Here is a 251,135-nt window from a genome sequence, read left to right as displayed (position 1 = left end):
TGCCTAGTCATTCATCTGACGTAGACAAAGACGAATTTACGATTTTTCCACCTACGATGTACGAATCCCGTCGCACTCTCCCATTCTATCAATTTTCTTGACCAATCATTCCTCAAATTTTCCGCCCCTCTGAACTTGTCGCCCTGAGCTAATATACCACTTAGCGCCCCCCCCCCCCTCCACAAATATGCGTCTGGAGGTGATTCACGAAAATAGTATAAGCGGTCCTCTGAATCCTAACGCATATTGGTGGGATCAGAGACTTACACAGGTGAAGGCAGGGGGGTGGGGGCATGTCCCCTTTACAATCAAAAATTTATTTTTTTAATTAAAAAAAAATATTTTTTTAAATTGAAATTTCGGGAGAAAATACCTTTGTGTGTTAATATAATCAATTTCTGTTAATTTCAATGTTATTTGAAGGCTATGAACTCAAAATTTATCTTTAATAAATTCATTGCGACCCACCCTCTAAGCCATATAATGATAAATCGCATGAATGCCCATGGACCAAATATGGCCCAGGGGGTTATCTGATGCGGCCTGCCCTCCTCAAACCCAATTTTGTAAAAATGAACAAAGCGGCACATTTACAGATCGCTTAAGTGTCCGGTGGTATAATTCAAGAGCATTTAAGCGGCCCATGGCACATTTTCAGATCACTTAAATGACCCGGGACACAGTTCTAGAACACTTAAGCGATCCGTGACACATTTAGAGATCCCTTGAGTGACACATGACGTAGTTTTAGAGCACTTAAGTGACCTCCAGTGCGGTTCTACATCACTCAAGTTACCCGCAGTACATTCTCAGATTATATAAGTGATCCGCGGCATATAATTACGGATCACTTGAGTGATGCGTGGCACAGTTCCAGAGCACTAAAGCGGCCCGGACACATTTCCAGATCACTTGGATCCGCGAAACATTTAGAGATCACTAAAGTGGCTCTGTAGGGCACTTATCAATAGGGGGAATGTTACTTCAAGTTCCCACAAACTATCGAAAGGTTTTCTCGTTTTTGGCGCACCGAGTAAGATGCCATTAAGAATATTTTATATTTTCATATAGGGTCGTTGATGACTTAAGCATTATCCAAACCCCCCCTTCCCCCTTGTCATCAAAAGTCAGCAAACCTCCTTCCCCCATCGATGTTGACGTAATACTTGAATGGCCCCTTTACAGTGGATGTTTTGGAAGGATACGCCCTTCTCTCTCCACTGCTGCGCTGGCTGTCAACGGAACAAGTTTCCTCGCTAACTTAACGAAGTGTGTCGATTGCTTTTCAAGGTTTTAACGCAGCCGGTTCGGTGTAATCAAAATGTTCAGTAAATTAATTAACAAGAGTGATTTGGATATAATAGCCCTAGCGTAAATTAACAATAATTAATTGTTCTAAACATATCTGTAAATAATCTATACATGTATATAATTTTTTTTATCCCTCTGTATATGTGTGCGTGTGTTTTCTATAGAAATTTTTATTTTGTTTTTATTTTGGATTGATCTCCGATAGATTTTTTGTATGTGACAAACCCGCAAAAAAGGATAGGATCTTTAAATTCAGCTGAAAATAAAAAGACGGTCATTTGCTTCGTTTGACTATATACATTCTTGTTTATAGTTTAGAGAGAGGAGATCATTTATGGAGTGATAAAAGAAAGGGGAGAGAGGAAAACAGTCATATAGAAATTAAAACAATCTGTGGGCGAGAGTGGTATACTCTCTTCCTCACGTACACCCTCGTTTTTATTCAGAATCAACCGCCATCATAAATATAATCATCTGTAGGGGCAGATGGTGTCAAATTCCGATAACACCTCGGAGAAGTATATCTCGGATCAGTAGGAGCATATTGTACGAAAGAGCGCGCCTATCTTTTACTCTGTGTGTGTGTACGCGGAATCTTCTAAACTAAAAATTGGCTCCTCTGCAGATGGCAAATGGATATTAAAATCAATAACAATTGGGGTGTTTAGTCTGCCGGGGCTCGATTCAATGATAAAGCCTCACCAGTATTCGATAATAATTTAAAGCACTCATTGCCAAAGTCCCATTCGCTGAAACATGTTTGTCAGATATTTAGTTCATTGTTTAAAATATTTCGCGGGTCTTGAGTTATCCAGAAATGAGCCTCGATCCTCCAAAATTATCTAAAAAGAAGTGTCACGTGCCGCTTAAGTGATCTGCAAGAGTGCCGCGGGCCACTCGAGAGATCGGGAAATGTGCCACTAACCACTCAATTGGATAATCTGCAAATGTATCACGATCCACTTAAGTGAACTGGAGGTGTGCCGCTAGTCGCTCAAGTGATTTTGAAATGTGCTTGAGACCACTCGAGACATTTGTTTTTTGTTGCCACGGGCCACATCAAATGCTTCCGAGGGCCACATTTTGAGCACAGGACATGGGTTGAGCATTTATGGCTTAACATGTTGCGTCTGATGTGAGTACCAAATTTAAAATATCTCCTATATTTTCACATAACAAAAAACCCAAAAATTTTCGAACCGTTTTCTATTTATATATATAATTTATGTTAAAACCAAAACAATGATTCATTTATAGAGCATCGGAAATTAAACCCAGTTAGTTTTCCAAGTTTACATTATTATTTTAACAAAAATCTCCCCGGCAAAATTTCGTTACATGCTATGAAACATAATTTTAAACTTTGTTTTCCCATCAAAGTTGTGAAAATGTTTATCCATATGTTTTCTACATATTACGCTAGTACCACAGAAGCGGGGCCAGGTGCATCTAAACAATTTCGGGCACGAAAAATGTTTAGAACACTACCTCCCTTTAACAAGATTTCATATATTTTGTGGGGAAGAGGGAATCGTCATACTGAATATACACGTACGCTAAGAAATACCCATACAAAAAAAAAAAAACCTAACTATACACAAAAATGTGAATTAACACAAAAATTAATGGAGGTAATTATAAACTAATGTGGGAAACAATTTCCGAAATTAATGAAAACTCTAGAATCGATGGATTAAAAATAATTGAAAGAAATTATTTCACTACCAATGAAAAATTTGAATTAACAAAAGAAATAATTTCAGAGATATTGAAAATTCAGAATTGATGAAAATCAAGAAATAAATAGAATTAATAATTCTCCGCAATTGATGAAAATTGCGAAGCGGAATGGAATAAATGAGCTCTTTTATAAAAAATATATCTGCTCTCTCTCTGCCGAGACCACACCGTCACCGTAAAAATAAAATAAACTACTCGGTGACAGTGTGGACGCGGAGCGTTGACCGTGCTCGACTACGGTGCGGAGATGTGTGAACGGCAGCATTGCTTAGCAAAGAATTATTCTTTGACCGTGTGATGACCTACCCTCGGCCGACGCACGTGTCGGGCACGGTGCGCATATGTGTGTCTAGACCTTTCGTCGTAAAACAGTACACACTTCGAGATCTCACTTTGCCAACAAATAAGTGCGTGTTTGGTTTCGAAAAGCCAGTTGAAATATCATTTGCAGATGCGTTTTAGGTGCTTATAAGTAAGCAACAAAAATTTCGTTGTGCTATATAAACAAACCGGCCAGCTTGCCGCTTTGAGTTTTTTCCGGCACTCCCACGATCTCACGATCACTGAGCTTATATCGCAAAAGCGACAGAGCCTGGGCGTGCTCTTGGTTCTATACTATACTATATAAACAAGATCTTTTTTTTTCTTCTTCTTATCCCTGCGCTACGAAACTCAAGGATAGGGGGTGGTTACTTATCGTAACGAGTGCATTCGAAAAAAACTTCGCAGTGTTGCTTAAACAGTTCTCTAGAATAGCACACTTTTTTTTTTGTTCACAACCTATTTTTCCATTTTTTTTTATCTTCCGTACATACGAATCGATTTTCGAAAATTAATTTTTGACTATATATATTTGTCGTTAAATTTTTACGTATCATTTCTGGAGGTAGTTTTAACCCTTTTTTTAATGCCGACGTAATTTTCTAAATAATTAACATGTCAGTATCTATTCCCGGCACTTCGGGCTTAAAACACCAGCAAGGTAAGCCACTGAGAAGTGCAGAAAAGAGAATCATTTTGCATGTCTTTGAAAAGATCTCAAAGAAAAATTCAACTTCATCTGTTGAAGACTTGGAGAATATGACAACAGAACTAACAGGTGTCGGAAGAACCAGTGTACAGAAAGCTCGGAAAGAGTTTCAAGACACCGGGAACAGTTACACCAGGTAAGAAAAGGAAAAAAGAAAAACCCGTGCTTGGTAAATGTGATGATTTTGTGCGAAGTGCAGTTCGGCGATGATTCACAATTATTTTAGAAGAAAAAAAAAATTCCAACTTTGAATAAAATTCTGCAATGCGTTGATGACGACCCAGATTTGCCGAATTTGGGAAGAGAACGACGCTTTCAAGTTAATTACAAGTCTTGAATTTATGTATAAAGCGAGGAGATCCCTGTTATTGTCGAAAGAGGTGACGTAATATTATGGCAGAGGCAGTACTTGAGAGAAATCAGGCATTTTCGAGATGAAGGTAAAACTATCTACTTTTTAGATGAGACTTGGATCAACGAAAGGTACACAACCAGTCAAGCGTGGTCTGACATCACAATAAAGACCAAACGACAAGCGTACCTGGAGGGTTCATCGACAGGGTTGAAAGCCTCCGTTGGGAAAGGTAGAAGGCTAGTCATAGCGATTTCGTTGAAGGCGACCTGCTGTTATTCGAGTCCAAAAAGTCCGGAGATTATCACGAGGACATGAATGGTGAAGTTTTCAAGACCTGGTTTAAGAGAATACTGCACAAACTTCATCCAGATAGTGTCATCGTGATGGACAACGCTCCATACCACAGCGTTCACGTGGAAAGAAGCCGAATTCATCTGGAAGAAACAGGATATCATCAACACAACAAGGAAACGAAATATTGGACGACTCTCTCGTCAAAGTGGGACTGCTACAGCTTGTGGAAAAATACAAAAGTGAATGTGATAAGTATGTCGTATAGATGAAGTAGCAAAACATGCAGGTCACAAAGTCCTCCAGTTACCTCCATACCATTGGATGCTGAATCCGATAGAATTAATTTGGAGCCAAGTTAAGGGATTTGTTGGTCAAAAAAACAGAACTTTCAAACTTCCAGAAGTCTGTGAATTATTAGCTACTGCTTTGGATGGTGTGACATTGAACAATTGGTGAAATGAGATTTCTCATATCATCGAGGAGGAGAAGAAGCTGTGGCAACTGGACGTTAAGGTCGATCTAACGGTTGAAGAGCTAATCATCAATCCATCGTCATACTGGCTATGGTGAAATTCTTCCGAAAAGCTCGTTGAAATTGGAAAACAATAGAAAATTTTCTTCAGCCGACCAACACAGTGTCGTGCCGGATACGGGGTTCAAACAAGCTTCCGTGACGTGAAGCCATGGCAATACGCTGCAACGGCAGCGAGAAATGCTGTTCATCAATTAATCATCTATTAAAAAATCATCATCCATTACTTAATCATGAAAACCACATTCGTGATCAATTAAAACCAAAATAACGAACGAAACTGGTTTTCTTTAATTACTCGACAATCAATTAAATTAACAACGCTTGGGGGTTTTAACGAACATCAGCTCCTGCGTAATCGACTGATGGACTTCCAATCTCCTGCTTTCATTAGAATGACTATAATAGGTTGTTCTCACAAAAGGAAATAGAGTTGTTCTCTTTTCTTAATTACATTTTCCCCCATCTGGTCTGATAATAGAAAAACAAAAGACTAACTTGAATTTCATTAGAGAAAACCCATTTCTGAATTCCATTCGCACGGGATCCATTTAAGCATGGAGAAATCGAAACAAGAACCTTTTCTTAATTATATTCTAGTTAAAATCAAGTTAATCAGCCAAAAATGCATGTAGTTTTCTGAATTTCCACTAACGTTGTATTATTCCACTTTTATCAAGTAAACAAATAACAGCATTATTGTTCAAAAAAAGATTCGCTAACGTACGTAAGTATTTTTAACAGTGTTTCTTAACCTATGGACACTCAACTTGGGTCACATTGGCTTCGAAAACAGGTCACACAGATCAATTTATAATCTCTTATAAAGCCATTCATCAAGCTACTAGTTTCAATAATTTCGAAAAGCATGCATCGAAGATTTTTGGTGAATCAAAACTTTTTATTTTGGAATCAAACATCTTTTGATTTCAAAAGAACTTTGTTTTTAATAATGTATACTTATAATTTCAAAATGATCTCGTTAAGTAATTCGCGTTAATTTGAAACTAGTTTCGTTTTCACTAATTAGTTTTTAATTTCAAAACAATTTCATTTTTAATAATTTATTTTAAATTTCAGAATAGTTTCGTTTTTTGATTTAGCGCAGTTTTGATTTTTAATAATTTGTTTTCAATTGCAAAGCAGTTCTATTTTCAATTTCAAAGTAGTTTCGTTTTTTAATTTCCAAGCAGTTTTGCTTTTAATCTAAGAATATTTTCATTTGTGATACAGTAAAGCATCGATTATCCGAAACAGTTGGGGACTGGGTGGTGTTCGGATAACCGCATCATTCACGGAAAAAAAGTTGTACTAGTGTCATAGGAGCAATATAAAATAAAGAAACAGTGATATTAAACACAAAACTCTGTATGTTTTGATAAAAATTGTTTTTTCGGGTTCGAAGACCGTCGTCCGTTTGAGTTGGTTCTCAACGTTTCCCCAACACTAGTGGTTCCCCAACTCAAACGGACGACGGTCTTCGAACCCGAAAAAACAATTTTTATCAAATGATGGCCGCGAAAACCTTATCAACTATCTATATGTTTTGTATCACGTGTCTTACAAATAACACAGAGAACCGACTGGCCTAGTTTGACAAGTTCAAAATGGCCATTAAAGTAAAGTAGGTGTACAGTTTTTTAGGGGAAGAAGTTCAAAATTCTCTTTTGCTTCACTAAAAGCATCGGTCGCTAGCGGAATTTCTATATAGCGAGAAAATTTGAATTTGCCGAAAGAACGCTTTGTGTCAACAGATGTTTCGGTTGATTGGTAAAGAACAGCGTTAAATGCGGAAAAACCGTTATACTCGCATTCACACAACGCTGTTCTTTCCCAAATTTCCTGTTTTTCGAATTCGAATATCTCTGTCGATATTGCACTCAGAAACACGGAATTTTTTTTATTGGCATTAGGAAAGACAGGTCAACAACTTTCTAACGGGAAGTTGGAAAGCACAGTGGAACGCATAAAAATTCAGATTTTTTTTATTTTGTTACACACTGTATTTTCACTCTCAAAACTGGTACAGTGTCATTTTTGAACACCTGTTGAGCATTTCAAATTAGAATCATACCTCTACAACGGACGGTTGATGAGATAAAGGCCGTGGTAGCACTTGCAAGACACCCTGTATAATACACTGACCATAAAAAAGAGTATGGGTGTCTTATATAAGTAGGGATAACTTCTCGATTTATCCAACTATGTCTATCGTATTTCGTTATGAACGTATCAATTGTGTTAGAATTCACGACCCACAGAGGTAAGCTATTCTAATTATTCACAATCCTTTAGGAAAAAAACTTTCTGCTATAAAACAACCCCGAATTGTCCCTTACTAAACGATATTGGTGTCCACTTAGCAAAGCAGTTGCACTAATAACTCATGGTTCATTCTATTGATCCCGTTGAAAAATTTAAACACTTGGATCACACTCCCATGACACCTGCGTTGTTTCGATGTAAACATGTTCAGGAAATCAAATCTTTCTTCACCCTCTCAACCAAGGCTATGTCCCTGTGTAGATATGGTCTTCAAAACTTTACGGCATACTCCAATCCAGGACGAACTAAGCCCCGGAAAAGTGAAAGAATCACTTTAGGAGAACGCAGAGACCTTTCTAAGAATTAAACTGAGTATTCTATTCATTTTTCTGACCACCGCTGAACAATGTTCAGAAATATAAAGTACGAAATCCTGGATAACCAAGCAGAGATGAAGATGAAGTTTGGAAAGATAATTCTTATTCCTTTGTGGGGAATCGAACAACTACCTCTCACTCTTCGAGTGAGTGCTCTACCATTGAACAACTATCCATAGCAACTCCCAGTTCCTGTGTTTAATCGTTTTGGCCCATCTGAAGATGAAGACACTGAGTAAGATCATCAAATGTGAGGTGTTCGTGATATCCAGCTTCCAGTAATGGTTTCAACATCTCAAGACTCCTTATCTTCTGATTGCAAGAATTCATCAGCCCCTCAACAGTTTGGTCAATCTATTTGCCACGACAATGAATGAAAAGGAGAAGCATGGCTGTATTTTAAGGCAGTTATACGAAAAAATTTTGTAACAGAAAGGTAGATATAACTATGAGATTCTGGTTACTAGAATGCTGTTGGTTTTTCGTGAGCTCGGATGCAACATGAGTGCAAAACTTCATTTTCTGTTTAGTCACCTTGATTCTCCAAGGATCTTGGGGTTGCAAGTGATGGACAGAGAGAGCGCTTTCGAGGTTTCAAGACGATGGAAGAACGCTACCGAGATTGCTGGGACAAAAATATGATGGCGGACTAATGCTGGAGCATCAAATGAGATTGCCCTCATAAAGTCCACAAACGCAAGAGTTATAAGTGCATTCTCTTGCGTGCAAAGTGCCAGATAAAAGTAAATTCAGAAAAAAATGAAAATGCTATTTCGAGAAAAAAATCTACAGCTTACGGGGAAAAACTGAATTCAGATTTGAAATCAGCATACTCGAATTAGGTATGATCAAGTCTTTGTATGCAACAAAGATTTTGTTCTCCAGTGTTATTCATTTTGAATTTCAAAATAGTTTTGACTCGATGTTGATTCCAAAATAGTTTCGTTTTCACAATAATTCGTTTTAATTTCAGAATAGTTTAGTTTTTTAATAATTAGTTTTTTAAAATTGTTTCAAAATTTGTTATATATTTATTAAATAGATTCAATTTTCCAAAATACTTTCGTATTTAGTAGTTCGTTCGTGATTTCATATAGCTTCACTTGTTAATAAGTAGTTTTAAATTTTACATTTTAATGTAAAATTTAAAACTACTTATGGGTTGATTATTGTGAATTTATTATCGTGAATTATTCATTAGTGTGTAAATATTTGTGAATAGTATTGTGAATTCTGAAACTCACAGGAAAAAAAAATTAAGAAGCGCCAATTTTATATATGATACGTAGAATAATTTCGGATAAGTAGCTAAGGGGCCATTCAAGTATTACGTAAGCAGGTTTTCAGCCATTTTTGACCCCCCCCCTTCCCCTCCGCTGTCAGCAAAAGTCAGCAAAACTTCATCAGCAGCTTAGAATATTTCATATCTTCAAAAAGGGGTGGTTGATGACGTAAGCAACCTTCAAACTCCCCCTCCACCCCACCTAGTCATCAAAAGTCAGCAAATTCGAAAACCCTTTCCCCCTCGATGTGCTCACGTAATACTTGAATGACCCCTAAGTATCCATGAAATTCATTACTAAAATAAGTTAATAAGTGTTAATTTCCATTCTTTGCTTCGAAATACATACATACGTCACGGTTTCTGAAGCATGTGTTTTATTTTTTTTAAACATTTTATGTGTAATTTTTATTGCGAAAAAATTTACATCGGTCGTAACATCCGTTATCGTAGGAAACACATATATGTTGACTTCCTTCTAAGAATAACTGTTCGCGGGATCGAGTTTTTTCCCTGTAATATGGAAATTCGCTTCTACATGCATTCGAGCGAATAACGTCTCTTGGAGCCACAAGGGAAATTCTGCAACAGCAAATACAACAATGTGAGTGCTATTGCTACATTAAAAAAAGGAAAATGCAACGTAAGGGAAATTTTTTTCATATCCTTCAGGAGAATTTCTAACAAAAACATATATATATATACATAGCACATACATATAAAACTATTTTCTTTTATAATATAATGCATTTTTTCAGTGTCTAGGCACTGTATATACATAACTAAAAATATTCTATTTCAAAGAAGTTTAAAAGTAGTGATAATACATATTTTTTTCTTGAACATGAAATATTTCCGTAATTATTCATGTTCTGAATATATAATTTAAAATAATTATACCCCGGTTGCCACACATTCACGATGGAATCGATTAATGAATCATATCCGAATTTCGTGTGCTGTATATACTCGCTCGGAGTAAGATCTTCAAAGCAAGAAGATATTTTATACCCATACTTGGGTCAACGGAACCAATCAGTTGTAATGAGTGAAAATTTGTTCCGTTTTTGCTCCCGACTTTACCTCTCGAGAAATTGTTTTTCCTAGAAGGATTAAACTTATCCAAAGCATTGACGTATATTGCTGGGAGCTAAAAACTCTCGAGGTTTCTGACTACATGCTATAGATCAGAGGTGGCAAACAGCTGGCCCGCGACGCGGCTCGCGAGGTGAGTTTGTGCGGGCCCGACCAAATCAGTGGTAAGGAAAAATAAAAATTGGAGAAAAATTTTGAAAAAAAAAATGTTTTGTCAGTAAAATCTAAAATATGAATGTACTAGCTATAATACCCGGCGCTGCCCGGGTTTTCTTCAATGAGGCTGTTAGAAACACGTGATATCTCCCTCTTTCTTTGAGGGACATGCAAACCGTGTCTAAGTTAACCAATATGGCGACGTCCTGCGCGACTCATGAAAGAAATAAATCTAAATTTAAAGAAACGTGGAAATAAATAGTCCCCCCCTTTTTTTTATGAGTGTTAGGTATTTCGATTCCCTCCCCCTGAACTTCAAGTTATCTATTTCTGCCTGTTTGAGCTTCCAAAAATGCTTAATTAAAGCTGTGGAATTTTTTCGATGCACTTTACGGGGCCCATAACTAATTTTAAAAACATCCTAAACTATATGAATTTATGCAAATAAAAATCAAAAGACAATACGGAGACATTAATTTTCATGATTGAGAAGATGTAAATAAAAAGTTGCAATCAATGTTATTACATGGATATCAAACTCAAAAGTAGATCCGGCAAATTATTCATATTTTTAATTTTCTGGGCTTCGTATCTCCAAGTAAATTCCATATTTAAAAAATCGAGAATTCAATTTAATTTTTAAAATTATTGATGTGGCTGGGAACCCCCCCCCCCCAATAAATTTCCGTATTTATGCAGTTAAATCGGCAATTTTAATAGTGATTTCTATGAGGATCACCCTTTTCCTGACCCTCAAAGCGATGATGGTGATGATTATGACGTCTATTCAAAAAGCCTCATTACTGAGAGTATTGAAAATGTGGCAAACCATTATAAAGGCATAAACTATTATACATAACTGGCAGCATTAAAGAAGTGACAAACCATTGTAAAGACATAAACACGTCTGAAACTCATCGCTAGGGAACCACGGTAACCAAAGTAAACGTTCGGAAAGTGATTGTTGAGGCCCAAAAACCATTGTTGCCGGACAGTTTCTTACCCATTTGGGGCATTTGCCCTGGTCTGACGAAATTTTAAAGTAGCCTATCGTTCAAGTCGGGTCCCATTTGGTATATATGCAAAATTTGGCGACGATCGATCTAAAATTGTAGATTTTTATAGAGAACACACACACACACACACACACACACACACACACACACACACACACACACACACACACAGACACACAGAAAATCAATTTTATATATATAGATAGATTAGGTGGAATAATCAACAGAAGAAACTAATTTTTGATGCGTCATATGTAGTTCGGAACGTAACCAGATAAACAGTGAATATGTATCAGTTTGTGAAGAAGTGGAGGAATACACACAGTCCAAGGAAGAAGTTTAGCGACGAAATTGCTCGTGTTTCATTTTACTTGCGAAGTATACAAATCTGCGAGTTTTTTGGGTAATTTTACTTGTGCGGCTTATACACCGAAGTAGCACCTCCTAATGTCGCCCGCGACGCTGCAGCTGACCATGATGTTGGCCCTCGAACAGAAAGAAGTTTTCCACTGTAGCTGTAGATCAGTGTTATTCAACCACTGGTACTTGAAACATTTCCGTAAATTATTGAAGTCACTACATTAGGGGCCTACAACCTTTCAGACATTGCGGGCCAAATTCGAATTTCCCATGACTCCAGCGGGCCACTACACCAAGTTGCACATTCAGAATTGCATGGTGGAAACCAGATCCACGAGGACTTTTACAGTGGTCTCTTAAGGCCCCGAGGAAAACCAGGGCACTAAATAATGGCGATTTTTATTTTTTTCTGACATCATTTCTTCCACCAATTCTGAAAATATTTCTGACACTAATTCTAAAATTATTTCCATAACTAATTCCGAAATTATTTCCATAACTAATTCCGAAATTATTTTTATTATCAATTCTCAAGTAATTTATTTCAGTGATTCTGAATTTCTTTCTTTCAGTAATTCTGAAATTATTTGTCCCTAATCCTGAAATAAATTTCTTTACTAACGTGTTCTTCAAGCATTTCTGTAAATTTTGTAATTATATATGGTTTTTCAGATGTCAATTTTTCTCTCCAGAGATAATGAAATTGAGGGCCCCAAAAAGTGTATTGGACTCCCAACTTGTTAAGACGACCTTGTTAATGTACCAAATGCACAGCGTTTATAATAGTGGAATGTGAGCTTCATCGAATATTATTTTTTAATTAATCGTCTTACAATGTTTTTTAGTAATTTCCTAAAAAAGGTCGGTGGGCCACGATGGAAAGCTTTGTTAGCCTCACAACGAAAATATCATTTTAGTGCCAGTAACAGAACAATTCAGAAATGAGCTGTTAACTCACTTCGCTTCCCAAATGTAGATGGAAGTACTGAAAAATCAGGCACTAGATAAGCACTCAGAATGTTAGGTACGCACACTTATCATTCCGGCACAACTCACTAGGTAAAAAAACCCAAAAAACCCCCAAAAAAAAACAACAACATGGAGATAGATATGAGTTGTGCTTAGTTTGAAAGAAAGATTCGGGTTCAAGTTGGCTATTTTTGTGATAAAATTATGTCAATTTATAATTATGGCTAGCTATGGCAACCCTACGATGAAAGGAAATGAAATATTGTTATTTTAGTGATGAATATAAAGGGATGGGTGCATAGGGGCCGGCAAAAGCCCAAAATTCGGACATTCGTCGTGTCAACTGGCCAGCCAGTTCGCTAACTGGATGATTTCCGGCTTTGGCCGTAACATATATATGGCACGGTAAATGTGATAAATCCGGTTATTACGCATAACCGGGCCGTTTCGGTAAGTTTTATAAGTTTCCTTATATTTATCATTTTTACCGGCGATTATGGCTAATACCCAAGCGTCGTTGGTAAACAGGATAAATCATAGTAAATCTATCGCATTTCCCGGTTATTATGCATAAAAACCATTTCGTGTTGATAAATATGATAAAATCAATAATATGATAAATATGATAAAATCAATAATATGATAAATATGATAAAATCAATAATATGATAAATATGATAAAATCAATAATATGATAAATATGATAAAATCAATAATATGATAAATATGATAAAATCAATAATATGATAAATATGATAAAATCAATAATATGATAAATATGATAAAATCAATAATATGATAAATATGATAAAATCAATAATATGATAAATATGATAAAATCAATAATATGATAAATATGATAAAATCAATAATATGATAAATATGATAAAATCAATAATATGATAAATATGATAAAATCAATAATATGATAAATATGATAAAATCAATAATATGATAAATATGATAAAATCAATAATATGATAAATATGATAAAATCAATAATATGATAAATATGATAAAATCAATAATATGATAAATATGATAAAATCAATAATATGATAAATATGAAATATGATAAATCGGTTTCATTTCCGTGATAAGATTTTTATTTAAGACTAGCTGTGTTACCCGAGGCTTCGCTCGCGTGAATTTGGTAATCCAGAAATTTTTCCTTGAGACCCCTTTAGGGAGTGAATTTTGAGAAATCCCTTCTTAGTGAGTCTTTGCATAGTAAAATACAATTACTGACAAAATTTCATATATATAGCTTCAGTGGTTTCGGCTCGGCGATTTTACTAATATAACCTTTGAACCCCCTTATGACCCCTTTAGGGGTCGAATTTGAAAACCCCTTTTTGGTGAGTAATTTAATATTATTAATTAATTTAATTAATTTAATCTATTTATTTATTTAATCTATTTCTTTGCGTCATAAAATAAAACTACCGACCAAATTTCATAAACATGGCTACAGCGGTTTCGGCTTGGCATGATTTCTCTTTATAATCTTTGAACCCCCCCCCCCCCCTTATTAGGAGTCGAATTTCAAAAAACCCTTTCTTTGTGGGTCATATTTTTACTTCATAAAATAAAACTACTGACTGAATTTTATATTCATAACTCCAGTGGTTTCGGCTCGGCGATGATGAATCAGTCGGTCAGGACATGTCATTATTTATATACTGTATATAGATTACCGTACTTGTGTGAGCCAGAGTTGGAATCGGATATAATGAACACTGCTTTAACGAATTTTTCCGAACTTTCCCGAAATAACTCCTATAATTAACTCCTCTTTGAAAAATTCTGAAATCAGACGTCGATATAATGGGCTCTCATTTAACAAATTTCACGAACGGTCATTTTTGCCACGATTTATCACAGTCTCACCGCAACATACATAATAAACTGAAGAGCCAAAAAAACTGGTACAGGCATGCGTATGCAAATATAGAGATATGGAACCAATCAGAGTACGGCGCTGCGGTCGGCAACGCCTATATAACACAACACGTGTCTGGCATAGTTGTTAGATTGGTTACTGCTGCTACAATGGCAGGTTATCGAGATTTAAGTGAGTTTGAACGTGGTTAGTCGGCGCACGAGAGACGGGACATGACGGGACTGACGAGAATCATTAAACGTGACAGACGTGCAACCCTTCCACAAATTGCTGCAGATTTCAATGCTGGGCCATCAACAAGTGTCAGCGTGCGAACCATTCAACGAAACATCATCGATATGGGCATTCGGAGCCAAAGGCCCACTCGTGTATCCTTGATGACTGCACGGCACAAAGCTTTACGCCTCGTCTGGGCCCGACAACACCGACATTGGACTGTTGAGGACTGGAAACACGTTGCCTGGTCTGACGAGTCTCGGTTCCAATTGCTTCGAGCTGATGGACGTGTACGGGTATGGAGACAACCTCATGAATCCATGGACCCTACATGTCAACAGGGGACTGTTCAAGCTGGTGGAGGCTCTGTGATGGTATGGGGAGTGTGCAGTTGGCGTGATATGGGACCCCTGATACGTCTAGATACGACTCTGACAGGTGACAAGTACGTAAGCATCCTGTCTGATCACCTGCACCCATTCATGTCCATTGTGCATTCCGACGGTCTTGGACAATTTCAGCAGGACTATGCGACACCCGACACGTCCAGAATTGCTACAAAGTGGCTCCAGGACCACTCTTCTGACTTTAGACACTTCCGCTGGCCACCAAAATCCCCAGACATGAACATTATTGAACATATCTGGGATGCCTTGCAACGTGCTGTTCAGAAGAGATCTCCACCCCCTCTTACTCCTACGGATTTATGGATAGCCCTGCAGGATTCATGGTGTCAATTACCTTCAGCACTACTTCAGACATTAGTCGGGTCCATGCCACGTCGTGTTGCGGCACTTCTGCGTGCTCGCTGGGGCCCTACACGATATTAGGCAGGTGTACCAGTTTTTTTGGCTCTTCAGTGCATATTATAGTTTTATTTTATTATTATATTTTAACATAAAAATATACACTAGTTCAGGGGCTGCTCGTGAAGGAGGCGCGTAGGCGCACCCCGAAAATCAAAAGCCATTGATTTAATTCTTTAAATGGTTTTGATACCAACTTAATACTATTGAATTTCTTTTTTTATTTTATTTTTGAAATGAATTTAATAAATTATAAAAAAGAAATTTTCGGAAGCATTGGTAAAAAGGGGGGGGGGCACACGTTAATATGCTCGTTTTAGCCTTACTAAAAACGCGCCGCGGAGACTGATGCTGCCATCTACTTTTTTTTAAATCTCCTATCTTATAGATCTTTTGTATCTTCTAAATTAGAATATATTTGAAGAAAAAAAAATATATTTTATCATAGAACTTTATACACCTTTTAAATCAGAGTATAATATTCAGGCGTCTGTCCAGACTTTTTTGTAGAGCCGTTTTTGTAAACATTTCCCTTATTTTTGTGAAAAGGGTCATTAAATTTTTGAAAAACAAGTAATTTTCGTGGAAAGCGAAGTAATCTAGTTAATCTACACAAAAGAAATGAAATCCCGAATTCCTGGTTTCATTAATTTTTATTTTGTGAATGGGCCGTTTTCAAGGTCCAGAATTTTGTGAAGGGTCCGGAAAACGGGCCCAAATTTTGGGTGGGCGCAGACTCCTGATATTTGAAGAAGGGTATGATTTTTCACAATTTGCAAAAACCATTGCTGATGGCAAATGCTAAACTCAAATGATGATTTTTGATGTTAAAACAGGGCTAAAACTAGATGCTTCGTCACTCGGGGCAAGTGCGCATTTTAGCGCCCCCTTGTAATGTTGAAGGAGAGGTTGAAGAAGAATAAAATTTGCTCACAATCTGGTCCAGCACCAGGAGCACGAGACCCGCCTGCGGCCCTGTGTTAAAATACCGATTAAGCTCAAACTATTTAAGTAAATTTTGCGTTGATAGAACATTATTTTGGTACTGCATGGATATACAGATAATAATAAAATAATTTGATAAACAAAAATAAAAGTTTTCAATGCAGAGTGCAATACTTTATTAATTGTAAATAGTGCATGTACTCAGGGCCGGAACTAGAGGGAGAGGGCAGAGATAGTGATTGTCCCGAGTGGAAAAACTTAGGGGGCGGCAAGTTTTTTTTTGGGGGGGAAACAAATAACACCATTACATAAAATAATCTAATTTTAATTTGGTGGGAGCGGAAAAATCATGTTTGCCCAAGGCGGCAAAAATCTTAGTTACTGCCCTGCATGTACTTGACTACATTTCATCAACGATAGATGGCGGTATATTTTTGGATCTGCGGTCCCCCCCCCCCCAAAATATCCGACCACGAGCCGCCACTAGCTATAATACCCGACGCTGCCCGGGTTTTCTTCAATTACTGGGAGGATTGAAAAAATGGCAAACCAGTACAAAGAAATAAACAATTATGCATAATACTGGCAGCATTAAAGAAGTGGCAAATTATTGTAAAGGCATATGCATGTCTGAAACGCATTATTAGGAAAACACGGTAACCAAAGTAAACATTCCGAAAATCATTTTTTGATTCACAGAAACCATTTTTCAGCATTTCGTGCATTTGACCAGCTCAGACAAACTTTTAAAGTAGCCTATCGTTCAATCCAGGTCCCGTTTCGTATATACGCAAAATTTGACGACAATTTGTTTAAAATTGTACATTTATATAGAGAACATACAGGAAGTCAATTTTATATATACAGTATATAGATTTTTAAAGCTATCCGTTTCCTTCTCTTAATGAATGTTCAGTGACTTTTTCTCCAAAAATAATAATTTTGACTCATTAAAGTAAGTTTTTTAGGATTGGATTTTCAATTTATTGGCGCAAGGACCAATTTGGTCAAACTGCGCCAAAGCAAGACATAAAAATGAGAAAAATGTCATTCTGTCATGTCAAAAAACTAAAACATATAAAACGGAACATGAAACGTAAAACAATGACATAAATTGTAAAAACTATAATTTGTCGTATAAACCAATGGCTTTGATGAATTTAAAAATGCGAGATGCATCGCTATTGTCATTTAAAATGTCATGAAGTGAAAGATGACTATGACCAAAAGCGGTCGTAAAATGATGACGATGATGTGAACAAGTAAAAGCATGAGCAATGGTCAATGGACTTTGACAATGAGGGCACTGCGGTTGACTCTCTCGTAGTAAAATATATGATTGTGTGATGCGACTGTGTCCTATGCGTAACCGGGCAAGCAGAACTTCCTCCTTTCGGTTGGTCCTGCAGCTCGAACGCCAGTGTCCAAGTGTGGGCTTAATGGCATGAAGTTTATTATTAGTTTGATTGTTCCAATGATCCTGCCAGCGGCGATGCATCACTTCCCGGAGGATTGAGAAGTGGTCACTGGCAGGTACCAAAAGGCTATTGTCAATGTTAATTGTTGTTCGAGCTGCGTTGTCTGCTTTTTCGTTGCCCGGTATTCCTACATGACTTGGTACCCAGTAAAATTTTACTGTGGTACCGTGATGAATGAGGTGATGCAGTTCATGAAAAATGGCATGAATAAATGGATGAATGTGAAAAGTAAAAGAACACAATGCTTGCAATGAGCTAAGAGAGTCGCTATAAATGATGCATCGTCGGTGGTGTTTGCGTCGTATATGACGTAGAGCCTGAAGGATTGCGTACAGCTCTGCCGAGTAAATAGAAAATATGTCGGGAAGTTTGAAAGATGTCTCCTCACAGCAGATGTAGGCACAACCGACATGCCCAGGGCTCTTAGAGCCGTCGGTATATATGGGAAAGTACCTGTTGTACCTACCCCTGTGCCTAAAGAATATCTGTCGATATATGACATCTGCTGTGGTGGCTCTAGAGTATGATGATAATGAAAGAGAGACATCTGGCAGAGACTGCTCCCATGGTGCCAGTTGCCAAGCAACTGGGGCCACACGACTGATGTCTATTTGTAGTTCTTCCACAAGTGCCCTCATACGAAGACCGTAAGATGGAACACATGAAGGGCGAGCAGCAAATAGTCTATGAAATGAGGGATTAAAAATTACACGATGAAGTGGATGATCTGGTAAAGACTTCATTTTGAAATAATATTTCAAGGAAAGTTGCTGGCGTCTTGATGTCAGTGATGGCTCGTTGCATTCGACATAGAGGCTTTCCATGGGAGAAGTTCGGAAAGCTCCAGAGCAAATGCGGAGAGCGAGATGATGAATTGGGTCGAGCACACTCAGATAACTCCGAGGTGCTGACCCGTATACAATGGAGCCGTAGTCAAGCTTTGATCTTATTAGAGCTTTATACAAGTGAATGAGTGACTTACGGTCTGCTCCCCATGATGTAGACGAGATGACCTTCAAGAGGTTCATCGTCTTCATGCAACGAGCTCTTAATTGTGCAATATGAGGTTTGAAAGTAAGCTTTTTATCGAATGTGATGCCGAGGAATTTTGTATTTTCTACTATTGGTATTTGACTATTGTTTAGAAACAATTGTGGGTCATCATGTAGGTCTCGACGCCGACAAAAGTGCATAGCGACAGTTTTGTCAGCGGAGAATGAGAAGCCGTTATTATGTGCCCACTTGCTGATCTTGTTGAGTGCGGTTTGCAATTGTCTCTCGGCTGTCCTCATATTCACTGATTGATATGATATCAAGAGATCATCCACGTAAAGTGCGCCAGTGACAGACAACGGGAGTTGGTTCAACACCCCGTTGAGTCTTAAAATAAAAAGTGTAACACTTAAAATGCTACCTTGAGGTACACCTTGTTCTTGAATTTGGGGAGCTGATAATGTGCTTCCGATCCGTACCTGGAAGATGCGGCGAGCGAGAAAGTTCTTAATGAAAATGGGCAAGTTGCCCCGCAAGCCGCTATTATAGAGGTCGGAAAGAATTCCGTGCCTCCAAGTACGGTCGTAGGCCTTTTCTATGTCGAAAAATATGGCTAGCATATGCTCCCTCTTTACAAATGCTTGTCTTATTGATGTCTCAAGGCGTAACATATTGCATGTTGTGGACCTGAACCGTCTAAAGCCGCTTTGATGTTTCGATAAAATATTGTTAACCTCAAGGTAGTGCATAAGGCGATAGTTGACCATGCGTTCCATGAGCTTACATAGACAACTGGTCAAAGCAATAGGTCTGTAACTGTTAGGTTGCTGAGGATTTTTGCCAGGCTTCGGGAATGCAAGAACAATGGCTGCTCGCCAGGTGTCAGGAAATGAATGGCTGACCCAGATCCGATTGAATAATATGAGTAAATGTGACAGTGATTCTGGTGATAGATGCCGAATCATGGAATAATGAATAGCATCGGGCCCTACAGCTGAGTCAGGACTTCGCTGCAAGGCCGTCGTCAGTTCATGAAGGGTGAACAATGAATTGTACCCCTCCGGTGTAAAAGGCCGGAAGGTGTACGATGTACGTTCGGCTGATGATTTAATGGGATGAAACGATGGGGGATAATTCGCATCACTGGAAACAGCGGCGAAATGAGCGGCGATGGTATCCGCAATATCCCTCACATCGCTGATGATAGTGCCATTGGTGTTTAAAATGGTAAGTGGATGAGACTGATAATGACCATTGATTTTTCGGATCCGGTCCCAAATGATTTTGGATGAAGTTGATGAATTGATTCCCGTCGTAAACTTTTGCCAGGACTCGCGTTGAGCCTGGCGCCTGGTTCTTCTCGCCATCGCCTTTGCTTTTAAAAATGCCGACTTGTTGTCATGGGTAGGATACCGCCGGAACCTACTCCATGCTTTCTTTTGTGCTTTAATAGTCAGATTACATTCGTGGTTCCACCAAGGTTTAGGAAATTTAGGAAGTTTCGAGGAGACTTTGGGTATTGATTCATTTGCTGCAGAGATGACACAACTGGTGACAAGGTCGACACAGTGGTCGACGTCGGGTTGCGAAACCATATCCTCCGTGATTTCTGCCTTGACCGTGAAGTCTGCCCATCGGGCGGCCACAAGCTTCCACCGAGGAGGACCCTCAGGTATGCTATGGCTTCGATCAAGGCACTTAACCACTAGAGGAAAATGATTGCTCCCGTGGAGGTCCGGATCAACCGACCAGGACCAGTTGGGCAAGAGTGAAGGTGAGCATAACGATAAATCTATTGCAGTGAAACTATTGTTTGGGGCATGGAAATGAGTGAAACTGCCATCATTCATGATGGCAAGGTCCATGTCATCTAACAGTCGTTCAACCATTTCCCCACGTGGGGTGTTGCTGTTAGAACCCCATATCATGTTATGTGCATTGAAGTCTCCAAGAAGAAAAAATGGTGGAGGTAATTGATCAATCAGATCTTCTAGATCTCTCTGTAAGATGGTGTCATTTGGTGGCAAATAAATGGAACAGATGGTAATTCTTAGGCCAGTAGAAATTTCCACCGCGATGGCTTGCAGGTTCGTGCGCAGCGTTAGAACGCGCGACGACACGCGATGTGGAACCAGCAGAGCAACACCGCGGCAAGCTCTACTCCCGTCATCGTAATTGATACGGAACAGGGAATGTCGCCTGATGTTCCATGTCTCCGAGGGCTTCGTGAAAGTTTCCTGGAGTGCCACGCAAACAGGATGATAGTGATTGATCAAATCCTTGAGATCTTCGTAATTGGATCTAAGACCACGAATGTTCCATTGAATTATGTTGGCCATAAATTAAGTAGAAGTAGACGGTTCAAGATCTTTAAATTTATTCCGGTCTAGTTTACGGCGAGTAGTACCGGAATCTGATCTATTGTCAAGGTCCATGTCACCAATTGATGTGTCATCAATTAATGACACATTCTTCATGGATGGACATTTGAGCGCTCTCTGTACAGCTTTTCGTGAATATCCGGTCTTGAATGGTTTCTTTTTCGATTTGTTTGCAGAGTTGATTTTTGGTTTAGTATCTGTAGTTATTTTGAATGTGTTAGCCGTTGCTTTTCCCGCTTCTTCTTCGGAGGTAGTGGACTCCCTCCGGAAACCAGCGGAGCAACAGCAGCCACAACTATTACACGGTTGGTTAGATGATGATGTTTGAGTTGATGTATCAGCTATTGGTTCAGTCTGAGTTGTTACGGATGCTTTGGTGACATTGTTAGTCATATTAGCTGATGATGGATTTGTTACCATATTAGAATATGATCTATTACCTATTGGAGTTTGGTTAGAGGTTATACGACGGCGTGCTTCGATATATGAGATGTTATTGAGGACCTTGATCTTCTGGATCTCTTTTTCTTCATTCCATTTCGGACACTTTCTGTCAAATGCGGGGTGGTCGCCACCGCAATTGACGCACTTGAATGGTGAATTAGTGCAGTTGTCCGAAATGTGGTCCTTCTCACCGCATTTTGCGCAGGTGGGTTGGCTGCGGCACGCCGTTCGTGAGTGGCCGTATTTTTGGCAGTTAAAGCATCGAACAGGGTTAGGAATGTATGGCCGGATTTTGAGGTTATAATAACCTATTTTGATATCTTTCGGCAATGTTGGTGATGAGAATGTGAGAATTATGTTTCGTGTGGGAGCTGGATTGCCATCTTTGCGGCTCATAATATGTTTGGCAGATGTTACGCCTTGAGACGCCAGCTCTTGTGTTAGTTCTTCTTCATCCATGTTAATTAAGTTATTATCTGAAATGACACCACGTGAATAATTCAACGTGGGATGGATTTTGACTGTTATTGGAATGTCTCCGAGAGATGTGAGCTTTTGAATGAGTTCGGCTTGTTTGGATGTGTTAGTTTCGATGAGAAGGTCTCCTGAACGAAGGGCCTTCACCGATTTTAAGGTACCAACTGTGCCATAGAGAGCTTTATCTATTACAAATGGTGATACTTTGGCCAGCGGTTTTTCGTTATCTGAAGAGTGCAGAAAGAAAAATGAGACAGTTGATGAAATTGAAGCAGTTACAGTGACATGTGTTTGGTTTGAAGCAGTTCTTTGACGTTTTGGTGCATTTTGATTTTTTCCCATATTTGAATGGGTATTGTTCCACTCCCACCCACCATGCCCACCATGGAGCCCTACGAGGGGACGCGCACACGTAACCGGTGAAAGTTAGTAGCAACGTCAGGTTAGGTGGGAGCTATACACCACCAAAGCAGGCGAGCAGACGCGTTCAAGATCCAAGATCGTCGTGAAGCAGCACCAACAAACCTCAACGACGTCCGGCAGGCCCGGCCCCTCTACCTGCCCAGTAGTGTAACCCCTTCAGCCACCGAGGCGACCACAGCCGATTGACCTGGACGGGGCTAATCCAAGCCTCCCGTTTCGGCTGAATCCGAGGCCAAAGCTAGCGCATCAGGCTAACCAGGATCCCCATCTCCAGCCTTACGGGTCTCCACGCACGGCAAACACGCAGGTAGACAGCGTCCCAGACAGAGCATACGCTAGAAGCAACGCCCCGTCTGGGAGGACCCCTCCCCGCCTAAGCGGGGTCCACAATGAGGGGTTGGACACAAGACATAAACATATACAGGACAAAACAAGACGCAAGACAAGTACTGTAAGTTGTGTAGAAAAAACATGTAATCTTGGCTATTGAAAGTGAAGGATATGAGCACAAATAAGCGATGACAATGACGTGTGATAGATTTAGCATTACCCAGGGTGCACCACGAGGAGGCCTATCACATTACACCCCGTAAGTTTTTTAATGATGCAAGAGAAGTAAAGAAATAGCCAATCAAGTAAAATGCACAAAAAAAAACAAGTCACAAGTTTATTGCTAGAATTAATTGGGAACACAATGAATAAGAACCTACAAATATCGCATAGCAAGGGACATTCACTTGAGAAAAAACACAAGGGTATGGTAGAAAGGTATGTATGCATATGTATAGATATTTTTCATAATTTCAATTATAATTCTTTGAGTATGTTGATACTTAGACTCAACAAGATAACTAAATAGTATAAACATGTCTACAAGAAATTACAGCATAATTTATACGTATATGCAATATAAGTATTTGCGATTCGCATTTGTATATGAGCCACATAAAAAATATATGGCGATCTTATCAATCAAAATATATTTCTTCCATATTTTTGTTGCCAACGCCGCAGATCTCAATGCATACGTGGAAAATAGTCTTATTTTTATCATTCACTCCACAGATTTTTCGCAATTATTAATTCTTTTTTGCTCGATATAAACCCGTCATAGCAAACATTTCAATGACAAAAACCGTTTTCAGACAAAAAAAAAATTGATCTTTGTGGCATTACCCAGACAATACACTTCAACTAAGATCCAGCTTTTCGGAAATATCCCACACAAAGACGACTGTAATTTTAGAATACAGGAATGGCTTGCATATATATGGGGTCATTCAAGTATTAGGTCAGCATCGAGGGGGGGGGGTGTTTGAAGGTTGCTTACGTCACCTTTTTGAAGATATGAAACATTTTTAGCTGCTGACGAAATTTTGCTGACGGGGGAAAAAGGGGGGGGGGTCAAAAATGGCTGAAAATCTGCTTACGTAATACTTGGATGGCCCCTATGTATATACATGTTACGGTAAATGTGAGATAAATCCATTTATTTATTTATTCAATATTGTTTTTGCCGAGGCCTATACAAGGGAATGAATGCGGTGATGAAATTTGGTCGAGGAGACGGTTGATGTTACAAAAAAGGGTTTTTAAGGTTTCGACGAAGAAAAAAAGTGTTTTTGGAGATACTTATAAAAGACGTAATCAACCTGGAGGTTCCAACGGAGGTTCGCATAAATAATTACACCCAGATGGTTATAATTAGAAACCTCGGTGATTAAAGATTTATTGAGGCAAGTTAGATGCGTTTAATGAGACGTTGAAGATAAATTTCCCCAAATTGATCAATTTTATCAATGATGACCTTCGTGACTAAGGCTTTGAGTATGGCAAAAATGCCCATAATCAAATTTATCTTGATTTCCAGAAGACATTCGATTGGGTCCAACATGATGAGCTCTTGAAGCGTTTACACGAGATTGGGGGGCAACTCAGTAAATTGAATAGAATCGTGGTTAAGACATAGGTCACAATGGTTTATGGTGAACTGGGAATTCTTTGATTGGACAGTGTCACAAGTGGAGTCCCCTCAAGGAACAGTCTTTGCCCCTATACTTTTTCAATTTTTATCGATGAAGTCGATCAGCGGTATCGATGGAATTACTAGAAAATTTCCAGATGACGTGAGGCTAATGGGGGTAGTCGAGAATTAAAGTGATAAGAAGTTGCTCGAGAGTCTGGTCATAGTTTCCCAACCTTTTTGTCCCATTGCCTCCTTCTTCAGAAATTTTTTTCTCCCATCGCCCCCAACGCAATCTAAACCATAGAATTCGATGTTATAACCGTAGCTGCTACCGCCCCTCTGGATCATTCTAACTCCCCCGGGGGCGATACCACCTATGTTTGGAATCACTGCTCCAGACCAACCTCAACAGGATTGCAGCGTGGGCGAATTAATGGAGCATGTCTTATACCGTTGACAAGTCCAAAGTCGCTCATTTTGGTTCGAACAACCCACGTTTTTCTTTCGAGTTGAATGGTGTTACTATCCCGGATGCAACTAGGATCGATCACCAATTAGGGAATTCTCATTGACGAGCGGCTTAGGTTTATTGAACATTGTTCAGCGGTCATCAAAAAAAGTGAATGGAATGCTCGGTTTCATTTTCAAAAGATCTCTTTGCATACTCCTAAAGGTATCCTTCCGCTTTTCCGAGGCTTAGTTCGTCTTGGACAGGAGTATGACGTAATGTTTGGAGACCATACCTACGGAGGGACGTAAACTTGGTTGAAAGGGTGCAGGAAAGATCTACGCGTGTCCTTGTTGGCATACAGGGTTGAGTAATTAATAGAGACTTCATTTTTTGAATATGTTTACATGAATGCTGGTGTCGGGGAGATATGATCGAAATGTCCAAAATTTTCAACGGGATGGATAAGATGGACCATGAATTTTTTATACGCCGTCAATCAACTGCTTTTACAAGGGAACATCAGTATCGATTGTTAAAAAGTCTAGCCACAGAGAGCAACAGGCCTACAACAATACAATTATTCAATCATTACACTTCACTCATAGTTAGAAAACTTGATGGTAGATGGAAGCACTAATTTTTTCAGCCACCTCGTTGGGTTTTTTGTCTGTTGTTGCCTATGTATTTGTATTACGCATAATACCCAAGCGTTGGTTGTTAAACATGATAAAGCGTTATCGATAAAACATTTGCCGGTTATTATGCATAATCGTCATCTTGTATTGGTAAATATTTTGTTATTTTCACATAAATTAATAAATTTCCGGATACACCCATCCCCCGGGAAAGCTTCGATATCTCTCTGAGATGGGAAGCGGGGTGTGTCCGGTCCTTCAATGTTCAATGTATTGGTAAATATGATAAATCGGCCCGATTGAGGGGGATAAGATTTATTATTTAGATGACCGTACTGAACCGGATATAATGAACTCCTATGTAACGAACTTTTCCGAAAATCTCTGAAATAACTCATATTTTTCGAATTCTGAAATCAACGATGATATAACGAACTCCCATTTTACAAATTCTACGATCGTACCCGGATATAATATCAAATTGCACTCTGATATAACGTACTTTTATGAAACAAATTTTGTGGTCGTACCCCGATATAACGAACTTTTATGAAACAAATTTTATGGTCGTACCCCGATATAACGAAATTTCATTTAGCAAATTATTTGTTCTTTAACGGGTTTTACAAGCTTTTGTGCGTAAACAATCAGACCCCTATATAATGAACTCATATTTAACGAATTCAACAATCGGACCCCGATATAATTAACCCATATTTGTCGGATTCTAAAATCGTTGGACCTAGTTAAAACGAATTTCTATTTAACAAATTTCACGGTTGTACCCCGATGTAATGAACCCTCATTTAACAAAAATTCCATGTTCTTACCCCGATATTACATATCAAATTATCATTATATTAACAGTGCAACCTCTCGATAACGACACCCATGCGACAGAAAATTTTATTCGCTAACGAGGTCTGCTCGTAAATGAATAGTAAAATACATTGAGACCCATTGGCTTAATTTGAAAAAAGTGTCCGTCAACGGGAGGTGTCCACTAGAAAAGAGAATCTGTTATGGGAAGTTCCATTAGAATTTTTTTTTTTTTAGCATTTATCAAATTTGCTAATTACGCTTAGAGTTTGTGCCTAATTGCCAGTAAAAGTGGTAATTTGTTTAGTATCTATCAAATTTATCATGAATGCTTGGATGTCATGCATAATCCCTGGTAAAACTGATAAATTTATCAAAGTTACCGAGACGATTGACGATTGTGCATAACTATCTGTTACCCGCGGCTTCGCTTGCGGGGATTTGGTAATCTGAAAATTACTTTGCGGTAATTTCCCTGCATAACATTTGAACCCTCTGATGATCCCCCGAATTGAAAATAAAACCGTTCTTAGTGAATCTTTACGTCATGAAATAAAACTACTGTCAAAATTGCATATTTATAGCTTCAGTGGTTTCGGCTCGGCGCACATGAATCAGTCAGTCAAGACATGCTATTTTATATGTATAGATGACCGATTTATCTCACATTCATCGCTATATATATAGTACCAGGATTTACAAATCCCCTGGAAATTTATTTCGGTGTTGAAATGTGCGACAGAAAGATTTTCATTTTAGGTCCTCCTATATCGGGATATTACTAAAAAAAAAGAAAAGAAACATTTTACCGCAATGCTGTCAAGATGGATAGATATCCTGTGCTCTAGAAAGGATTTTGCTGTTTCGTAGGTTTTCACGTACGCGTGAATGTAGTAAGATTGAACCCGCTCTCTTTCAAGAACACACAATCCCCCTTGAATGAACGAAACTAAGTATTCTGTATACACAAACATATATTGAACGTTTCACGAAGAAAAAAATTATTTGAAGGAGGCATTTAGAAACCTCTCAACATCATTCGATAGTATTCGGAAAAGTCCTTATATATATTGAAAAATGCTCTTTAGAAAATCCTTTTATCCCTATCCAGCGTAGGCAGAGAATTCATATATTGTATATAGGTATATATTTTTTAAACAAGAAACAATAACGGCTCGCTTCAAATACAGGATTGCTCTACTTTATACACCATTTTTGAGATTACTCGTCATTCGATATTTCCAAGTTTGTTTTTTCGTTTTATGCTACAAATACAAAGTCCACAACAGGCAAATTGCTCAACGAGGTGGCTAAAAGAAGTTGCTCATAATAAATATGGATGTCAAATATAACCAAAATACAGCAACCTAATGTAAAAACATATATCACTAATAAATCATCTCTCGATTTATATCCCAAGACGTTTATCATATTTCTTTTTAAACGTATCAATTGTGTTAGAATTCACGACCCCCCTGAAAGTGAGCTTTTCTATTTATTATAGTTCTTTATTTATAATATTTCCTTTATTTATTATTATAGAAAATCTACCTGCGACAGCACAACCTGGAACTGTCCCTAACGACTATACCAGCGACTTTCCACTCACAAACATGAATGACATCGTGCTCACAAAGGTTGCGAACCACTGTCCTTGTTGCATTGCGGATAGTAATACCATTCAACTCGTAAGTGAAATGTGGGTTGTTCGAACCAAAATAAACGACCATGTAGTTATCCACATGGAAGGTCATGCTCCATTTATTAGCTCATGTTGCAGCCATATTCAAGTTCAACGGAGTCGTAAAGTTATGGTTCTAATTAAAAAAAATGCTCAAAATGTATTCAAGAATCATTTTGTACAAGCTTCGAGAATGAAAAATATAGTGTCATAAATTTTAAAAAAATCTAAATTTTTATGTGGTCCTGCTGCCTTCTATCTTCCAATTATAAAGTTGTTGCCCTGTTTCTCCTGAGGCCATTAAAAGAATTTCATGTTTCTAAAGCGCAATACTTGCTGAGACATTTGAATTCAAAAAACGGAGAAAATTTGGGAAATGAACATCATAAACTAATGAACAACGTCTCTTTCCCTTCATTTACGCTGGTTTTTTCCCCAAAGTTTTTTCCGATTTTTGAATCTGATATCTCGGCGAATATTGCACTTAGAAACATGGAATTGTTTTGCTGGCCTCAGGCGGGGAAAGGGCAACAGCTTTCTTATTGGAAGATAGAGGCCGGGGGACCGTATAAAAATTTATAATTTTTTTTATTTTCTGACACACTGTATTCGAAAGTGAGTGATTTTTGAACACATTTCGAGCATTTTTTAAACTAAAACTCTTCCTCTACGATGAACAGTTGATGAGATATAGTCCGAATCACAGGACACCCGGTATGTTTTATCGAACAACTGTTGGAAAAGTTTATGTATGAACAAGATGTGTTTTTTTAGTGCAGATAAGTAAAATACAGTGGATCCCGGTTATAACATTTGTCAAAAAGTAGTGTCATAAAAAAGTTGTAAGCGGGAAAATACTTTAAACGGGAAATCTTAATGAGACTTATACCATTAGTTAGAGTTGGGACCATGAAAATAAGTCGTACTAAGTGGGAAAACGTTCTTAAACGGGTTCGTCTGCTGTATACAGTACTGGAAATATAGGGATGTAACTCTCTTCGCCAGCGCTTACGATCACGACAATCTTTCTCATTGTCATGCGCAGTTCCACATTTGAAAGAATAATCTCAATTCAACATGCATGAAAATACAACCACGATATGCAAGCTCATTCTCATACATCGAAATGGAGCATTTTAAATTTTGCTATGACGAGGAATACTCAACTTCACTCGCATGTTGTCACACGATAAGAAAAATTGTCCCGAGATAAAATGGATGATCTGGGAGAGAGAGGGAGAGAGAGAAAGAGAGAGGGTGGGGGGGGGGTGTTTTCCCTTTGGGTAAAGGGAAATTCCCTTCATGAATGTGTTCATCTTTATTCATAAAATTGTAACACAGTTGCTTACTGCAGAGTGAATCGAAAATATCAGACGAAACTTCGAAACATTGCTAGAGGAGCATGAAATGAGCAATTTTCATCATTGAATGTGTCCCCGAAAATTCTATATTTAGATGGTAGAGAACATTACCAGTAACCACTTCTGAGATGATAGGCTTCATTTGGTGTTTGGTTTGGAACTTCAACGGCTTGCACCGCTTCGTGAATTCAGAGTTCATTAATATGCATCTGATTTATGGGAGACACGAGAGGGACCGCCCGAAATGTTTGACCATTGTGAAGTGCACGATTGAAGTAGGCTTTCATCGGATTTTCAGAAGTCGTAAAGTAAGGCGTGTAGAGTGAAGGGTTCCGTTGAGAAATCGACAGAAAAATATCTGTTCTTGTCAATGCTAAAATAAGAGGCTTTTGTGGAGGCGCGATAGCTCGTCAGTGCCGCTGAGAAAGTTAATAAGCACATAAGGCTAAGTCAGAGGTTCTTAGTGTACCTCACCTTTGTCAGAGGCTCCGTGGAGAGGTGGCATGGAAAATGTTTTTCGAAAAGATCCTTTGATAAACTGCTCTGGGGAGCCGCGGATTAAGCGTTGATTAGGGTAAAAGGCACAGCGAATGTAAAAAACTTGAGTACATCTTGATTTCCAAAAGCCATTGGACGGGTCCAACGTGGTGAACTCTTGAAGCGTCTACATGAGATTGGCATTGGGGGCAGCTTGTTGAATTAGATAGCATCGTAGATAGGGCACAACGGGTTATGATTCAACGGGGAGTTTTCTGACTTTGACAGGTGTCACAAGTGTAGTCTCTCAAGGATGTATCCTTGGCCCCTTGCTTTCTCACTTTTTTTATCGATAAACTCGATCAGGGTATCGATGGGATTGTTAGCATATATGCAGAAGAATTGAAGATAACGGGAGTTGTAAGAAATGCAAACGCTTGGGAGATGTTCCGGAAGAACTTGAGTATGTTTGCATCATGAGTTAATAAATTGAGCATGACCTATTGTGTTCACAAGTACATCTGTCACTCATTTTGGTTCGAACAACCTTTACTTACCAACTTTTCACTTACGAGTAGAATGGTATTATTTTTCTGGATGCAAATAGGATGGCAGATTTGGGAATTCCCATTGATGGTTTTCTGAAAATTGTTCAGCAGGGGTTAAAAAATCGAATAGAATTTTCGATTTCATTCTTAAAAAGCTCTCTTTGCGTTCTCCTGAAGTAATTCTTCCGTATTCCGAGGTTTTAGTGTCGAGTTTAATTACGGAGAGGTGTATGCCGTAACGTTTTCGAGACCTATCGACAGAGGGACATATACTTGGTTAGGGGGGGGGGGGGTACATGAATGAATGAACGCCAGGGTCTCTGCCACCGGACTTATCCCGTTGCCGAGATCTCTTCCAGCCCAGCTTCGTGGCAGAGTCTGGAACAATGTGAGTGTGTACACCTAACAGTCTGAGTGTGTAGCTAGTGTTGTGTATATTTCATTGCTGCCACGTATACTTCAAATTGTGAGTGAAGTGTAATGATTGAATATTTGTAACGTTGTAGGCCTGTTGCTCTCTGTGGCGAGACTTTTTAACGGGGAGATCGGCTCGCATTCGCGCCTTGAAGTTGGGAACCACAGAAAACCAACTTCAGCCGACCACCACTGTGGGGTTCGAACCCGGATCCTCGCATTGCGAGTCCGTCACTATAACCACTCGACCACCACAGCGGCCCAGAGAGAGAGAGAGAGAGAGGGGGGGGGTGCAGAGAAGAGCAACGCGTGCTCTTGTTGGCACACAAATATTGAGCTATGAAGAAAGACTTGATTTCTTGAGTATGTTTACATTGGAGGAAAGCAGGTTTCTCTCTCTCGGCGGGAAGGGGGGGGGATATGATCGAAGGATTCAAAATTATAAACGGGTTCGACCATGAATTATTAATACAACAGAAACGAACTGCTTCGACAAGAGGACATCAGTATCGATTGGTAAGGGACATCTCCAGGGTTGTGGTGTCGCAGGGAGTTTTCCCCTCTAGTACTCTAGTAATGTTCTGAATCAATGGAATAGCTTACCCCTGGAGGTCGTGAATTCTAACACGATTGTCACATTTAAAAAGAAATACGAGAAGCTATCCATACTTAGATAAGACAACAATAATTTTTTCAAGGACAGTATGTATGTTTATATTTTATCATAATTATTGGTTTTTTATTGCTCTTATTGGGTTGCTGAATTTCCGATATAGTTCGGATATATTGGACATGCGTATTTTTTATAGCATTTTTTTTCCAGCCATTTCGTTGGGCAATTTGCCTGTTGTGGTCTTGGTACTTGTATTTATCTTCCTATTCATTTATTTTTGCCGGTTTTAAATAAGGTTCGATTTATTCATTTTTTGTAGAATCGTAAACTATCTTTGTTTTCAAATGTTTTGCTGGTCCACAAATTATTTCTCCCATTCATCTATTCTGTAGGGGTTCTTAGATTATTTCTCCAATTTTCCATTTTTTACTGGTCTCCAAATATTATCCTATTCATTTATTTTTGAAGAGATCCTCAAATTATCTCTTTTTTTGCCGGTCCTATCATTATTCTCCTATCTATTTATTTTTACCGGTCCTCTAATTATTTCTTCCATTTAATCCTTTTTGTTGTCCGCAAATTATTAGTTTCCCTATTTCCGATGGACCGTAAAATTATTCAACTTGTGAAAAGTCTGAACAACAACGTCCAGGATCATCCATGTGAAACCTGATACGTAAAACACAGCAAGAAATATTGAACGCAAAAAAATGGACACGAACATTTCCTACCGCAGTTTCTTTAAAAAAAAATTCATGTGTTTCACACAAAGTTCGACTAAGCGTTAAAAAATTTCTAATACATTTTTTGCTGAGCGGGAGGGAAAAAAAAATTACTTATATCGTTTTTCGTACGCAAAGTATTTCTTTCTCTCCACCCCATTTACCGGAACAGCAATTACGAATAATGTAGGAGACGTTAATATTAAAGGAGAAGAATTAAGAGCTTTTTTTCATTTTCGTCTTTAGGGCATCGAAGGTTATTTTATTTGTAATTTTCCTTTACATTTTCTCAACGAATAGGTTTTTTTTTTCCTTCCTTCGTTCTTGAATTTTTGTTATTCTTTATGAGATTAGTTTCCGTTTTTCAAAAAACGGTAATGAATTTCAACCCGTTACAGGCAATAATGGGATATTTCTCTCCGAGTTCTTGAGGCGATATGACAAGCGAAATCCTTTTCGAGCTTATGGAGGGATAGAAAAAAATATGAACGCCGTTTAGTATATATAAATAGATGATTTTTTTTCCTGTTTAAGCTGTTTTTTGAACACGAGAATGTTTCGTACTTATAATAAAAAACTGCAGGGTATTAATAATAAAGTTAACTAGTGCAGACTAATACATGATTTTAATCTCGTGATGTCTATAGAGATCCATTTTTTTTTTTTAATTCTACTATCTCAGTATTGTTTGTAAAACCTTTCTGCTTGATTACTTTTGACTTATGACGTATACAAACTTCAAGTAAAATGACATGAAAGGAATGAGTACAATGGATGTCTCAATATATTAGGTTTTATGATAACTCACATATTTGATAGATACCTACATCACGAAGGGGAAAGTGGGAGGCTAATGGGACAAATTTTTGTTTTTGATTTGTTTTTTAAAATAAGCCAATTTGAATTTCCTTTTTGTTTTATTGAAGAGCATTATACGTCACTTGATAAAAATATTCGAAACAAATAATTTTAGTTCTTTTTATAGTGATGGTCAATTTATCCCTTTCAGACCCGAGCAGTCATTTTTTGGATTTTTAAAGATGTTTTTTTCATTTTTGATAATCAAAAAATATATTAAAAACATAACTGTCTGCAAATATTTTTTTGTTTTCAAATTTTCAATTTTATGGGAAGAAATAATTCATTTCGTTCAATTTTTTTTCAACCAAGATGATTCAGGGTATATTCATCTTCGTATATATTTTTTCCAGAATTTTATTGCTAAATTTTATGTATAGTGAATTACACTTTTCCTGGAGGCTCTTTTTCCTGGAAGCCATCTTAAAAACCCAAGAAAGTTCAACTTTAAATGCTGCCTTCTGATGACAGACCCCAAAGTTCATATCCACCATATTTCTGACTTACTGAAAACTTACATAATCCTTCAAGTCGGGGTTTGATTCCCTGAGATTATAAAAAAAAAATCTACAGTTATAGAAAAGCAACCACCACATTTGTGCATGCATGGGTCTGAAATAGTTATACATCAACTAAAAACAAATCCACAAAAAAACAGGATGTGCACTATGAAATATTATGGTCTTTGGACACACAAGCATACTGAAGAATACTTAATGTAACTTTTGTTTTAAAACAAAAGTTCTTGAGACAATTTCGGCAGGACAAATTTATGCTTATTTGGGCAGTATTTCAAATTTTGATTTTCGTATAGTTTCATTGCACTTGCAAAATTATTTTGAGTTTAATGTACATTATTTATATGTACAGTATTTATTAAGCATACAATTAAACACATCCCAATTAGGCATATCTTTATCCATCATAAAACCCAATTTAAAAATCTAAAAAAAAAAAAATGCATAAAATAAACCAGAAACACCTTCTCTTAATCATTACTACATGTTCCATCAGATCCCATTGTGCTTGCCCCATTAGTCCCTACAAGCTGAAAGCTTATATTTTGTCGAATGTTTGCACATATTTATCACAAGAAAATGTAATTGGGATTTATGAAAAGTGCGATGTTCGAAGCATATAAAACTTAGCAGTATCTTCACGAACGTGAAGAAATTTAATAATTCAAAATCATTCAAATCAATAACATCAAATTTATTTATCCGGATGCAAAACTGATTTTCGTCTTTCCCTTTCTTTAATAATGAGGAATGGATTCAACTACTTATTAATGACAGCCACCAAATTTTTGCCATTCCAATGTGAAAGAAATTTGCAAATAAAAACGGCAGAAAGAATTTGTCCTTGCCCCATTGGCCCCCACTTTCTCTTGTAGTATTGCAATCATATTTCAATCATGGAGTAAAACCGAAACCTGTCATCCTGTTTTTTTTTTTTTTTTTTAAACTTTCACTCTTCCACGTTCTTGTGATAGAAGCTTTTTTCAGGAAATTTTTACCAAGAAATACACTATAGTAACAACATATTATAGTTCCATAATTCGACGAAGAAAAGTCATGAGTATTTAAAATCGGATATGATGGTCTTGACCTCTTGACTGTCGTTTGAAATTTCACACTAAGTTTGTTTACCGAAGGCACAGAATGACACTAAGAACACATTTCAGCCTTCTCTCGGCATTTCCCATCAGTACATGAACCAATTTCCTTCTTTCCTTCATAAAGACGTGTCCCTTCTGACGGTCTACTCTTAAATACAACTTTAATTAATGTTTTTAAATGAAACAATTTACAACACAAAGTCAGTTGAATGAAGAATAAGAGCTTTCCGGGCTGTGTAGCCTTGGCATTTTGTTAACTTCTAACGTTTCACCCGCAGCTGAGGCAGGCATTTTCAGAGCTGAAGATTACCGCCGGCTTTAGATGGGAGATCGGAAAATCTTTAATTTCTTTTCTTTTCTGTTAAAGTTGTTATTGTGCCGAAAAATCAGTAGAATTTCATTTTGCCGAATCAATTTTCTGTAGAATAGGCGATAGCGATGAGTATTTGACAAAATCGTGCTTGTATTTTCAAAGTTCATTTTGTGTCCTGTTTGCATGGGCTCAACTAAACGGCTGACTTGTCTCATTAACACTTATTATGCGTGCTATTTTCAGTTGTGACGGTAAAAGTGCTTTATTGTTCCTTTTAGGTGCAACACTGGTGCAATATATTGCAAGCCTCTTTCCCTTCTTACTTTTTCCTCCTCTCTCATCAGCAGGCAAAAGACGTTTTTTTTAATCTCTTCTCTAATTCAGACACCACACGCGGCAACTTTCTGCAGTTGAAGAACGAGTTTTAAATTCCACTTAGGCGAGGTTGGACTGAGATATCAGTCCTCCGCTTGCGATGTGTTAATCTGTAACTTTTGATGTTTCTTTAATTTGGTTGAGGTGCTTCTCTTGGTGGTGATGCTCTAATGTATACTTTGCAGAATGAACATGATATTATGTATCAAAAGGAATAATTTCGTAGATAATCTCGGCTTTTCGATCCCATTACTCTCACATACGGATGTTCTCTCCGAAGATAACCAGAAAAGCCATATCCACCAATCACAATCTTGGTTCTTGCTATTATCCAATTCCGGAACAGAACCAGATATTCAGCCACTCCAAAGTACAGCTCAGCAAAGTACAGTTAGCGGGCACGAAAAAGGTGATAAGAAGGGTGCTACCAAAGCTGCATTAAGAGTCTTTAAAAAGGTATGATTTAAAGAGTGCATTAAGTAGTAACTTTCAAGCGGCTTTGGGAGCCACTGAAGATGCCCACCACAGAAGTTAACAGAACACCATGATCACACAGCCCGGCAAGCTCTTATTTTCCATCATACACCGGCAGTCTTTGAAAACCTGCGCCGACACACAAAGTAGGTTATTAGAACATACGAGGGAGACCCAAAAATAACGGTAATTTTACAAGAGGGATGGGATGACGGGACGTTACTTAATGTAGGATCTCACATGTTGTAATGCTACCATCTGTTGGCCAAAAGAAAGGTTGCCAATAGGTCGATGTAAGTGACATATTGGTATGAAAAATACAGGAAAGAAGCGGGACTTGATGTAAACATGTTATTTCTTGACCATTCGTTAGGCAAAAAGGTTGTGAAGTAAAAGAGAAGTATTGGGACGAAAAAAAATACGGGACAAAAGAAGGATTTTTGATATATACCGTATATATGCACACGTTACTTCTCAACCATAAGCCAGCCAAAACAGTTGCAAATTAAGGGAAATACTAGTACGAAAAATGCGGGAAAGAAGCGGGATTTCATGTGAACATGTTATTTCTTCAAGTCACATGATTTCCTGACAATCTGTTAGCCAAAAAAGGTTGGGAATTGAGTGAAATATTGGTACGAAAAAATGCGGGCTTCTTAACTTTGGGTGCCCCTTATATGTTTTAAATAACTTTTGAACATATTATGCGAGTTGTACATCTTTTCACTATGAATAAACAAATAACTAAAGTTCCTGTAACTTCCATCTGATACAACAATTATTCAAAGAGAAGATTTTCATTTATACATGAGGTTATCTTTGATATAATCAATGCAAATAGAATGTAATTTTATTCATAAAGAAGCTCAAAGACTTACTAAATAAAATGGTAGAAGTTCCCACCATACGTTTTGAATTACAAGCTTCGATACGAAGTACAGTGTATTGCTCTGTTAACAGTAATTTCATATCTGAGGAATGAGTAAGTGCTTGATGAATGGTTTTTTTTTTGTTTACATATGGAACATCTGAAAGCATTTGTATTGGGTTTCGATACTGATAATGACACAAATGTGTTTTTTAAAATCAGAATCGTACCGATAAGCTCATCTGTGGCATTTCATGAAACACAGTTTTTTTTCTAAAATTCCAATTTTTCGAAAAAAAAGTTGCACTGTTTGTTCTCATGAAAGATCTACGAGAAAATTACTTGAAAGTTCTGAAGCAGCCGAAGGTTTTCAATCGTATTGTTGATGCGTTTGTCTATTGCTTTTCATTAAAATCACAATGCACAAGATAGTCCTCTTCGTATAACCATCAGTCTCCTCAAGTTTGAGAAAAATCTTTTATATATAAACATAATGAACGCTTTCTATCATCATCTACAAGATAACGAAAGAAAAAATTTTCTAGAAGAATCTTTAGATCCTGAATATCAATGAAGATTTTCCATCTTCTTCAACCAACATTTGATAAATAACAAAATGGATTACCACTACTTAAATGCTGATTGGTTCTGTCTACCGAAGATTAAATTTTTTTTCTTGAATTAGTTTCCTGATTTTACGAGGGGTGTTCGGAAAGTGGAGATACAATGACTACAATTTATTCATTTCTTTTTGGACAGAATGTTTACTAAAAATTATACACTAGTTTATGCATTATTTTTCTACATAATTGCCATCATCATAATGCAATTCATGATCATGCGACCAAGCGTTCGGGCGAAGGTATATACGTAGATGATGTGTATTTTGATTTCCAAATGGCATTCGATTGGGTCCAACACGGTAAATTCTTGAAACATTTTTTTTTACATCAGATTTTGGAATTTGAGGCAACTTGTTGAATTGGATAGAATCGGGGTTGAGGGATAGTTCACAACGGGTTACGGTGAAAGAGCAATTCTCTGATTGGACAGGTGTGAAGAGTGAAGTCCCTCAAGAAATTACCCTTGGTCCCCGTACCTTTTTCACTTTCTATCGGTAAACTCAATAAATGGAATAATTTACTCCGGGAGTTGTAAATTCTACCACAATTGACATGGCATGGTTTAAAACGAAATACGATGTTTATAATGGGATGATTCGAGAAGCTCTCCATACCCGGGTAAGACAACCCTAATTTATAAGTGCAGCGAATTTTATTATATTATAATCATTAGTTTTTTTATTAGTGTTATTTTAGTGTGCATTAGTTTTTTTCTTGATAATTGCTCTTATCTTGTGTTGCTGTATTATAGCTATATTTGGCATCCATAATTTTTATAGGAATCTTTTAATGTTGCTTTTTGTGGCCTTCGTATTTTTCATTTTTTTGCATACTCATTATGTATGGCTACTTCCCGAACAACCCTTGTACATTTAAATTTGAAAAAATAAAATAAAAATCTATTTTACTGTAAAATGCGGTACTGTGATTCAGCCGTGTAAAATGGTAGTCAGTTCTGTTTTCAATATAATCAAAAGCCACACGGTTGTATGGACCGTAAAACTAATCTTTAAGATATTGACCGTCTTCTTTTGAATCGACCGTTTTCATGTGAAATTCAATGAAATGAATAGAATGACGATCCGTTGGAAATTACTTTCCACAATCACTTAATATATAACGTATGTGTACAAATCACAAGTCATAAGAGACAGCTCTTGTATATGGGGAATACAAGATTGAGACCATTTCATTCTGACTGGTTTTTCAGCAACTCGTATTTTCTGTCAGTATGATTGCTTGTATAATAGGAGTATGTATTTACAGATTCAGAAGCTGGTAACCAGTATACTGGGCAGAAGAGGATTCTCGGAACCGCTCGCGCTGTACTCGTCTTCGTTGAGTTGCTGGGCATGGTGACGGAAGCTTTCCGTCATTATGCTCAGTCTCGACCTCGAACGCCTCAGACTCGAGTTCGGACTGTGACACGGGCTCTTGTTGAATACCTGCAGGTCGGGTACGACGGTTGAACATATGACAGTCGTGATGCAGTTGGCGAATCCCAACGCCGGGCTTTCTTTACTCACAGGAAGACTGTGGATTTGAGAAACAAAAAGTCTAAATTATCTTAAATGAAAAAAAAAAAGACATAAGAAAATCATTAAATATATTGGACTGTACAGTGAAATGACAGAAAAACGGGTACAGGCAAGTGTTTGCAAATAAATGAGATATTCAACCAATCAACGTAAGTCGATGTAGTCAAAAGCACCTATTTTAGACAACAGGTATCTTGGGAAGCTGTTTTATCGGTTTCTGCTGCTACAATGGCAGATTATCGCGATTTACGTGACTAAGTAGTCGGCGCTCGTGAGATGGGTCGCAGCATTTTCGAGGTAGAGATGGAATTCAGGTATTTGTTCATAACCATCGCAACCTTGAATATAAGGAATCCGGAACAACAAATCTCCAACAGAGATGCTGATAGAAAAAGACACCGAATGGACAGGATCATCGACGGCTGACAAGAATCCTTTCCGAGATAAGCGTATAAAACGGCCTCAAATCACTTCAGATTTTAACAAGTTGGGACAACAACAAGTGTCTCTTCTTAATCAAGTATCTTTGATAACTGCAAGGCAGAAAACTATGCAGCTTCGCTTGGGCTGGAAAGCACCACCATTGGCCTGCTGACGACTGGAATTACGTTCTCTGGTCTTAGAATTTGCGTTTTCAGTTGTATTGACCTGATGGTCGTGTACGGGTATGGGAAAACCCCCATAAAACCATGGAACCCGCACGTCAATAGGAGAGTTCAAGCTGGTAGAGGTTCTGTCATAGTATGGGATGTGTGCAGTTGGCATGATATGCGACCCCTGATAAGTCTACAGACGACTCTATGGTGACAGTACGTAAACATTCTTACCGATCACTTACACCCATTCATGTCTTTGGTGCAATCCGACGGGCTTGGAATATTCCAAGGACAATGCGACACCACATAAGTTGGAAGTTGGTACCGAGTGGCTCCAGGAACACTCTTCTAACTTTAGCATCCTCCGTAGGCCACCTAAATCCCCACATGTGAACATTATTGAGCACATATGGGATACCTTGCAACGTGCTGTGCAAAATCATCTCGCACTGTTATGGAATTGCGTTCTGCCCTGAGAGAATCATGGCGTGAATTGCCTTCAGGATACCTTCATACATTAGTGGAGTCCATGGCACGTCGTAATGCTTTCAATACTCGAGAGGGGGGGGGGGAAACCTACACGATATTATGCGAGTGTAGAAGTTTTTCTGGCACATCAGTATAATATGTGGAATAAGCAAAATGTTAACAACTGACTTTCAAAAATGTAAAGATCGCATGACGCAATGCAGAAAAGTAGAGGCTGTGACTGCGATTATACTTTAGCACAGGGTGGTTATGATTAAACTTACACCACTCAGACCTATGTAGCACCCGTTCTGGCTGGTGTATGTATTTCGTTGAACCTTGATGTGTACGCTATATGAACCATGGGGATAAAGAAAAATGCAATAGAAATGGTTCGATTTTTGACCACCAAGTAAAAAAAGGGCACTTTTCATATCGCAGTTTTCTTTTTCCCATGTTCAACATAGCCTACATACCAAGTTTCAACGAAATATGTATACCAGAACAATCGTTACATAGCGCTGAGTAGTGTTAGTTTAATTATAATCACCCAGTATGCATGTCAGCAGTTTTTGGTTTCAAACCAGCTGAAAATGAAAGTTGCTTTGGTTATGGTAATATTAGGTAATTTGACATTTTTGCTGATAGATTGGTGACGATTGGTTGTATGACCCTCTCTAGTTTTAATGAAATATGGTCACCCTTGGATATCGAAGATTTGTGAGATTAATAACTGACAACTGTGGGAAAAACTGCCATTTATAGCATAATATTCTCGTGACGATTCTTTACAAATCACATAATCCTGCTTTTCAGATGTTCTACCTCCAAAATAGTAGAAGTTTTCTTTCCCGGGTTCAAAAGTAATGCTGGAAACACGAAATTGGTATTTTCTGCCATTTTTAGTCATACGTCATTGGTAAATGAGGCTTGCTACATAGGAACAAAGATCGTTTTACACGGTATAATCATTAGAAAGCCGAAAGAGAAACTAAAGTTTATCAATTAATGTTTTAGACTCGGGCTCGTTGTTTGAAATATTCGATCGTAATGGAAAGTGGAAGTGAAATTTGACTGAATACAAATTGAATATTTTGTTTCAAAGAGTGAACGTCCTCTTCCAGGCCTGTTCAGAACTGGGTACTAGAACATCAGCACTGTCTAGAATAGCTGGAGCGTCCGATATTCGATATTACATCGAACTTTGGCATTTAGATTAATGTGACACATTCAGACATTTTGCTGACGACTACAGAACGATGACGACGAATGAAATCCGAGACAGACATGTTATAGAGAAATGAAACAAAAGCAAGAATAATGGATATTACAAACATAAGTAGCAAAAACGAAACAGAAAATAGAAAATTTGCGAACGAAATAGAAAAACAGTCGGCCCCCCGTATTCGCGGGGGTTACGTTCCGTAGGTGACCGCGAATAACGGAAACCATAGGTTTTTTTTGTATATCTTGTTTATTGAACATCAGAAGAAGAGCAGGGTTACGCAGGGGTAGAAAGGATATGTAAAAGAGAGTGATGTTTTTTTGAAAGAACACTGTGATTTCTGTTTGCCATTTCTTCTTCATATCATCAAGTATGTTCGAGTATGTTTTGATAAGACTTCCTGTACTAATTTTTATACATGTGAAGCACATACCATAGAAGGATCTATGTCATGAAAATAATCTATTGCTGATTTAAACTTGCAAAGCCCTTCCGCTATGTCACATATGTTGAACTGGTCTTTACTTCTTTATCTTGATCGTCTTCATCTGGTACAGCTTCAGTTTCCGGAGCAGTCACTCGGCTCCATTATTTCCTCTTCGGTTAATGTCTCTGAATTGCTATTAATTTTTAGCTATTCAATTTCTTCTTTATCCATATCATTGAACCCTTCTCCCCTCGCATGTTTCGCTAACGTGACAATGCCTTTTATAATTTCCTTGGAAATTTTCTTGCTGCCTCCTGGTCGGCACAGGCTTGATCGTAAGTGATTTTTTACATTGCGTAATCCAAATCATTTCTTAAACCTATGAAATCAACCTTTACTTGCCTAAAGTTCCGATGAAATAGACGTTTCACCAGCTCTTTCCTTTATAGAAGAGTAAAATTTTTTCGCCTTTTAATTTATAATATTACAATCAATTGGAATACCTTTTCTATGGCAGTCTTGACCCACAAAAAACAGCATTTTTTCTATGAGAAATACATGGGTCCCGTAGGCAATGCAAAGTTTTCCCTGCCATAGGTGCAGCTACAGCCTCGGCTGATTGAATTTCAGACTCCCTTTTCTTGATATATCTCACCGTAGATTCGTTGATTCCATAATGGCGGGCAACAATAGCAATTGATTTACTTTCTCCACAAGCATACATAGGCAATATGTAAATTTTTTTTTGTAAAGTTTTCACTTTTTTTTTGTCTTTTCGAAACATTATCAGTATTTTTAGAAAAATGAGCCATCCTAAACACGTACAACTCAAATTTTGTAAACAAAACCCCGATTGCTAGTGTTGAAAAAAAAATGTTCAATGAAGGAAAAAAAAACCGCGAATACGGAAACCGTGAATACGGGGGGGGGGGGGGGGGTTCGACTGTAAATCTGCGTCAGAATCTCGCGTGATGGAAGTGAAACTTCTAGGTTTGACATGACTAGAATCACCTATATAGAATTTAGAAATTTTGAATTTAACCAAATGCCGTAATAGTCCCATAATAAATCCCATGTGTAGCAAATTGTTCACTAACAATTTCTGACGATAATCGCGGTTGGCTCTAAATTTGAGGAAGGGGAGGTCTTTCTATCGGGACTTAAGTCTAGTACAGGAGTGAAGAGTAAGAAAAGAAAGGTATGACAGAGCACCAATTAGGAACTACTTCACCAAACACCATCTCTGGCTATATCTCTGTATTGCAATTTACTTCCATTAATGAGATGGGTTGGGAATGAAGGCGCTATCTATCGATGGTCACCTCACGTTCGTTAGGGAAAATATCGTAGCTATATCTTTCCTCGGGGTTGAACCTGGGACCGTTACGACAACCTTCATGGTGGTATACGAGCATCTTACCACCACACCACACTAGCGCGCCACTTAGGAGCTAGCACTGTGAAGTCCCAAAACTTGCATTCGCGTGCGAAATATGTGGCTGGGGGCGGGGAGGGGTGTAGCATCATGGGGAAGGGTAAGGAAAGATAATAAACTGTCTTTGTCCGACACAAATCGTCAATATCACCCCCCCCTACTTTATTTTCTTACATGGCCGAATGTCTATTTATATTCTCCTACCACAACCACCACCACAGCCCATCTGCCTCTCGGAACACAATCAGTTACTCTACAAAATGGGTTTTGAAGAAAAAGAAAGCATTTCGCTTTTTGGGATGGTTTCCTTTCCCTCACAAACTTTCACTCTTACGTCGCTATATACGTTTCACTTCAGTAATAACAAAAAACATGAAATTGATGCAAAAAATTTCATCTGTTATTCTACTAACCGTGTGAAAAAGCGTTCGATCATATACAAATACATACTAGCAATGGTTCATTTAAAACGCGTTTTAGATGAAGGAGCTAGGAAGCACCACCATTGGACTGTTGACTACTGAAATTACGTGATCTGGTCTGAAAAGTTGCAAGATCATATTGGAATCAATTTATGCTTTTTTCAACTGCTAGCAACGTCAATCAACTGCTGACAAGGGGATACCAATATCGATTGGTAATTGACAATGCTAGGTTGTGGTGTCACAGGGAGTTTTTCTCTAATAAGGGTTGTGTTGATAAATGGAAGAGCTTACCTCCGGGGGTGGCACGTATAGAAAGAAATACGATAAACATATTGGGGGATAAATCGAGAACCTATCCATACTTAGATGAGTCAGCCACAATCTATTTTTCATGGGCAGTATGTATATTTATATTTTATCATAATTATTTGGTTTTTATTGCTCTTGTTGGGTTGCCGTATTTTTTATATAGTTTAGATATATGTTCGACATCCATATTTTTTATGGACATTTTTTTTTTTGACACCTCGTTGGACATTTTTTCTGTTGTGACCTTTGAATTTTTCTTTTCATTAATTCAACATCGATTCCACCAAAAATTTTCACTCGGAGAAGAAAAGTTTTTTTTTGCATTTTAAACGTACCATTGCTTCGAACACTTTTTGTCACTACTTCGAACACTTTTTGTCACTACAATAAATGCTGAATCCACTTAAGGAGGAGGAAGTAAGAAGGTCCAATAAGGAAGGCCCAATTTTGTACCTCTCCATCCAAATGGACAGGCACAAAGTTGGGTAGAAATAAACCAAATAAATATGAAGATAAAACCGAGACAAATACTGTAGCACAGAAAAACAATTAAAACAGAAAATTAATTAAAGACAATTAAAAACACAAATCTAACACAAAGACATCTTTTAAATTCATCCCATAGCACAGCCAGTACGATACCAACTTCAGTTGGCCCTTTTGTCTCTCTTTTCGCTTACTAGAAACCGGTCGACAGTGCGCTAAAACTCTATAGAAGTCTCTGCGAAGAAACATAAGAACTTTATAGGTATGAAAGAAAAGGAACATCAAAGAAAGAAGAAAATCATGGAAGAGACATTAGGAGAACGAAAATGAAAAGAATGAAATAAATAAAACCAAAGTATCGAAGGATCTAAAAAGAAAAGGGGACCAGAAATACAAACTGACGGTGAGTGCAAAAGAGGGAAAATATAATTCCTAAAAGAGAGGAGAACAAAAACAGTGGGTACAAAAAACAGTTAAGATGGAGCCTGGGATGCAAAAAAAAAGAAGAAGAAGAAACACAAAAGGTGGAACAAAAAGGAGTCGATAATGAAAACCAGAAAGAACTGGAACCGGAAATAGAAAAGTCAATGAGGACATGTAAGAGAAGCAGAAACAAGAAGCATAAAAAGTTCGGGAATGAAATGAGAGGTTGAATCGGTCTTAAAATAGCTTTAAGACTCTTCAGACAACAAATGTAGGACACCTACACGGGACCCACAATAAAGTACATATACAGCAGGGGTTCTTAACGTTTTTCAGCCGCGACCCAAAATCAACAAAAATATTTCATTTTCAAGCTTCGCAACCCATTGGATTGTATTTTTTTAATGCTCGAATCTGAAAGAGCATTTATTCCTTTCAAATCTGAGAATTCACTTTTTGGAATTTTCAAAATGTTTTTGATAAAACATAAATGTCAGCAAATCTTTATTTTTTCAAATTTTCATTAATATATATACATTTTTTGTAATGAAGTAATTCACTTCGTTCAAATTTGTTCAGCCAAGATGATGCAGGGTAAATTCATCTCTTCACGTACAGTTTTCTCTAGAATATTATTGCTGAATTTTATGTAATAAATCACACTTTCTCCTGGAAGCCATCTTAAAATCACCTGAAAGTTCAACCACAAATGCTGTCCTCTAATGAAAGCCCCTAAAGTTCATATTTACCACATTTCGAACTCAAAACTGACACAATTCTTCAAATCAGAGCTTAACTCTCTGAGATCAAAAGAAAAAAATTCTACATTGAGAAAAAGGCCACCCACACATTTGTGGCACCAGGGTCTGAAAATGTTATAACAAGACTGTATAAAAGGGTGTTTGTACAACCCATCTATGAAGCCACTGCGAATCAAGTTTAGAGTTTCGGCCGTGACTCAAACATAGCATAAGAATTCTTTCCTGTAAGTGTGAATCTTCTCAAAAAATTCTCTACAAATCAAGTTGAGTTGCACATGATTACATAAATAGGCTTCCAGCCAGAGTGAGTACAAGAACGGTCAAGCTCGGTTATAACGATACCGAAGATTTCAGTAAATATAATCGTTACAACCGTTTTCGACGAAAAAATATAGTGTATATATTAGAGGAAATCACAAATACTTTACATGAAAAGTTTTTATTTCTTTGAGATGAGGGATGAGCAATTTGATCGTGAAAAGTACGAGAAATTTGGATAATTTATACGGGACATCGGAGATTCTCGTCAAATATGTTGCCAAATGTCAACGAAATTAAAAAAAATATATTGTTTACAAATAACATTTGGCGAGGAAAAAAAATAGATGCTACAGCAAACCTTGTAATAAAATACATGTATTTCACGGAAAAAAATTAACTTGAAAAACATGCGAGATGAATATTTATAGTCATATTCATTACAACGCAAATCTTCGTAATCAATAATGAAAATTGATCTTTTCCTCTTTTATAATTAGGTAGTATAAAAGTGGAAGAGGTTAGCTGTCATCATTTGCTGTAAATTAAGGTGTTGAAGCGAAAGTGATTAAGGAAAGTAAAAAGGAAGTTGAATATATATGTCTATATATCTAGGTTGACAGATATCATTTTCACTAACGCAGAATCATTTTTAGGTCTGCCATTAATGGATGTGAGGGGACATTTGCCCCCCCCTCCCCCCTACTGATAGGGGGTTCAGGGAAGAGAGCAATGTAAGCATTTATAGTAAATTCGATGACTTTTTGGATAAGTTTTCATTAGACAAGGCAATATTAAAAGTACGGGAATACTGTGGGGTAATAAAGTTCTCAACGATATTCATTTTTTGGACAGAAATCCTAAAACTTTTTATAAATGTAGGTGATAAAAAAGCACCCGCACTAGATGATATTTGTCCCTAGGAATTGTGCAAATGAACTGTTGGTGCCAGCTTTGCACATATTTACACAAGCAATGTTGCTGAGAGTATCATTGCGGGGAAGTTTTCCAATGTGGTTACGATATTTAAAAAGGGTAGCAGAGAAAACCTGCCGAATTATCGGCCAATACTTTGAAGTGCTGCTCACTCTCGAAAATTTTGGAAGTCATTATCAAAAGACAACTTGTGAGGTGAATGGATGAAAATAATATATCGGCAGAAAGCCAGCATGGGTTTAGGAAAGGGAAGTAATGTGTACCCAACCCCCCTTTGCATCTACGTACACGTCATTAAGTCTTTGGGCAAATACGTCGATGTCGATTTCCAGAAAGCATTCGATCTGGTCCAACAAGATGAACTCTTAAGCGTTTACACGAAATTATCACTGGGGGTAACTTGTTGAATTGGATAGAATCGTAGTTCAGAGATAGGTCACAGTAGATTATGGTTAACGTGGAATTTTCTGATTAGACAGGTGTCACAAGTGAAGTTCCCTCAAGGAAGTGTCCCTAACATTCCCCCCCCCCCCCACTTTTAGGAATTTCTTGCAGGAACGTCATTGAAACGGGTACAAACGTGATGAAAAATGTGACGTTATATCCGAGGTGGACGCTTTTCTTTGACGTTATAAGCAATGTTCATTGACATTATCAATGGGTGTTAGTCTGACCGCCAATTATTGACGTAAAAGCCGAGGTGTCGTTATAACCAACGAGTTGTATTATATAGGGTTTGCACAAATGAATGACACGATTATTGAAATTTATACTTTCAAAACCCTTACACATAATATAATCTGTGATACAAAAGAAAAAAAAAAAAAGAAGAAAAACTTGTGTTTCCAACATCGCTCAATATATGGCAACACTTCCGTAGAGCGCAGTGTCTGAATTTGACACTACGCTTACAAATTCTGACACTCAGTTACAAATTTCTAAATCCATGCTGCACAGAAGTAGCGGAAACAGTGCTTACACATTCTAATACACAAAAACGTTTCTGTCTCGTTATCACCATTTTTTACTGCAGACACTGCATTCTACGTAAGTGCTGTCATCTATTGAGCGATGTGGGAAAAACTTTGATACATAAAAATAAAGAAAAATATTCACAGATATTATATATTATGTGTAATGTTTATGAAAATATAAATTTTTAAAATCGGGTCATTCATTTGAGCAAGCTCTGTATTTAGTACGTATTCATGAGACGATTGAAACAACCTGGGTCTCTGTGCTTGTAACTTTTCTTTGGTGTTGGCTGTGTACGAGGACCATGTACTGGTTCTCGTGCGAAGTCCTTGTTGCGCCTTCCACTTAACCCATTCTTGTATAGAACTGTACAGAACAGGAACTCGTCCTAATAGCAGAACTATTGCGCCATCTAGGTTCTGCAAAGAGAGGAATATATATCAGGTTAAAGTATTTGTTATGGGAATTGAACTTGTTCTTTTTACAATCATAATCGTCATCAACTTCAAAAACAGACAAATTATCTAAAAAAGGGGGCATAACAACTAGGGTCACCGAATTGGGAATTCTCATTGACGAGCGACTTAGGTTTTCTGAACATTGTTCAGCGGTGGTCAAAAAAGCGAATAGAATGCTTGGTCTCATTTCCAAAAAAGTCTCTTCGCGTTCTCCTAAAGTCATTCTTCCGCTTTTTCGAGGCTTAGTTCGTCCTGGACTGGAGTATGCTGTAAGGTTTTGGAGACCATACCTACAGAGGGATATAGAATTGGTTGAAGGGGTGCAGAGAAGAGTTACGCGTGTCCTTATTGGCACACAGGGCTTGAGTTATGAAGAGAGACTTCATTTTTTGAATATGTTTACATTGGATGAACGCAGGTGTCGAGGAGATATGATCGAAGTGTTCAAAATTTTCAATGGGATGGATAGGATGGACCATGAACTTTTAGTACACCGCCAATCGACTGCTTTTACAAGGGGACACCAGTATCGATTGGTGAGGGACAATGCAAGGTTATGGTGTCGCAGGGAATTTTTCTCCAATAGGGTTGTTAATAAATGGAATAGCTTACCCCCGGAGGTAGTAAATTGTAACACAATTGACACGTTTAAAAAGAAATACGATAAACATGTTGGGGTAAATCGAGAAGCTCTATCGATACTTAGAATAAGACAACCATAAGTATTCTTTATGGACATTGTATAATATTTTATCATGTGTTTATAATTTGTGTTAATTGCATTTTCAATTGGGTTGCTGTTTTTTTTTAAATATATGACATCCATATTTTTATGGGCATCTTTTTATCAGCCACCTTATTGGGCATTTTGCCTGTTGTGGCGTTGTATTTGTATTTGTATAACAAATATACACATAAAAATTAAGAGAGAGAGAGAGAGAGAGAATGCCATTTTAACTTGTAATCGCGAGTATAATCAGAGATGCAGAACCTCCAGCCCGCTGGCCAAATGCGGTCCAGCGATGGGGGAAGACGGATGTTCTATCCGGCCCGCGGAAGTCGTTCCGAGAGATAAGTGTAAATATACAAAACACGATAAATAACTGAATAAATAAAAAATGCATTAATGTTCTTAAAAAACTGTAAATAAGCCCTATAAAACGAAAAATTTGTCTTAAAAAATTTTTCATTCTTTATCTCAAATAACATTAGTTTCAGCGAAGTATTATTATAATGAGAAATGTTGTTGCAGTCTAAACTATTTTGAAGTATTACTTATTGTATGAACAAAAATTTTTCGTTTTACTAACTAATCTCTCATCCAGCCAAAAGTTTTTCCCTACAAATTCAGAATTAGTGTGCTGCCATCTATAGGTGAAAATACTTAGCCAAGTATGGTCTTTAGCTTTAGAAAAGCCTTGCACAAAATTAAAATAAATAAAAAATTATTTTTATTTGATGTAAAAATTCAAAATTTTCCACAAACGTTAAAAAATTCCCCCATTAACTAATTTTAGCCAATTTTTGCCACGAGTTACAATCAGATGATTAATCTATTTACTGCCACACACCAGCGTGTCCTTGAACGGCTAGTATTTTCATGCTCCAAAAATTCAATGTCATGATTGAAAAACCTGAATTTCAAGATTTTTTACCAATCCGCAACGACGTTTCATTTCTAGTGCATAAAAATCCTAACCCTAGGAGCTCTGCTCAGAGGCAGCAACCGGAAAAACCGGTCTGAAGCGGGATTGGAATAGCGAGTAATAATTTAGTTTTCATCAAAAATGATAAAATATGCAAAATATGCCTTAAAATTGTGAAAATATGTCTTAAAATTGTGAAAATATGTCTTAAAATTGCGAAAATATGCTCTATCATGTGAAAATAAAAAAATATGCAAAGACATAGACATCCGAACCCTAGTAATTATCATACTATAATTTATAAGTGATGAAAATAGGAAAAAAACGAGACATTTCATCGAAAAATTGGGACGGCCAAAATAACAAATATACCGTAAAACACGGGTCATATAGTCATCGCTTATGTAAGTTTCTGACCCGCGAACGGCAGAAATAACGCATATCTGGACCGTGGACTGAAGAGGTTCCTGATTATATTGGTTTCTGCATTTATTGTAAAAGTATTAACAGAAAAGGCGTGATATTACAACAGCTCATAAATCGACGATTTTTCTCTTCCCTTCGATGATGCATGTTGTTAATTTCGCCATGATTTCAATTTAAAAAAAAAACAACAACTTCATTAATATCGAGAGCTAATTATTGATTTACTGTTCACGAAACGGCTGTTTGTGATTAGTTTATCGCAAAATTAGGAGGAGTCGAAGGAGGAGAACGCACACTAGATGTTCGTGGACCAAGTACTTGAAGTTTAAGAGAGCGATGACCACGTAGGGTGCCACTTCACGATTTTAATACACGAGGTTACTGAACAACCATCGTAAAAGGGAAACAATGACCACTGAATCTTAGAAAATTTGGATATTTGCGCATTAATTTTGAAGCATTTAATTTTGGTTGCCTCGTTAAGGATGACTGGCTAATTACAGGAAGATAAGTCGTTCCATGTTGCAATATATCTGCGAGCCTTTACGGCTCATTATATAAAACTGAATGAACACTTAAGGAGATCAATGCGAAATTTAAGTAGAACAACTATGAAAAGCAGTTTCACAGAATTTGATATTGTGGACGTACAGATGGAAATTTGGTAATTTTACTACGTCCTGCTCTGAGTTCCAAATTTGTGGAAGATGGTGTTATTTTTTTCTACATTTTTCTATGTGTTTTCGTGATTTGTATTGCAGTCAAAAGTCGAAAATTTTCTGAAAATATTTATTATTAGCGAACTCCGGATTGAAAAGAAATGTTTTCGGCCAAAACAAAACCTTTATTTCATGCAGGATACGCTATTTTATTACTATGGGGCCGTTCAAGTATTACGTAAGCAAATTTTTAGCCATTTTTGATCCCCCCCTCCCTCCCCCTTGTCAGCAAAAGTCAGCAAAACTCCGACCCCCCTCCCCCCTTGTCAGGAAAATTTCGTCATCACTGCCACCTACCTCCTAACGCATATTAGTGGAATCAGAAACGTACGCGAGGGGGGACATAGAGGGCTGATGAGCCTCCCCCCAAGAAAAAAGAAAAAAAATTTTAATGCAAAAAATATTTAAAAAAAAATCAAAATTTCGAAAGAAAATACCTTTATATGTTATTATAATCGATTTCTGTTAATTTCAATGCTATTTGAAGCAAGAATTTATGTTGTAAGAACTCAAAATTTATCTTTAAGAAATTCATTGCGACGCACACTTTAAGCCATATATGGTAAACCCTTGACCCGCAGACCAAATGTGGCTTGCCCCCTCAAACCTAATTTTGTAAAATGAACTAAGCGGCACATTTACCAGTCCCTTAAATGACCCGTGGCACAATTCCAGAGCATTCAAGTGGCCCGTGGCACATTTTCAGATCACTGAAGTAGTCCACAAAGATCACTTTCACATTCAAAGATCACCTAAGTAACCCGCGACACAGTTATAGAACACTTAAACCCGTGGTACATTTAGAGATCCCTTGAGTGACATGTGACATAGTTTTAGAGCACTTAAGCGGCCCCCAGTGCGGTTCGACTTCACTCAAGTTATCCGCGGAACATTTTCCAGATTACTTAAGTAATCCGTGGCATAATTACGGATCACTTGAGTGATGGGTGGCACAGTTCCATAGCACTTGAGCGGCCCGGAAAAATTTCCAGAGCAATTGAAGGATCCGTGAAACATTTAAAGATCATTAAAGTGGCTCTGCAGGGGACTTATCAATAGGTAGAATGTTAGTTCAGGTGCCCAATAACTATCGAAAAGTTTTTGGCGCACCGAATAAGATGCCATTAAGAATATTTCGCATTTTTATAAAGGGTTGTAGATGACGTAAGCATCATCCAAACCCCCCCCCCTCCCCTCTTGTCATCAAAAGTCAGCAAATCGGAAACCCCCCCCCCCCTCCCGCCATAGATGATGACGTAATACTTGATATGGCCCCTATAGGCATTATCTAATGAATAGGAACTGAAATAAAATAACCAAAAAAAAGAGGATTTAAAAAGTTAATCAAATTATTACGTAACTAAAAACATTCGGTTTGCATAATTTTTCTTTCCCAGTATGTAATTCACAAGATAGAAAAGTGAAAAAATATTCATATGTTGAAACCACAACTACTTTCTAATTGTTTTATTTTTCCACGCAAAAATAAATTGAAACTGAATTGAATAATAATCATGCCTCCACATTTTCTATTTTTTAATGATATTTTGAATGAAATATTTTTAGAATGAAAACTCTTTATTATACGAATCAAGGGAGTTGGAGCACGCAAGTTTTCTAAAAAGCTACATTTTCGAATGTTACTCAATTTTCAAGTATTATGAAATTTTCTGCGTCTGTGTACAAGTTTTTGTTCTTTCCTGTACTAGAGAAATATTTTAAAAGTAATTTAATATAAATTGCTGTTAGGCATTATAAATGCTAATGTTTTCCACTATATATACCGGGGGATTCAAAACTCAACGTACAAACTTTTAGGGAAGGTAGAAAACAAAAAAAAACAGAACAGAATCGCAATTTTTTTTGTGCATAACTGTGGATGGTAAGAACTTCTAGCACTTGTGAAACTTAATGTGTACTGTCCTCGTGTAAAGTATCGCCAAATAAAGAGTTTTACCCCCCATTATTGGCTCGTCATTTCTACGTCTTCGTTTATCTTCCACCTGATAAGGTTGAGGTTTCCTGTCATACATTCCTACTTGATTTTGTTTCGTTTTCTACCTCCCTAAAAGTTTGTATGTTGAGTTTTGAATCACCCTGTATACGTATGAAATACTGTTTTCTCAAAAGTTTTTCGTTAGGTAAGGACCGTTTTTTTCGAACACCAATCATTCAAATGTCTTGAAACTTCGTGTCTCTCAACACTACAGTGTTACATACATACCTGACACGAAGAGAGTTTTTATTAAAATTATTTAAAATATCTTTATGGTACACAATATGGGTAAAATTTGGGGATTTTGGAAAAAGTTGCATATTTGAGGTTAAAATTCTAGAAAAAATAACTAACAAAATTAAAATTCTAAATGCTAGTGTTAAATTCTATAAAAATATCCACAGTATTTCAGAGACCGAAATCGAGTGCCTAAAGTGAATAGAAAATTGTAAATGTTCCTTAAAAAATAAGGAAATTTTTCCCATATAAAAACAGGGGAAGCCAAGACCGTGCACCAATCCCCATTAAGTAGAACCATAAGGGAAATATCAAGAATTCGTATATGACACGGTTTGACGAAGAATAACGTATTTTGAAGAACTTCCAGGTTATGACAACTCTTATAATAAAACAATGAAAAACATGCTTTCCCCCAAAAACAAATACAAATAGCATGTACGAAGACCTCAACAGGCAAAATGCTTGACAGGGACAAAAGATGCCCAAAAAAATATGGATGTCAAGTATAAATAAACTACAGCAGCCCAAAATAAGAAAAATTATCATGAAAAGACACACGAAAATGAAACTAATAAAAATTAATAATAGTCATGAAACATACATTGCCTATACACAGTTGAGGTTTTCATATTCAAGTATACATAATTTCTCGGTTCATCCCGTAATAACCATCGTATTACTTTTTTTTTAAACGCATCAATTGTGGTAGAATTCACAATACCGGTGGGAAGCTATCACATTTATTAACAACCCTTTAGAGGAAAAACTCCCTACGACACCACAACCTGAAGTTGTCCCTTACTAATCGATACTGGTGTCCCCTTGTCGAAACACCAATTTGACGGATTAGCAACTCATGGTTCATCCCCCCGTTGAAACATTTAAAAACTTCGATCATAACCCCCCGACACCTGCGTTCTAATGTAATCATATTCAAAAAATCAAGTTTTTCTTCATAGGTCAAGTGAGCTCGTGTGACTTTTCTCTGCACCCCTTCAACCAAGTCTATGTCCGTCAGTACGTATGGTCTTCAAAACTTTGACATACACTTATCCAGGACGAATTAAACCTCTGAAAATTGGAAGGATCACTTCAGAAGACGCGAGGACACCTATTTTTTTAAGAATCGAACTGAGCATTCTATTTGCTTTTTCCACAGTAGCGGAAAAATGTTGATAAAACCTAAACCACCGTCAATGAGAATAACCATATCGGTGATCCTAGTTGCATCCTCGATAATAATACCATTTAACTAGTAAATGAAACCTGTGTTGTTCGAACCAAAATGAGCAACTATGCTATTGTCAACGACGAAATTCATGCTCCATTCACCATGCTGCGATCATATTCAAGTTCGTCTGGAGCGTCTCCCTATATTTTTGATTCACGACTTCTCCATTAGTTTCATGTAATCTGCAAATGTGCTAACAATTCCATCGATATCCTGATCAAGTTTGTCGATAAAAAAAATGTGAAAAAGTATCGGTTAATAACACTTCCTTGAATGAGTCCACTCTTGTGACCTCTGTCCAATCAGTAAATTTCCTGTTGATCATAACCCGCTGTGGCCTATCTCGCAATCGCAATTCTATCCAGTTCAACAAGTTATCCTCCTTTGCCAATCTCATGTAACTGCTTCAAGAGTTTACCGATATTGGACTCGATCGAATGCCTTCTGGAAATCAAGATAAACAACGTCGACGTTTTTGACTTTGCCCAAAGACAGTTACATGATCATAAAGGGAAAGAAAATTGGTTACATGCACAGCATGGCAAGTAAAATCGATAAATAATCAGTTGGAAAATTTTCCGAATAGCTATGATCCCTGTAGGAAAAGTTTTTATTCTAGTCGACAGGACTTGTATACAGATTTATAGGAATTTTTTAAAAAGAATACAGAAATGATCAGAATCCAATTGGTTTTCGGAAAAAAAGTAAAAACAGAGAAATTTTCTCTAGATCATGACATCAAAAATCTAGGCAGTAATCAATCAAAATATATTGTTGATACTGAAAGTAGTGAAACATAGAGTGAAAATTCTCAATCATGACGGCCAAACAGCCGTGCGGGTGAAGCTTTCATCATTCTGAATAAAACACTTACTTACACTTTTCTTACATCAGTGATAGCTCACTTATATGGTAGTATAGTTACTATAAAGTGTGCAAAAAAACACCTTTTGAATTGGATAGTTGAGAAAAAATTTGTTTCTTTTTTCTATCTACACAATAGTCTTCCTGTCAGAGCATCGAAAATCATTTTTGATAAGTTCAACAGAAGATGGTCTTTGCCCACCATTATTATTATTCTTCGTTATCAGTGACTGTAGTTTTTGTATGTGGAATATTCTGGGAAATTTTCCGCGAAAGTCACGTACCCAAAAGGGGGAAGCACAGGGAAATTGTCGACGATGAATAGGGTGGAAGAAAAAAAATATGTCACGTAATAAGATGGAGAATGTCAGAAAATCCGGAAAAGATTGGCTTCTAAAGAGTAAAATAAAGAAAAAGTTCATAAACGGAGAACAAAAAAAAAAAAAAGGCTTTACTGAGCCATTTAGTAGAAATGTTTTCTCCCTCCCAGTATTCTCTTTGGTAATAAGAAACGAGACGAGAATAAAGAAATGTTGGTTGAAATAAGCTTTGTTAAATGGAAAAGGTGTTCCTTGAAGAAAAATAACACTGACGTCAATGTTTTCGGATTGCGTCACGTTCTATTCGGTACGAAATGAAAATGAGGTAAGAATAGTTTTAGATTGCGGCAAAGAACCATCTTGTCGTTAATGGAACGCTTGGTGGTACATCCGGAAGATACCTGAAAAAAGTCCTAAAAATGCTTTGAACTGTACGCGTTTCTGGTTTCTGCTACAAAAAAGGACTAAAGAGAGAGCGCCATTGTCGCAAAACGAGAAAACAGATCATAAAATGAAGCTCAACACCATTATTTAAATCAAAGGTACACTCTTCTCGCGGAAAGTGCACTTGAGGTGTCTAATATTAAATTTTTTTTTTATTCGACATGAACATTCACATAGAACATGACAATTAAACGAATAATGAAAGAAAAAAACAACAAAGAAAAGAACATCGAGCACATACATTATGTGCTCCCAAGGGACAACCTTCCTTCCACGAGGCCAAAATACAGTCGAATCCCGTTATAACGAACTCCAAGAGACCGTAGAAGTCATTTCGCCATAACGAAACTTCGTTAGGGGTCATTCAAGTATTACGTCAGCATCGAGGGGGAGGGGTTTCGGATTTGCTAACTTTTGATGACAAGAGGGGGGGGGGGTTTGAAGGTTGCTGACGTCATCAACCATCCCTTTTAAAGATATGAAATATTCTAAGCTGCTGACGAAATTTTGCTGACGGGGAGGGGGGGGGGTCAGTGTTTTGTTGCTGACAAGTGGGGGGTAGGGGGTCAAAAATGGCTAAAAATCTGCTTACGTAATACTTGAATAGCCCCTTATATTGGAATTCCAGGTTCTTGCATTGTTTCTACGGAAACTTATATGGGAAATTAGAAAAGTGTTCGTTAAAACGAGATTTTCGCTATAACGGTATTCGACTGTAGTTGAATACTTGACATTGATTTCCGCCGTTAGACAGATCAAGTACGTAACATATTTTCGTATTATACATGTATAATAACTATCAATTCTATAACTTTTGCTTTAGAAACATACGAAAAACAAAAATTGCCCATCCAGGTACATATACGTAACAGTGTGATACAAAACAAAATACATCATATACAAAATCATTCAATTTTGCATAGTAAGTGAACACGTACATATGAATTATTATCGCCCTGTGTCACAGTCTTACCGTTTTAATTTTATTTTCGGAACAATTTTCATCAAGAGACTGAACTCGTGTTTAAATCAATTTAATTTATCCTCTCATTTTGGCTCTTCTTAGCCGCTCTTCATTCGGATATGCACGATACAATTCGAAAATTTAATGTTCTGTATTGGTTGAACATGGTCTTTCAAATTTTCAAAACGAAGAATTTCTATGCAAATGATGCTTCTAATGTTTGCATCTATGATGAATCGATCTTTGTAGAGAATACATAAAAAGGATTAATTTGGATTCGAATCCTACATCAGAGAACATAAAAGGAAACGATTTATGTAACGTGAATATTCCGTATTATTTGTGATCGTTGAAATTGTTATTATTGTCAATTTCACAAAAGCTGCACTGCATATATTTAACAATCAAATTGTGAAAAGTAAAATTGAAATATCTTTCGAATATGCTTAGGCCTACTTGAAAACTATTTCCTATAAATGCTCATATCCAATACCTTCCAGAGCAGGAGGGGGATTAATGCTCTAGAAAGTGTTGTCATATCTCATGAGAAATATCAAATGGTTTCAATTTAAATTTCAGTATTATGTGTAAGTTATATGTCGTAAAGTTTTCTGCATGTTTCGTAAAATTTGGTTGAAAACTCCACTTTCAGAGAGTAAAAACGTGAGATCAAAATTTGAATTTATAGAAGAAACATAATTTTCGTGAAATAGTATCATTTTCACGCAAATGCATAGAAACATTGAAAATAGCAAGTAAAATGTTGTGTGGAAGTTGCACAACTAATTTAACGGGTGCCCATTCCCCCCTCGAGCCGACCAAAAATTAGAAAAAAAAATAAAATGTTTCAGTGAAAAAATTGAAATATCGAAAGAAAATACCTTTTATATGTTTTATCAAGCGATTTCTGTTAATTTAAATCAGTGTTTCCCAAAAGTGGCGGTATCACCCCCTGGTGGGCGATAGAAAGGTCCAGAGGGACGATAGTAGCTAGGGGGAAACATTAAGATTCTATGGGCTCGCTTTCAGTTGGGGGGCGATAAGAGAAAAACATTCTCTGAAGAAGGGGTTGATAGAACACAAAGTTTGGGAAACTGACTTAAATGCTTTTTGAGGGTAGTAACTCAAAATTTCTCGGGAAGAAAATTTTTTGTGCCCCCTAAATGTCGATCCTGCTTACGCCCCTGGCTAAAAATTCCGTTGGAGGGTTTATGTACATGGAAAAAACGTGTACGAAGCGCCTCATATGTTTAATCATGCGTGAAGTTCTAATACCTAAAATATACGAATATTCACACAGGAGAAAGAAACATTTTCACTCATCAGTCCAACGTTACTTACAACAATAAAAAAACCCTCATTGTGCTTACATGCGTATTTCAAGACGGCCGTAAGCAAGAAAATCTCAAATGTCTGATATTATTGTCGGAAAACTTAAATTTTGATTTTAATTTTTATCATTTTTATTTCCATTGTGCTATTTATTAGTTTAGTTCGTGATATTATATTCAGTATGCGAAAAAGTTATTAAAAAAGTTTTCATGTTAATTATCATCATCGTTAATTTTAGCTATTGCTTATTTTTTGTGTCCAATCAAACAGCTGTACGTAATTACTCTACGATCTAGGATCAGGATGCGATTGTCGTCGTGTGCCAGCGTATACATTTCACCTCTTTTCGCCTGCAACTTCGAGCCCCGATGGGCCGAGGTAGAAGATCTCAACATCTCCCTTTAACGTGTAGGGGAATCAGAGCTGGACCTTGAATCCTGCTAACTACGTGCTTTCCACCACGGCTCACGCCCTTTTGGGCATCCAGCTTCTATCCCATATGGGGAGAGAGCGGGAGCCATGGTAGATGTCGCCAGCTGAGAGGAGGAATTGATATTTTAGGGCGATTTTTTTTATCGCCAAAATATTATTCGCTTTCACGTAAATGTTCAAAATGGCCCTGACAGAAACCGCACCCCACCGCTTTCAGGCAGGCCTTAAAATTTATACAAACTTGTCTTGACCAAAATAAATTTTGTGCAGATGTTTTGTATGACTTGAATAAAGCTCTCGATACGATTTCTCATAACATTTTAAAAACAAAAATATACTATCTTTGTGAAATCTGTGGCATCCTCTCCCCTACTTAACATCTTCTATAGCAGAAAGTGAAGCGTTGACGTCACTGAAGTCGTCCATTTCACCTGTTGCCGTTGGATATAGCAGGCCGACGTATGAGAAATCTTTACCTTTTTTTTTTTGCAGTTATATCCAATGACTATAGGAAAAATGGACGACTTCAGTGACGTCACGAGCTTCGAGCGGAGGCTTTCTGCTATAGACGGTGTAGCTTTACTACTCTCTAGTTATCTTACAGGTCGAAGACAATATGTACAAATACATGATATTAAATCACCCTTAGTTATTTGTGAAATCGGGGTGCCCCAGGGTTCTTGTCTGGACCCCTCCCCCTAGTCTTCAATATAGAGTATATATAAATGATTTAGAAGATAATCTCTATCTATAGTGATATGCAAATTAACTGGGAGAATCCTAGGTTTAGTTTTTTTACGCGGATGGACACTCAAATATTTTGTCTTCGTTTTACGGCATCGTTTTTTACTCTTAAAACTATCTTTTTACTCTTTTCTAACATTTCGATGAAGAGAGACCGAAAAGTCCTTTTTTTTCCAAGTTTGATTAACGATTTGTGCCATCCTGTGGAAATGACTACCTGCTTGCTATACATGTCCTCAGGTATCGGTCACTTTTGGACAATTATCGCAAAATAAAGAATTAGTAGCGTCATGCATTCATCATAGATAAGATGGAACATATTTGTTTGAATAATGAATTGAGCGTTCGATCGTTAGAGCTCCATCTACGAGGGATCATTTTACCTGTATCATCTGTGAGACGTCCTTTTGATTGGATTCCCTGACATTTTGGCCATTGATCTCTAGTATCTGGTCCCCTTGGCAAATTCTACGGCCATGTCTCGCTGCTATGCTGCCGGGCTGCTATAATTATAATAGTAAAATAACTGATGATGCTTACAAGCGATCGATGATTGAATCATAATGAAAGAACTCTATAGCAATTCACTGTAATCTAAAACATTCATGCTGAAACTTGATGATAACAAAGGCATAAATTTTTTTTTTAAATTTGCAAAGATTTTTCATAGCAAAATGAAGAAGAACCGGTTATGAAGTCAAATAGCAAGTAAAACTTCGAATACTTAAATAATGGCAATAAAATTTAAATTGAAAAAAATCTGGGTCCAGGCTCCACAGACTGCCCAAACAGCGCCACGTCGAACCAAACAAAAATTTATTTTTAGTGGTGAATGAGCACTGCGCGCATCATCGTGATGATAATATCTCTGATGTATCGGCATCTAATAGATCCTGTTCACGTATATGCTATGCACAATGTTGCACAGTTTGCCGTCGAAAAAAATCGCCTGCACTATATATACTACCTCTTATAACAAAAATAATGTTTGTCTAGTTCAGCGAGGTCTTCTGCGCTCGGTGTCGGGCCGGCTTGACGTATTTCGACACATCAGAGGTGTAATCAGTGATCATCGTATCGTCAGATTTCTCTGTAACTTTTCCTCGGGTAAGGTTGATAACAAAAGACTGGTTCCTTGTTTTCGGAGAACTAATTTGATGTTTTGCGAAGAAGGTTAGCGGAAGTTTTCAAAGACCGGTTGGAATCAGTAGGGGTGGTAAGTCAATGGGTAGAATTTAGTACGAAGCTGTCCTCTGTTTTGCACGACGTCATACCCTTTGTTCGAAAAAAGCGTGTTTGTACATCACACCCTCTATGGTTCACGGATAGCGTGCGGAAACTTTATCTTGAAAAGAAAAGAGCATTCAGAGAGTATAAAAGTGGACGAGGTGACCTATCATTGTTTACTGATAAAAGAAGACTGTTGAAGAAAGCGATAAGGGATAGTAAAAAGCAAGTTGAATCTAGGTTGGCAGATAACATTGGCTCTGACCCAAAATCATTTTTTCGATACGTCAATAATGGATGTAAGGGGACAGTTGGTCCCCTCTCGATAGGAGGCTCAAAAGTAGAGAGCAATGTAGGCATGTGTAGTGCTTTCAATGACTTTTTCGCGTCGGTTTTTAATGGAGATAATGATATTCGATATACGGGTGTTGCATGGGGTAATAAAACGCTCAACGATATTCAAGTGGAAGACGTGGAGGTCCTAAATCTTCTAAGAAATGTATGTGCAAGCAAAGCACCAGGACCAGATGATATCTATCCCAGGGTTCTCAGGGAAGGTGCTAATGAATTGTTGGGGCCAGTCGCACAGATATACAGGAGTAGTGTTGCTGAGGGTATCGTCCCGAGAGATTGGAAACTGGCTAACGTTGTTCCGATATTTAAGAAGGGTAGTAGAGAAGTGGTGTCTAATTATCGTCCAGGGAGTTTGACGAGCTCCCTCTCGAAAATTTTGGAAATTATCATCAAAAGGCAGTTTGTGAAGTGGATAGACGAGAATAATGTATTGTCGGATAATCAGCATGGGTTCAGGAAGGGGAAGTCATGTGTAACTAACCTCCTTTGCTTCTATGATTACGTGACTAAGGCTTTGGGTAAGAGCAAAAATGTCGACGTTGTTTACCTTGATTTCCAGAAGGCATTCGATCGGGTCCAACATGGCAAACTCTTGAAGCGTTTACACGAGATTGGAATAGGGGGCAACTTGCTGAATTGGATAGAATCGTGGTTAAGAGACAGGTCGCAACGAGTTATGGTGAACGGGGAATTCTCTGGTTGGACAGACGTCACAAGTGGAGTTCCTCAGGGAAGTGTCCTTGGCCCCATACTTTTTTCACTTTTTATCGATAAACTCGATCAGGGTATCGATGGAATTACTAGCAAATTCGCAGATGATGTGAAGCTAATGAATGGAGCATGACGTTTAGCGTAGATAAGTGCATGGTCGCTCATTTTGGTTCGAACAACCCACGGTTCTCTTACGAGTTGAATGGTGTCACTATCCCGGATGCAACTAGAGTCACCGATTTGGGAATTCTCATTGACGAGCGACTTAAGTTTTCTGAACATTGTTCAGCGGTTGTCAAAAAATCGAATAGAATGCTTGGTCTCATTTTCAAAAAGGACTCTTCGCGTTCTCCTAAAGTCATTCTTCCGCTTTTTCGAGGCTTAGTTCGTCCTGGACTGGAGTATGCTGTAAGGTTTTGGAGACCATACCTACAGAGGGACATAGACTTGGTTGAAGGGGTGCAGAGAAGAGCTACGCGTGTCCTTATTGGCACACAGGGCTTGAGTTATGAAGAAAGACTTCATTTTTTGAATATGTTTACATTGGATGAACGCAGGTGTCGAGGAGATATGATCGAAGTGTTCAAAATTTTCAATGGGATGGATAGGATGGACCATGAACTTTTAGTACACCGCCAATCGACTGCTTTTACAAGGGGACACCAGTATCGATTGGTGAGGGACAATGCAAGGTTATGGTGTCGCAGGGAATTTTTCTCCAATAGGGTTGTTAATAAATGGAATAGCTTACCCCCGGAGGTAGTAAATTGTAACACAATTGACACGTTTAAAAAGAAATACGATAAACATGTTGGGGTAAATCGAGAAGCTATCCATTCTTAGAATAAGACAACCATAAGTATTCTTTATGGGCGTTGTATAATATTTTATCACGTGTATATATTGTTTGTAATTTGTGTTAATTGCATTTTTAATTGGGTTGCTGTAGTTTTGAAACATATGACAACCATATTTTTATGGGCATCTTTTTATCAGCCACCTCGTTGGGCATTTTGCCTGTTGTGGCGTTGTATTTGTATTTGTATAATCTTCAGAGGGCACCTATTACACGTTGTACCGATAGGTTTGGACCATCGGCACCTAGGTTCAAGCTGGAAGCTGTGAAAAAATGCTTTATCGATTCGAATACATTTAAGGACTATGAGTCAGTGCATGAAGTTTAAAATGAAAAGTTTAATCCTGCATAATCTCAATACGCTGTTGAAATTAACATTACTGTGACAGACCTCAGATTTAGAAAAAAAAACCAGAAAAAACTAGAAAGTGTGACTTTACAGACAATTAAATTATTACATAAAGAATGGTCAAAATTTCATTGAATGTAGCACCCCCCCCCCCCAAAAAAAAAAAACCTTTCAAACAAATTTCAAAACTAAAGCTGCTGAACGTGCGCCTCATACGCACCATATGCTATATAGGAGATGCTACTCGATGCAATGGCGTCGGAAGTGTTTCGAAACTGCGGGTGCTCGTCTTTAGTTTTATATCGGAAATTTTAATTTCTGAATCAATTTTGGGGTGTGTTCGGATGCATGCCACAAATTATCGTGTGTGCTTGAGCACCCACAGCACCCCTGACTCCAACGCCACTGACTCGATGTGTATATAATGTTATATACTTATCTCGGAGCTCACAATTGATGGAAAATCGCTAGTTCACGGTGGATCTGGGCGATGATTTCATTTGTCGAGTGTCCCAAAAAGGTCCTAGTGGACGACGTGAGGAACCATTATTTATCGGAGTCCATTAATTTGTGGAATCACTGCTAGTGCGACGATAATATTTGTTGACAGTTGTAAAACCACTATGGCATTTTTTAATTCGCTGGCGTCACTTGCACAATTTTCCACGTTAACATTTCGGTGATACGATGGAGGGCTCAGTCACAACGTTCGAATGTTCGATGCTCATTCGAAAAAAACAAACTTTCTTGTTCTGTGACTTACAGCGTTTCTCTCTCCTTCATAACTGCCAGGAAAGCTGGTTTTTTTTCTCCAGTACTGTCCCGAGAGAACGCGTGAGTGATTGCTTCTCATTGGCCAAGACCCAAGACCTCCTGATCATACACTTTATTAACTATATCACGCACTGTACTAATTGTAACGTGATCACGTGTCTCCTCATGAGCTGACATGACGATCAGTCATACTGCAGCTGTTGGGTGAAATCGAGGGAAATATTCACGTTTCGTTAAGCAGGGAAGATTTTTGTACATACAGGGTGTTTCAACGAACATTACTATTATTTAATACAAAATTTCCAATTATTGCCATCTTGATATATCCAAATGAAACAATTTTTTTTCAAAAACTATTAAATCACTAGCCCCCACAATACTGCTCAAAGTCATACACGCTTGTGTGCATTCCTTAACTTGCTTCTTAATGCCTGGCCAGATGAATCTAGCACTCATCTGTTTCTCTGTTGCTTTAATGCCAGGATGTTACAAGCCAGATGGATTTGATCGAAAAACCTTCTTCGGAACCTCCTTCGGAATGTAAGACTGTTCTCCCTTGATCACGTTCATGGCAAATGTAATCACGTTCTCTCTTGACCCCCCCCCCCCCCGCGGTATATCAAATCTCATCTCTGGGTTACTCAGCAAAAGCATAACAAGCCCCACGCTCAGAAGCGTATTCCAGGAAGGGGGGTTTGAGCGGGTATAGCTCAGGGCAGCAAATTTGGAGGAGCGATAAATTTGAAGAAAGAATGGTCAAAAGAAAGAGTAAAATAGAAGAAAAGCCTTAAACACGCCCCTGTCTAGAGAGCAAGGGTGCAGGTCAATATTCGACCCGAAAAGTGGCCTAGAGGGCGAGGGACTACTTTCACCAAACACCAACTCAGGCCATATCGCAGTTTACTGCCATTAATGAGATGGGTTGGAAATAAAGGCGCTGTTTATTGGTGGTTGGCTCAAATTCGTTAAGGAAAATATCTATATCTTCCCTAGGGTTAGAACCCAGGACAGTGAGAGCAACCTTCGCGGTGGTAGACGAGCATCTTACCACCACGCCACTCGGGCGCTAAGAGAGAGTAAGGGACTAGTTCAGTGTGCAACCAAAAGAGTCACCCAGAGAGTATGCAAGTGAGTGAGAAAGGAGGTGGAACACATAACGTAAAGAGTCACCTAAACTAATTGTTCTCGCAAGCATGGGAGCACCCAAAAGAGGACGACAGGGAGTTTGTAGGAATTGAAGTAGTCGAAAGAGTGATCTAGGAGAAGCAGCAATTTTTTGAAGTATGAGTGGCCAAGAAGTTACAGTATAATGGAAGAAGGGCCATAAACTCTCGTCTCTGCTTAGAGAGCGATCGTTGCCCGCGATCTCAAACATAATTGTGTAAAAATGAACTAAGCGGTACATTACGAGATCACTTAATTGACCTGTGGTACATTTATAGATCACTTAGGTGACCTGGGGCACTGTAACAGATCAATTAAATGGTCAGCGGCACAATTTCAAATCCCTTATGCAGCCCGCGACACATTTGCAGGTCACGCAGTTTCCGCATATTTAAATATATCTTGAGCAGCCAGTGGTACATTACCAAAATCGCGTAAGTGACTCGCGGTACATTTGCATATCACTTAAGTAACTGACACTGTAACAGATCACTCAACAGGTCACACACTGTCTAGGTGACTTTTGGCCGCACACCGAACTAGTCCCTCATTCTCTAGGCTACTCTTTTGCTCGCGCACTGACCTTTTCCATCGCTCTCTAGACCATTTTTTGGGTCGAATATTGACCTGCACCCTCGCTCTCTAGAACAGAGGCGTGTTTATATTCCACTCTAACTTTCTTGACCAATCATTCTTCAAAACTGCCGCTCCTCCTAGATCACTCTTTCGATCATTTTAATTCTGACAAACACTCTGGGGGGGGGGGGGTCCTCTTTTGGTTACTCTCGTGCTTACGCGAACAATTACTTTATGTAACTCCTATCTTACGTAATTCACTTTCTTCCCCACTTCCCCACTCATTCGCTTACACACTGTCTAGGTGACTCATTCGGGCACTAACAGATCACTCAAGTGTACCGCACTCTCTAAAAGGTTGGCCGCCTTGGCCCCAAGACACCCTTGTTAATAACCACTCGACCACTCGCCGCTGTGGTGGTCGAGTGGTTATAGTGACGGACTCGCGATGCGAGGATCCGGGTTCGAACCCCACAGTGGTGGTCGGCTGAAGTTGGTTTTCTGTGGTTCCCAACTTCAAGGCGCAAATGCGAGCCGATCTCCCCGTTAAAAAGTCTCGCCACAGCGAGCAACAGTCCTACAACAATAAATCATTCAATCATAACACTTCACTCATAGTTAGAAAAACTGGTGGCAGATGGCAGCACTACACATAACAAGCATTACAGAGAAACAACAAAAAACTTCACGTCAGGTTTCACTACACGTACACGCACATTCCCGCATGTACCGATTCGTTGGGGGGTTCCGGGGGTAGTAGTAGGTAGGGCCTCCAAAAAATGGCTCGGGAATCCATGATGTTCTTAAGTCAGCCACCTCGTTGGGCAATTTGCCTGTTGTGGCGTTATATTTGTATTTGTTCTAGGTCACTTACTGACCTTGTTGTCTGGGAAGAGATGGATTTATTGAGGATTATATATACAAATTTCGCCGCTCTTCCCCCATTCTACTAGATTTCTTGTCGGCTCATTAGTCAAATTTGCAGTCCTGGCCTATAGCCTGCTCCAAACCCCCCCCCTTCCGCCGTAAATACACCATTGATCATTTATCATTCGTATAATTTTATATTTCATACTTATTTTTATTATTATTTTACAAAGAATAATTAATTGAAAGAACATAAATAACAGAACAAAAACTTTCTTCGCGTTAAGCTTGAAGAGATGAATGTTCTGCATTTTGTTCAGGAAAGATAATATCGAGGATTATTTATGATGAATCTTTACAAATAAAAATTTTATATTACTTTTTTATAACTTGAAGCAAGAATAAATTACTCACTACGTATGTGATGAAAACTCCTCTTCCATTTCTGCAGCAAAATAAACAATACGGAATAATATTAATTAAGATCTCAAACACATGTTAATCAAAAATTTCATAGATTTTTTTTTGTTCCTACTGTATAGTAGAAACTCCCCTAATGGACACCTCCCATTAACGGACACTTTTCTGATCCTTGGGTCCGTGGAATAGGGCTTTAATGTATTTCACATCCAGTTAGCGGATACTCTCGATAGCGGACACTAAAATCAGGCAAACTTTTTCTTTTTCCAAATTCTAATTTATAAATTTCTGGTCAAACACCGAGAATTTATCATATTCAGATTATGTTTATAATCCCAAGCTCGTGTTGATAAATATGATAACTCGTCAATTAATTACTTAATTTACTGAAGATAACTATGGTCCAGGATGGTGAATTCGAATGGTAATGGTGGTTTTCCTTGTATATAACGTGTAAGGAAGCCAACATTACAAAATTGACAACGTTACCATGAAAATGTTGTAATCTTCTTCATACTTATTTTAATTTAGTTTTCATTACAAAATACGTGTAGAGTGCACGTATCACGTACGGGTAAAAATAAATAATTTGTCTGATGAAGAGGTTACTCATTAAATATTTCTATGTTTATCAGACTTTCCAACTTTATTTGAGAATTATGCATAATCGCCAGTAAAAGTGGTAAAGGTAGTGAAATTTAATCAAACTTTCTTTTGTCGATTGGTGATCATGCATAATCACCGGTATATCACTTTTAGAGTAACACGTATACATTTTAACGTTAAAATGTGTAGGAACCGATCGCGACCGAAGACAAGCATCGTATAAATTTGAAAGTCGTATAAGTGAGGTTCCACCTGTAGATCGTACCTCCCCATTAGCGGACGCTCCCCGTTAACGGACAAACTTTTCGGTCCTATGGGAGTCTTTTATCGAGAGGTTCTACCGTACTTGTTTATTTTACGTTACTGAATCCAAGTATTATGAATACCGATATTATTGCTGTATTAATTTTATTTTGTTATTGAATTTGGCTGTTGTTTTGGCCTTAAAATTTATATTTACCCGGTTCAAGAAAAAAAAAAAAAAAAAAGAAACCCTCCTTTCCAAAATTCACCGAAATCTGAAACTTCGAACAGTACCATGTCAATTACTTTACTTCAATCGTCCCGGAACCAGAACCAGACAGAGAATCACCCATGCCTATTATATGATCTACTAGCATTAAGACGTCAAGTTCACCCAGACAGCGACCTGATACATCTGATTAGAGAAGAAGAAGAAGAGCCAGAGCAGAGTCGTGAATGAATATGATCCGCGTGGGCTTACCGAGAAACTTACGAATGTCCTTGGACCGAATCAAACCACACGGTGCAGCGATTAGATCACACACAACCCAGCTGTAGATTGAATTAGTTACTGTCAATCAATGAAAATCCCTGAGGAGAAGCAGGTCAAATTTTATCAAGAACGATCCTCGATTATGACGATTATGTGATTTATTTACCTCAGTAACAATTTTTCGATCATAAATGTTATACTTGTTTACTGCGATGTGCATAAATGCACCTGCCCATTTATAGATACCTTCTTCAAGCTCAATAATTGGTTAGGTTAAGTTCCCCGAGGCACCCGAGTCATCAGGGACAATGTGCTCATATCACTGAGTGTGACAGATCCTGGGTATCTCACGGTTCCTATCACTATCACTACTTCAATCGATGTTCGGAACTCTGATCTATCATGGAGCTACAGGGCGTTTACAATTAAAGTTTCCGTACTCTGAGTAGTTTTTCTTAAAAAAAAACTACTGTTTCGGATAATGTCTCTCACACGTCCTTAAAACGAGTAAGAGTTGAGCCAAAATGCAGGACGCCACAGATTTATTTAGAAAAGCTATTTATACAAATTCACGAGCAGAAACAGATAGCCCCTTAAAGTTGGCTTTTCACTAACGCAAGTATTGCACTGAGTTTCTCTTATTCAACTATTCAGTTTCGCTTTGACTGAGCTCTTATGCAGCCCTAGAAAAGTCGAGACAATTCTCCAATATTATCGTATGCGTGTGAGATCCCATTCTTAAATTTTCTTTTTACAAATTTCTTTGCGCTATGACTTTGCCAAATCATCGGAGCTCTCGCCAAACTCACCAAGTTTGACGCCAATTTGGCGAGATTTACAAAGAAATGAGTTAATTTTCATTTTTACATGAGATAATGACTATTTACAGGGAAAAATAACACAATAAATGATGAATAAGGACTATTTACATAATTTTTTTAACACTATTAATCCGAACGCAGTTAAATTTTCAAGATATTTTAATGAGGCCATGGGAGAGAGATTTACGCAGTAAAAAAAGTAGAAATGAATTACCTTTTGGGTTTGATAACACAATTGAATAATCGACGTTAGATTAACCCAAAATTCCAAAACGAACACGGCTATACGCGTTTCGGAACTGTATGAAGTTCCTTCATCAGTAGCAGAAACAAAGAAGAGAAAAATATTGAAAAAACTCCTTATAGCGGGAGTTACTCGCTAGTCAAATTCAAAATGAACCGGCAACAAAAGAGTAGAGGAGGAGGACGGAAAAAGAAAAATGGCGGAACCAATCGCAACCGAGAATGTGATAGTGATGCCGATGGAGAAGAATAATTATTGTAGAAACTGTTGCCAGATTTTTGAGAAGGGTGGTGTGCTAGTTAGGTCGTTGACCAACTGGTTTATGTTTTTGTTGATGTGGAACGATTCGAAGAAATACAAGTTAGGGCGGTATTCACCGACATGGTTTAAGCTATAGTCACAATATTTTGATAAGAGATCGACACGGATTGGTTAAATTCAGGGTTTTAACCAATCTATGTTCATCTCTTATCCGAAAATTGTTACTACAGGTTTAAACCATGTCGGTGAATACGACCCTTAGACGTTGAGGGGCATTTTTGGATGATTTTGGCAGAAGAGAAGTCAAATTTATGGTCAAGGGCACGTTTAGTTTGGCCTGTATATGATAATCTGCATTGGCATGAAATGCTGTAGATGCCCCAGTTGAGTGTGTCAATGGGATCTTTTAGTTGAGAGAAGCGAAGTTTTGACTCTTGTCTACAACAGCGAGTAACTCCCGCTATAAGGAGTTTTTTCAATATTTTCTTTCTTTGTTTCTGCTACTGATGAAGGAACTTCATACAGTTCCGAAACGCGTATAGCCGTGTTCTTTTTGGAATTTTGGGTTAGTCTAACGTCGATTATTCAATTGTAGCAAAAAACTAATTCAAAATTTCAGCAAGACATGGCACTTTTCAACTACAAAATGCTCCAACTATTTATACTTTTCATTTTCGCTTTTTCCACGCACCGCAGTCGCAAATCCGTAGAAATAATTTCAAAAAGTGTTCAATATGTTTGCCGCCATTATCTGTTACCACTTGAAAATTTAAAATAACATTTTCAACTGCTGAATGCAGCGTGTCAACAGAAATGTTCCAAACGTGCCGCGATATGCTATCTTCAAGATGTCACAAAAACTGCCACATTGTCACGAAAGACCAGGTCTTCGAGATATTCCACATTTAAAAATCACATTGATTCGAACCTGGCAAGCGTGGTGGCCAAACCTTTGGGAAATGTCTTTCGGCTGATGGGTGAAAAATGTCGTCTCATCACCTGTTTAGCAGCGTTTACTGTGTGTGAAGGAACACCATACTGAATAAAAAAACTGTTGATGATAAACAGTTATGGTGTTGAAGAGCTGGGATCACGGAATTATTTAACAATGATGAATACCTGTGATGAATGAACAATAATGTGAAACCTTACTAATTTCGCTTATTTTGTCTTGGATTTGGAAGAACCGACAAGTCGGACCCACCGCTTGGCGATTTACTGCCTGCTATCCGCGAGTGGGTGTGGAGGGTTAGTTGAAGTGTGTCCGGAAAATTCACCGCCAGCTATTCACCATCGGAAAATTTACCGACGCGACAATTAACCGCCACGCAAGTCACCTATAAGACTTCACTGCTAGGAAAATTTATCGACAAATTGACATAGAGAGTGACTGGATAAGCAAGTGAGTTAGAGTCAGTAAATGACCAAATGAGTGAGTGAGGAAGTTGGGGACTGAGCAGATGAGCGAGTGAGTGAGCCACTCACGTGGCTACTCACTTACTAATACGGCTGCTCACTCTGTCTCTAGCTTATTCGCTGGCTCATTCACCAACAGATTCAGTCACTCGCTCGCTCGCATACCCACTCACTCACTGATGACGAACTGTTGTCGGTGGATTTTTCCAGAGATGAATTTTCCTACAGTGAATTGCATTTCAGTGAATTTTTCGTAAATCGAATTGAAGCGAAAGAATAGCCAACATCACTCCCGTGGAGCCGCAGGAGCGCCTCAACCCAGAACCCCAGAAAGTGAGGGTTATTATGGGTTTTATTTTGGGTTGCTATACTTTTAGATATTCAAACATTTAATCAAGGGACATTCTGAATATGGGATACCTCTATTCAAGTGACAAAAAGTCTGGTCTCATACAGGTGTCCCCTTATTGAGAGGTTTTACTGTATTTAGCATCCATATGTTGTATGAACATTTTTTTTCAGCAGCGTCGTTAGACATTTTACACAAGGATGACGTCACTCTCCGCTATCATACGAAGGTTTTAACAACTGGATGTTGCGAAGATATATTTTGGAAAGAGAGAAAATTCAACTGCCCCTGCGGGGAATCGAACCCACGTCCTTTCACTTTCCGGGTGAACGCCCTAGACCACTAGACTACAAATGAGAGACAGTTGAATTTTTTCTCTTTCCAAAATATATCTTCGCAACATCCAGTTGTTAAAACCTTTGTTAGACATTTTACCCGTTTTGTGGGGGGGGGGGGGTAATTTAATAGTACAAATAACATAATTATAATACAAAAGCTTTGTATTATAATTATGAGAATCAAAGCAAGAACCATTATATTGCATTGTATATTATACTAACTCACAAAGATAGAGATTAATTACTTAATTTCTATCAGAAATTATTTCCGGGTAAATTATATGCTCATCACTTACGTTCTTTGCATAATGCTGATCCCGATGCTGTCCTTGATGCTGCCTTTCCGCAACTCTACTGTTATGAACTTCGTTGGGGCTGTTCCATAAAAATTGAAATAAAACAAAAGCTTTTATGAATGAAATAAATAAAGCTGTGTACTGTGTGTGTATACAGTAAAACCTCCCAACAACGGCCACTGATCGTGGAAATGTTAGTGAGCAGGAGCTGATAGTGGGAAGTGGCCGTTATTGGGAATGTCCGTTTTATTGCTGCTGGAAAAACAAACTATAACTTACCATCTGCGTAGATCTAGAATCTAGATGATATGTAAAATAATCCATTCTGTAATTGATTCCGATAATTATATAATTTATTATATTAGAATATACGATTATATTGACGATGTTGTAATAACTGATTAATCGATCTACAATGAATGAATGAACGCCAGGGTCTCTGCCATCGGACTTATCCCGTTGCCGAGATCTCTTCAAGCCCAGCTTCGTGGCAGAGTCTGGAACAAAGTGAGTGCACCTAACAGTCTGAGTGTGTAGCTTGTGTTGTGTATGATATTTCAGTGCCGCCATCTATACTTCAAATTGTGAGTGAAGTGTAATGATTGAATATTTGTAACGTTGTAGGCCGGTTGCTCTCTGTGGCGAGACTTTTTAACGGGGAGATCGGCTCGCATTCGCGCCTTGAAGTTGGGAATCACAGAAAACCAACTTCAGCCGACCACCACTGTGGGGTTCGAACCCAGATCTAATCGATCTACAGTGATATTTTTGCATCCTAAAATTTAGGCCTGCAGAGCTGAGGTAGACAGAACCAGCTCCGCAACTAGATACTTTGTCACCCGGAGAAAGACGGAATTTTGGCGCTCTTTGCATGTAGAAGATGCAGTTAATTCGTTGCCCTTTCCGGTCCAGCGCCCTGGGAGCTGGACCAGACTCGCCTGCTCCCCCCCAATTGCTGACCGGTCTAGGACTTGGCGAGAAAAACTAATATGTACCAAGACATCAATTCTCATCCCATGACACGTAAACCAAATGTGGCCCTCGGAGTCATCTGATGTGGCCCGAGATCTGAAACCTCATTTTGTATGAATGAACTAAGTGGCGCATTCTAAGATGACTTCAGTGATTAGCAGCACATTTGCAGGTCACTTAAGTGAGCAGTGGTGCATTTAGAGATCACTTAAGTTGCCCTCTTGCTCTCTCCACTGCCTTAAATATAACTATCTAGCATTTTTACCCACGAAAAGAAAGCATGCATAATCTCTCTTTCTCTCTCTTCCCCCCCCCCCATATATAGTCTGGAGATGGAGGAGGGAACTTCCATGAAAATCAGCTTGAAAATTTACTTTCTCATAGCGATGTGTATATTTTTTTCCGACTTCGCCATATTCAACGTCACCGTTGTTCAGAGGTTACCTGTAATGTTGAGTCAAAGGGACGCGTTCGGTTCCAACCAAATGTGGCTGTGGTTGTTTGGAGATTACCGTTGTTCAAAGATGGTCGTTCAGAGGAGGTTTTACTGTATATCATATTTATCAACGAATAAAAATTTCTTTGAGACTAGTTATTTCAATAAAAAGAAATAGGGAAAAGTATTTCAAAGTTTAGAAACGATTGATGCAGATTCAAACACAATTTTCTTCATAAATGTTATTTTCTGCTTTCATGGAGCAATAAATCACAAGACGTTTGTTTAATGTTGGAAAGCAATAAATAAAAATGCGTTCTCAAGAATTGGTAATTGAAATAAATTATGAAGAAAATGACTAAAACCAAACACAATTGATGTACAATGAGATCTCGTAGTGGACATTTGTGGCAGCAATTGCGTGGACGTAATCTCAGTCATCTTTACAATGAATTAGAATTTTAAGCCAAGAATCAGACACCTCGTTGGGCATTTTGCCTGTTGTGGCGTTGTATTTGTATTTGTATAATGATTACCAGTTGAATTTCAATTGGTTTTTGACGTGAATGTGTCTTATGAATCGGCACGGTTTTAAAGCGTCATGAAAATAGATCAGACTATGAATCCAAATAACTATGGACAAAACACGTAAAGACAATGCCCGATATTTCGTTGGAAAGAAAGTTTCTATTAATAGGAGTTTGATCTCAGTATCACGTCACAGGATAGAACAATAGCGTCGTACATTTATTCAGCTGCTGTGCAGTCGTGTGGGCATTGTGCTGAGCTCTCCTGCTGAGTTCTCAGGTTCGAACACCGTTGACGGGTGGTCGTTTAAAGTGGTGGTCGGCTGAAGTTGGTTTTTTGCGGTTTTCCAGCTTTGAGGCACGAACGTGAGCCGGTCTCCCATTTGAAAGAGATTCTCCGTAGAGAGCAGGCAGGCCTACAACACGATGCTGACAAAACATGAAAATTCAAGCATTTCCATCTTTTCTTCAGAAAATGGACGCCAGATGGCAACAACGACATTCAACTGGAATTTTTATATAAGTAGCATTATACAGGGTTAACTACGAGCCAAATGAAAGGGGGATAGACGAGCCCAAATGGAACATAAAACACCATAGCTCACAACAGTCGGGCCCTGCTATTTTCAATATAAATGCTTCATGTAAAAATTGCAATTTTCGGCGGATGTTTTTTGCTTGTAACATGCGGAGTTTGCAACTAGTTTTTTTACGAAACTTACAGGAAGTTCGACACTACATGCGAGACGCAATGTAAACAAACTTCGATGAGATATAAACATTTTTTAAGTAAATTATATTTATTCGAAATTTGATTTTGCCCATCGTCAATCTTTCAGCGCTTGTATAATTATGCCATTAAGTCTAGATATTCTAATGGAAATGGGGACAGCTTTTTACAAGATTTTTTCTGCTCTTTCTAAAAAATTGTGCTTCATTTGCTTGTAGATCTTTTAGAAACTTTAAAAATTCAGTTTTTTTAAAACGACGCATTTACCAATCATTATCCACCACAACTCGAAAACGGTTAGAGACGGGGCAGGATTGCTATGGTGTTTTATGTTCCACTTAGGCTTGTCTATCACCATCCCTTTCGTTTGGCGGATCAGTCGCAATTCACCCTGTATAATGCTACTTATATAAACATTTCAGTTGAATGTTCCAAAAATTCGAACAGATGGCGGTGATTCAGTAAGCTTTAATTTAAGTTGCTTGCGGAAAGTCGCCGGATGATAAGGGATTTTCCACAAATCAAACCTTTGATTATTTTCTGTTATTTTATTACGTTTTTGAGAATTAGCCCGCAGCATCATGGAAATGAGCGAAGACGACTGTCTGATTCTGTATATGAGAAATGTATTGAGCTTAACAAGCGTGTATGATACCGAAATGAGAAAGAAAGGAAAAGTAAACCGAAGAAAATAATCAAATAATAGAAAACAATACTGAATTGCTAATTTGTTCGAAATCCCTCATCATACAGCTGCTTTTAGCAAGTAACTTAAATTACAGCTTACTGTATTGCCGAAATCTTTCTGAAATTTTACATCAAAGTAGAATTTTGACGCAAGTTACATTATATATCTGCCAACCAAATTATGAAATTGATAAATTCTGAGGATGTGTAATTACAAATCATATGCTGTGAATGCTTATATCTTACTGAATACTAAGTTGCTACGTTTTAAATCCATTAAAAGTATGTCTCATGTATTGTAGTTAAAAAATCTGCATGTATAAGCAAAAAACACTATATATGCAAAAAGTTTGAAACAATCATATCTTCATGAAAATACGAGCAATACGAAAATGCACACAAACATTAAAAATAGCAAATTAAAATATTTTGTCATGGTTAAAATAAATCATTTTTAGATTCTTATGATACAATGCTGAAAAAAATATTTTTTTCTTGTTTTATTGGTCCACTAAATGCACTCTCTTGACTAAATTTCCATTTGAAATTGTGAGTACAAGCATTTATTAAATAACCAAGTAGTTTTCTAGAATCTTCAAAAAAAATCCCCGAACTCCAAAGTGACGACTGACTTATGGCTGCATAGTATACTTTGTTTTGCTATAAAAACGGGAATAGGAAGAATCTCTATTGATTTTGACTAACAAGAAAAACAACAAAAATAAACATGTTGGAAAAGGGAAAAAAAAAGTTTAAGACCAAGAAAATCTGTATGGAATAAACGGAAAACATGAATTCGGAAATTGAAGTTTTTCGAACAAACAACACAAACAGTACATTTATATATATAAGTGTAATGCTCCGATTCCTTTATCTAAGATCTTGTAGAAGTTTTGACTAAGAAACTTATTCCTTGTTAGAAGACTCTCTTTCAGTAGGTTAATCAGACTCCAGCACGGAGAATGTTCAATGCATCTTGACATTTCAGATACGTTCGTATATTCTTATTATTCGCCTGCGATAACATTGACAAAACTACATCAACAAGTGTTTTCTTTGGAATAAATATATATTTTCCTCCTTTTATTCGTATTATTCACAGAACATGAAAAAGAAGTATTTCTGTTCAAATTCTAGTCCAGCACGCCATAATGAGAAAAAAGGAAGTTTTGAATAAACTTCAAGATTGCCACGTACTCTGTAAGGACTCTTCAGACCAGAGATACAAACAACATCAAGCATTTGCTGTTATACATTATGTATATATCAGAGCCGGACAAATCGGGAAGGGAATACGTCTACGTTTCTTTCATTGTCAGCGCTGCATCTCCGATGTAACAGCGGCTCTTAATGGATTCTTAATAGAAAATCGGGATCTCTCTCTCTCTCAATGTTTGCCATCCTATCTTTTCGACCTGTAAAAAATCTTTCCTAACAGCTACAGCTTGAAGTAACATTGCTGAGTTTGAAAATGATGAAAATGGTAGCTTTGAGATTTTTCAAACGTATTTTCTATTTTATAATCTCTCGTTTCCTTATTTTGGATGGAATGTCTCCGCAATTCAAGATCATGCGATTCCAAGAGACCTTTCATTCGTCTTGTTACCTATTAACGTATCTACTTTCCGTCTACTTCCCAGAATGAGAGGAAGTTGTTGGAGATGAAAGAGATAGAAACTCGAGTTACGCTTCCTGAAATCTCGTTAGAGCGGTCGGAAACGGAAACGTTTTCCCGCATTAATGATGAGAATGCGTGATTAAGTGCGTGGAAGCGCGTGAAGTACGTGACTCACGATAAATGATCGTTAAATTCTTCTCTCTTGTAAATAAGCATCGAAAAAGGGTCTTTTTTTCTCCATAAATGCTCCCTGAATAACTTGTTACTACAGCTCATAAAATGAGACCAGAAATAATAACTTTATTTTCTACAGAAAGCACGAATTTTACGTATTGATAGATCAAAACTTGAATTGAAATGATTATCGCTAAAAAATCACTTTATCTGAGAGAGTTCATTGCAATCACTGTTTTCAATTTTTAGTATGCCAAAGGCGCGGATCGAGGGTGCTTTGTTGAGAGGGGTCACTTATTGTGTAGGCTCGTTAGATCATTCCTGATGGGACAGAGAAATTTTTCCACATTATTCGGATATGAGAGGGGCGGTAGCACCGTTTGCCTTCCCCCTCTGGATCCACGACTGAAAGCAGTTATCTGCAGCTACGAATGGAGCGAAGGCAGGCATCTTTAGCTTCGAATAAAACTGAGGCAGGCATTTTCAGCCTTGAGTGGAGAGGCGACGAGCATCTTCAGCTTCAAATGAAACCAATGCATGCAAGGCATCTTCAGCTTCGAACGGAGTGGAGACAGACATTTCAGCTTGGAACGGAGCGGGGACAGACATTTTCAGCTTCGAAAAGAGGGGAGGCACCCATCTCCAGCCTCCAATGGAGCACAGACAGGAATCTTCAGTTTTGAATAAAACCGAGGCAGACATTTTCAGCTATGAGAAGAGTACGGCATCTTCAGTATTAAATTGAGCATAGGTAGGCATCTTCAGTATTAAATTGAGCATAGGTAGGCATCTTCAGTATTAAATTGAGCATAGGTAGGCATCTTCAGCATCACATGGAGCGGAGACAGTCATCTTCAGCTTTGATTGAAACCGATACAGGCATTTTCAGCTTCGACTGGAGTGGAGGCAGACATCTTCAGCGCCGAATGGAGAGGAAGCAGACACCTCAAGCTTTGAAATAAGCAAAGGAAGTCCATTTTCAGCTTTCAATGGAGCGGAGACAGGCAGTTTCAGCTTCGAATGAAACAGATTCAAATATCTTCAGCTTCCAATAGAGCGGGAGCATCGGTCATCAGCGTCGAATGATGTTAAAGCAGACATCCTCAGCTACGAATTGAACAGATGCAGGCATCTTCACCTGCTAATGAAGAGGAAACGAGCATTGTCAACCTTGAGTGCAGCGGGGCAGGCACGAATTTAGGGCGATGTGTGCGTTAGACTTATTGCATATGTAGGAAGCTGTTGAACAGCCGCTGAAAAGGAAGAAATGTAACGTGACTTTGTGCTCGAGCGAACGAGCGATTTGTAAGAATGTCAAGCTTAAAAAAAATTATGAAAGCAGTAGTATAGGGGGAGATTGAATTAAGGGATGGTAGAGGAAAGTAGTCGTATTTAGGCTACGCTTGTTAATGTTCTAAATTCGAATAAAGTCTGTTTTTTGAAAACGTTAGTAAAATCCCTTAATACTTTGAATTGAAGCCGCGGCCATTTTCCTTAGGAGCCAGCAGATTTCTCAGAAGCGGGATATAGCACCGGACTACGATAGAAGAAAATGCCATTTCTGGTGAGAGGACGAAAGAAAGACTTGGAGATGTTGGAGTTGGGAGAGAAGCCGTCTTCAGATGACAGAGTCGCCGATCTGAAGAATCTCATCGTCAAGTCGAAGAACTATGAAGAGGACTTTGTTAGAGGACTCCTCGAGCAGATCATCGGAACCCGTCAAGAAGAAGCCAAAGCCTTGCGACAAAAGGAAGAAGACGAAGCCCAGCGACAGGAACGAGAGGCCGAGCGACAGCGGCAGTTTGATAACATGTGGGTCGTCGCGAAATATCGATGATGACACCGAAAGTCATCGCATCGTACCGTACCGTGCGATTTGACGAAGAAGATACAGAAGTTCGACGTGGATAACGGGGATTTAAGTCTGTACTTACAGTACTTCGAGTGCCAGGCCGAACTTGCGAGAGTACCAGAGGAACAATGGGCCACTAGCTTATTAGTGTTACTGCCTTACGAAGTGTCCGAAATCGTGATCCGCGAACCCAAAAAGAGGATTAACGACTACGGTTTCGTCAAGGGACTGTTGCTGAATCGATTCAAGTTGACAACAGAAAAGATACGGCAAAAGTTTATCCACCACTCCCGACGTCTGAAGTCGACTTGGAAGGACTTTGGATATGAGTTGAATGTCTTCTTCTCCGAGTGGCTATCTCTTCTGAATGTTACCGAGTTCGAGTCTTTGAAAAAACTGATCGTCACGGAGCAGATGAAGTCGCGGGTACCGACGAACATTCGTGAACATTTCATCGATCAATGGTCTAGTTTTGTAAACCCTGATGAATTAGCGAAGAAGCTCGACGAATACGAAATCGTGAGATCCGAGATCGAGGATGTAAAAGATCACAAAGTCACCGGGACTGATGAACGAAGATCCGGATTTTGGGATGACCAAAGGGTAGATGCTCACCGAAGAACTGTTGCTCAGGATCGATTTGTGTACGTGGATCCAAGGAGAGACATGATGATGGGAAGGACTTTGAACCAGAACAATCGACCTCGTATGAGTGAAGTTCGTAACGGCGAGGGACAACGTGTCAGGCCAACGGTTCCGAGAGACAATAAGCGGCAAGACTGGGAGCCCAGATGTTTTTCGTGTGGATACCTGGGTCATGTGTCTCATGATTGTCCAAGAAAGAAGAATTTAACATGCCGCCTGTGTGGTGTGGCCGGTCATATTCAAAAGCACTGTGATCAGACTACAACGAAGAAAGTGAACTTGGCAGCAAATGGTTGTGCTGATTGTTACGAAGGGAACTGCATCAAAAATGCTAGGATCAATGATGGGCGTCTCATCTCATATTTGATCGACACTGGAAGTAGTGTGACATTGTTGAAGAAGTCCGTAGTGGAGGAGATGAAGCTGAAGTATGTGCCGAAATCAGAAGAATTATTCGGTTATGGAGATCTGGTGAAGCCATCAGCAGTTGCGTTTGGTAAACTTAACGTGGATTTGGAAGTGGATGGTGCAAAGTCAGCTGTGGATGTGTTGGTCGTCGATGATAATGCACAGTCGTATGATTTGATAGTTGGACGGAACTATCTGATGTCACCGGAAATCGAGTTTGCCGGAAGTGGAGGAAGACTGCGCGTGTGGCACGCAAGTGAGTTGCCATGTGTTCGAGATGTCAGAACTGAGGAGAAAAGGATAGAGCTGATGACCATGAATCCAGAAGAAGTTGACGGTGCAACGATGGAGGTCATTGATGCCAGAACAGAAGATGTAGAGGACGGACTGGTGCTGATGAAAGGAAGCCAAGGAAATACTGATGTCTTGCTAGAAGTCGTGAAGGGGAAAACGAAGGTTCCTATCTGGAATTTAGGGGAACATGTTGTGAAGTTTGGTGAAGGACAGTGTATCGGTCGTGCGTCAATCGTTGTTGATAAACTGAGCATGAGGGAATTAGAAGAATCGGGTGAAGCTGTAGGAAACCCCGAAGTCAGAAACTCTTTTGTGTGTGATGAGCTACATGAAAACTTGGATGTTCTAGTGGATGAAGAAGTGAGTCCTTCGACTGATTGCTGCTTAAGTGAGGCCATCATAGGATCAAGGGACATTGAAGTAACCTGTGAGGATGATATCATTTCAAGTGTGGCCTTGAAGGATGAACTGTGAGATGAATTACAGTCTCGCGATAAGAAATTTGCTAATGTGGGTGCTACGCGTGAGGGACCAGGACGTAAGAGAAGAGGAATTCGTCTAGATGAGATAAAGTTCGACAATTCAACTGGGAAAGAAGAAAAGTGTGAAGTTTGGTCATTGGTGAATGAGTATAGAGATGTCTTTGCATTGTCCATTGAGGAACTTGGGTGTACATCGTTGACTAAGATTGACATTAAGGAAGTAGAAGTCAGCAAACCTATTTGTGTACCGCCATATAGAGCAAGTTTGTCTGAGAGGACGGCAATCAGCGATATCGTGAAAGAATGGAAAGATAATGGTACTGTCACAGAAACTAGGTCACCGTATGCTAGTCCCGTATTATTGGTGAAGAAAAAGACAGGTGAAAACCGATTAGTTGTGGACTACCGTCGATTGAATAATCAGACAGTGAAAGACCAATTCCCATTGCCACGAATCGATGATTTACTGGAAAATTTGGTTGGGTGTAAAGTGTTTACGACATTGGATCTAGCTCAAAGAAGGAAGCGAAGTTGAAAACAGCATTCATCACTCCAGATGAAACAGGACAGTTTGAACGTATGAACAGTTGACAGTTTGAAACGATATTCGGGTTAGCAAATGCACCAGCAGAGTTTCAAAGACTGATGTGTCAAATGTTGGGTCCACTCATGAACACTAAGGTCTTATGCTATCTCGATGATATCTTGATACTAGCGAAGGATTTGACAGATATGATGGAGTGAATTAGAGAAGTGTTCGAAAGACTGAGAACAGCCGGATTGACGCTGAAGTTGACAAAATGTGAATTCGGGAAAAGAGAACTGGAGTTCTTAGGATTCGCAGTTAATGCAGAAGGCATTCAGCCAGGTTCGAGGAAGTTGAAAGCTGTCAAAGACTTTCCGATTCCCGGTAACGTTCATGAACTACGTAGATTTCTAGGATTGACTAGTTATTTTAGAAGATTCATAGAAAACTATGCACAGAAATCTGATCCATTGACACGATTGACACGAAAGAACGAAGAGTTTACTTGGAAAGAGGAACAGACAAGAGCTTTTGAAGAACTGAAGTATGCGTTGATGTGCCAACCCATACTATCACACTATGATGCGAGAGCGGAAACCGAAGTTCATTGTGATGCGAGCTCAATTGGGTTAGCAGGAATGTTGTTGCAGAAAGGGACGAACGGCAAGTGGCATCTAGTATATTGTGTGAACAAGAAGACCACAGAAACTGAGAGTAAATATCACTCGAGTAAATTGGAATTGATGGCGATTGTTTGGACGTTGGACAGATTGCGACAATTCCTAATTGGAATCAAGTTCGCGGCCATTTTCCTTAGGAGCCAACACATAGAATCGTTGGATTAATCCGTATTTTATGGGACAGACAAATTTTCTCATAATATTCTGCTCTTGGGGAAGGGGGGAGGGATCGCCCTTCAGACAACATAATCATAGGATAACAAAAAAAAAATCCCTAAAAAAAATTTTTTTAAGAAATTTTAAAATTAATTTTTCCTCACAACACTATTTGTGTCCTTTAAGATTGACTCGAGCCAAAGCACAGCAAATTATGAAGACATAAGTTTTTCACGAATCACGCTTTTTTGAGATCATTTTGAAAAGCACAGTACAAAATGTGTAAATTTCAAGCTCCGATGTAGGTAAGGCAAGGTGAACTAGATGAGGGCGCGGTCGCCCAAGTCGATAAGATACTCGCCTAAAGTACCAAAGGATGTTTAGAGGTGTCGCGAGTTCGATACCCGGTTCGTCCTTGTTAGAAAACTTTCCTGACATAGGGGGTACAACTGAAACGGCGACATGACCGCAGAAAAAATTGCTACCACAGGGAGTCCCTAATCAAGGGGTTAGCGCACCAACCTCTCGATGAGTATAAAAACAAGCCTGCCGTTCGGAATCGGCAATAAATTACAGGTACCGGTCTAATTAGCCCTCGTGTGCAGAAAACCGACCGTGGTGTAAAAAAGATGATAAAATTAAAGCCAGAAGTACACTCGTGTCAACACTGGCCAAATACGTTCCAATGTTGGTCATGGGAAAGTAGTGTGGCCGCTCCACCATTCGTAATGATCGTCAAAGGTTGGAGACTGGAAGGCTGGTCTTGTAGTTTCTAACCCAAATCAAAGAGGTGTCGCCTTCCGTCTGGCCACACACTCGACGAAGAACGCCAGCAATCACAATACGTGTTGGCTTATTATTTCCTTGGAGAGTGTTCTGAAAGCAAATATTCACCAAGGAACATTGGGCTGGGCTAGCGTGTAGCCAGACTATGCCACTTTCTTTCATACCGAGCATAATTCAAGTTTATCGCCATGGGAAATTTAGTACCTAGTGAATTGTACCGGAAGTGCCACTAGTTGTTGCCGTAACTATGCCACTGCTGCTTCTTTACATCAGGGGAAGGAGCATTTTCGAAGCAAATATTTGCGAATGACTGAATTGTGCCAGGCTGACACGGGTGTGGGCCTGGTTTAACGAGAAAGTCTTCATGGAAAAACTTACCTTCGTGAGTTGTGAAAAGTGATTGCGGATTCTCTCTCAGGATGATAAGGCGAACGGGCGAAGTTGCTTCTTTAACGCATCTCACGGCATCATTCAACGAGGCGTCTCTCAACGATATGTCATTTACCTGACAATCAAAACAATAAAAAGGATAAGAAATACGCATAAACGATGTAAAGAATGGCTATATTGTAATAACAGCTATTCAATCGTACATGCACCTCGTACACATTCTCCTACGGCAGCGTTTCTCAACCTATTGTCCGCGACGATGGCATAGGTTGTCCACAGGCAGACTTACAAAATTATTCACCAGTTGTAATTGATATCAATAATATCCATATGGGCACAAATAACATTATACCTGCATATTTCATTAGTTCACTATACATCAACGAGAAATTGCGGTCCTAAATACGGGATATCATTAAATATTGCAAAAAATTGCAATTTATTGCTTTAAATGTATCTTGTTAATTACTGCTAAAATTGATGAAAATAAAGGGCTGCTACAAATCGAAGCAAACAAAAATGTTTCCACGAAAAAAAAAAAATATCAAAATGATCTGATGACCATATTTCATTAAGAAATATAAAACATTGGAATCTTTTAAATAGTAATCCGTAAAATACGGGACAATACCAATTGTCATCAAAAACATTGTCCCCAATCAGAATTACAATTCCCAAAAAAGAAATTGAGGGCAAAACGTTAAACCTGACAAATATGCGAGATGAATATTATAATTTTTGTCATAATTATCATAATATAATTTATATTATGTGAGCGTTGTGTTTCACGAGGCTTTAGCAAATATTACAAATTCGAATAAGTATCGTTGAAAAAACGGGGCAAATGTATGAAAACGAATCGGAACAACGAAAATTACAGAGAATGTCCCGTAATACGGGACTAAAGTGGTCCGTCAAATTGTTTCGTACATTTTACTGATCCTTGTTTTCAGAAAGTTCGAGACACACTGATTTAAGGAATTTGTAACGAATCGTATTTTCGTGATAAAATTTTTATCTCTTGTGGCATACGGCTCCTGCCTACTTAGGGTGGGGGCAGGGGGGGGGGCAGCCGAAGAGGTTTTGGTCCAGCTTACCTACCGCTTACTCGCGTAAAGGAAAAAGTTTTTATTCAGTTTTCACTGCTCTAAAAACCTAAGCCGTCCTACTGCGTGTGCGAATATCTAAACAAAAAATTTCACTAAAAGACAGAGAAAAGAAATCAATGAAAAAAATGGGGAATAACTCCAGAACTAATGATAATTTTGACTCATTGAAAATGATGATTCGGGATTCATTGGAAATTCAATATTCATGAAAAAATGAGTCAAAATCACAAGGAATAATCAAAAATTGATGAACAAAACAATCATAAAATAATGAGAGAAATAATGCAGTTCCAGAATTAACGAAAATTAAGAGAATTAATAAAAATTACGAATTTATGGAAGATAATTTTTTTTAGAATTTGTTAAAGTTTTCAATACTTTTTGGAGGGTAGGATCCTTCTGTCTGATTCAGTTCCATGGGACAGGCAGAGGGAATCCGACAGTGGTGTCAGATCCAGGGGTGAGCAGGTGTTCAAGCACCCACAATACATATTTTGCGACACCATTCTAAGCAACCAGCAGAATGTTTTAAAAAGAAACTTATCTTATACGTCCCCTGCATTTACGTTGTCTCTCCCTAAAAATTTTTAATCGGGATCACACTATAAAAGTTTGACAAAATATCTTTTACAAAAGTAAGAAAAACAAACAATAACCAATAACCGGTAATAAATTGGTTACATTTGCTTGAATGTAACAAATAAGCTTTCTTTTTTCAAGTTTCGTAAAAGATCTTTTATTAAACTTTTATAGTGTAATCCCGGCCTTATTCTCTGTGAATAAACGGAATGAGAAGTTGAATTACTAAATCTAGTTTTTTTTATTTTGATATCTAAAATCATACCCCGTCCTAGGATTACAGTATAAAAGTTCGATAAAAGATCATTTTCAAACCTTAAAACAACCAATAACCTTTCTGTGGTTACGTTCATTCGAATGTAACCGATACTCTCATTGGGTGTAATTTTATAAAAGAATGTTTCTGAAACTTTCATAATGTAATACCTGCCTTATATGTGAGGTCGTCCTATGTACGAGTGAATACGGAAATGTTTACTGAAAAAACCGGCGTGGGGGGGGGGGCAGCGTTAGAATTTTGCTTATTTTTGCTGATAATGGTTTGAGGGAGTCAAAACTGATTCAAATTCTGCGAAAGTAATAGTTGAACGGCTCTCTATACAAGAAAATGCGTTGATTTCCTGTGAGGCCGTATCTTTTGTAACCGAAATGCGAATTAATTTCATTTTTGCTGATTTGTTGCTCGATCATAGAAAATTTGAAATGAAAAACTCATCAAGTGAAAATAACACGATGCCATCCCGAAAGGAAGAAAAAGCAATCGAGAGATCAATTGCTTTTCTTTTATTCACTTTCATTTCAAAAAAACATATCAAAAACTTATGGAAACGAATATCGAATTATATCGAAAGAGAAACCGTAGTGTTTACATTGAGAAAGTAAACAGGTAAATTTACATTTATTTTCGATAAAGCTTCATGAAGGTGAAAAAAAAAATTACCCGAGTTATAAGTAATGATGATTATACGAATGCAGAAATTTTCTCATCCGCGATACATGAATATTCATTTTCTGACACGAAAATATTCGGCAGGGAAATCAAAGCGAATGTCTTATAAACGCGGTCGGTTATCATTTATCGTCAATGTGGAAAAAAAGGTCGTTTTCATTTACATATTTTGGCGCCTCTAATTTTCTGGTATTTGTTGGAAGTGTGAAAATCAATGGTATTTCCTCAACTTCTCGCACGGGGATAAAATTCTGCTGCATTTCTTATTAATCGATGCCTCTTAAAATTTATTTCCATTCATTGTGACGGTATGAAGGTTCTTTTTATCTTTTGTGCTTCACAGACCATTTGTGGCAATGAGACGAAGGCGGATGGGGGGGGGGGGCTCTCTTTGCCAGTGAGATGATGACCACCCCCCCCCCCCACTGAATAATATTCATCGCATAATAATACAAGATTATTAAATTATTTCTTCAAACAAACCTCGTGAACAACTTGGAAACTAAGACCCCACTTTCCCCAATTATATACAATTGCAAGGGCTACAACAGGACCATTGCCCAATGAAGTGGCTGAAAAACGATGACAATAAAAAATATGGATGTCAAATACAGTAAAACCAAAATACAGCAATCCAATATAAAAACATATATCACCAAATAAAAAAAAACTAATAATTAATACTATATAATATACTGCCCATAAAGAATATTATGGTTATCTTATTCTAAGTATGGATAGAGTTTCTCGATTTACCCCAACATGTTTATCGTATTTCTTTTTAAACGTGTCAATTGTGTTAGAATTTACTACCTCCGGGGGTAAACTATTCCATTTATTAATAACCCTATTAGAAAAAAATTCCTTGCGACACCATATAACCTACAATATTTCCTTACCAAGATACTGGTGTCCCCTTGTAAAAGCAGTCGATTGACGGCGTATTAATAATACGTCGTCAATCCATCCTGTTTAAAATTTTGGACACTTCGATCATATCCCCCTACATCTGCGTTGATCCAATGTAGACATCTTCAAAAAATAAAGTCCCTCTTTACTCAAGCCTTGTGTGCCAACAGGGACACGCGTAGCTCTTCTCTGCACCCCCTTTAATCAAGTCCATGTCCATCTGTGAGTCTGGTCTATAAAACATTACAGTATACTCCAGTCCTGACGACACACCACAACCTAGAATTACCCTTTACCAATCGATACTGGTGTTCCCTTGTGTCGAAGCAGTCGATTGACGGCGTATTAATAATTCATGGCCATCCTATTCAACCCGTTTAAAATTTTAAACATTTTGATCATGCCCGCCCTCCACACACACACATGCGTACCTCCAATGTAAATATGTTCAAGAAATTAAGTCTCTCTTCATAGGCCATTCCTGGTGTACCAACATGAGCACGCGCAGGTCTTCTCTGCAACCCCCTCAACCAAGTCTATATCCGTCTGTAGGCAAGGTCTCCAAACCCTTACGGCATATTCCAGTCCAGGACAAATGAAGGCCCGGAAAAGCGGAAGAATGACTTTAGGAGAACGCGAAGACACCTTTTTGAAAACAAAACCGAAAATTCTATTCGATTTTTTTGACCACCGCTGAGCACCTAAACCGCTCGTCAATAAGAATACCCAAATCGGTGATCCTAGTAGCATCCTAAATAATAGCACCATTTAACTTAGAAACGAAACGTGAGCTATTCGAACCAAACTGAACGATCATGCACTTGTCAACGCTTAGCGTCACATTCCATTCATTTACCCGTGCTGCAATCCTGTTTAAGTTGGTCTGAAGCAACTCCCTATCGCTTTGATTACTACACATATTAATTTAACGTCATCTGCGAATTTACTAAAATGATCTCATCAATACTCTGATCAAGTTTATCGATAAAATGTGGAAAAAAAGTATGGGACCAAGAGCACTCTTCATTGAGAAATCCCACTAGTCCAAATTCCCAGTTGAAACAGTGGCATAGTGCGTTGCGTGCTCCGTAGGTACTGGCTGGCATCTACATGCTGAATTGGGAAGAATCTAGAGAAAACGTCAAATAGAAATAAGGAGCTGGAGAACGAAGTGAATATTGTTTTGAGGACAGTTATGTACATAAAACAAGTCTTTGATAGATTTGATTTATAAAATAATGCACCATATTTTGATTTAGATCAGGTTAGACCATCCGATTGCAACCATATTTTTATCGTCTTTTCAAACCTTTTTTTATGGGTTACGGTTTTTTTCCTTCTGATCTTGTATTTGTATTAGAGATCGTGTTGATCCAGATTTTTGTACTGATTGAAGACGATGCTCGATCATACTCTTCAGAAGTTCAACATCTCGGACGCTCAACTCATTCTACCAACTGCATTGCAACATTCTCTAGTTTTATTTAAACATTCGTGAAATATCGAGGTAATTTGAATACTTGGTATTTTTCTATTCACGAAACGACATCAAAGACAATTAAACTGTCAAATTCCTATACTTTATCCCTTTATATACCACGAATAACATCTGTGTAGGTGAAGGCGTTACCGAGACATTTATCAAATAAGAAAACTACCAGAAAAAATTATTTAATGCATCATAAAGTTGTAATTAACTTCGTAATGAATGCATTATGAAGACATAAACACTACACTCGTAATGTTTTTCGTCATTTTTTTATGAATTGAGCTTCTCACGTCATTAGTATCATGTTTTTAATGCACATTCTAGGCTTTCCTGACACCTCCTTCATTTGCAACAACACACTCATGATGCGTTTTTCATTACTTACCGTCAACAAAAAGAATGAAAAAAACCGAAAATGGTCCTCGCGTAAAAGAAGACGGGAATAAGAAGCTAATTACTTGATACTAAGATGGAGAGGAAACAAAAAAATAAAACGCAAATTGAAGAACATCATATTCCATTATAACGTCTTCTAATAAGAGTATTTCAAAGTAAAAACAAAAATTCAAGACGTTCAATCACAAAATAATGAGAAATGCAAAGAATTAGATAAGGGTTGAAAATCAACAAAAATAAGATTATAGGTATATGTTTTTAAAGAAATATTTATCAACATCACCCCCAATTATTATCAAACGAACACTTTTCTAGTCCCCCAGATAAGTTTTCATAGTAACAATGCAAAAACCTGGAATTTCGTTATGACGAAATAATTTCTCCGGTCTCTTGGAGTTCGTTATAACGGGATTCGACTGTACATTTAAGAAAAGAAGTTGGTATTTTACTTTAACCTTTTTTCATTCTCTTTCTCTAAAATAACACAAATTTCCCTTTTTCTAAGGATACATTTTAGATTTGCATTTGATAATGTTTAAATTCCAATGAGATTGTGGTTTTTGCAATTTTAAATATAAAAAGTGACCTTGTAAGTGTTAATGCGGCCTTTATCTCATCAAACTGTTCCTCGTAGAGGTATAGTTTCACTTTCGAAAACGCTCAAAACGCGTTCAAAATTTACTCTTCACCAGTTTTGAGAGTGAAAATACAGTGTGTCGCAAAATAAAATAAAAAATCTAAATTATTATGCGTTCCCCATGTCCTCTAACTTCCAATTAGAAAGTTGTTGCCCTGTCTCTCCTGAGGCCAACAGAAAAAATCCCAATTCCATGTTTCTAATAAGTGCACTATTCACAGAAATATTCGAATTTGAAAACGGAGAAAAACTGAGAAAGTGCAGCATAAATGAGAAGCGAGCCAACAAGGAAAGACGCGTGGTCCAGGACCTGGCCTGGCCACAGCGGAGGCTCATCTGAGCCAACAAGCCGCCGAGGGAAGACGTGGTCCAGGACCTGGCCTGGCCACAGAGGGGGGCTCACCCAAGCCAACAAGGAAAGACGCGTGGTGCAGGACCTAGCCTGGCCACGGCAGAGGGCTCACCCGAGCCAACAAGACAACGAGGGAAGACGCGTGGTCCGGGACCTGGCCTGGCCACGGCGTAGGCTCACCTGAGCCAACAAGCCAATGAGGGAAAACGTGGTTCAGGACCTGTCGCTTGGCCACAGAGAAAAACAAAGGACCCAAGCTCAATAGATCTAAAAAGACATCAGAAGAGGTCATCGGAATTAATTGTATATTGTATAATAGAAATATTTAAAAATCTGTATATACTTTTTTATTTATTTAAATAATGTGTTTATATATTCATGCATTTTATATGTATAATAAGGCACCCGACACCGCTCAGCACCCCCCCCCCCCATCCGGGGCAATGGCTAAAATTGACAATGGTCGATAGAGCATGGGCGGTGCACGGTATGAAATGAGAATAAATGAGAGAAAGGAGTAACTTTTGTTGTTTCGCAACTTTTCGCCGATTTTTGAATTCGAATATTGTACTTAGGAACAAGGATTTCCATACTCTCGAAACAGGTACAGGGTAATTATTGAACGCCTTTTGAGCATTTTTTAAATTGACATCATACCTCTACGACAGACAGTTAATCAGATGAAGGTCGTATTAGCACTTACAGGATAATACTTATTGACCCTTTCAACGGTAATCCCGCGTTATCTCGTCAAACTTGATCTGCTTGATTTGAGCCACCCCGGAATCCTTTAGCACAGTAAAGAAATATATCGTTCATTATAAATAATATAAAAAGATTCCCCTCCCAAAAAAGCATTTTGTCTTCCCATAGAAAGCCACATACGCCATTGTAGGCGTTTTGTTATCATAATGAAGGAAACGAAAGCGATGGGCAGAGTAAATATTCTTGTGGGGGGTGTAGCAGGTATAAGCTCACAATCGGAAAAAAAGAATAATTCTACTTGGAAATAGATGGCAATTTGCGTAGGTTTCGCAATTTCAAATTTGGCAGTTATAATGAGGATCAGGAAAAATTTAAAAACCGCTTAAAGGGTTAATATGACTATATAAGTTGCGGGTGCACTGCCTCCTGCCCGCGGAAGGTGTTTCGGGAGAAAAGCGACAAAACACGAAAAAAAGGCCTGGGCTGTCCATATTTCCTTCATAAAAATACGGGGAATTGGGATCCATGAGGAATATTGCTGATAAACCGCAAAAAGAAAAAAGTAAAGCTGAAAATTATAGCCAAAAAGTTTGCCGAATTTAAATGAAGTTGTCTACGGCTGAAAGATTGCCAAATGTAAATAAAGTTGCTAATTACAGCCAAAAATTTGTCAAAGGTTAGTAAAATCTCCAATTACTGCGGGAAAAAAAATATTGTCAAATGCAAATAAAGTTGCATCTACGGCTAGAGAAATTGCAAATGGGGTGGGAAATAAAGGGCTGCTGCAAGTCGGAATGGGTAAAAATGTATTTCACTAAAAAAAACGTAGTACTTAACGTATTATCTGTGCCAGGTTGCCAACACGAGATAATGACTAACAACGCGTAATATGGTTCGACCAATATGTGACATGAATATATTTATGACTATAGTTATATATTTATGACTATACTTATATATTTATGACTATACTTATATATTTATGACTATACTTATATATTTATGACTATACTTATATATTTATGACTATACTTATATATTTATGACTATACTTATATATTTATGACTATAGTTATATAATTATGACTATAGTTAATTATAATTGAGTCATAATTATTATAGTATAATTTATGTCATGAAAATTATTCCAATTCTTGATTTCAAAAATTCAAGTTCTGTTGAAATTAATTCATTAAGTTTTGTTGAAAATTAGGGGAGAAACGTGGCATTTTATAAAAAAGTTGGGGCAGCCAAAATTACGGGGCTATCCCATTAAATACGGATCATACAATCACTGTTTATGTACAAGGTTCTGGCCCGCGAGCAGCAAAAATACCGCATATCTAGTCCGCGCGGACTAAAAAGGTCGTGCACCAGAAGGCCTCTGCACTGTTTGCCATAAACGTCGTTCCGACTACCCAGCAAGTTTGCCACATTTTGATACACAGCATCCTATTTCGTTTCTTCTTATTTTGGCGTAGAATCTTCCTGATTGGCTCACTAACACCGCATGGTGATTGGATGTGGGGCATAGAAATCGCCAATTCTGATCCCGATCATTTCTTTTCCGCACAACGATGATACTGGCACGAGCAGGGAATTTTTTTCCCCTGAATATTCTGAGGGAGAATGGACTACTTACTGACGCCACAAGTGGCATGCGGAGGTCTTTTATCTCTAGGAGGTGTTGCGTGCACCCTCCTGATATAAATAATAAATATTCACATATTTGCGATGTTGATTTTGTTTCGGGTTAAACATATTTTGAATTACAACAGATTTGCTGTATTTCTTCCCGAGAGTATAATTTAAGCATTAATTAGCAGTTTTTCCGGCAGTTGGAAACATTGCCAAAAAATGTCAATGTCATATTTTTATGATCCCAAGATCTTGTATTTTTGTCGCTGAAATAGATTATTCCTAATCCCAATGAAGACAACTTCACAGACAAAGTATTTTATTATGTCTTCGTCAGCAATTTTAGTTACAACGATAAAATTTCGTCCCTGGAAATTTCACCACTGAAATTTTGGCTGCCCAGACATTATGAGTGATCAAGTGAGTGATCACTCACACAGTCACTCACTTGATCATTTATATGGCCATTTACTGAACTGTACAGTCACTCACAATCATTTACTCATACGGTCACTCAATTGGGCACATTCGTACAGTAATTAAAAATCACTTATTCATACGGTCACTTACGTGATCATTCATGTGTTCATTTACTCAACCATACTCATCTCACTTACTAATACGGTCACTGACTCATAGTCATTTACTTGGCTCAAGTGGCGTGGTGATGAGATGCTCGTCTAATACCATGAAGGTTGCTGTCACGGTCTGTCATGCCAGGTTCAAACCCAGGGGAAAATATAGATAAGGTATTTTCCTAATGGGAGAGCTCGAGGCGACCGCCGATAGATGGTGCCTTCTTTTCCAACCAAATTCATTAATGGCAGTAAATTACAATATAGCGATATGTCCAAAGTTGGTGAAGTAAGTCGTCAGTCATTAAAAATCTGCCTTGGCAGGTACAGAAGGAATTTTTTCATATAGCGATATGACCAAAACTGGTGTTTGGTGAAGTAGTCATTAAAAATCACTTACTCATACGGTCAATCATAGTCACAGACTCCCACTTACTCATACGGTCACTCACTTGATCATTCATGTGTTCATTTACTCAACCATAGTCACGAACTCTCACTTACTCATACGGTCGGTCACTTACCCAATCCCTTGGCCATTCATATAGTCAGCCACTCATATGGTCAGGGGCGAAATTACCTGATCCCGTATAATACCATTCATCCATTCTCATTGACTGAGCTTACCGCGATGGAATTTATGGGGAAAGCATCTTTGTCCTGAAAACTGTGGTGAAAATAAATTGCTTTGTACACGACGAACCCGTTTGTATTCGAAACCGAATTCGAAATTTTTTCGGTCGAAAAACTGGAGTTGACGTTGATCGAATAACTCGAGGAAAGAATCGAAGACTCTTCCTTGACAAAAAAAAAAAATCTTGAAAACTTGGATTATATTCTTTCTCCGTGGGAAGGAAGAAAACTTTTTTGACACGTGCTCGATTTCTCACGCACCGATAAATACTTTCCTCGGAACTGAACTGCTTCAACCCCAAAACTTATCCAGGCCCGAAACGGCTGTCCTTGGAGAAATTTCCACGGGCCACTGACTTCGGATGAGGAAAACCGTCGCTATAGTATTATAAAGTGGGATTCAGAAATCGTGAGACAAACTTTAAGGGGTGATAGAACACGCCTAGGATTCACCAGATTCGGAAATTGAGAAAAGAGGACGCTTGGTAATGACACTTTCCCAATTTCTACAAGAGATGCCGTCACTATACTAACAAAAAATAACCACCACCACAGTAATTTTTCTCAACTAAAACAGAACCACTAAAAAAGTGGTTCGCTTTTTTGCCAGAGGTGATTTCGCCATAGGAATCGGCATTGAGCGTTGGGTGTGACTCTCATACCCAGCCTCTTACGGCAAGTCACTCCTTTGGACGGACATGATAGAAAATTGGCAAATGGATTGGAATAAGCCGGAGGCGTCAGGAGGATCAACTCACAAAGTTATAAAGAAGGTGGATACTAGGAGCAGGGCTGTGTGCGGTCGTAATCTCATCTTATTTGTCACCGGTCATGGGCCTTTCCCGGCAACCATACATCGCTTTAAAGCGATTGCCAGCGATAAATGCTCGTGTCTTGAGTCTGACACACCCCTGCACTTAGCTCCATGCTGTCCCTAAACGACGCCCTTTCACTTCCGCCTGCAGCTCATCTACACAGACCATGGGTGCTTGGCATACTACGTCGAGAGGAATCAAGAAAAGATAAGAAAATTGGTAAAATTCCTTGAGCAACATCCAGAGAAAAAAAGGGATCCGACTCCTCTAGCTCCAGTAACTCCGGTACCAGCGATTCCATCGAAGGGACACCTCAATCGACACCTGCGTTCATCCAATGTAAACATATTCAAAAAATGAAGTCTCTCTTCATAACTCGAACCCCGTGTGCCAATAAGGACACGCGTAGCTCTTCTCTGCACTCCTTCAACCAAGTCTATGTCCCTCTGTAGGTATGGGTCTCCAAAACCTTACAGCATACTCCAGTCCAGGACGAACTAAGCCTCGGAAAAGCGGAAGAATGACTTTAGGAGAACGCGAAGAGACCTTTTTGAAAATGAGACCAAGCATTCTATTCGCTTTTTTGACCACCGCTGAACAATGTTCAGAAAACCTGAGTCGCTCGTCAATGAGAATTCCGAAATCGGTGACTCCAGTTGCATCTGGGATAGATAGTGACACCATTCAACTCGTAAGAGAACAGTGGGTTGTTCAACCAAAATGAGCAACCATGCACTTATCAATGCTAAACGTCATGCTCCATGCATTTGCCCATGCAGCAATCCTATTTAAGTTGGTCTGGAGCAACTTCCTATCGCTTTGATTTCCGATTACCCCCATTAGCTTCACATCATATGCGAATTCGCTAGGAATCCTATCGATACCCTAATCGAGTTTATCGATAAAAAGTGAAAAAAGCATGGAGCAAGGACACTTCCTTGAGGAACTCCACTTGTGACGCCTGTCCAACCAGAGAATTCCCCGTTCACCATAACTCGTTGCGACCTATCTCTTAATCACGATTCTATCCAATTCAGCAAGTTGTCCCCAATTCCAATCTCGTGTAAACGCTTCAAGAGTTTACCATGTTGGACCCGATCGAATGTCTTCTGGAAATCAAACAACATCTACATTTTGGTAATATTAATGAAGCCCCGAAGAAACTTTCAAGACCTTTAACAGTAAATTAGATATCTGAAAAATTGTTAACTAGTTTGATCTCCGTAATTGTACGGAAGTTGCGTGGTTGATCATTCCATTCTTCAAAGTACTTATGAATGGCAGGCGTAACACCCGCCCGTCTTTCCCCATTTCAGTACATGGCATTAGCTGTTGGTGAATGGAGATTTAAACAATGGTGTTCTGCAAACTGGTGTTGCAGTTTTGTCCCTCCAGAACTGTTATTTTCAAACTGTCTTTTTCATATCAACATCGAGCTGCTGGGCCGTGGTTAAAATAGCATCTGCTCTGCTTAGAGGCACACAACTTGGGTTCTTTTATTCTGGGCATTTTGACGGCAATTGGTCAAAGCATGTAAAAATGTATGGGAGAAAAGCAAGAGATACTGTAGGCTATATGTTTCAGAGTGAAAAAAAAATTCCCTAAGAAAAAAGAAATATAATTTCGGAAATCTGAAGAGGAGGACACTTTTGAAATGACATGAAAAAAAAGGATGTCTGGCAACCCTAATCACGCCTTAACAAGCGTTTTTCGTCACGGAATGTGCTGTCGAATATTAAAGATTGAGGTGCAATTTCTGTAATGAGAAACATTGGTGACACTTCAATGGCACTAATTTTGGCGATGAGGTTCCCGAAGATTTCATTGGAAATCGCGTACACAATGTTCAGGAGATGGACCCACGATAAAGATTCTCTAGAGAGATCGTGATGAAACGGGTGCCATGAAATTGGGCTTGCAGCAAAACAGGAAGCTCATATACATGTTTTGCTGGTCCACCAGAGCTAACCTATATCGCGAGTAGAGCTCGGAAGTTTAGGCACTAATAATGACCAAAATAAGCAAGCAAAGAAGCACTAAATATACCTGAAATAAGCACTAGAAAAAGGCATTTATAATTTGTGGTATAAAGGAAAACTGACTAAAAGCTACGATATTGAGGGTCCAAAAACTCGCTGAAATCTTTGCTGCACTCATTCAATCTTAACTGTTTCAACAATGGATTATAATCAGGGTTGGTAAGGTTTTGGACAGTACGGTAAAAACCACGGTAAATACCGTAGTTTTTAACGTACTGTCCAAAACCTCCTATTTACAACTATAAGTGAAAAACTTTACAATTTGATGTGAAGAGGTAACTTCTATAATCAAAAATAAACTTTTAGGCGTTCTGATGAGAATTAATACAAAGAGTTGAAGATATTAAATTAGAAGATTATATATGCATATATAAATAATTCTATGTTCTCGATGCTAAAAATATCTAAGTTCAACAGAAAATAACCTCTAAAATTTGCGAATAGACATAAAACAATGTCGAAATGTCCATTTACAGCAGAAAAATCACAAAAAGGGCATTTTTAACGAAGTTTGAAAATAGGCAAAAAATAAACATTTATGGAATTTTGCCTGAATTTCCGTGCTTTAATCATGAGCATAGCCCATGTTTGTACAACACATATTTTACTAGTGCTGTATCGCATTTTTGGTGCCATTGTCACAAAAAAGTGCCTCGTTTTTTCAGTGAAAGGGCCCGGCAAGTGATAGCTCCAAAATGTTCAGTGGGAAGTTTAAGATCGGAAGAATAAAGATGAAAAATAAATTGCAGAAGGCATTAACCACTTCACGTAAAAGGTTTTAACAAGAAATATGAATTATCTCTATTCAACGAATCGGCGATAAATCTGGTAACCTTGTTCTAACCTAACCGCGCGTTAGAAAAAGGAAGAAAAAATATATAATAAATAAGGTAGATAAGAGAGTTTTATATAATAGAAAGATATACATTATATAAAGAAAGGAGGGAAAGAAAAAGCAACTTCCGTAGATAATAGGGTTGCTATAATGAAAGCTTCGTGACTGTGAAAAAAGAGGAAAGAAAACATAGAGAACTCTTGTTCGAATTTATTTCATTGGTGTTTGGACGCAATATTACGCCCGTGATCGTAAAGAGGTAAAACCCTACGAGATCATTCGTAATTAAAAATTAGAGCTAGCTCCATTAGCCGGGTTAGTTAATTTCTTAGATCATTTGTTAATCGCAATTAAAAATTTTAGTTGAGTTAATCGACTCGATCAATCCGATCAAAATTCGATCAAATTTTTTATCAACATTTTAAAATTTTACTTGATTTATTAGATTAAACTGATTAAAAGTCTTAAATTATGTTCCTACGCATAACATTTCAGATACGTGACCGTATTTAAAAATATTTGAATCAAATTTTTCGACATGAGTAAACACAAGTCGATTTAACGAAAACTAGTGATGATTCCTAAATTTAAAAAAAAAGGCCAGATCCAAGTTAAGAAATTGCAAGATGTAACAAGCATGTTCAGCATATTGTCCCGCCCCCCCCCCTTATGCCAGAAACATGAATAAACAAATTTAAATTTTTGGGTTTATCAGCTGCTCGGATCACTTATTTCGCTAAGTTTGCGTGCCCCTTTTTGAAACACATTTTACAAAACATTTTAGGAGAATAACTTACATAGAGTAACATGGGTAGAGTAAACATTATAATGTCGGTTTACAAATTCTAGAAATTTGCACATTCATGTTTCTACCAAAAGAAAGACGAAATTAAATAGCTTCGAGCGGGTGTAGCCTTTATTTCTTAATCTATTCCAGTATTTGTTTAAATAAATTCAGTGGACAGATGCGTAAAATAAATAGAATAGATTTTTGTAGCATCGATTGATATTATACAGTTACCAACACAATATTTGCTATGAATGAATAGCATTTGAAAATATTCGATTAATCGATAAAACTTTTTTGATTAACCAGTTAAGAATTTTAATCGGTTTCCAGCCCTATCAAAAATGGTGGTATATTGAAATGTAATAAGCTCTATCGATATTCCTTTTTTTCCCTGATAGAAACTACTACGAATATATTTTTTTAACACGGTGATATAGATGAGAATTTTCGCAGATGGAACAATGGCATCATTCAAAACTCACGTCCGTTACTTGATATCGAATCGAAAGCTTCACGCGGTTATTCATGCACATGTTTGCACAATCCAGTCCGACCAGCATAGACAACAGTTTTATTTCGAGCCGAATTCTTTTATCTAGCTTTATAACGTCAAGAGATTGTGAAACTTTGAGTAAAAACAAATATACTCTGAAAGAAATTCCGAAGACTATTTAGAGGAGCGACGAACTTAAAGCCGCTTCTGCGTTGCGAAAGAACACAGTTTGCGCCGCTTTCATCGACGTCAATGAACCAAATCTCATCGTCTTTGACAAAGGATAAAGATTCAACAGAAAAGATAAAATAAAATTTCTCAATAAGCTCTCTATTCAATTTTCTCGAGAGAGTTAAGAAAAGAAGTGTCTCGTTTTTCCATTGAAATGGCTCGGAAAGTGATAACTTTAAAGGTTGAGTGGAAAGTTTGAGAAATGTCCAAATCGAAAGAATTAAGATGAGGAATAAATTACCGAAGACTTTAATTTCTTGCTCTTTCCTTCGCGGGACAGAAGGATTTTAGAGCTTTGAAGAGGTACGAAAATAGATATAAGATGGAAAGTATATCTCTCACAAGATGCAATACGAAAATAATTATATCCAATTTATTCAGACCGAAGATCTTCAACACATGGACCTCGGAGCTCTTTGTCCTGGAGGCCAATCTGAACTAATAGATATGTATTTAATAATAAAAGCGAAGAGAAATAAATAATAATAACGAAAAATGCGTGAGAATTCTCACGAGATGGAAGTGAAACATCTAGATCTAAAATACAATTTCTCAACTAGTTGGTTGATTTGCGCTAGCTGAAATACAGTGCGAAACTTAATTATAAGACGCCATGACTATTCTGAAAAAAACCGGAAAGGATATTTTCACAATAATGTAACTTAATTGCATGTATCGGTCATGTTGTTTACAATTGCAAGTGAAATTACAAGGATGTCCGAGAAATAGCTTTGGATATTTTAATATTTTTTTTGGCATTCCAGTAAAAAATTAGAAGGACAGAAATATAAGGCATTTTCATTTCCACTATTTTACAGTAGTTTAGAACTACGTTAAAAATAAATTACCTTTTGGGTTTGATAATACAATTGAATAATCGACGTTGGATTTACCCAAAATTCCAAAATGAACACGGCTATACGGGTTTCGGAACTATATGAAGTTCCTTCATCAGTTACTCGCTGTTGTAGACAAGAGTCAAATTCAAAATAAACCGGCAACAAAAGAGTAGGAGGACAGAAAAAGAAAAAGTCTTCTCCATCAGCATCGCTATCACATTCTCGGTTGCGATTGGCTCCGCCATTTTTCTTTTTCTGTCCTCCGCTTCTACTCTTTTGTTGCCGGTCCATTTTGAATTTGACTCTTGTCTACAACAGCGAGTAACTGATGAAGGAACTTCATATAGTTCCGAAACACGTATAGCCGTGTTCATTTTGGAATTTTGGGTAAATCCAACGTCGATTATTCAATTGTATTAGAACTACGTTATTTCATGCAAATTATTTTATTTACGTCAATGGATAGCAAACCAATAAAAATGTTCTTTCTTTACCATTGCCTCATCAGTAGAAAAAATGCCGCGTGGTACAGAGTTGCAAGAAATTGAAATTTGTGAAATTTTGGCTATTGCAAGGCACCGGCGTTTCTAAAACGTGTATAACACATAAAATTGGAAGTTCTGGATGTGCCCTCACAAATGTTTCGAACCGTGGAAATACGTGGCATCATGAAAAAACCATGCTTGTCTGCGCGATCAAACTGCAATGCTCTAGTAGTAAGGAGCAGAATGCCATCCACAGAAATAATATAAAAATCGTACTAGGAAATCGTGGGTCCAATTCGCACGCATGCAGTTTGCTTACGTCCCAGCTTCCAGGAATGTCAGAGTGACACAAAGTTTCATTCATACAACAAGACCAAGGTGGCGGCGCTATGTTTAATTTTAGACGAGTTGTTGAAGTTTAAAATTACTTCGACAGAAACTGTCGCTCATTTGGACGCGATTGGCTCCCCATGAAAGGCATCAATTTTGAAGACGTTTTCCCGCCAAAAAAAAAAAAAAATGATAGAACTCCATCCCCGACCATACCAACTTTCTCTCATTTACCGTATACGTCAAGGACTCTATAGCAACCCCCCTCCCCACAGCCAGAGCTCGCTGATTATTTGTTATTACACACAACTTATTCTACAGAACCGTTTTAAGGAAAACGAAAGCGTTTTACTTTTCGTGTGTGACGGTGATTTTTCAATGAACCACGCATCTAGATGCGTATTTGGGAAGGCTGCTAGTGACGGAAGATGGAGGCTGTACCACTACACCACCCTGTAAGCTTAAAATGATTAGTTATCAGAGAGTTGCGTAGTGGATGGAGGGACGGATGTGTTCAAATGAATGGTGCTCAACCTTTTTGAGATTGCGGGCCACTTCATTAGTTTAGAAACGTGTCACACACAATCTGTAACACAGCGTCCCAGGTCATTTAAGTGATCCGTAAATGTGCCGCGAGTCACTTAAGTGATCTGGTGTTGCTTAGTTTTTACAAAGCTGGATTTTAGGTCACGGGCTCCAAGGGCGACATTTGGCCCGCGGGTCATGGGTTGAACTTGTAATAAATCTCAGCATGAGGGACTGATCAAGGCATTCGAGATGGAATTTCCATGTACGAGCTTATATAGGAGAGTATTAAGCGGCCTTTTTCATTGTCTTACAAAACGGAGAACATTAAGGAAACCTTAAAAATCCTGTTCGGGGGAAAAAAGTGATAATATAATAATATCATTGTCTTATACAAATACAAATACAAATACAACGCCACAACAGGCAAAATGCCCAACGAGGTGGCTGATAAAAAGATGCCCATAAAAATATGGTTGTCATATGTTTCAAAAATACAGCAACCCAATTAAAAATGCAATTAACACAAATTACAAACACTATATACACATGATAAAATATTATACAATGCCCATAAAGAATACTTATGGTTGTCTTATTCTAAGAATGGATAGCTTCTCGATTTACCCCAACATGTTTATCGTATTTCTTTTTAAACGTGTCAATTGTGTTACAATTTACTACCTCCGGGGGTAAGCTATTCCATTTATTAACAACCCTATTGGAGAAAAATTCCCTGCGACACCATAACCTTGCATTGTCCCTCACCAATCGATACTGGTGTCCCCTTGTAAAAGCAGTCGATTGGCGGTGTACTAAAAGTTCATGGTCCATCCTATCCATCCCATTGAAAATTTTGAACACTTCGATCATATCTCCTCGACACCTGCGTTCATCCAATGTAAACATATTCAAAAAATGAAGTCTTTCTTCATAACTCAAGCCCTGTGTGCCAATAAGGACACGCGTAGCTCTTCTCTGCACCCCTTCAACCAAGTCTATGTCCCTCTGTAGGTATGGTCTCCAAAACCTTACAGCATACTCCAGTCCAGGACGAACTAAGCCTCGAAAAAGCGGAAGAATGACTTTAGGAGAACGCGAAGAGACCTTTTTGAAAATGAGACCAAGCATTCTATTCGCTTTTTTGACAACCGCTGAACAATGTTCAGAAAACTTAAGTCGCTCGTCAATGAGAATTCCCAAATCGGTGACTCTAGTTGCATCCGGGATAGTGACACCATTCAACTCGTAAGAGAACCGTGGGTTGTTCGAACCAAAATGAGCGACCATGCACTTATCTACGCTAAACGTCATGCTCCATTCATTTGCCCATGCTGCAATCTTGTTTAAGTTGGTCTGGAGCAACTCCCTATCGCTTTCATTTCCGATTACCCCCATTAGCTTCACATCATCTGCGAATTTGCTAGTAATTCCATCGATACCCTGATCGAGTTTATCGATAAAAAGTGAAAAAAGTATGGGGCCAAGGACACTTCCCTGAGGAACTCCACTTGTGACGTCTGTCCAACCAGAGAATTCCCCGTTCACCATAACTCGTTGCGACCTATCTCTTAACCACGATTCTATCCAATTCAGCAAGTTGCCCCCTATTCCAATCTCGTGTAAACGCTTCAAGAGTTTGCCATGTTGGACCCGATCGAATGCCTTCTGGAAATCAAGGTAAACAACGTCTCCATTTTTGCTCTTACCCAAAGCCTTAGTCACGTAATCATAGAAGCAAAGGAGGTTAGTTACACATGACTTCCCCTTCCTGAACCCATGCTGATTATCCGACAATACATTATTAAGGAAACAGTTATTTTCCGGATATTATGCTGAGGTGAGCTCGGAAAGAAAAGTCATCACGTCTCCGCCGGGACTCGAACCCAGGCCCTCTTGCATACCGGGCAAGCATGCTACCATCTACACCACTGGAGACACATGAATCTGCCTTCCAAATTTCACGCACTGTGTCGTGAGGCGCTGAAGTAGAGGCATTAGTAGCCTCTCTTAACTTCAGGAAATGGCCCCCGGGTGGGACGGTTTAGAGAGATATAGATGGCTTTTTTCTCAGCCAGAGATATCAAGGAAACAGTTATTTTCCGGATATTATGCTGAGGTGAGCTCGGAAAGAAAAGTCATCACGTCTCCGCCGGGACTCGAACCCAGGCCCTCTTGCATACCGGGCAAGCATGCTACCATCTACACCACTGGAGACACATGAATCTGCCTTCCAAATTTCACGCACTGTGTCGTGAGGCGCTGAAGTAGAGGCATTAGTAGCCTCTCTTAACTTCAGGAAATGGCCCCCGGGTGGGACGGTTTAGAGAGATATAGATGGCTTTTTTCTCAGCCAGAGATATCAAGGAAACAGTTATTTTCCGGATATTATGCTGAGGTGAGCTCGGAAAGAAAAGTCATCACGTCTCCGTCGGGACTCGAACCCAGGCCCTCTTGCATACCGGGCAAGCATGCTACCATCTACACCACTGGAGACACATGAATCTGCCTTCCAAATTTCACGCACTGTGTCGTGAGGCGCTGAAGTAGAGGCATTAGTAGCCTCTCTTAACTTCAGGAAATGGCCCCCGGGTGGGACGGTACATTATTCTCGTCTATCCACTTCACAAACTGCCTTTTGATGATAATTTCCAAAATTTTCGAGAGGGAGCTCGTCAAACTCACTGGACGATAATTAGACACCACTTCTCTACTACCCTTCTTAAATATCGGAACAACGTTAGCCAGTTTCCAATCTCTCGGGACGATACCCTCAGCAACACTACTCCTGTATATCTGTGCGACTGGCCCCAACAATTCATTAGCACCTTCCCTGAGAACCCTGGGATAGATATCATCTGGTCCTGGTGCTTTGCTTGCACATACATTTCTTAGAAGATTTAGGACCTCCACGTCTTCCACTTGAATATCGTTGAGCGTTTTATTACCCCCCTTACCGCCTTCGGTAAAACAATGAAGCATGACCGCACATTCGGACTTCCTCTCTTTATTTAAAACCGAACACGGCCCAGACTCAATCGGCTTTAGCAAATTTTAGCCTAATCAATCATTACACTTCATTCATGGTTAGAAGAAACTGGTGGCAGATGGCAGCACTACACATAACAAGCATTACACAGAAACAAACTTCGTCAGGTTTCACTACATGTACACGCACATGCCAACATGTACCAATTCGTTATAGGTTCCACAGAGGAATATGAACGAGGTACGTGTATGGGGTGTAGTAATAGTAGTAGCAAATTTTAGCCATTGTCGCTATGAAGGGGCGAGACCGTGTCGGAGAAAACTTTATTATACACATTTAAATGTACATAAATAGATCTCATACACAAAAAATATTGCAGAACAAAAATGAAAAAAAAAACTAAAATAAACATGAATACGGAAACACAAAATTAATGCAAATACACAAAAACATTCGGACTAAAAAAATTTTGCGCCCTTCTCCCACTCTTCTCAAACACTCATTCCTCAAATTTGCTGCCCCTTCCGAACTTGACCCTCTCGGTTTTAGCCCCCCCCCCAAATAAACCTGTCTTTATAAATTTTTAGAAGATCCAAAACTAAATTCGACAAATTCTCTGATTCCGATACAAGATCCAAAATTAAATTCAGCAAAGAGAATTCTCTGATTCCTATAAAAGATGTAAAACTAAATTCAGCAAAGAGAATTCTCTGATTTCAATAAAAGATCCAAAAAGAGAATCCTCTGATTCCGATAAAAGATCCAAAACGAGAGTCCTCTGATTCCGATAAAAGATCCAAAAAGAGAATCCTCTGATTGCGGTAAAAAATCCAAAACTAAATTCGGGAAAGAGGTGAATTCCTCTGGTTCCGATACAAGATCCAAAACTAAATTCAGCAAAGAGAATTCTCTGATTCCGATAAAAGATGTAAAACTAAATTCAGCAAAGAGAGTCATCTGATTTCGATAAAATATCCAAAAAGAATCCTCTGATTTCGATAAAAGATCCAAAAAGAGAATCCTCTGATTTCGATAAAATATCCAAAAAGAATCCTCTGATTTCGATAAAATATCCAAAAAGAATCCTCTGATTTTGATAACAGATCCAAAAAGAGAATCCTCTGATTTCGATATAATATCCAAAAAGAATCCTCTGATTTCGATAAAAGATCCAAAAAGAGAATCCTCTGATTCCGATAAAAGATCCAAAACGAGAATCCTCTGATTCCGATAAAAGATCCAGAAAGAGAATCCTCTGATTCCGATAAAAGATCCAAAAAGAGATTCCTCTGATTCCGATAAAAGATCCAAAACTAAATTCGGCAAGGAAAATCGTCTGATTCCGAGGTGCAAAAACTAAAAGGTGCAAAACAAATTGATGATTCAAATTGGTGATTCAGCAAAGAGAATCCTCTGATTCTGATAAAAGATCCAAAACTAAATTCGGCAAAGAGGTGAATTCCTCTGGTTCCGATACAAGATCAAAAATATGGAATCCTCCGATTCCGATACAAGATCCAAAAATGTAGAATACTCTGATTCTGATAAAAGATCCCAAACTAATTCTACAAAGAGATGAATTCCTCTGGTTCCGATACACGATCCGAAACTAAAGTCAAAAAAAGGAATCCTCTGATTCCGATAAAAGATACAAAAAGAGAATCCTCTGATTCCGGTAAAAGATCCAAAACTAAATTCGGGAAAGAGAATTCTCTGATTCCGATAAAAGATGTAAAACTAAATTCAGCAAAGAGAATCATCTGATTTCGATAAAATATCCAAAAAGAATCCTCTGATTTCGATAAAAGATCCAAAAAGAGAATCCTCTGATTCCGATAAAAGATCCAAAAAGAGAATCCTCTGATTCCGATAAAAGATCCAAAAAGAGAATCCTCTGATTCCGATAAAAGATCCAAAACTTAATTCGGCAAGGAAAATCGTCCGATTCCGAGGTGCAAAACAAATTGGTGATTCAGCGAAGAGAATCCCCTGATTCTGATAAAAGATCCAAAACTATATTCTGCAAAGAGATGAATTCCTCTGGTTCCGATACACGATCCAAAACTAAAGTCGAAAAAAGGAATCCTCTGATTCCGAGAGCAAAATGAATATTTCCGACTCGTTCCGAGATTAAATATCAGCACGAAAGAGTTTTCAAGACATTCGAGATGGAATTTCGTTGAATGAACTTTAATACTAGAGTATTGAGTGGCCTTTTTCATTGTCTTATGTGAAACGAACAAAATAAAGGAATACTTTAACAATCCCTTCAAGGAAAAAAAAAACTGATAATAGTCAAATATTTTTTCCGATAAAAAAGCCGATATACTTTTCTGTTCTTTTGAAAAATGAAAACAAAATAAGCTTTATCTGTTGAAGTTAATGTCAGTAAAGGAATCCCCCCTTTTTTTGCACGAACAAAACGTATTAGGTGCCTTTTTCGATAACGCTGCTGCTCATTTTTGAAAATAAATAAATAAATGGACATTTTGTCGATTTTCTCTTTAAACACGACGTGTTTGTAAAGTCGAATTACTTCAAAATGCGTTTTTATGGCTCGTTTTGTTTCGTTTTTTCTTTCATTTCGCGTGATGAAGAGCATTAATGCCCCATCGAGTCAACCATTGCTGTAACTTCCGAAATAAAATTGACAAAATTATCTTTTCGTTTGGTTCGATAATTCGATTTTCGTTCGATTTTTTGTTCTATTTTTGTGATACTGAAGCTCACCGTCGATACGAGTTTGATTGCTGCTCGAATCCATGGCATGGCGTGTTATAGGCAGACTGGAATCCGGGCAAACACAACGTAGTGTCGCGGACGCTGTTGGAGTCGCCAGAAGTGTTGTTGCAAGGCTGTGGAATCGATTCCAAGAAACAGGAAATGTTAGACGTCGACCAGGGCAAGGTCGGCCACGCGCCACTACAGCAACTGATGACCGGTATATACGGTTAACAGCCCGTCGAAACAGAACAGAGAATGCTACGCAGCTGCAAAGACGGTTGCTCTTGGCAACAGGACGAAGGGTGTCCAGCCAAACAGTACGTAATCGGCTTCATGAGGGAGGGCTCTATGCACGTAGGCCAATGGTCTGCATTCCGTTGACCCCACGCCACCGTGCGGCCCGAAGAAGATGGGCTGCTGAACATCGAGATTGGGAGCAACATGATTGGAGCCAAGTGCTGTTTACAGACGAGTCCCGATTCAGTCTGGAGTGTGACACCCGACGTGTTCTGGTATGGAGGGACAGGGGCACTCGAAATAACCCCGCATTCGTTCGTGAAAGGTCACAATACAGACGAGCTGGTTGGATGGTATGGGGTGGAATCAGCATAGGCGGACGTATGGACCTGCATATCATTCGGAATGGCACTTTGACGGCCCGAAGGTATGCAGACGAGATACTGCGACCTCGTGTCATCCCTTACGCTGGAGCCATTGGAGATTCCTCTGTTTTCCAGGATGATAATGCTCGACCGCATAGAGCTCGTCTGGTGGAGAACATGCTTGAAGCTGAAACAATACAGCGTATGGAATAGCCAGCGTGCTCTCCTGACCTGAATCCAATTGAGCATGTTTGGGACATGCTCGGACGACGCATTGCTGCGCGACCAAGGCCGCCTGTTACTGTCCGAGACTTGCAGATGTGGCGGAGTTTCGCCAACGCTTGGCGTAAAAAGTGACTACGCAGGTTACGCGCGCCAAGCGACGAAAAAAAGAAGAAAAAATATTCAGTGGTTGCGAGTGAGTGTTAATGACATGTTGATGTTTTTTCGTGTGTGTGCATTTTTTGTAAATAAATTAATTTGGTGATTGTGACAAGTCGTCTTTTAATTAGAGTGGAGTCAGATGAGCGTTATCAAATCAACTCGGTCGACATCCCAAATGTGGTGACGCGGTGTGGAATGACGCAAGAACATTAATTGGCACGTGGCTGAATAAAGGTAGGCCGGATTCGTATGTTCACTTTCTCGTGTGTCCTCTGGGGGTGTTAAAAGTGCAATTCCGTTCGCATTGGTATTGAAGTTTACACGCTCATGATGCCGGATCCGAAACCTGGAAATTCAGGAGATGAGAAAGTTGAATCACAATGTGGTCGTGTGTCTGTCAAAGTACCAAATTTTTGGCCAAACAATGTGAAACTATTTTTTGTTCAATTAGACTCCAGTTTCAGGGTGTCTGGTATTACTGTTGAGCAGACAAAATTTGACACATTAGTTGCTTCGTTAGACCCTGAAACACTGTCACATGTTACTGACGTAGTTTGCGACCCCCCGTCAGATAGGCCTTATTCTCAGCTAAAAGCCCGTTTGCTTTCAGAATTTGAAATTTCTCACACGAAAAAAATTCAAACATTACTTGAGGATGTTGAGTTAGGGGATCGCTCACCCTCAATGTTGTTAAGGCAAATGAGAGATCTCAGCGAAGGTCACGTTGATGATAATTTTTTGAAAAATTTATGGTTGCGTAGATTGCCGATCACAGTGCAAACCGTCCTGGCCATTAGTTCCGAAAATTTGGACAAATTGGCACAGATGGCAGATAAAATTTGCGAATGCACTGCTGTCTCTGTTGCTTCCATAAATGTCTCTCATTTGACTTCTGGTAAAAGTGATGAAAGCGCAACACTAGTTGATCTCAAACATCAGGTAAATGAATTAACAAAACAAGTAGAGAATTTGACACAGTTGAATCACCGTCGATCTAACAATAATCGAGGTCGATATCGCTCTAATTCTAGAAATCGTAATGCAGTAAAAAAAGAAAATTGGCTTTGTTGGTACCATTTTCGATTTGGAGAAAAGGCAACTAAGTGCGTTTCGCCCTGTTCCTATGGGTCAAAAAACGAGTCAAGCCAACAGAAGTAGCTGCGGCTTCTGGGAATTTGGTTTTAAGTCGCAGGCTGTATGTGAAGGATCGCTTAAATAAGTCTGAATATTTGGTAGATACAGGTAGCGATGTTTCATGTTATCCCAGATCATTTATGAGTAAAGAAACTGCTGTTAGCACATTTAATCTCTATGCTGCGAATGGGACATGTATAAAAACATATGGTGTCAAATTGCTCACTTTAGATTTGGGATTACGCCGTACATTGCAGTGGCCATTTATCGTTGCTGATGTCAGCAAACCCATTATAGGGGCTGATTTTTTACAGCATTTTGGTTTGCTTGTTGACATTAAAAAACGAAACTTAATTGACCCCTTGACAAATCTTGTGTCTCATGGTCGTGCTGGTTTATGTGACATTCAGGCAGTAAAAACAGTTTCGGACAAATCTGGGTATGCCGATCTTTTGCTCAAGTATAAAGAGATCACGCAGTTAAATACTGCACCTCAAAATACTGTAAAGCATAACACGTTACATTTTATACCTACCGTAGGACCTCCTGTTTCAGCCAAAGCACGCAGATTAAATCCTGCGCAGTTGAATATAGCCAAGCGAGAATTCGATTATATGCTAGATAAGGGTATTTGCAGGCCTTCAAAAAGTAATTGGGCCAGCCCTTTACACATGGTTCCCAAGGGTTCGTCTGACTGGCGACCCACGGGTGACTACAGAGCTCTGAACCGCATTACTGTACCAGATAAGTACCCTGTACCACACATTCACGATTTCTCGCATATGCTCAATGGAAAGTGCATATTTTCTAAAATTGATTTGGTTCGCGCCTACCACCAAATTCCAGTTAATCCACCTGATATACCCAAGACTGCCATCATAACACCATTTGGGTTATTTGAATTTCCATTTCTAAATTTTGGCCTCTGTTCAGCAGCACAAACTTTCCAAAGATTTATCAATGAGGTTATGCGTGGTTTGGACTATGTTTTTTCATACATTGACGATATTTTGGTTGCTAGTGAGAATCCGGAGCAGCATAGGCAGCATTTGGAAGAAATTTTTAAACGTTTTTTGGAATATGGTATTGTCATTAACGAATCCAAATGTGAATTTGGCAAAGAGAAAATTGAATTTTTAGGTCACACAATCAATCAAAATGGTTGTTGTCCTACTAAAGAAAAAGTTGATGCAATCTTGAATTTTCCCAAACCTAGTGATATTAGCCAACTTAGACGATTTTTGGGGATGATAAATTTCTATCACCGTTTCATTCCAGACAGTGCGGTCATTCTTGCACCCTTAAATAAGTTACTGGTTGGGGCAAAAAAGAATGACAAGCGGAAAATCGAATGGAATTCGGACTTGGACACAGCTTTCGAAAAAGCAAAAAATGCCATGGCTGAGGCAACTTTATTGTACCATCCTTCAGCAAATGCTAAAATGGCTTTGGTCACTGATTGCAGTGGTTTTGCGATGGGTGCTGTATTACATGAAGTAACACCTGATGGCCCAAAACCTCTTGGATATTTTTCCAAAAAGCTGTCACCTGCACAATGCAATTATTCAGCTTATGATAGGGAATTGCTTGCTGCATATTCAGCAATTCAGTATTTTAGGTATTTGTTAGAGGCTAGGCCCTTTACTTTATTTGTGGACCATAAACCCCTCATATTTGCATTTCAGCAAAAACAGGATAAATGCTCACCTCGTAGGCTTAGGCAGCTTGACTTCATTTCGCAGTTTACCACAGATATTCAGTATTTACCAGGTAAAAGTAATATTGTAGCGGATAGTTTATCCCGCATTTGTGAAATCCAATTTTCCTCATTAGCAGACATGCAGTTATGGAGCAAAATGCAATCTGAAGATGAGGAAATGAAAAATATCCTGGATGGTAATATTGATTGTAGTGTAGAATTAACGAAACTGAGGATGCCTGCATCCGATATTCACCTCTATTGTGATAGTTCTACTGGGGAAAATAGATTTTATGTCCCTCAAACTTTAAGAAAAAAAGTGTTCGAACAGGTGCATGGCTTATCTCATGCTGGCATCAAGGCCACTAAACAATTTATCAATAGCCGTTATTTTTGGCCTAATCAAAACAAGGACATAACTGTTTGGTGTAGAGCATGTGTGCTATGTCAGAAAACCAAGGTGCATAAGCATACAAAGTCGCCTTTGACAAAATTTTTAGTCCCCGATGAACGTTTTTCACATGTTCATATAGACTTGATAGGACCACTTCCTCCGTGTCATGGTTTCCGTTACTGTCTAACGATGGTAGATAGATTCACGAGATGGCCCGAGGTAGTGCCACTATCCGACATGACGGCTGAAAGTGTCGCCAGAGCGTTGGTACATGGGTGGATTGCACGATTTGGTACACCTCAGAGGGTAACATGCGACAGGGGTGGACAATTTGAATCTGGTCTTTTTCAGGCTCTTTCCCGAATGCTTGGCATCCAAATTGCAAGGACCGCTGCATATACGCCACAGTGCAATGCAATGGTGGAAAGGTTCCATAGGCCACTCAAGCAAGCATTGATGTGTCATATGATAAAACAGGTCCTGGAAGGCCTCGACTCAGACTGGTATGAAGCTCTCCCATTGGTTCTTCTTGGGTTAAGGTCAGCATATAGGAGTGACCTTGATGCCTCGACAGCCCAGCTGACTTATGGTTCCTCGCTTCGTCTTCCTGGTCAGCTGTACGACGATCAGCCATTGTCTAACCCTCCCGACTACATTGCCCGATTGCAAAGGATCATCAGCTCTCTGAAACCAACGAATCCTGTGCGGCATGGACTTCCAAAGATCTACGTCCCGAAGGAGCTCACCACCTGCACTCATGTCTTCATCCGCCGTGGTCCCTTCAAGAAGTCTCTCCAGTGCCCGTACGAAGGTCCATTCCGTGTTGTGCGAAGATTGACCAAGGACTTCGTGGTGGAAGTAAGCGACGAAGAAAAGGTGGTCAACATCGACAGATTAAAGCCGGCATTTTTGCTGTTGGATAAAGCCGTTCAGGATGACTCATCACGTTCCAGTGACAGTTCCAGTGATAAGAACAAAACTTACATCTCCCGATATGGTCGTAAAGTTCGGTTTCGTCTCACAAATGAAGTGTGAGACTGGCGGGGGAGTTGTGTGGCGGAGTTTCGCCAACGCTTGGCGTAAAAAGTGACTACGCAGGTTACGCGCGCCAAGCGACGAAAAAAAGAAGAAAAAATATTCAGTGGTTGCGAGTGAGTGTTAATGACATGTTGATGTTTTTTCGTGTGTGTGCATTTTTTGTAAATAAATTAATTTGGTGATTGTGACAAGTCGTCTTTTAATTAGAGTGGAGTCAGATGAGCGTTATCAAATCAACTCGGTCGACATCCCAAACAGATTGCACTTCTTGAGGAGTGGAACAGTATTCCCCAAAGTCTGATCGATAACCTCATCGCATCCATGGCAAACAGGTGTACAGCAGTCTTAGCTGTTCGAGGAGACCACACGCCCTATTAAAACTCATGCATCATGTCTAAACAGTACTTTTTTTTATCGTTTACATATAACCAAATTGTTGCCCTAAATCATCTTTTCATGTTTTTTCCATATTTTCAAAGAATTGAAGCTTAATTCCAAATTTTTCTACGTCTTTTTTCTGTATTGCGCATTGATACGCGTGTATTATCCATTGTATGCCAAGGTACTGCCCGAGCCGAATGGGGGCCCCACGAAAGTTTACATTTGAAGGGCCCAGGGAAAAGACGACTTAATTAATTAAAATGAAATATAAAAAAAAATTTTAAACAATTTTTTTCGAAAATGAGATAGCAGTGGCATCTGATAGCTTTCGAGGAATACTATCCCCACGTACAATCATTTTAGGGTAGAGAGACTTGAAATCCATAAAAAAAAATAGCGATAAAGTTTCGGTATACTGGAGAAAAACGACTTTTTCACACGCATTCAGGGAGAAAACGACTTACTACACGCCACGCATTCAGGAAAAAATAACTTGATTACGCGTGACCTCTAGCGGTTGATGGGGAAATCCCCTTATAAACAAGATTATCAGCGTTATTTTTCTGTGTTTTGCTTTGTGTAGTAAGAGTTTACTTTTTACGTTGTTCAATTTTTTTGAAGTAATTTTGTTATTTTTTTTGTTATATTGCTAATTTCGTTTATTGTTGTACACGATGGAAAGTGATTATTCGTGCTCTTCCAGTGCTTCTGCAGACCGGCAAGATAAATCAAAAAAGAAACGTAGGAAAACAGGTAGAGTTAAAGATGTAAATAAATTTTTACGTTTGACAACCTCCGAACTCTTTTGGTCCCGATTGTTTGTGCAAGAAATTGAAATGTTTCCCAACTGTTCCTGAAGCTTAACGTACGAGGATTATACGGGAATCCAATGAATTAGCAGACATCTACCACAAGTCTTCGTTTTTTGGTCAACACGTATCCTTACTAAGTCAAAAACGTAAAAAAACCACCAGGGATAAATCTTCTGTCACTGAGTTCGTATCATAAACCCGTTCATATACCAACAGACTACCCGTCAAAGCTGCGAAAGTTAAAGACCTTTTTCACCGTAGTACATTTCTAACACAAAAAGAATCACGAGAATTCTAAGAAAAGCTAACAGCCGAAGATGTCGACGAAGGGAGTGACGATGACTACTTAAATAACCCCCTCCATGGATGCTGAGATTGCTGGGGAAGAATACCTTTACAGCAGAAAGCAAAAGGCATGGCTCTTGAAAGATAATTTTGTCAATTTTAAGTTTCAGCAATGGTTGACTCGATGGGACATTAATGCTCTTCATCACGCGAAATGAAAGAAAAAACGAAACAAAACGAGCCATAAAAACGCATTTTGAAGTAATTCGGCTTTACAAACACGTCGTGTTTAAAGAGAAAATCGACAAAATGTCCATTTATTTATTTATTTTCAGAAATGAGCAGCAGCGTTATCGAAAAAGGCACCTAATACGTTTTGTTCGTGCAAAAAAAGGGGGGATTCCTTTACTGACATTAACTTCAACAGATAAAGCTTATTTTGTTTTCATCTTTCAAAAGAACAGAAAAGTATATCGGCTTTTTTATCGGAAAAAATATTTCTGACTATTATCAGTTTTTTTTTTCCTTGTTAAAGTATTCCTTCATTTTGTTCGTTTCACATAAGACAATGAAAAAGGCCACTCAATACTCTACTATTAAAGTTCATTCAACGAAATTCCATCTCGAATGTCTTGAAAACTCTTTCGTGCTGATATTTAATCTCGGAACGATTCGGAAATATTCGTTTTGCTCTCGGAATGCATTCGTTTTGCGCTCTTTTTTTCAAAATTTAATTTTTGTTGTGAAGTCATTTTTACCCTGGACCCTTCATTTGTTTTGCCTAATAAGCCTTTCAAGAGAGGCCTCAAGGAAATGTCTGCCCCGTTGCCGAAAAGGCACACCATGACCCTGTTTTTCACAAAGAAATTTTTCAGTAAATATATTATGGGTGTAACTAAACTGAAGGTAGAACTGTATGCAGCGGCGTGTTTACGGGGTTGTGGGGGGGACTTACCAGGCTCAGAGAAGCGGGAAATTTTGGGAATGAGTGGCTAACATAATTAAAAGGATGGGATAAGGGCGGCGAAATTTGTATAGCCCTGACTAAATCCGCCTCTGTCCAGAGAGCAAGGGACTAGGTGAGTGACCAAAAGAATGGCACCTAGAGAGTTTGCAAGCACGTGAGGGAGCAAAAGAGTGATATCTAAGGGGTTTGAAATTGTGTCGCAGGCCACTTGAGTGATCTAGTACACCTGGCGAGATCACGTGAATGATCTGTAAATGTTACCATCAAAATGTCTGTGTATGTCGAGATTACTACAATAAGTTAGAATTCTTGACAAAAAGATAGAAAAATTATAATTAATGAAACGCAAAAGCAAAAATATGTATTATAAAGATAAGTGAAAAACAAACAACAGAAAATAAGAGAAAGGAAAAGGAGAAATGTAATTGAATTTAGTATAACAATAGTTGGTGGCAAGACATATAAAATTGGTGTGAAAATAATAAACATGTAATGGGGTTGAAGGTACTGTGACGCTTATGCGATAAGAGAACATGAATCAATGCAGAATACAATAATGTACATCCATGCCAATGCAATGCATTTGCAATTGTCAAAATGTATCTGAACAAAAAGTTGGATGTTAATTGACAGATTTTTTTTCATTTTTCTTATTTAATTCATACTTTGAGCTGATAAAGTGGAGGGGGAGTTAAGAAAAAAAGTCTGAGGATGAAATTAAAAGTGGATCTCAACGTCTGGAATTTGGAAAAGATGGAACTTTTTTTTAAGATGATGGAGATGAAGATTTTTTTTTTAACTCGAGAGAATGTAGTTGCCCCTTTAATCTCAATGGGAAAGGTATAAAATTTCGGAATGAAAAAACTGAAATGTTTTTTGAACATATTTTTGTAAACTAAAGTGGAATTAAGGCGAGTGGATGTGCGGGATGAGTTTGAGGGTAAAGTGAATCGATTCTTCTTGATTATCATTACTTATCTATAAAAATATAAATAACGTAGAGGTAGAGGATCTGGAGTTGATGGAAGAGTTCGTTTGATGGAGTGTTGTAATTGGATGTCAATAGCCTGATAACTTTTTTTTGTAGAGACAAAATAGGAGTAACATTAGATACATAATCGCTTCCCAGACTGATATACAGTAAATGAGAATGAAACATGTAGTAGTAGTAAGTTGGTAGAAAGGTTTTATACTCGTGATAAAGGTTTGAGATGATAATATTTGTATAACGTGAAACGCAATTTAGCTTGTAAATGGTTAATATGAGAAAGCCATTTTAAAGTCTGGTCAACATGAATGCCAATTATCGTAGTTGTTTGTTCGAGACGTTGACAGTAACATGAATTAGAATTAAACCGCTGTGGTGGTCGAGTGGTTATAGTGACGGACTCGCGATGCGAGGATCCGGGTTCGAACCCCACAGTGGTGGTCGGCTGAAGTTGGTTTTCTGTGGTTCCCAACTTCAAGGCGCAAATGCGAGCCGATCTCCCCGTTAAAAAGTCTCGCCACAGAGAGCAACAGTCCTACAACGATAAATCATTCAATCATAACACTTCACTCATAGTTAGAAAAACTGGTGGCAGATGGCAGCACTACACATAACAAGCATTACAGAGAAACAAAAAACTTCACGTCAGGTTTCACTACACGTACACGCACATTCCCACATGTACAGATTCGTTGGGGGTTCCGCGGGGTGCATGTGTGGTGTAGCAGTAGTAGGTAGGGCCTCCAAAAAATGGCTCGGGGATACATGATGTTCTTAACTCAGCCACCTCGTTGGGCAATTTGCCTGTTGTGGCGTTGTATTTGTATAAAACAATTTGGTTCCTTAAGTATTATGCTATGTTCAAGAGGTGGAATATTACGTGAAAAGAAATTAGTAAATTTACTTTCAGAAATGTTTAACTTGAGATTAATATTAATAAACTAGTAGTGAATTGTAATTAGGTCACTATTAATTGTTGTGATAATAAGTGGTTGATAATCTGTTCCAGAGTAGAGAATGACAGTATCGTTGGCAAATGTAATGATTTTACCACTTATTTTAAGATTACATAAGTCATTAATAATGATAATGAATAATAGCGGGCCTAATACAGATCCTTGTGAGATTCCGCTGATAATATTAGTAAAATTACTGAAATGAACATTACATTTTATTCTTTGAGTTCTGTTAGTAAGATATGAGTGGAGAATGTTAAAACCGTTGCCCCTTCTGATACCACAAGAATGCAGAGAGCAAAAAATTAGAGAGCAGAAATCTGTGATCGACACTATCAAATGATTTCCTAATATCTAAGAAAATGCCTATAGTTTTTCGATTGGAGGAAACGAATTCACTGTAGTTTAAGAAAGTAAATCCTAGTTTTGAGAATCATCTCAAAAACTTTAGAGGTGGAGGGTAAAAGGGAAATAGGTCTATAGTTGTTCAAATCATTAGAATTTTAATTTTTGTAAATAGGAATAACTATTGCTGATTTTAGAGCTGATTTTTAGAATCCCCCTTTTCAATACAATTATTAATTAGAGTTGCCAAAATTTGAATAATATAGAATAGAAAAACTTTTGAGAATATATTTGTAGTTATACTGTCAAAACAGGGAGCAGAATTTGGAATTGATTTAATTATTTTCATATTTCAAACTGATCGGTAGGCTGATCGGAAACATAAATTTGTCATTCGTGTGTATATATTGTTTGAAATTATCATTTTGTGCCTGTCCATGTTCTGCGAATATTCACGAAATGGGTGTTGAAGTTATTAGCAATTGGGAATTTGTTTCTGAGGGCATTATTTTATTTTTGTTCTGTGATCCAAATATTTTATTAATGAATTTCCAGCGTTTAGCTGGAAGCCTTGCAGTTAGAAAATTTAGTGTCAAATTTGTTTTTGTTAATTTTATTTCACTTTTGAGAAATGACGTTACATTTTTATAAGCTTGTTGAATTGATAAATCATACGGATACTTCGTAGATTTCAAGTAAAGTTTTTGTTTAATTTTGGTCAAATTGAGCAATGCAGGTGTAATTCTAGGCTTGTTAAGTTTTTTGTAATTTTCTATCTGAAGATATTTTGTATAATTATTAATTACAGTTACGAGTTTAAAGAAAAATTGATCAAAATTCAGCACTGGGTTATTTTTCGCAATCGCGAAACTGTAATTTTGAAGATATGATGAAATTCCGGTGAGATCTATTTTTCAATATTTTTTTTTACCACTAGCAGGTTTAGGATTAGACAAAAAAAAAACTTTAACTTACAAAAGAGTGAATAGTGATCAGTTAGAGCAGTGGTGAATATAACTGAGGAAATTTCATGGATTTCAAATGAGCAGCGAATAAATATGTGATCAATGCACGAATATGAATGTGGCCTTGTAACATTGGAAATTAAAGGAGTGAAGCCGTGACTATATATAGAGAGCATATCCAAATAATCAGAATGAGTACCGTATATAGCATTTAAGGTGCCAATGTTAATATCCTCCTATAAAAAAAAAGTACATTTCTTTATTTTAATATTTTTTTTTATTTCTCTTTTGTTTAATATTTTTTAAAATGGAATCGAGTTCTTCGATACATTATGATTGAAAGCAAATGATTGCGACTTACACAGATTTAATATAGTGAGTTTTAAGGTTTGTGCTTGCACTATAAACAATTCGCCAGTAAGCATTGAAAAACCATCAAGTTCTAAAAATTTAACAGATTTGTGTGTGTAAACAAAAATTCCCCCGGAGTTATTGTACTTTCTACAACGCGCGAATAAATTATAGTCAATTAGTGTGTAAAGATTAATTCCATTCTCATAGACACAAAACTTTGTTATCACCAAAATATGAATAAATTTTAATGATTGATTAAATGTGTGAACAAAGGATCTTTATTATCCAACTTTACAACTAATGCTCAAATGAGCGACCAGCAGCTGAAATACACGCGATGGATAGCAGCTGAATGACGGGTTCTGTGAAGGGCGACGTTTCATTCACACCAGAGAGAGTGCCCTCTCGCGGGGGGCTTGCCGCTTGCTTTCCAACCCCACACTGTATGAGTGGAAGTTGTTTGTTTTGCCGAGTTTCCATCACTTCCTACAATTATAATCATCAATTTAGTTACACGAGCCGATCTCCCCGTTAAAAAGTCTCGCCAAAGAGAGCAACAGAGGCCTACAACGGTATAATTATTCAATCAGTAAACTTCACTCATAGTTATAAAAATTGATGGCAAATTACTGGCGAATCGTTGATCCTAGAAGCATACTTCCAATTAGAAAAAGTATCCGAATAACGTGTGAACCTCAACTACGTCATTTATATTGCAAGGGGCTGTATAGTTATTGAAACAAAAAGAGATTAACTTTTTATATGGACCACCTTACACTAAAAACCAAATTAGAGAAAATTGTCTTGCCTCTCTTGAAGCCAACACAAAATGAATTCCACATTTGTAAGTACCATAAGTTTCAGCTAACACTAGTCCAGTTTAAGCATCGGCAGCACGTTATAAGACATTACCGAAATATTGTATACGGAAGGGTTTTTCTTTCTTTCTTTAGAACAAAGTAGATTCAGTAAAACCTCTCTTAACGGATATCGCTTATATGCGGTGACCCCTCTTTTACGACCAAATAATTATTTCCCCTTGTATAGTGAACGTATGCATTTCAAATCCCTGATTAACGGTTATCCCTGTTTTACGGACGAATTTTTTGGTCCCGCCGGCGTTCGCAAAAGAGGTTTTACTGCATTAAAATGAAATACGGTTTTGGATGAATTTTATTTCTTACCGCTAGAATGACGTCACCTTTGCGTATGCGGCCATCAGAACATGCCACGCCGTCCTTGTGCACGTCCAACACACAAATATGTTCCTGCAGGAGGATAAAAATTGTATTTTACGAGCTGTAACAATCAACATCATCACGTCTACATTCTGTAAGGCAATGTTTCTATATTATGTGAGCCGGTCTTTTCTACTCTGAAAAGTCTCTCCGCAGAGAGCATTCAACATGGTACTTACATAACATAAATATTCCAGCATCTACCATATTCACTTCAAACCATAGGAGGCAGATGGCAGCACACACAAAACACGTTCCTGCATGTATCCAATTCGTTAGAAATTCTGCAGAGGAATGTGTACGAAGTGCACGTCCGGTTAATTTGTAGTGTTTCTAGATATTTTTGTAGTCGAAACCCACTATTCAAACTGTGCCGACTAATCTGTTTATACAAAATATACAAGGAACTGGTGTTATATAGTCACCACAGTGGTAGTCGACTGAAATTAGTTTTCTGTGGTTACTAACTTCGAGACACGATTTCGAGTCGGTCTTCCCGTTAAAAAGTCTCTCCATGGACAGCAACGTGACTACAACGACACAATTATTCAATCATTACACTTCCCTCATAGTTAGAAAAATTGTTGACAGATGAACAGCACTATAACAATTCCTCTTACACAGAAACACAAACTTCACAACACATACATGTACATTTTCCAGCATGGCCCAGGTCTTCTTCGACCAACTGCTAAAATCTTTTCAGTGAGACAGAGCGACGGGCCATAATCTGGTTAGGAGGAGGAAGTTGTGATGAGGAGAGATGATCATTGGGGGAAAAGAATCGTTTTCCTTTACTGGGACTCACCACAGACAGCGAGAGGGCCGCTGTTCGAGTGAGCTACCACTACACTATAAAAGCAATGAGAAATTTCTTCCTTTGAGTGTATATCATGAACGGCATAAGCGGATAGAGACTTCTGGAAAAATGGGGGAATGTTTTTTGCCGGTCCGCAAATTACCTCTATTTTGTAATTTTTATTCATTCTTTACCGATCCGCAATTTACTTACACTTACGGTGACCATGCGTCCCGTATTTCACGGGATAGTCATGATTTTTCTCATTTTCTAGCCGTTCCGGTTTTTCTCGTTTTTAACATGACGCCTACTTGGATTTTTATTCTTTATTAAAGTCAAAGATTGAAATTATTTTTCAACGCATAAATTACATTATGATAATTACGACTTTAAATAACAACATTAATCTCCCACATTTGTGTTGGTGAACGTTTTATTTCTTGCAATCCATTTTAATCCACTGCAATTTGCAGTAATGCTTCCGCAAACTCAGTAATATTTGGCAACTTTGTTCACTTTTGGTGTCATTCTTGGTGATAATTGGCGATTTCCCGTATTTTGAACCCCAATTTGCCGTATTTCTCTCGAGGAAATATGGTCAGCCTACTTATACTACTGTATTAATTTTATCTGCTATTCATTTATATTCTGCCGATGCGTAAAAACTACTATTTTTTTTTCTATTTACTTTTTGAAGATCAGCAAATTACGCACTTCTCTCTCTATTTGTTTTTTTCCCTTTTTTTATTTCTTTTTTACTGGTCCAGAAATTACTTTTGCTATTTATTTTTTCTTCTATTTAATTTCTTTGTTCTGGTCCGCAAATTGTTCCTCTGATTTCTGCTGGTCCACTCCACTCTTAGGCTATTTTGACCGGTCCGCAGGTGAAAAAGATCGAAACACTTCTAAATTGATGGTTTTCCCTCTGATGAATACAAATGTGTGAATGAAATTTATTCAAAAACTATTTCGTCCTAAATTTTCTGAAAACGAAACGAAACAAACTAGAAATACGAATCGCTTTCAAAGATTAAGTTAAATTTAAATAAAAGTGCAGTTTCAAACATTGAGGTAAGCCTGAAAATACACGTTTCTTTATGCGAACATGTCATGCCGTCCTTGTGCGTGTTCAACTCAAAGTTCCGGTCCGCAAATCACTTCTATTTATATTTTCTGGTTTTTATTAATTTTTTCCGGGCCGCAAATTATTTCTATTTGTATTTTTCCGTTTTTATTAATTTTTTCCCGTCCACAAATTACTTCTATTTATATTTTCTCGTTTTTATTAATTATTTTCCGGTCAGGAAATTACTTCTATTTATATTTTCTCGTTTTTATTAATTATTTTCCGGTCCGCAAATTACTTCTATTTGTATTTTTCCGTTTTTATTAATTTTTTCCGGTCCGCAAATTATTTCTATTTATATTTTCTCGTTTTTATTAATTTCTTCTGTCCGCAAATTACTTCTACTATTTATATTTTCTCGTTTTTATTAATTATTTTCCGGTCCGCAAATTACTTCTATTTGTATTTTTCCGTTTTTATTAATTTTTTCCCGTCCACAAATTATTTATATTTATATTTTCTCGTTTTTATTAATTTTTTTCGGTCCGCAAATTATTTCTATTTATATTTTTCCGTTTTTATTAATTTTTTCCCGTCCACAAATCACTTCTATTTATATTTTCTCGTTTTTATTAATTATTTTCTGGTCCGCAAATTACTTCTATTTATATTTTCTCGTTTTTATTAATTTCTTCTGTCCGCAAATTACTTCTACTATTTATATTTTCTGGTTTTTATTAATTTTTTTCGGTCCGCAAATTATTTCTATTTATATTTTTCCGTTTTTATTAATTTTTTCCTGTCCACAAATCACTTCTATTTATATTTTCTCGTTTTTATCAATTCGCTGACGGCCACAAATTAACTTATACTATTAATTTTTTTTTGCTATTCATTTGTATTCCGCCGATACGCTAATTACTGCTAGTATTCATTAGTTTCATTGTCCTTTTTTTCATTTTCCCCATTCTTTCATTTTTTGCCGATCCGCAAATTACGCCCTTCTAATAATTTTTTTTCATATTTATTTTTTCTTTCTATTTATTTCTTTTTTACCGGCCCGCAAATTACTTCCACTATTTATTTTTCTCTTATATAATGTTATTTCTTCGCCGTTCCACTTAACTCTTTGACTATTTTCACCGGTCCGCAGATGAAAATAAAAGGGTTCGAAACACTGTTCAAAATTGATATTTTCCCCTCAGATGAATACAAATGAATGAATTTTATTCAAAAACTATCCCCCCCCCCCAACTCTTAATTTTCTGAAACAAAGCGAAATAAACTAGAAATACATTTGTATTTTTTTTTTCAAAGATTAAGTTACGCTAAAAAAAAGTACTTCAGCTTAAGAACATTTAACTTTTTCAAGTGAACTTTTTCTTCCATTCAAGTTTTTCCTCGAGCATCCTTCGAAACAGTAAAAGAAAAAAAATGTTTTTCCTTCTTTAGAGAACCATTTAAAGTATTTGTTTGTGGATTATTTCATTTCCAGAGGCTTTCAATTTTGAGTTTGCATTAAGATGGTGAAATCCTCTTTCAAACACTGAGGTAAGTCTCAAAATGCAAAAAATAAAAGAATAAAAGTCGGCTTTATTTCGCTCGAAGAAATAAACGTGGTGAAGTGGGTTTCCAAAAACAGCCTTTCTTTTATTTTTTTTAAGGAAAAGAGTGTCTAGAAAAGTTCAAAAAAATAAATAAACAAATACGTCGCAAGTCTCCAAAAACTCTCGAAGATTAATGTCTCTCCTCCGCAGTGAGAAATAACGAGACTTAACGTATCGAAGCTGTCAAGTTCAGCTGAGACTATTAAGTTTTCGAGGAACGATAGCATATGACACAATATTGACACCAAAAATATCACCTTCCACTAGAAGCGATATTTATTTCCAACTCAAGAGATACTTAATTTCAGATCGCGGATTATTTCTATACTTCCGTATAACTGCGAATTCGGAAAAGAATTCTTTCTCAGCTATCTTTTGTCATCGTGAATAATCGATTGAAGACGAAACAACAAAAAAGTTAAATGACTGATTTCGTTGATAATTATGCGTAACGTATAATAGCATTTTCTTTCAGTGACGGGACCTAGAAACGCAAATTTCTTTTGGGGCTCTAAGCAGTATCAGAATGAGGAAAACAATCAGTGTCAGAATTGATTATAATTCATCAAAACCGCGTTAAATTTTTCATATATATTACTAATTTTAGTGATTTTGTATATGCAGCGTGCATAGCAAACAGAGGTATGGCATTTTATTGGCGAACCGTTTATCTTAGAGGTGAACTTCCAATTAGAAAAAGTTTCCAAATAGCGTGTAGTACTCAGATGAGTCATTCATATTTTCCAAAAAACTTTTGTTTTGATCATTTTTTTTAGCATCATGGTCATTTTCTGCACACGAGGGCTAATTAGACCGGGACCTACAATTCGTTACCGATTTTGAACGGCAGCGTTTTGTTATACTCGCCGAGGGATTGGCGCGCTAATCCCTCAGTATGAGACATCCTGCCGTAACAATTTTTTTTTTCTGTGTGGTCATGTTGTAGCCGTACCTCTGCGTCAGGAAATTTCTGACAAGGACGAACCGGGTATCGAACTCGCGACACCAGTAAACATCCTTCGATACTTAATCCGGGTTTTCCTAGAAGCAGGTTTCTACAGCGCGCGCAGCGTAAAAACGCTGATTGGCCAGCAATAACCTGAATTTTAAGTTTATAACCAATCAGCGTTTTCACGCTGCACACGGCGCAAAAGTTCTACTCCTAGGAAAACCCGGCTTTAAGGTGAGTATCTTATTGACCTGCGCTACTGCGCCCTATAATGATTTGTAACATGTATTTCAATAGGGATGTATGTTCACGTTTCGGGCAAAACTTGGAGAGCAATATAAGGTATCCAACCAGCTGATAAAAAAAGAGAAAATTTGCACACTCGTACTTCTGGTATGAAGGAAACTATTTAATATACAGGGTGCATAGATAACAGCACGTACGACATATTACTGGTGAACCGTTGATCCTAGAGGCATACTTCCAATTAGAAAAAATATCCGAATAACGTGTGGACCTCAACTACGTCATTTATATTGCAAGGGGCTGTATAGTTATTGAAACAAAAACAACCAGCCAAAACAAAAAGTCATTCATGTTGCAATAGGGGGGGGGGGGTGTATATATATATATAGTTATTTAAAAAATAACTTCTTATACAGTCCCCGTGTTCCCCAAAACCAAATTGGAAAGTTGTTACCATATATTTGCCGTGTAAGGTGTGTCCCAAAATGATAAAGCCCCGTACAATATTCTACAAATAACAATTTAATTTTTTGAAGTGGAAATCATTTTTTCACTAGAGATCCTTAACTGCACGGGATTAAAACTGTACTAATAATTTCACATGTATCTGCATTTGTTATGACAGAAAAAAAAATTATATATCGAATAGTGGAATGTACCAAAATGATAAAGCCACACACAAAAACTCATGTTCAATTATATTTAAAACGGCCAATATATTTTACATTGTTGCTGATAATGTGAAACACTCGTCTAGGCATAGATTCAACAAGTTTTTGTCAATACTGCCGAAGAATATTTTGCCACACTTTCAAGGTCGCCCGTTCAAGTTCTAAAGCACTGTTGTATTGCTTGCCACGCCACGCTCATACACTTTACGTGCCACTGTAGCCCACACGTTTTCCATCGGCTTGAGGTCTGGAGAACATACGAGACTTGAAAACCAGACGCGCCTCCACGTTAAGATTCCATAGGAGAACTTACGAGACTGTCCATCATTGGAATCCCATTCGCGAGGAGCCATTCCCAGGTCGAATTCGAATTGCGGGGTAGGGGACGGGGGTGCATTGTCCTGTTGAAATTTAGCCGTGGAGCCATTTTGAGATTTAAAAAAATGAACTTACATACTAATTCAACAATTCTGATATGTCTCAGCGTTCAGACGTTCAGGTATAACTGCTAACAGCCACGTTTCGACTAGCATTGAGCGCACCCCAGCCACTCCACCACCTTGCTGACGCTTAAGGCAACTTAGTTCTTCCTTTCTAGTATTATGTCAATACTATTTCCAGCCATTCTGGGCAGTTCAAATTAAACTTTTTTTCATCACTCCAAATGACATTATGCCACTTGGAAATTCATGACACGTGATATTTCGCCCTACAAAGTCTTTCCTGTGTTTATGATGCTCACTAAGTTTTGGACGAGTAAGTATTTTGCGATGGCAGGTGCATTTAAAACGCTGGAGAAATCGACGAACGGTAGATTTAGATACATTCACGTCAAGGAAAAGATAAAACTTTCCTTCAACTTATGGAAGAGTTACTTTGAGTAGAATCACATTTTTCTTGTGTTTCGTCGACGTTTAGTCTTTCTGGTGCCATACATTGTTAAAGATACCCGTTATAAACACACACACACGCACAGACACACACACACAGAGATAGTTTTGAGAGAGAATATTCGATAATCTTTTTATCCTTTGAAACTTCAACAAAAAAGATTTCTGAAAAACATTTAATACAAGCTAGGCATGGGTGAGCTCGTAACAGGATAAACTTATGTTTAGGAAAAACCGAAAAATACAGGTGGCTTTATCATTTAGGGACACACCTTGTATTGAAATATACACGGACTAAAGAGTCTGTGTCTAAAGTACAGATTCTAGATATAGCTGTCTGACCTATCCGCAACGAGGTGACTAAAGAAAACAAAAGAAATGCCAAAAAAATATTAATGTCAAAAATAAAAATTAAGAGAAACATTGGAAGGGTTAAAACCGAACAGTAGGAAAGAACTAATAGTTTAATAAGTAGTAGTTAATGTGTGTGTGCCTACCAAGTAAGAGTCATTTCCACCAGCGATGCTGATGCCCAATTCATTTTTCTTATCCTTTTTAAGAACGATTGTCGTCTCCACAAACTCTGGTATGTTGCTGAGTGCTGGAAAAAATAGAATTATCACACAATATATTAAAAAAATATATTTTTTCAATTCTTACATGTAGTAAAATATTTATGTTAAGTACGAAAACAAGGAACTCATAAAAATCAGTTTAATAATTAGATTCGATATTATATATTACATCGTCTGTAAAAATGATTCCCCTCAAATGAAGTTCATAAAATACACCAAACTCCGCTTATTAGAATCACGAATAATGTTATCATTCGGATATTATTATCACTCTTGCAAAGAACGGAACGAACAAATCTGTGATATTTGTCCAGAACATGATATCTCCAAAAAATGGCTTTTTGATCTAGTAGTAAGTGTTGCTAATTACAACTAATTAGAAGTGAAGCACGAATACATGCGTACTGCTAAACAACATGCTGATGTATGATATTTTCATTTGTATTTGTGCGCATGATTTATTTCTGATTTTTAAATGACAATGGAAATGCTTATATCTCAAAAATATGATTTTGGTGTTATCATGTTCTGACAAAACACCACAGAAATATCCTAACATGAATAAACCTGTTTATAGTTATCGAGATTTCGTATAATGTTATCAATTTTTTTCCGTTGAAAGTTTTTTTTTTGTGCATTCTGAAGCAAAGATTTAATTAAACTTATCGTTATCAGACTGCAAGACTATGAAGATGTTCTCTCCCCCTTCCCTTGTTGACAAACATTTCAGTACGTAATGTCGTAATCGGTCCGCAGTATTCGCGGGGGTTATGTTCCGGGGGTGGAATACGGAAATCCGCGAATAACCGAAACCATATAGGGGTTTTGTTTTACATATCCTGTTTATTAAACATCATGAGAAGGAGCAGGGTGGCACAGAGGTAGAAGGGAATGTAAAAGAGGGGTGTGGCAATTGCTGGTGATGTTTTCTGAAAGAACATTGTGATTTCTGTTTGCCATTTCTTCTTCATACCATCAAGTATTTAGACCAAATTTAAAATCTCTCCTACTTCAATGTATCCACTTCTTCTTACTTGCTCCAGAAGTCTTTTCCACACTTTTTTTGAAATCCCAGGCTGTAGTTTCCGGCCCTTATGCGCCACTGGGTAAACGTGCAATTCTTCTCTCTAGTCATTTGGTTTAGCTATCAATTTCAGTCAAATGCTTGCTTGTAGGAATGGTTGCATCGAGTTGATGCTGTCTTCATGGGGAGAACGACGCTAGTGATTTGATACTTGCAAGCATGGGGCTGTGGGGCGGCCACTGCTATAAATCTGTGCTAGATTTTTTCCGACACAACCCTGCCTCTTTTGAGGTAACGGAAGTAAGTTGCTTTGTATCAGTCCAGGGTTGTGAGTGGGTCTATCCAGGGGCCGTTCAAGTATTACGTCAGCAAATTTTTAGACACCTGACCCCCCCTCCCCTTGTCAGCAAAATTTCGTCAGCACTGCCCCTATCTCCTAACGCATATTGGTGGGATCAGAAACGTAAGCGGGAGGGGGGGGGACTCGTTCGCCTCCCCCAGAAGAATAAAAAAAAACTTTTGATGCAAAAAATTACAATTTTGAAAGAAAACACCTTTATATATATTATTAAAATCAATTTCGCTTAATTTCAATGCTATTTGAAGGGTAAGAACAAAAAATTTCTCTTTAAGAAATTCATTGCGACCCCCGACCCACCCTTTAAACCATGTATGGTAAACCTTCGACCCGCGAACCAAATGTGGCCCTGAAGGTTATCTGAAGTAAGCCTCAAAGATCACTTTCACATTTAAAGATCACTTAAGTAACCCGCGACACAGTTCCAAAACACTTAAACTATCCGTGGCACATTTAGAGATCCCTTGCGTGGCATGTGGCACAGTTTTAGAGCACTTAAGCTGCCCCCAGAGCGGTTCAACATCACTCAAGTTACCCGCGGAACATTCCCAGATCACTTAAGTGATTTGTGGTATAATTACGGATCGCATGAGTGATACGTGGCACAGTTCCAGAGCACTTAAGCTGCCCGGATACATTTCCAGCGAACTTAATTGGCCTGGACACATTTCCAGAGCGCTTGAAGGATCCGTGAAACATTTGAAGATCATTAAAGTGGCTCTGTAGGGGACTTATCAATAGGTAGAATGTTAGTTCAGGTGCCCAATAACTATCGACATGTTTTTTTCCATTTTTGGCGCACCGAATGATATGCTATTAAGAATATTTCATATCTTCATAAAGGGTGGTTGATGACGTAAGTATCATCCAAACCCCCGTTACCCCTTGTCATGAAAAGTCAGCAAATCGGAAACCCCTCCCTCATCTATGCTGATGCAGTACTTGAATGACCCCCCATCTATGAATGAAACCACCCTTTACGTGCGTAAAATTCTGATGAAATCGACGTTTCACCAGCTCTTTCCTTTATTCGCCTTTTCCGTTATAATATTACAATCAATCGGAATACCTTTTTTGTAGCAATCTTGTACCCACAAGAAAAAAAAAAACAACAAAGCATCTTCTGTACGAGAAACACATGGATCCCGTAAGCGATGCAAAGTGTTCGCTGATAAAGATGCCGCTACAGCTACTACTGAACGAATTTCAGATCCCTTTTCCTTGATATATCTTAGAGTAGATTAGTTGATTCCGAGGCGGGCCACAGCAGCAATTGACATACTTTCGCCAAGCATAGTCAATTTATCCAATTTTTCTTGTAAAGTTTTCCCTTGTTTTTTTACTTTTTCGAAGCATTATCAGTAGCACTAGACAAATGAGCCATCCTAAACACGTACAACTCAAATTTTGTAAGCAAAACACGTCAATGACGATTGCTGAGTGTTGCCAAAAAAATTTCAAATAAAGGAAAATAACCGCAAACACGGGGGGGGGGGGGGAGGCAACTATACGCGTGGAGCTGCGGATTATATTCAAATGCATTTTTATATTTTGGCCTTTTTGGCATTAACGCATACTAATGCATAAAATAAAATAATTTTCAGAATAAGTGCATATTTTTGAGCCCGATTATTTTTTCTTTATATTTTCTCAAATGAATATTGCTCATAATATTTTCATAACGTCGGGGTTTTTTCCCGCAAGTGGGATTTAGTGAATTAACAAAGGGAGAGAGAGAGAGAGAGATAGATGGCTTTTTCTCAGCCCAAGATATCAAGGGAGATATGTTTGTAATATTCCCCAAACATCAACCTTTTTATTGTAATGCTATTTCTGGAGATACCGCCAAAGTGTTAAATTCTTTTTTTAGAAATACAAGTACACTGCTCAAAACAATTAGGAGAGCAAGCAAAAAAAGTGAAGAAAACCGTGCGAGACAGCCACGTATTGGCATACAATGGATAGTACACGCGTGTGAATGCGCAATACAGAAAAAAGACGTAAAAAAATTTGGAATTAAGCTTTAATTCTTTGAAAATATGGAAAAAACATGAAAAGATGATTTAGGGCAACAATTTGGTTACATGTAAACGATAAAAAAAAGTACTGTTTAGACATGATGCATGAGTTTTAATAGGGCGTGTGGTCTCCTGGAGCAGCTAAGACTGCTGCACACCTGTTTGCCATGGATGCGATGAGGTTATCGATCAGACTTTGGGGAATACTGTTCCATTCCTCAAGAAGTGCAATCTGCAAGTCTCGGACAGTAACAGGAGGCCTTGGTCGCGCAGCAATGCGTCGTCCGAGCATGTCCCAAACATGCTCGATTGGATTCAGGTCAGGAGAGCACGCTGGCCATTCCATACGCTGTATTGTTTCAGCTTCAAGCATGTTCTCCACCAGACGAGCTCTATGCGGTCGGCATTATCATCCTGGAAAACAAAGGAATCTCCAATGGCTCCAGCGTAAGGGATGACATGAGGTCGCAGTATCTCGTCTGCATACCTTCGGGCCGTCAAAGTGCCATTCCGAATGATATGCAGGTCCATACGTCCGCCTATGCTGATTCCACCCCATACCATCCAACCAGCTCGTCTGTATTGTGACCTTTCACGAACGAATGCGGGGTTATTTCGAGTGCCCCTGTCCCTCCATACCAGAACACGTCGGGTGTCACACTCCAGACTGAATCGGGACTCGTCTGTAAACAGCACTTGGCTCCAATCATGTTGCTCCCAATCTCGATGTTCAGCAGCCCATCTTCTTCGGGCCGCACGGTGGCGTGGGGTCAACGGAATGCAGACCGTTGGCCTACGTGCATAGAGCCCTCCCTCATGAAGCCGATTACGTACTGTTTGGCTGGACACCCTTCGTCCTGTTGCCAAGAGCAACCGTCTTTGCAGCTGCGTAGCATTCTCTGTTCTGTTTCGACGGGCTGTTAACCGTATATACCGGTCATCAGTTGCTGTAGTGGCGCGTGGCCGACCTTGCCCTGGTCGACGTCTAACATTTCCTGTTTCTTGGAAGCGATTCCACTGCCTTGCAACAACACTTCTGGCGACTCCAACAGCGTCCGCGACACTACGTTGTGTTTGCCCGGATTCCAGTCTGCCTATAACACGCCATGCCATGGATTCCGGTAAATCACGTTGTTGAGACATCCTCAAGTCACCTTGTCTCAAAAAACAATACTGCGCAATCGAATTTCACAGTTACGGCAGTAAAACAGACGTTTCTGCAACATCCCGATTTCTGCCCTTATCTCCTTTTTCTGGTTTTTGACGTCATGAACTTTGATTTGCATATGAAGTTTTCTTCTTCCGTTTCCTGCTAGGCTTTAAATTATGGATGATTCATTTTATGTTACTTATCGGTATACATCTTTGCGTAATTTTGTTAAAATCATGTGCTCCCCTAATTGTTTTGAGCAGTGTACCTTTAGGATATTTGTAGAAATAGCGTCGAAATTACTGGTATATCGTTAATGAGCAGCTACTACTAAATAAAAAAATACGTAGAAGTTACTTGCATATGCAGTATACAGGGTGACTCAGAAAAGATGGGGAAAACTTTGTATTGGTGTGTACAATCGCCTCTTAAACAATTATCATCAAAGAACGCATGGTCTAACGTGAAACGGCCGCTCCGCAAACGTTAAAACAGCATTCGTGTTGAAATTTATCGGGGGCATCAAAATTGCTGCTCGCAAGATATTAATGGTGCTCCCTCGGGTAGGATGTTATATATATTTTTTTTCACATTGAGAAAATAAATGCCCCCTCCGGGGAACCCCCGTATGGCGAATCATATTCCCTGGACCGGGGTAAGTTACTCATGCATCAGAGAATTCATTTCGAAAATGACTCGCAATGGCTGAATAACAAAAATGCAGGATTTCAATTTCCGCCATCCCGCATTTTTTTTAAAAACTATTTTAAGCAGCAGGTGTGAAAATGTTGAAGTTCCCTGGCCTAGAAAATTTAAACCTGTTTCCCAAGGGTTCCACAAATATAGAAAGTTAAGGGAATCATTGGCCGAAAAAAACGGAAGGAAATACCGCTGCATACACTATGAAATCTGATTCCAATTACACTCCAAGTGATATGAAATCAAAATCCGGATTATAGCAATAATATAAGAACAGAAATTGCCATATAAATTCGAATAAAACTCGATCGATTACGACGTGAATTTTCTTTTATGAGAAAACGAGATGGAATTTTCCGGAAGGCAACAAACATTCTCCAAAAGCCCTCTCCGTTCCAAACAAATCGTGGTCCGATGCATCGAGATTCAAATCGGATGAAATCTGATTAGGATGTATTCTGAAGACGCGATCGAAATCTTACATCCGAACCGATTTACCCCCCGGGCAAAGGAAGCACCGCAATCAGTCTTATCTGATTCGAAAAGATTCTGAAAAATGACCGGCTGCTGCTGATTCGACATTCCTTCATCTACCAGATTTTTCTGCTGTGGATAAGGGGAATGCCCTTAATTCGTGAAATGAATCCAAAAACTCATCGAAGCGAATATCTTTGTGATGTAAGCATAAAAGAGCCTATACTTGAATCTTTGTACCTCCAGGGAAATTAATCAAATTGCCTCGCATTAATAATTGGGATTATTTTCGAAAGGGAACATTTCCAGTTTTGTTAAATTTACAGTAGAAGTAAGAAACGTATTCATCTCCGGAATAAACTGCTTTAGTAAAAAACTGCCCAACTGGTAGCGTATGGGAGCGGTAGAAGAATATTTAAACGCTATGTTTCTTGATCAACGTCCAAGGGGGGTTTGTTATCTACATTTCAATTTTAGAAATGTTTAATTGAAAAAAATAATCTTTGAAATGTTACCATATTTGATTAAAATTGGAACTGGTTAAGAGGGTTGATGCACGCAAATTTTCAGAAAAACAACAACAAATTTTGGATTTTTTTTTAATTTTAAAATACCATGAAATTTTTTGCGTCTAATTGATTGTGTTCAAGGTTTTGTTCAGCATCAGAAATATTTTGTAAATATTTTAATATAAACTGCTGGCAGGCATCACATACATACATACATGCTAATCAAGGAAACAGTAATTTTCCGGATATTATGCTGAGGTGAGCTAGGAAAGAAAAGTCATCACGTCTCCGCCGGGATGACTTTTCTTTCCTAGCTCACCTCAGCATAATATCCGGAAAATTACTGTTTCCTTGATATCTCTGGCTGAGAAAAAAGCCATCTATATCTCTCTATACATGCTAATGTTTCCCACAAAAAATTTTCTTTTCTCAAAACTAAGTTTCCTGTTAGGTAAGGAACATATTTTTTCGAACACCGCTCATTCGAATGTCTTGAAATTTCGTGTGCTTTTTCAACACCATGGCGTTACATACTTTAACACGAGGATTTTACATTAAAATTTCTTTAAAAAATTTTTATTGCACAAAATATGGATACATTTCTGTTATTTTTGAAACAGTTGCATGTTGTTGAAGTTAAAACTCGAAGAAAAAAATAACCAACAATTAAAATCCTAAAAGCCCTAGTCAAATTAAAAGAACTGAAAACGTGTGTTAAAAAAATTCTTCCTAATATTTAACGCTTTTATTAAAAAAACGTATTCGGAACGTTTAAAACAACCACTATGTAAATTATTAACTCGTACCTATTAGGAAACTCCTGGCGAAAGTAATCACAGTTCGTTGTCGCGCTCTTATTTCATACGTGTTATTGCCTTCATCAAAACAGATGCATTCTTCCTGTTCGTCTTCATCAGGATCTTCGCCTCCTTCCCCCTGGTCTTGAAATAATGGTCGGTAAACTCACGTTCCCATTCTCCACCAAAAGGAGGTTTTAAGTAAATAGCTTGTGCCGTTTTTCTTTTCGGCGGTTAAACGGCTTTTTTCAAAAGAATCGGAGACGGATCAGTCATGTCATTTTCCTTTTTCCTCTTCTTGAGTATTGATCAAAATCGCCAAGATCATTTTCGAAACGATAGTGTTGCATGTCTTACTCTTTCCTCCATTTCGAGATTTAAATTCTTGTTATGACCGCTCTTCTTGCACTGCTTATACCTTTGATTTTGTAGTAGTATATACCATACATCATCCAGTTTCGACCGAGTTTCTTAACATTCCCAATTTCACTGCAAATAGCTTCGTACTTTTTTTTCATACCCTACTTTCTTTTCAGACTTCGTCTTCAATATCTCTTCAACCCTGCTAAAAACGCTATCCGCAGGTAGAAAACAGTGTTCTCTCAGCAGGAATGTAATCTGTATAGATCAGACATTGTTATGAGACTTTTTTGTAGCCAGTGAGAGAGATTCTACTGAGTTCCACCACAGTATCTCCCATAACACGGGAAAACGAATTACATTAGAGAAAACGCCACAAAAGCACAAACACTATGTATGAGAACCTAACGTCTACCCTCTGTATAACGCCGACTATATTTTATTTGTTTCATTTTTTGATCTGCTAACGCATTTGACGAAGAGTTTCGCAAGAACCACCTGTTGATTCTAGAAGTTTCCACTTAACCAAGGGACGTACTCTTACTGCTCTCTCAGTAATGTAAGACACACGATCGTTCTAAAATGCGACTTTAAAAACGCTTCTGAAAATGTGCTGTTTGGCAAAAAAAGTCTCTTCATGCAAGTGTAAAAACTGCATTGTTATGTTCCCTTTTGAATGAAAAATACCGAAGTGAATGAACAAGATGGATATGTTCTCTTTTGATAGAAACTTTACATTGTGATTTCTATCATAAGTATTCTTGCATTAATAAACCCTGTTGCATTATCCCAGAGATTCAGAAACCGTTGAAAAGTGCATTTCAGAAAAAAATGTTCCCTTTCAACAATAAGCCCCACAATTTATTTTAAAAATATAGGTGGAGGCTGTGTCTCGTCAAAACGGCTACAAATTTAAACGTTGATACGTCGTTAAACTTCAATGTTTGACATCATAACCTAAACTGAAATCGTCTTCACATTCACTAAATAGCTCTAACTCAGTGTTCAGTTTGAAGTTCAGCCATTTAATAGAATTTCTAGGAAAATACTGGATGGATTGTTCTGAAATTTCGGGCGTATAAACATAATGCTTCTAATCACAAATCCCAGTGATTTTTTAGTCACAGGTGTATTTAACGGGTCAACAAAAATTATATAAGATGTTTGATTGATCGATCGATCTCGCGTCATAAAAAGCTGCGAATGATTTGCATGTTTCATAAAATATATATTAACTGCTTTGTGCAATATTCGTGCAAATTTCCATGAAAACAGCACGCATATTCACAGACAGAAGTTTTCACAGACAACTTTCTTCTAAGCATTCCTATTTTGAGCTCATGTGTTTGCTTCAAAACACGTTGTGTTTTCAACCAAATTTCAGGAAATTTACCTTTCAGAGAATTACCATTTTTAAGTTGTTAAATTTTATAAGAAATTTAACATGAATGAGAAATTTTGTTTTGTACAGGGTGATCAGCGAATAAGCCCTTATTTCAAAATATCTCTACAACAAAGATCAATAGAATTATGCGGTAAACGGTACGTTTATTAGCAAAACTGTAAGAATGTTGTACAGAAATTTCGAAAATTTAGCTTTTTTTTTTAATTTTTTAAAATTTAAAAAAAAAACAAAACTGGAGATTTTGAGGAAAATGAACGATGAGAAAACGAAAAACGACGCAATTAAATATTTGATGAGATTTCAAAATTTTAAGAAAATCGTATCTAGTACTACGCACATTTGCAGAAAAAAAGCTTATTTCGCTCATAATTTAGTTGCCAGATAATTAAACAATTTAGTTTTTCATACAAAATATGAAAAAAAAATTGGTATTTTCTGCTACTTCGCACTACGGCAACCTATATATGAAAGTTGCACTTGAATGTCGTGAAAATTCAGAAAGATGTTGGTCATACAGTGAGCTGTAATTTAAGACACTTGCTTAATGAAAGTAAGTAGATGATAAAGATGCTTCCAAAATTGGTATTTCGATCATTTTCTGTGGTTTTATTATTTCGAGAACAACCCCGCAGCATTACGCGAATGAGTGAAGACGCATGCCTGATACTATCTACTATATAAAAGAAGACCGTGAGCTTAATACCTGCGCATGACGTCAAAATGCGCAAATGACAGGAAATAATCAAGATGCCAAATCCAGCTACTTCCAGCAAGTAGCTTAAATTACTACTCGTGGTATCGTCGGCATCATTTGAACATTCACGACGTTCAACTGCAACTTTCATATACGTTGCCCTGTAGAAAAATATGAAAAAAAATTGGTATTTTCTGCTAATTCGTACTGAACTTTTTTTAAATGCTCATATCTCTCATTGAATTTCTCCATTTTAAATTTCATTATTGTGTGTCTCATATATACAGTGGAATTTTCAGTGAGTTTTTGGAAATTTGCTAGAAAACTCCTTGAAATGTTTTTTTGCTTGGAATTACGAGATTATAACATTGGAAGAAACGCTCATAGCTACGCGAATATACGCGCTATTTTCACGAAAATGTACATGAATATTGAACAAAGGAAGTAAAATATTTTTTAAAGGTTAAAAATCATTTTCAGCTTCTTATCACACAGAGGATTAGCGGAAAAACTTTGTTTTCTTATTTAACCCTGGATTGATACCGGAAAAACCTGTGCTTAATGGCACCTATACGAACTACATTACGTCTCTTAGACGTGTATGTACCATTCTAGGGTTGATATCTTTTTGGATCTTAAAATGCACTGCTGGCTAAAACATTAGGTTTAGGTTCCAAAACATTAGATAGAAGTATTCGGTTTACATGTACGAAATTTCAGAACAATTCATTAAGTAGTTTCCTAAAAATTCGAAAAAAAACCTATATTCCAAAATGAAAGTTAAATTTTTCTCCTGTTGCCACACCACAAATTACACCGCTCAAGAAAAACTTTTTTTCATGTTCCCAAGGTAATTTTAACTGTTTTAGGGTCCACTGGGGCTACTGATTTTAAAATTGGTGTTTGTTCTGCCAAATTGGCTCTAGTTTTTGAGATAATTCATGCTCTCAACATTTCAATATACATAGTCTACAGCCACTATATAATTATTGATTTAAATTTTTGAATTATTTCCCTATTTTATTCAACAATAGCTACAGTACTCGGCGCTGCTCCGGTTTTCTTCAATTACTGGCAGGATTGAAAAAGTGGCAAACCATCGTATAAGTGCATATGCAGTAGAACCACGATTATCCAAACACATCGGGACCGAAGGGAGTTCGGAAAACAGATTTCGAAACTAATTCGATGAAGCAAAGGAATAAATTGAATTCAAGATGAATTCGTCAGACGAAAAAAATGACTGCTAAATCTGCTTCTATTCACACGTTTGTTTGCTTGTCAATCATTTATAACTACATACACTCTGTACCCGGATCCGCCATTGCTTACATCTATAGCTCACAGGTCATTTGATCATTTCTGTCGCACCACGGTCATTTTCTGCACACGAGGGCTAATTAGACCGGGACCTACAATTTATCGCCGATTCCGAACGGCAGGCTTGTTTTTTTATACTCATCGAGAGGTTGGTGCGCTAACCTCTCGATGGGGGACTCCCTGCGGTAGCAGTTTTTTGCTGCGGTCAAGTCACCGAGTTTTTTTGTTGTACCCCTGTCAGGAAAGTTTTCTGACAAGGACGAACCGGGTATCGAACTCGCGACACCTCTAAACATCCTTTGGTACTTTAGGCGAGCATCTTATCGACCGGGCTACCACGCCCTATAGCTCACAGGTACGGTATGTAAAATTTTTTGGAAGTGAATTATTCTAGAATAGAGCAAAGCTATCGACTTTGGAGAGAATAGGATTCAACTTCCAAGAAAATACCAACTATAGAAAACTGAGAATGAGTTGGGTTGAAAATGTGTTCGGTTGACCAAGTTGTTCGGAAAATGTTCAAATAAACGAGGGTCTACTGTACAATGTCTGCATAGGCATAGGCAGAATTTTTTTAGGGGGGTTTCAACTTTTTTTCTTCTGAAGGAGGGGTTACGTTTTTTCCTATAAAATAACACTGTAATTTCGGCTTGGGAGGGGGGGGGGTTAGAACCCCAACCCCCGAAGCGTACGCCAATGCATGTCTAAAAGGCATTGTCTGGGAACTACGGTAACCAAAGTAAACGTTCCAAATGTCATTGTTGAGGGCCAGGAATTATTATTGCCCGACAGTTTTTTGTTCAGCTCCGATGAACTTTTAAAGTAGCCTATCGTTTAAGTCGAGTCCCGTTTGGTATACATGCGAAATTTGGCTACGAACGATCTTAAATTGTAGATTTATAGAGAACATACACACATAGACAAGTATATCGTACAAGAAATACGATAAACATGTTGGGGTAAATCGAGAAGCTATCCATTCTTAGAATAAGACAACCATAAGTATTCTTTATGGGCGTTGTATAATATTTTATCACGTGTATATATTGTTTGTAATTTGTGTTAATTGCATTTTTAATTGGGTTGCTGTATTTTTGAAACATATGACAACCATATTTTTATGGGCATCTTTTTATCAGCCACCTCGTTGGGCATTTTGCCTGTTGTGGCGTTGTATTTGTATTTGTATTTGTATTAGAGACAGACAAAAAATCAATTTTATACATACATATATTATTACATTTATATCGTGATCACACACATCAGTGATCTTTATTAATATTAAATTCATTATTGATTTATATTTCGCACACTTTGAATCTTTTTTGTATGCTGCTTATGTTTTACCATTAAAACTTATTTTTCACTTTATCTCAAAAAATAGAGCCAATCTGTCAAAACCAATGCCAGATTGAGAATCAGAACCCAAAAAATCTCTCTAAAATCACTGAAATATCTTTGAGAACAGAATCAGTGTTGAACAATGTTATTTATCCTATTTACCACGAAATTGTTCAACTACATTTATCTGTTGCAAAAAGGTTAAAGAACACTGGCTTAGACAGTATAAGTTGCTTATATCAATATCTTGATACCAATCTTATCCGATTTTTTTAAAGACGATAGCTCGAAGATTGAAGAGAGTATACGTGCTACGCAATATATATAAGCAGCAGTAAATTCTCAAGTGATGCTATGTAATTGGATTACCGTGACTCCGAGGATGGTTAATCCAATGTTGATATAGCTTGATAATATCCCGGAATCGAACGGCATCGAAACGAGGAAAATTGATTTGGCTTATTGACTCGGCGAACCAACTGCAAGTTACACGGTTACTGAAGCGAATAAACAAAATTTTGATAGATAAATCTACAACATGCTTATTAGTTCGAAGTTTAAGCTCATTAGTTTGACTACAAACATTACAATGAAAAAACTGTTTACTTCATAGTGATTGGCTGCAAAAATCGATATTTGATTTTTGGTATTTAATTCGGGACAACTCGCCAACCGCGACAAAAGTATTGATTTCGAATATACGGATATATTCCATCATCAGCGAAATTCTCTTTCTATACAGGGTGTTCCAGAATTCTATCGTCAAAATGAGTTGGGTGATAAGATTCGTCAAGACAAACAATTTTCCCATTCCAACCCATGGTCACAACCCACTTCGTCACGTTATTGAACTTCTAAAGTCGCTAAATATGGCAACCTTGCTCACACCATGAGGACCGACAAGGAAATTACTTCCAACCAGTCACATGTTACTATGGAGGGGAAAAAATACCGTTCCTCCTTCTTCTTTCAAACAACGTTATGTATTTGGGGGAAAATATCTTCCCTATCATTTACAAGGTTGCTTTAGGACCTTTTTTCCCCCACTCTTTTTTGGCACCAGTGCCTTGGATTCTATGTTCATGCGCTGAAAATAACAGTCATTTACAACCCTGGGCTCTATCGTAGAAACTGTTCTTACGAGTACCTGTTACAGATGACAGTATTAGAATGGTGCTGTAACATTTAGATGGTACATTTTCTGGAGAAAAATACTATTCTCTTCAGTAAAAAAATTTTTAATGAAGGAGAAGGCATAAGACCAGTTTTACCATGAACTAATCAATTTACCATCGAAAGAGGCTTGAATTTACACTGAAACAAACACTTCGCATAAGAAACTTCGGGATGCTAAAGAATCTTGTTATATTTTTGCCCGAGAAGTTATGAGATTAAAAGTACTATGGTATTGACCTGCACTGATTGTGATGACCTTAAATGCGTTGAACACATGGTACACTATGATACCTCAGCTTACGAATTTGTAGGCTAACGAAGATTTTTTTCGGGACTTTTCTGTAACTCGGCTAACGTACATTTCCGTTGATATGGACGCACACACTAACATAAAACAACCGCGTCGTGAGCTGAATTTTAGTGCTAATCATCATCAGAATTACATTCACTCAATATAAATCTCCACTAAACTTTTATTTCAGACACAACCCTGCCTCATTTGAGATAACGGAGGAAAGATGAAGTAATAGCAACTAACCTCCACTTTTCTATCAGAAAGTTTTTGAACCATTTCATGTAGAATGAAAGATACAGTTGATAGAAAATACATTGAAAAAAAGAAGTCCATATTTTCAGAACATGCGTTCTTTCAACGAAAGACTAAGCATCAAACTGAACAGTCTGGACATTCTTGGAGCTTCTTTTCTATCATGTGTCAGATATAGGAATGAGCTGACCGAATGACAAATGGATGGGAACACCTATGAATTCGCCTGAGTTGCGCTAACACCAGCTTTTTGCAGACTATAGGTGCTGTTGGTTGTGTACAAAGTGTAAAATAAGAGCTTGCCGTGATCGCAATTCCCCCTTTAGCATGTTCATTCTAAAATAACACATTATTATATATCAAAGGTACACAATATAGGATCAAAGGTACACGTGTCTCCTATTTCTTGATAAAACAAGCGAGAACGGTTTTTAACCCTTGGATTTTCGAGGAAAATCCAATTTGAGGAAGCGGTCATTTGAATCTTGCGGTCATTTTCCAACAATGATGGAAAAGGAAGTTGGCAAACAATAAATCGAATTTTTTAACTGTTCTAATCCATGTAAATCATATAAATACAGTGTGTTCAATGGAATGCAACAGTCCATGTGATTTAAATATTGCGAATAAAATTTTTTGTCATGTGATACCATTCAGGGTACCTCATTTGCATAATATATATATATATATACGGGGTGATTATAAAAAAACTATCCCGACATATGGGCCCCTAACTATCATACCATTCACAGAAACTGAATGAAATTTTGGCTTAAGGTATTTTGAGGTATGCGCTCAAGAATGATATGGAAAACAACAGTGTCACTCTAACAGTTACAGTGAGAAAATTTCGAAAATATCAAATGGCAACACCAAGTTTTTTGTATTGGAATGCGATGTCCATACTGAAAAACACTAAATAGCGTTGGAATGGCACCTGTAGCACGAAAATGCCCGGAGCTAGGCAAGGAAAAAGTGAAAAGGACTTTGCCGTGCACCAGAGCATTAATGTTCGTTTCATTCGTCACACCGTTTCTTCGGCTGAGATGCCAGCCTGATTAGTCCTCCACAAGGTCATGTGGAAAATTTGTGAAACACAATAAAATGCTTTATTTTATGCTGCTTCTCTGTCCTCATTGGTTGTCCTCACTTTTAGCCTATCTACCGCCGGTGATTTTCATGCTACAGTTGCCGTTCAAACGCTATTTAGTGTTTTTCAGTATGGAGATCACATTCCAATACAAAAAACTCGGTGTTGCCATTTGATATTTTCGAAATTTTCTCACTGTAACCGTAACTGTTGGAGTGACACTGTTTGAGCGCATACATCAAAATACCTTATGCCAAAATTTCATTCAGTTTCTGTGAATGGTATGATAGTTAGGGGCCCATATGTCGGGATAATTTTTTTATAATCACCCTGTATATATATATAAGCTTTCCCGACATTCCGACTTAAATATATATATATATATTTAAGCTTTCTTCCTCCCCCCCCCCCGAATAATTACAGAGTAGAGAGAGAGAACAACCTTCCATCAAATACTATAGATTGCATTAAAATTTCCGATTTTGTATGCAGCATCAATCATCTCCTATGTCAAATGTCATCAACGCATTGTGTTGTATAGGCCTCGGGCGAACAATATTGCATAGATAAATAAATAAACATATAGAAACTTATAAGTGATCGCGTTTCGGCTTAAAGAACGCGATTTCGGAATAAACAATGTTCGTTAGCCAAAGTGTCACTGTGATTATGTGAAAAAAGAGAAAGACAATAATCAGCCAATAATAAGTGGTGTTGGTGAAATGCTGCATTATTAATTATATATAACGTTAAGCATCGTTCCTTCTTCGCATTTTTTGCGTTTTTGATTGAGAAACGAGCAAAAACTATTATTTTTCCCTCAATTTATCCGATATATCTGCGTATCAACTATAATACCAAACTAAGAATACTGTACACTGAAAGATATATTTAGGAAAGAGGGAAAATTCAACTGCTCTTGAACGAATATCTCTATTGCTTTTGTAGTCTAATGGTCTACGGCTTTCACCCGGAAATAGAAAGGACGTGGGTTCGATTCCCCGCAAAAAGGCAGTTGAATTTTCTCCTTTTCCTAAATGTATCTTCGCATCACAGCTAGCTGTTAAAAACCTTCGCATGGTGAGCGGAGATAGAGACATCATCCTCGGATGAGCTAGCCTCTTACTGTGCAGGTCTAGATTCGAATCCCGGTGCGGGCATGGATGCCTACTAACTAACAAATTTCCTGGACAGATTGAAACGATCTCTTGCGGATACGTGATGGTCACGTTGTTATTATTGTTACGAACTTTCGACGATAGATGGCGTGATTTGTTCGATGGCGTTCAGAAATATCGATGATACCGGTTTCGGTTAAGCGCACGAAGACACGATTGGTGGAGAACTGGCAGGGCGTGTAGAGAAAAATCTAGAAAGTCCCGCTCCTCCATACAGTAGCGCCGCCGACTAGGAAACTGTGAAATAGAATTTTGTGGAATGTTCTTTTTCTCGAAGTTTCTATCCGGGTTATAAACACCGTGGCGCTCACAAGATGGCAGACTGAGAGAGGCTAGACTGGCTAAAAGAGACTCGAATAGACAGACTCTTGCTGAAGTCAGTTGCGTTTAAACTTTGCAAGAAAGTTGTTAGCTCTCTGATTATCTGAAATCTGTGTTTGTCCGTCGAACCGCTTCTTGTTTTGCGACATCGAAGTCTTGTGGAAAATTATCCGGAACATTATTAGAAAAACATCTAATAGGCCTTATTGATTACATTCGCCGGAATGCAACCGATACGTTTAATGGACGTTTTTTTCCAAGTTTCTAAAACTAATATTATCGAACTACATATTATACTGTAATCCCAGGCTAAAATAGATATGAGTATTTTTCCTTCTGAGAAAATGCCATCTGACATTCATTTCTGTAAAAACGAAGAGACGCGAATAGAGGATCACGGGTAATCTTGCCACGCTGTTCTTCGGAGGTGTTTCAAAGAAAAAAGCAAACGAGAAAGTAATCTAAAAATGTTTTAGAAATGTGCAAATTTATTCTGTTACATATTCATTTTTTGAACGAAGTCACCTCTTTTTCCTTAAGAAAACAGAGTAGCCAACCATAAAGGAAATCATGATCGTTCCATACATTCATGTACGAGCGATGCCTTATTCACGTGCAGAGACATCAAATGGCTTTTTTTTCCCCCATACATGTTGTGGAAATTGAGTTAAATCTTCGTCAGTGGTTCTGAGAAAAGACTTTCCAGAACGTCAAGCGTGATAGGAAAGCGAAAACAAACTAAGCGATAAAATAAAACCCCTTTGAAATTTCTCGATTTTTTTGGCAGTTTCTTAAAAATAAAAGTTTATTCTATGCGCACACACTGTTTGACTGGCAACAACGTTTAAGTCGTGAAATGTAGTCCGGATGACTGTCATGTTGTTTGTACGAGAGACGTTTGATAAGTAACGTAAAAGATGTTCAAAAAACTTTTTTGAAGAAATTTTATTTTTCAATATTGGCTCGTTCAAGCTCAACACATTTTTTCCAATGATTGTCTATCATTTTTGTCGCACCACGGCCATTTGCTGCACTCATTGGACCGTGCCCTACAATTTATTGCCGATTCCGAACGGCAGCCTTTTTTCTACACTCACCGAGAAGTTGGTGCGCTAACTCCTCGATGCGGCACTCCCTGCGGCAGCAATCTCTGTCTGTGGTCATGTGCCGTTTCTGTTGTACCCCGCGTTAGGAAAGTTTTCTGGCAAGGATGAACCGGGTATCGAACTCGAGAAACCTCCTCTGACCATCCTTCGGTACTTTAGGCAAGTATCTTATCGTATATTTTCATCACCCTCTTTCGTATCCTTTGGTACTTTAGGGAAGTACCTATCTTATCGTATATTTATCACTCTCTCTCCGATAGTTTCCAAATTTATTTTACCCCGTCAGAAAATTAAGTTTTCTGTAACCCCTCAAAGTAGTCAGTTAAGGGCCGTTCGAGTATTACGTCATCATCGATGGGGGGTTCCGATTCGCTGACTTTTGATGACAAGGGGGGGAGGGGGGTTTGGATAATGCTTACGTCATCAACCACCCTTTATGAAAATATGAATTGGATTCAGAGGGGCAGAGCTGATGACGAAATTTTGCTGGCGGGGGGGGGGGGGAGAGGGGGTCAGCGTTTTTCTGCCTTTTGCTGACAAAGGGGGGGAAGGGGGTCAAAAATGGCTAAAAATTTGCTTACGTAATACTTGAACGGCCCCTTATAGCTGCGATAGACTTTTCATCTGAAGAAAAAAAAAAATTCCGTCAAGCCAAACTTTCAATTTAAGGAACAGGGAAAAGGCACATGGGACCAAATCTGTAGAATTCACTGGATAAGCGATTGATGCGAAGCTTAATTCACTCGATTTGGCCATTGCAATGGTGGATCTGCGAGGTAGAGCAGCGCTACCCAAACGGGTCTGACTAGATAGACCCCCCTAGGGGTTCATGACCCAATTGTAGAATTATAGAAGAAAACTAGTGCCAAAGTGAAAAAATAAAATAAATAAATTACTTAAAAAGTCTTGATTAAATTAACGTGCAAAAGCACAACTGCAACGTTTATAGACTACAGTCGTAATAATATGATTTGATAAAAATTTTACTTGTATAGTGATATCTTTTGATAGGAATTCGAAACATTGTTTTAGCTTTTTTGCATATTTACTAGTGGTGGATAAAATGTCCTTCATTGTTTGAGAACATTGTCGCTATTACAGTCCGTCTCAAAAGTTTACTGCGCCGTGGATACCGTTTCAAATTTGGATTTCATTTTTTTTTTGCTTGGGATCAGCATGCGAAAACCTACTTTTAACTTCGGTCATTGACGAGGAAAATAAGTTTTCGATTTTTTTTTAAACTCAAAATTTTGAAAAATAGCTGTCTTCAAAAAACTCCCAATTACATGCAAATTTTGAACATTGCGTCTATGTGGCGTATCAGAGACGTGATGGATCAAAAGTGGAAAGCTATCGGATTGATTTTCATTAACAAAAATTGCCGAAGTTACATTTCATGTTTTGTAGGATGAAAACCTTCAAGTACTTCATTTGAAAGCAAAAAGAAAGGCTGTAAAAAGCATTGCTATTGCTTTGAGCAGGTGGAAATGAAGTGTCTGACGTGTATTGACCCAACGTATGTCGCAAAAGCCAAAACCTGGTTGTGGTAGGCGCAACACAGTACAAGTGTGCGCGAAAATAAAACCCTCATTGGCTCCAACGCAAAAAATGACCTTTCATGGAATTATAAAAGATCCTGGAGAGAAAATTCCAGCAGATGCAGTTCATAGAGAAGCTTTCATTTGATTCATAAAAGAGTGGTTAGGGTTAAATCGACTGTCACGGGGAGGCACCAAAGAGAGGTGGGGAGAAATCGGTACGAAATCATGTTTCATGGAGACAAATAGCTTGGTATCATATTTAGAGGTGCAAAAAATGTAACACACACACACACGTTCCAGACGGATGTTTTCAGAAGACTGTAAGGTGGAGTTTCGATAATGGTATGGACTTCTAATGGTCAGGCTTACTTAACTTCTGAAATTGGGCGTCAAAACTCTGATAAAAATACAAAGCCACAAGAGGCAAAATGTCCAACGAGTTGGCTGATGCTTAAAGGAGAGAACAATTTGCTACTGATTGTGGAGAAGGTTAAGGAGAACCAAGACACTTCAACATTATAACGTGTCTATTCAATGATCTGCTGATACAAAAATGTTCTTTAATCGCAAAAATGTATCAGTTTTAGACTGGCCAGCGATGAGTCCTGACTTATGCAATATATACGGAATATTTACGATAAATGTGTTTGTAAATGAGGGTTGGTGCGCTAACCCCTTGACGGGGGATTCCCTGCGGTAGCAATCTTTTTCTGTAGTCATATCGCCGTTTCTGTTGTACCCCTGTGCCAGGAAAGTTTTCTGACAAGGACGAACCGGGTATCGAACTCGCGACACCTCTAAACATTCTTTGGTACTTTAGGCGAGTATCTTATGGTTCACGGAATCTTTTCCCCCCGACATTTCGCCTCCGACATCTCGCCCCTAGCACGTTTTGTCCCCGTTACATTTGGCCATTGGAAATTTCACCCCGAACATTTCACCTGCCCTGAACATATGAGTGAATATGAATGATGGTACAAGTGACCAAGTGAGCTGAACATTTATCCGTGACAATTAACCTGCCCTGACCGTATGAATGACCGTAAGAGTAAACATGTGAATGATGGTGTAAGTGACCGTATAAATGATCAAGTAAGTTGGACATTTATCCCCGATGGTATTTTGCCTGCCCTGACCGTGTGAGTGACGCTATGACTGATCAAGTGAACTCGAAATTTACTCCCTTGACATTTCACCTGCCCTGACCGTATGAGCCTGACCGGTATGAAAGATCGTATGTGTCAAAATATGATTGATGGTAAAAATGACCATGTAAGTGACCGTATGTGTGATAAAGTGAGCTGGACATCTACTTTTGACACTTTGCCTGCCCTGACCAAGTGAGTGACCCTGTGAGTTGAACATATACTTCCTGATATTTCACCTGCCCTGACCGCATGAGCAACGGTATGAGTGACCGTATAATGAACATATGAATGATTGTATGAGTGACCGTATAGTGAACATATGAATGATTGTATGAGTGACCGTATAGCGAACATATGAATGATTGTATGAGTGACCGTATAGCGAACATATGAATGATTGTATGAGTAACCGCATGACTGAAAGTTAGTTATTTTATATCGGTAGACATTTACCGATTGGCATTTCCCGTGCCCTGACCGTAGAAATGACCGCACGAGTAACAAAGTGAGTGATCAACACACACTTTGTAACCTGTAGGAATTTTATTTTAAACGTTTATATATTTTTCATTGGTCTGCAAATTACTTCTCTCATTTATTTTTTCATTCAAAAACTTATATTTCTCATTCTTACTCATTTTTACTCATTTTTCACCGGTCTACAAATAATTTCTACTTTTTATTCATATTGACGGATCCGCTAATTACTTCTACTATTAATTTTTTTTCCAATTAAGATATTTTTTGTCGGTCTGCAAATTACATGTACTACCTGCATTTCTTTTCCGACGTATTTGTTAATTTTTTGCTGGTCCGCGAATTATTTCTATTCTATTTATTTTTCTTTGTCGGTATGCAAATTACTTCTACTGTTTACACTTTGTCTTATTTATATTCTGCCGGTCCGCAAAATACTTCCACTATTTGCTTTTTTCCATTTTTTTTTTTGGCCCACAAATCTTACCGCTACAGTTTTTTTCCTCCTCTTTATTAATTTTTATCTGTCCGCAAATAGCTGCTACCATATATTTTTCTTCTCATTAATTGTTTTTTGTAAGTCCATAAATTATTTTTCTACTATTCATTTTTGCTTCTATTTATATTTACTTTTTGTCGGTCTAAAAATTACTTCTACTACTTATTTTTGTTCCTATTTATTTATTTTTGACGGTCCGCAAATTTCTTCTTACATTAATTTTTCTTCAATTAATTTTTTGCTGGTGTTCGCAAACATTTTCTATTTATTTTTCTTCTTATTTGTTTCTTGCCCGTCCGCAAATTATTTCTGGTATTACTTTTCCCTATGTATTTCTTTTTTGTCGGTCTACAAATTAATTTCCATTATTTTCTAGTTTTTTTTTTTTTTTGCCGGTCCGCAAATTATTTCTCTGCTTTTGGTCGGTCGGCGAAAATGCTCAATTGTTTCACCGTTCCACAGTTGCAAGAAGGTTGAAGGGCATTTATTTAAACTAAGGTCTATTGAACTGGAAGTTTGAGTTGTGTTTCAGCCGTGTAATCAACAAAGCAAGTACAACTCTATCTGACAATGTTCATTCTAATAACTCCTATCGGGAAAAACGAGGGTGGGGAGAAAATCTCAACGAGATAGAACATGAAAAACGGAAGAAAAAACTCGAGGAAATGATACATGCAACCGGAAAAAGAAAATATCACATTTCGATCGATATCGAAGGATAGAAACAAGCGCAGATGTTGAAGATAACATGTTTCTTGCGGATCGATTAAATTTCAGTGTTTTGATGGGTGGAATCGGAAAAACAATCTCTCATAATAAACCGATTTTCTGTTACAGCTTGAGTTCATACCTCTCTTTTAATACTCGAATTATTCCGCGTTGTTTTCGATTTTATACGCGTAAGAACAAAATAATATACTTATAAATAAACAAGCACGGAATATGAGAATTGTTTCCACACACCGTGGCAGTAAAAAACATTTGTTTGGAAATTTGTTTCGCTTGACGTGTCTTAGATCGTAAATGTAAATAACTTTTCCAACGTGTATGGAGAGAAGACATACTCGAGAGCAATGTTTCTAAACCTTTTTTTTTCACACCTGTGGAAAGGTGAAAATAGTTAAATAATTTTGCGGATGGGCGGAAAGGAGAGAAACAAATTGCGGATCGACTAAAAATAAATGAATAGAAGAGAAAAAATTGTAGAAGTAATTTTCGGACATGAAAAATATAAATAGATAGGAGAAAAAACAAAAGGAGTTCACGGACCGGAAGAAAAATTGATAAAATGTAGAGTAATCAAAAGTTGAAGTAGATTTTGCGGGTCGGCAAAAGATAAATAAATAAGAGGAGAAAAAATATGTATATTTGTTGGCCGGGAACAACATTCTAAAAATAATTTGCGAGCCGGCAAAAAATACATGAATAGGATAAAAATTAAATAGAATTAATTTGTCAATAGTAGAAGTAATTTGCGTACCGGAAAAAAGTAGATACAAGAAAGAATTTTTGCAGACTGAAAAAAAAAAATGAATGAAAGAAATTATTTTTGCGGAGCGAACAAAAAAATTAAAAGGTGAAAAATTATTAGTAGAAGTAATTTGGGGACCGGCAAATTATGAGTATATAAGAAAAATGTGGAAGAAATTAATTTGCTGACTGGCAAAAATTTGATAAATAGGATAAAAAGTGAATAGTAGAAGTAATTTGCGGACACACAAAAAAAGTAAATAAAAGAAATGATTTGTGGACGGAAAAATTAGTAAAATTATTTGCGGGCCAAAAAAAATGAAGCTGGAAAAAATAGTAGAAATAATTTGCAGTCCGGCGAAAAATAAATAGAATAAAAATAAATGGTTGAAGTAATTTACAGACCAACAACAAAATAAATAAGTAGACCAAAAGTAAGTATTAGATGTAATTTGCGCGCCGCCAAAAATTAAATAGTTGAAGTAATTTTCGGCCAAATTGAAATAAATATGTTTTTGGCCGGTTCGCAAATTACTTCTCCATTTATTTTTTGCCGGTTTGCAAATATTACTTCTCTCCTATTTATCATTTATTTATTTTTATTTTTTTGCCGGTTTGCAAATTACTTCTCTCCTATTTATTTATTTTTTGCTGGTTTGAAAATTACTTCTTAGTTATTTTTTGCCTATGGGGCCGTTCAAGTATTACGTCATCATCGATGGGGGGGGGGAGAGGGTTTCCGATTTGCTGACTTTTGATAAGGGGAGAGGGGGGGGTGGGATAACGCTTACGTCATCAACCACCCTTTATGAAAATATGAGTTAGGATTCAGAGGGGCAGAGCTGATGACGAAATTTTGCTGACAAGGAGGGGGAACGGGCTCAAAAATGGATAAAAATTTGCCTACGCAATACTTGAACGGCCCCTACTACCTGTTTAGTTTTTCCACGTTGTCATCCTTTGCCTTTTACCAATGGTTTGTAACCAATGCATGTAAATAAAATTATTAATTATTATTATTATTTATTCCTTGCCGGTTCGCAAATCACTTCTCTGCAACGTATTTATTTTTTGCCGGTTCGCAAATCACTTCTCTGCAACGTATTTATTTTTTGCCGGTTCGCAAATCCCTTCTCTGCAACGTATTTATTTTTTGTTGGTTCGCAAATCCTTTCTCTCCGATTTATTTATTCCTTGCCGGTTCGCAAATCACTTCTCTGCAACGTATTTATTTTTTGCCGGTTCGCAAATCACTTCTCTGCAACGTATTTATTTTTTGCCGGTTCACAAATCCTTTCTCTCCGATTTATTTATTCCTTGCCGGTTCGCAAATCACTTCTCTGCAACGTATTTATTTTTTGCCGGTTCGCAAATCCCTTCTCTGCAACGTATTTATTTTTTGCCGGTTCGCAAATCCTTTCTCTCCGATTTATTTATTCCTTGCCGGTTCGCAAATCACTTCTCTGCAACGTATTTATTTTTTGCCGGTTCGCAAATCCCTTCTCTGCAACGTATTTATTTTTTGCCGGTTCGCAAATCCTTTCTCTCCGATTTATTTATTCCTTGCCGGTTCGCAAATCACTTCTCTGCAACGTATTTATTTTTTGCCGGTTCGCAAATCCCTTCTCTGCAACGTATTTATTTTTTGCCGGTTCGCAAATCCTTTCTCTCCGATTTATTTATTCCTTGCCGGTTCGCAAATCACTTCTCTGCAACGTATTTATTTTTTGCCGGTTCGCAAATCACTTCTCTGCAACGTATTTATTTTTTGCCGGTTCGCAAATCACTTCTCTGCAACGTATTTATTTTTTGCCGGTTCGCAAATCACTTCTCTGCAACGTATTTATTTTTTGCCGGTTCGCAAATCCCTTCTCTGCAACGTATTTATTTTTTGCCGGTTCGCAAATCCTTTCTCTCCGATTTATTTATTCCTTGCCGGTTCGCAAATCACTTCTCTGCAACGTATTTATTTTTTGCCGGTTCGCAAATCACTTCTCTGCAACGTATTTATTTTTTGCCGGTTCGCAAATCACTTCTCTGCAACGTATTTATTTTTTGCCGGTTCGCAAATCACTTCTCTGCAACGTATTTATTTTTTGCCGGTTCGCAAATCCCTTCTCTGCAACGTATTTATTTTTTGCCGGTTCACAAATCCTTTCTCTCCGATTTATTTATTCCTTGCCGGTTCGCAAATCACTTCTCTGCAACGTATTTATTTTTTGCCGGTTCGCAAATCCCTTCTCTGCAACGTATTTATTTTTTGCCGGTTCGCAAATCCTTTCTCTCCGATTTATTTATTCCTTGCCGGTTCGCAAATCACTTCTCTGCAACGTATTTATTTTTTGCCGGTTCGCAAATCCCTTCTCTGCAACGTATTTATTTTTTGCCGGTTCGCAAATCCTTTCTCTCCGATTTATTTATTCCTTGCCGGTTCGCAAATCACTTCTCTGCAACGTATTTATTTTTTGCCGGTTCGCAAATCACTTCTCTGCAACGTATTTATTTTTTGCCGGTTCGCAAATCACTTCTCTGCAACGTATTTATTTTTTGCCGGTTCGCAAATCACTTCTCTGCAACGTATTTATTTTTTGCCGGTTCGCAAATCACTTCTCTGCAACGTATTTATTTTTTGCCGGTTCGCAAATCACTTCTCTGCAACGTATTTATTTTTTGCCGGTTCGCAAATCCTTTCTCTCCGGTTTATTTATTCCTTGCCGGTTCGCAAATCACTTCTCTGCAACGTATTTATTTTTTGTTGGTTCGCAAATCCTTTCTCTCCGATTTATTTATTCCTTGCCGGTTCGCAAATCCTTTCTCTCCGATTTATTTATTCCTTGCCGGTTCGCAAATCACTTCTCTGCAACGTATTTATTTTTTGCCGGTTCGTAAATCACTTCTCTGCAACGTATTTATTTTTTGCCGGTTCGCAAATCACTTCTCTGCAACGTATTTATTTTTTGCCGGTTCGCAAATCCCTTCTCTCCGATTTATTTATTCCTTGCCGGTTCGCAAATCACTTCTCTGCAACGTATTTATTTTTTGCCGGTTCGCAAATCCTTTCTCTCCGATTTATTTATTCCTTGCCGGTTCGCAAATCACTTCTCTGCAACGTATTTATTTTTTGCCGGTTCGCAAATCACTTCTCTGCAACGTATTTATTTTTTGCCGGTTCGCAAATCCTTTCTCTCCGGTTTATTTATTCCTTGCCGGTTCGCAAATCACTTCTCTGCAACGTATTTATTTTTTGTTGGTTCGCAAATTGCTTCTCTCCTACTTATTTTTTTTTTCGGTTTGCAAATTACTTCTTTTCTATTTATTTAGAATTAATTTTTTAGAAGTAATTTTCAAACCGGTAAAAAATAAATAAATCTAATAAAAGAATTTCTCACACCTGCTAACGGCTAAGACAGAAAGAGAAACCAATAAACATTAATTATTTAAATTAAAGATTTAAAACCAAATCTAGAATTATGTGGTTGCTTTACGAATCGGGCGAAATGTTTTGCAGACCAATAGGAAATTCCCACGGGCGGGCACCGGTCCGTGGGCTACCTTGAAGATAAAATTGCTTTAGAGTACTTATACCCAACTTCATAATCAAATATAACAAAATATACAAATTAGTTTACCTTTATGGGGCGGAGGCAGTAAAGCATGAGAAGGCGAAAGCCTATTTTCCGGCGAAATTTGGTCGACATTGACAGTCGTAACGTTTGGCGTTGTCCTGTCGGGTAACATGATGATCTCGAAAGTTGCGGCATCTTCGTTGGCCGAGTCATCAGCGTAGTTCAGGTCAGCCAGGTCCATAGCTGAGCGGCAACATGGATGATGCTCATGTATGGATCTCGGCAACCCCCAAGGGTTACCTCACACCAAATTCAGATGCCGCATCTCTCACCACTTTTATGGAATCCAGCTAAAACAAACCAAAAATTCAAACTGTCAAATGAATTCTGCTGTGGCCAAAATAACCCAAAATTATTGATTCAAAACATATATATATGTCAAGTTTCTTAGATATACAGATGAACTCTGCTATAACGGCAATAATTGGCTATTCTGACTTATTCCCTTAGAGAAAATCGTTAAATAATTTTTGTTATAACATCAATGAAAACGAAACGACCCCGCATATAATGACATATTTTTTGTCGCAATTCCGTACTTGAAAGCTAGGATTTTTATGACTGCATATTTCGCTAATTTTACGCATTAGAGCAGTTTTTTCCTGATTTTCAGTTATTATAAGGCATTTTTTGTGATTTTCAGTTATTATAAGGCATTTTTTGTGATTTTCAGTAATTTTAAAGCATATTTTTATATTTTAGAGCATTATTTTGCAAATTAGAGCAATACAATGAAGAGGAATTTTTCCCCAAAGCTTGGCGATCTTGCGAAAATACATATTAGCAGCAATTAGCAATTTTTCTTACCTTTGGGATCATTTTTGGCAATTGATGTTAGCAACAATTGGCTATTTTATTTGTGTTTTAGGTTTTCACGGCATATTTTTAGTTTTGTAGGGCATAAATACATTCTTAGTATCATCCTGATTATGATAAGTAGGGCTATATGACCCGTATACGGTATACTTAATAATTTTGCACTTGTTTTTTTTTTTAGTTAAAAAACCCTTTTTAACAAAGCTTAATTTATAATTCATCAACCTTTACTAAAATCAAGGATGAAGATAATTCGCATAATTTATATAGATTATATTAGTTTAATTATAACTATAAATACCAATATTAGTCCCACATATTTGCCGTTTTCTTTCAGTGCCGTCTTAACGCATGGGGCCCATACGGGCACGGCTCGGGGGCCTCAAGTGCAGAAAGGGCCTCATTAAAATAAAATCACTTCGCCCCCTAATCTATCATACTGTTAAGACGGCCCTGGCCGATTTGAATTTTAAATCACTACAGGCTTGGTGTAGCGCTGCATTTTCCGCCAAGAGTTATTTATAAAGAATAAATAATTGGCGATTTGGCCAACATTTCCAGCAACAATTGACTGGTATTTATATAATCCTAATTTCTCGTGTTTTTCCTGATCAAATATGGTCGCTCTAATTTCAATAAACGTGGAGAAAAATCGTGACAAGGACTGGAAGGAAATGAACATTTTTCGCCATCATCTACTGCGTTTCTATTTTCCCAAATGCTAAAAACTCAAACCGAAAGTTCAGAGAAATCTTGGGAAACACTTGTTTGCGCAAAAGCGGTCTTGTCTGTGTCTGTAAATATGTACTGTGGATACCTTCTAAGGCCGGAATTACATTATTAAAATTTCATGAAATTTCTTTTTTAAAACTTGAAAAATGCAATCAGTAATAATGTTGGTTGCATTCGCTCGAATGTAACCGATAAGATTATTGGGTTTTGTTTTTCAAGTTTTCAATCGAGTTCAAAATTGCTCTTCTGACTTTTTGCGACACCAAACAGAAATGCTCGTAAGTATCAAAACCTTTGCAACATACCTCATAAATACAGGGTGTCCTGCAAGTCCTAATCCGGCCTTCATCTAATCAATCGTAGAGGTATGGTTCGAATTTAAAACAAAAAAAAGTTGCTCAAAATGTTTTCAGAAACCACACTGTACCAGTTTTGACAGTGAAAATACAGTGAGTTACGAAATAAAAAAAAAATTAAATTTCCATTCGGTCCATCCTACCCTGTAATTTCCAGTTAGAAAGTTGTTTCCCTGTCTTTACTGAGGCCAACAATAAGAAAATACACGTTTCTAAGTGCGTTGAGATATTTGAATTCAAAAATTGGAGTAAAAATTTTTGGGAAAGAACAGCGTAAATGAGGAGCGTTGTTTATTATTTTATGCTGTTCTTTTCCAACTTTTCTTCGATTTTTTAATTCAAGTATCTAAGTGAATACTTCAATTCAAAACACGTGATTTTTTTGTGTTGGAGTCAAATGAGACAAGTCAACAACTTTCCAATTGGAGTGTGTGTTCAGAACTGGTAACAAAATCATTACTTCTTGTTTGGAGCCGCAAACAAAAAAAATTCAGATTTTGTTGATTGTATTTTTTTTTATATTGACTATATGTTATATTTCGGAAAAGATCAGGAAAATCCCGGAAAAGAATAAAACATAACTGAAAGTTAGGAGAATTTGCAGGGAGTTCTGAGAAAAGAAACATTTTGCAAATGACATCTCTGAGTCAAACTTCGAATTATGCAAAACATAACGGGAAAAATTCTAATTAAACAGGTGATTCAAAATTAAATTGAATAGGAAACTCAAGGGAATTCTTAAAATTTTAGCAACCCACAAATTCGAATAAAGGTGGTACGATAAAGAATAATCCGAGTTCCGGCTAAACGTCGAACACCGCAATTCGGGATCGGCAATAATTCCGGCCTGATTGGCCCCGGTTCAGAGAATTACCGTGTGGTGCGACAGAAATTATCACATCAACGGATACTGAAAGCAGACAATTCTTCATGTTTTACGTTACCTTTTTCTTTGAATTATTTCACCATTTCTTACACACACACACACTCACGAAAAACAATCAAACATGTCGGTCGATAGTTCCAGAAATATTTTCATGTCATCTCAGCATGAAGAGTGATATCATGAGCACACGATTTGAGCCCACTCCGATGTTAGGCCTATCTCTAACGAAAGCAATCAACCATTTATTTGGCCGTGTTGCTCTCAAGCAACATGGTTTTCTCAATTTTTTCGAGTAAAGGCATTTTATATTTTGAGCTTGTTTTGCCAGTGATGCGCTTTCAAGCAACTCCTAAACATTTTATTTTTACATGTGAGAGATGTTCATGGAGTTCCTATAACTACTAGCAGAATGGATCAAAGGTACACGTGTCTCCTATTTCTTGATAAAACAAGCGAGAACGGTTTTTAACCCTTGGATTTTCGAGGAAAATGCAATTTGAGGAAGCGGTCATTTGAATCTTGCGGTCATTTTCCAACAATGATGGAAAAGGAAGTTGGTAAACAATAAATCGAATTTTTTAACTGTTCTAATCTATGTAAATCATATAAATACAGTGTGTTCAATGCAATGCAACAGTCCCTGTGATTTAAATATTGTGAATAAATTTTTTTGTCATGTGATAGCATTCAGGGTACCTCATTTGCATAATATATATATATATATATATATACGGGGTGATTATAAAAAAACTATCCCGACATATGGGCCCCTAACTATCATACCATTCACAGAAACTGAATGAAATTTTGGCATAAGGTATTTTGAGGTATGCGCTCAAGAATGATATGGAAAACAACAGTGTCACTCTAACAGTTACGGTTACAGTGAGAAAATTTCGAAAATATCAAATGGCAACACCAAGTTTTTTGTATTGGAATGCGATCTTCATACTAAAAAACACGAAATAGCGTTGGAATGGCACCTGTAGCACGAAAATTCCCGGAGCTAGGCAAGGAAAAAGGACTTTGCCGTGCACCAGAGCATTAATGTTCGTTTCATTCGTCACACCGTTTCTTCGGCTGAGATCCCAGCCTGATTAGTCCTCCAAAAGGTCATGTGGAAAACACAATAAAATGCTTTATTTTATGCTGCTTCTCTGTCCTTATTGGTTGTCCTCACTTTTAGCCTATCTACCGCCGGTGATTTTCATGCTACAGTTGCCGTTCGAACGCTATTTAGGGTTTTTCACAATGGAGATCACATTCCAATACAAAAAACTTGGTGTTGCCATTTGATATTTTCGAAATTTTCTCACTGTAACCGTAACTGTTAGAGTGACACTGTTGTTTTCCATATCATTCTTGAGTGCATACATCAAAATACCTTATGCCAAAATTTCATTCAGTTTCTGTGAATGGTATGATAGTTAGGGGCCCATATGTCGGGATAGTTTTTTTATAATCACCCTGTATATATATATAATATATAACCTCTCAAAAAAATTTTCCATTGGATATTTCAGTGCTTGCCAATCAAATGGTTAATGAACTTTTTTTTCCCATTTTTGGTGTAGTTTTGTGAAAGAAAATTACACTTTCTTTTTTTCAAACCGAGCACAAGTCAGGTCTATCGCCACGAGCAATTTACTACCTAGTGAGTTGTGCCGAAAAGTAAGTGTGTGTGTACCTGTTATAGTTTGAGTGCGTATATAGCGTTGTGCCCGATTTTCTCAGTGTTGCCATCTATATTGCGTGAGTGAAGGGGAATGATTGAATATTTGTACCGTTTTGTATACCTGTTGCTTTCTGTGGCGAGACATTGTAACGGAGAAATCGGCACACATTCGCAACTCGAAGCTGAGTACCACAGAAAAACCAACTTTAGCCGACCACAACTGTGGCGCCAGTGGGGTTCGAACCCGGGACTTCGTGATGAGAGTCCGTCACTATGCGGCGTCCAGAGTCTACTTTAAACTCAAAAAAGGATCATCATGTAGCGAATGAAAGAAAAAGGGTGAAAGCGATTTTATTTTCGTTCACAGACTGTCTTGGCGGCAAACTTGGAAGCGATAAGGGGCCGTTCAAGTATTACGGAAGCAAATTTTTAGCCATTTTTGACCCCCCCGTCAGCAAAATTTCGTCATCAGCTCTTCACCTCTGAATCCTAACTCATACTTTCATAAAGGGTGGTTGATGAGACGTAAGCATTATCCGAACCCCACCCCCCTGTCATCAAAAGTCAGCAAATCGGACCCCCCCCCCCATCGATGATGACGTAATACTTGAACGGCCCCTAATCTACTTATTGTTATAACCGTATTCAAATACGAATTCTTAAAGGATTCTTTATCGTCGACAAAACGGAGCGGTTTCGTAAATAGGCTATCGCGTTGCAATAGAACGAAATTTATACAATGTGGTTGCGACAAAGACGCGTTCGCTACTAATCATTCAGAAGTCTGCTGTAGCCTTAGAAGTGAATATAAAGTAAAGCGTGGTTACAAAACCGCGAGGTCATCTGATGGTCTGATCGCAAGATCTGAAACACGGTGTTGAATCATTATTTTACTCTACAGAGACATAACATTTGCGTTCTAAGACTACCAGGACAGCGTGTTAATTAAAAAGCCAACGGTTTTAAACAAAAAGTACCGCTACAATTACGTATTTTTTTAATTGCATTTACGTATCATGCTTGTTTTATTGTACTTTTATTGGCATGATATGCATATACGTATGTTATTGCCAAATCCCGAAATCGACCAGTTCAGAATTGACCGATTTTGTTGTAAATTGACACGGCCACTGTCTGAATTTCGGGCTTTGGCCAGCAAGTTCGCGAAGTGGCCGGAGATACCTGACCAAAGTCCGAAAAGAAAAGACATGATTCGGGTCATCGCCATTTGGCGTATTTCTTTGTGATAACTATGAACCCGTTAATTAAGGCAACTAACTCATCATATGGTAGTTATACTGTAATCATTTCTTTTTTTTTCAAAATTGGACGGCGGGGGGGGGGGGGAGAACCCTATATGTCTACATAAATAGTTTCTCCTCTCAACTGTTTGTTTATTTCTTGCTAAGGCCCAAAAATTATTTTTTCAAACATTCATTACGTCCGCAAATTATTTTTCTCCCGTTTATTTATTTTTTGCTTATCCGCAAATTGTCCCTTGCATTTATTTATTTTTTGCCTGTCCTCAAATTGTTTCTTTCATTTATTTATTTTTTGCCGGTCTGCAAATTGTTCCTTATGTTTATTTATTTATTCATTTTCTGCTTGCCTCAAATTGTTACTTACATTTATTTTTTGCCAGTCCACAAATTGTTCCTTACGTTTATTTTTATTTATTTTTTGCTTACTGTAAATTGTTCCCTACATTTACTTATTTTTTGCTATGAACGTCCCATAGACACAGATTATGTATAATATAAACATTTACTACACATAATAAAGTAAAGCTGGATTATAATAAAGTTACAAACGTGCGTACAGTACAACGGCCAAATAGCAACTGACAAACAGTCCACATTACCGCTTGAGGGCGCTGTGCTCAATACGGAAATTGCATTCCATAGCATCAACATTTGCATGTCCTCAAATTGTTTCTTTCCTTTATTTATTCATTGCCTGTCCGCAAATTGTTCCTTACATTTATTTTTATTTATTTTTTGCTTGCCTCAAATTGTTACTAACATTTATTAAGTGCCTATGCGCAAACTGTTCCTTACATTTATTTATTTATTTTTTGCCAGTCCGCAAGTTATTCCTCCCACTTATTTATTTTTAACCGTCCCTCAAATTATTTTTTCCAATATATTAATTTTTGCTGGTCCACAAATCATTTCTCCCATTTATTCATTGTTTTGCCGATTCGCAAATTTATTCACCTATTTATTCATTTTTCGTCGGTCCTGAAATTATTTTCCCCATTTATATATTTTTTGTTTGTTCTTAAATTACTTTTCCAATTTAGATAGTCCGGTGCCGGTCAGCAAATTATTTCTCTTTTGATTATAACTGTTTTTGTCCATCCTCAACCTTCTTCCCCCATTTATACAGGGTGTATGAGGAAAAGCAGCTTGTGCGTTAGTTTTTGCTGTTCTTTTATACTTTTCTGATTTATATACTTTTCGAATATCTCGGTGAACAATGCATTTAGAAACATGGAGTTTTATCGGCCTCAGGGGATAGAACGCAACAACTTTCCAAGTGAAAGTTAGAGTACAAAGAGACCGTATAAAAGTTTAGATTTTTTTTTTATTTTCTTATACACCGTATTTTCACTCTCAAAATTGGTACAGGGTAATTTTTGGACACCCTGTATACAAATCACGGAACACTGGATGAATCGCGTGGTCCTTTTGTGTAATAATTTGAATACAATGTGTTTTGTATCTGTGTTAACTTTGTCGTGTTGAACAAAGTTCAATTCCGAAATTATTCCCCACATTAGTTCTGTAATATTTTTTAGAAGGGAATTTGAAAATACTTCTTTCACACCAATTTCGAAATACATTTTTTCATTGAGTTTTTTCCCCCAGCATGCCTACAAATTCTGCAACTTCGTAGGGCTTTTCGACGGTGGGCTAATGAATAAAGAACTATTTTACCACAGACAAACTCAATTTACATTTATTTCCGTACATGAAAATATTACAGCGCATTATAAAACTGGTATAATTATTGATACAAATGCGAGAATTAATAAATATAATAAAACGTTGTACATGTGTACAGTCGAACCACGAAGAAAAGGGCATAGAAATGCCCTGACGAGCTCCTTGGCCTATAAGAAGGGTTGGCAAAAACAATCAAGAAAATAAAATTAAAAAGTCGGAAAAAAAACAACATAAATTAATGCTATTATAATGAGGGAAAAAGAAATGTACTGAATCTCTCTCTAATGGCTGTTGTGTTAAATAGGTTTTTAGACGGGTCTTAAACATTGCGTAGGCTATTGATTTCTCTTAAAGCGGCAGGTAGCATATTCCAGCAGCGTGTGCCCGTAATATCAATATTGTTGAAAAACATAGTGCGAGTTGCAGCGGAGTAAAGCATATCACTTCTACGGGTATTATATTCGTTGTTAATAGAAGCCAGTTGTATAATATCTGACAACATGTGTAGTTTTATTGCCGTGAACATAAAAATTGAAAGAAAATAATCGAAGTATATGAACAGAAAGGATCTTGGAAATATGAAAGGAAGAATGATGAGCAATTGTTCTCAGAAAGCGTCTCTGGATGGAGGCTAGATTATTCAGGTTTTCGGACGATGTATGACCCCAAACCAAGTGACAGTGAGTGAGTGTAGGAAGTATAAGAGTGTTGTTCAGTAAAAGTTTAACTTTTAACGGAATGATAGTAGATAATTTGGCAATGATGACAATTGCTTTTCTCAGTTTAATACGGGTGGTATTTATATGGTGAACCCATTTTAAGTAGGAATTGAAAATAACACCACACCCAGAAATTTTACAGAGGAATTGTATTGAATTTCAAAGTTATTTATGGAGACTTCATTGGGTAACAAGAGGAATCGGTTTGTTAATTTGTCGAAATAAGATACTTTTGGTTTTTATGTGGTTCATTGTTAAAGAATTGCAGCAAAACTAGTCGTAAATTTTGTTGGCGTATTGGTTAGTAACAAAAAACTAACTCTTCAACTGTGGAAGATGATACAAGAATACTTGTGTCATCCGTGTGCAAAATCAAATCAAGACCACCCCGTTTAAATTCAATATCACCCAAGGAGACCTCCAGATCAAGGGCGTAGCCAGGGGGGGGGACTTGGGGGTCTGGTCCCCCCCCCCCCCCGAAATGTGAGAAAATGACCGAAAAAAGGGAAAAAGATGGCCAAATCTATTGTTCTGTCACTTTGGTCCCCCCCCGAACGAAATTTCTGGCTACGCCCCTGCTCCAGATCATTTACATATATATGTTGAAGAGTAGGGGGGCCCAAACAGGAACCATGGGGAACCCCAATTTCACAACGCATTAAGGTAACTTAATGTTATTTATTTGTACATATTGTTTTCGGCCTGAAAGATAACTAGCGAATAGTTGAAGTGGCTGTCCTTGAATTCTAAGATGATAGAGCTTTGTTCTTAAGATATTGTGAGGAATAGTATCGAAAGCTTTACTGTTAGGTCAAAGAAAAACCCTGTACAAAACTTATTTCGGTCAAGACTGGTTTGTATGAAATTTAGGCCTGCAGGAGAGGGCAATTTCCGTCGAATGATTTTTTCCTAAACCCATGTTGACATTAGAGAGATCAAGTTAAACTGATTTAAATACGAGTTAAGTCTCTTATAAAGAATTTTTCCGAAAATAGAATCTGTAAAAAAAAAGACAAACAAATATGAACTCCGTTCATATATCGCCATACGACAATTTCCAACAAGCGGAGTTGAGTGGGAAATGAAAATTCGCCATCTACCGGTGGTCACCCTAGTCTAGGTAGATAAAGAACTTGTTTTTTGATGTTCGTTCCCGGATTCGAACCCACAAACCTTGACGGTAACCTACATAGTGGAAGACCAGAATCTTGCCACGCGGGCGAAAATGCAAAAAAGCGGGGATACTTCTAGCCCGTTCCTGTCCCAAAGTTTCTGGAACTAAAAACACAGACATATAATTTTAGTATCGCTACTCATAACTTTCGTCAGCAAAGGCAAAATGAATTGTCTCCAAAAAAAAAAAAAATTGCAGACTTCGATTACTTCGATGTTTCTGAATAATATTATTCCTGAGTATTGCATGTTCGAAAAATGCTCTGGAATTTGCTTTTAATTTGAAATATTCAATTTCTATGAAGAGAAAAAATTTCCAATTTCTCTTTTCAGCAATAGTTTTTCTTTTTTTTAAGCTGTTGAGATAGATTCTTGACTTCAAACATTTCCTGTAGTTTTTTTAGTCTCTACTCTCCAATATTTTCCGATGTCAGGGGGGGAAAAAAAGAGCAAGTAATTTTCCTTTCCGGAAAATTTTGAATTCAGGAGCGAACTCCTGGAACGAGAGAAAATTGTTTTTTTTTCTTTTTTTGGGATCATGCCCCTTCTCTTCTTTGCTTTAGGGCACGTTTGCATTTGAAATGAGTTCCATCTTATGCATTTGAAGTGAGGGATTCAAAATAGTCACTTTTTTTATTTTCTCATTTTTAAAACCAGCAAAGAAAATTATTTTCCTATATATTGAATTATTTCTTCTTCTCAATTTTTCTCCAATCATATCACGGTCTGTGAGTTTTCATCAAGGGGGTGAATTGTTTCATTTTTTAGCCCCTTTGCTTCTACTTTCATTGTATTAAGGGCCAGAGAATACATTTAGTTGCGAAAAAATAATATTTAGTAAGCAAATTCTTATTCGGCTTGTACTAGGGGGAAATTCAGATTTATTTTTACCTGAATATCGCATAGCGTTTTCAACCATCTCCTGCCTATCCAATGGAACGGCAATGCAATGATAAGAGCTTTTTCTTCTACTTGCAGAATCAAAAATGCCATTATAATGGAAAATTAACAAAAAAATTATAATTCTCCGACAAGGGGCGTCGTAGCTGTTCTCAATGTCTGGGCGCTGGGCCCAAAATTATTGAAGGCTTATTGTTAGCATTTAGCAAAATAATTTAGCATTTAGCAAAATAATTTAGTATTTAGCGTTTAGCAAAATAATTTAGTATTTAGCATTTAGCAAAATAATTTAAGCAAAATAATTTAGTATTTAGCATTTAGCAAAATAATTTAAGCAAAATAATTTAGTATTTAGCATTTAGCAAAATAATTTAGTATTTAGCGTTTAGCAAAATAATTTAGCATTTAGCGTTTAGCAAAATAATTTAGTATTTAGCATTTAGCAAAATAATTTAAGCAAAATAATTTAGTATTTAGCATTTAGCAAAATAATTTAGTATTTAGCGTTTAGCAAAATAATTTAGTATTTAGCATTTAGCAAAATAATTTAAGCAAAATAATTTACTATTTAGCGTTTAGCAAAATAATTTAGTATTTAGCATTTAGCAAAATAATTTAAGCAAAATAATTTAGTATTTAGCATTTAGCAAAATAATTTAAGCAAAATAATTTAGTATTTAGCGTTTAGCAAAATAATTTAGCATTTAGCGTTTAGCAAAATAATTTAGTATTTAGCATTTAGCAAAATAATTTAAGCAAAATAATTTAGTATTTAGCATTTAGCAAAATAATTTAGTATTTAGCGTTTAGCAAAATAATTTAGTATTTAGCATTTAGCAAAATAATTTAAGCAAAATAATTTAGTATTTAGCGTTTAGCAAAATAATTTAGTATTTAGCATTTAGCAAAATAATTTAAGCAAAATAATTTAGTATTTAGCATTTAGCAAAATAATTTAAGCAAAATAATTTAGTATTTAGCATTTAGCAAAATAATTTAAGCAAAATAATTTAGTATTTAGCATTTAGCAAAATAATTTAGTATTTAGCATTTAGCAAAATAATTTAGTATTTAGTATTTAGCAAAATAATTCAGTACTTAGCATTTAGCTATAGAATTCATCATTTAGCAATAAAATTCAACAGATTAATTTAGCGGTTTCACACACACACATTTGTCTGATTGCAAAAAATAAATGAGCTTGTCTACATACGCTTTATTTACAGTTCGTATCATTTATCCGAGTAACAGTTTCCATAATGCATACAGTATGCACGTCATTGTGTCATTCAATAATTAAATATGATTGCATTTTAGAGTAACTTATCTACATCTCCAATGATTTGAAACCTTTTACTAATACGATATTCGTAAGTAGCGCTAATATTCAGAAATTCCGATAAGTCGAACTAACGATAACTCGAAGTTTTTGTCGGCGGCTGCACATCCGACTTATTGAGATTTCACTGTAAAAAATTCTGGATTCATTTCCTACATATTTTTTCTTCTTCCATAATTTCATAAAAACTTTAATCAATTCCGGAATTACTTCTTTCATTAATTGTGGATAGATCTGGAATTATTTTTTTCCTTAATAATCAATTCTTAATAATTCAGGAATTATTCCCCTGACTGATTGTGAATTTTAAACACAATTCTGAAATTATTTCATAAATCTTGAATATTGATAATTTCTTAAATGATTTCGTTCATAAATCCTGAATTTTCATCACTTCTGAGAATTTTTATCAATTCTTTTCATTTTAAATAGTGAATTTTCTAAGAATTCTGTAATTATTTCTTCCACTAATTTCGAAGTTTTGAATTGGATTGGATTGGATTTTCAATTTATTGGCGCAAGGACCAATTTGGTCAAACTGCGCCAAAGCAAGACATAAAAATGAGAAAAATGTCCTTCTGTCATGTCAAAAAACCTAAAACATATAAAACGGAACATGTAAAACAATGACATAAATTGTAAAAACTATAATTTGTCGTATAAACCAATGGCTTTGATGAATTTAAAAATGCGAGATGCATCGCTATTGTCATTTAAAATGTCATGAAGTGAAAGATGACTATGACCAAAAGCGGTCGTAAAATGATGACGATGATGTGAACAAGTAAAAGCATGAGCAATGGTCAATGGACTTTGACAATGAAGGCACTCTGGTTGACTCTCTCGTAATAATAAATATGATTGTGTGAGGCGACTGTGTCCTATGCGCAACTGGGCAAGCAGGACTTCCTCCTTTCGGTTAGTCCTGCAGCTCGAACGCCAGTGGCCAAGTGTGGGCTTGATGGCATGAAGTTTATTATTAACTTGATTGTTCCAATGATCCTGCCAGTGGCGATGCATCACTTCCCGGAGGATTGAGAAGTGGTCACTGGCAGGTACCAAAAGGCTATTGCCAATGTTGGATTGGATTTTAAATTTTCTGGCGCAAGGACCAATTTGATCAAACTGCGCCAAAACAAACTATAAAAATAAGAAAAATCATCCTTTTGTCATGTCAAAATACTAAAATCATGCATGATAAAAAGCAACGTAAAGCATAAAAAAATGACATGAATCGTAAAAATCTATAATTTGTTATAAAAACCAATGGCTTTGATGAATTTAAAAATGCGAGATGCATCGCTGTGGTCATTTAAAATGTCATGAAGTGAAAGATGACTTTGACCAAAAGCGGTCGTAAAATGATGACGATGATATGAACAAGTAAAAGCATGAGCAATGGTCAATGGACTTTGACAATGTGGGCACTGTGGCTGACTCTCTCGTAATAAAAGATATGATTGTGTGATACGACTGTGTCCTATGCGCAACCGGGCAAGAAGAACTTCCTCCTTTCGGTTAGTTCTGCAGCTCGAACGCCAATGGCCAAGTGTGGGCTTGATGGCATGTAATTTGTTATTAATTTGATTGTTCCAATGGTCCTGCCAGCGGTGATGCATCACTTCCCGGAGGATTGAGAAGTGGTCACTGGCAGGGACCAAAAGGCTATTATCAATGTTGGTTGTTGTTCGAGCTGCGGTGTCTGCTTTTTCGTTGCCCGGTATTCCTACATGACCTGGTACCCAGTAAAATTTTACTGTGGTACCATGATGAATGAGGTAATGCAGTTCATGAAAAATGGAATGAATGAATGGATGAGTGTGAAACGTACAGGAACACAGTGCTTGTAATGCGCTGAGAGAGTCGCTATAGATAATGCATCGTCGGTGGCGTTTGAGTCGTATATGACGTAGAGCCTGAAGAATTGCGTACAGTTCTGCCGAATATATAGTCAATGTGTCTGGAAGTTTGAAAGATGTCTCCTCACAGCAGATGTAGGCACAACCGACATGGCCAGGGCTCTTGGAGCCGTCGGTATATATGGGGAAGTACCTGTTGTACCTACCCCTGTGCCTAAAGAATATCTGTCGATATATGACATCTGCTGTGGTGGCTCTAGGGTATAATGATAATGAAAGAGAGACATCTGGCAGAGACTGCGCCCATGGTGCCAGTTGCCAAGCAACTGGGGCCACACGACTGACGTCTAATTCTAGTTCTTCCACAAGTGCCCTCATACGAAGACCGTACGATGGAACACATGAAGGTCGAGCAGCAAATAGTCTATGAAATGAGGGATTAAAAGTGACACGATGAAGTGGATGATCTGGAAAAGACTTCATCTTGATAAAATATTTCAAGGAAAGTTGTTGGCGTCTTGATGTCAGTGATGGCTCGTTGCATTCGACATACAGGCTCTCCATTGGAGACGTCCGGAAAGCTCCAGAACAAATCCGCAGGGCGAGATGGTGGACTGGGTCGAGCACACTCAGATAGCTCCGAGGTGCCGACCCGTATACAATGGAGCCGTAGTCGAGCTTCGATCTTATTAAAGCTTTGTATAAGTGGAGGAGCGACTTACGGTCAGCTCCCCACGATGTAGAAGAGATGACCTTCAAGAGGTTCATCGTCTTCATGCAACGAGCTCTTAATTGCGCAATTTGAGGTTTGAAAGTGAGTTTCTTGTCAAATGTGATGCCGAGGAATTTAGTATTTTCTACAATAGGTATTAGATTGTTATTGAGAAACAATTGTGGGTCATCATGTAGGTCTCGACGCCGACAAAAGTGCATAGCAACAGTCTTGTCAGCGGAGAATGAAAAGCCGTTATTATGAGCCCACTTGCTAATCTTGTTGAGAGCGGTTTGTAATTGTCTCTCGGCTGACCTCATATTCACTGATTGGTAAGATATCAACAGATCATCCACGTAGAGTGCGCCAGTGACAGACAACGGGAGTTGGTTCAACACCCCGTTGAGTCTTAAAATAAAAAGTGTTACACTTAAAATGCTACCTTGAGGTACACCTTGTTCTTGAATTTGGGGAGCTGATAACGTGCTTCCGATCCGTACCTGAAAGATGCGGCGAGCAAGAAAGTTCTTAATGAAAATGGGCAAGTTGCCCCGCAAGCCGCTATTATAGAGGTCGGAAAGAATTCCGTGCCTCCAAGTACGGTCGTAGGCCTTTTCTATGTCGAAAAATATGGCTAGCATATGCTCCCTCTTCACAAATGCTTGTCTTATTGATGTCTCAAGGCGTAACAAATTGCATGTTGTGGACCTGAACCGTCTAAAGCCGCTTTGATGTTTAGATAAAATATTGTTAACCTCAAGGTAGTGCATAAGGCGATAGTTGACCATGCGTTCCATGAGCTTACATAGACAACTGGTCAAGGCAATAGGTCGGTAACTATTAGGTTGCTGAGGATTTTTGCCAGGCTTCGGGAATGCAAGAACAATGGCTGCTCGCCAGGTGTCAGGAAATGAATGACTGACCCAGATCCGATTAAATAATATGAGTAAATGTGAGAGTGATTCTGGTGACAGATGCCGAATCATGGAATAATGAATGGCATCCGGCCCTACAGCTGAGTCAGGACTTCGCTGCAAGGCCGTCGTCAGTTCATGAAGGGTGAACAAGGAATTGTACCCCTCTGGTGTAAAAGGCCGGAAGGTGTACGATGTACGTTCGGCTGATGATTTAATGGGATGAAACGATGGGGGATAATTCGCATCACTGGAAACAGCGGCGAAATGAGCGGCGATGGTATCCGCAATATCCCTCACATCGCTGATGATAGTGCCATTGGTGTTTAAAATAGTGATCGGATGAGACTGATAATGACCATTGATTTTTCGGATCCGGTCCCAAATGACTTTAGATGAAGTAGATGAATTGATTCCCGTGGTAAACTTGTGCCAGGACTCGCGTTGAGCCTGGCGCCTGGTTCTCCTCGCTATCGCCTTTGCTTTTAAAAATGCCAACTTGTTGTCATGGGTAGGATACCGCCGGAACCTACTCCATGCTTTCTTTTGTGCTTTAATAGTAAGATTACATTCGTGGTTCCACCAAGGTTTAGGAAATTTAGGAAGTTTCGAGGAGACTTTCGGTATTGTTTCATTGGCTGCTGAGATCATACAACTGGTCACAAGGTCGACACAATGGTTGACGTCGGGTTGCGAAACCATATCCTCCGTGATTTCTGCCTTGACCGTGAAGTCTGCCCATCGGGCGGCCACAAGCTTCCACCGAGGAGGACCCTCAGGTATGCCATGGCTTCGATCAAGGCACTTAACCACTAGAGGGAAATGATTGCTCCCGTGGAGGTCTGGATCAACCGACCAGGACCAGTTCGGCAAGAGTGAAGGTGAGCATAATGATAAATCTATTGCAGTGAAACTATTGTTTGGGGCATGGAAATGAGTGAAACTGCCATCATTCATGATGGTAAGGTCCATGTCATCTAACAATCGTTCAACCATTTCCCCACGAGGGGTGTTGCTGTTAGAACCCCAAATCATGTTATGTGCATTGAAGTCTCCAAGAAGAAAAAATGGTGGTGGTAATTGATCAATCAGTTGTTCTAGATCTCTCTGTAAGAATGTGTCATTTGGTGGCAAATAAATGGAACAGATGGTAACTCTTAGGCCTGTAGAGATTTCCACCGCGATGGCTTGCAGGTTCGTGCGCAGCGTTAGAACGCGCGACGACACATGATGTGGAACCAGCAGAGCAACACCGCGGCAGGCTCTACTCCCGTCATCGTAGTCAATACGAAACAGGGAATGTCGCCTAATGTTCCATGTCTCCGAGGGCTTCGTGAAAGTTTCCTGGAGTGCCACGCAAACAGGATGATAGCGATTGATTAAATCCTTTAGATCTTCGTAATTGGATCTAAGACCACGAATGTTCCATTGAATAATGTTGGCCATAAATTTTAAATAGATGTAGACGGTTCAAGGTCCTTGAACTTATTTCGGTCTAATTTCCGGCGAGTACCACCGGATTCTGGCGGATTATCGAGATCCATGTCACCAATTGATTTGTCATCAAGCAGTGACATGTTTTGTACTGTAGGGTTCTTCTTTGCTCTCTGAATGGCTTTTCTTGAATATCCGGTCTTGAATAGTTTAATTTTAGATTTATTTCCACTATTTAATTTTGGTTTAGTAGCTGTAGTTACTTTGAATGTGTTCGCTGTTGCTTTTCCTGCTTCTTCGGAGGTGGTGGACTCCTTCCGTATTCCAGCAGAGCAACAGCAGCCACAACTATTACATGGTTGGTTAGATGATGTTTGAGTGGATGTATCAGCTATGGGTTCGGTCTGAGTTGTCACAGATGCTTTGGTGACATTGTTAGTCTTATTAGCTGTTGATGGATTTGTTACCATATTAGAGTATGATGTACTAGCTATTGGAGTTTGGTTAGGGGTTACACGGCGGCGTGCTTCAATATATGAGATGTTATTGAGGACCTTGATCTTCTGGATCTCTTTTTCCTCATTCCATTTCGGACATTTCCTGTCAAATGCGGGGTGGTCGCCACCGCAATTGACGCACTTGAATGGTGAATTAGTGCAGCTGTCCGAAATGTGGTCCCTCTCACCGCACTTTGCGCAGGTGGGTTGACCACGGCACGCCATTCGTGAGTGACCGAATTTTTGGCAGTTGAAACATCTTACAGGGTTAGGTATGTATGGCCATATATGGAGGTTATAATAACCGATTTTGACATCTTTCGGCAATGTTGGGGATGAAAATGTCAGAATTATATTTCGTGATGGAGCTAGATTGCCATCTTTGCGGCTCATGATATGTTTGGCAGATGTTACGCCTTGAGACGCTAGCTCCTGGGTTAGTTCATCTTCATCCATGTTAATTAAGTTAGGGTCTGAGATGACGTAACGTGAATAATTCAACGTGGGATGGATTTTGACTGTTATGGGAATGTCTCCGAGAGATGTGAGCTTTTGAATGAGTTCGGCTTGTCTGGGAGTGTTGGTTTCGATGAGAAGGTCTCCTGAACGAAGAGCCTTCACTGATTTTAAAGTTCCAACTGCGCCATAGAGAGCTTTATCTATCAAGAATGGTGATACTTTTGACAGCTGTTTATCGGTATCAGAACTATGCAAAAAGAAGAATGAGACAGATGACAGATTTGAAGAAGCGGTTTCTGTGACAATTGTTTCACTAAGAGCAGTTCTTTGACGTTTTGGTGCATTTTTTGTTTTTCCCATATTTGAATGGGTATTGTTCCACTCTCACCCACCATGCCCACCATGGAGCCCTACAAGGGGACGCGCCCACGTAACCGGTGAAGGTTAGTAGCAACGTCAGGTTAGGTGAGAGCTATACACCACCAAAGCAGGCGAGCAGACGCGTTCAAGATCCAAGATCGTCGTGAAGCAGCACCAACAAACCTCAACGACGTCCGGCAGGCCCGGCCCCTCTACCTGCCCAGTAGTGTAACCCCTTCAGCCACCGAGGCGACCACAGCCGATTGACCTGGACGGGGCTAATCCAAGCCTCCCGTTTCGGCTGAATCCGAGGCCAAAGCTAGCGCATCAGGCTAACCAGGATCCCCATCTCCAGCCTTACGGGTCTCCACGCACGGCAAACACGCAGGTAGACAGCGTCCCGGATGGAGCATACGCTAGAAGCAATGCCCCATCCGGGAGGACCCCTCCCCGCCTGAGCGGGGCCCACAATGAGGGGTTGGACACAGAAGACAAACATGTACAAGACAAAACGAGACGCAAGACATGTACTGCAAGATGTGTAGAAATAAACGTGTAATTTGGGCTATTGAAGGTGAAGTATATGAGCACAAAAAGCGATGACAATGACGTGTGATAGATTTGGCGTTACCCAGGGTGCACCACGAGGAGGCCTATCACATTACACCCCATTGCCAATGTTAGTTGTTGTTCGAGCTGCGGTGTCTGCTTTTTCGTTGCCCGGTATTCCTACATGACCTGGTACCCAGTAAAATTTTACTGTGGTACCGTGATGAATGAGGTGATGCAGTTCATGAAAAATGGCATGAATAAATGGATGAATGTGAAAAGTAAAAGAACACAATGCTTGCAATGAGCTAAGAGAGTCGCTATAAATGATGCATCGTCTGTGGTGTTTGCGTCGTATATGACGTAGAGCCTGAAGGATTGCGTACAGCTCTGCCGAGTAAATAGAAAATATGTCGGGAAGTTTGAAAGATGTCTCCTCACAGCAGATGTAGGCACAACCGACATGCCCAGGGCTCTTAGAGCCGTCGGTATATATGGGAAAGTACCTGTTGTACCTACCCCTGTGCCTAAAGAATATCTGTCGATATATGACATCTGCTGTGGTGGCTCTAGAGTATGATGATAAGGAAAGAGAGACATCTGGCAGAGACTGCTCCCATGGTGCCAGTTGCCAAGCAACTGGGGCCACACGACTGATGTCTATTTGTAGTTCTTCCACAAGTGCCCTCATACGAAGACCGTAAGATGGAACACATGAAGGGCGAGCAGCAAATAGTCTATGAAATGAGGGATTAAAAATTACACGATGAAGTGGATGATCTGGTAAAGACTTCATTTTGAAATAATATTTCAAGGAAAGTTGCTGGCGTCTTGATGTCAGTGATGGCTCGTTGCATTCGACATAGAGGCTTTCCATGGGAGAAGTTCGGAAAGCTCCAGAGCAAATGCGGAGAGCGAGATGATGAATTGGGTCGAGCACACTCAGATAACTCCGAGGTGCTGACCCGTATACAATGGAGCCGTAGTCAAGCTTTGATCTTATTAGAGCTTTATACAAGTGAATGAGTGACTTACGGTCTGCTCCCCATGATGTAGACGAGATGACCTTCAAGAGGTTCATCGTCTTCATGCAACGAGCTCTCAATTGTGCAATATGAGGTTTGAAAGTAAGCTTTTTATCGAATGTGATGCCGAGGAATTTTGTATTTTCTACTATTGGTATTTGACTATTGTTTAGAAACAATTGTGGGTCATCATGTAGGTCTCGACGCCGACAAAAGTGCATAGCGACAGTTTTGTCAGCGGAGAAAGAGAAACCGTTATCATGAGCCCACTTGCTGATCTTGTTGAGTGCGGTTTGTAATTGTCTCTCGGCTGACCTCATATTCACTGATTGATATGATATCAACAGATCATCCACGTATAGTGCGCCAGTGACAGACAACGGGAGTTGGTTCAACACCCCGTTGAGTCTTAAAATAAAAAGTGTAACACTTAAAATGCTACCTTGAGGTACACCTTGTTCTTGAATTTGGGGAGCTGATAATGTGCTTCCGATCCGTACCTGGAAGATGCGGCGAGCGAGAAAGTTCTTAATGAAAATGGGCAAGTTGCCCCGCAAGCCGCTATTATAGAGGTCGGAAAGAATTCCGTGCCTCCAAGTACGGTCGTAGGCCTTTTCTATGTCGAAAAATATGGCTAGCATATGCTCCCTCTTTACAAATGCTTGTCTTATTGATGTCTCAAGGCGTAACAAATTGCATGTTGTTGACCTGAACCGTCTAAAGCCGCTTTGACGTTTCGATAAAATATTGTTAACCTCAAGGTAGTGCATAAGGCGATAGTTGACCATGTGTTCCATGAGCTTACATAGACAACTGGTCAAAGCAATAGGTCTGTAACTGTTAGGTTGCTGAGGATTTTTGCCAGGCTTCGGGAATGCAAGAACAATGGCTGCTCGCCAGGTGTCAGGAAATGAATGGCTGACCCAGATCCGATTGAATAATATGAGTAAATGTGACAGTGATTCTGGTGATAGATGCCGAATCATGGAATAATGAATAGCATCGGGCCCTACAGCTGAGTCAGGACTTCGCTGCAAGGCCGTCGTCAGTTCATGAAGGGTGAACAATGAATTGTACCCCTCCGGTGTAAAAGGCCGGAAGGTGTACGATGTACGTTCGGCTGATGATTTAATGGGATGAAACGATGGGGGATAATTCGCATCACTGGAAACAGCGGCGAAATGAGCGGCGATGGTATCCGCAATATCCCTCACATCGCTGATGATAGTGCCATTGGTGTTTAAAATAGTGATCGGATGAGACTGATAATGACCATTGATTTTTCGGATCCGGTCCCAAATGATTTTGGATGAAGTTGATGAATTGATTCCCGTGGTAAACTTGTGCCAGGACTCGCGTTGAGCCTGGCGCCTGGTTCTTCTCGCCATCGCCTTTGCTTTTAAAAATGCCAACTTGTTGTCATGGGTAGGATACCGCCGGAACCTACTCCATGCTTTCTTTTGTGCTTTAATAGTCAGATTACATTCGTGGTTCCACCAAGGTTTAGGAAATTTAGGAAGTTTCGAGGAGACTTTGGGTATTGTTTCATTTGCTGCAGAGATGACACAACTGGTGACAAGGTCGACACAGTGGTCGACGTCGGGTTGCGAAACCATATCCTCCGTGATTTCTGCCTTGACCGTGAAGTCTGCCCATCGGGCGGCCACAAGCTTCCACCGAGGAGGACCCTCAGGTATGCTATGGCTTCGATCAAGGCACTTAACCACTAGAGGAAAATGATTGCTCCCGTGGAGGTCCGGATCAACCGACCAGGACCAGTTGGGCAAGAGTGAAGGTGAGCATAACGATAAATCTATTGCAGTGAAACTATTGTTTGGGGCATGGAAATGAGTGAAACTGCCATCATTCATGATGGCAAGGTCCATGTCATCTAACAGTCGTTCAACCATTTCCCCACGAGGGGTGTTGCTGTTAGAACCCCATATTATGTTATGTGCATTGAAGTCTCCAAGAAGAAAAAATGGTGGAGGTAATTGATCAATCAGATCTTCTAGATCTCTCTGTAAGATGGTGTCATTTGGTGGCAAATAAATGGAACAGATGGTAATTCTTAGGCCAGTAGAAATTTCCACCGCGATGGCTTGCAGGTTCGTGCGCAGCGTTAGAACGCGCGACGACACGTGATGTGGAACCAGCAGAGCAACACCGCGGCAAGCTCTACTCCCGTCATCGTAATTGATACGGAACAGGGAATGTCGCCTGATGTTCCATGTCTCCGAGGGCTTCGTGAAAGTTTCCTGGAGTGCCACGCAAACAGGATGATAACGATTGATCAAATCCTTGAGATCTTCGTAATTGGATCTAAGACCACGAATGTTCCATTGAATTATGTTGGCCATAAATTAGGTAGAAGTAGACGGTTCGAGGTCTTTAAATTTATTCCGGTCTAGTTTCCGGCGAGTACCACCAGATTCTGATAGATTATCAAGATCCATGTCACCAATTGACTTGTCATCAATTAGTGACACATTCTTGAGGGTGGGACATTTTATTGCTCTCTGTATTGCTTTTCTTGAATATCCGGTCTTTTTAGATTTATTTCCAGAATTAATCTTGGGTTTAGTAACAGTAGGTTTTTTGAATGTGTGCACTGTTGCTTTTCCCGCTTCTTCTTCGGAGGTAGTGGACTCCCTCCGGAAACCAGCGGAGCAACAGCAGCCACAACTATTACACGGTTGGTTAGAAGATGATGTTTGAGTTGATGTATCAGCTATTGGTTCAGTCTGAGTTGTTACGGATGCTTTGGTGACAACATTGTTAGTCATATTAGCTGATGATGGATTTGTTACCATATTAGAATATGATCTATTACCTATTGGAGTTTGGTTAGAGGTTATACGACGGCGTGCTTCGATATATGAGATGTTATTGAGGACCTTGATCTTCTGGATCTCTTTTTCTTCATTCCATTTCGGACACTTTCTGTCAAATGCGGGGTGGTCGCCACCGCAATTGACGCACTTGAATGGTGAATTAGTGCAGTTGTCCGAAATGTGGTCCTTCTCACCGCATTTTGCGCAGATGGGTTGGCTGCGGCACGCCGTTCGTGAGTGGCCGTATTTTTGGCAGTTAAAGCATCGAACAGGGTTAGGAATGTATGGCCGGATTTTGAGGTTATAATAACCTATTTTGATATCTTTCGGCAATGTTGGTGATGCGAATGTGAGAATTATGTTTCGTGTGGGAGCTGGATTGCCATCTTTGCGGCTCATAATATGTTTGGCAGATGTTACGCCTTGAGACGCCAGCTCTTGTGTTAGTTCTTCTTCATCCATGTTAATTAAGTTATTATCTGAAATGACACCACGTGAATAATTCAACGTGGGATGGATTTTGACTGTTATTGGAATGTCTCCGAGAGATGTGAGCTTTTGAACGAGTTCGGATTGTTTAGGTGTGTTAGTTTCGATGAGAAGGTCTCCTGAACGAAGGGCCTTCACCGATTTTAAGGTACCAACTGTGCCATAGAGAGCTTTATCTATTACAAATGGTGATACTTTGGCCAGCGGTTTTTCGTTATCTGAAGAGTGCAGAAAGAAAAATGAGACAGTTGATGAAATTGAAGCAGTTACAGTGACATGTGTTTGGTTTGAAGCAGTTCTTTGACGTTTTGGTGCATTTTGATTTTTTCCCATATTTGAATGGGTATTGTTCCACTCCCACCCACCATGCCCACCATGGAGCCCTACGAGGGGACGCGCACACGTAACCGGTGAAAGTTAGTAGCAACGTCAGGTTAGGTGGGAGCTATACACCACCAAAGCAGGCGAGCAGACGCGTTCAAGATCCAAGATCGTCGTGAAGCAGCACCAACAAACCTCAACGACGTCCGGCAGGCCCGGCCCCTCTACCTGCCCAGTAGTGTAACCCCTTCAGCCACCGAGGCGACCACAGCCGATTGACCTGGACGGGGCTAATCCAAGCCTCCCGTTTCGGCTGAATCCGAGGCCAAAGCTAGCGCATCAGGCTAACCAGGATCCCCATCTCCAGCCTTACGGGTCTCCACGCACGGCAAACACGCAGGTAGACAGCGTCCCAGACAGAGCATACGCTAGAAGCAACGCCCCGTCTGGGAGGACCCCTCCCCGCCTAAGCGGGGTCCACAATGAGGGGTTGGACACAAGACATAAACATATACAGGACAAAACAAGACGCAAGACAAGTACTGTAAGTTGTGTAGAAAAAACATGTAATCTTGGCTATTGAAAGTGAAGGATATGAGCACAAATAAGCGATGACAATGACGTGTGATAGATTTAGCATTACCCAGGGTGCACCACGAGGAGGCCTATCACATTACACCCCTCGAAGTTTTGATAGCTCTGGAATTCTTTCATTCATAGAGATTTGATAATTCTGTAATTAATTGGGGAAATATTCCCGGAATATATATTGCTTTTATTATATTACATTTTTTAAATTACCATTTCTAAATTTTAATCAGTTGCGAATTATTTCTTTCATTTATTTAAAATTTTCCATCGATGTTGTAAATACAAATACAACGCCACAACAGGCAAATTGCCCAACGAGGTGGCTGGTAGATTTGGCCATTATTTTCTCCCATTTCAGGGGTTCGCTACGATCGTTTCCTGTTATATATATATAATAATCCCGGCCACATATATTTTTTAATGGCAAAATGGAGCCGCCCCACAATGTGCATGCACTTCTCCTGTTGATTCCATTTTTTTTTTCGAATTGGTAAACTGAAGAACGCTATTTGAGTAAACTCAGGATGTTCGGCTTGAACATGAAGACAATTCTTTTCTCAGACATTTACCAGTTAACTTAAACGGTATCACATTTAACGGCTTTTTAGCCGGAGTTAACACATTTGGCAATTCCGTAGCCAACAGAACTGCACAGCACACAGGATGTAAACATAACACAAGCGAAACAACTCCAATTATTTCTTTCTTCAATTCTGAATTTTTGTTAATTCCACAGTTATTTCTTAAAAGCGGAACTTCCGTTAATTATGTAATTATTTCTCAAATTCTGAATTTCATTGACTGTTTAAAATGAGCGTATTTTCGCACAGACATAATAATGCATGTTTTCTTGGATGCTGACTTACCTTCCATTCTAAGGGGCCGTTCAAGTATTACGTAAACAAATTTTTAGCCATTTTTGACCCTCTCCCCCCCCCCCTGTCAGCAAAATATCATCATCAGTTCGGCCCCTAACGCATATCGGTGGGATCAGGGATCAGAGACGTGCATTTGGGGGGGGGGGGCTCGCGCGCACGCCCCCCCCCCTCCCACGATCAAAAATTTATTTTTTTAATGCAAACAAATTTTTTTTTAATTTGATAATTTTTTAATTTTAATTTTTTTTAATTGGTCCGGATTCGAATCCCACAGTGGTGTTCGGCTGAAGTTGGTTTTCTGTGGTTCCCAACTTCCCCGGAAAAAAGTCTCGCCACAGAGAGCAACAGTCCTACAACGATAAATCATTCAATCATAACACTTCACTCATAGTTAGAAAAACTGGTGACAGATGGCAGCACTACATATAACAAGCATTACAGTGAAACAAAAAAAAACTTCGTCAGGTTTCACTACACGTACACGTACATTCCCGCATGTACCGATTCGTTGGGGGTTCCGCGGGGGTGGGGGTGCATGTGTGGTGTAGCAGTAGTAGGTAGGGCCGCCAAAAAATGGCTCGGGGATCCATGATGTTCTTAAGTCAGCCACCTCGTTGGGCAATTTGCCTGTTGTGGCGTTGTATTTGTATTTGAAATTTCGGAAGACAACACTTTCATATGTTATAATCAATTTCTGTTAATTTCAATGTTATTTAAAGGCTATGAAGTTAAAATTTATCTTTAATATATTCATTGCGACCCACCCTCTAAGACATAGAATGATAAATCCAATAAAGGCCCTTGAACCAAATATGGCCCTAGGGGTTATCTGATGCGGCCTGCCCTACTCAAACGTAATTTTGTAAAAATGAACTAAATGAACTCATTTACAGAAGCGGCTTTGTATCGAAAACCATAGATTAATGCTTGGAACTCTCCAGATCGAGAACCTATATTTTGGATTTGTGTAGCCATGTTCTGATTTCATATGGCCTTTGAGTTCTTAATCGAATTTATGCGCAGTCAAAAAAGAAAACAAATTAATACATCAATTATCATTGTGAGACAAAAACCATCAAAGAGACTGAAAGTTACATTCATTGTTATAATTATGGTTTCAATACAATGCATTCATATACGTCTAATAAAACAGAAACAATTAAAAATTTAAAATAAGTTTCTGTTAGTAAAAATACAGAAAAAAGTGATAATAATTACATTTTATTAGGGACAAAAAAAATTTCAAAAGAATAAAAAAAGAAAAAACACAGGTGAAAACGAGATTTTTATTTATACAGGGTGTCCCGTAAGTGCTAATGCGGCCTTTATCTCATCAACCGTTTGTCGCAGAAATATTATTTCAATTTGAAATATGCTCAAAATTAACCTGTCCCAGTTTTGAGAGTGAAAATACAGTGTGTCGCAAAATAAAAAAAAAATCTTAATTTTTTATACGGTCCCCTTGTTATCTAACTTCCAATTACAAAGTTGTTGCCCAGTCTCTCCTGCAAAACCAAAAAAAAAAAAAAACATGTTTTCAACTGGAATATCGCCACGGATATTCGAATTCAAAAATCGGAAAAGAAGTTGGGAAAATCAGCATAAATGAGGGAAAGGTCCATTTGATGGTATTTTCCAACTTTTCTCCGATTTTTAAATAAAAATATCTCAGTGAGTATTGCATTTAAAAACATCGGATTATTTTTGTTGGGCTCAGAAAAGATAGGGCAACAATTTTCTAACTGTGTTGTGGGCGTTAGAGGTCACACCAACTCCAACTCTGGCCATATCGCTATATTGCAATTTACTGTCATTAATGAGATGGGTTGGAAATGAAGGCTGGGCTTTCCAGATTGATACAGTTGGGTGAAGCTTCAGCTTTGTGCACGTTCTGCACTAAGCCCTGGGGTCAGTGACTTTCGCTCTGTAGCCATAGCCAAAAACCCAAAGTTATTCTTCCCTATTTCCGATTCTTAGTACTTTCTGCACTGGAGTATGATGTAAGATATTGGGGACCATAAACCTACAGAGGGATGTTGACTTGGTTGAAGGGGTGCAGAGAAGAGCTACGCGTGCTGTTATTGGCACACAGGGCTTGAGCTATAAAGAAAGATTGATGTCTTCAATATGCTTACATGGAAGGAACCCAAGGGTCGGGGGGAGGACGGATATGATCCAAGTGCTTGAAATTTTCAACAGGATAGACAGGATAGACCATCCTGTCTTAGTTATTAGATTAGTTATTAATACAACGTCAATCAATTGCTTCAACATGGGCAGTATCGTTTTGTGAGGGACAATTACAGGTTATGGTGTAGCGGGGAGGTTTTCTCTAATAAGGTTGTTAGTAAATGGAATAGATTCCTGGTGTCGTGATTCTTAACATAACTGGCACGTTTAAAAAGAAATATGACAAACATACTGGGATAAATGGATAAGCTATCCACACTTAGATAAGACAACTAATAAATTAATAATCTTTTTGTATGGGCAGAGTATTATGTAGCGTTCCCGTCATATGAAGTATGAATGTGCGATTTCCAAAACGTGGGGAGTGATGTTTGAATGTTTACTCTTTCAATGTTACTCTAAGAGTGTCATTTACCTAAAAGCTTTGTAACACGCGTTTCAATAGGGGTTAAACATTCGAGTTTCTGAAAAAACGTAGATAGCAAAATAAGGAATCCAACAGCTGATAAACCAAAACATTTACACATTCGCTTCTCTAAAATGGGGGGGGGGGGCCCGATATCATTAATTATTTGGAGATATATATTTATATTCGGTTTCTGTATTTTAGTTAAATTTGACATCCATATTTTTTATGGACATTTCTTCCAGCCACGTCGTTGGGCAATTCGCCTGTTGTTGCTCTTGCGTTTGTATACGCATTATGCATTATAACGTTCTCCATTAAAATGCACTTTTCTGAAAACTATGCTTTTTATGAAATAAGGAAATTTTTTTTCAAATAACACTTGTTTATATGTCTTAACTTTTTGTGCCTCTCAAAACTGAGTTGTTATATGATTTGACGACAGGATTTCTTATTAAAACAATTTTTTTTAAGTTATGTTATAAAATATGAGTAAATTTTTGAGATTTTTAAAAAAAATTTGCATGTTGCTGAAGTCAAAATATAAAAAAAACAAAGATAAAAATTTTGAAAACGTGGTTAAATTATATAAAATGTTTACAGAATTAGATGAAAAATTTGATTTGTATTTAACTTTTTCAATACGGAAACAAATTCCGAATTTTAAAATTGCTATAACAAAATATAATTCCTACAAATCTGACCCTACGTCACTCATTAGCCTTTTTTGTAATATTGTTCCGAATATAGTATGGAATGATTCTTTCTCCAAATGCCATCTCCGCTAAGTAACCGATAACGATATAAAAATCGTCATTTCAAGAGAAAATCTTTCAAAACAGCAGAAAAAACACTCTTCCAATCAAAAGTAATCCCTCTCTGAAAGCAGAATTTGTTGATTCAAACACACTATCAAATACTTTTAAAATATCGAGAAATGCCACTTTTGTGTTTTTGTACATTGTTCAATATTTTGTACAAACAAGTTCGATAAAATTCAAGAGAGCAGTTTCGATATTTTTTATTTGAGAGGAAGCTGCATTCATTGTTAAGAGAATAATTATTACTCCATCCAAAAAAGATTGAGAAATTATTATTGTTCAAGTAATAATTTCAACAATTTTTGAAACCATCGGTATAACTGAAAATATCTGAAATGATCTGTGACTGTTTAGGTTGGTTCCATTATTAAAAAAATCAAAAATACTAGTTTCTAAGGAAACGAACATTGAAATAACTATTACATATTTTATACAAAGACTACTTTTTTTGAAAACGCTTTCAATCTGGAACAAATTCCGCATTTTTATTGTTATAACGAAATATAATTCCTTCAAATCTGACTCTAGAACTTCGCTCATTATTCTTTCTTCAACATTACACTGAATGATCTCTCTCCAATTGTCATCTCCGCTATGTAACCGAAAATGATTTCGAAATAGTCATTTTAATTAAATCTTTCAAAGCCTCAGGAAAAGAAACCGACTTCTAAGGGCAAGAGAAATCTGTATTTGCATAGAACGCATAATTAGATGACTAAACATACTATGAAATATTTTTAATATCCAGAAGTATGACTATCATTTTTCTACATGATCAATATTTGTGTAAACAAGTTTAAAAAAAATCGAAACCACAATTTGGGTGTTTTTATTTGAGAGAAAGTTGTGTGTCCGTGCGTGCGTGTGCAGTGATTGTTAGGATAGAAATTATTTCTCTATTACAAAAATGAATGAATTCTAATTAAACATCAGTTTCAAAGATTTCTGAGATTGACGATAAAACTAATATAGATCTGTAATTGTTTAGGTTGTTTGAATTACGGATTTTGTCAATATGAATGACTTCCGCTCATTTTAGATTCGAGAAGATCATTTTTTGCAACATAATAATATCTGCCAAGAGCAGAAACTTATAAGACTAACTAAACCAAAATAGGGAACAAAATTTGGAAGTATTCGCCTGAAGGCAATATTTTTATTTTTATTACCGTATTTGTGTGTTATTCGTATTGTCTGCATTTGGATAAAATGTCATAATCGTGATATTGATTAGTACTATAAAGTCAAATAAAACCAAGAAAAATAAGTTATAAGGATATTTCGTGTTTTATTGAAGTATTTTTAAAATAGGATATATATAGAAGGGGTATTTCTTCCCTTCCAAATAAAGTTTTTTTTCCCCCCTCATAATCGAGGATAAAGGTCAGATAAGATAACCAATATTTATGATTTTCTTTTGTTTCGATTGATATTAGGATATCTGGAGTGATTTGTATAGTTAAAAATTCAAATTTTATATACCACCACTTAATCAGTCCATTGCCAGATTCAAAGGTATGATTTTGGAGGTATAGGATGAGATTTTCCAATACAAATATAAATACAACGCCACAACAGGCAAATTGCCCAACGAGGTGGCTGAGAGAAAGATGCCCATAAAAATATACAAATACAAATACAAATACAAATACAACGCCACAACAGGCAAATTGCCCAACGAGGTGGCTGACTTAAGAACATCATGGATCCCCGAGCCATTTTTTGGAGGCCCTACCTACTACTGCTACACCACACATGCACCCCCCCCCCCCCGCGGAACCCCCCAACGAATCGGTACATGCGGGAATGTGCGTGTACGTGTAGTGCAACCTGACGTATAGTTTGTTTCTGTGTAATGCTTGTTATGTGTAGTTCTGTCATCTGCCCATAACAAGCATTACACAGAAACAAACTTTACGTCAGGTTGCACTACACGTATAGATGTCATATATTTCAAAAATGCAGCAACTCAATTAAAAATGCAATTAACACAAATTATAAACTATATATACACATGATAAAATATTATACAATGCCCATAAAGAATAATTATGGTTGTCTTATTCTATGTATGAATAGCTTCTCGATTTACCCCAACATGTTTATCGTATTTCTTTTTAAACGTGTCAATTGTGTTACAATTTACTACCTCCGGGGGTAAGCTATTCCATTTATTAACAACCCTATTGGAGAAAAATTCCCTGCGACACCATAACCTTGCATTGTCCCTCACCAATCGATACTGGTGTCCCCTTGTAAAAGCAGTCGATTGGCGGTGTACTAAAAGTTCATGGTCCATCCTATCCATCCCATTGAAAATTTTGAACACTTCGATCATATCTCCTCGACACCTGCGTTCATCCAATGTAAACATATTCAAAAAATGAAGTCTTTCTTCATAACTCAAGCCCTGTGTGCCAATAAGGACACGCGTAGCTCTTCTCTGCACCCCTTCAACCAAGTCTATGTCCCTCTGTAGGTATGGTCTCCAAAACCTTACAGCATACTCCAGTCCAGGACGAACTAAGCCTCGAAAAAGCGGAAGAATGACTTTAGGAGAACGCGAAGAGACTTTTTTGAAAATGAGACCAAGCATTCTATTTGCTTTTTTGACCACCGCTGAACAATGTTCAATAAACCTAAGCCGCTCGTCGATGAGAATTCCCAAATCGGTGACCCTAGCTGCATCCGAGATAGTGACACCATTCAACTCGTAAGAGAACCGTGGGCTGCTCGAACCAAAATGAGCGACCATGCACTTATCAACGCTAAACGTCATGCTCCATTCATTTGCCCATGCTGCAATCCTGTTTAGACTGGTCTGAAGCAATTCCCTATCGCTTTGATTCCCAATTACCTCCATTAGCTTCACATCATCTGCGAATTTGCTAGTAATCCCATCGATACCCTGATCGAGTTTATCGAAAAAAAGTGAATAAAGTATGGGGCCAAGGACACTTCTTTGAGGAACTCCACTTGTGACGTCTGTCCAACCAGAGAATTTCCCGTTCACCATAACTCGTTGCGACCTATCTGTTAACCACGATTCTATCCAATTCAGCAAGTTGCCCCCTATTCCAATCTCGTGTAAACGCTTCAAGAGTTTGCCATGTTGGACCCGATCGAATGCCTTCTGGAAATCAAGGTAAAAAACGTCGACATTTTTGCTCTTACCCAAAGCCTTAGTCACGTAATCATAGAAGCAAAGGAGGTTAGTTACACATGACTTCCCCTTCCTGAACCCATGCTGATTATCCGACAATACATTGTTCTCGTCTATCCACTTCATAAACTGCCTTTTGATGATAATTTCCAAAATTTTCGAGAGGGAGCTCGTCAAACTAGGGCAAACGAGGGAACTCGTCGAATCAATCTTTGTTTTCAGTACAATATTGGTTGTATTTGTGTGTTTTGAATTTGATGACTCAAATTATAATTTTCAAGCAATCGGAACATCATCAGTTAGATCTGTATCAAACACAGAGATGGACATTTTAGATTGTTTCAATGGGTTATGGTGGAATATACGACCGATGCAACAGTTTGAAGGAGACCTACCTGTATCTAAAACTAAAGTGGTGAATGCGCGACTCCATAATATTTCCTGGTTATAAGATTGAATAACAGAAGTAGTATCAAAGCAATCAATAGGACAGCATAGGAAACACTGACCGAGGATCAGGATCACGAGCTCTTCTTCATGAAGAACTTAATTACCGAGAGCAATTTCATCGTTTTTGTAATCCAAGGCGGAAAAGAAGAAAAAATTAAATGGCCAATTAAATGAAGTTTTATTTAATTGGCCATTTTCCACATTTTCCAATTAGATTAATTAGTTTGGATTTTTGAAATTATTTTAGCGTTAACATTTGTAGTACCAAGGTTAAAGATGAGTGTTAATCTGAAAGAGATATTGTACAGCGAAAGATATGAAGCGGAATTGGATACGATTCATACAAATTTACGATTGTGAATTTAAAAATTTGCTCATGAAATGCCAGTTATTCGCTTGATTTGATCAAAAAGTGTGTTCTAGCTTTGTAAATCAGAAAGAATTTTTTCCTTTTTGTGAAAATAAATACGTCCTCGTATGTTCTGCTACATTATCTGAACTAGTTAGTGTATTAATGCCGCAGAATTACTAACAATTTCATCCTCATAGACTCAAATGACGGATATTACAGGGTGAACATTTAACCCTTACAGCGGTAATCCCGAGGTATCTCGTCAAACTTGATCTGCTTTATTTCAGTGACCTCGAAATACCTTGGGTTCTTAAAACGCTTCTCTTTCGGCATCGACGAGCCAAAAACGAGCATTAAAGTTGTTTTTACAGTGCATTCCCACCCCTCCAATCGATCAACTACCAGTGGGTGGAGTCCGCTTTTATTCAAAGTCAGATAACGTAATGAGAGATTAAGAGAAAGACATTGTGTTTTCTCCCTTTCTTTCAGCACAGGAAAGAAATATAAGCACAGTATATATAAAAATAACATAACGAAAAGATTTTCTTTTCCAAAAAAATTATTTCTCTTCCTGGATAACCGCACACTTCATGACAGGTGTCTTTGTACCATAGTGAGGGAAATAAAAACGATGGGCGGAGACAATTTCCTTGGTTTCTTGTTAGCGGGGGAGGGGGGGGGGGAATCATTTATCCGTCAATGATCAATTATGCGTTCTATGCAAATACAGATTTCTCTTGCCCTTAGAAGTCGGTTTCTTTTCCTGAGGTTTTGAAAGATTTAATTAAAATGACTATTTCGAAATCATTTTCGGTTACATAGCGGAGGTGACAATTGGAGAGAGATCATTCAGAGTAATGTTGAAGAAAGAATAATGAGCGAAGTTCTAGAGTCAGATTCGAAGGAATTATATTTCGTTATAACAATAAAAATGCGGAATTTGTTTCAGATTAAAAACATTTTCAAAAAAGTAGTCTGTATAAAATATGTAATAGTTATTTCAATGTTCGTTTCCTTAGAAACTAGTATTTTTATATTTTAAATAATGGAACCAACCTAAACAGTCACAAATCATTTCAGATATTTTCAGTTATATCGATCATTTATCCAATCGGAAATACTTCCAATCAGGAAAAAGTATCCAAATAACGTGTCGCCCTCAGATACGTCATTCATATTGCAAGAGGTTATTATATTCAAGAGTTCGGCCGAACAACGGTCTATGTCGTTTTTTCAAACTTTAGAGGAGACACAATAAAGAGGGATCGCTGAAGGTACATACCAACTGCAATGCTCGAAGCAATTAGGAGATATGGTGTATTACACTTATTTAAATTTAGTTAATGATTAACTCTTGAGACACAACTGTTTGTGAATACCTAAGAATGTTCTTTGTAAATATTTTATCAATTGAAATGTTTAAAAATCACAATATTGTGAGGAAGGAGCAAGCAGCGTCATCTACAATAAAAGGGATACTCTTTATTGTAGATGGCACCATTTATTTGGATACTCTTGGATATAAATATAACTAACGGTGGGATTAAACAGTAAAAAATTTTTAAAATTTCTTTTATAAAACTTGAAAATTGCGCCCAATAAGAGTATCCGTTACATTCGAGCAAATGTAAAAAATAGGCTTATCTTTCATCAAACTTTTATAGTGTAATACCGGCGTACGACACAGGAATAAAACCCAAAAGACGGATAAACTACCGTGTGTAGCAGTTTCCCAACCTTTTTTGTTCCCCCCATCGCCCCCTCAACGCAATGTAACCCATAGGATCCTATGTTATACCCGTAGCTTCTACAGTCTCCCTGAAACTTCCCATCGTCACCATGGGGGCGTTAACGCCCACGATGGGAATCACTAGCGTATAGCGTCATCGTCGGAGACCGCGTCTGGCCTCTTCCACGTCAATGTCTGTGCGACACGTCAATGTCGTTTCTCCCTAAATCTAAATAAAAACTACATTTCCCCTAATTGTTTTGAGCAGTGAACGTTATTCAGTCAAAAAACCGATTTCATCAAAATGAAAAATTCATGAAAAATTTGTTAATTACATGAACAACAGTGTAACAGTTATTTGGCCTAACGCTTCAATTATTAAAAGCAAAAGAAATTTTTTTTGTTCAGTTATCCTGCCCTAGAAAACCTAATTAGACTAGTTTAGTTTTTCCTTAAGCCAACTAAAAAGTTCAATGTTTTTGAGTGCAATATTCGTTAAGATATTTAATTTCCAAAATTCGGGAAAATGAGGGGAAGAACGTCATAAACTAACAAACAAGCTCATTATGCTGTTCCTTCCCCTTTTTTCAGTGTTTTTTTTCGAATATCTCAACAAATATTGCACTTAAAAACGAGTTTTCTTTTGTTTTTTGTCGGCCTGAGAAGAGACGCGCAACAACATTCCAACCGAGATTTTTATAAGAGAATGACCACATAAAAAGTTTATTTCTTTTATTTGAATAACTGTACAACCCCTTGCAATATGATGATGTATCTGAGGTCTACACGTTATTTGGATCCTTTTCCGAATTGGCAGTATGCCTCTAGAATCAGCGATGCGCCAGTGATCTTCGACCGACTGATCTAAGTGTTTCACCCTATGTGAAAACATCAATGTAATTAATAGCTTGATCGACTACTTTTTGAATCACACCCAGAGTTTCCGACGTACAATTCAAATGCAGCAACGATTTACTTAAACGTTTCTGAAGAAAGAAAAATTGAAATGCATGTATTTTACATTTTCCAAGACCATCGTGTTTTTGGAAAAGAAGATTTTAAAACGGAAACAATTCCGCATTTTAGAAAAAAAGAAGAATATAATTCCCCCACAAATCTATCTCCACAACTTCGCTCATTAGTCTCATTTAAACATTGCTCTAAATATAGCGGAAAAAGATTCTCCTCTCTAATTGTTATCTCCACTAAGTAACCCATAATGATTCCGAAATCGTCATTTAAAAAGAATCTTTCCAAGCTTTAGAAAAAAACAAGAAAAACTACTCCGATCAAGAATAATGTCTCTTTTATGCTAAATTGTCTTGAAATACAAAGGAAAGACGACGCTTCGGTATTATGCATGGTACCCAAGCGTCGTTGGTAAATTTGATAAATGTTAAAACATTATCACATTTACCGGCGATTATGCATAATTACCCAAACGTCGTTGGTAAACATGATAAATGGTAGTAAATTCATCATATTTGCCGGTTATTATGTATAATCGCCATTTCGTTTTGGTAAACGTGATAAAACAGTCCCATTGCCGTGACAAGATTTATTATAATTAGAAATCAACCGAGACCAATTTAACTACTGGCAGATTCTCTTTAACGGAGCCCGTTTTTTTGGCGTTATTGTGAGTTCACGCAAAACACAGTGAAACTTGGTTAATTCGAACTTTTACGCGAGCTCCCCCTTGAGTTTTTTTATCTAATTTAATATTGAAATTTCTTGTTTAAGTCGAATTTTTTTTTTAATGTTTTGGATAAAGTTGGAGGGAAAAAATGGGCGTTTTTGTATGAGCAAAATTATAGTCATGAAAAATTTCATAAGGATTCGGACTTTGTTTCTCTCGACAAAGTTGTTATACAACAAATCTTTGAAGATAAAAAATGCATAATTTGTAAATTTGGACGTAATTTAAGCACGCTATAGACGCCGTTTTTTCTACTGAGCAACGTGAAAAGAAAGGTGGAGCCAGTCCTGAAGATATCAGCAGGCCTACACAGCGGTACACTTATTCAATCGTTACACTTCACTCATGATTAGAAAAATTGATGGCAGATGGCATCATTATACGCAACAAGCATTACACAGAGACAAGCTTCATGGTTATGTTCACAACACGTACATTCCAACATGTACCAATTTATTAGAGGTTCCGTAGAGGAATATGGACGAAGTGAAGTGCATGTGTGGTTTAGTAGTAGCCATTTTACAGAACCGAAAAAATTAATTAGGCAATTCAAATTTTAGATAGTTCGATATTTTTTCCGACTTTGGACTTCGAATTAACCTAGTTCGACTGTATTTAGTTGTGCGTAGTTGTCAGCTCTTAGGGCCGTACAAGTATTACGTAAGCAAATTTTTAGCCATTTTTGACCCCTCCCCCCTTTGTCACTAAAATTTCGTCATCAGCTCTGCCCCTCTGAATCCTAACGCATATTTGCGGGATCAGACTCGTACACAGGGGGCATGGGGAGCTGTGTGTGTGTGGGGGGGGGGGGTGCTCCCTCCCACGATCAAAATTTTTTTTTTTAATGCAAACAAAATATTTTTTAAATGAAATTTCGGAAGAAAATACGTTTATATGTTATTATATTCAATTTCTATTAACTTCAATGTTATTTGAAGGCTATGAACGCAAAATTTATCTTTAATAAATTCATTGCGATCTACCCTCTAAGCCGTACAATGATAAATCGTATAAAGGCCCTTGGCCTGCGGATCAAATATGGCCCCGGGAGGTTATCTGATGCGGCCTGCACTCCTAAAACCTAATTTTGTAAAAAATGAACTAAGCGGCACATCTACAGATCGTTAAGTGTCCCGTGGTGCAACTCATTTGTGGTACCGAACATTTAAGTGGCCCGTGGCACATTTTCAGATCACATAAATGACCCGGGACACAGTTCCAGAACACTTAAGCGATCGGTGACACATTTAGAGATCCCTTGAGTGACATGTGACGTAGTTTTAGAGCACTTGAGTGGCCTCCAGTGCGGTTCTACATCACTCATGTTACCCGCGGCACATTCTCAGATTATTTAATTGATCCGCGGCATATAGTTACGGATCACTTGAGTGATGCGAGGCACAGTTCCAAAGAACTTAAGCGGCCCTGACACATTTCCAGGTCACTTGGATCCTCGAAAAATTTAGAGATTACCAAAAAGGGTTCTGTAGGGCACTTATCAATAATGGGGATGTTACTTCAGGTGCCCACAAGCTATCGAAAGGTTTTCTCGTTCTTGGCGCACTGAGTAAGACGCTATTAAAAATATTTCATATTTTCATAAAGGGTGGTTGATGAGACGTAAGTATTATCCAAACTTCTTCCCCCCTCTCCTCCCTTGTCATCAAAAGTCAGCAAATCGGAAACCCCCTCCCACCATCGATGACGACGCAATACTTGAACGGCCCCTTAGGATGACGGCGGAAAAAAATTACTATATGCACAACTAAATCAACAAATTAATTATTCACATTAGGTTGATTTTTTTTGACGAAAGATTCCTCATAAAACTATTAAAAAATAACCTTAAATCCCATAGATATATTTTTACTTAATCAAATATCGCAACAGTTATATTCAAACACCACTCAAGGAAACATAATTAAAGGTTTCGAAGGTGAAAAAAAGGGGAAATAAAATATTTAAAAAATTATGATTTTCAAGATACGTACTTTCTTAATGAAAAGAAATTCGTTTCAAAAACATCTTTCGTTCAACGCTTTTTTTCCTTTAATTTTGCATTACCATTAAAACCAAGGTTCTCATTATATATATATATTTCTTTTTTCCCTCATTGAAAGAAACTTAATTCTTCTTCCTCTTCTGAGATTAGAGGATAATTAGATCAAAAAAGACTCTTATTTAATTAATTATCTTTCATGTACCTTCATTATTTTCAAATGAAGAAGACGGTAGTGAAAAGAAAAACTGCTTTTCTTTTAAAACGAAAATAAAAGTTTTCTTAATACTTTGATAACTTAATGATGTTCCAGTAGCGATTTTTTTTATTCCTCGTTTGAGTTGTTGTGGAACGAATGAATGTGGTAGGCATGAAATATGGATTAATAGATCAATCAATTCTATTGGTTAGGTCGTTTGCCTTTCAATAATAATAGGTGGAAAAAGAATAATATGCTTACATGAAATAAATTTTTTAGTGTAATTTTTGGTTAAAAAAAAGTATGGGTATGAAAAATAAAGAGCAGTGATTGGCTGGAAAAAAAAATGTGGGTCGTGCCATCGATATATCGATAAATTTCAGTGCTTTTACGTCCTTTGCTGTTCTTTGACATGGTAGGGATTGGTGCAAAATCTTGGCTTCCCATGCTTTCCTGAGAAAAATTCCCCGCTTTTATGGAACATTTAAAAATTATCTACTCACTTTAAGCCCAAAACTCTTTTTGTTTTCCAAATTTTGTAAACATTTTTATACAATTTAACGAAAACTTTTAGGATTTTTGTTTATGATTTTTTTTTTTAATTTTAACTTTAACAAGATCCAACGTTTTAAAAAATCACGTACATTTGTCAATATTTTTTTAAATGGAATTTAAAACAAAAATATTTTAATCAGAAATCTTCTCGTCGAAGCATTTCACACCTTAACGCTGATCCACACAAAGAAACTTTCAAAACATTTCACCAAATGGTGTATGAAAAATGTTCCTTATATAACCAAAAACTTCGTTTTGAGAAAAGAGTATTTTAGCAGGAAAATATAGCATATATGGGGAGTAAGTGGCTGTAAGTGCTGATGCGGCCTTTATCTCATCAATCATCCGGCGTATAGAGGAATATTTTGCAATTTTGAAGAATGCTCAAAAGGGGTTCTTTACTAGTTTTGAGAGGGAAAATACAGTGTCACAAAATAAAGAAAAATCTAAATTTTTACACGGTCCCTCCTGTTTTCTCTTCCAATCAGAAAGTTGTTGCCATATTTTTCTTAAGGCCAGCAACAAAAAAAAAACCCCCAAGTTTCTAAGTGCAATATTTGCTGAAATATTTGAATTCAAAAATCAGAGAGAAGTTATGAAAGAACAGTAAAAGCGTAGGGACAAAGCTCCTTCTCTCATTTGTGATGTCCTTTTCCAACTTTTCTCCAATTGTTGAATTCGGATATCTCAGCTAATATCGCTCTTAGAAACTTGGAAATTTTTTTCGTTGGCCTCAAGAAAGATAGGGCAACAACTTTCTGATTGGATGTTAGAGCACACGGGTACGGTATAGAAATTTAGATTTTTTTTATTTTGTTACACTTAGTTTCATTCTCAAAACTGGTACAAGGTAATTTTTGAAGGCCTTTTGAGCAATTTTAAATTGAAAATATACCTCTATGCCGGACGGTTGATCAGATGTAGGCCGCATTAGCACTTACAGGACACCCTGTATGTTCACCCAAAAAAGAACACGATAGTCGTATTTATTACTGTTTTCTTTAAAGCAAAATTAGACGGAAAATTCGCTTAAATTTACACAAGAAAAGAAAACTTTCTTCACGAAATTTTAACGGTCATTCAACGATTTTTTTATGACTGAACCAACCCTGATAACCAAAAAACAAATTCTGTTTAAAAATGTTTTAGTTATCTTTGTTGCTAAAATGACGGTATAACTACTTGACTGGTGCGCGAGTGTGTCAAAAGTTATCCACTCAAACTCAAGGCCTAGCAATTAAAAGTTGTTAGCGTAGGTGCTCGAGCAGAGAGAAGATAAGGCTCGTAAATCCTAGTTCTAGGGGGGCAGCCAACTTAATGAAAATGTCCCGTAAGTTGATTAAGCCGAAAGTTCTAGGAACTCCCGGAAATATTCGCCGGATATTTTAAGTTTAATGCCAACGTGTGTGTTCTTTTTAATTAGGTTTAATTCGAAGTGGTGTTGGAGCCTCTGGAAAATGCATAAACATTATGTTGATGTGGGCAAAGCTCCCGCTGTACAAGATATTTTCAGCTTGAGAGCTCTGCTGCTGTAAGCTCGAGATACATAATTAACCTGCAAGTTCACGTATTCGGAGTGCATTTCGGAACTCGAATAGCCTCCAATTATTATGTAAATTCGGCTCGTATTGTTTCGTTTGGCTCGTTACGGCATAACAGTGGTCATGACATGCACTCGAGAACTAATCAAACCGGAACGTGAAATTTGAATTCTATTTCAAACGACAGAGTACATAATAACTGAAATTCTAATCTAGACCTATACAATTTCAAGGACGGTATTTTTGGCGCTATCCGCTCGGAGAAATATATTTGCATATCACAGGTCTGTCTTCAAAAAATTTGTGATGTGTTCAAAAAAAAAAAGTTAAATTATACATTCAGTACATACAATTTATTTTATAGTTTTTTGCTAAAAATCATAAAAACTCAATATTATAAGCGCCCAAAATAATTAACAAAGGGTATAAATGCCTTTTCTTGTAGAGATGGTTTGGTGTGAATCGGGTCGATTATTCAATCAATTGTTTTAATCGCAGTTAAAATTTTTGTTTGAGTTAATCAAGCCGATCAATCGGATTGAAATTTCATTTAAAAGTTTGAGAATTAACTTGATTTATTTGACGAAACCAATTAGATTTCTTATATTATGTTCTTCTAAATAACATTTTGATTAACCAGTTCAACTTTTAATCGATTCCCAACCCCACTTTTTTGTTAAAGAAGCCTTTTCCGCATTTTTCTAACATAAATGCATATTTTAGTATTGTTTCATGTATATTCGTGAATTTTAGAGGCCGTAGTCTGTAGAACGTGAATATTTTGAACATGGGATAACGTCAGAGATTTTCAAAAGAGCAAACCTTTTAACTCTTAGTAGTATTGATTATTATCAGAAACCACCCATTCCCCCAATTCTCTCCGGCCCAGTTGAAATGCAAATAACTTTAAGGGGCTGTGGGAGATAGAAAACTTGGCGTTGACCTGTATTAACTTTGCGCTGGCGGCCGGATGATGTTGGACATGACTGTTTTTGAATACAAATACAACGACCACAACAAGCGAATTTACCAGGCACGTGGTTGAGAAAAAAATGCCCATAAAATGTATGGACGTCGGATATTAACTAAACCACAGCAACACAAAAGAAGAGCATGTATCACGAGAAAAAAGAAAAGAACTAATAACTCATACTTACTACGCAACGCACTGCCCATAAAAAAATATTTATGATTGTCTTATTCTAAGTATGGATAGAGCTTCTCGATTTACTCCAACATGTTTATCGCATTTCTTTTATACGTGTCAATTGTGTTACAATTTACTACCTCCGGGGGTAAGCTATTCCACTTAACAACCTTGTGAGAGAAAAATTCCCAGCGACACCACAACCTCGCATTGTCCCTTACTAATCGATACTGGTGTCTTCTTCATTCATTAGCCCACGCTGCCATCATATTCAAGCTCGTCTGGAGCATCTCCGCATCGCTTGGATTCCAGAATGTCCTCATTAGCTTCACGCCATCTGCGAATTTGTAAGCAATCCCATCGATACCCTGATCGAGTTTATCGATAAAAAGTGTAAAAAAGTATGGGACCAAGGACACTTCCTTGAGGAACTTGACTTGTGATGGCTGTCCAATCAGAGAATTCCCAGTTTATCATAACCATCTCTCAACCACGATCCTATCCAATTCAACAAGTTGCCTCCATTCTCAATCTTATGTAAACGCTTCAAGAGTTTATCACGTTGGACTCGATCGAATGCCTTCTGCAAATCAAGATACACAATGTGTACGATTTTGCCTTTACCCAAATCCTCGGTCACGATATCTTAGAAACGAAAGAGATTGGTTACGTATGACTTCCCCTTCCTGAACCCTGTTTTTGTCATGAATTTCATTAATGCATCTATAGCATCTGACTAAATACGAGGGCGTGGATCAATATTTACTCGTATACTTTTATGGGGGCTAATCGTGGAAGCCATTTAAAGATTCAACGCTCGAAGATTCGGTTTTATAAGCACGAGGAACTGCACAGATGCATCAGAGAACAACATTTTTCTATCATCGCTCTCTTTCGTGTTCGGCAATCAGGAAAGAATCATTAGCCGCTTCAACAAAGTCATTTGAAGCATAACATGCATAAGATTTTCCGAGATTAACGAGTTTAACGGTCAGTGCGCGTTTGGATTCTTGTGACTGGTCCTATTCATACGTCTCTCGTAGTTATTTCGAGTAAACATTCCCGTTAATGACTCAGTTTTGAATCCAGAAACTATCATTTGAACGAAGATAACGGCATGTTTGGAATGTTGCCGTCGTTTGGTATTGAAAAGACTTTTGCCTACAGTTTTCTGAGTCTGTTGATTAACATTCCTATTCCCCGTTTGCTAACGAACGAAGAATTTCGATTCGGTGAATTGAATGCTGAATTTATGGATAATAATTGAATAGTAAGTTGTAAAAGAGAGCTGCTTTTTTCAACGATTAATGTTATACATTAATCTTTCTCCATGCAAAAGGGTATCTAGATTGTGTGTGTAATGTTTTTTGGTTAATCTGTGTGTGAAAGATACCTGTTCTCAACACATATTCCGCGGGTCAAATGTGTCTCTCGGAGTTATCATCTGGTTCGCGGGAGATTATTTTCTGCGCTAACACAACCAAATCATGTGGACATCAATAAAAATATACAGGGTGCATAGAAAACAGGGGTATGCCATTTTACTGACGAGCCGTTGACCTCGAGACATACTTCCATTTAGAAAAAGTTTCCGAATAACGTGTAGTACTCAGATAGGCAATTCATGTTTCAAGGGGTTTTTTAGTTATTAAAATAATGGACACTCACTGCCCCAAAAACCAATCAGAAAGTAGTTGTCCTGTCTCTCCCGATGCCAATAAATATTCCACGTTTCTAAGTGCAATATTCACTGAGATATTTTTGAATTAAAAAAAAACGGAAGAAATTTGGGGAAAAAACAGTAAAACGGATTTTCCTCATTTAGAGATATTTTTTTTTCTAAACTTTTCTCCGTTTTTTGAATTCGAATATCTCAGTGAATATTGCACTTAGAAACGTGGAATTTTTGTTGTTGGCATCAGAAGAGAACAACAACTTTTTACCTGGGATTTGGGGCACACGGGGGAGTGTAAAGTTAATATTTTATTTTAATAACTAAACAACCCCTTGAAACATGAATTGCGTATCTGAGTACTACACGTTATTTGGACTTTTTATAATTGGAAGTTTACCTCTATCATCAACGGTTCCCCAGTAAAATGCTATTCCCCCGTTTGCCATGTACCCTGTATAACTGGGATTATTATCATTGTTTTGAAATGGAAACGTCTTTGAAATCAATGCCTGGTGTGGGGAGGCGATTGCGCCCAAATGAGCAACTGTTTCTGTCGAAGTATTTTCAAACTTCAATGGCTAAAAATAGAAAACGAATCTCGTTATAACGAACACCACGAGACCGGAGAAATCACTTCGTTACAACGAAATTTCGTTATAAAGGATTTCCGAGTTTTTGCATTGTTCCTATGCACGCTTATCTGAGGAATTAGTAAGTTTCTGTTAAAACCAGATTTTTTCTCGCTGTTACGGTATTCGTTAAAACGAGATTCGACTGTATTTGGCTCTTTTAAGGACAGGCTGACCAAAAAGGAAGTCAATTTTCTTTTAACAGCTATACAACCCCCTTGCAATATGAATGAAGTGAATGAAATCTACACGTTATTTCAGAGACGCACTTAGGAGTGCGGTCTCACCTGGCCCCGCGGTTTGGGTGCCCCGCAATTACAGTAGTGGAATTGAAAAATGTACACACAACACACATGTATCGAATATATTTTCGCAATTTCGTGAGTTTTTTCTCATTATTTCTAAAGTTTCATCAATTCTGGGATTTTTTCATAATTAATTCCGAATTTTCAACTGTTCTTTCAGAAATTCGGGGATTATTCCTCTCATTAATTCTGAATTTCGATCATTAAATCTGAATTTCTATTCGCGAGTGGATTCCTGTATATTTGTGATAACGTACGAGTCTTCGGATGCAGGTTCCCCTCCTCGCACAAAATATACAGGGTGGATATCTGATAGCGACAAAGAACGAAACGATGAATTTCTCCGCTGATTATACGAAGTACAGATGACATTGGATACCTAGCAAAGATAATCGGAAAGAAATGTCATTCCTCTGTGGGAAATCGAACCACTAACCTCGCACTTTCCGGGCGCGTGCTCTACCATCGAGCTTCCGCCATCTGGTGGATAATTTCATTACCATCTGCTGCCGAGTTAGGAGACTGTTTCTTTGGGCTGAACGGGACTGCGCAATAGACAGTGTTCTTGAGAAAGAAGATGTCTGCTCTGTGCAGCTTAATGGTAGAGCCCGAGCCCTGAAAGTGCGACGTCGGCGGTTCGATTATCTTCGCTTGTTATCCAGCGTCATCTGTACTTCGTATAATAAGCGGAGAGGTTCATCGTTTGAGTTTTGAAACCTTTTTGCTTTTTTGGTTTTGTAAAAACTGATGAAAAGGAGGGGATACCTAACTCTTGTTTCTATCAAACCCTTCAAAAACAAATGTACTCAAGATGGAGCATTTCTTTAGTATCATGTGATAAGTGACGATGTAGGATCGACATTTCGTCAAAAAAAATATGTTATATTCAAGTCTATTTTTACAGGTTAGTTCGCTTCACATCTTCATACTAACGTATTTAATTTTTATAAATTTAATATTCTTTGTGTCGATCCTGCATCCGACGTTTAAAATTATTATGTACTGTGTGTTTCTATTTTTTGCTCCACCATCAATTTCTTATTTAAAATATATGTGTGCTTTAAAGAAAAACCCTTTTCGCTCCGGTACCTGTTACCGTCATTCGAATTTGTTCCATTCAAAACCTCTTCCCTTTTTCCCTCTTGTCGTTTTTTCCCACTTGGCTAGCTTGCTACTACTGGCGGGAGATATCGAATCCAACCCTGGGCCTAGGGTCAGCCACTCCCCAACACGCTCTCAAAATAGATCAAATCCTTCGTCTGAATCTTCGACTCTTTCGGATAACTCATCCATTCTCCGTAATATTCAAGACACCGAGGTAGCCATTCTTGACAAACTTACCCTCCTCAACCAAAAACAGGACTCATTCAGTCATCAGCTAAGTGATCTATCCCAACGTCTTAGTGCAGTCGAGGAGAAAATTTCTCCAGTAGAGGAACTCCAAAGCCAAGTCTATGACCTCTCCTCTAATCTCTCTGAACTCCAATCCTCCCTTACCAATAAAGTCATCGATCTTGAGGATCGTTCTCGACGGGATAACTTGATTTTCCGAAACATTCCTGAAGAATCTGACTTCGAGTCCCCCTCCACCCTCGAATCCAAAATCATCCAATGTTGTTCTGATCACCTTGACATAAATATTTCACCTAGTGAGATAGACCGCTGTCATAGAATAGGTTCCAAAAAGACCCACGGATCCAGACTTTCCATAATAAAGTTCAACAAATTTAAAATCAAAAGTGAGATTCTGAAAAATGCCTCCTAACTTAAAAACAGCAACATATCTATCTCAGAAGATTTCTCCTTCGATACACGCAAGCTTCGTGGTCAAATTTGGAGAGCCAGTCAAAAGTTCCGTGACGAAGGCATTAAAGTAAAACTTATTCACAATTTTGAACTCATAAATAACACCAAATATGTCTGGGATCCCGATATTAATGATATCCGCCCCATCTTCCCCGCTCATGCTGCTTCGTACCCTTCTTTGCCCTCCCTCTCCTCCCATATTTCCCCTGTACCCCCTTTAGGCTACTCCCCACGAGCAACCCTTCCGTCTACACAACCTCCAAATTAAAAAATACCTTTCAGTTGGGAACTATTAACACTCGCAGCCTGAAAAATAAAACTGATTTTCTAGAATCATTCTTACTCATCCATAATCCCCATTTTCTTGGTGTTACAGAGTCATGGATAAATAATACAATCTCTAATTCCGAAATTTTGCCACCTGATTACAATGCTTTTCGAAAGGATAGAAACTCTCGGGGGGGGGGGCGGGGTCTTACTCACTTTCAAAAATTCTATCCCTTTAACTGAAATTCTATTAGATTCCGAACTCGAAATTGTTGGAGCCGAATGGCTTCGACCCAATTGTCCCCCACTTGCCATCTTTTCTGTCTATTTCCCTCCCTCTATTGATTTCCACCTTTTTGGAAATTATTCTTGAAAAATTTTACAATACACATTCTATTCTTATCTCTGGAGACTGGAATCTTCCCGGCATTGACTGGAAAAATATGGAATCCCTGTCCGGCAATCACAGAATTAATAACAAAGTCTTAGATATCTTCCTTAAATTTAACTTGGTCCAATCCATTTTAGAACCCACAAGAACCACCCTCTACTCCAGCTCTACCTTAGATCTCATTGCTACCTCCAATCGAATTTCAATCCTTTCCACTTCCATCTTTGAGGGTTGCTCCGACCATAATATCCCAGTCATTAACTTTTCCCTCCACCACTCTATCCCATCCTACAAACTCGCCCCTAAACGTAATTTCAACAAGGCAAATTATCCACTTATGCAAAATATTTTTCGCTCTCACTTCAATGATTTCTTATCCACACCCTCTGGACCTCATTCAAATGTATTATAAACAAATGCTTCACTACAGTTCCAATTAAAAAAGTTTCTCCTAAGTCTTTTTTTAATCCGTGGATCACCAGAGATATTATTCATTTAAAGAGGAAAATCCGCCGAATCGCCTTCAAATATAAAACCAACAAATCCAATTCACTCAAATCTATAATTTCAGCCTCCACCCGAGACCTCAGAAACCTCATTTCCGTCCAAAAGTCCAGATACCTTTCTCATTCTCTACCCCATTACTTAAAAACCAATCCAACAAAATTCTGGAGTTACCTTAGACCTAAATCTGTTGGTCCCACTTCCCTCAGAAGTTCAAATAAATATATATCTTCTCCCTCAGAGATGGCTACCGAATTCAATTTAGCTTTCTGCTCGGTTTTCACAATAGACCCCTCTCCTCCCCAATACTCTTTTTTTGATTCCATCCACAACTCACCCCCAATATCCTTCTCGAAACAAGGTATCCTAAAACTTTTGAAAAAACTGAAACCCCATTCTGTTGGCCCCGACGACATCCCAAATTCTATTCTTAAATTCTGTGCTGATGAAGTCGCCGAATATCTTTTAATCCTGTTCAATGTTTCACTAAATTCTGCTACCCTCCCGAACGACTGGAAAATCAATAAAATTATTCCTATCCACAAATCGGGTCCACTTTCCAATCCCCTTAACTTCAGGCCAATAGCAATCACCTCCTCCTGCTGTAAAATCTTCGAGCATATTGTAGCAAAAGAAATCCGTATCCACTTAGACTCCATCAGCTTCTTTTTCCCCAACCAACACGGCTTTAGACAATCTCTCTCTACTACCTCTCAACTGGCCCTCTTCATCCACGACCTCTCTGAAGCCATTGATAAAAACCTACAAACTGATATCGTATTCCTAGATTTCTCTAAAGCCTTTGATAAAGTTCCCCACGATAAACTTCTTCTCAAACTCTCACGCCTTAGCCTTAACGTTCAATTACTTAATTGGGTGGAGGCTTTCCTAAAACACCGTAAACAGTTTGTTCATTTTAATGATCATAACTCATCATCCACCTCCGTAAAGTCTGGGACCTCTCAAGGATCGGTCCTCTCCCCGTTACTTTTCCTAATTTATATCAATGACCTTCCACAATCCTTCAACTGCACCACTAGACTATTTCTGATGACTGTGTAATTTACCGTATCATTCACCTTCAATCTGACCAAGAACTTCTCCAACATAACCTGGCTTCCATCGCCGACTGGTGTTCCCTATGGCAAATGCCAATGAATATCTCAAAAACGGTTCACATGAAAGTTACCCGTAAACTTCTTCCTCTTGATTACTCCTACTCCATCAATCATTTACCGTTATCCCAAGTTTCTCATATCAAATACCTGGGTGTCATTATTTCAGCCGACCTACGTTGGAACAAACACATCGACTATATTTACCAGAAGTGTCTTAGCAAACTTTTCTTCCTCCGCCGCAATCTTAAACACTCTACTCGGGATATCAGACTTCTCTGTTACCAAACTTATATCTCCCCCGTCCTCTCCTACGCCGCTGAAATCTGGGACCCCTACACCTCCAGTAATATAGACAAACTTGAATCAATTCAAAATAAATCCGCCCGATTTGTTCACGACTGCTGGTCATCTTTCATTTCTGTGTCCGAACTTAAAAATGAACTTCATCTCCTCCCCCTCTCTACTCTTCGTCTTATTTCTCGATTAACATTGCTTTATAAAATTTTCCATGGTCATTTCAACTTTGATACTTCTGGTGTCTTGGCCAAACCATCCTACATCTCTAGAAGACTCGACCATTCCCTTAAAATAAAACCAATTTCTGCTTCCACTGACTGCTTTAAATACAGCTTCTTTCCTCATACCATTGGTGAATGGAACAAACTCCCATGCTCTATTGTTGAATCTCCCTCTATCACTAGTTTTTTATCCAATATCAAACAATATCTTTGCCATTCTCAATCGCATCCTCTTGTATAGGCCCAAGGGCCAACAATATTGTACAAATAAATACAAATAATAAGTAGAAATGAATTACATTTTGTGGTTAGATAATACCAGGAAACGACTGAGATGTATGTTGACCTAAAATTGCAAAAAGGAACCACGGCTCTATACGCGTTTCGGAACTATATGAAGTTCCTTCATCAGTAGCGATAATGAAAAATACTCCTTATAGCGGGAGTTACTCGCTGTTGTAGACAAAAGAGTCGAATTATTTATTTTCATTTCATTCTTTTGTATACAACAGCGAGTAACTCCCGCTATAAAGGCTATTTTTCATTATTCTTACAACTGATGAAGAAACTTCATGCAAGGAAACATTTTATTTTCTGGATATTATGCTGAGGTGAACTCGGAAGAAAAGTCATCTTGTCTCCGCCGGGACTCTCTCGAACTTAGGCCCTCTTGCATACCGGGCAAGCATACAGTTCCGAAACTCTTTTTTTTGCAATTTCAGGTCAACATACGTCGGTCGTTTCCTGGTATTATTATGTGATAATTTTTATTGCATACCCAGAAATTTACCATTTAATTCTGAGGAAAAATGATGTCAACGAAGCTTTTTCGGCAGACAGATTCTAGGAGTTGGTCGGCCAACATGTCGAGTATGAGTATGCTGTAACTCTCTCTTCTACCCCGGGTTGAGGGCCCCTAATGATGACTGGTGGGTGAAGGAAATCATCGTTAAGACCTCTAATGGAGATGTATGGGTGAGTGAACCAAAGTTATTGTCACTGAGAGAGAGCTTGTGTATTGTTATCTTACCCTGTTTTCGTAAATGCTATTCTCCGTCCTTAAGTGAAAAATTAGAGTAATAAAAACAAAACGAGTTTAATGTTAACATACAACAAATGTAGCTTGATCATTTTTCACAATTTCTGTACCATATCATGTCGCGCAAATGTTTGAGACAGTCGCGCCGCGACAATGATAGTAAATTACATCTATGGTGATAGGACCAGGACTGTGCACGGTTAGAAAGAAATCTGGCGAAAAAGTGTCATTTCACTTTCTTCCAAACTGAGCTATCGCAATGGACAATTTACTACCGAGTGAGTTGTGCCGGAAGTGCAAGTGTGTAAACCTAACAACGTGAGTGCGTATTGTTAGATTTTTCACTGCTGCCATCTATATTTCAGAAGTGAAGTGAAATGATTGAATAATTGTAACGATTGCGGACCAGTTCCTCTCTGTGGCGAGACATTTTAACGGGGAGATCGCCTCGCATTCACGCCTCGAAGTTGGGAGCAGCAGATAACCAAATTCAGTAGACCACTACTGTGGGGTTCGAACGCGGGACCTCGCGATGAGAGTTCGTCACTATGACCACTCGACCACCACAACGGCAAGTGCGAATGCTAATAAACATGTGTTCCGGGATGTTTGATAACTACTTGACTATTGAGTCTCGTGCTCAACCCATGTCCCACGGGTCAAATGTGGCCCGTGACTTCAATCCTTATTATTCAATCCTTAACATTCTCACTTCAATTAAGTGGTCCGCGTCACATTTTCAGATCACTTAGGTAGCCCGTGGAACATTCACAGATTGCTTAAATGACCCGTTGAACATTAAAAGATGACCTGTAGCGATGTTCCAAATCCTTTAAGTGGGTCCGCGGCACATTTCAATATCATTTATATGGCCCTCGGCGCAGTTCCGGATCATTTGAGCAATACATTTACAGATCAATACGTGGCCCCCGGCACGTTTTCAAACCAATGAAGTGGAAAACACTCTTCTAAAGGTCAGGAACCCTCGAATGCATATATACTCTACCCTGTCCCACGGCCCAAATATGTCCTTCTAAGTCATCATATGTGTGCCCGTGAAAATTAACTGATTGGCATATTTGTAGATTACTCGAATTACCCACGGCATATTTAAACGATTTCCAGATCACTTAAGTGACCCAAGATAACCGGTTCCAGAGCACTCGGAGCGGTCCGTAGCACATTACGAGATCACTGGAATGATCAACGGAAAATTTACAGATGTATTAAGTGGCCCGGGATTCATATTTAAACCCGTAAAGTGGCCCGCACTCTCCTGAAAGGCGAACACCTTAGCTGTAGACATATACAGGGTGATTACAAAAAAACTATCCCGACATATGGGCCCCTAACTATCATACCATTCACAGAAACTGAAAAAAATTTTGGCACAAGGTATTTTGATGTATGCGCTCAAGAATGATATGGAAAACAACAGTGTCACTCTAACAGTTACAGTGAGAAAATTTCGAAAATATCAAATGGCAACACCAAGTTTTTTGCATTGGAATGTGATCTCCATTGTGAAAAATCCTAAATAGCGTTCGAACGGCAACTGTAGCATGAAAATCACCGGCGGTAGATAGGCTAAAAGTGAGGACAACCAATAAGGACAGAGAAGCAGCATAAAATGAATTATTTTATTGTGTTTCACAAATTTTCCACATGACCTCCTTCACACACGATGACACTTTGCATGCGGCGGATGGTGGATAGCACTGCAGCACGTACCATGGCAATAGGAATCTCTTGAATCGCAGTTCTGATGGCATATTTCATATCAGATGCAGTTTGCGGACGACACTTTGGATTTCAGATATCCCCACAGCCAGAAATCCATTGGTGTGAGATCAGGAGACCTTGGTGGCCACGGAAACGGGAAATGACGGGAGATAACTCTGTCACCAAACTGTTGACTTAAGACACGTTTGACTGAAGACCCTACATGTGGAGGAGCGCCATCTTGCATCCACACAACTTCAGATAGAGCATTTTGCCGTTGCAATGCGGGAATCGCGTAACGAGTTAACATGTCCAGATAGCGAGCACTCGTTACTGTACATGTTTGCAGATCAGCGGCAGTAATCTCTTCAAAAAAGTAATGGCCGAGGATGAACGTACTCGTTATACCACACCACACTTTTTCCTCGTGTAATGGACGTGCAAGCACATCATGTGACATCATGTGGATTATTGTCTGCCCGGTACACACAATTTTTCGAATTCACGTTACCAGTTAACGAGAAATGCGCCTCATCTGTCCACAGAATGTGTAAATGCCAGCTGCTATCTTCATCGTACCGGATAAGGAATTGATTCGCAAAATCTAGCCGTAATTGATAGTCTCCCGCTTCCAACATCTGGACACGCTGGAGTCGATACGGAAACATGTTTAGAACAGAGCGCAGAATCTTGCGGACAGTTGAATTCGGCAGATTCAGAACACGTGAAACACCGCGTGCACTTGCGGGACGAACTGTGCTTATCGTCTGATGAACTTCTGCAACAGCTTCCACGGGAACGGAAGGTCGTCCAGACCGAGGTCGATCGCATGTGCAACCAGTTTCTTCAAATTTATGAATCAAGTCCCGTACAGCTTTGACAGTGCACGGGCCTCGCCGTAGTCCATGGTTTCTGCGGTAAACACGCAATGTGTCTGCGGCATTTTGTCCATTCAGGTAATAAATCTTTACGATTTCCCCACGTTCTTTCCCTGAAAGCGGCATCTTGTTCGGAATGGCAGAAAGCAACATACGTGGCTCGCATTTCGCGGTGCCTTTTCTTTCACCTACGTGACGACGTCAGTCATGACTGTGTCTTACGTAGAACCCGAAATTTGTATTTCTTGGTTACTTCTTCTCGTTTTGTGGAGGACTAATCAGGCTGGGATCTCAGCCGAAGAAATGGTGTGACGAATGAAACGAACATTAATGCTCTGGTGCACGGCAAAGTCCTTTTTACTTTTTTCTTGCCTAGCTCCGGGGATTTTCGTGCTACAGGTGCCATTCCAACGCTATTTCGTGTTTTTCAGTATGGAGATCACATTCCAATACAAAAAACTTGGTGTTGCCATTTGATATTTTCGAAATTTTCTCACTGTAACCGTAACTGTTAGAGTGACACTGTTGTTTTCCATATCATTCTTGAGCGCATACCTCAAAATACTTTATGCCAAAATTTCATTCAGTTTCTGTGAATGGTATGATAGTTAGGGGCCCATATGTCGGGATAGTTTTTTTATAATCACCCCGTATATATATATATATTATGCAAATGAGGTACCCTGAATGCTATCACATGAGAAAAAAATGTATTCGCAATATTTAAATCACATGGACTGTTGCATTCCATTGAACACACTATTTATATGATTTACATAGATTAGAACAGTTAAAAAAATTCGATTTATTGCTTGCCAACTTCCTTTTCCATCATTGTTGGAAATGACCGCAAGATGTCTCTTCATGTCTATAATCACCCCGTATATTGAATATTTATTCTCATGTCAAATGCGTATTACAACCTTTTCTTTCGTGTCCACCCTGTGCAGGGCAAGATTAATTTTCTGACAGGTCACTCTGGTCTATCAAGCAAAGACTTCGCAATGAACGTCTTGCCCGTGGATTAAGGTTATTTACCGATCAAATAACCAACGGTTCTAATATTAAACGCTTTCCCGCGTCCACCGTTTACTCTCAACTTGAGATGGTATTGAAAGTCTTGCGAGAGAGGAGTATTAAAAGATCCCCCACACGTGTGACAATGCTACGCTTCGCCTATTTTATCTGTGAATGCTGTAATATTCGGTTGGACCATTTGCTTTCATCTCCACAGTTTCTATTCTTTATCATCATACAAGGTCATTGTACAGGATGTTGCTTTGAAGTGTCGACAAACTCAGATGGGTGATGTTAGGCATCAAGAGGAACCAAAATAGGCATAGAACATGGTATCGCAAACCACGTTTAGTCCGTGAAAATGGCAAAAATAGTTATGATGGGTGTGACGTGTCGAGTGGCATAAAAATGCCAATAAAAGTAGAAAACATATTTATTTGACAGCATGATTATATAACACAGCCTGTGGTGTCAACAGTTCCTGTAATCATTCCTCCTAACGTCTACCTTCTGGCATTGAACTATGCTACACAAACTGTATTGTAATCATTGTCAAATAATTGTTTTTTGTATTTATTATTGGCCTTTCTGTCCCACTCGACACGTCACACCCGTAAGTATTTATGCTTACCCCCTCATAAGTACTTATGCGATTTCACCGACTGAACGCAGTTTGCGATACGATGTTGTGTGCAAGTTTTGTTCCTCTCGATGCCTTAATACCAGCGCTCTGAGTTTGCTGCCACTTCAAAGCAACACCCTGTATATGCTCAAGTTTACTACGTGTGAAGTATAAGGTGGTGGTAAAATGTTTGACAACCGAAAAACCACTTGTAAAAATATCTTGAAAACTTGCGCTTGTTTTTAGATGCATGAATATTTTAAGAGTGATAAATGGAAGTGGCATTAGTTGAAGTATAAACATTCAGAAAAAAATTGTTGAAATTATAGTTAAAGTCAAAACCTGGAATAAAAAAATAAGGACACGCGTAATGTCTGATATCGAAGAAAGAAATTTGCTTTTTTCTCATGTTCGCGTAATAACAGTCGAGACTGTTTTGATCAGTGATGCGTTGTCAAACCATTTTTTTTTCCTGAAAGTGTGAAGATGCCAAAGGCAACATAATTATTGCACACTGAAGGGGCGAAAACTCAGACGAAACATGAAATGGCCAGAATAATGAAAATTTTGAAGGCTGTTGTGTGTGTTTGATTGACAGTTTCTCTTAAATGGGCCCGAGAATTATGGACTGAAAAAGTGCTCAAGAAGGCCTCTTTCGCTTACCAGGTCAGAAAAACACGACTATCCACAGGTTTAACCTGAAAAAAATTAAGCTCTGATGTAATTCAGAAGGAATAAAACTTGCACTGCACACGTCAAACTATGCTTAACGTGATTAAAAAAAAACTGAAATGTAGTTGGTATGCAACTCTAGTATGCAAACCCGAAATACAAACCTCCCCCTTACGAAACAGCGCAGACAAAAGCGATGTCAATAAGCCAAACAGCATTTATATTTTGGTGCGCAGTAGGATAAGTACTTTTCATGGACGGAATGGATGGGTTTTAAGTATCACTGACCTATGCAATGACAGTCATATTTTGGAAATGTACGCATATTAAAACAGTTTCGACAGAATTCCTATTTTCTGAGGTATCTTTTGGAGTTTCGGTTTCAATAGAACAATGCACCTGTCACAAGGTTTCAAAGTTTAAAAGGTGTTGATTTGGAGCCAATTCAGTGGGTGGTCATCGGGAAGTCCTTTTCTTAATCCTTATAGATGTGACAGTCTGATTCATGGTACGACGAATCAAACAACTTGGATGATAGTTAGAGAAATAGTTATTTACGGCTTTTTTCTATCAATGACATCCCGAAAGATAAAATTTTATAATGAAAAAAGTGTTTCTTTTGTTTAAAGCAAAATTTCAAACACATAATTTTTGATTGCTCTTATACTTTTTTCCATAGGTTTTAGGCTTTACTATAATGTTAAATTTTTTTTTCCTGAAGCAATGCAGTTCTCATCCATCTTAAGTCCATCTTCGATTTTGGACCGGGATTCAGATGAAGAACTGTTCAACAGGAGCTAATCAATCATGAAACAATCTCTTTTTTAATCTTTAGATAATTTTTTTTAAGTAACACGCATTCATTAATGCGCAAGCGGGATAATATCTTAGTATTTTTTAGATCCTCCAACATTGCCTGAATTTCACATTTTATTCCATTTACTAACATTTCATCGAAGATGAGGACATCGGGTTTGGGGAACCTTTGGGTGTCGGTGAAGCGACTGCAGGTTATCCGGGAGTTTTGGATGAGAAAAAAAAAATTATCTTCTTACAATGCAAAATGTAGGACAGTATTTTGTGTTGGAGTCCGTGGGTTGAATCTTATTGGCAAAAATGGTCCATGGAACTCAAAAGGAGGTTGAGAAAACCTGGCTTAGGAGGATTGTATGTGGTCTGGGGGGAAATATACACGGATCGTACACCAGTAACTGCACTGTGATATTCTGAAACACATCAATGTCCGCAGTTGATGATAAGTCCAACGACCATTCAGACATCTGCCATTTTCTTTTCATAACATGTCGATCTCATCAAGAAAATGCCAGGGCTAGTGTATTTAGTGGTTGCAAGTCCAGCAGAGTTCGAAAAATTCAAGAGGTGCACTGCCATACACAGCGTTACTAGGCTGGGCGAAGGTGCGGCTTGTGGTATTAAACACAACACTATATTCATTCTCTATCAAATGTGTTTTTGGTATTATTTACGAGTATCTAGAACAAATTAATTTGATTTACAATGATTCATATGGAAACAATTGCCTCGGTTTTTGTCGGTTTCGGATTTCGCCGATTGTTTTCGAACGGATTATCGACGAAAACCGAGGCATCACTGTAGTTTGTTGAGGAATGTGCAATGGGGGCGCCTAGATATAACAAAGAAATTGTTATTATTTAAACATATAGGGGATGTTGTAGTGCGTGTGCACTTCAGGTTACACTTCTCTTGATATGGTTTATATAGATTTTTGAATAATTTAAGAATGCCATTTATTGTTTGCTAACTTGCTTTTCTATAATTGTTGAAGATTACACATCATATGTCTCCTCCACATGCAAAAACTCCCTCCAAAATTCAAGGGTCATAAACTGTTCTTGCTTGGCTTGTCAAGAAATAAGAGACGTGCTCTAGGGTGGTTGGAGAATCCAGATGTGGATAAAAGAATCGGCTTGGGGTGCAAAAGTTGTCTTTTAAGCATACTAGCATATAAATGCAAATTTTTTTCAATTCCAATTCAATTTTTTTTAAATGCCCCAACACTTGGATATTGGCCAAAAATCGATTTTTATACAAATTTTGAATAAAAAGAGTTAAATAATTGATTTCACGGGGAAAATAGTATAGGCAGAGAATGAAAAAGTATTTGTTGTTTATTATTAAATGTATAAAATTATTTAGTATAGTAAAAGTTGGAAGCCATGGTAAAAGTTGGAAGGAATGGTGAAAATATTCATGCCATACCCAAGCAGTTGAAAGATGCATTCGCCTAGTGTCCGAGGCGTCGGAAAGTGTGTGTGGAGAAAGAAGAGACACGGCTTCATATTGAATAGGATAAAATCAAGAAGCCATAATCAAACATTTCCATACCAAAAAGCATTACAACACATTTAGAAATATGTAAATCACTTCAAATGAATACAATTAAAAAAGTCATTAGATAAGTTTCATAAGTATTATGATTTATTGCCTTGATTTTTAAATTTATACTTCATGTATTACTATAAAATTATTATGATTTATAAGTTTATACTTTATTACCTGAATACACCACAAAATTTATAAAAAAATTTCATTAATTTACAATTTTTAATACATTTTCATAAAAGTGTGAATTTTTAACTATTTTTGGGTTTCTTAGGCCACCAGAAGATATGAATGGATTTCAATAAAAAGAAATTATGCAAAATAATACACCCAAGACACAACTTTCCCACGCCAAAAAAGTAATTTCGAAAAAAAAATATTGCCCTATACTTATCGATCCACCCTAATGTGCACTTTTGAGCTATTCTGTTCGTAATTATAAAAACTTCACGAACAGTTCACAAGTAAAAATCGAATATTAAGGACTTGCTCAAAAATATACAAAATGCCTTTATTAGAATAATATACGAAACTCGTGTTGCTTTTGAGCAACATATACAATATTTGCAACATTTCCAAATAAAAGGTTAAATCACCTGACAATACTGGGTGCATTCGCAAAAAGTTGCGTAACGAAACCATTTCAACGCTAATATCTTAGGGGCATTCAGAATATATCTTGGTCAGACAAATCCAATGATGACACTCCGGTTTTAATAGCTATTTTGATCTGGGCATCAGGCTCGCGGGCCACATTCATAACGAAATTGTTTTACTCTATATCTCGAGAAGTTTGAAATGCAAATAAACGACTTTGGTATCTTCTGTTAGCTATTCCAAAAGCAAATCCGATGATGCCGATTTCATTGCCAGTGTCTACCACGCGATTTCCGGACGTACCAAGAACGTATTCACGTCAAAACTTGCGGCCGTATCAATAACCCAAATATTTTCATAAATAAAAAAATAACAATAATAAAAGAAATTGCGTGCTTTCAACAAAATTCAAATTTTCTTCTATATTATCACAGTATATATTTTCAAAAATAATCGAATTAGATCTTACCTTTTCAGTCACCTAATCCACAACAGCATGCATTTCAATTCACCATGGTTCCAATAACATGATCTTGAATCCGAATAGAACAAATCCTATATATTTTTTTAAGTTCTCAACAAGAAAATTAATACAACAGATACAAAATCATTCAACGTTGTTGCTTTCGTTCGTTCATGGATCGCGTAGTGAAAAAAGAAGCAATTGATGATGTATTTCTGTGGCTCAATTCGGACAGATAGAGACGTCCTCTTATTGTTTCTTTTTTAGTATTATCTCGTGAAAGATGGAAACAGCTCCGTCAGATGACACAACACGACGTGATATAACATATCCAAGAGAGAAATCATTTGTTATCGTTGGAAGTCGTAATGGCGGGAATTGGAGCTTGGAAGTTCGCCAAATACATGGCCAAAGGTGTTTGGTTCTCTCTCGGATGTAAAGTGCTTTTTTTTTCAAAATTGCGTGGGAGGAAATGTATATGAGTGTCTCGTACATCTCCCGGAGCGAACGTTATCTATTTCCACGAGAATATCTATCCGTTTCCCTTTTTTCCCGGAAAATCATCCATTTAATGAGGCGAAATTGCATTTTCTCATCGATTAATGTTTACCAACTTTCATCTTCGAGTGGTATATACATATTCCAATTTTTTTTTTGTTTCAGATATGTGCATCGTTTATTAAAATTTCTACGAATTCAATTTTATCGCTTCCTTCGATTTAAATGAATGATATCATGAATACGTTTCCATTCATCAACAGATGTGAAGTGAGATTATAGTAGAACGAGAATATTCTGAGAATTTGCGTCACAATGCAAAAAATTGGAGAATAATCTATAGAATATTATATTTTCTTTTAAATAATCACAAAAGGTTACTCATTTTGTTTATAATTTGTGATATAATTCGGCTTTAATTGGCTGAAAATTTTAAAACAAAAAAGTTTTTTCATAACCACCTCATAATGACTTTCTTCGAGAATATTTTCTCACAATATCAATAGCAATTTTATTCATTTGTTTTCATATGGGTCATAGGCCCGTTACGAAGATTGAAAACACATAATTATTAAAAATATATCATGATTTTCCACATAAAATAAATATCAGAAAGAAACATAATTGTTGATCAATGAGAAGGAGAAACAAAATTAATTTCAAACAAAAGAAAACAGACGTTGTTGAAATAATTGTATATATCTAATATAAAAATTTTATTGGTTGAGTTAGTGTTAAATGATTGCACAGTATTAATCCCTATCCAATCCAACTGATAAATTCACAGTGTGGCAAAATAATTGTTACGGTAAAACTTTGAAAAGAGGCAAAATGTGCAAAAATTTTACCATTGAGTCCAGAGAATTTCAAAACGTACAGATTCCATCACAATTATAAGAGAGTGTAATTTCACAATCGTCACTCAGAAACGGTGAACTAGATCTCAGTGGGAGTAATACACAAACAATTTTTAACGGTAAATTAAAATATGCCTCACTTAAAAAGGATGGAAATTAAATGCTGATAATGTGGGAGATACAGTAAAACCTCGATAAGTCGTCACCTCAAAATATCGAAAAATTATGACGGCTTAAGCGGAGTTCCGTCAGTTTTAATGCGCAATATTATGAAAATCGTATAAATTTAAAGTAATATGACATTTATTAAAGAATGAATCAAAATAACAATATATTAATAAAATTTATAGATTGCGGAAGAAAAAATAATCGCAATTTTTTATCTCTTATTACTTAAATTATTGTGGTGAACTGTACCGTACACTTTGATTTATACTAGTAATTTTTAATTTAGACTAACCGAGCAACTGTTTGAATAAGTAGCTTTTCTTCATAATAGAACTCTCTATTGCACATAAATTTTACATATACAACAAATTTAATTTTAATGTTTGAATTATTCATCAGTAGTTCATGATACAACTAAAAAGTAATCTCGAACACTTTTGACTTGGTGGAGGGGCCCTGGGCAGGGAAAAGTAAACAGAAGACCTCAGCTTGGGAAAGAATGTCTAATTTTTTTCAACAAAGATATTGTGTTTAAAATTCAAGCCCCAAATTAGTAGAGTCCATGCTTTCTATGATTATTTATTATCTGTGCCCGCGTTTCACTTTGACTTTAACTTTATTAATTTGATTCTTTGATTTACGTAAATTTTGATTTCCTTGCACTATATGTAATCTTTGACATATCAAAAAATTTTTGTTTTGCCGGAGATGCCCTGGGGGGGGACAGAGCTTCGGTGTGTCGCGGTTTGTCCAGTTTCTCCAATGGAGCCCAGGCAGAAATGAGATCTAGCTTGAACAGTCCCCCAACGTTCCAAAGACCTTAGTCGGCAAATGAACTTCCCCAGCGCAACTTTCGTTACTTAAACTGTTCCGTTTGGGTATATAGAATTTTATGGTGACTTTTAAGCATATGGCAATGCTGTTAACAAGCTCTTTTTTTAATGGGAGCCAAAAAAATAGTCTGTTCCTCTTTCTCAAAGTTTTTCATAGTGACGACTTAACCGAAATTAGCGACGAGTAAACGAGGGTTTAATAACATTGTGATCTATGAGAGCTGAAAGGGTCTGAAGAAAAATTACGACTTAACGAGATTTTACTGTATATTGAGTTTAGAATATAGTTAGGTTGTATAATCTTTGCGGTAATCGTAAGTTATAATATGATTTAAAATAAGAGATATAGCGCGCGCTTAATATCGGTAATAGGCAGACGCAACACATAAGCATAGCCTAAAATATGTTTTACTTGAGAAACCCAGTTGAAAGTTGTGTTGTCATTTTTCTGATTGTTAAGAGCAATAACACATTACTCAGTCAGCCTGTTATCACGAAGATTGAGAACGCATAAATTAAAACATAAATACTAATTCAATTACTGATCGCTTTAGTGTTAGCCGTCCAGTTTCATATCGTTTATACAACGCGGTGTGTTAACTTTCTCAATCGATATATTTATTCTTTTCAAGAAAGTCAACTGAACCTTTCCGGTTTCGTTATGGTAGTTACGACTCCATACGCCATCTCTGTACAATAACAGTGAGGTCACAAGTGAATTAAATAAATTTAAATGGGGTTCTCCAAGATTAGATGTTAGGTTCACTCTATCTCTCGGATGTGACGTGCATTTTCTTTTTGCGAAATTGCGTGAGAGGAAATGTATATGAGACTGTTTCGTACATCTCCCGGAGCGAACGCTATCTATTCCCACGAGAAAATCTATTCGTTTCTTTTTCCTCGGAAAATCGTCCAGTTAATGACGTGAAATTGAATATTCTCATCGTATAATGTTTACCCGACTTTCATCTTCGAGTGGAAACAAATTTCGAAAGTTGCAAAAAATGAAACTTTATTAATATTTTTTACGAATAGAGGTATCCGATACTTTCTTGTCACTTTTCTATAAAATATTACTGTAGTGAACTTTAATAACATTTGTTGATATAAAGTGTCTCAGAATGGTTTAAAACAATAATAAATTTTGGACTGGACTACATATGTCATTTTCTATGAAAAAACCATTTATATGTCAAATTTGAACCAAAAAAATCCAAGTTATATTAGAAACACGATTAAAAAACATTAGTCGAATGGAATGTTTTGTTATTTTCACACAGTATGTTTAGCTTGTGATGATGATTATTATCCAAAATTTTAAGGATTGCATGTTATGATCATAAGTTATCCCCAAATCTGCTGATATACGTGTGAATTTTTTGAAATTTCATTCTAGAATGTATAAAATACTATAATATTAAATTTCGTTTATAAAGTACTATAATTAGAAAACGGTAAGGCGTTGTTTCTCAAAGTCTGCGTCACAGCTCCTACAGGTGTCGCGGGGAGCTGGAGAGAGACATGTGTTTGTGATAGATATTCATTTGTGTTGCATCTTGGGTATTTGCCTCATTCGTCGACGATGTTTTGAGTATTATTAGGCAAAGTCATCTCTATTCTTTTCCGTATTGATTTGTGAACCTATTTATGGTATGAGGTAGTTATTTTACATGTGAAAATATTCGCCAAACTATTCCGGGAACCACGGATGAATTATGAATTGGGCAAGGGAGACGCCGCTGACAGAAGTTTGAGAATCACTGTTATAAGGTCTATGAAAAATAAATGTGATAGACCTTAGATTTTGGTACAAAACCTTAATGATTTATGACAAAATATTGCGTGTGAGGAAATTAATAAGATTGCTTCGCGCATCTCTCGGAGAGCGAACGTTATCATCTTCCAGAGAATATACACTTAATTTTTTCCCCGCAAAATCGTACATTTAATGAGGCCAAATTGAAATTTATCATCGATTAATGTTTATTAAATTCCATCTTTGAGTGGGAACAAATTTCGCGAGTTTTCGAAAAATCGTCTATTAATATTGCTAAGAATTTAATTTCATCGCTTTGTCCGATTTCATTTAGATGATAACATTCTCTTTCATCTTTGTCCCGCCTTTACAGGCATACTGCAAGATGGGTTCGACGGCCCGAATGCTGGGAAATTAGCATGGGTTTTGTTATGACAAACAAAAACATTAAAACTTATAAAATAAATAAAAAGGTTGATATAAGCCTATAAAAAGCCATATAAGATTAAAAGCAAAATGAAAGATATATATAAAAATATACAAATTAAAACACAAAATATTAGAAGGTTTTTATATTTTAAGTTCTAAATATACAAAACTAAAACATGTAAGACTTAGAATGCAATTTAAAAGTTAAAGCAAAAAGAAAAATCGCAAATAAAATGTAGAATATAAAGTTGAGGTGGTTCGAAGGCTGTGTATTCCGAAATACAGGGTGATTATAAAAAAACTATCCCGACATATGGGCCCCTAACTATCATACCATTCACAGAAACTGAATGAAATTTTGGCATAAGTATTTTGAGGTATGCGCTCAAGAATGATATGGAAAACAACAGTGTCACTCTAACAGTTACGGTTACAGTGAGAAAATTTCGAAAATATCAAATGGCAACACCAAGTTTTTTGTATTGGAATGCGATCTCCATTGCGAAAACCCCTAAATAGCGTTCGAACGGTAACTGTAGCATGAAAATCACCGGCGGTAGATAGGCTAAAAGTGAGGACAACCAATCAGGACAGAGAAGCAGCATAAAATAAAGCATTTTATTGGATTGGATTGGATTTTGAATTTGCTGGCGCAAGGACCAGTTTGGTCAAACTGCGCCAAAAAAATGACTATATAAAAACAAGAAAAATTGTCCGTTTGTCATATCGAAAAATAAGACTGCTCATGATAAAAAGCGATGGGAAACGTAAAACACTGACATGAATTGTAAAAAGCTATAATTTGTTATAAAATCCAATGGCTTTGATGAACTTAAAAATGCGAGATGCATCGCTATGGTCATTTAAAATGCCATGAAGTGAAAGATGACTATGACCAAAATCGGTTGTATTGGATTTTAAATTTATTGGCGCAAGGACCAATTTGGTCAAACTGCGCCAAAACAAATATGAAAATAAGAAAAATGTCCTTTTGTCATGTCAAAAACTAAAACTGTGCATGATAAAAAAGCAACAACAAAATGCTACCTTGAGGTACACGTTGTTTCTGAATTCGGGGTGTCGATAATGTGCTTCCGCAATTATAAAGGTCGGAAAGGATTCCGTTCCTCCAAGTACGGTCGTAAGCCTTTTTATGTCAAAAAATATGACTATCATGAGCTACTTTTTTACGAATGCTTGTCTGATTGATGTCTCAAGGCGTAACATATTACATGTTGTGGACCTGAACCGTCTAAAGCCGCTTTGATGTTTAGATAAATTCTTATTAACCTCAATGTAGTGCATAAGGTGATAGTTTACCATGAGTTCACGCAGACAGCAGCTGGTGAATGCAATAGGCCTATAGCTATTGTGTAGCTGAGGAGTTTTGCCAGGCTTTTGGAATGCAAGAACTACTTGGCTGCTCGCCAGACGTCAATGATTCATCCAGATCCGATTTAAAAAAATATCAGTAAATTTGAGAGGGATTCAGATGAGAGGTACCGAGTCATGGAGCAATATATACCATCGGAGTTTATATACACGTGTTTTTCGATTGGCTAACTTATGGATGTTATCTGGATAACGACTTATTCAGGAATATATCCAATTTTTACCAAGTACAATGAAGTCCAATATTAAACAAATATAATTTTTTCTTAATTAACTGCTGTTTAAGACAGTGTTTCTTAGCCTTTTTTTGCCCGTGGCCTCCTTTGAACCATTTGTTTTTCTTGTGGCTCCCCTGTCTTACCCAGTCTTCGACTCATCTAGAAGCAAGATCCTTTATACGTATTGAATTGATTTTTTTCAGTGAATTTATACTGAACGATTATACTGAAGATTGGCCTCCAGACCACCGACCTAGAATTTATTGAGTTATCTGCTAGTCCGAGTTCTATTCAGGGCCGTCTCAACATCATGGGGCCTCTCAAGCAAAGGTACGGTAGTCCCATACTTAGCTGGAAATAAACAGCCTACATATTTCCTACTTATTTCCAAAATTAATTGTACTATACAAAATATCATAAGGTGGGGGTAACTTATGGACATACCCCGGGTATGACTCTTCACAAGAGTGGGACTGACAGAGCTGCAGCCAGGGGCCCGATATAGTTTTCATCATTTTTTTTCCACACTATGAATTTAAATAATATAGAGGAGGGGGGTCTGTGAAAAATCTAGCCGGATCTGCGGAAAACCCCATCCTAGGGAACCTGCTGCAAAATGTAGGCAGTGAGGCCCGCGTGGGTCCATGCCCTAAGACGGTCCTGGTTTTATTGGATTCTGTAAGTGTATAGTCACTAATATAAAAGCTTTACTACTTCACAGCTTAATTTTTCTTCTCAACTCTCTGCAAACCTCCAAATCACCTGTTATGGCCCCCTTGAATTATCCCAATACCGCTAGGGGGCCATATGGGACCCGGCTGAAAACCACTGGTTTAAGACATCGTCTTCTCTATGCCGATCCATCAGGAAATTGAAACCAATTTATAAGAGCTTTGAATAACCCAATTTTGTGCAAATGTGGTTCTATTTATTTTTTCTTTTGCTTAATTATGCGTGTGTGTTTTTGTGCCTAATTATATGATTGTCTTTATGCAGGTTGATTATTTAATTCCCTCTTGCCGCATTTTATTGGTGAACCATCGATCCTAGAGGCATACTTCCTATTAGAAAAATTACCCAAATAACGTGTAGAACTCAGACACGTCATTCATGTTGCAAGGGGTTGTATAGTTAAACTATATTAAAGTAAAAAAAAAACCTTTTTATACAGACACCCGTCCTCAAAAACCCAACTCGAAAGTTGTTGCCCTGTCTCTCCTGTTGCTAACTGATACACTCAGAGATATTAGAACTGAAAAATTGGGAAAAACCGCATAAGCGCTAACGGACAACCCTTCTTTTCCTTATTAATGCTGTTCTTTCCACATTTTTCTCCGATTTAGAATTCTAATATCACAGTGAATATTTCACTAGGAAACGTGCAACTTCTTTTTGTTAGGCTCAGAGGAGACAGGGCAACAACTTTCTAACTGGGTTTGAGAGGACAGGGTGTCCGTATAAAAAGTTTATTTTTTAATTCGAATATCTATACAACTCCTTGCAGCATGAATGGCGTATCTAAATTCCACACGCTGTTTGGATAATTTTCCTAATTGGAAGAATTTCACTAGTATGAATGGTTCGCCAGTGAAATGCGACAAGGGGAATTAAGCCACGATGCTGCCCCGCTATGTTTTTGTGCATTAAAATGTAATTGTATCCCACCAAATTGAATATTGTAGATACTGATTCTGACTCTGCAATTGTGTTTTTTTAGATGTTGATTATAGTAGTTGGATGTGTCTAGGAAAAAAAACTACGTCACGAAGCGGGCTGGAAGAAGTCTCGGCAACGGATTGAATCCAGTGACAGAATTCTGACATTCATGTCATCTCAAACCTGAAAATCCTTAGATTACTGAATTCTGGAAAAATAATATTGCATACCATGGGTAAAAAGCTCTTCTGCTATTAAAGAAAAACAGATTTCTATTTTTAACGTTTTAATGAAGATAATTCGCTCAACTGGGAGATTTCACTTCATTAGATCGCATCCAAATCCTTCAATAACGACACAATAGCTATACAAAATACGTAAAATAAAAGGAAAAATTTCGGTTGAGTATCTTAAAAAAAAAAAAAAAAGCTTCTGTATATCCTATATATATTTCTGCATTATTTCGTCCGGATTATTCCGTAAAAGAAACAGAAGAGAGAAAAAACCCCAGGAAGAGTAGCAAGAACTGAACTTGGGAATTTTCCGGTAAAATACGTCATTAGCAAAATCGGATAGACGGCAGGAAAAAAAAAAATAAAAAGAAGCAAATTTTGTTCTGTAAGGATGAGGTTATTGATTACCCTCGTGTGCCCTGAAAAGAAGGTACAATTTACCTTGTATCAATAATATCGATTGACGACAAGCACGTGCTTCAGAAAATAACAGAAAAATACTATACTGCCCTGGGGTGGGAGATATTTCCGTCTTCCGAAAATATAATAATCTGATATTATTATACGTTTATCGAAATATCGAAAAAATTCCATAATCCTCCCGTTCATACATTTTTTTTTTGGGTAAATATGGCTTTAAAGAGAAAAGAATTACTTTAAAAGCAACAAGCCTGTTATCTAAAAGCATGCTGAAAACGTTGAATATCTACAGAGAAATGAACTTGTGTCAATCGCATCACAAATTTTCCAAACTATTTGTATAAAAAAGTGCAAGATGAGATTGTCCTTCAACCCTTAAAGTCTGGTATATTCGTAATTACAATCCCTACATTCTTAATAACACAAGAGGGATTTGCACGCCGGTGATTGGTTACTACGATCAAGAAAGGTAATAAAACGTAACGAAGGATGGAATAAGTATTGGCGAAAAACTGAATTTCGAAGTTCAATAACAAAAAGTGGAAACATTTTTTTTAGTGAATCAATAAGTGATAGCAAGGCCCAGCTTCTCTCGCGAGCCGTTATTATTGTCATTTTGGTGCACCTGAACCGGATTTGATTAAATCAGAAAAAAAAAAAAAATTTTTTTTAGTGTATCAATAAATGACAGTACAGATGAAAGGATGGGGAAAAAATTTCTTATGCGGTTGAGAAGGAATCGAACACGCAACCTTCGGTACGTGAGCCCTGTGCTCTAACAATTGTTCCAACTGCGGATGTCGGATTCAAGCACAATTAAATATACCTATTGTTAAAAATCACCAGCAAAAATTTCAATATGAGTAACGTAATGATTCATCACTCATTTCAGCCAATCACGATGAGCTAAATTTCACTAATGTAGGGTTTGTTTATAAGCGTCTGGTGTACATTTGAATACATGATTCAGAAAACCCATTACAATAATTTCTTTTCCTAACTTTTTGTGGTAATTTTGGAAAATACATCTTTTAGTGACATTTCACTAAAAAATATGGCAGTATAAGAACAATACTTTGTAATACAGAAAGTGCCGATTCCTTGTCGGTGTCATTTTTTTTAGAGCTGCGAAAGTTGAAGTTATGGAAATGAAGAATGCGAATTTCTTCAACTGAAATTCTTATTTTGTTCAAAAACAATTTGAATATCTTGAAAAAAAAGCAAAGGAATGTCAGTTTTAAAATTTCCTGAATATGTTTTAAAAATGTAAACAATAGCAAAACAACTCTTGTTATACTTTTGGAATTACATGGAGCTTTTGACAGTTTAGATCATAAAGTACTTCTGGACAAAATTCATAAACCTGGTATAAAAGAAAAAAATTCGCGATCGGTCTAAAAGTCACTTGATGAACAGGAAACAGGTAATTTCAATTAATTAAACATAAAACTGGATCTTTCAAGGAAATAGTAAGCGATGTTCCACAGGAATCCGTACCCGGATTGATATTTTTTTCATTCATATAAATGACATATTTCCATTCATTTGCATGTGTCGTATAAGTTGTGCAGATGAAACATAGTTTTTTATGTCGAATAATGAACATCTAAAAATGTCAAATATAAAGCCAAAAATCATGGCTATAATTTCACAATGATTAAAATACAATAAATTGACGCTTAACTGGAATAAAACTAAATTTATGCATTTGAAGTATACAATAACAGAAACATATAGAACCGATGAACAATTATTACGTGAGTAATGTTCTAACTGCACCGACACAACCGAATTGGAAAGAAATAAAAAATATACATCGACACTAGAACTTATTGTTTGAAAAATATCATATTCACGCATTTCTACGTACGATTTATTTTGCTGGGGTTTTGCCAATAAATTATACAATATATTATATCGGTATGGCGGTGATTTTGATTCAAATATTAATATAATAGGAAATACTTTGAGAAAAGTAGTGAATAATTCATTTTCTATCAAATTTTTCAAATATGACTAACATTAATACACTTTAGTCTGAAAGATCCCAGGTGGTTTAAAATTATACATTCTCTCTTTTTATGAATGTAATGAGGACTGAATTTATTAATGATTGGACTGTTGCCAGCCACAATATATATTAATGAGTATTGATTTCAATATGCCCTGGACGGATTTTAGAAATTACTTGGGTTGCCACTGTGGTGGTCGAGCGTCATATATTCCGTCATAGTGACGGACTCGCATCGCCAGAATACGGGTTAGAACCCCACCGTCGCCACAGTGGTGGTCGGCTGAAATTGGTTTTCTGTGGTTCACAACTTGAAGGCGCGAATGCGAGCCGATCTCCCCGTTAAAATGTCTCGCCACAGAGAGCAACACGACTGCAGCGATAAAATTATTCAGTCATTACACTTCAGTCATAGTGAGAAAAATTGGTTGCAGATGGAAGCATTACACAGAAACAAACTTCGTCAGGTTCACAACACACACACATTCCAACAAGTACCAATTCTTTAGAAGTTCCGTAGAGGAATATGGACGAGGTGCATGTCTGGTTTAGTAGTAGTAATTACTTGAACAATTATGTGGTTTTGTATTGTGCTTTTGTGTGTAAATTAGGTGTGTGATTAAATATCGAAAAAGATCTGCATATCTTTCGAGCCGGAGAAACGTGCATTCAATAATAAATGGCTTTTTCAGACTTAAGCCGTCGTATGTCGAAGTATTCACTCGGCATTCCTTCAAATCCAGTGAGTAACATCACCCCGGCACCTCCATGTGGCGAATCCCTGAATGCCGGAGTGGTGTGGTGATAAGATACTCGTCTACCACCATGAAGGTTACTATCACGGTCCTGGGTTCAAACCCGAGGGAGGATATAGATAACGTGACCATCAATAGATAGCGCTTTCGTGTCCAACCCATCTCATTAATGTCAGTAAATTGCAATTTGGCCGGAGTTGGTGTTTGTTGAAGTAGTGAGTAACATCATCAGATGTTTTCAAGAAAATGAAACCTTATTGAAAGTAGTAGATAATAAGTATCGATTTAAATAAAAAGATTGATTTTCTAAGTATCATCAGCATTTGTTGAAAAGTGTTATCTCAATATTTTACCTATATCATGCATTACTAGAAAATTTCTGAGTATAATATTAAAGAATTTTTGTGCCTTTTATAGTACATCGAACACTATGAGTAATCGGAAAAAGTTCAGGCAGCAAAAGGGACATCATCCAATTTCCCGTATTTTGCTCCGAAATCACGGAAATATCCTTCACTACGCCATCCGATTCCGGATAATGGATCTTTAGAGAGTAGCAGTAGTTATTTGGGAGAGAAGTGATAACACACTGCCGTGCCTTTCTTTTTTCTCTTCTCTCAAAAGTAATTTCGCGAATGAACGAGGAGAGGCATCGAAGCTGTTAGCTAAAGAGAGACTTTTCTTGCGACTAACACTCGTAAGTCTCGAAGAAGATGCTTTCTAATCCTACCGACTTTTCCGCTTGTCTTTGCTCCATTATTACTTGCGTCCGTGACACGAATAAACTTGTCTACCGAGAGGAGTGCAAAAATGTGTATCCATTCGAAGTAAATATTATCGGAGACGTGGTCTTGGTGGATTTTTGACACTGGTAGAAGCAAGAAATTTTTATTCAGAAAGAATTAGAACTTTTACGCCCTGAACCTCATACAAGAAAGAATGAGGGTACGTATGGGATTGAGAAATAAGAATAAGCGATGTCGGACACTGCTGCAGTCATTTTTTGAAAACATCAATCGTGTATAGTAAATTGAAATTTTTTGTTCTTTAAAATGCTGTGATGGGGACCCTAGCCTATGTTTATATACGTCAGGAATGTAAAAAATTTATTATCCGCATCCATACTTGACCAAGGTTTGTCAAATGCCACCTGAATTGTTCGAACGCGTGCACGTTTCCTGTGTAGGGCGACGCCTTAAGTCTCTTTGCGCCAATTAATGTTGATCCTAGACGCATACTTCCAGTTACTGAAATTATCCAAATGACATGTAGATTGCACATATTGCAAGGAGTTGCATAGTTATTGAAATGGAAAATTACCTTTTTTTTGCTCACCCTGTCTTAAAAACCCCTATCAAAAATTTCATCATCTATTTACAATACAGAAATAACAGATCATTTCCCTATTATTTGCAAATTAAACTTCAATTATCAAGCTTTAAAATCAGATAAGATGGAGAAATATATTAGAAAAACGGATTTTATAACATTAACATCTTACTTAGAAAACTATAATTTTGTTTTTAAGAGCCAAACCCCTGGACTCATCTTTGATGAATTTATGTTAAAACTACAAACTCTAATACACAATCATTCTAAATACTACCATAAAACTCCTAACAAGAAATCCTACAAACCTTGGATAAATTCAGACCTAGCCCACTTAATTGAGATTAAACAAAAATTATATTTAAAAACTAAAAAATATCCATACGATATAATCTTCAAGCATGCTTACAAAAATGTTGAAAAACTTGTCAAAGACAAAATAAAAATAGCTAAGCAAAACTATTACACAGTACAATTTTTAAATTGCCACACGTCAACTGAACGCTGGAAACTAACGAATAAAATACTAGGATCCAACTTCAAAAATCGCATACTACCCACTGAAACAAATTTACACCTCCTTGCTAATAACTTTAACACTCATTCCATAAATATTACGCAACATACAATGGTACAAAATAACTTTACACAATTCGTATGTTCCAATGAAAACTCTATTTTTCTTGCTCCAACAGATATTGGTGAAATTACAAAAATTGTAAGGTCCTTGCGCAATTCGGCTACTTGTTTTGATATCATAACTGCAAAGGCTTTAAAAAGTCTTCCTTCCTGTACTTTACAACTTCTTAGAGATCTTATAAATAATTGTATTGAAAATGGGGAATATCCTAAGTCTCTCAAATCAGCAGCTGTGATCCCTATTTACAAAAATGGAGATTCAAATTGTTTGCATAACTATAGACCCATTTCTATCTTATCTCAAACCTCTAAAATTTTTGAAACAGTTATTAAATCCAGAATTTACAGTTTTTTATCTACTAGTAATTTTTTTTCGAAAAATCAACATGGTTTTTTATCTGTCAGTAATACAGAAACTGCTCTATTGACATTCACTGAATTTGTTTATAAGAATATAGATCATTCTAAAAAAACAATAGGAGTATTTCTAGACATCAAGAAAGCATTTGACAGTGTTAATCATAGTATATTACTCTCGAAATTATATGCTTACTGAATTAAATGAAATGCATTTAGTATCATCAAATCTTATCTTGACAACAGAACCCAAATGGTAAATTGCAATAGCTTTCTGAGTAATGTCATGCAAATAAAAAAGGGAGTCCCTCAAGGATCGGTTATGGGCCCGCTGCTATTCATAATCTTTATTAACGATCTTTGTAACCTCGACATAGTAGGTAAAATTATAACCTTTGCTGATGACACAGTCATACTTTATTCAGGAACGGAATATTTGGCACTCACTGACATTATTAACAACGACCTCATCAAAATTAGAAATTGGTTTCAATGCAATGATTCACAAATAAATGTAACAAAAGTAAATTTATAAATTTTTCTCTTCAATACATTCCTCAAATCAACTATATTATAACTTTCCATGTCTATTCACACTTCACCTCGTGCACGTGCCAATGTCTTGAACAAGTAACATCCATTAAATACCTTTGCGTTCATATTGACCCAAATTTGAAATGGAATTCGCATATGAAATACCTTCAAACTCGGCTCATGTTTCATTTTATAGGATTGGATTGGATTTTGGGTTTATTGGCGCAAGGACCAATTTGGTCAATCTGCGCCAAAACAAATATAAAAATAAGAAAAATGTCCCTTTGTGATGTCAAAAACAAAAACTGTGCATGATAAAAAAGCAACGTGAAACATAAAACAATGACATGAATTGTAAAAACTATAATTTGTCATAAAAACCAATGGCTTTGATGAATTTAAAAATGCGAGATGCATCGCAATGGTCAGATAAAATGTCACGAAGTGAAAGATGATTCTGACCAAAAGCGGTCGTAAAATGATGACGATGATGTGAACAAGTAAAAGCATGAGCAATGGTAAATGGACTTTGACAATGAGGGCACTGCGGTTGACTCTCTCGTAGTAAAAGATACGATTGTGTGATACGACTGTGTCCTATGCGCAACCGGGCAAGCAGAACTTCCTCCTTTCGGTTAGTTCTGCAGCTCGAACGCCAATGGCCAAGTGTGGGCTTGATGGCATGCAATTTATTATTTATCTGATGGTTCCAATGATCCTGCCAGCGGTGATGCATCACTTCCCGGAGGATTGAGAAGTGGTCACTGGCAGGTACCAAAAGGTTATTGTCAATGTTAGTTGTTGTTCGAGCTGCGGTGTCTGCTTTTTCGTTGCCCGGTATTCCAACATGACCTGGTACCCAGTAAAATTTTACTGTGATACCATGATGAATGAGGTAACGCAGTTCATGAAAAATGGCATGAATGAATGGATGAGTGTGAAACGTACAGGAACACAGTGCTTGCAATGCGCTGAGAGAGTCGCTATAGATGATGCATCGTCGGTGGCGTTTGCGTCGTATATGACGTAGAGCCTGAAGGATTGCGTACAGTTCTGCCGAATATATAGTCAATGTGTCTGGAAGTTTGAAAGATGTCTCCTCACAGCAGATGTAGGCACAACCGACATGGCCAGGGCTCTTGGAGCCGTCGGTATATATGGGGAAGTACTTGTTGTACCTACCCCTGTGCCTAAAGAATATCTGTCGATATATGACATCTGCTGTGGTGGCTCTGGCGTATAACGATAATGAAAGAGAGACATCTGGCAGAGACTGCTCCCATGGTGCCAGTTGCCAAGCAACTGGGGCCACACGACTGATGTCTATTTGTATTTCTTCTACAAGTGCCCTCATACGAAGACCGTAAGATGGAACACATGAAGGGCGAGCAGCAAATAGTCTATGAAATGAGGGGTTAAAAATGACACGATGAAGTGGATGATCTGGAAAAGACTTCATCTTGATAAAATATTTCAAGGAAAGTTGCTGGCGTCTTGATTTCAGTGATGGCTCGTTGCATTCGACATACAGGCTCTCCATTGGAGACGTCCGGAAAGCTCCAGAACAAATCCGTAGGGCGAGATGGTGGACTGGGTCGAGCACACTCAGATAGCTCCGAGGTGCCGACCCGTATACAATGGAGCCGTAGTCGAGCTTCGATCTTATTAAAGCTTTATATAAGTGGAGGAGCGACTTACGGTCAGCTCCCCACGATGTAGAAGAGATGACCTTCAAGAGGTTCATCGTCTTCATGCAACGAGCTCTTAATTGCGCAATTTGAGGTTTGAAAGTGAGTTTCTTGTCAAATGTGATGCCGAGGAATTTAGTATTTTCTACAATAGGTATTAGATTGTTATTGAGAAACAATTGTGGGTCATCATGTAGGTCTCGACGCCGACAAAAGTGCATAGCAACAGTCTTGTCAGCGGAGAATGAAAAGCCGTTATTATGAGCCCACTTGCTGATCTTGTTGAGAGCGGTTTGTAATTGTCTCTCGGCTGACCTCATATTCACTGATTGGTAAGATATCAACAGATCATCCACGTAGAGTGCGCCAGTGACAGACAACGGGAGTTGGTTCAACACCCCGTTGAGTCTTAAAATGAAAAGTGTTACACTTAAAATGCTACCTTGAGGTACACCTTGTTCTTGAATTTGGGGAGCTGATAACGTGCTTCCGATCCGTACCTGAAAGATGCGGCGAGCAAGAAAGTTCTTAATGAAAATGGGCAAGTTGCCCCGCAAGCCGCTATTATAGAGGTCGGAAAGAATTCCGTGCCTCCAAGTACGGTCGTAAGCCTTTTCTATGTCGAAAAATATGGCTAGCATATGCTCCCTCTTCACAAATGCTTGTCTTATTGATGTCTCAAGGCGTAACAAATTGCATGTTGTGGACCTGAACCGTCTAAAGCCGCTTTGATGTTTCGATAAAATATTGTTAACCTCAAGGTAGTGCGTAAGGCGATAGTTGACCATGCGTTCCATGAGCTTACATAGACAACTGGTCAAAGCAATAGGTCGGTAACTATTAGGTTGCTGAGGATTTTTGCCAGGCTTCGGGAATGCAAGAACAATGGCTGCTCGCCAGGTGTCAGGAAATGAATGACTGACCCAGATCCGATTAAATAATATGAGTAAATGTGAGAGTGATTCTGGTGAGAGATGCCGAATCATGGAATAATGAATGGCATCGGGCCCTACAGCTGAGTCAGGACTTCGCTGCAAGGCCGTCGTCAGTTCATGAAGGGTGAACAATGAGTTGTATCCCTCCGGTGTAAAAGGCCGGAAGGTGTACGATGTACGTTCGGCCGATGTTTTAATGGGATGAAACGATGGGGGATAGTTCGCATCGCTGGAAACAGCGGCGAAATGGGCGGCGATGGTATCCGCAATACCCCTCACATCGCTGATGATAGTGCCATTGGTGTCTAAAATATTGATGGGATGAGACTGATAATGACCATTGATTTTTCGGATCCGGTCCCAAATGATTTTGGATGAAGTAGATGAATTGATTCCCGTGGTAAACGTTTGCCAAGACTCGCGTTGAGCCTGGCGCCTGGTTCTTCTCGCTATCGCCTTTGCTTTTAAAAATGCCAACTTGTTGTCATGGGTAGGATACCGCCGGAACCTACTCCATGCTTTCTTTTGTGATTTAATCGTGAGATTACATTCGTGGTTCCACCAAGGTTTAGGAAATTTAGGAAGTTTCGAGGAGACTTTAGGTATTGTTTCATTTGCTGCAGAGATGATACAACTGGTCACAAGGTCGACACAGTGGTCGACGTCGGGTTGCGAAACCATATCCTCCGTGATTTCTGCCTTGACCGTGAAGTCTGCCCATCGGGCGGCCACAAGCTTCCACCGAGGAGGACCCTCAGGTATGCTATGGCTTCGATCAAGGCACTTAACCACTAGAGGAAAATGATTGCTCCCGTGGAGGTCCGGATCAACCGACCAGGACCAGTTGGGCAAGAGTGAAGGTGAGCATAACGATAAATCTATTGCAGTGAAACTATTGTTTGGGGCATGAAAATGAGTGAAACTGCCATCATTCATGATGGCGAGGTCCATGTCTTCTAACAGCCGTTCAACCATCTCGCCACGTGGGGTGTTGCTGTTAGAACCCCATATCATGTTATGTGCATTGAAGTCTCCAAGAAGAAAAAATGGTGGAGGTAATTGATCAATCAGATCTTCTAGATCTCTCTGTAAGATGGTGTCATTTGGTGGCAAATAAATGGAACAGATGGTAATTCTTAGGCCTGTAGAGATTTCCACCGCGATGGCTTGCAGGTTCGTGCGCAGCGTTAGAACGCGCGACGACACGTAATGTGGAACCAGCAAAGCAACACCGCGGCAGGCTCTACTCCCGTCATCGTAATCAATACGGAACAGGGAATGTCGCCTGATGTTCCATGTCTCCGAGGGCTTCGTAAAAGTTTCCTGGAGGGCCACGCAAACAGGATGATAGTGATTGATCAAATCCTTGAGATCTTCATAGTTGGATCTAAGACCACGAATGTTCCATTGGATTATGTTGGCCATAAATTAGGTAGAAGTAGACGGTTCGAGGTCTTTAAATTTATTCCGGTCTAGTTTCCGGCGAGTACCACCAGATTCTGATACATTATCAAGATCCATGTCACCAATTGACTTGTCATCAATTAGTGACACATTCTTGAGGGTGGGACATTTTATTGCTTTCTGTATCGCTTTTCTTGAATATCCGGTCTTTTTAGATTTATTTCCAGAATTAATCTTGGGTTTAGTAACAGTAGGTTTTTTGAATGTGTGCACTGTTGCTTTTCCTGCCTCTTCTTCGGAGGTAGTGGACTCCCTCCGTAATCCAGCAGAGCAACAGCAGCCACAACTATTACACGGTTGGTTAGATGATGATGTTTGAGTTGATGTATCAGCTATTGGTTCAGTCTGAGTTGTTACGGATGCTTTGGTGACATTGTTAGTCATATTAGCTGATGATGGATTTGTTACCATATTAGAATATGATCTATTACCTATTGGAGTTTGGTTAGAGGTTATACGACGGCGTGCTTCGATATATGAGATGTTATTGAGGACCTTGATCTTCTGGATCTCTTTTTCTTCATTCCATTTCGGACACTTTCTGTCAAATGCGGGGTGGTTGCCACCGCAATTGACGCACTTGAATGGTGAATTAGTGCAGTTGTCCGAAATGTGGTCCTTCTCACCGCATTTTGCGCAGGTGGGTTGACTGCGGCACGCCGTTCGTGAGTGGCCGTATTTTTGGCAGTTAAAGCATCGAACAGGGTTAGGAATGTATGGCCGGATTTTGAGGTTATAATAACCTATTTTGATATCTTTCGGCAATGTTGGTGATGAGAATGTGAGAATTATGTTTCGTGTGGGAGCTGGATTGCCATCTTTGCGGCTCATAATATGTTTGGCAGATGTTACGCCTTGAGACGCCAGCTCTTGTGTTAGTTCTTCTTCATCCATGTTAATTAAGTTAGTATCTGAAATGACACCACGTGAATAATTCAACGTGGGATGGATTTTGACTGTTATTGGAATGTCTCCGAGAGATGTGAGCTTTTGAATGAGTTCGGCTTGTTTGGATGTGTTAGTCTCGATGAGAAGGTCTCCTGAACGAAGGGCCTTCACCGATTTTAAGGTACCAACTGTGCCATAGAGAGCTTTATCTATTACAAATGGTGATACTTTGGCCAGCGGTTTTTCAGCATCTGAAGAGTGCAGAAAGAAAAATGAGACAGTTGATGAATTTGAAGCAGTTACATTGACATGTGTTTGGTTTGAAGCAGTTCTTTGACGTTTTGGTGCATTTTGATTTTTTCCCATATTTGAATGGGTATGGTTCCACTCCCACCCACCATGCCCACCATGGAGCCCTACAAGGGGACGCGCACACGTAACCGGTGAAGGTTAGTAGCAACGTCAGGTTAGGTGGGAGCTATACACCACCAAAGCAGGCGAGCAGACGCGTTCAAGATCCAAGATCGTCGTGAAGCAGCACCAACAAACCTCAACGACGTCCGGCAGGCCCGGCCCCTCTACCTGCCCAGTAGTGTAACCCCTTCAGCCACCGAGGCGACCACAGCCGATTGACCTGGACGGGGCTAATCCAAGCCTCCCGTTTCGGCTGAATCCGAGGCCAAAGCTAGCGCATCAGGCTAACCAGGATCCCCATCTCCAGCCTTACGGGTCTCCACGCACGGCAAACACGCAGGTAGACAGCGTCCCAGACAGAGCATACGCTAGAAGCAACGCCCCGTCTGGGAGGACCCCTCCCCGCCTAAGCGGGGTCCACAATGAGGGGTTGGACACAAGACATAAACATGTACAGGACAAAACAAGACGCAAGACAAGTACTGTAAGATGTGTAGAAAAAACATGTAATCTTGGCTATTGAAAGTGAAGGATATGAGCACAAAAAGCGATGACAATGACGTGTGATAGATTTGGCGTTACCCAGGGTGCACCACGAGGAGGCCTATCACATTACACCCCTTCATTTTATATAAGCTCTATCATCTGAAACCGTACATTAATAACCATTTCCTTATAACATTCTATTATTCAATGTTTCATTCATATTTAATGTATGGTCTCTCAGTTTCGGGAGGAGATTATCTAACTAATATTAAGCCTATTATTTCTCTCCCAAAAAAAGCTATCAGATGCATTACTAATGATTATGTTACCCCTCTATTTCATCAATTAATCGATCAAGAATTCTCCCAGTGCGTTACCTCTACTTTTATAAATCCTTATTAATAATAAAAAAACACCAATACTCCTTACCTCTTAACGTATTCCGTACTTCTGCTCGTCTAAATGCCATTAGTTCATAAAACTATTCTTAAAAAGCACTTTTGCTTTCTGATTCCAAAATTCTACAATAATCTACCCAGAGAAATCACTGACACTACTGCATTTACTTCCTTTAAAAAACGACTCAAACTTTACCTGCTCGAATTCATTGAGTCCCATTTCTGATTACATCCTCTAACATCATGCTTAATTAAATCATATCTTTAAATCACCTCCCATAATCCTGTACAAATTCATGTGTTGGCGCCATATTTATTATGTATATCGTTATTATGTTATTAATAATTTTTTTTTCTTTTGTGTATTTCGGGTCAATATTAAGTCTATATTAAGAATTCATGTTGATATTATTCATATGTAGTTTTTAGCACCTCCGCCGTTGCATGAGAATATCCCTTATTATTTATATTGCAAGTTCTAACATTTATTTTTTGTTAATTATACTATTTTTATCTGTAACTACTATCTTTTTTATATTTTTTTTCCCATCATATATCTGGAAATAATATCACTGTAGTATATTTTTTAAACCTATTCATTATAACAACCAGTACGGGACATTTGTCTCCTTGGTTGCCAATAATATCGTATAACATATATTCACACAAATTGTAAATAAATTTGCAATTGATAAAATTAATAATTAATTGAAAAAGTTGTATTGTCTCTCATGAGGCCAAAAAACAGAAAAGAAAAATTCCACGTTCAATAATGACTGAAAATGAGAGAGAAACGTCATAAACCAACAGAGGCTCGTTATGCTGTTCTTTCCCACGTATACAGTGATTTTTTTGAATTCCTAATTGGGTTTTTCAAAACAGGGTGGCCGAATAGAATTTTTCTTTATTTTGATAACTACAGAACCCCTTGTAATATGAATGACGTACAGTACGCACAACTTTTAACTGAACGATGACGATATCTTGGTTGTTCTAAAAGTTGTAGAATGAAGCGGTTTTCACCAAAAATTATGGTTTGTGATTTTCTACTCGACTATGTGCAATTCATCTTGATTAGGGGGTCATCTACATATTTATTATTGTGACTTATCGTATCACCGTATACTTAAAACAATAATTGCCCATTTCAGTAAAGTTATGAGCTTCATATTTAAACATTTTCGCATAATCATTTTGATCATTTTTGTCGCACCACGGTCATTTTCTGCACACGAGGGCTAATTAGACCGGGACCTACAATTTATTGCCGATTCCGAACGGCAGGCTTGTTTTTTATACTCGTCGAGAGGTTGGTGCGCTAACCCGTCGATGGGGGACTCCCTGCGGTAGCAAGTTTTGCTGCGGTCATGTCGCCATTTTTGTTGTACCCCTGTGTCAGGAAAGTTTTCTGACAAGGACGAACCGGGTATCGAACTCGCGACACCTCTAAACATCCTTCGGTACTTTAGGCGAGTATCTTACCGACCTGGGCTACCGCGACCCTTCGCATAATCTGTCATTAGAGATGTTTCAATCAGTTTTAAATTTATATCTTTTATATGGTCCCTAAAAGTGGCCATTTTCATATAATCGCTCATATCTGGCGAAATAGAAGTCAGATTAGAATAAAAATTTATTCTGTTGGATTTTCGACTATGCTGATTCGAATGAAGTAAAAATTAATGTATGCTATTCATAAATTTCAAAAATGTTTTAATAACTCGTATTTTGGAAAAGCCTGATTCAAAATGAGTGATAAAATTATGTTTGGCCCATTGGAATCTATCATTTTAAAATAAAATAATTGTCTCGATAACTTTTTTAAATACGAAGTAATACACTTATTTCAGCAATTATGCTCAAAAACCAGATGTTTTTGTTTAACATTACGACACTCGTTTTTCAATAATTTATATTTCACTAACTGTCCGTTCAAAACTGATGAAATTTAGTATTTCGGCATTTCTCGAGATACTGAATCCAAACATGGAAGACAAAAATGGGATTACTATTTAACTTTCAAAAGTTGGATCTAGTTTTAACATCGAAATGACCACTTGAGAAAAAATGAACTTAATACACTTAGGGAAGATCTTAAACGCAGAATAATGCTACATTTATTTTTAAATAAACAGAACCCAAGAGATCACCATCGTTCGGTCGTACTGTACAATCTCAACATTGATAAATGTTTTGTTGTCACTCTTATACGCAACAGTTTCAACGTCATTAGTTCACAAAAATCAACCACCTCGCTCATTTTTATCAAAAAACCACTGAATAGCAGTATTGATTGCATATCCATTCTCGACGAAATAAATTTCAATAAAAGGTCATATTGCTTATTTGCAGTCAAGTCATTCAATACTGAGCTGTAAACAGATTTTCTGAATTGGAGTCTGCCTTACACACTTTTTGAAAAGAGGGGATGGCAACGATTCTCGTTGCAGGTCGGACGCATGTTTTTAGCTCTCCGTTTGAGGTCCCGATTTTAAATTATTTATATTTTTATCTCTATTCGATTGAATCACTAAGTATACTTCATTTTTATTTGATTAATTGCTCGTCTGTTGATGATGCCCGATTTATCCTGGAGAGCTGCGATTGGAAATTTTCAGGCAATTGCTATACTAAGCGCTAGTGCGTCAAAAAAATTTGAAGCACCGACTTTTTCCAGAAAAAATAAGCTGATCTGTTTGGTTTTTTTTGTCTCTCGTCTTGAGCTGCGTGGAGGGATGTATTATACGGAGCCTGCTGCTTCGTGGTCGAATCGAGAGCAACCCGGATTGGATTGAATTTTCAATTTATTGGCGCAAGGACCAATTTGGTCAAACTGCGCCAAAGCAAGACATAAAAATGAGAAAAATGTCATTCTGTCATGTCAAAAAACTAAAACATATAAAACGGAACATGAAACGTAAAACAATGACATAAATTGTAAAAACTATAATTTGTCGTATAAACCAATGGCTTTGATGAATTTAAAAATGCGAGATGCATCGCTATTGTCATTTAAAATGTCATGAAGTGAAAGATGACTATGACCAAAAGCGGTCGTAAAATGATGACGATGATGTGAACAAGTAAAAGCATGAGCAATGGTCAATGGACTTTGACAATGAGGGCACTCTGGTTGACTCTCTCGTAATAACAAATATGATTGTGTGAGGCGACTGTGTCCTATGCGCAACCGGGCAAGCAGAACTTCCTCCTTTCGGTTAGTCCTGCAGCTCGAACGCCAGTGGCCAAGTGTGGGCTTGATGGCATGAAGTTTATTATTAGTTTGATTGTTCCAATGATCCTGCCAGTGGCGATGCATCACTTCCCGGAGGATTGAGAAGTGGTCACTGGCAGGTACCAAAAGGCTATTGTCAATGTTAGTTGTTGTTCGAGCTGCGGTGTCTGCTTTTTCGTTGCCCGGTATTCCTACATGACTTGGTACCCAGTAAAATTTTACTGTGGTACCGTGATGAATGAGGTGATGCAGTTCATGAAAAATGGCATGAATAAATGGATGAATGTGAAAAGTAAAAGAACACAATGCTTGCAATGAGCTAAGAGAGTCGCTATAAATGATGCATCGTCGGTGGCGTTTGCGTCGTATATGACGTAGAGCCTGAAGGATTGAGAGCAACCCGGGTCCCAATGATCTACCGAAAGGAGAACATCTGAGTCAACCTCGAGTCGATGATATTTTCAGACCTAGCAACAACCTCGAAAGAACGCCACCTTCTCTTCACGGTTTCGAAAAACGCCTCCGTCGCACTTCAGAGAATGGCGAATTCTCGGATCATTCGTGTTCGGGCGTCAAAGGTATGAATCACTCTGCTGATTTCTCTGAAATAAAGTCACTACTCATTCATAACAACAATATGCTCAAGGCGTTAAATGATCGCTTTGTGGATTTTGAAAATAGACTATCTGATGTGTGTTCACAATTGGATGAAGCCAGGTCCGAACGAGCTGAAGCAAAGAGATCCACAGAACTACTGGACAAGAAACTTACAGTACTACAGCAGCGGGCCGACAATACGGAAAATTACAGTCGTCGCAATAATTTAATTTTTCGTGGACTTGGTTGCAGTAGACTTCGTCGAGACAGGGTGCATCAATTCTGTGATCAGTTTTGTTCAAAATTCACTCGAACTTTCAGCAGATGACTTTCTGATTGATACCGCTCATGTGATCCCGCCGAGATCCCGGAAGGGTTCGGACATCTCTGATTCCCGCTATCCTGTTATAGTGCGTTTTGTTCGGAGTGTTGATAGAGACAATGTGCTTAATTCTTTTCGAATCAGGAGAAATACAATCAATCGTGCTGATGATCGTCGGGGTAGGGATCTGGATTTTGTGCCAGTGGTGGACGGTGTCTCGGTTTCCAAGGATTTCGGTTTTGTTACGCGTAAAAAACGATCAAATCTAATCCCATTCATGAATCGCTTCATCAAAGAAGGTAAGGTGAAATTGAAAGGGGACACATTGTACGTGAATAACACCCCTTTTACATTTGATTTGCAAGCGAACGAGTTGATGAAGCTTAGTGTTGATTGTTTCTTCTCAGCCAACTAATAATTGACTAAATGGTGTGTGTATGATTTTCCAACCCGATTCACGCACTGAGAATTCATTTTTGCCACGTGAAGACAATGCAAGTCATTCAAATTTTAATATTTCCTCACATGTTCGTTTGAATTGTATAAAAAAAGTTTTCTTCGCCAGTGTGTTGCTTAACGTACTCATATTGTCGTATTCATGTTGCTCACCGAAATGCCACGGGTGCTCCCTAATTGTATATATTCCCCCACACAATACTTCTATTTTGTATATTTTCATTAAATCCACCGGAGCGAGTGAACTGAACCCAATAAAACTGATGCTGGCTTCTAGTCGCAAGTTATCAAACCCATTTGCTCACCAGTAAGGTGTTAAGCGAGATGAATATATATATATATATTATTTCACAATAAGATTCTCATTTATTTTTCTTTTTGTATCCTGTGTATATGAGATGGCATGGAGGGGGGGGGGGCGCTCAATTGCCTTTAAGACATACCTCCATCCTAATATGCGTACATTCATCTTAACTAAACCCCGAAACTTCTCCAACTCCTAATCCCATCTCGTCTGTAATCACCACAAAATTTGTTGATCGCGACAGTACCCAATTGTCAGGGGAAAATATGTTGTAATATAGTTTGTATGGTTTTGTTTTTTTTGACACTAAATAAAGTGTTCCAGACTCTGCCACGCAGCTGGGCTGGAAGAGATCTCGGCAACGGGATAAGTCCAGCGGCAAAGTTCTGGCGTTCATTCATTCAGTGTGTTGCTTAAATGATGAGCTGCCGATACAATACAATAGTTCTGTTAATTTTGCCTCAACTTGTACCCCTTGTATTTCTCGTCCATACTTTTGTGCTTTGAATAGTAATTCTATTGTGTGTAATAATGATCGGTCGAGACTTGCTCTCTCACCCCGTACGCCTGGACGGAGTGTGGTCTCGGTTGACAAGGGGGGTCGCGGTTCGGACTTTCTAATTTATAATGTATCAGGTATAAAAGGCAAAGATTTTTACTTCGACCTCGGCAATAACATAAAATTTGACGCCCTATTCTTGTGTGAGACTTGGCATACTCTCATAAGATTTCCTCTCGGTTCCCTTCGGATTACCAGATACTCCATGAATTTGCTGTGAAACCACCTTCTCAGGGCAGACCCAGCGGTGGTTTTATATTCTGTTTTGCCAAAAACAAAATAACAATTAATTTGATCATACTCTTTTTTCATTTTGCTATGTGCTGACTACCTGAACTTAAAAAATTGTCTTTTCGCTTTCGGCAACTTTCCACCTGACCCAGAATTTATGGATTTTTTTATCTGTGATTTCTGAGTACTTGGAGGATTATGTGCACGTTGTAATAGCCGGTGATTTCAATGCAAGGTTGGGAACAAAGCGTGATTTCGCGATCTTTCGTTGTGATGAAACTTTGACCCGAAACTCAATGGACAAAATCACAAACTACAGGGTCAGAAGTTTTATGAGTGGGCTATACAAAATAGTTTAATATTACTAAATGGTTTATTGCCTTCGGATCGGGAGGGTAATTATACATTCTATAGTAATAGTGATGGTGCAAGTCTTATAGACTTATTTTTCGTGTCGGAATCAGTGTTTCTAGACTATATATTGGACTTTGAGATTATGAATTTCCCATTTTCTGAGCACTTGCCAATATTTGCTAAATTCTGTTTCCCGGCCAACTTCACTTCCGACGATTGTATTACACTACCAGCAAGAGCTACGTGGGCCGAGGAAAATAAGAACACTTTCGTAATTAATATTAATTCCTTTTTTTCTAACAAATTTATCCGAAATTAATTATGCTTTATTTTATAACTGTATTATCCTATCTGCTGTAGAAGCAGGAATGGTTCGCCGGGAAACTCGCAAAAAAATGCATAAAATTTCAACAAGCAAACCATGGTTCGACAGTGAGTGTTTTTCTCTTCGTAAAGAAGTTATTGGTGCATATCGTTCTTTACGCCATAATTTCAGTCCCGAATTCGCAACAGAATGTCAGAAAAAAATTATAAATCCTTGTGCAAGCAGAAAAAAAATTAACTATTTTAGGCTTTTGAATCATACTTTATCCTCAAGCAGAAATTCGAAAACGTTTTGGATTGGATTGGATTTTAAATTTTCTGGCGCAAGGACCAATTTGGTCAAACTGCGCCAAAACAAATTATAAAAATAAGAAAATCACCCTTTTGTCATGTCAAAATACTAAAATCATGCATGATAAAAAGCAACGTAAAGCATAAAAAAATGACATGAATTGTAAAAATCTATAATTTGTTATAAAAACCAATGGCTTTGATGTATTTAAAAATGCCAGATGCATCGATGTGGTCATTTAAAATGTCATGAAGTGAAAGATGACTTTGACCAAAAGCGGTCGTAAAATGATGACGATGATGTGAACAAGTAAAAGCATGAGCAATGGTTAATGGACTTTGACAATGTGGGCACTGTGGCTGACTCTCTCGTAATAAAAGATATGATTGTGTGATAGGACTGTGTCCTATGCGCAACCGGGCAAGCAGAACTTCCTCCTTTCGGTTAGTTCTGCAGCTCGAACGCCAATGGCCAAGTGTGGGCTTGATGGCATGAAGTTTATTATTAATTTGATTGTTCCAATGGTCCTGCCAGCGGTGATGCATCACTTCCCGGAGGATTGAGAAGTGGTCACTGGCAGGTACCAAAAGGTTATTGTCAATGTTAGTTGTTGTTCGAGCTGCAGTGTCTGCTCTTTCGTTGCCCGGTATTCCTACATGACCTGGTACCCAGTAAAATTTTACTGTGGTACCATGATGAATGAGGTAATGCAGTTCATGAAAAATGGAATGAATGAATGGATGAGTGTGAAACGTACAGGAACACAGTGCTTGTAATGCGCTGAGAGAGTCGCTATAGATAATGCATCGTCGGTGGCGTTTGCGTCGTATATGACGTAGAGCCTGAAGGATTGCGTACAGTTCTGCCGAATATATAGTGAATGTGTCTGGAAGTTTGAAAGATGTCTCCGCACAGCAGATGTAGGCACAACCGACATGGCCAGGGCTCTTGGAGCCGTCGGTATATATGGGGAAGCACCTGTTGTACCTACCCCTGTGCCTAAAGAATATCTGTCGATATATGACATCTGCTGTGGTGGCTCTAGGGTATAATGATAATGAAAGAGAGACATCTGGCAGAGACTGCTCCCATGGTGCCAGTTGCCAAGCAACTGGGGCCACACGACTGATGTCTAATTCTAGTTCTTCCACAAGTGCCCTCATTCGAAGACCGTAAGATGGAACACATGAAGGGAGAGCAGCAAATAGTCTATGAAATGAGGGATTAAAAGTGACACGATGAAGTGGATGACCTGGTAAAGACTTCATTTTGATATAATATTTCAAAGAAAGTTGTTGGCGTCTTGATGTCAGTGATGGCTCGTTGCATTTGACATACAGGCTCTCCATTGGAGACGTCCGGAAAGCTCCAGAACAAATCCGCAGGGCGAGATGGTGGACTGGGTCGAGCACACTCAGATAGCTCCGAGGTGCCGACCCGTATACAATGGAGCCGTAGTCGAGCTTCGATCTTATTAAAGCTTTGTATAAGTGGAGGAGCGACTTACGGTCAGCTCCCCACGATGTAGAAGAGATGACCTTCAAGAGGTTCATCGTCTTCATGCAACGAGCTCTTAGTTGCGCAATTTGAGGTTTGAAAGTGAGTTTCTTGTCAAATGTGATGCCGAGGAATTTAGTATTTTCTACAATAGGTATTAGATTGTTATTGAGAAACAATTGTGGGTCATCATGAAGCTCACGACGCCGGCAAAAATGCACAGCGACGGTTTTGTCTGCGGAGAAAGAGAAGCCGTTATTATGAGCCCACTTGCTGATCTTGTTGAGAGCGGTTTGTAATTGTCTCTCGGCTGACCTCATATTCACTGATTGGTAAGATATCAACAGATCATCCACGTAGAGTGCGCCAGTGACAGACAACGGGAGTTGGTTCAACACCCCGTTGAGTCTTAAAATAAAAAGTGTTACACTTAAAATGCTACCTTGAGGTACACCTTGTTCTTGAATTTGGGGAGCTGATAACGTGCTTCCGATCCGTACCTGAAAGATGCGGCGAGCAAGAAAGTTCTTAATGAAAATGGGCAAGTTGCCCCGCAAGCCGCAATTATAGAGGTCGGAAAGAATTCCGTGCCTCCAAGTACGGTCGTAGGCCTTTTCTATGTCGAAAAATATGGCTAGCATATGCTCCCTCTTCACAAATGCTTGTCTTATTGATGTCTCAAGGCGTAACAAATTGCATGTTGTGGACCTGAACCGTCTAAAGCCGCTTTGATGTTTAGATAAAATATTGTTAACCTCAAGGTAGTGCGTAAGGCGATAGTTGACCATGCGTTCCATGAGCTTACATAGACAACTGGTCAAAGCAATAGGTCTGTAACTGTTAGGTTGTTGAGGATTTTTGCCAGGCTTCGGGAATGCAAGAACTATGGCTGCTCGCCAGGTGTCAGGAAATGAATGACTGACCCAGATCCGATTAAATAATATGAGTAAATGTGACAGTGATTCTGGTGATAGATGCCGAATCATGGAATAATGAATGGCATCTGGCCCTACAGCTGAGTCAGGACTTCGCCGCAAGGCCGTCGTCAGTTCATGAAGGGTGAACAATGAGTTGTACCCCTCCGGTGTAAAAGGCCGGAAGGTGTACGATGTACGTTCGGCCGATGATTTAATGGGATGAAACGATGGGAGATAATTCGCATCACTGGAGACAGTGGCGAAATGGGCGGCGATGGTATCCGCAATATCCCTCACATCGCTGATGATAGTGCCATTGGTGTTTAAAATGGTGATTGGATGAGACTGATAATGACCATTGATTTTTCGGATCCGGTCCCAAATGACTTTCGATGAAGTAGATGAATTGATTCCCGTGGTAAACTTTTGCCAGGACTCGCGTTGAGCCTGGCGCCTGGTTCTTCTCGCTATCGCCTTTGCTTTTAAAAACGCCAACTTGTTGTCATGGGTAGGATACCGCCGGAACCTACTCCATGCTTTCTTTTGTGCTTTAATCGTGAGATTACATTCGTGGTTCCACCAAGGTTTAGGAAATTTAGGAAGTTTCGAGGAGACTTTAGGTATTGTTTCATTTGCTGCAGAGATGATACAACTGGTCACAAGGTCGACACAGTGGTCGACGTCGGGTTGCGAAACCATATCCTCCGTGATTTCTGCCTTGACCGTGAAGTCTGCCCATCGGGCGGCCACAAGCTTCCACCGAGGAGGACCCTCAGGTATGCTATGGCTTCGATCAAGGCACTTAACCACTAGAGGAAAATGATTGCTCCCGTGGAGGTCCGGATCAACCGACCAGGACCAGTTGGGCAAGAGTGAGGGTGAACATAAGGATAGATCTATTGCAGTGAAACTATTGTTTGGGGCATGGAAATGAGTGAAACTGCCATCATTCATGATGGCGAGGTCCATGTCTTCTAACAGCCGTTCAACCATTTCGCCACGTGGGGTGTTGCTGTTAGAACCCCATATCAGGTTATGTGCATTGAAAAACGTTTTGGAATGTCATTAACTCACTTAGAGGAAAACAATTCAACTCTAACACAATTCCGAAACAAATTTGTTATGATAATTTCATGAATATTTTCAGTACGCAAACTGATACCCCAACCGTCCCTTCCTTGATGCACCATACTCATGATTTTTTACTTGACAATCATATAAGGCTACTTTGTCATTAAAATGTCATAAAGCTCATGGGAAAGACCTTATTATTAATGAATTTTTCAAAAACCTCCCTCCCATTAGTAAAAATTGTGTGCTTAATATCTTCAATAATATCATGGAAAATTGTTCGGTTCCAATTGATTGGACAGATATTATAGTTATTCCCTTGTTTGAAAAAGGTGATCCCTCTCTTCCATCCAATTATCACCCGATCTTCCTCGTTTCTGCTTCTTTGAAGCTGTTTACAACCATCCTGAATTATCGTTCATCAAATTGGCTAGAAATAAATCGTACTCTTCCGTCGGGGTTATAGTTGCATTGACCAAATTTTTTGTGACCAATGGAGAGTTGTGGTCTTTGAAATGGACACATTGTTTGCGATATTTTAAGAAGACTTCCAACCAATTAAGTAGTTTTGACTTAAGGACTTTGTCATATGCTTTTGAGAAATCTAAGAAAATGACGTCAGTTTGTAAGTTTTTTTTATCGATGGCTCCCGAGAGGTCATGGATGAAAAGGGCCAATTGAGAAGAGGAGGAGAGAGAACGTCTAAAGCCATGCTGATTAGGGAAGAAAAATTTTATGGAGTCGAGATGGGCGCGGATTTCCTTTGCTTTAATGTGTTCGAGAATTTTACAGCAAGATGAAGTGATTGCAATAGGTCTGAAGCCCAGATTTATGGATTGGAATGACTTTGTTTTCCAGTCAGAGGGTAGAATGGAGGAATTTAGAGAGATATTGAAAATGATCAAAAGGTAGTCAGCGATTTCTTCAGCACAGAATTTGAGAATATAGTCAGGGATTCCATCCGGACCCAAAGAGCGAGGTTTGAGTTTTTTCAGTAATTTAATGATGCCCTCCCTAGAGATAAAGATAGGGTTAGAGTCGGTGTATTGTAGGGGGGTGGGATCCAATGAGAAAACTGAGCAGAAGGCTAAATTGAATTCAGTGGCGATATCCGCAGGAGAAAAGACGCCTTTAGTATAGGTTTTATACACCTGTTGATGAAGAAGCAATCTCCACGAACAACGACATTTTAGAGGGTGGATGAGGTAGAGGGGGATAGTGATAGGGGTTTAATCATCGGCGATTCTATGGTTAGGGAACTTGGGAACCGAGTGTGTAGGGATTTTCGGGGTTTCGAGCGCTGTTGTCTTCCTGGGGGGAAGATTGGCAACGTTCGAGACGTTTTTCATCGCCGAAAGTTGCCCTTGCGGGTGATTCTGTGGGTGGGAACAAATCAGGTAGGAGCGAATATTAGTGAGTCTCTGTCAGAATACCGGGATTTACTATTATCCGCTAGGGAGGGGGGTTCAGATGTGGCAGTGATTCCAGTGCTGCCAACGGGTAGTAGGGGATATAGGAGTAGGATCCACCAATTCAATATAGGCCTGAAGGATATTTGCTCCAAACTTGGGGTCACGTTCTTGGAGCTTCCCGCATTTACCGATAGGTGGCTTCGTTCGGATGGGATCCATCTAAATAAGAGAGGGGTCTGGGAGGTTACGATAGTCTTAGGTCAGGTTTCTTACTCCCAGACCACGTAGTCGGGAATGCGGGTTAGTTAATGATAATCACAACAGTACTGACTTGGATGGCTTCTCGATTGACAACAAACCACCGGGCAAATTAAAATGTGTGTTAATAAATGCCAGGAGCTTGGGTAATAAGAAAGATTTTTTAGAAACTATGATAGTTGTGGAGGACCTGGATCTTATAGCCATTACAGAATCTTGGGCAAACGATGGGGATGAATCTTTCTTACACATCTCAGGATACGATACTTTTTTGAGAAATAGATCTGATAGGAAAGAGGGAGCAGCGTTGATATACGTGAAATCCTGTTTGAAGGCTAGAGAGTGTAACGTGAAGAGAAGTGATATTGAAACCATATGGGTTGAGCTTGAGAGCAAAAGACGTCATAAGCTTATTGTTGGGGTTTGTTACAATCCACCGAATAGGGATCAAAACTACATCGCCAAAATGCATGATGAAATTTCCTACATGTGTAAGCGAAAGAGGGTTCTCATACTAGGGGATTTCAATTACCCGGGTATTGATTGGGAGAACCTTTCATCTGGAAATCAGTATGAAAGAGACTTTCTTAAGTTGGTGCTCGAAAATTTTTTGTATCAGCATGTATCAGAAGCCACTAGGGGTACTGCTATTTTGGATTTAGTTCTTACTAGTTCTGAGGATCTAGTTGAACATGTTTCGGTGGGGGAAGAGTTTTCTTCCAGTGATCATCGTATCGTCAGATTTCACTGTAACTTTTCCTCGGGTAAGGTTGATAACAAAAGACTGGTTCCTTGTTTTCGAAGAACTAACTTTGATGTTTTGCGAAGAAGGTTAGCGGAAGTTTTCAAAGACCGGTTGGAATCAGTAGGGGTGGTAAGTCAATGGGAAGAATTTAGTACGAAGCTATCCTCTGTTTTGCACGACGTCATACCCTTTGTTCGAAAAAAGCGTGTTTGTACATCACACCCTCTATGGTTCACGGATAGCGTGCGGAACCTTTATCTTGAAAAGAAAAGAGCATTCAGAGAGTATAAAAGTGGACGTGGTGACCTATCATTGTTTACTGATAAAAGAAGAGTGTTGAAGAAAGCGATAAGGGATAGTAAAAAGCAAGTTGAATCTAGGTTGGCAGATAACATTGGCTCTGACCCAAAATCATTTTTTCGATACGCCAATAATGGATGTAAGGGGACAGTTGGCCCCCTCTCGATAGGAGGCTCAAAAGTAGAGAGCAATGTAGGCATGTGTAGTGCTTTCAATGACTTTTTCGCGTCGGTTTTTAATGGAGATAATGATATTCGATATACGGGTGTTGCATGGGGTAATAAAACGCTCAACGATATTCAAGTAGAAGACGTGGAGGTCCTAAATCTTCTAAGAAATGTATGTGCAAGCAAAGCACCAGGACCAGATGATATCTATCCCAGGGTTCTCAGGGAAGGTGCTAATGAATTGTTGGGGCCAGTCGCACAGATATACAGGAGTAGTGTTGCTGAGGGTATCGTCCCGAGAGATTGGAAACTGGCTAACGTTGTTCCGATATTTAAGAAGGGTAGTAGAGAAGTGGTGTCTAATTATCGTCCAGTGAGTTTGACGAGCTCCCTCTCGAAAATTTTGGAAATTATAATCAAAAGGCAGTTTTTGAAGTGGATAGCCGAGAATAATGTATTGTCGGATAATCAGAACGGGTTCAGGAAGGGGAAGTCATGTGTAACTAACCTCCTTTGCTTCTATGATTACGTGACTAAGGCTTTGGGTAAGAGCAAAAATGTCGACGTTGTTTACCTTGATTTCCAGAAGGCATTCGATCGGGTCCAACATGGCAAACTCTTGAAGCGTTTACACGAGATTGGAATAGGGGGCAACTTGCTGAATTGGATAGAATCGTGGTTAAGAGACAGGTCGCAACGAGTTATGGTGAACGGGAAATTCTCTGGTTGGACAGACGTCACGACTGGAGTTCCTCAGGGAAGTGTCCTTGGCCCCATACTTTTTTCACTTTTTATCGACAAACTCTATCAGGGTATCGATGGAATTACTAGCAAATTCGCAGATGATGTGAAGCTAATGGGGGTAATCGGGAATGAAAGCGATAAGGAGTTGCTCCAGACCAACTTAAACAAGATTGCAGCATGGGCAAATGAATGGGGCATGACGTTTAGCGTAGGTAAGTGCATGGTCGCTCATTTTGGTTCGAACAACACACGGTTCTCTTACCAGTTGAATGGTGTCACTATCCCGGAAGCAACTAGAGTCACCGATTTGGGAATTCTCATTGACGAGCGACTTAAGATTTCAGAACATTGTTCAGCGGTTGTCAAAAAATTTAATAGAATGCTTGGTCTCATTTTCAAAAGGGTCACTTCGCGTTCTCCTTCCGCTTTTTCGAGGCTTAGTTCGTCCTGGACTGGAGTATGCTGTAAGGTTTTGGAGACCATACCTACAGAGGGACATAGACTTGATTGAAGGGGAGCAGAGAAGAGCTACGCGTGCCCTTATTGGCACACAGGGCTTGAGTTATGAAGAAAGACTTCATTTTTTGAATATGTTTACATTGGATGAACGCAGGTGTCGAGGAGATATGATCGAAGTGTTCAAAATTTTGGATTGGATTGGATTTTAAATTTTCTGGCGCAAGGACCAATTTGATCAAACTGCGCCAAAACAAATTATAAAAATAAGAAAAATCATCCTTTTGTCATGTCAAAATACTAAAACTATGCATGATAAAAGGCAACGTAAAGCATAAAACAATGACATGAATTGTAAAAATCTATAATTTATTATAAAAACCAATGGCTTTGATGAATTTAAAAATGCGAGATGCATCGCTGTGGTCATTTAAAATGTCATGAAGTGAAAGATGACTTTGACCAAAAGCGGTCGTAAAATGATGACGATGATGTGAACAAGTAAAAGCATGAGCAATGGTCAATGAACTTTGACAATGTGGGCACTGTGGCTGACTCTCTCGTAATAAAAGATATGATTGTGTGATACGACTGTGTCCTATGCGCAACCGGGCAAGCAGAACTTCCTCCTTTCGGTTAGTCCTGCAGCTCGAACGCCAATCGCCAAGTGTGGGCTTGATGGCATGTAATTTGTTATTAATTTGATTGTTCCAATGGTCCTGCCAGCGGTGATGCATCACTTCCCGGAGGATTGAGAAGTGGTCACTGGCAGGTACCAAAAGGTTATTCTCAATGTTAGTTGTTGTTCGAGCTGCGGTGTCTGCTTTTTCGTTGCCCGGTATTCCAACATGACCTGGTACCCAGTAATATTTTACTGTGGTACCATGATGAATGAGGTAATGCAGTTCATGAAAAATGGCATGAATGAATGGATGAGTGTGGAAACTGACGGAACACAGTGCTTGTAATGCGCTGAGAGAGTCACTATAAATGATGCATCGTCGGTGGCGTTTGCGTCGTATATGACGTAGAGCCTGAAGGATTGCGTACAGTTCTGCCGAATATATAGTGAATGTGTCTGGAAGTTTGAAAGATGTCTTCTCACAGCAAATGTAGGCACAACCGACATGGCCAGGGCTCTTGGAGCCGTCGGTATATATGGGGAAGTACCTGTTGCACCTGCCCCTGTGCCTAAAGAATATCTGTCGATATATGACATCTGCTGTGGTGGCTCTAGGGTATAATGATAATGAAAGAGAGACATCTGGCAGAGACTGCTCCCATGGTGCCAGTTGCCACAAGTGCCCTCATACGAAGACCGTAAGATGGAACACATGAAGGGCGAGCAGCAAATAGTCTATGAAATGAGGGATTAAAAATGACACGATGAAGTGGATGATCTGGTAAAGACTTCATTTTGATATAATATTTCAAAGAAAGTTGTTGGCGTCTTGATGTCAGTGATGGCTCGTTGCATTCGACATACAGGCTCTCCATTGGAGACGTCCGGAAAGCTCCAGAACAAATCCGTAGGGCGAGATGGTGGACTGGGTCGAGCACACTCAGATAGCTCCGAGGTGCCGACCCGTATACAATGGAGCCGTAGTCGAGCTTCGATCTTATTAAAGCTTTATATAAGTGGAGGAGCGACTTACGGTCAGCTCCCCACGATGTAGAAGAGATTACCTTCAAGAGGTTCATCGTCTTCATGCAACGAGCTCTTAATTGCGCAATTTGAGGTTTGAAAGTGAGTTTCTTGTCAAATGTGATGCCGAGGAATTTAGTATTTTCTACAATAGGTATTAGATTGTTATTGAGAAACAATTGTGGGTCATCATGTAGGTCTCGACGCCGACAAAAGTGCATAGCAACAGTCTTGTCAGCGGAGAATGAAAAGCCGTTATTATGAGCCCACTTGCTAATCTTGTTGAGAGCGGTTTGTAATTGTCTCTCGGCTGACCTCATATTCACTGATTGGTAAGATATCAACAGATCATCCACGTAGAGTGCGCCAGTGACAGACAACGGGAGTTGGTTCAACACCCCGTTGAGTCTTAAAATAAAAAGTGTTACACTTAAAATGCTAACTTGAGGTACACCTTGTTCTTGAATTTGGGGAGCTGATAACGTGCTTCCGATCCGTACCTGAAATATGCGGCGAGCAAGAAAGTTCTTAATGAAAATGGGCAAGTTGCCCCGCAAGCCGCTATTATAGAGGTCGGAAAGAATTCCGTGCCTCCAAGTACGGTCGTAGGCCTTTTCTATGTCGAAAAATATGGCTAGCATATGCTCCCTCTTCACAAATGCTTGTCTTATTGATGTCTCAAGGCGTAACAAATTGCATGTTGTGGACCTGAACCGTCTAAAGCCGCTTTGATGTTTCGATAAAATATTGTTAACCTCAAGGTAGTGCATAAGGCGATAGTTGACCATGCGTTCCATGAGCTTACATAGACAACTGGTCAAAGCAATAGGTCGGTAACTATTGGGTTGCTGAGGATTTTTGCCAGGCTTCGGGAATGCAAGAACTATGGCTGCTCGCCAGGTGTCAGGAAATGAATGACTGACCCAGATCCGATTAAATAATATGAGTAAATGTGAGAGTGATTCTGGTGAGAGATGCCGAATCATGGAATAATGAATGGCATCGGGCCCTACAGCTGAGTCAGGACTTCGCTGCAAGGCCGTCGTCAGTTCATGAAGGGTGAACAATGAGTTGTATCCCACCGGTGTAAAAGGCCGGAAGGTGTACGATGTACGTTCGGCCGATGATTTAATGGGATGAAACGATGGGGGATAATTCGCATCACTGGAGACAGTGGCGAAATGGGCGGCGATGGTATCCGCAATATCCCTCACATCGCTGATGATAGTGCCATTGGTGTTTAAAATGGTGATTGGATGAGACTGATAATGACCATTGATTTTTCGGATCCGGTCCCAAATGACTTTCGATGAAGTAGATGAATTGATTCCCGTGGTAAACTTTTGCCAGGACTCGCGTTGAGCCTGGCGCCTGGTTCTTCTCGCTATCGCCTTTGCTTTTAAAAACGCCAACTTGTTGTCATGGGTAGGATACCGCCGGAACCTACTCCACGCTTTCTTTTGCGCTTTAATCGTAAGACTACATTCGTGGTTTCACCAAGGTTTAGGAAATTTAGGAAGTTTCGAGGAGACTTTGGGTATTGTTTCTTTGGCTGCTGAGATCATACAACTGGTCACAAGGTCGACACAGTGGTCGACGTCGGGTTGCGAAACCATATCCTCCGTGATTTCTGCCTTGACCGTGAAGTCTGCCCATCGGGCGGCCACAAGCTTCCACCGAGGAGGACCCTCAGGTATGCTATGGCTTCGATCAAGGCACTTAACCACTAGAGGAAAATGATTGCTCCCGTGGAGGTCCGGATCAACCGACCAGGACCAGTTCGGCAAGAGTGAAGGTGAGCATAATGATAAATCTATTGCAGTGAAACTATTGTTTGGGGCATGGAAATGAGTGAAACTGCCATCATTCATGATGGTAAGGTCCACGTCATCTAACAATCGTTCAACCATTTCCCCACGAGGGGTGTTGCTGTTAGAACCCCAAATCATGTTATGAGCATTGAAGTCTCCAAGAAGAAAAAATGGTGGTTGTAATTGATCAATCAGTTGTTCTAGATCTCTCTGTAAGAATGTGTCATTTGGTGGCAAATAAATGGAACAGATGGTAACTCTTAGGCCTGTAGAGATTTCCACCGCGATGGCTTGCAGGTTCGTGCGCAGCGTTAGAACGCGCGACGACACGTAATGTGGAACCAGCAGAGCAACACCGCGGCAGGCTCTACTCCCGTCATCGTAGTCAATACGAAACAGGGAATGTCGCCTAATGTTCCATGTCTCCGAGGGCTTCGTGAAAGTTTCCTGGAGTGCCACGCAAACGGGATGATAGCGATTGATTAAATCCTTTAGATCTTCGTAATTGGATCTAAGACCACGAATGTTCCATTGAATAATGTTGGCCATAAATTTTAAATGGATGTAGACGGTTCAAGGTCCTTGAACTTATTTCGGTCTAATTTCCGGCGAGTACCACCGGATTCTGGCGGATTATCGAGATCCATGTCACCAATTGATTTGTCATCAAGCAGTGACATGTTTTGTACTGTAGGGTTCTTCTTTGCTCTCTGAATGGCTTTTCTCGAATATCCGGTCTTGAATAGTTTTATTTTAGATTTATTTCCACTATTGATTTTTGGCTTAGTAGCTGTAGTTACTTTGAATGTGTTCGCTGTTGCTTTTCCTGCTTCATAAGGAGGTGGTGGACTCCTTCCGTATTCCAGCAGAGCAACAGCAGCCACAACTATTACATGGTTGGTTAGATGATGTTTGAGTGGATGTATCAGCTATGGGTTCGGTCTGAGTTGTCACAGATGCTTTGGTGACATTGTTAGTCTTATTAGCTGTTGGTGGATTTGTTACCATATTAGAGTATGATGTACTAGCTATTGGAGTTTGGTTAGGGGTTACACGGCGGCGTGCTTCAATATATGAGATGTTATTAAGGACCTTGATCTTCTGGATCTCTTTTTCTTCATTCCATTTCGGACACTTTCTGTCAAATGCGGGGTGGTCGCCACCGCAATTGACGCACTTGAATGATGTTGAAGTGCAGTTGTCCGAAATGTGGTCCCTCTCACCGCACTTTGCGCAGGTGGGTTGACCACGGCACGCCATTCGTGAATGGCCGAAATTTTTGCAGTTGAAGCATCTTACAGGGTTAGGTATGTATGGCCGGATATGGAGGTTATAATAACCGATTTTGACATCTTTCGGCAATGTTGGTTATGAAAATGTCAGAATTATATTTCGTGATGGAGCTAGATTGCCATCTTTGCGGCTCATGATATGTTTGGCAGACGTTACGCTTTGAGACGCTAGCTCCTGGGTTAGTTCATCTTCATCCATGTTAATTAAGTTATTATCTGAAATGACACCACGTGAATAATTCAACGTGGGATGGATTTTGACTTTTATTGGAATGTCTCCGAGAGATGTGAGCTTTTGAATGAGTTCGGCTTGTCTGGAAGTGTTGGTTTCGATGAGAAGGTCTCCTGAACGAAGAGCCTTCACTGATTTTAAAGTTCCAACTGCGCCATAGAGAGCTTTATCTATCAAGAATGGTGATACTTTTTTTTTTTTTTTTTTAATAACATACAAGCATGTACAGAAACACATTAAACACATACACTTTTGACCTCAAGGGACATGCCTGTCCTTCCAGTAGGTCTACAGGGTTTCTCCGTAGATTATTTTTCTTAGCAACGGCCTATTATGGTTTAGATCGGTTTATAATTGTTCAATATACAGGTTTTTTTTTCTTTTTTTTTGTATTTATGTTACAAAGAAATTTTACGTACAGATGGATTGTATCATGTGGTTGTATTATTATTGTAATATAGATTCTAGACTGGTATTCATAGAAAACGTGAATATATTGTTATTAGATCTTATGTAATTATTTGTATGATTGATTGTATGGTCATTTGATCATTTTTGTCGCACCACGGTCATTTTCTGCACACGAGGGCTAATTAGACCGGGACCTACAATTTATTGCCGATTCCGAACGGCAAGCTTGTTTTTCATACTCATCGAGAGGGACTCCCTGCGGTAGCAATTTTTGCTGCGGTCAAGTCGCCGTTTTTTGTTGTACCCCTGTGTCAGGAAAGTTTTTTTTTTTCTGACAAGGACGAACTGGGTATCGAACTCGCGACACCTCTAAACATCCTTTGGTACTTTAGGCGAGCATCTTATCGACCGGGCTACCGCGCCCCTTGATTGTATGGTATAGATTCATTATTTTTGGAGCGGTGTATCTATAACTCTTTTGAAATAACGTTTTATTTGTTTTTGGCACTTTATATATGTTGTTTAATCTAGATGACATTCTATTTTGTTTCATTTCTAACCAATTATAGTTTAAGAATGAAAATTTTATTAGTCTATAAACATAGTTTTGTCTTATAGTTAGCTTATGGCATTCTGTTTTGTTGGTGTTTATTGTGGTGCTTGTTATTTGGGATCTTGTTATATAAACGACATTTTAGAGGGCGAATGGGTTGTCGTGGATGAGGTAGAGGGGGATAGTGATAGGGGTTTAATCATCGGCGATTCTATGGTTAGGGAACTTGGGAACCGAGTGTGTAGGGATTTTCGGGGTTTCGAGCGCTGTTGTCTTCCTAGGGGGAAGATTGGCAACGTTCGAGACGTTTTTCATCGCCGAAAGTTGCCCTTGCGGGTGATTCTGTGGGTGGGAACAAATCAGGTAGGAGCGAATATTAGTGAGTCTCTGTCAGAATACCGGGATTTACTATTATCCGCTAGGGAGGGGGGTTCAGATGTGGCAGTGATTCCAGTGCTGCCAAGGGGTAGTAGGGGATATAGGAGTAGGATCCACCAATTCAATATAGGCCTGAAGGACATTTGCTCCTCACTTGGGGTCACGTTCTTGGAGCTTCCCGCATTTACCGATAGGTGGCTTCATTCGGATGGGATCCATCTAAATAAGAGAGGGGTCTGGGAGGTTTACGATAGTCTTAGGTCAGGTTTTTTACTCCCAGACCACGTAGTCGGGAATGCGGGTTAGTTAATGATAATCAAAACAGCACTGACTTGAAATTACCCACCTCTGACTTGGATGGCTTCTCGATCGACAACAAACCACCGGGCAAATTAAAATGTGTGTTAATAAATGCCAGGAGCTTGGGTAATAAGAAAGATTTTTTAGAAACTATGATAGTTGTGGAGGGCTTGGATCTTATAGCCATTACAGAATCTTGGGCAAACGATGGGGATGAATCTTTCTTACACATCTCAGGATACGATACTTTTTTGAGAAATAGATCTGATAGGAAAGGGGGTGGAGTGTTGATATACGTGAAATCATGTTTGAAGGCTAGAGAGTGTAACGTGCAGAGAAGTGATATTGAAACCATATGGGTTGAACTTGAGAGCAGAAGACGTCATAAGCTTATTGTTGGG

General features: G+C 38.3%; 1 protein-coding gene across 1 annotated transcript; it reads right to left on the bottom strand.

The window, feature by feature from the left end:
- Positions 1-23,512: 23,512 nt before the first annotated feature.
- Positions 23,513-209,808, bottom strand: LOC149086255 (disks large homolog 4-like). Its single transcript, XM_089232280.1, has 10 exons — positions 209,520-209,808; positions 152,213-152,499; positions 125,804-125,907; positions 119,025-119,108; positions 83,459-83,585; positions 72,108-72,186; positions 67,035-67,065; positions 60,126-60,245; positions 48,179-48,345; positions 23,513-39,197 (listed from the first exon to the last, which is right to left on the bottom strand). Exons 2-10 carry the CDS (start codon positions 152,388-152,390, stop codon positions 38,933-38,935), a joined length of 1,155 nt encoding a protein of 384 aa, XP_089088406.1. The 5' UTR covers positions 152,391-152,499; positions 209,520-209,808; the 3' UTR covers positions 23,513-38,932.
- Between the last annotated feature and the right edge of the window lie 41,327 nt (positions 209,809-251,135).

Source organism: Pholcus phalangioides, unplaced genomic scaffold (genome assembly GCF_987345545.1).
Source record: "Pholcus phalangioides strain wild (caught in Gottingen) unplaced genomic scaffold, Ppha-v1.0 ptg000005l_1, whole genome shotgun sequence".
NCBI classification, from domain to species: Eukaryota; Metazoa; Arthropoda; class Arachnida; order Araneae; family Pholcidae; genus Pholcus; species Pholcus phalangioides.
This window is presented reverse-complemented; position numbering and strand designations above follow the sequence as displayed.

What these genes read in the sequence shown, in the direction of transcription:
- LOC149086255 (XM_089232280.1), bottom strand. Translation starts at nt 152,390, where the DNA reads ATGGACCTGGCTGACCTGAACTACGCTGATGACTCGGCCAACGAAGAT. An exon ending in ACGTCTCACAGATGATACAG is followed by an intron (nt 48,346 to 60,125) that starts GTAAAATGATCC and finishes CTCTCTTTGCAG; the next exon opens with AACCTAGATGGCGCAATAGT. An exon ending in TTACAAGCACAGAGACCCAG is followed by an intron (nt 39,198 to 48,178) that starts GTTGTTTCAATC and finishes TCAAATCCACAG; the next exon opens with TCTTCCTGTGAGTAAAGAAA.